Below are 288,358 nucleotides of genomic sequence, written 5' to 3' on the forward strand. Positions count from 1 at the left end.
TCGGTTCTCAGGTGATACAAGTGTGTCACATTCTTTGCTGGTGTCTTTGAGGCTCTTCAGTCTTCTATACCACTGTAAGGAGATCTTCCAGATGAGGTCAGAGCTGCAAACATTAATGAGGTGAGCATTCCTTGTTACATATAAAAGCAAGGATTTGGTTTCCAGCTCCGTTCACAGACAGAGCCTTCTATTCCATGAGGATTTGGTTGTCAGTGCTGAATGACTCACATTATGGTGCAGAAATGTCTGCAAGGATCGGTCTACATAGATCCAATTTACAGGATCTGAGATGGCCAAGAGGTTTGTGGAGTCGTAGGTACCCCTTATTCATTTAGCAATGTGTAGGAATGAGATAGAGATACAGATGGCTAAAGACTGATGGAGAGCTACTCACCAGACACGCTCTCAGCCTCATGCCTCTCACACATGCTGAATCTGGTTACAGCAGTTGTTGGCCACTATACAAGTCCACCTCAGGTCACTATTGATTATGCCCATAGGGCATAGATTAAAAGTTAAAGGTCAGAGAGTATGGATGTCTGAACACTAACATTTTAATTCCACTGAGTGAGGCTATTTTTGCCCAGACTTCACTGTTATAAGCTCAAAATTCTCACCATTTTCTTCACAAGTTTGAAGTCAAATCTGGATATTACTCACATGGCCCCATCTACTACCTGTCTTGGAGAAGACCTTTCTTCAGTGCTATGGAGAGACTCAGGAGGGGCAGCCTGTAGCTTTGCCAAATAAGCAGACTCAACAAGCCCCTTCTACAGCACCTGGTCACCAGATAGCACACACGAGACTCAGTTCAGCATGGAGCAGGGAGTAGGAGCACCTGGACATCCTGCTGTGTCAAGTCAACACATCCCACTCTCTTGGGTTGCAGAGAACGGGGTAAAACAGTATTAGGTAGCTCCTGAAGCCACCTCCTGCTTTATATATTCAAAATTCACGCATATAAGTATTAACCTATCCTTAATTGTCTAAAGTAACTCCCACATGGCCTGGAAATCAAAGTGTCACTATACTGCCCAACCTAGCCTGGAGCTATGGGCTCGAAACATCCTCCTGCCTGGGGCTCCCAAGTAGCTGGAAGTACCCATCCGCAGCCATCACACATCCAACCTGGCAGACCTTCATCTACATTCCACTGAATAATCAGAGAGGCTCTCCTCTGTCTAGGACCCATAGAGTCACCAGGATTATAAGGAATACATTTTTTTTTTCAGGAACAGAAGACACAGCGTTAAGTTTTTGATGTAGTCACTTCTGAAGCATTACTGACCCCTAAGGGGACTTGCAAAGTTCTAAACAAAAAATCTGGCTGCTGAAATGATGCATCCTGTCACCTTGCCCACAGAGCAGCATACATATAGAAGCACAAGGAAACCTGCAGAGGCTGAGACGCTGCCTGTGGCTGCTTCCACCATCACATGCTCATGACTTCTTGTTTAGGGCCAAGGGCCAGGACGGACAACTGGTAGATATCAACCCAGACTTGCTCTTGGGTTCTGGAGCCGAGTGCTTCACTGCACCAAAGGGAAGAAAACTGAGAATTCAGAGATCGGGAAATCCTAGTGACAGGCATCCTAGGTAAGATGCCAGTTCCCAGCCCATGATAAATACTACACATTCAGTCACCACCCACAGGATTTGTGCAGAGGAAATTACATGGTTAAAATGTGAAGAACTTCCCCCTGAACAACACAAGGTCCCTGGGCTCAGTAAGAACATATTTTGAGACAAATTTAGAATATTGTAATGAAGTAACCTTGAGACCACCTAGAATCATCAGAGCAGAAAAATGGTGACAATGGCCACGTTTATAGAGAATGTGAGTATTCTCTACAAATGCACACCTCTTTGAACTAGAGTTCTAGCCAAGTAGTTTGACAACTTATTCCTTATGAAGTCAAGACAGACTTCTAGTCCAAACACTTCTCAGTGTTAGACTTGGCCTAATAATACAAGTGGAGAATGTGGTTTTAGAATATGCTTTTTGTCCTTCAACTATAGCAGTCAATGGGACTGGAGTATTCTCGGGCCTGGTCTCGCTACAAGGTACTAGATCTCCTGGAATTCTGGGCTCAAAGCAATCCTCCTGAAGAATTAAGTTCTTCCTACTGGAGGCCACAAATCCAACTGAACTTCCAGGTGCTTAAAGACATTATTCAATACTAAAATTTTTCAACCATAAAATTTGCAGATTGCCTCTCCCTGGGCATTCCCAAAACAGTGAGATACATGTCATTTATAAATCAATACTTTAAAATCATGTGATGATAGAGACTGAAAAACTTTAGCCACCCTTTTGCCTTAGGATTGACGTTCATACAAAGACATAATAAGAGCACCAGACAGACAAGGATAAAAACAGGAGGCAGCTGAACTGATAGTGTCCAACTGGCCAACATGGCTGTGGATTTATGAAGCCAAAGACATGAAGCAGCTCCTTCCACTTGAGGTCATCACAAAATCAGATGCATATGTCTTCTAGATAACTTTTCCAGAGGCTATACATAGGGCAGGATCAAATGCTACCTTTATATTCAATCCTGGGAAGTGTTAAAGTGAGTAGGCACTTAGGAAGTCAAATAGTCTCCTTAGCATTCCTGGTGCCAATAGTGGAATGTCCAAAAGGGGCATCAGTCATTCAAATGGGACATAGGTCAAAGATAGGAAGAGCATCACATTACAACACTATGTACTAAATTCTGCTCTGCTTAGGAAGCCAGGTGTGTGTACAGAGTCATTCGCTGCATCATCTGTGACATGATAGTACTAGGAGATCCATATGCATACTCCTGGTCACCTGGGAGTTAGGAATTGCAACCCAGTCATCTATGTGTGCCCAAGAGCAAAGACTTTGGGTCTACTGGTGAGGCTGTCATTCGAGGTCATTATGCATGACCTTCACTGGGGAGATGGCACAGCTTCTAGATGTCCTGAGAAATCTCTCCAGGAACACGTTGGAGACCTAAAGCAACCTAGAATCCTGAAACTAGCAGCTTCATTCACACAACTCTGAGAAGAATCGGGGCAACAAGTTGGATAGCATATTCCGAGTTGAGACAGAGAAGAGCTCCAAAATTAAGGATGGAAGCTAAAGAGCACCGAAAGAACAAACTAAGTCAGGAAAGCAACTCAAGGTCTGACTGGATTCTCAACAGGCTTTTCATCTCACTACAAGAATTCATTCCTCAGTCATAGACTGTTGTTGGTTGTCAGCTGCAAGAACTATTAGTCGAGGGAAAACCCATCTTTATTGCACGTTGAAAAACTAAGATTTTATCATTCTTATATAATCCTGGCTACACAAGAAGCAAGGGTTGGAGGACTGCTGATCAAGACCAATCCCAGGCAAAATTTTGAGACACTATCTGGAAGACAAAAAGCCACATGTCCAGCCCGGATACCTATAGGGTAGTAAAGTGATTCCCTAGCAAGCATGAAGCCCTGAGCTGCTGTAACCTGATACAGATCCCAGGCTTGGGACCATTCTTGGCCGACTACAAGACTCCCCATATTCTATACCATGTAAGTATGAAGCAAAGCTTTCCTACTTGGATAAAACATTCCATTTACCTTCAACCAACATTACCCACAGAAAACGAAACCCTGACTGTGGTCACAAGGTAGATAGACCCTGGTTGTCATCTCACGGTAAACACTGGGAGCTCACCTGAGATCAACAGCCGAAGGGCAAACTTCCTTTGTCAGAGATGAATTGCTGGAACATCCCTTCAGCTCTTCACCATAACAAAATGAACTCAGTAGAGAAGGCAGACCACCTGAGATCACAGAACCATGGATGTGGGGGCCAAGTAAAAACCAATGTGACCCAGGACCCCAGTGAACACCGCACCTTTCCCCAGTATCCTGAGGAACATCTTTGGGAACATGGAATGAATACTTTCCCCAGAGAAGTAATACCATACCCAGTCAATTCCATCTGCTCTAGCTTAGCAATGTGCGCACACATACACACACTTACCCATGAACTGTAAGGAACAGAGTTACCTAGCAAAGTTCACAAACAGAGCACCTAGCAAACAGAGGTCAATGCATGACTTAGGTCAGGCATCCAGAAGAAAAGGAGCTGATGGTATTAAACACCTCCACACAGGAGGCAAAGTCAAAGCCAAATGTTTCCACATGAGGTTCAGAGTGTCTTTTCTACATTCCTCAGTAGACCTTCTAGGGTCAGCAAAAGGCAGGTTTCACATATATTTCATCTTTCCTTTTCAGCCGGTTATCAGGCATCTTGAGGAGAGAATAGAAAGTGCAATGTGCTTCTCAGAATTCAAGGCAACTAAGGAATGATATAGCAGAAGAGAAAAACATGTCTCATAGACAAAAGAGCACCCGTGGTTAGAATTTACATGAGATGCCGACTGTTCTTGGGTCTTAGTTTCTAATAAAAAGCCATTATATTGCAAGAGCTATGCTCAACAAAATAAAGCCTGTCAGACATACGATCCCCAAAACTTCATAGAAATATGTGCCTAAATGAAATGCAGTCATTGATTTAGGTAATAGATTCCACACATAAGCATGTACGTATATCTCCATCATGCCTGAAGAATGAGAGCTGTTCTAAGTTAAATATGGTAGAAGAAATGTACAACTTACGATTTGCAAGAGTTCATTGTCAACAAGTGGATCTAATTTGACATATTTAAACTCACAATATCACCTGCTTTTTGTGGAACTGAACTTAAGGCTTGGGATTAAGATAAATCATTTATCATTGTAGGAGTTTAACTCAGGTAGTGGTTGAGGAAGGTGAAGATGGGCACGTGGCTGAGCTCAGAGGTGGAAAGTCCTTCTCTAAATATCAGAGGATGATAGCCTAGGGAAGTCCTTGCTATAGTGAAGTGCTGCATGCTGTTGAATATAGCCAGAAGGTTGACATTTGGTTAGAATGCTGGACTTCCCCAGGCCATGTTCAACATCTTCATTTACAGAAGAAGGGGAAGTTATAGTCATGGTAAATTGTTGGAAGAAATAGCCAGACCTATCCTCATGGAGGGACATTCTAACATATTGTATATGATCCTCAGATACTTCAGTAGAGCCCTGAACCTCTAAGATACCATTGCAATTTTATCCCCTTCAGTAGTTCTTTTCCCTCCTGCCCCTCCCACCATTCCTCCACTGGGCTTCCTGCGATCACTTCCACAATGGCACTAGATGAAGGTACTAGGTAGAGGTAGATCAAGATCTCCCCATCCTGATCTTCGGATGCGTGAACATGTTACATCACATGCCAAGGGAGAATTAAGAGCATACTGAAAGAAAGTTGAAAATTAGCTGACATCAACCAGGGATCCTGAGGCAAAACAGAAAAACAAACGTGGTAGGCAGGAATGCTGGTGAGAGCCAGACAAATGTAACATGAGCTGCCAGGTTTGAGATGGAAGAGGACCCAAGTTCGAAGGTGAACCACGGAACCTCTCAAAAGGTGGGCAGAACAAGGAAAATGTTTTTTAGAGCAACCAGATGGGACCCCAACCCTGCCTCCATCCTGGTTTCATTCATATGAGACCCATTTCCGCCCTTCCAAGGCTATCTCAGCCTCTAACTCAGTGGTTACTTGGTATATCAGGGGAAATTGGGGAGTACTGTTCAGATCTGTCAGAGGAAACATCAGAAAGTCACCCAGGCTTTGTATTTCAGAAGAGAAGCTTCCTAATGGTTTTCCCTGGAAGCCAGAAAATAAACACACAAATCTTCTTTCTTCCACAATCATGTTGAAAATTATGAACAGTGTTGAACTTCAAAAATTCAGATGAATTTGAAGTTGTAAATATCCGAGGCACATTAGTAAACCTTATGTGGGAAAAAATACTTGGATTTTCCATGGGGAAAGAAAAAACATGCACAAACCTTCCCACAAAGCCTTCTCTGGACCTACAAAACTTCCTTACTGGAGTTTACCCACCCAATAGGGTACAAAGACACAATTCTTTTTTTTTTTTTTTTTTTTAATTTTATTTTATTTTATTTGAGAACATACTGTACAGAGGGGTTACAATTACATGGGCAGGATAATGCATACATTTCTTACCAAGCATTGCAGCCTCCTCCTTGTTTACCCTTCACCTCCCTTCCCGGCCTCCCCCCTCCTTCCCAACCAATCGTACCCCCCCTCCCCCCCCACCGACATTGTAAAGCTGGTTTTGACATGACATTTTGTACTTCTCATTGTTGCAACAGGTCCACCTGAATCCTTAAACGACTTGTTTGTCCCCATCTCCTCCACATGTTATACTGACATCAAATATAGTGAAAGCGGGGGTTACACTGTGGGGGAGGGACATACAAAGCAACAAGGAAATAATCTTATAAATGCGTTAGAAACACATGCATGAAAGAAACAAAAACATTAAAATACATATTTGAGGTTTTGTTTTCCTAACATCACATTATCTGACTTTTTCCGCTTGACTCATACCTATACTAGATATTGCAAATAAGGGAAACCATGGGACCTATGTTTCTTTGGGCCTGGCTTACTTCACTTAATATAATTTTTTCCAAGCCTTTCCATTTCCTAACAAATGGGGCAATGTCATTCTTTCTGATGGAGGCATAGAATTCCATTGTGTATATATACCACATCTTCTTGATCCATTCATCTACTGAGGGGCATCTGGGTTGGTTCCATGTCTTAGCTATGGTAAATAATGCTGCAATAAACATAGTTGTGCTGGTAGCTTTAGTGTGGCCTTGTTTGTGATCATTTGGGTAAATGCCCAAAAGTGGGATTGCTGGGTCGTTGGGGAGCTCTATGTGGAGTCTTTTGAGGAACCTCCATACTGCTTTCCAAAGTGGTTGAACAAGTTTACATTCCCACCAACAATGAAGTAAGGTTCCTTTCTGTCCACATCCCCTCCAGCATCTGTTGTTGTTAGAGTTCTTGATTTTTGCTGTTCTAACTGGAGTGAGGTGATATCTCAATGTTGTTTTGATTTGCATTTCTTTTATGGCTAGGGATGTTGAACATTTCTTCATGTGTCTATTGGCCATCCTTCTTTCTTCTTCAGAGAAGCTTCTCTTTAAGTCTTTCGCCCACTTACTTATTGGACAGTTGTTTCTTTGAGGATTTGTTGTTGGGTGGTTTAATTTTTTGAGTTCCAAGTATATTTTAGATATGAGACCCTTGTCTGTTGTATGGCTAGTAAAGATTTTCTCCCAGTCCGTGGGCTTTCTATTGATCTTGCTAGCTATGTCATTTGCCCTGCAGAAGCTCTGCAACCTTATACAATCCCATTTGTCCAGCCTTTCTTTGATTTGTTGTGTTTCCGGGTCTCTATTCAGAAAATTTCGGCCTGAGCCAAGGAGACCCAGGGTTTCTCCTATTCCATCCTGTAATGTTTTCAGAGTGCAAAGACACAATTCTATCCAACATATTCTAGACAACATACAGGAAGAACAATCTTCAAACGTTAAGGTTAAGCTCAGTGTTGGTGGCTCACATCTCTAACCCTAGAAGCTCAGGAGACCAAAACCTAGAGAACTAAAGTACAAAGACAGCCTGTACAAAACAGTCTTCAAGACTCCATCTCAAATTAACCAGCAAATAGCCAAGTCAGAAGTATGGCTCAAGTAATAGAATGCCAGTCTTGAGCAGAAAAGATACAAGCAAGAGGCAAAAGCTCCAAGCCTAGTACGTATCAATGTGCACACATACATACATACACAATTGAGGTCATCCCCTAAGGACCAACCAGACTTTAAAGAATGGAGATTTCCCAACCTTCTCAGGCCAGAGAGGCTGAGCTTCTATGAGGCTCATGGCAGCTTGATCGTGCAAAGATGAGCAGGCTTAGAAGAGTGGACCCCACTTCCACCCCAGCCAGGCAGACAGAGTAAATAATATATGCTAAGAATACTCAGGTTTCCTCAAGGAACTGGGCCCAGGCCCCCTGCCTCTGCCTCCTCCCTGGGATCTGAGGTAACAGAAACCACTTTACATTAGTGCTCCTTAGCTTTGGGTACTGTGTAAACAGAGCTCCCATTGTGGAGTCAGACATGTAAACCTACAAGGTACCTGTCAAACATCAAGGGTTTACGTTTCAGATTAGCCCATATATAGGCACTGTTTTGACTTCATCAAAACATGAAGGTTAGAGATCCAACTGGTCCACATGACTTTTGGTAGACTAGAATTAGTGACCAGTCCATTCATTTCTGGAAGTGATAGACCACAGCGTTAGATTGCAATGTGAAGGAATAGGATAAAGAAGGATGGAGCCCAATTGGGCAGCAGCCTGACGAAGGACATCTGTAGATGGATGTCCTGGAGCCATTTAACCATCAGGGTTTACCTGGCACCAAGTTGTCAGGAGGTTGCATCCGGTAGACCTAGTGACTGAGCACAGAGGACGTATTTTAGACACAAAAGGCAAAAATATGTCTGTCAAGTAGGGATGTTGGAAAATATATGTCCTTTTCTCTGCTAAAAGGAATTCTTTACTATCTTGAGATTCTCCGCTGATAGAACCCCCAAATTCTACCCCTTCAATATTGTCCTGGAGAGGTTCTTAAAGGCAGGAGATGATTCACAAGAAATAGCAGGACAAGCCTCAGGAAAGAGCCTTCTTTAGAGGATGCTGATCCAGACTCCAGAGGGATCAGCCAGCTGATTTGACCACAGGAACCGAGTTTCTTCCTGAAGCCTCTCCCATGGCCAAGGTCGAAATCCCTGGGAGGATGGCTTGTGCTCTACACTGGATGGGGCCATTCCTGAGGCAGCTGGGAAGCTCTGGGCTCGGCCCATTGCCTGTGCTTACCCATGATTTCCTCCTATGGAGGCCCTACTGTAATACACACTTCAAGGAGTATCCAAAAAATTGGAGTGGGCATGGACAACATCTTAGAATCATCTGTGCAGAGGCAGCTCAGAGGACACTGGATAGCAGGGAGTGGGATGTGAACAATCCCCATTTGCATATTTAGAAATTATATTCATTAATAAACATCAGGAATGATTTTTTTCTTTGAAACTGTCTCGCTATGCTAATGTAGCCCGAAGCTCCTGGCTCCAAGCAATCTGCTAGTGCCTCAGGCTCCGAGAACCTGAGAGTAGCCATCCACAGCATTGCGCCTGCAACATCATCTAAATTCAGTCGAGCGGTTAGAGAGGCTTCCCGTTCTGTCTAGAGCTAAGTCCACGTTAGAGCCATCAGGATTATAAGGAATAATTTTGTTAAAAAAAATAGAATGCACTCTAGTAGACTTTTGATTAATCCCTTCCGAAGCACTGCCAAGGGATTAGAAAACCCCTGGCTCCTGAAATACTGCGAGCTGTGGCTCCAGAAGGCAGGCAGGACTCTATCCCCTGCATATGAAGCAACACACACACACACAGAAGCACAAGTTGGGGCTCCAGAGGCTAGAAGCTGCCTGAGGCCCCTTCCACAACCAGCACGTGGTTTGTGACTTCTGTTGTCAGGAGGCTGATAGGCATCTTTCCACATAAGAAATCGAGCAAAGTGTTCTAAAGTGTCCTTCTCACTTTAAGTTCACTCAGGCTTCCCTCAACCCACTCACCACACCTAAGAGATGTCACATGGACAGGGCAGACACCCCCACACACACCGTCAAGTCCTCCAGAAAACCACAGAGCAGCTGCCCTTAAGACCAGCAGTGCAGAGGAAAGCTCTTGCTCTCAGCTGAATGCCAGGTCAGCCCACTGTTAGACACAAACTCAGGCTAAAAAACACAGGGTTCTGAACCTCAAGCCCTTCACTGGAAGCCCAGGCAGAGACATCCTAGACAAGATGCCAGTTCCCCACCCTGTAACGGGCATGATAAATACTGACCTGTGCCGTCACCATCGAGAAAGCCAGTTCAGAGGAAATTGTATGAAACCTCACCCTGTCAGGTAAACCTCCCCTGAAGAACACAAGTATTCTGGGATAAGCAGGAATACTTTTGAGCAAAAGGAAGAAGTTAACTCTCCAAGAATAGCAACCAGATCGCAATGTCACAACTTGTTAAGACATTGTGCACAATAGGTAAGAAAAGCAGCCACCCTAAGGTTCATGGTTATGGAGTTACATGTCAAAATTTGTTGTCGAAGATAAGGATCAATTGTTCAAAGTCAAGTAAGACATACTTTTTTAAAAGTCAAAGACTAGAGGAAGGCTACATTCCATATTCCGCATTGAACTATCATCTGCTTTCTTCGCATCAGTTGTCCTGCTGTCATCCTAGAAAGCACATACAACTGCTCTGACTGCACTAAGAACAGAAGATGTGTTTATTGGTGCACTTTTAAAGACCTAACTGGGCTTTAAGAGAAAAACTTTCTGGAACCTTCTCAGAGAAACTTCTAAGAGAAGTATTGCTAGACATTTACAGCAACCTACTATCAGTGAATGTAAAGATGACAGCTGTGGAAGAATAATTTCATTCTGTCCCTTTAACTCCTCTCAGAAAGTAGAGACAATACTGTGAGGGAAGGAAGAGGCAGACATGCTCTGGAAATCAAGAAGTGATAACAACAATGGTGCCAAGTAGACTCCCTTGCCTGTGGAGACCTCACTTATGAGAAATGCTTACAGACCTAAGTCTTCTTATGTCCGCCCAGGAAATCCTAGCCTTATTGGAGGAAATCTGGTCCCCAAAAGCCGCTCCCCTGGTGCATTGTCTAGGGCATCCAAAAGGGGATTCCGTAGTAGTAAAGGGAATGTACAGCCACCGCCTGAAAAGCTACCTTAAAGCCAGCGCAGCCCCACCCCAGCCTGCCATCCAAGCCAGTGTGCTCAGAGGAAAAATTATCTAGCCAAGAAGTTGAATGGAAAATAAGACTCTGGACAGTGGTTGATCTTGCCAGACCATAGGATTTTCTACCCAAAGCTCTGGGCTAGACCTTGAGTGACCAGGTACACCAAGCAACTCACCAGGGAACAACTAAGACCCCACCCCCACCCCGCCAGAGTCTTGTGTGACACTATTTCTGCAGTACATAGGTTTGTAAACATTTTCCCTCCTGATCTGGGAAAGGGTTGCTAATTATCTTTAAGTTCAAATCCTCATTATAATGTGGCCATCAGTTATACTGAGCCAACTTTTAACTGCTGGAGACACCTCAGGTTGCAGCTGGGATCAGCCCGGGCAAAACTGAAGAGGGGAACTTCTTGTCAGCTTTAGGAGAAACGTGTTTTTATGCTAACAGGTCTAATACAGGACAGCCTCTCTGATGAAACAGAACATAGAAACAAAGCAAAGGTGGGCGCATTCCCACAGCTGGTTTCAGAAATTTTTGTTGGTCCCTGTGACTAGCAACTGATATCTACAGTCATGGGGCTCTTAATTGTACTTCTTTTGGGTATAACCTTGTAGGTCCATGTAAACTATGCTCAAAATCGTATTAACTCAGTTAAGCTCATGGTTCTAAGAACCCAATACATCCCTCTCACTCACTGACGCATCAATGATTTGATTTTATGTACGTAAAACCAGTGGGGAAGGAAATGTGGATACCCAGGCTAAGAAATGCCATCTGAGAGACCTTTACCATGAACTGGCAAGCTTCTTGTGGCTCTGACCCTCATTAAGCCTCCCCACCCCTGCCACCCTTCTGCCATGCCTCCTGTCTGACTCTCCTCTGGTCACCATGGTGTCCCTCCTCAACTCTGTTAGAGTTTATCTGGTTTGTTAAAACTGCTTTCTGCTCTTTATTGACTCTAATGCCCTCATAGCTCAGTTTCCTAACAGTATTAACTGCATTTCAGGCTGCAAGTCTTTGGGACCTGAGTCCGCTCACACTCAACAGCTTTGTAATAGACACTCCCAATTCAACCTCTCAAAATGTGGCTTCTCTATCTCACAATCAAATATCAAATTCCCGTTTAGCACATGGTAACATCATAACTCTGCTTATGGTGGTCAGTCTTGCTCATTTCTTGCTATTCAAATTGCCACCAAATTCTATCCTTTACCATTTTTTCATTTTCTTGTCAAGGATGATTCTCATCAAACTATGACTGGGTAGAAGATCTTTCATAGATAATATTGGGACTTAAGAGAACTGCCCGCTTTGGTAAACTTTCAAAGGCCATATACATATTCTTGGCTGTGCACGTATCCAGCAAGAACCTGTGAAACCCTTCCAGCTCACTTTTAGCTGACCTTCAGACTCCTCACAGCTGAAGGAAAAGGAAGGGGCAAAACAGCTGCTACATAATTAGAAAGGTGAAGCATAACTTCAGGATTATATGACTACACAAAAACACACTTTACAGACCTAGTCAAAACAGTAGCTATTTGGTCAAATCTCCAGCCTTATGATGAGGTCACTCAACTTTAAAATTATTCGGTTTGCAAAGAATTAAGAACATGTGTCCCATAAAACAGGTAGTCCACAATGCCACTACTAGGGTTAATGAGGAGGCCTGTATCTTCTATTTGCTAGATAAGAACTTCAGACATTCTAAATGCCATTGAAGTAAAATATAGTTGAGAGCCAGTAGCCCAGTATCAATAAGGAAATTGAAAACAGTCTTTACAAACCACATAGTAACTCTAAATTTGAAAAACACAGTAACTGAAATGACCCAACTCCTAGAGGGGCTCAACACCAGATTCAAACTAAAGAATAAATCAAACAGTAAGTCATTTGCGATCCTACAGCCTAACAAATTCAACAGTCCCAGACTTTGGAATTCCTTTGGAATTCTTTTGGAATACCCAACCTGCCAACGTATTCATAATGGTATTTCCAGAAGGATAGAATAAGGTGGACTGAATATTTAAGTAGCCATGGCTGAAAACTTTACTGCATTTTATAGCAAACATTCCCTACATATGCACCTCAGTCAATCACTGAAGACCACGTAGGATACATTCAGATCCACAGCAAGTCACAAGAGAGGCACGGCTCATCACACACAACGGATACTCAGCACAACTGCTGGCATCTCATCAAAACCTATAGAGGATTGAGAGAAACATTACAGTCAAGGTGACTGAAGAGAAAAATCTTCTAAGCATTCTATAGTCAAACTGACCATCAGAAACTGAGATTTTGTTTACCTGTGTTCACAGTCATGCCACTTATCCTAGCCCTGGCTAGTCAAGATTGTAATGGCTTCTTGGTCAGACCCAAAGCAGGTGGAAGGTTGACCCCTAAATGTAGCTTCCCTTTAATCCATCTCTATTCCTTCGGAGGAAGGTATGTGGGGTAGGGGAGAAAATGAGGGATCCAAACCCACAAGCTTGGCCTTCTCTGGGTAGCCATCCTCCTCTGAGTGGAAGAACCATCTCTTCCCTACACTCCTTCCCAAGACAGCCACCAAAGATGCACTTTTGCATCTACTAAAACCTGAGTACTAAAGTGCTGTCTGGAATGTGACTGTTGAGTCTCTCCTTCCTCCAAAAGTACTGCTTCATGTCATTGTGCAGTCTCTCTCCCAGAGCATACTGAAAAAGAAAGAACACTTAGGGAAAACCTAACCAAACGACTCCACACTCAGAAATGCTCAGTAGCATTTTTGCCGTACGTATATTGGGGACCACAGGAATACACAGACAAACTCCACCAGCCCACAGACTGTATAGACAGGAGAAGATTATCAACAGTCTTGATTTGTAGACCACTGAGCCTTCAGGTTTGTTTGCTGTTGTGGCTCACAGGTTCTTTGCTTTTGTCCCTAAATGGTGATCTTAGTACACACCACTGTCCTGGCCTTTCCCTTACTATTTTATTCTCCCCAGAGTATTGGCTCCTCTCACTGGGTTCTTCTCCCAAATCAGCTGTCTACAGAGTCCTCAGGATAAAGCTCTCGTGGTGAGACCAGACTATAAGTTTATTGAAGTTTATGATCTAGATCCTTTTAAAAGTCATGAAGAAAAGGTTTGCAAAACTCAGAACCTGCCGTTTTGTGATACATCCTGCCTGATACCTCCATGAGCAGGTGGAGGTGGCAGAACACCCTTCTGGAAGCTGAGCAGCCATCTCTGATCTGCTAATGCTCATTGCATCTAGGAGTCTCCCTAGAAACTGCTAGGTCTGAAGAAGTACTCAGAATCATGGTCCAGAACCCAAGTTCTGTCAACATGTTCTCAAGTTCATATCTGTGAGATCTACCCCAACTCAGGAGCTGAGACTGAGGTTCCAAGGTGGTCAATATTTAAGGCAATAGCACTGCTGTGTAGTTTTAGAAGTTAATTACTTAGTGAGACTAAGGCACATCCAGAAAGCTGGTCAGCACTTTACCTTAGGGTATGTCTGGAAGGCACTAGCATTTGAATCAGTAAACAAAGAGCTATCCTTATAAATTAACCTAAGTGGACATTAAGCTGGTATATCCATCTTAGAAGTCTGGGTTCCTAAGCAGCTCCCTAGTAAGACTCTCACCACCAGATCCCCTGGCTCTTGGGCTTTTGTACCCACTCTGAATTGTATCTTGAGACTTCCTGGATTTCCAGCTTGCCAATGGCTGGGGTTGAAACTCGTCAGCCCCCCTAATTATGTATTTATATATCCTCTTTGCCTCACTAGAGAAGCTTGAATAAAGCAGTAACTTTTCTGGTTCAAAAGGAAATATCCTTCTCCCAATATTCCATGGTGGACATTTACCTTCTGGATCACCTGGAATAACTGAGACCCTAACTTACATGTGTGAGCCACATACATATGATTCCGAGTCCAAAGATCACCAAATGGCTTTGCAATGATGCCAAGTCAAGATTATACCATGACCTATGAAACCATATTTCTACCATTTTCAGAAGATCACTTATCATTTGTATTTGATCTATCCAGAACTTCTGCAAATAAGCAACATTAGATGCTGAGCCCAACACAGCCTGAGACATGCAGGATTCCATAACAGAAAGTCAACTGCTCCCTGCTTAAAATGAGATCCAAGCCGACTTTGCTCCAAAGATGCCTATTTTTCCATAGGCAAAGGTGAGCTTGGCAATGAGCTCTGCAATTTGTAGCAATATTGCTCACCCAAATCCCTCTTACCATTGGTACCAGGAAGCCACCATGAATCAATGGGACTGTTTAGTAAGTCCTCAGTCTTCAGTTAAACATAGCAAGTTCTAAATGACAGGCCACTGGAGGACAGAGGCAGCTGAGAAAAACTCACTTCCTTATACACCACCTGTCCCAATTACACACCACCTATCCCAATCATTCTTCGGGGGCACTAGCCTGACACTGTTCCAACTCGCAAAACAAGTTATGTGCTACAAGTCCCTGCTGACCCCAGCCATAAAATCTCTGCTACAATCAGACTATGGGCGACCTCTCTGATCCATCCAGGGGGTTTGCCGGGGAGCATCACCCAGTAAACTTTTCACCTTTAAAACCTCCTGTGTGTTCTTTCCTCGTCTAAATCCTTTCACTAAAGAACTGTTGCACTTAACCACAGTTCATACTGCATGGAGCACTTGAAAATTTATTAAGATTTGGACTCCTTAAGCACTTTAAAACTTTTTTTTTTACTTCAGTGAGAGAAACCTACAGATACTGACAACATTGAATTCAATATAGACCTTCATACACCTGACCCGCTACACTCATGCCTAAATGTAATTGTAGTTGCCCCAGTTCATATAGGTGATAACACTCAAAAGATGCTTGCAGGTGCCTCTTAAAGAAATACAACTAGGCAAGAAACGTCAAAGTGAGAGATATCAAGAATAGTTTCAGCCAGATGCTAGTGGTGGGAGGCCAAGATGTCTGGACCTCAGTGGAAAGCCAGCCCAGACAACAAGTTCCTGAGACTCTTATCTTCATCAACCCCAAGAAGGCCAAACTCAAGTGGCAGAGCACCAGCCTTGAGTAACAAAACTCAAACAGTTCCTGAGTCCTGAGTTACGCCCCAGGACAGACACAAAAAATATTTAATCTGTTGAGACTAAATATTTCCATGCCTTATCTTTTTCTATTATGACCTTGATGAAATATGAAGATATACAAAGACAATAGGCTAGCAAGGGCTATTTACCATACTCTAAAGTTTGCCTTCATATAAAGCTGTACCTTGCTCATGTAAACTGTAACCCCTTTGTACAGTATATTCACAGTAAAAAAACGTATTTAAAATAAAAGCTATACCATGGACATGGACATAAACATGCCTTTACAAAGTTTATTACATCAATTCTCATTCTTTACTCCATTGGGTCCACAGCATTTCATAAAGACGTTGCACGACTTAACAGGATATACAAGTACTACGAGAACACCATTGTTTCCCCAAGGTTTGGTCCTGCTGTACCAGTGGACTGTGCCTATGGGAACATCTTCTGAAGTTAGTGGCAAGTCTCTACCTTGCATCTGGCACTGAGTACATGTGTTTCAAGAATTTTTGGACTTTGGAGGTAACATGAACTTCTGGATGCCTACACATATTTCAGCACGATGCAGACCCATTTACCAAGTAATTCTTATGTTGCCAGGTTGAAGTGTAATCAAGAGCATGAGTGGACTCAATAGTAGGTATAAGATGTTTGACCACTTGGGCCTTATGGACTAAAGAACTCAGTTCCCAGGCCTGTAGATAGACTAACAGTGAAACTAGCATCCTTTTCCCTTTCTGGGACTTAAGGGCACTCCTCTACCAGATGGCCTCTTACTGAGTAAAAAGCAAGACCTTTTCTGAGTTGAGCTACTCATTTCTTGTGAGTTTAAAAAGGAAATTTTCATAACAAGGAATTCATAAGTCAAACATGTTGTATGGAAACTCATACAATCATAGTTTAAGAAGACCCTATCTAGATACTGATGGTACTAGAATAATTTTATTCCTCTTTTCCTGAATGAGTTTCCGGATGCTCTACTAGAAACCAAAGTCAAAGTACACTATGATGGGGAGAGGGGGGAGGCAGTTATGACTCAGATAAAACCTACTTCATGGACAGCTCAGCTCACAAAGCTAGGCAAGCACCAGGATAAGGTACTATAAAAGAAAACTCAGGAATATCAATTCTGAATAACCCCAGGAAACAGCCATTCACATGAAGTCCAGTTAGAATCCCAAGGCACCCTTTTCTTCTTGCTTCCATTTTTGTCAACCTACTACACCTTTTCAAAGTGTTCACTTGGAAGAAATATGCCAAGATGGGTAGGTGATACCATTTTCAGGGTATGCCAGCCACACTAGGAAGCTGACAGTCGCTGGACCATATCCCCACTCACTGAAGGGACTGAAAGGTTGGGGAAGTGAAAGCTACACCAAGCAGACTTTCAGACAGTACGTATTACATCTGCTTTGCATAGGGGTGGTTCATTGTCACAACTAGCAATGTTGCTGGGCAATACAAAACAGACGATGGGTAGAGATGAGCATGGGGATTGGGATGTTAGCCTGCATCACTCAGTGCTTGCTTATAGGCTTGATCATGGTGGTGAGCATCAAGGCTGTATCGCAGGATAGTTTCCCCAAGTGGCCAACAAAAAGGTACTCTACAGCACAAAGTCCATTGGGGAATATTCTTGGGAAGATCCAGAATAGAACAGGGGGAGAAACTGAGCAGACCTGCAATCTTAAGATGATTCTGCTAAGGAGCAACAGAATAGGTGATTGCTGCCAAAGAATGTCACAGACAGGTCCTGGCCCACTAATATAGCCACAGACAGAAAGCTAGCATCCCCTCTACTTAGGGGACTTACAATAACTCCTTGCCAGAGATGACCTCCCAGTGACTGAAAACAAAATCAGGTGTTTTGCTGAACACAACTGCTCTATTCTTGGGAGCAACAGGAAATTTTAGCAACAAGGATTTCCTAAGGTCAACTCTTCCACCTCAAGAGGTGCTAGCTCAATATGAGTCATGCCCTGTTATGTACTGCTAGCACAAACATGAACAGAACAAACCAACACTGGAAGTCAGAAATAGAGGCACCAGCGAGGCTGTCAAGCTTAAGTTCTTCCTGCTCTGATCTTCTGTTTTGACTCATGTTAAGAGCCTTGAGCCAAGAGTACTGGCACCCAGTGCTCCCAGTGGGTGCTTTCTCTAGGACTGACCAGGGATTAACCAGAACTAGAGATGCTTTTAGAATACATAGGATATGAGAGACCCACTAAGTGGTTTGGGGAGGGTAAGGGACGTTTCATGGGCCAGACAAAGGATAGAGAACATTGGCATCAGCTCAACTATCTATACAAAGTCTTACGTGCCATTTTACACCTTTGAGAACCTAGTAATTGATGTAACCAGCTGGTAATCAGCAGGTCAAAAACAAAGTGGAAGCCTTTATAAGCTGGGGAGCAAATAGTTTCCCAAACCTACAATCATGGATTTCTAGCATATAGTAAGAGATCTCTGTAAGCACCAGAAAATCAAGCTTTTAAATAAAAACCTACCACTTAAGGAAATGAAATTTTTTAAGTGTAACTGTTTCTCCATAAATGTGGCCATAGAATGCCTTATTTTAAGACAATGATTAAAGAAGCCCTTTGACTATAGGCAGTGATGCCAACAGAAAACTCATTTCAGTAGCTTCAAAGAGATGGAAGCAGAGTTGGCTGGATACAACTATCAGCCTTATGAAGCATGGACAGTAGCTTCATTTGAAGATGGAGAAAATCTCCCAGTAAGATGGTTGGCAGAATATTGTCAACATAGCTATGTTGTCCTGAAAGTCTTCTACAGATTCAACACACTTCCCATCAAAATTTCAAGGTCATTCTTCACTAAAATAGAAAAACAAGTACTGAAATTGGAAATAGAAAATGTTATCCTAATCAAAAACCGTAATACTTGATGTATCCCAATACCATCCTTCACATTATACTACAAAGCCACAGTAACAGAAACAGTGTTACTTCACAGAAGCAGACACAAAGAACAATGACATGGGACAGAAGGGCCCAGAAGTAGCCCACATAGCAACAGTCAGGTGATTTTTGACAAGCCAAAAATCATACCTTAGATAAAAGCCTTGTCAACAAGTAGTACTGGTTCATATAAAATTATGATGAAGTAATTCTATCTCAATTTGGTAGTAAAGGGATTCTGAACACAGGGCATTGCGCTTCCTAAGTAGCTTTCTTGCGCTTGAGCCACACCTTCAGCCCCCTTTTACTTTTCAGAGAAGGTTTCCCTTCTTGGGGTGGGGGCTGGGCTTGGATTCTCCTATGTACGTCTCCTACATAGTAGTGGCAAGGACCACTTTTATTTTTTTCTTGATATCCAAACTCCCTAAGTTTTTGCCCAGTTCTCTCAATTTCTCTCTTCCCAGAAACTGGGATTCCAGTGTTATCCACATTGCATCCAGTCCAGAAAACCTCAAAGAATTAGACAAGTAAAGAAGCTAATGACAAAAGGCAGCTTTCTAGGGACCTAGGTCCCCGTATTTCCTTCCAAACCAAGAACAAGAGCAAGAAAAAATCCAACTACCCAAGAGTTGTGCCCGCTAAATAACTTGAGGACATGCACCAAATTGATTCCTTTAAAAGTATCAAATGCCAGAAACATCAACTGCCAGAAGCAATCTCATGTTCTGGTACTACTATAAGCCTCTGGACAAGTATATTCCCAGAGAAAGGGAAAATGGTTGCTAATAAAAAGCCCAAGATTTATGGACAAATCACCAGAAAAATTAAGTCTGTTCATGAAGTAGCCCAGCAGGTCCATGTGCATCCAAAGTACACATAATTGATCGTTTTCCCTTTCTGAAGGTCTAGCTCTTAAAGATGGCCAAAGAGAAAGGTCACCATTTGGCTATTTGGTGAGAAAGTAAGGTTAAACATTAAAAGTTGTGTTTAACTAGAACCTCCAAATCTCCCATACATGTGGGTATACATGTCTGTTTGGCTATATTGTCTGGGCTTTTGTGCTTTGAGGATAGTCTCATTCTTGTCTTAGAAGACTGCCCAAGTTAACGGACTCCATCCCTTTGTTGGTCATGTCAGCTGTGATCCAAGGATTCATCACATTCTCCACACTTAAAAACCACAGTGTACCTTGTGCAGATGGCCAAGATTAGTAAAAATAGATTTAGAAATAATAGTCTATTCAACCTGAAGAAAATGTTCTTAAAAGGAATCTTACCCTAACACTCTAGGGAAAACACTCCCCAGTTGTATTTTCTTCCCTCTAAAACAAGATGACCGGCAGACAGTCAGCAGAAATTCATAGCCAGCATTTGTGATGGTTCCATCACTACTGGCATTGCTCAACACTGGTTTGCTCAGTTATAAATGTAGGAAGGGAAGAGAGCTGGCATTAAGATCAGCAAGTAAGGGAACCATAGTATAATCTAGGATGGAAAGGACAGCAGCAGAGCAAATGCTGATCGTGGTCTGTAGCACTCCAAGATATCACCCAGATATTTTATCAAGAGAGGACATGATGTCCCCCGTGCCCCACCCTGCTGCTGCAAGGGTCATCTGCAGATTGTCTTTTGCTTTTAGGTACATCTGCAGGCAGCTTCAGACATCCTTACCTAAGGTAATTCCTTCTGGGAGTAGCCTAGATGCAGAGATCTCTCAATGCAATCACAGTGCAATTTTATCTCTAAAGATCCAGTGAACTATCAAGCTTGGGCCACCTATCAGCATCTTGGAGGGAAAGTATCATATAGGTCACTATGAAGTGTCCAAGTATATAGGAAAAAATCATGAGTGGCATCACCTAATTTTTCCATAAGCTTTTGTAAAATCCACTCTAACCCACAGCTAGACCCTGGCAGAGGGGGAACACTTAACCATGCAGCATCAAATGACCACAGAGCCGAAAGTTGTCATTAGCTGAGCTCTATCCACCACATGATTGCATGAGATCGAAGGTCCCAGCAACAATCATCTGTATGAGGACTTCGCAAAAGCATTGGAGGACACAAGCTGTAGGCCCCCCTCCCCCGCCTTGGCTCCACTGTCAAACCAGTAACCTCTTTCCTAGTTTACCTCTATTCCCAAACCTGAGAATACAGATAGCAGGAGGGATAAAAAAAGGCTAGGTTAAAATGGCTGCCAGCTAGAACAAGTGACCTTCAAAGACCATATATAAAAGTTACTCCGACATCAGTACTCTCAATCATTTTCTGTAGTAGAAAGGTCAGCAGTCTTGAAAACATCCTATGCAACCTGAACATGCCTATTTCCTCAGCTCCTACCTTGAACAAAGTTCAGACTTTAATTGCACATTGGAGAGGGTTTATAATATTGTTCCTATTGCGTCTCACTGAATTGACATTCCTAAGAGATTAATACACGTTAAAAAAAAAGTAGTCCAAAGTTAGGCTATGAATTTCTATTTTGGGTAAGGGCATGAAAAGATTACACTATTTGCTCTCTAGTGAGAACATCTACCTCTGGGAAGAATGCATGACCAATTAAGACAAACTGATTTTACCAGTTGATATGCATTAATATAGCCATCAAGTCAGCTTAGAGTGGTTGAAGGCAAAACAGCCACAGTTTCAGATGAAAGCTGGACATGGCTTCAGTAGAAAGAACTTCCATTTGTGAACACTCATCTACCTACTACCACCTCTGCACCTTCCAGCTCAAATGATCAGTGACACACTCCAACAATAGCTCTATTCATGGTAGCTAAACTACTGGCTGCTTAGATTAGCTGCAGTGGGATTCTGCAGTCCTAGAAAAGCCAGTTATATGGTTTCAACACAGATACATTCCCAGTAGATTAATTCCCTACCCATAAGTACTTAACCAGATTTGTTCCCTAAGCATTCTATTCAACCTGTAAATAATGATGGCCCACAAATCGGGGCATACACTTTGCTGGAAAAGTTACATGAGTAGCCAACAATTGTATGATCAGCTGTAAAGCTCAAGAGTTAAAATGGTTCTCAATTATGCATTCAACATTTGCACTCCAAGAAGTAGCACACATTGTCATTCAAGTATATTTAAGTAGCACAGTCACAATTCAACAGAGTATCTGGCACCAAGGGACAAAGGCAGAAGTAGCTCACTTGCCACCACTCCAAGTGACCATTCATGGTCAACTGTTCCCTAGCTCAGGAGCAAGCCAGGCACATGTATTTGAGGAGACTCCTAAAAGAAATCATAGTTAACCATAGACATTCCACAAATGCACAATACTGGGGCCATGGGAGAATAGAAGACATTGATGAAGCAACCTGATCTACTGGAGAAAAATCCTACAAGTCTATGAAGAAATCAAAGACATAAGGCCACACCAATGACCAATCTAGAAGGACTACAGTCCATAGTTAGGATCTTCCCCTCAGAGAGACCTTTCTAGAAATAGCACAGCTACCTAGAGCAGAGCCTAGTAAGTGATGATCCTCAAGAATCATGGCTTTAAATAGTGGAAAGGCAATCATAGCCAATGGAAGTATTCTCCCAGGCTATGATTTCCAAGAAGTCACAGGATATCTGAAAGGAGAGAACCCAATGATTATACTGGATTTCAGAAGATTCTGTGGTAATATCAAGTTGACATCTAGTCGCAGCTAGCCAAGTTTCTAATTATCCCCAATGACACCCAACGACCTAACCAGAGGATAGAATGGACATATACAACTTACATGCCAGCTCAAGGCGATACGGACAGTCACATGACAGTAACATGAAAATGTAGATTTCATTTGAAGATGGACTGCTTCAAGAGAGATGGATCTTTTTAAAAATTTTTTATTGTTAAAATACGGTACAGAGGGGTTACAGTTACATGAGTAAGGTAATAAGTACATTTCCCATCTCCTTTGTTTTTCCCCTACCCTCCCTTCCTCCCCACCTCCCCAGCTCCACAACCCTCCCCACCCCACCAAAGTTGTAAAGTTCATTTTCAATATAGTGTCTTGTACATTTCATTGTTACAATGGGTCAAGAGATACGTCTTTATGGTTGTTTCAGACCTCCTATGACCAAGTCAAGGCCACTGAGACTACATTGTGAAAATCAACCTGATTTACTCAAATGGACATGTCTTGAAGGCAGATAATCCTTAGTAACTAACTACCAGGGTTCACTAGCCCCTCCAACAAGCCGAGTCTGCAGAGATTTAGTGTTCAGTAGGCAATCAATTTATAGGCATCTTGTATAGAGAAAACCTTGATCCAGCCTACCCTTTCAGTCAAATCATGTCAGGTCAATCCTTGCAATGAATGCCCTGACATGTCTGTTCTTCTGTGTGATCCTAAGTGATCAAAAGCTCTGCTAATGCCTTTCCAGCTTCAGATACACAGGGAAGCTGTTATGGGCTCAACAAGAATGTCTTTGGTTTATAAACTTATTCAGCTACCACACTTACAATCACAACTTAAACATTCCATACATACACAGCATAACTGAAGGTTAGATTCTGAGGAACACCAAGAGAACATCTTTGTACTAAGATAACACCTAGTCAAGATCATACACCCTAAGCCAAACTAAAGGTGACTCCAAGGAAAGTCAGCTTTGATGAGCAATTCTGAATATGCTAAATATATACTTTAAAGGCATTCAGCACATTAGCCATAAAAGCCCAAGGCAGAATGGTTGTAAGAGTCACAGCTCCTTGAGTACCACTGAGCAAGGCCCTCCAATCTGTAATACTTTCCAATGAAATTGAACTTTGCTTCGTGATAGGTATATGGCACATTTTTAGTTGTACAGGAAACATTTGAGGACATGTAGTTTCTTGATTTCAAGAGCTTTGCATACAATACTACTTCAGGAGCTGTCTTTATGTCAGCCACAGTTTTAGTCAGAGGCAGCACAGTTCTCCACTTGGCATCTGCCCAAACTATGTAAGTCCCAGAATGGGTCACACAAATGGAGACCACAGTCATTCAGGTACAGAGCCCCAAATAGTAACTGGTGTGGGCTTGAATGTGCACAATGAAGACATCAGACCTACAAGTTTCATGACAAAAGTCCAACGGTCAAAGAATTCCTTAGGAAAAAAAGAACACACAAAAAAATCAAGTCCTGAGACCCAGGAACCAAACTAAGGGAGCTTTCCCCAGGAGGGACAGATTGAGAACACCAACCAGAACTTAGAAAATATACTTTCTCAGAATGATAAGGTTATGGACAAAAAGTATTAAGTATCTAGCATACCATCCATAAAAGCCTAAGGGAGGATTATCTCAAAACACTTCATTTTTTTGAGCACCATTAAGCCAAGCCACAACCTGTGGGGTTAGAGATAGTTTCTTTGGACTTGCCTAGAAAGTGCAACTCATTGGTCATATTGTACTGGAGTACAGACTTCCAGTACATAGGAGTCAAGGAATAAGCACCATAAAATGCACAGAACATTCTACCACTGTGATGATCATCCAACCCTGAATGTCAACACTGAAAACGTGGAAGAGCCCTAACCAACTGTTGAAGTCCAAATATTTGGAAATCTTAAGAGGATACAAATAGAAGTTCCTCTAAGATTTCTAAAATTCTTCAGGCAGGAGAAACAAAAAGGATTCTCACCTAGCTGTTGAAGGTTGCTCTTCACAGGGCCTATCTAAAGGCATCCAAAAACTTCCAACTCTCAGATTAAAGGACAGATGGCAACATTGTTTCTCTTCTGAAATGAAGTATAAATTTGGCAGTCTCTAGATTTTGAGAAACATTCATCATTCAGGTAAATATTCCTCCATTCCATGAATTCAAAGACCTGTGCATTGTGAAGAGGACTCCAGTTACAAGGTTAGATGGCTCCTTGGTTCCAAATCCCTTGTACCTCTAAGACCTGTCAACTCACTTCAGCTTGAGTTCAGTGAGAAGCTAGGAAAAAATTCTTTGCTTCATCTATGACTCATGCATGAGTTTACACATGACTCCATATATAAAACCAAACTAAAATAGACTAATATCACAGCATGGGTCCTTGGAGACATCCTTATGACTTCTAAGGGAAAAGTCCCCAGGGACAAAAGTTCAATAAACCAATACACTTCATTGTCACTCATTTGTTAAGGGGAGAAAGGCGTGCAAGAGGAGTGCATGCAATCATGTGAATTAGCAAATGATTCACTGTCTTGTCAGAGACTAAAGATTACATGAGTGTCAAGGAAATCTGAGTAAGATATGCCAAGAGGGCTCTACAGAATAGGAGTGACTAAAGCGAGATGTACCTCATTCAGTACTTAGCATGATGCACTCAGTGCAAAGAATGCACTGTAACATCAAGTTGGCAGGATGGCTTCTCTGGAAGGAGACAGCATCTGCATTTAGCAGTTAACCTAACCATATTCTCCACATTATAGTCCTGACCCATCACCAGAAGCAAGCTAAGCTCTCCATGAAATGCCATTACTTAGACCAAATCACCTCTGGTTGACAAGGCAATTACATCTCACCTTCCACCCTGGAGAAGGACTCATTCATCCTACCATGACTGATATGTATTCTGCATAGGAGTTTACATTTCTCATACCTAAATGTCTATGGCAACATCATTATCCCACCATTTTCACAATAGCTCATTTACTACAAAAAATCCCATACAACTCACCTGGAACATGCACCCCATACTATAGTGAGACAATGGAAGCAGACAGACTCCTATTATACATCATGCAGGCCTGACAATATTGCTACATCTTAAATGCCAAGCAAAGTATCAGTCGGGAGAGTGCCTACAACTGAAGTGCAAAATGGTGTACTTATGAAAGAAGCGAAAATGCATGAGACAAATCCTTCACAAGACAGAGCCTTGTGTTTGGCACATAAAACAGTCTGTCCACAAGCAGACCACAGTGAGTTACAAGCTGAGCTACCATAGAAATCCTAGCCACCCTGGCATGCGACAATTCCAGTGGTTGCTGCTCTATCTGAAGCTCCCTCCCAAGTTCACTCTGATCTGACATCTTCTGCCTAATCCTAATTTCTAACCTCTTTTCAGATTTTAGTCTTTGAACCTTTAGCAGGGTCTCTTTTTCCATCTTGATACCGTATCCCCTACCAACAGAGCACAACCTCACAAATATCACAAAGAAGAGTTAACGGTTTACTTAGCATAGGCCAAATGGGAACATGAGGCAGACTCCTGGTGCTCTTTCCATTGGACACCCAAGTTCACCAGCGGTTTCAAAGAGTTTGCTAGAAAACCCCACAGTGGCAAGCACATAGTGTTGAAGTTGCAGTACCTCCATCCTCAGTGGTCTTTTCCTTGGCACCAACCCAGAATCCTCAAGGTATCCTACAGCAATATACCAAGGTCATTCAGATTCTGACCCTGGTGTCAAACAGTAAAGCTTACAGATACCCAGTTGAGACAGATTTGAGCTGCATTTCACCACAGGGGTCAGTGGAAAAAATGATTCCTCACATCCAGACCACATAGAATGGGAAATAAGTACTGAGGAGCTCAACAGTTTCCAGAGAAGGGTATTACATGTGGGAGGTACTGATATATCCTCTCAAAAATAGTCTGCCCTTCCAACTTTCTAGGTATCAAGAAAATTGACAAGTTTCTACCATTCTATCCGTGAAGGCACTACGGGGATGCAGGAACAAGATAGATCTTCCTTGAGAACCTCGGATTGCTTCTCCACCAGGAGATATTTGGCTCCTCACAGACGATGTTTCCCTTCGAAAACTGAAGAGTTCTTTAAATGTCTTGTTCAATAGTCAAGGGAGGCTGCTAATTTTCCAATAATGCAATTCTTGCATCATTAGCCGATAAAGATGAGTACTCACGAGCTAGGTGGCTACAAAGACACAGGGTGTACACAGAATTTGAAGGTTCTAGAGCATTCCAGCAGCATGGGAAAAATTCTGAAGTACTTCCTTTCAAGCTGAAGCAGCACACAAAGACACAGCAACCCACCCTGGCTACTGAGGCAATATCCAGAGAGAAGTACCCTTCATTTCCTCAGTTTACTGAGGCCCTAGACATTGGGGTATCATGACAGATATGTAGTCTCTCCTCCCATGGGGTTTACTGGTACAGTAGCCAGAATGTCACCTTATGAGCTATGACAAGGACATAACTTGCTCATCACACATCCGAGGGCACAAAGTGCAGATTTGATATTATATTAGGACCAAAACCTCAAACAAATAGAATCAGTGAGAAAGCAGTCTCACGTTTAGTAGACAACCCCAATCACCCTTCACCCTGAGATAAAGTTCACTTTAATCTTAAGGCAAAAAAAGAACATTACTTTTCTCCGCCTTCTGAAATGCCAAACAGGACTGACTCCATTCTAGGAGACTGATTGCAGTTTCACAAAAAAGGGCCATGATAATGTCCATCTGGAGTTAAAGAAAAGACCACCACCTCCCCGGCCTGGTCAGTTCCCTACTGCCTCACGTATCTCCTTGGTTAGTCAGTACGTATCTCCCTGGTTGGTCAGTACCTACCTGGCAACAACTAAGCTTTTCTGCCTTTAAAGACCCCTGCGCGGTGTACACACTGCTTGGCCAGGACCCGGCCCAGGCCGCCTGTCTGCCTCCTCAGGAGATCCTGGCCAAACTTGCTTCTCTAGACAACCTGACATCCTCAGTGAGTCAAGTGGAGTTGGACTTGAAGATGCTCAGGAACTCTGGATAGTTTGGTCACATCCTCTCAAAATGGAAACCAACTAGAACAATCTAGAATCAGCCAAGGGTTTGCTAGATGACCCGAGGAATGATCTAGAGTAATTGTTTGTAAAAGCTGAAAGAAAGATTCATGTGCCCTTTCCCATTTCTTGTCTCCCTTTGAACAAAAGATGCCATCTGAACACCAGAAGGAAAAAACCCTGCTCAACTCAAGTTGTTCAGTGCTTGATGTTCCTTCACTTTTTCTTTTTAATTGGAAATATGTGCTAAGAAAGGGTTACGGTTACATGAAGTTGCATGAGTAAGATACTTCTTGTCAAACATTGTTACCCACTCCTTTGTCTTTATTTGGTTGAACTTGTAACCAGCGTGCTGTATCTAGTTTTTTTTTTTTAAATTTTATTTCATTTTTCTTTTTCCATTGGCTTATCCCTGGCAATCAGTCTTTGATTTCGGTACTCTGTCTTGTATATACGTTTATCTCATTTGGGGAAGGGGTATACCAAAATGCTTAAACAATGACAAAGGATAGCCCCATTACTCCTTTGTTCTGACTTGCATGAAAACACTTGCATCTGTTCTGCTCAAAAGCCAACTGGGAGTCACATAGCCACTGAGATATCCGAATGTGTCTGAACATATGCATGCAAACAAAGGAAACCAGGGCACTTAAACCATGCACAAGTCACCTGCAGAAGGATAAGGACTTCCAGTTGTTAGTCACATTCAACAGCTTCAGAGATTTCCCTCAAATTGAGAAGGGGGAGAAAAATCAGCCCTTAGACATTTAGGTAAACCAGCAAAGGAGATGGAGAACCTGTTGTCTTGGGGAACTCCCCTGGCATCTGACCAAAGCTACATGGACTTTCTCATTACTAGAAATTATTGGAAATTTCTATCCAGCTTCTGCCCATGACATGGCCTTTTTTTGTTTTTTTTTTTTTTTTGGGTCCGGTCGTGGGGCCTGAACTCTGGGCCTGGGCGCGGTCCCTCAGCTCTTCAGCTCAAGGCTAGCGCTCTACCACTGGAGCCACAGCGCCACTTCTGGCTTTTTTCTTTTTGCTTATGTGGTGCTGAGGAATCGAACCCAGGGCCTCAGGCATGCAAGGCAAGCGCTTTAACCACTGAGCCACCTTCTCAGCCCCGACATGGCCTTTTAAAACAATGCACTGACATCAACTCCACTGCACAGACTGTCTTGATTCCAGAGGGATATTGTTTTAGTACAACATCTACATAATGGCATCAGGAAGAAGAGGACCATGTTGCTAAAAATCCTGTCATTTGTAACATCTCCACAGATAAACCATAGAGCCTAAAAGACAAGACTGGGCAGGCCGAGCAGCTCAGTAGTGGGATAGACAAACTGGTTCTTTAAGAGAAAATCTAAACAATTCCAACTTTTCAGTCTGTCCAGAGACCAAGAAAACCTTTCGATTTTTGAAATATTACTTAAAAATCAGGAGAGTAATATAGAGAATTCTACAACCAAATGCCGAAACCGGTTTTGGTCAGAGCAGCAAGATAAGGCCTCCTGCCTATCTCTACACCAAGTTTGAAGACTCTTCTGTGCTATCCACTGCCGCCTTCAACAATTGACAAACAAATCAGAGTTGATCATGAAAACTGTGCTCCCTGCTACCCTCTTCAGCCTATAGAGACCTCTATGCCATCTAGAAATCAAAGGGGACCAAGTCACTCATCCACCACAGGCTAGACCCAGACCCAATCAGGTGCCCTTTCTGTGCTGAGATTTGTGTTTATTGTCTCTCTTCCCCAACTGGAGGCAGACAGGTACTGACCAAGGCATTTTTTTTGTCAGTCATAGCGCTTATACCTGTCCACTGCCCCTGAGCTCTTTTTGCTCAAAACTTGCACTCTAACGCTTTGAGCCACAGTGCCACTTCCAACCATGGCTTCTTTAAGGGCGATTCAAATTCTAAGCTTCAGTAGACCAGGGTACTTCTGCAGTTTTCACAATGCTCCACTGTAATTGGAAAATCATTCTCTTTCATGCAAGGTAACATCAAATGCAGTACTGGGTCTTGCTACGTTGGTGGAAGGAGAGATCTTTTATGCCTCTCTATAGCTGCCATCCTGCAAATCCTATAGATGTGCTGGACGGCACAGATGAAATGGCCTCAATCGGCCAACTTCACTGGCCAACATTGGTCAAAAATTACAAAGTCAGGTGACAATATCCTCCTCATTCTGATAAGGTTCAAACCATTTTATGCCAAGCTGAACTGAATGGGCCACCTCCAGAAGCTGCAATTGTCTCCTACCATGCAGTAAATCATAACCCTTTGAATAGCAGTGGTAACAGATCAGTATGGAAGACACTAAATATCCCATGTACTCACTAGAAGCTGTCTTTAGCAACAACCTCAAGCCTGACCAAGTCTTCCCTTTCCTTGATGTAGATGATCAGGTCCTAGAAACACCCAGAACAAAAGGCTCCTCAGTTTCTAACCTCAGCAGTCCTCCATCCTTCAAAATGGCTGTTGCCATTTTGTGTTTTATTCTCTCAATACCATTACAACATCACGTGTGCCTGAAGTATCAACGAAGCTAAAAGTCTGGAGTAGCATCCACATCATGCGAAGTCTGACTTTGGAGGGTCACAGCTGAGGTGACAACACCCAAGCAGAGACCATAGATCCCCCTGGCTAATTGTGTTGGTGGAAGTAGCTGGCCTGATAATCGATCTGGCTATACTACTCCCTGTTTCAAATAAAGCCTGCGTCTAGAGGGCTGGAGTGAGATCAATGGAGCCTGAACTGGCCATGTGCTCAAAAATCAGACACATCCTAAAAGAGAGAATACTGAGTTCCAAGTTTTCATCAAACCTGGAACCAGATCTGTCATACTGAATGGCAAAAGGAGGACTCCAAAAGATGTCCTTAATACAAAGCTGGGTTTCCAGCACCAAGAATGAGTCATGTTCTGTTTGGATACACTGGAGCACAGGAGAATGGTTTCACAAAGCAACACAACCTGATGAGCACGTGAAGCCCTAATCCTGTGATAGGAAACTCAAGAGGCACCTAGCAGCATTAATATAAAAACATCACAAGTTGTGGAGGTGGGAGGGAAAGGATGGTAGGGGAAAAAACAAAGGAGGAGGCAAAAATCCTTGATAAGAAATGTACTCATTACCTTCTAATGTAACTGTAAACCTTCTGTACAGTATTTTCACAATAAAAAAACTTATTTAAAAAATCATCACATGCCTGACAAAAGACATTCTCCTTCAAAATAGCACAGCACATATAGCAAGCCTAGCACAGGAAGACATTTCAGCTCCATAGCAATCAACCAAGGCGGCAGTGGAAAAAGGAGCATGGAATCCCAAACCTTCTCACAGGGCAGCCCTCACCTGGGCCATGTTCTGGAAGTTACAGGGCAGGGAAACATCCTACCCTAGAGAGATGTGCCATTTCAGTCAAGGAGTCTGACAAATGCACCCAAGCTCACATCTACACACAACCAGTTTGTTACCTATTTCTGTTATCACCGGCCACAGTAGCCTGTCCTGGTGAGAGACAGGATGGAATTCTTCCAACCAGAATGTTCAAGGGAACACTTACAGGCATACAACAAACCAAGAATGTATGCTCGACCTTCTCACAATGAGGCACAGGTCCAAAGACATCCGTCTCTACCTGAAGGGAACTCTTAATAACACTAGAACTTCATGGTTCATTCTCATACTCTGAGGTCCAAATAAATCGATTCAGGCCACAGATATCTTGTAAGGGGAAGGGGGGAAGCTACTGCAATAATTAAGCCCTTTCCAGCAAGGAATGCCCCCCAGTCCCAGTATGTCAAACATGTGCTAAGAAGCCCCCACAACTATCAAACAGCTCCCTGAAGCAAGTTGCCTGATGTTTGCTCCTCTGGCACAATACAGAAGTAGCACCACGACTCGAGAGGAGTGAAAAACTGTGAAGCTGGCTTGGGCAAGGTAGTTAAGAAGCAGTTCTCATGTCACTCAGGCAGAGAAAAACATTAATAAGGCCCAGCACCTCTTATCTAGATCCTGTAGGCAGATGATATGAGCAAAAGTAGCCCACACAAGGCTATGAAGTTCATGGCCATTCAGATCCCTTAGTAGGTATATTTGTGCATAGCCCAGTCCAGAAAACATGACATGAGTAACAAGTTCCACAAGAATTAGCAGTGAATGGGAAACTGGAAGAGGAAATAACTCTCAGGCCCAACTAGAGAAAGTATTTCCAAGGGGGTCTAAATTATTTTCAGTGGAGAAACTGACACATCCTCTCTAGAATATTAGACTTTCCTTCCTAATTTATAGAGGAAATGCTTACATTCTAGTACCTCATCTAGCACCATACGAGAGCTGTGCAGCATGTCTTACCACAGAGGTGCTCCAGAAGTATCTCACTCAGTTCTCTGCAAACACTCACCCCTCCACCAGTTAGATGTCTATAGACATTTTGTCACAATGGAATATACCTCCATTATCCAGAAGATGTGAATTAAACTAATGCTTAGGACAGGTCCCAATGGTAAAGGGTAGCCCAGCACTAATGAGGTAGAAGGGTCCTGACATAGCTGTCAGTTTTCACACAGAAAGGCCAAATACTCTGAGGTCTTTGCTGCATAGGACCACAGACAGCTCCTTCAAACTCTGATTACCAGTATTGTGAGCAGAGTTCTCTGGGGAAAAAGCCAGATCTTCTACTGAAGAACATCCAACTTAGGTAAACGATTTCTTCACCCTGTAAAGACAAAATCTGTTAAGTCCTATAGATTTTCGGGCCTTGTAAAGGCAATTATCAGAATCCCTCTTTGGCGTGCCCACCTACTTTTTTATGACTTCAAAAGCTCAAGTACCCTTTGCCAAGGAAGACTATCATTCCTAACTTGAATCTGTTCCTAAGCCATGGTCATTCAGAGCAACAGCTTTTGTTATTTCCTTGAAGCCGTGCTACTTTGCATGAATAGGAGGCATTAAGGGAGTTCACAAAGGTAACACAGCCCCACTCAGTTTGCTGAGGCTTATGCTTCTGGGGTTGAGAGATGAAGCAACTTTTGCTCATTTTCCTTGAACTGTTATTCAACAGTTCCCTCAGCTATAGAGTGCTGTCCTCTGGACACTGCACATAATTGTGAGCTTAGTGTTCTGTGTTCTTCTAGGAATGTGTACAATGCAGTGACCAAACAGTGATGTCTTTACAAGCTATGATGAGGGACCATTTCCCATCATGCTTTCCATCTGGGCTACTCCTTAGTGTTAGGACAAGTCTTAGACCCCAGGAATGCAAGCTCTGCAGTCTTAACCAACGGCCTTTTCTCTGCAAATCTGTTTTATCCAACAATCAGTAGGACATCTTAGTTCAAGAGCTTCTGAACAGTAAGGTCACTTCTGCCTTTCATAGTTCAAGCATTCAGGAAATTAAGGAATACTTCAATGGCACTTTGCAAGTGAAATGATTCTTTCGCTTCACGCAGAATTCAAGATGCTGACATGGTTACAAGATTGGCAATGTAGCACATTACAGAATACATGCTTGATAATGTCCTGAAAATACAATAGCCAGGCTGCTGCCAGCTAACATGAGCTGAGGTCATTAGACCCTGAAGAGCAGGTTCGCCACCTGCATGGAATCAGGAAGCTGAAAAGATACTTCTGTTACCTTTGTTAAAATCCAAACAAAACAGACTGTCAACAGCCGCATCTTTGACTATGGAGAAATAGCAAGTCCTTTATGGAAACTGGATGTCTTCCCCCATGTAAGCATTTCACAGTGGATGTAGGGCCCTCAGAGTGCAGAAGGCACTTGTAATGCAGCTCATCATCATGAGGATTTGCTCACTGTAAGAGCATGAACAACTCTAGGGGACACTTCTCTGAAGAGACTCAGTTCCACCAACAGGATACTCTTCATGAACCCAAGAAACCCATAAGCTGTTCACAATACTCCCTTTGTGCAACATCAGACAGAGATGCACAGTTTGTTCATTACAAGCAAGGGAAAAATGTGGTTAATTCTGTCCAGCACATGAATACTAGTCTGACCTTCTTGCTAGTGAGAACCTGCTTGACCTTCCTATGGAAATCATCATAGGTAATTCAGCCCAAGTACATGAGGAAATATCCAGATACTCAGCCTTACTGAAGTAACTGAAAAGGAACAACGACCTTTACAAAGCACCACATCCCAAAGTTCTCCTAGCAGTCACTCAAGATCAGAGACATATCACAGAAAAGATTTCCTGACCAAAACCACAGCATTGGGCAGACCCAAGAGCCAGTACTTGAACTCCCACCACCACAGAGCCATGGCAATCAGCATGTCCATCTTTCCAATGGACAACTCCTAGACAGGACACAAAGCGGACATAAGCCCTCCTTCCAGCCAGCTTCAGGATGACAGGGACATCCTGCGACACCAAAGAATAGAGGTCAGGCCATGTGTGAGAGCCACTGGGGCTGCACATAGGGATGGCTTCATGAGACAAGAGCCTATAGGATTATTTCTTAACAGCAAGTGAAGCCCACAGAGCTCTTTGGTGCTTGCGTAGACTTTGAGCTTTGAGCATTTTAGGTGTGATAATGCTCCAATAATACCAGCAGTACCCCCAAAACATCCATATTTTTCTAGATCAAATGAGGGTCTAGATACTAAGACAATGTTATAGACATCTAGCCAGGCTGGCCTCTCCTGTTATTCCCAATGGTACTCATTGACCTAGGATGGACATATAAAACCTGCACATCAGCTCAACATAAGGGGAATACCATATGACAGCTATCAAGAAAACAGATTTTTAAGGACAATGTCTGGAGTCATCTGTATCTACATAGAATCTACTTGATCCAATCTGAGATGAGTCTCGGGGTTCAGTCTCAACTCAAAGCCACTGAGCCTATCATAGGACAAGACATGCCACTTGCTCTAACACAAGGCAGATAGTTCCTGATAACCAGCTGCTATGGGTTTACTAGCTCTTTCAAGGCAAGTCAACACAAATTCATATTCTATGGCTAAAATAGGCAATTTATAGGCATTTTCTATAGAAATAAATGCAATTGACCCGTTATCCGATCACCTGCCTCCGCCTCTTTCTCTATCACATGAAGACAGTCCTTACAACAAATGTCCTGACATCCCTGGTCCTCTGGTAATATCCTAATGAAGAATTCCACCTATGTCTTCTCATACTTCAAGGAAATGATCGAACCATTTGGGCTGAAGAAAAATGTCTTGCTCCGAGTACTAGCTATTCAGGTGTGGCCTCTATAACGCCCACAGCTTCAGTATGCGTCAGGTAGACCGACCACACTACTGAAGCTAAGATTCTGAACCCGCCAGTGCTTAGCCTTTGAGTGAGCTAGTCTGCTAGTTACTGGTGGAAGGACTAGTGAGTACACATTGTCTCTGTATGCAAAAAGTCCCCAGTAAGCTAGGACCACTAGCTTAGAGGATGAACCAAACTAAACTAACTCTCCAAGGAAGATCAACAGCTCTGAGGAGGGAACCATCTTGCATGTGCTACTTGCCTCGAACTCAATCGTCATGAGTAAAAGAATCCAAAGTGCCAGTCATAAAATCCCAAAGGATAATGACTGAGACAAACAGGCCTCTGAAACACCACTCAAGTCCTGCAACTTCTGAAGCTCGTTTTGCCATACCAGGGAGGTATAAACTGCTAGTCCTTAGGAAGTTTAGTCAATAGCTGCTGATAAATGCCCTACAGTGTGCACAGAGGACACCTACCATGATAAAGATCCAGCCCCAAAATGTCAGCATTAAAAAGGCTGAAGAATCCTACCAAATTGGTAGTTTGCAAGGTGTTTGAACTACAAGCTCAATGTTAGAAGTATGGACACGGTTCAGTGTTGCCAGCTCATCCTCAGTGCCATCTTGGTGGATGATGTGGACTTTCCAAAAACTCTGGAGGTGGGTTCCACTTCCCCGCCCTCACCCCTGGGTGATTGGTACTTGAATTCCTCGAGGCAGATGGGGTGGGGGACTTGGACAACAGGTCCTGGAACCTGCCAGACCTGTGCCATGAACGTGCAAGACTCTGAACTCTCAACCTCCCTGGGAAACTGCCCCCTAACCGTGACCCTAGTTAAGCCTCTCTACCTCTGCTTCAACACTCCATTAGAGTTCATCTGGTCTGCGGAGATTGTTTTCTGCTCTTTCTTTAGTACCTTCATAGCTCAATACCCTCATATCTCAGTTTCCCAAGAGTATTAAATGTACTGGAGGCTGCAAGTTCTTTGGAGGACACAGGTCCATTTGCATTACTGGCTTTCTAATAAAAACTCACAATTCAACCTCTCAAAACATGGGTCCTGTGTATCTCACAATCAGTTTCCCATATAACAGAAGGATGCATAGGAATACAGCTTAGGATTTCTAAGTTTCTTGATGTGGAAGAATCACACCCCCCCTCCAAAAAAAGTATCTATGGAGAGAACAGCATACAACTGCAGAAGCGAGTTTCTTTCCCACTATTTGCTCTGAGCACTTTTTTCTTAGAATTATCACAAAATGCCCCCTTTTTTCCCCAGTATCACAGGTGTCTAGGACTACTGGAGCTTAGATTCTGAACCCAGAAGTGCTTTGACTTTGGCCAAGATGATCTGCTACATATTGCTAAGAGGAATACAGAAGGGACCTACGCACTTGTATCGAAAGCCTCTAGTCAGGATCACAAATCTTTAGGATAGATTCAATGACCCACCACATCTGGTCACTGACAGTGTCATGTCAACAACCTATACCCAGGAAGGTGTCCTAAAAACGTTGTGACCCAGAATCATTCAACAACTCCTGGTGCCCAAGTGAAACTTCACTGATCAACGTGGTGTCCCCTTCGCAATTAAAATTCAGGGATAATGTCTGCTATCAAGCCAAAAGGACAAGAGAGTTCAGAAAGGTCAACAGTTTGACCTAACCACACAACTTACTTCTAGACAAACAAGGAACTAGATCAAGACAGCCAGAGAATCTCTGCCCACTTCCTGTCTGCTTTTCCTTTAGATGCAACACAAGGCATTTCCCTGTGCAAATCAGGAAGACAGGTTAAAACAAGGATATAGACACACACACTGAAAATCCTGGAAAGAAATGTGCTCAGTCCTCAAAGCAGTGGCATGCCTACACTTCTCACCAAATACTGGAAGACACAGCCAGAGAACTATCAAGCTTTCATCCATGGACACTGCACATTGTTTCCTCTGGAAAAAAAGATCCTTCTTTCCTGGTATCTGGATGAGTACTGCGATGATAGGCAGCTCTTCCAAGGATGGCCCATATTCTAATAGACCCCAAGCCAAGATGAGGCCCCTTTTCAGTAGAAAATACATGTAATCTCAATAGAATAAAAAGGCTTTGTCAATGACCTGCAGTTCATTTGCTGTTGAAGCTATACCTAGCCCCATAAGGAACTGTGAGTTGTCCTTCAAGGCTACCTTAATCTTCTGTTCTTATCCATAATGACAAAAAAATCTTTACCCCAATGCATAGTCAAGCACCCACTTGGAATGATATTTCAAGATCACTCAGGCCGTTTGTCTGGTATATTCCCAGAGTCTTGAGTGACAGAGGAACTAAGGATCTATGAAGTAATCCAGAAATCCACAGGAGAAAAGTAGACATCCTAGAATTCAAGACCCCAGCAGCACACCACTATGGAGCAACTAGTCCATATTCTGTTATGAGTGAAGCCCAGGTCAGTTTATTATACAGGTAGGAACCAGTGTCTAAGTCACTGACACAGCAGCTAATGTATCATACATTGAGCTGGAGATTGCACATCTGTTCTTAATAAAGTAGCTTTGGAAAGTACCAGCCCAGAAACCCACAAGGACACAGACAAGGCTAATTCTCTCACCTGTCTTTGTCTGGGGTGATTTTTACCATCTGGAGATGCTAGATGTGGGCAAATTCATGCAGCCATATGAGCAGAGGACTTCATTATGGTGGCTGAGATTTTGGTAGCTGCCCAAATGGTAGATAAGGGACCTGTCATTTCCACCATGTAGCTGCTGCTGACCAAACAAGGTCAGCTACCTTGAGGGAGTCCTCTTACCATTTATGGTCGTGACTGACCAAATGGCATGTCACTCCAAAGTGAGGAGGAGGGACCCGATTATTGGCTGTCTGTATCCGAAGTGCTCTTTGCCAGCCTCTCAGAAAGGAGCACCTCAGGCTGACAGCTCTGGTTTCCTACAGAATGACTCATGGTATCAAAAACACTCACTTGTTATACAGAAGTCGGGCTGCAGTGTGTTTAATGTTACCAGGATTACTCAGAATTAAAATCTCCATAGCCATAGATACCAGATTCTGCCCCAGCTTAATACCAACCAGACTATTCAGAGAAAAGACATTCCTCAAGTCTGCAAATGGCAGCATCAATAGCAGGTTATCGGTAGATCCTGCCAATTTGCCTCCCAGGCAATTTTTACAGCCTGGCAAAAGATTAAAAATTTCCTGAAGAAAATGGAAGGCAGCTACCATGAAAACAGCATTGTAATCTACCGTTGACCTGGAGCTTCCAATGTCTGAAATTAGGTATAGGACATACCTGAAGAGGCACCAATGTTTGACTTGCTATGGTTTGGTTTAGCCTCATCCCATGTGGCACTTTAGGTAATATCCACTCTGATTCTGGGATAACATAGGAGTGAAAACTCCTGTGGAGATTGTGAGAACATCAGTGGAGATTGTGAGAACATCAGTAAAGTTAAAGGACTCGACCAAGTGTGGTACTTCCTGAACAAAACCAATGCTACACACAGGCATTCTTTCACTAGCACAGAAAGGAGTGGGAGGGAGAGATGGAGGAGAGTGATGAAGGGGACTAATTGTCCAAGAAGCATTGTACTCAAACTTACAAGTGGAATTGAAACCCCTTTGTACAACTACTTAAAGATAATTCTGTTCAAGACTCAGGTAGTTCAAAATAGGCACAGGAAAATTAGAGCAGGGGCAATTTGACCCATGGTGAAGAAAGTTGCCCACCCAGAAGGGCATTCAAGATTCCTTCCTAAGGGGAGACAGTTTATCTTCGTCAATTGAGAGATGCCTTTCTCAACTTGAGTCTGCCCTTCACCCAAACTAGTCATGAGCCACGGGATGACTGCAGGAAGTACCCAGTCTGCTTCGGGAAATTTAAGAAGCTGATGTTAACCATAAGGTCACTCCTTCCATTGTGAGTGTAGGGACTGTAGTTGAAGAATTTCTCTCACATTCACAGTATGTGTCAGCTTGTACAATGCAAAATCCCCTCAGGAACAGGCTTAGTATATTCCATATATTTCAAGCCCAATTTAGTCCAGGAAACGCTTTGCACCAGATGAAATGTAGATCAAGCTTTCAATCTGAGGAGGTAATAAGCACAAGGTAATGAGCACAAGTGCAGTCAAGGGGGTCAGTGGCAATCTATATAAAGATATATAAATATACACACATATTTTCTTGATCCTTTTGCACCTGGGCTGCTTCTATAACTTGGCTATTGTGAGTACTGCAACGAACGTGTGGGCAGGTGCCTTTACTATATCCTGATTTGCAATGGTTCTGTTCTTAATTTGGGGAATCTCATACTGTCTTCTATAGTGGTCATACTAATTTACAGTCCCACTATTACCAAATTCCTCCCTATACACACCCCAAATCAGATTCATATTCTTGTCATTCTGACTGAAGCAAAAGGGAATTTTAATATTGTCATGACGTGCATTTCCTTTATGGCCATCTAGAACGAGGAAGTTCATTTAAAAGGTGGTTCAAGGTAACTATTGGAAGAGATGCACAAAAAGAAGCTAAGTGCAGAAGGGAAGTCCCCCTTGGCATTTTACCAGGTTTTTTCCAGTTCAGAATATGGAGTCTCTTGCTGAAAGGCAGATACTAGCCCATATTAAGCTTTCATAGCTGTCATGCCCAAGAAACCTTGAGAACTACCATCCTCCCTGCCTTTTAGTACATATCAATAAATATGGACAATACCTTCTCTTATTCCTCAGTGACTGTGTTACTTTGGTGTTTTTATGGGAAGGCCAACAGGCCTTAGGTGAGGCCCTCAGTTTCACCCAGCTCTCTTGTTCCCTGTCCCAACATGGTCAACAGAAAAAAATCACTGATCATTAATATACCACAGAACATGTTACTGACACTGCAGCAGTTAGATTTTAGGATGAGGAAGTAGCAAGTGCTCTGAAAAGCACCTAGATACTACATTATGGGAGATAGAGCTACAAGGAAAGCCTTGGAGCCCTATTATCTTTAGTGATGGTTTTAGACGCCTAAGGTACACAGAAATATCACTTCTGACTTCCACCTAAGTAACAAGGATGCATTTTCTTCCTTTACCACAAAGTCAAAGGACCCTCCAGTTTTGAAGATATTTATAGCACACATGACATTTTGGAATACTGCTCGAAGACATCTTCGAGTGAGCTCAGAAACTAGGGGTCAGTCTGAAGGAGCAAAAGATAACTGGTCTTTTACCTTTACTTTCTGCCCTAACTCTCATGGGGTTTGACAGAGTAAAGGGGACGATACTGGAAGGAGGTCCATGCAGGAATCAGTAGGAAAGGTATACCTGAAAAACCATTCTCTCTTTTCCTGACTATTGGGAGCTCCAATGAATACAACTACTATAAGTAGCAAATCTGTCATTTAACTTTCAAGAACAGGCAGCTCAGATTCCCAATGACCCGGATATCAGATCTCAGTCTGCACCTTTGGACTCATGGTGATATTTCTATGACAAGGAGGAAGAGTCCTGTTACATAGATTGGCTCAGTGTAAAATAGAACCAAAAATGAGCTGCTATGATATTGTGGCTTTTTAGAAGGCACCCAAAACAGTTATTCAAAGTCCACCCAATGAGCAAAGATATACTTCATCTTTTGTTAAGAGAAACAGTCTAACATAAGGATAGTCAATCATGTATACTAATAGCCATTGGATTGGCTGGCTTGTCAGAGCCTAGAAGATGAAACACAAGTAAGTCTGAAGAGACAGAGGGAATTACGGGATTATCGTAACTTAAAGTAGGGTGTGCCAAGGCCAGAACCTGGGACGTACTTACTGTCAAGTAGACAGGGTGACGACTTGCCTAGCACTCAGACAGCTTTGCATTTGGGCACCCAATGAGTCCATACTCAGACTTCCCACTCTGGTCCTGTCAGCAAATGACACAGACTCCAAACTCTCCATAAGGTACCACACTGAGATCATTCAACTGCCTCTCACTGGAATGGCGATTGCATCTGACCTTCAAACCAGGAGAAGTGTTTTTCAATGCTGTGGTAGATATTTATTCTTAGTAGACATCTCCTCCCTCATAGCTTATGGTGTACACTGTTTATGTATAATCTAGGTATTTGGAAGACGAAACCACCATACAAGTCACCCTTCCAGGGACAGAGTAGAGTATACCAACCATCCTGAGACAGAAGAGATCTTCATTCTTTCAGAGAGATCTACAAGCACTTAAGACACAGATCCCACCCAGGCTATGTCACCCTAGCAGGCCCTGGGCCTCTCCCAGCCCTACCACTGAAAAGGAATGTATCAAATGGCCCACATTTTAACATCTACATGACCTATCCCTAGAAGCTGACATCACAGCCAGCTTAGGCATGCATCTACCCCCCCCCCCACGCACACACTTCCTCCAGCTACAGTGGTCTATTCTTCAGTCATGGGATAAGAATCTCATCTAGAAGGTATTTTTGGACAGAGAGAAGGTTCTATGATGCCAATAACAGCAAGACCACACCTTAAGTAAAATCAGATATGAGACCATCTATAGACACCACCCATGTCTACAGACTGCCTGAATACAGACCGGCCTCTCTGGGCCTACTCCTGTCTTTTGATACCGAAGAGAAGGTCACTAGTCCATTCTTGGATAGTTCAAGTTGTTTCCTCTGCCTACTGGGAGCACAACAAATTGAACAGTATGCCCTAATAATCAGCAACATCAATCAGTACTTATCAAAGCTAGCCTGCAATTACTGCTTCATATTTGGCCAGGAAACTGCAATTCACCTTATAGACATTCCTAAAAGGATAGGAAATAGATCCAGCAAGCCTCACTCTGTTTCTATCTCAGGAGTGGAACCAGCAGGACACAGAATGGCCATGGGTAAGATTACAAAAATACTTTTCAAGCCAACATTTCCTGGAGACACACAGAAGAATAGGATTCGCCCAGAAAGAAGTCCATGTCACCAAGGCCTAACACAGCTCACCTAGGTTTTGCACTGAGAATGACTAGCTGTATCTCCCAGAGGGAAGTGACTAGAGAACTTCCCACTCTGGCAAGAGGTCAGGCACAGGTACAGGAGACCAGCAAGAAACCCCACATTAGTTGAGCAGAATGTTTAAACCCATTGCATTTCACCAGTACTCCAAAAATAATTGCAATGGGAAGGAAAGATTCATCCCTGGGCCAAGCTGGTGCTTGGATCTATCTTCACACATGCCCAGGGTTCACCCCTGGTCAGTCTTCATCTTTGAAGAGGTGATTCCAGAACTCTTAATGGTCTGCCTACAGTTAACAGCTAACTTCTGTAGACCAGAGACATGTGCAAGGTACAGAAGACTGGCTGAAGTATACAAACCAGATATGATCACTAGGGAGGCACAGAACCTACTTCCTTGGTTCTGAAATTACTCACATGGTAACTACCAAGGCCATATAACATTAACCACCTAAGAGCTAGACAACTACTAATCATATAAAAAAGTAAAGATGCCCAACAGTATGCTAGATAAGTTAAATATCTACCACTGAAACTTTACTGTATCATCTATAGGTCTAGATCCATAGATGCCTCCAGAAATGGCATTGGCTATAGCAATACGGGATAATTCACAGGACAACTGGAAATATACACTGTACACACACCTAGATACCAGAAGCTAGTTCATTCTGTTCAAGTATTCTGAGATGCTGCTAGAGAGGTCAGAGACCTACTGGGATTTTTAACTTCTGCTCTGGTCACAGTGTCCTGGTAACTAAATAACTGGAGAGTTCGAAATGCAGCTATACAGAAGAGTCACACCGTAAAACAGATCTGTCTTCCCTTCAGAAACTAGGTTCTCCAGAAAAGAGATCACTGTATTTCCATGATGACCAATTTTATTTGTTGGTTGTGGATACAGTTCCCAAACTCTAACCAAACACTGGTCTACGGTGGATTAGTACCTGGAGAAGTGATCAGTGTCATCTATCAGTTGATTTTTTGGAAAGATCATTTTAGCATTGAGGGGCCCAATTCAATCAGTTGAGGGGCCTGAAAAGCAGAGACAAGTCTTTCCTGAAGACCTGCCTGTAATGCTGGTGGAGAGATTCCACATTTACCTCCAAAGAGTCCCAGCCCATGCCTTCCCAAGGACCCCTGAAACCCCATCAAGTAATTTTGAATGAGCCCCCAGCCCAAATCCACATGAGGATAATAAGGCCTATAATTCGGCCATGTGAGGCCTGTAGCAAGTCAATTTCCTTTGGTCACCCACCAAAGATTCAGACATAGATTCAGACATAGCAAAGTATCATGGGGATACACTTTTCTCACTCAGCGTGCACCTGACAATACAAGCAGAATGGGAATTACCTAGATCATTTCCCGTGGGACACCATCTATACCCTTGCTGTAAGACATCCAGAATGTGTGACACATACAGTGGAGACATGAGAACATTTTCATCACATCAGCCATGAGCAATATTGGTCTGAAGGGGAACACAAAGTAAACTCCCAGTGCCCTAATTTAGGGGACATTTCCAAAAGTTACAGAAGTAACTTTTTGTGGAGGTATTGAACTAACGACTCTTCAAAATTTCTATTTTCCTGCCTCAGATCATGGGGGGAAAGTTGCACACGTTTCAAGCACCCATTTAGTGAAGGCACCATGAGATAAAAATACCAAACAGGTATTCCTTGGGAAACCTATAGGTAGTATTATCGGCCTGGCTATAATTTGCAAGCCAGTAAAAATATAACCACGTGAGAAGAAAATTTCCCACTTCATGCTGGGGAGGCGGGGGATTCCGACAAACACAGTGCCATAGTGAAGGGGGACTTTGGAACTTCCCATCATGCCAGGGGCATCTGTAACAATGAAGAATCTTCCAGCTCAAAGTCATTCAAGAACTTAAATACTTGTGAGCTAGTTTGCAGTTTTGACACAGATAAGCATGCTCATTTCAAGACTCTGGCATCATACAGGGGCAAAAAAAAAGTTAGTGCTTGAATATTTCTAACAACTCTGCACAGTAAAGCAGTTCACAAGGGAGCCCCTGTAGAAGCCTTCGTCTAGAGACAAGCACCCGCTATTCACTGTTTCCTCTCTGCCATGGCCTATAACCTGGAGAATCTGGGTACAGACTGAGGTATACTAAACATGTTGTGTTTTCCATTTCCCGCTAGGCATGCTGATGATGGTGACCACAGAGTGGTATCTTATCTATGTCCATCATGCTCTCTTCCCCCCCAAGTTCAGGCCTGCAATGTTTTTATGCTAGATGAGGTCCCCAGGACCTCACTATGGGAACTGAGATACATATCTCCTACAAGTATCTCCTACTCTGAAGGGCAGTCTCGATGCCTCCTTGGAGTTATATATAACTGATCTTTGTTCTGGGGTTCAGAATCACCTGCAAACACCTCAAGTCTACCCTACACACAAGCCCACCAAGAGCCATAGCTGTTGGAAATAGAGCTCAAGCTATACTGGCCATGAAGACATAGAAAAGGAACCAGTGTCTGAAGCTCAAAACCAGTCATGTTGCACATGTAAAAGCACAGAGGTCTCTCCTGGTGAGTACAGAGTCCAAGTCCATCACCCCTCACATTCAACAGGCCATTGTCTGGTTCACAAGACAAATCCCATCATAAACAAGTGATCGCTAACTCACTGCAGAGCTCAGGTAAGGATTATCTGAATCCAGACTGCAGTCAGATGTACTTCAAGTGCATTAATACCCTACCTTCCCAAAGCCCAGGCATACTAACAAAGGGTCTGCCCAAAATTTGCACTTACAGACACAACTACCACCTTCTGAAAGCTCCTGTCTTGAAAGCTTATGGTAGAAGTTACCTTTAAATGTCAGAATAAGTAATTCAAGTCCCCCACGGATCAGGGAAGATAAGAAGATCAGGTTCGAAGTCCCAACACCCCACTACTTGCCCTAAAGCAAGCATTTTGAGCTGAAAGTCTCCAGTCACATACCTGCCCCCTCCACTGTCAGAGTAAGCTGATTGCTTTCTATACCAGCTGCTTGGTGATAGGGGCCACTCCCGTGCTCTGCCATCATCACAGAATGATTCCATATCTCTGAATCCTTTGGTTCTAGATCCAGCTAAGTCTCTTAACAGAGGTCAAAACCTATGAGATGTCACCTAGGCTTTTTAAAATAAAGTTAGTAGTCCTATATTCATGGAGGGACACGGTGTGAGGGAATAAAGGAAAACGCAGAGAGATGGCTGGATATTTGAATCCCAAGTATTCCACAAGCTGACAACTATTCTCCATTTGTCAGGGAGTAGACATTGATCAACTGCAACAATCACAGAATTCATGTTTTGATCATGGTTCCTATTAGGTGTGAGAAACAAGTAGGCCCTTATTTTAACTGTGTGGGGGTTATCTACCTGAACGTTATGCAACCTAGCACTAGAGTACTCTCAGATGGAGTGGTGACTGGTGACACTTGAGAGACAGAGAAAAGGGATGGGAAAGCAGAACATTTGTCACGGTTCCATTTAGAGCATTCTACGACCACACCTGTGCTATGATCACCAACTTCTTTCCAACAATTTTATCTTATCATGAACTTGCCAACAATCATTCACGTTGCACTGAGCAATGATTCATCGGCTCATGTCAGGCCCAAGTGATCCAAAGACAACTAAAGATTTCTTCTCCTTAGCTCTTCAAACACTTGAATCATCTGCCCAGTGACCAGGCAGCTCTTTGACCTATTTTAATAAGGTCATATCCCCCTCCTCTACACTCACCTCACACTGAATAGCCTCTGGGACATTTCAGTACATCTGATCTACCCTTGGCTTAGAACACATCTCTATGGGTAGGAATACCCAACTACCATGTTTCCCAACATTCGTTTTCTATTCTCAGTAAGCCTTCTTCCATGAGCAAAAGCATCCAGGCAAGTATGGACTAAGAATAGGAACTTCTATCATTCTGCTAGGAATGGCTAGACTGTGACCAATGTTGAAAGAAAAAAATTGTACAACTGTCCTCAGAGATGATCTATCAAGTTCCTGGGGGTGGTCAGCCACTAGCCCAGGATGGCTATTGTCTCTGCAACAGCTAGAAAGCAGAGTCTGTCGCTTAAGATAACCAAATTACAGCACAAGACACGTGTATTTCTCCCATGCTGCATTTACTCAGACCAGCTAGGACATGACAGCAGCCTCTATGAGGAAATGAATCCCAATTCTAAATCCGTACTGAGTAAAGAAACATGAAGATATCATTTAAACTCCAAATTGTTTGAAAAACAGGTTAAGGAGCTTCCAAAACACAATAGTAGAGAAAGAATTACTAGAGTTTTAAGGAAAAATGCAAGAAGCTCGAGATCCTGTTCTCTTGGGAAACATATGGCTTCCAACAACAAATAAAAGAGACCAAACTGGCCAGTTTCTGGAATCAATAGAAAACTTATTCCATCATCTAGCCTTTTCCTACTGTCTGTCCTTTGGAAGAAATGCTACGAAAGGCAAGAACATTGCTGGCTTCCACTGGCAATCCACCCCAGTCTGCACCATGCACGAATGCATCAGTGGCCACAGCCTCCACAGATGGATGCTAATAGCATTCAGTCTGGGATGCCGATACTCCTACAGTACACAGCACAACCCTACAAAGACGTGACCTACTTTTTAACATCAATAGTATTGAGCTTAGACAAGAATCTTCTTTCAGGAGAGAATATCATACATTTTGCAGTTTCTCCAGGAGCTGGAAGATGAACAAGAACCAACTCAACTGTTGGTACCCAGAAGAAAAGCGATAAAGCATCTTTAGCTCATCTCCTCAAAACTTCCCCCTAAAATCCCTTCCTATACCATGCATTTCTGCCTTCAAAGGAATGTACATAGGCAGTTAAAAGGCCTGTACCAACTGGTCTCAGCCTCCACTTGTAAGTGACAACGAAAACGTTTTCCTGCATTCAGGTCAGCATCAAAAACAGCACTGGGCCATATCCTTTCTGTGTCAGGAGTTATCTCTGCTGATTTCACATGACTGCTATCTTATCGATTCTGAGCGTAGGCTGCAGGCCTCAACTGAAGTGCTACCATATAGCTATACTGCCCAACACGTGTGGAGGTTATGAGAGCATCACTAAGGATCAAGTGAGCTACTTGAACCTCATGGAAAGTCTTCATACCTGGGACCAACGTACCCAATAGATATAAAACCTCCACTAGCACTTAAGGGTCAGGATGGCATGGGAAAACAGAGCAACTCACATCGTGGCCGTCAAGAAACAAAGGGTCCAACCCCCCAGCCACCTATTTCCCACACCACCTAAACTGTCCAGAATTCCCAAGAGAGCACCACCACCTTGGAACCAAATATATAACATGGGAGCCTGTGGGGAGACATTTCACGTCTGAAGATGCATCTGGCTTCTTCCCATCTCTCCAGCTACTTGAATCCCTGAGTCATCCGGCCACTGCCACCAAGGATCACCATAGAGTTGCTGTGTTGTGTAAGACACAACACACCCTGTCCACTCACCAGGAGAGATGTGTCGTAGCAACCTCAAACCTGGCAATCCTCTGACTTCCTGATGAACTTTATACCCAGGAGCAAACAGCACAGAATAGAGGCTTGCTCAATTTCTAACACCCCACTATCTTATCAATCTTCATTTCACTGAACCATGAAGTCAATTCTTAGAGCTTCTGCTATTCTCTGTAGCAGAGAGAGCGCTGAAGGTGTGAAGTACCAACCCTACCAAGAGGCTACTTGAACAGATATACTGTACAACCACCAGCCTACTTGGACCCTAAAGCCTACAGATGGCTTGATATTACATGTGGTATTAAAATACCTTTTAGTCCCAGTAATATCCCTAACCAAAGAGCTAGAGGATGAAGGGACTATCACTGACTCTGTCCCCCAGAAATGCTGTTCTCTAAAGAACACAGAAATGCTAAAAATGTCCTCTTTTGCTATCAGCTAAGAAGCAGAGCTGATCTATAGGTCTTGTATTAGAAACAGTTTCAAATAGGATACATAGTTGGTTGTTGACATTCAACTAACAGACTATTTGGGGCCATTTGAGTACAAGAGGCCTTCTCAAAGCACAAGGAAAACAGTTCAAGGATACCCTTCATGTCATCCATAGCTATCTAGGCCAATGCAGACAACAGACCCACTAGTGTCATCCTAATCAAGACCCAGAGTGAGTCCCAAGAGGACCAAAAGGTCAGTCAAAGTCAGATCCAAGAGTAAGACATGGAGATGTGCCCGAGTATTATTTCAACCCTGAGCTGTGAGTTTGATGACAAGACTCCAGTACAGTCTTGCCATCTTGCTATGTAAATGATCTACCTGGCCTAGCTTCTAAAAATTGAGGAATGGATTCTTTCTGGGGCGAAATTTCTAGAGTTGTATTCTCTAAAATATCTTCCTTTCAACTTTGAGAAAAAATACACAAGCTTTTAGTACTCCATCCATAATGACACCATGGAAAAACAAGACTATCAGGCACTAGTGGGAGCTGAGCTCAAGTAAAATCAAAATGGTTCTCAAGTTATGGTAATGGCAGAAATTTTTTCTCGTCAGTTGGGGAGTATTGTCAAGAGTGCACAAGACAGCCCCCTGCCTCCTGCTTCATGATCATGAATCACTCTCTCTCTCAAGTATCAGTTCTTACACTCTAGATGACAATAAACAAGTGAGAAACACCCTGAAGTCTTTGTAAGATGCACAGGTTCACATGTACTACCACCCATCTTTCAGATTGTATGCCAGACAGACAGACAAGAGGTAACTGCTGGAATCCTGGCAAGTCACTGCCTGAGCCTGCTGCCTTCCGAAAGCCTCTCTTACCTGGTCCACCACATTGACCACCATGTCCCCGCCCACACTGTAGCAGAGCCTGCTAAGAGGACCGGGCCTTGGCCATCTCTGCTCTGGATGTCCTAACCTTGGATCTCTTTTCTACCTTGTTCAGGGGCAGTGGTTGTCAGAGACATATGGAGGTACTGAAGGCCAGGGTGCAGACCTGGCCCTTTGCCTGCCTCCCCCTGGGGCACATGATGGCAGACTGACCTGGAGATCTTACAAGTCACCTTGGAGGGGCTCGATAGGCTGCTTGAGCAGAGAGTGTGGCCCAGTAAATGCAAAAAGCAGGTGATAGATCTGTGGAATATGTCCCTGGCCATCTGGACCTCAGGATACATAGTGGGGTCTCTAGCCTGCTCAGCGATGGCCCCAACAAGCAGTAGTTCAGTGTACAGAAATGGGGGAGCCGCTCTTTGGGATATTCATAGATGTTGTCAAAGACGATACGGGGTTGTGTCTGTCCTAGCCCACTTGCTCCGGTGGGTCAAGACAAGAAAAGTCCAAGTTCAGCTATGCTCCAAGAAGCTGCAGAGTCTGTCAAACTGCACCTCTAAAATACAAAGCATTCTGAGTGTGCTTCATCTGGACTCCATCCTGGAGATGGACATGGGCGATTTGTGGGATTAACAATGGAAAACATGGTCCTTAATCTGGACAAACCTCTCCATCCTCTCTCTCTCCAAAATGAGTGCAAACATCATACTTCTGGATTCGATTCCTTCTTCATCCAACTACTGCAGCACAAAAATCTCCCAACTTCATACACATGTCTTCCTTTATGGAGAGCTGCCTAAGGTGTTCAGGACTCTGAAGCCCTTGATGACTTTGAGCTCATGCCCACTGAATGGTGCAGACTTGAGGTATCTGTCCCAGTGTCCCTGCACCAGTCAGCTCAAGCACTGGCATCTCAGCAGGGCATGCATGGATCACTTCAGTCCTGAGCTCCTCCGAGCTCTGCTGGAGGAAGTGGCTGGCACCCTGGAGACCCTGGCTTTAGAGCACTGTGGGGTCACTGAGGCCCAGTTCTCTGCCATCCTGCCCACCCTAAGCCAGTGCTCCCAGCTCAGTTTGTTCAGTTTCTATGGGAACCGCATCTCCAGGGCCTCCCTGCAGAACCTGCCGAGCCACACAGCCAGACTAAGCCGGTTAAGCCAAGGGTTGTATCCAACCCTTCTGGAGATTTATGACCACCCATGTCTGTATCGGTGTGAAGTAAAAAAGGAGAGATTTTCTCAGGTTTCTGTGAGCTTGAAGCAGATCCTGAGGGACATACAGCCAGACCCTAAGGTCCAGATCTGCACTCCTTTAAGAGCTGTAATGAGTGCCAATTCTACAACCTTGCACCCAGTGCTAACTGGGCAATCACAGAGGAATATATATCCCTTTTCAAGGGAGATTAGACAATGTAGGTTTGTGCATGTCAATAGTCCATGTCATTTCCTGTGGTCCCTTGGAAATGAACGTGAGTGTGCTCTTTAGGACACTGTACCTTCTAGAATGGTCACAAACCCCATGCCAATCCCCAAGGATAAAGAAAAGAGGACAGTTTCCTCTGCTTTCTAGTTTCAATGCTAGGAACAATGGTCTCAACAAAGGAATCTGGAGTGGATTCAGCCTGGGAGGAACAAGAGGGAATCCTTGTTTCCTGGATGGTTCTATAGAAATGGCCACTTCCTGATGAAGTTGCTTATTCTGTTCATTTTACTTTATGACAATAAGTTATTGAAGAAAAAAAAAAGACAATTGCTACCTTAGGGACTGCAGCATCCCAGAGATGACTCAGCTAAATTCCTGCTAAATTTGCTCAACACCTGTCCTCTGCTGAGCAATGCTACTTTCCATAGTTCATACATATATGAAGGTAACAGTGTGAAGGTGTCTATTTCCCACTTTCCAGAGCAGCCACATTTCAACGTCTTGCAAACAACCTGGGGAACCTACTCCACTTGACCAGATGTCAGCTCCCATAGTGCCACCCTGTGGTTCTGCCAAATACACTTTGTTCTGCTTAGTTTCCATATACTACATGCATTTCCTTTGAAAATAAGCAGACCAGCATAGGAAACAACTTTACAGTATGAAGTCAGAGTCTATTCCTCAGTAGTCCCAAGAACCCATCATTGTTATTGAAGGCAACTTCTGTGCAAAGGGTGAGAAAACTTGTTCCCTGTGGGATAACTAAGGTATTCCTGGGTCCTGATCTTAGAATCATGCAAGCCATCTTTGCAATCCTGAAAATGCTATAGCAAGTTGCCACTCAATATATCATCCCAAATGGACAAAGGTTGCCTAACATGAGGTCAGAAGAGCCACATCATTAGGTAAGTAGTTTCACATCTGCAGGTAAGAAGTTTCGTACAAACTCCTAAGTGCCCTACAGCAAAAATAGTAGCCATATCTCCCATCATGAAGAAAGTGAAAGGAAAATACTAAATAACTCCAGAAAGTTACCCCCAATTTATCTCTAGTTAAAAAGTCGGGGGAAAATAAGGAGTTAAAGTATCCAGCCACATTCTCTGGATTCTTGCCTCTACTTCTGAGTACAAAAAGGAGGCAAAAATTTATCAGACAAATCAGAAGAACAATAACACACAAGTGGGTTGGCTTTCAGCTTTGATGGATTTAGGGGTGATTATGCTCCAATGATATCAGCAATCTCCCAAACCACCCAGCTATTTCCTAGATCCTATGAAGGTCTAGATACTATGTTATGGAGAAACAGTTTTGTAGATAACGAGTCTCGTTTCCAGCTTGGCCTCTTCCATTCCCAAGGTATGCAGCGGCCTACCCTTTCTAATCAGAAGAGAATGGACATAAAACCTGTTTTCCAGCTCAAGATGACAGGAAGAATACTGCAGGACAGCAAGCACAGAAAACCCAGACCTTAACAAGGCCTAAATCCATTTGTCTCCAGAGAAACTGCTTGACCAGAGATGGGCCTCATGGGTTCAGTCTCATTCCTCATACCCAGTGTCCCATTTTAGGACAAAACATATCACTTGCTCAAATACAGCAATCAATATCTGGCCTCCAAGTCAGCTTCCCTAGATTCACCAGCTCTTCCTTCAATAATTCCAAGTCTGTAGAGACATAGTATTCCATGTCCAAAATCCTGTAGTCCATTTGTAGGCATTTTCTGAGAGAGCCTATCCTTTCTGATCATCTGCCCGTATTCACTATCATGCGAGCTGAAGCCTATCAACATCCTGAACCTCCCTGGTATTATGATCAAATCTCAAGCATTAAACACTACCCATCTTCGGTTTCCAATGAAATTCTGATTCTTGAACACTTTTGGCTCCAGAAGCAAGATGGCTTTTGTCTAGGCAGTACCTACTTAGGTGCAACTTTCCATCACTTACAGTTGTCTGTCCAGTTGGTGGGAAACACACTGAAGCTTAGATTCTGAATCCACCAAACGCTTAGCCTTTGGCAGAGCTTGTCTGCTATATTACTGGAAAGAATACAGGCAGGAGAGAAGTACTTAAGGCAGATCCAGGTCAGGATTACACAGCTTAGAGTCTGAATTCGGAGATGCCCATGAAATCACAGAACTTAGCTTTGGTGACAACTGCCATATGAAATATTAATTGTACAGGACAAATTCAATGAAACAATAGGTCCTGACACCAATAGTGTGGCCTACCTGTTGCCTACCCCCATGATGGTGTCCTGAAAATACTATGGCACAGTGTTTCAAAAGCAATCACCAGGGCTGCCTTTCCTGTCCACCATGACAACCAACTCCTTCTAGCCTGAGCCCAGAATGTGGACACAGCCTTCCTGATGGGTAGCCTCAAAATGAGGGAAACATCATTCTCAATAATGTCAGTCTCCCAAATTACCAAGGCATTCCCAAGATCAAGATAGTGTTTCCCAAAATTTCTGTAGATAAGACTGGAGGGTTCTGGATAATTGTAAAACAAGAAGGCAAGCAGGATAAGCCATTTCTCCACTTAACGACTACAATCCAGTGAAGTGTAGTTGCCAGACAAACAGCGAGTTCATTATGAGCCAAGATGATTTCCTGGGATTTGGCTGTTTGAGTGGTCTGGGTTTTTAAGTGTGAAGAATCAGATTTTCATTGGAAACTGAAGGTGAGTATTGAAGTTGGATGTAAGCCTCAGAGATAGAGAGCAAGTTTTTACACTAGCAAGGACAGTTAAGAGTATGAACGAACAGGATGGAAGGCTCAAGGCATTGCAAAGGCCCTTCCCCTTCCATATCTGCTTCAGTCTGTTCACCTCCTTACTCTTCTTGCTGCGAATTCTGCCCAGTGGTGCAAATGGAGGTGGCCCCCTAGAAGCCCCCTTCCTCCAGCTTGTTACCTTTCATAGGAAGGATGTGGCCTTGGAATTAAGAGTCCAGTTCAGCAATATGTTGAGCCTAGTCAGATATGTTTTGGTTCCTTTGCATTTTTCCAGGATGGAGCTTTCAGGAAGAACAAGCAATACCAGCAGAACATTCCCAACTGAGTAGATACCATGGAGAAAGATAGGTTCTCTGTCAAGCTGGATGGAAAGGAGTTTTCTCCAGAGAAACTCAAGATCAAGGTGCTAGGAGATGTGATTGTGGTACCTGGCAAGCATGAAGAACGCCAGGCAGGAGACTTTGCCATCTCATGACTCCACCCCCCATCCAAAAGCCTTCAGGACAAGGAGGGGCCTGGCTTTATCTCCACGGAGCTACATGAAATACTGGATCCCAGCTGAAATGGACCCTCTCATCCCACCCCCGACGACGACGACGGCAATGACCCTGTCCCTCTGATGGGATCCTCACTCTGAATGGGCCAAGGAAACAGACCTCTGGCCCTGGACACACCATTCCCATCACCCGTGAAGAGAAGCCTACTGACACTGCAGGCCCAGAGAAGCCCTTTCTCTAAATTCATTTTTTAAAAATAAAAGTTCTCCACTTGTGAACGAAAATCTCGTGACTAGTGCTCAAGCTTCTCAATGCCAAGGGCAAGCCCAAATTATTAAGCTAGTAAAATACCATTCAGCAGCAGAATGCTTATTTTTGTGTTTGAATAATCACTCTAGGATTTTTGCCACAGATACACAGCTCGCTGTGAGAATGGCAAAATAAGGTTTGACTCCCACTCCACAAGCTTGCTATAATCTTCCTGTCTCCATGCACTCGCCTAACACCTGTGAGTTGTCATGTCCCCGTCTGCCTGTAAGAAACCCGAATTACTCACTAGTGGCTGTTCACATGCCTACTATTTTAGTCCCATAATACAAATGAGACCTGCAATCAGGGAAATCTTGTTCTTCAAATGTATAGAGTAGGCCCTCTGTGTTTATCAGGACATAATCAGTAATACAATTGCATTTAAGAACAAGATCTGAAGTTTCCACATCATTCAAATCTACTTAGTGATGTCACCCAAAAGGATTGAAGTCTGGAGACAACAGCCCCACCACTTGGATCTGTCTTTCCCAAAATCATCTAAGCAAGGAGATGCAAGAATGTAGCAGCAGGGGCTGGGAAGTTGGCTCAGTGGTAGAGCGCTTGCCTTGCATGCCTGAGGCCCTGGGTTCAATTCCTCAGCACCACATAAGCAAAAAGAAAAAAGCCGGAAGTGGCGCTGTGGCTCAAGTGGTAGAGCACTAGCCTTGAGCTGAAGGGCTGAGGGACAGTGCTCAGGCCCAGAGTTCAGGCCCCACAACCGGACCAAAAAAAAAAAGAATGTAGCAGCAAAACTTTAGCAGCCAGGGTATACTTCCAGAACCCAGGGCTAAAAGGTAACTTTCTGTGGATGTGGCACTCTTTGTTCCAGCCCTCAAAGACAGAAGAGCCAGTCACCGATTCAGATGAAAAGCGAACACTCCACCCCTAGCCAACTGCCATCATGCACTGAGTATAGGTCTAGACCATTGAGTGTGGCTAGCCAGTGTTTTATATTTGTAAGACATCAGTAAAAAGGTTTCAGCTCCAGTTCACATCATTACAGGCAATTGCCAGCATTTGTCTATTACCTACTCATCTGTATGCACTTCATTGTTATACAGCATCTCCCAACACTTTATAAGACTTACGCTTAGGACCAATATACTGTTGTGATTGCTGCTTGATGGATTTACTATAATTTACCATATAGGCATTTACCATTCTTAAGAGTGTATTCTATAGCATCACATCCTCCCTTTGCTTAATTTACCTTTGCCCAGTTGAGATTTTTTAAATGTAGTTCCCAAGCCAAACTTTGAATTTACAATACTTAAAATTCTCAATAAAGATCAAGTTGCTCTTAAGGTCACAACTAACATCCAACACAAAATGTCCACTCAGAGTAAAGAAGTTTATCTGCTTAGTGTGCACCACCAAATAGAGGGGGCAGGGCAGAGAGAAGGCCAAGTGATGTGCCCAGGTTTCTGTGAGTATGCCATCCTGCTCATTAGCCATATCTCCACCAGGAGACAGAATCACCTGTGTTTCTAAAGGATCTGAGCTTAGTAATACAGTAGTTCACACGGGATGAAGACTCTCCTAGAAGAAGGAACTGTGTTTGAAATATCAAACACTGCCATCCTCAAATCCATCCAAAAGATCGTTCTTCCCCCTACCCCTCCAGAGCACTTAGCCCATTCCTTCCTTTTCCGGTTGGCATTTAGCTCAAAGGAGTTCTTTGGTGCCACTTAGTGGCCATGAGGTAAAACAGCCGCAAAAATGGAGACTGGAAACCCTTAGAAGTTTGCATTTCTTCCCCATGAAGATCCTGTGGACAGTAGAACTTCCTGGTGGAATGTTACAGATCTAGCAGCCAAAGTCATCTTGACTCATCTACATGCACTGTAACAGCTACTTTACCACCAGACCTCTATCTGATCTAATGTCTGTAGGTGAAGCCACTTTTGAAACCTAAAAGCTAGTCTAGCGTACCATGTGAAATCTATAGAAGAGATTTTTCCTCTGCTATTAAACTCACCTACTTGATGCCTCCATCACTGTATTTATGACTTTGTCCTGAAATTTCATCTCTTCTACGCTGGAACATTTCCAGGGTAACCTGAAATCCATGTTCCCTGGCTATAAGCACTCCTATCTGGCTAACAAACTCTTTGAGCCAAGAGCTGTATTATGCATCAACACATCCAATCTAAAAAAGCCTATGGCATCTAGTGGAAATTCAACTTCAAAGCTCTTTTACAACTCAGTCTCCCCAGCAGAGGGGCACAGACAGCACCCCATTAGAAGGAAGTAACTGGAGTACCATTGCATCAGCCAGGCCTCAACCTCTGAAAGCAGAGCCTCTTAGTAACAGATCACCAGGGTCCCTTGAGCTAGGCAAGGCCCTCCCATGGCAGTCAAGAGAAATGAGCCTTGGGCCCGCTGCACACAGGGCTGCCCCCTCTCGAGGCAACTCTCTTGCCAAGTTGTGATTTGAGGAACAATCATTGTATAAGATTAGAGCTGTAAGGAGCAAGGAGTCACTGATATGGAAAACACCCATTGTAAGACAGTCTTTGAAGACAAACCAAAGCCACTTCTTCAGATGGTTTCCTCGTGTCCTCAGCCTAAAATCAAGTGTTTATATGTCCATGTATCCTCATGTTCCAAGAGTCCATGTAAGACACCAGTGTGGCTCACAACTGTCTGTATGTTTAATGTACACAAAAATATGGAGTAGATTGCAACACAGTGCTCTCATAGGGATCATGTCATTCTGAAATCTTACAACCCACCCCACAGAGATCATGGGAGCCACCTGGTCCCAGTGCACACTCCATGAGACTGCCTGGGCTTTCTGCTGGAAGACATTAAGTTACTAGTTTTGAACGGGAAGATGCAAAACTGAATGCAGAATTTGTACCTGAAATGGCACACTCCACAGAAGACAATTCTCCAGAAGGTCCGGCACCACCAGACCTGGCAACAGCTTCCTCTCAAGTGCCATCCTAGACCACTCAACAGCTACTCAGCTTCAAAAATACACCTGGGAATGTTCATTGTACCAGCTATATATCCTTCCTTGCCACTGGTTTAGTCTACATAGCTTAGAGCCCACACTTCTAGTAAAGTGGGGAAATACAAAGAACCACCCCCATCATGTATGCATACATGCAGATGAGACATGCTGAGATCATGAAACCCCTTCTCTAGAAAGGTGCGTCGTCTTTGCCATGGGTGCTTGCCTTGCCATACAAGTACCCAGCCATCACGTTGAGCAGGGCTTGCAGGTCCCTTCTGGATGACTCCTGTGAGTAGAGTGGCTTGATGATCTGGCACCAACACCCCTGATTGGAGGATGTTTATCTTCAAAGGCCACTGAGCCTACCAGAAACAAAGCATCTGCTTATCATAGAAAATTTCCCACTTTCCCTGAATACACCAACCAGGTTATTCAGGTGAGATTTGGAGAAAGCTTTTGTTAAAGGTCGCGGAGCTGAAAGGCCTCATACATCTAAGCTGAAGGGATTTCGTGATTTATTCTTCAATCATAATCCCACTACTGGAAGTGCAGAGGAGACCTGGATTACCATAGATCACCTTGATGAAGCTAAGCTCATGAATCTTCAAGTTGAACTCAAGTTTTGTCCAACTACAAGTTCTTAGGACAGTCAGATTAGTATGTGAACTTATAAGCAATACAGAAGACTGTCTAAATCATGCCAGCATGTGACTGCAGAAATCTGGGTGTTAAGCTAGAGACCTGTGGCAGGGTGTGTGGGGGGTGTTCTACATTCAAATTACTATCCATAGGCCACCTGGACTGCCCTCCTTTCCTTTCACTTTACACAATTCTACCAGAGTACTCATATTCAGAAGGGCTTATGCATCAAGTTATGTAAGGAAAAGCAATCAACGGTGACTTCTTAGAAATCTCAGGGATCCAGGAAGATTTGTTCAGAAGTGATAAGGGAACCACATAGGAAGAAAGGGCTCACCTCACCCCAGCAGGCCGAGGGAACCTCCCCAGGTCTGCTCAGGCAGACCATAGAGCACAAAGTAACTTCAAGAGCCTTTAGCTGAGCACAGTCCATTTTCAAGGATGATGGAAAGAGCATGGCCCTCCCTTCCTGATGTCCCTCATATCAATAGTCACCTTCCTATTCAGAGAGAATCCCAGGATATAAAGCATTGCATTTAGATATGTCTTGATATAGAGGCATCCCAATGCCCACACACCTGTAAACATTCATAAAGTGATCTTAAACATTCGTAAAATGATCATAGTCCTCAACAGGATGATGAGGATAAGTTTGTCTTCATTCCAGAGGCACACCCTATAACACAGTCTCCTACCTTGAGCCCCTCACATAGCAGAAGACAACTCTGACATTGGCCAGGCAAGAAGTACAGGTTCACGCCACAGCCATCTCAAACAGCAAATGGTTTTCATATCCCAGAAGGACCCCACTTCCACAAGGAATACCTACACCCTAATGGAGCATTTCCAGGAAGCTCAGACTGTGGCTGGTGGACTCACAGCCAGAGTGCCACCAGAACTCTTTCTCGTTGTGCAGCATACAACTATGGCTGAATTCTAGAGATTATCTTTTTAAATAAAGATATCAGATTATCTTTTTAAATAAAGATATCAGATTATCTTTTTAAATAAAGATATGAAAGAGCCCAACAGAAGCCTTAGTGCATTCAAGGTCACAAGTCCCTATTGGACATGAAGCAAACTTAAAACCAAAGTTGTCTTAATCACAAGTCCTGCAGACTATGAACAACACAGAAGAAAACAAGGTATTCAGTAGGGAGAATTAATAGACTCAAGGCTGCTGTGAAGAACACTCTTCCTGGAGTTATCATCATGGAAAATCCACATGTGAATTTACCTTTGAAGATGACTTTCAGAGCTTACATTAGACACAAGCTTTAGGTCAGAAACACATAGAAGAGACTTTATAAGAAATGCAGAGGGCTGGGAAGGTGGCTCAGTGGTACAGCTCTTGCCTTGCATGCCTGAGACCCTCGGTTCAATTCCTCAGCACCACATAAGCAAAAAAAGCCAGAAGTGGCGCTGTGGCTCAAGTGGTAGAGCACTAGCCTTGAGCTGAAGAGCTGGGGTCCAGCGCCCAGGCCCAGAGTTCAGGCGCCACAACCGGACACCCCCCCAAAAAAAACTGCAGAGAAACTTCCACTTATTCTCCATGCTTTCAGAGACATGGAGAACCTCAGAATACAAAGCAAAGTCTACAGATATCTTAGTTCTGATCAAAGTCAGGAGAGCATTCCCACTATAAATTCAACAAACACTGAAAATAGTATGGAAGGACTTCCAGGAGAAGTGGCCACATTTCAAAGTACATGGTCAGAAAGACAGCGGTGTTCTTCAACAATGTGTACCAAGTAAGGACAATACTGGACACAAAGCACTAGAACAGGCTCTTAAGAGCACTGTCAGGACCCACCTCAAAATAACTCAAGCAGGACTGGTTCCCTGCCTTCTGGGACAGATACCTGCCCAGGATAGAGGCTGATGTTGCTATCACTTTAATACCCAAAGATTTTGCCATTAGTCTACCATATGCCAGTACTCATTATTCCTCAGTGTAAGAGAAATGGAGCTGTTATCATGGAACTGTGATGATTATTCCATGAAAGTTAACAGATATTCCTTCTAAACAAACATTTCACATGCAACATTTTTGCTGATAGTATGCTTTTAAGCATACGACACACAAAAAACAAAACGTGAGAAGTTGCTAACACAGAATAGTCAACTCAGTGCCTACAGTCAGGGCCCTTGAGGCTATGGTTTGCCTTTAAATAACGGGGCTCACCCACCTATCAACTTAAACTAGACAATCAACGATGAGTTCCTCTCCTTCCCCATTCAAGACCATGTAAGGCTGTAGCTTGGACCACATATCAGTCTCGTCTCCATCTGGTGAGCAACCAGCCACTCACACCAGAGCACTCCAGCATCGCAGTGGTCCTCCTGTCTCCAGTCTTATTTCCTCCATCCCACTTGATTTGCAGTAGCAACTCTGACCATCTAAATCTACCTGCATCATGTTTGAAGTCCCAAGTGCCTTTCTCAATGCCATGAGAGGCCCCCTTCAGCTCTCCTTCAGCCACACCCAGCCCCAATCCTATTTCTACCCAAGCATTCCTTCAGGCAAGCTTCATTTTTTGCAGAACTCAGTACTTCCTTCTTCACTACACCGTAAAGGTAAGATCTGAATGAGGAATCATTATCCAAGAAAACCAAGGAATACTCCCCATGGTTCCATAGCAGCTCCACCCACCACACACACCCTGAATTCAAGAAACACGCTCCCACTACAGCTGTCTTATCAAGAATATGCTATACTGTGACAGTATTTTAAGTTGAATAATGTGCCAAATTCACTTCACCAAGGGTACTAGACACCTGGCACCAAGCTTCAGAATCTTCCACATTGGCTCCTGACCTTTCCGTGGATAACAGACCCCACACACATTTTTGTGTCAACAGTATCAGCTCTGCTAGATTCCAGCATTCCTGGTGTCCAAGGTTTGGATAATCTCAGAAGACTGCTCTAAATGGCACCTGGATTCCACCATTCAGGAATTAAGAATCCTCTTCCTGCAACACCCAATGTCACTGAAACTCCTGCACCATCTACCTGTCAGGTGGATGCTAGGCGTACGACTGCCTTGACCTAGGTGGCCTCCAAACCTTCTGGGCAAGTGGAGGCTCTGCCCTCACCATCCCACCTGTGATAACTCTACCACCACCTCCTTTCTCCCCCAGGAGGCCATTCAACTCCAGAACATGACTAAGACTGTCTCTACCAAAGGTAATCAGGATCCAATGGACATGTCTACATTGCCGAAGCTGAGATCCTTGCTTTCAACAAACTCAAATTCGTAAAGGTTTTGTCTTCAACTCTGGTCCTGGGCCCTAAGCTTCTGTGCTCCAAGCTCGTCCTCTACCACTTGAGCCCAGCTCACTTCTGCCTTCTCTGGTAGTGCACTGGAGATGAGAGTCTCTCAGACTTTCCTGCCCCAATGTCTCAGATGTCAGCCCTTGAGCAGAGAGGGTTAAAGGCGGGGCCAGCCTGAGGCTTCTGCCAGGGCCTGCCCTCCCGGAAGGGGAAGCGGAAGTGGGGGGGGCGGGCTCTTCCAGTCCTGTCTATAAAGGAGAGCTGCACAGCCCAGGCTTCATTTCCTGGTCCAGGCTGCTGAGGGGGAAGGATGCCAGGACCATGACTCCTATGGCAACTGTGGTCAAGAGTGCGGTGGTGGTGGTGGTACTCTCATCTCCATGTCCCGACCGAGACACGATTTCTCAACTCCTTCCGGAGATGGATGGAGGGGAGTCACCCACAGACAAAAGTGGGGAGACTGGCGAGTCAGAGGAGACAATCGCTGCTCCCAGAGACCCAGGGGCTGTGGACACCGAAGGAGCACCTGAAGAAACAGAGGGCGACAGAGACGCGGACCCGAAAGTGGCCGCAGCGGAGGAAGGCGAGAGTCGGGATGCCTCAGATTTGACAGCAACTGAAAGGGAAGACACATCACTACCTACTCCTGCTGCCAAAAAGCTGAAGATAGATACCAGAGAAAAGAAAGAGGAAGAAAAAAGTGGAAGAGGAGATTCAAAAGATGCAAATCCTAGTTTCTTCATTTTCTGAGGAGCAGCTGAGCCGCTATGAAATCAGTGCACTGAGTCACAGAGATACTACGAACTCAAAGAGATGGATGTCCTTGAGTTTGGGTTCAGTAGCAGAGAGTATGTCTTGCTCCATGAGTCATCCGATACTTCTGAACTAGACAGGAAAGCGGATGAGGAGAAAGAGGAAGCAGTGTCCAGCACCTAGCAAACTAATATCCCATTTTCTTCTTGAAAGACTTGGGATTGACTTCAAAGGGTACCCCAGGACTCATTATACACCTCTTATTGCCATGTCTTTCCTCTGTTGACTACCTTTTGGTAATGCTTAGGTTTTGTTGATTTGTTCGGTGGCATCCAATTTGCCAGTGGTCTTTGTTTTTAGAACATTCCTGCTGATTTCAGTACATCAGAACTATTGTGGCTTCAGTTGGTACCTGGAGAACTGCTGCTTACAGGGAGATAAAAGCTGGGTGAGAGAAGGGGTGACATTTTCCAAAAAGAAATGTACTCTTTACTTATGTAACTGTAACCATTCTATACATCACCTTTACAAAATTAAACTAAAAACAAATAAAACGCATAGAAACGAAATCCTGGTTTGAGGGAAAATTGTTGCTTCTATTTTTTACAGGTTTTATAGTTTTTGTGGTTATCAGCAAAACAGTTTCCAATATATACCAAAACTTTAGACCTGGTTGAGCTCTTGAATCATAAAATTTTGCACTTTTTGAGATTGGTGCCATCTTGGCATCTTGGTGTGAAAACTCTTAGAGGTAAAACTCCACCCCCAGTAATAGGCTCATCTGAATTCCTAGAGGCAGGGGCAGGAACTTGGACAATAAGTTACCAAACCTGCTAGCTCTGTACCAGGAACTTGAGAATTCTCAAGCTCCTCCCAGGTGAACCTGTCACCTGACCATGACCCTATTTACGCCCTGACCAGCTCAGCTTGCCATTGAGTCATGCCTTGTTTCCTTACTGTGCTCAGGTCACCATGGTGTCCTTTTTCAACTCTCCATTAGAATTGATCTAGTTTGTTGAGATTGTTTTTCTGCTCTTCTGCTCTTTACAACCCTCTTGGCTCAGTTTCCTAGCAGTATTAAGTGCATTCAAGGCTGCAAGGTTTTGGGGGACATATATCTGCTTGCATTCACCAGCTTTCTAATAAACTTCCAACTGGACCTCTCAAAATGGGCTTCTATCTTGTGATTGAATTCCTGTATAACACTCTTGTTGTGCCCCGATAGGAGGGTACCTAAAGACAGGTGCCCCAAGAATGGAAAAGCTTTTATGGCAAATCCTGTCAACTATCTGAAAAAAAAAATCAACTGTTTTACAAGTCTTCCCCCTTCAAAGGTGCTCAAACATTGGGGGCTGGGGTTGGTTTACAGGAAAGGGCACAACAGAAAGGCACACCCAGCCTATTCTGCTAGCAAGGAGTAAAATATGCCCTCAATTTAGTGTGTTCCAGTCTTCAATGAGACTAACTAGAAATTGCAGGCTAAGAGAAGGTCTTGCGAACTGAACTTCTCAGTGTTTACTAGCTTCCAGGGGGTTTTAATTTCACTTGATAGGAGCATCACAACTTGTGTAGAAAGAATGATTTAGGTCCAACAGCCAACATTGTACTGGGCCACCTTTAGTCCTTGTGACAGCTATATTGGCTTTTTGTCTTAACACTTTTTGTGACTAGGGAAGATTTTTAAATGCATAGTAGGCTTAGCAGATCTTTAGCCTCCATCAGTCTTAAAAGGCTGGAAATTAAGGTGTAAATTTGCCTGCCTCCCTGAAGACATCTGAATCTTGCACAAGGTTTCTGGTTCAAGTCTTGACTCCACGTTCTTTTAAGAGTCTTAACAGCTTTGTGAGATCTATAAGCCCATCTAGGGGATCAGCTCACTCTACTTACTTCTCAGGAGGAAAAAAGCATTCAGCTACTTGGCCTCCCTCTCCACGGAAACACTGCCAATCTCTATGTGCTCTGTGCTTTGGAGCTAGAGTTCTGTCCTCCAAAGTCTGCATCTCTGAATATAAAAGCAAAAGAGGAAAAAAACTTTTGAAGCAGCCCTAGTGACTATGGAGCCTGAGGCCAGGTGTTCTATGGAGAGAGGTGCTGGCAGAGGCCAAGGGATTCTTAGATGCTCCAGGATCCTTTCTTTACAACCTCAGAAATCTCTTCCTCAGGAATAAGGAATGGATCTAGTTCTACAAAACAGACGTAAGCCTAAACACATGAGGTATGGAGTAGAGGCTCTCCAAGCATCAGGGCTAGGCAAGGGAGCCAACGGATAATCAGAACAATGAGCAAAGACCACAGATCCATACAAGCAGACTGTGGAGGCAGAGCTCCCATATACTGGAGACTCTATCATCAGTAATGGACTCTAACATGACTATTAGACCAGAGCCTGCTGCAACACAGGATGCAGTGAGACCCAAGAGTCAAGACTCCACACCATGGACAGATACAGGGCAGATACCAATGTGTCCATGGCTGAGCAGATCACACCAGCCACACAACAGTAGGCCAGCAAGAGCAGCATGTCTTTGGCTTAAATTGTGGAAGGGAAGATGAAACAAGCTTTTCAATTGGAGAGCTTCTTAGACCATCCTTGAGTTTGGTCAGGAAAACACCTTCTGGCTTCCACCACTCACTGGAAGGGAATTGCCCTTTTAGGATACACCTAAGGCTTGTAAATTCTGACCACTACTGGGTTAAGGACAGCAGCTTGGACTATGAAGGTGGAAGACCGAAGTTCAAATCCTGTTGTACCTAATAGCTCTTGGACTAACCGAAGCTGCTAAAATGAGGACCACGAACACACAGCCAATTCCTAACCATAAAAGTACTCAAATGGTCTGAGGGCCAAAGACTAACCTCCTCTGGGGTGAAGCCTAAATATCAGCAGAGAAGGACAAAAGCAGGACTCTAGTACCTGGCTTTGGGCCATTACCATTGCAGAGCCTCACACAGGAGGAGAAGACAGGAAAAGCTGTTGCAACCTCCCACTCATGGGATCCCAACATGTAAAAGGACTAGAGACAGGAATAACAAACACCCCTAGAGTGACAGAAGAGGTTTTGACTGAGGCAGTCTAGAACACAGGCTTAGGTCTCAAAGTCTATCAAATAAGGTTTGTCAGCTCCAATCAGTTTGCTCTCCGCTAAGTTTACACTGTTCATCTTCAGATGATACTTAGCTGCCTAAGAAGTGACAACTAAAAGATAAGTAACTTCAACAGGCTGTGCTTCAACTGTGTGACAGACTTGTATTGCCAGCAGTATGTTCTTAGATGTTTACTACAGTAAAGGCACTCACACTGAAAAGCAGCTTATGTGGGAGGCTCCTTAGCCCTCAGAGAATTAGAAGGTGGTACAGCACCCTTTGCCGGTGTTAGAGATTCACCTGTTTTCCTAAGCCAGTTCCCCAATGGGCTGCTCAACTGAAAAGATTGTTTACAGAGAAGCCCCAGGAGGGATTCAGTAACCACTTCTGTCAGGCCTACAGAACATTTCCAAAAAATAGATGGAGAACACGTTAAAACACAGTTTCTTTTCTGCAGAATCTAGACTCTGAGAGGACATGAACATAAATGGACTCAGGGTCACTAGCAGGAGATAAGAGAAAATACAAGGTGACGGGCAAGAACATGATGTGCATTAAATGGAAAAAAGGTCATAAACTGACTCAGGTTAGTAGTGGGGATTAGAAATATAATCCAGGTTTTTTAGATGTTAAAGGTATGTATAGAAGTACTGCAGTGAAATCCCTCCCTTTGGATACTATACACTTATTTTTCCAAAAAGTCACCTTATTCTTGCCTCCAAAGAATTTAGAATTCAGAGGCTAACACTTCTTGGTAGGTTTATATAGGTAAGATTTTCTAACCAATCCTTCAATGTAGACATGCAGGAAGCTAAATAAGAGAACCCAGTTCTTCCGGAGGGCATTTTAAAATACCAGGCCCCAGATTCACAGGTGAGTACCTTAAAACTAATTTTGCCCCAGGTGAGTAACTCCATACCCTACGCTTTGTCCCAGCTTAAATTAATTCTCCGTCCAATTTGGGCTAAAGTGAGAACTACTAAGCAGATCTTCAAAACAAAAGCCCTTGCATGTTACTCTGGTGAGTGTAAGATGTGAAATCAAACAGAACAAAATTTAAAATGGGGTCAAATATTAAAAACCCAAACCCCTCTGTAGAAAACACCAGGTCAAATGACCAGTTGTCAGCCTAAGCCTTTTCCATCCTGTCAAAGAGCAAAAAAACATCTCTCCCTTACCCAAGTTTACCACAAACTTTGCTCAAGGCCACTGACAATCTTGAGGCTTACCACTAGCTATATTGAGTTGCTTATAAAAATCATTTCTGTAAAATAGACTATCCCTATCTAAGCTTATATTTTGACTTTTGTAATCATGCATTAATAGTATCAGTCATGCTGATCCGCCCATGGCTATGTTGTGCTTCCGTATGTCTGCTTACTTGCCTTGATAACCCCCACCCAGGCTAGTTTTTCCTTTAAAGACCCTTATGGGCAAAGACCTCACTGCATCCCACTATCCAAATAGTGGGGTGTAGTCACTGTGTGGCTAATAAAGACTTCTTGCCCTGTTTGAGTGTTGGCATGTATCTGGGAAATCAATACTACAGACACTTCCCACCACAGAACAGACATCCTCTACAAGAGACAGAGGCTGTGGAGAGGCCGCCCAGACCATCTACAGATGGAGTCCCTGAATGATTTACACCTGACCTCATTTACAAGGAATAAGGGTGAACTGTGAAGGAGAGGGGTACTGAACTTCTGACAGCTGTGAGAAGACAAAGACAAGTTTCCCCACTACCCTGGCATTCCTTCTAGAAGAAACAGTCAACACAGCAAGCCTGGAGCTCCCAAGGAACAGCACCTGTACCTTGCTCCCTGTTGCTCTTGCTAGAACCTGGCATAGGGTCCTACATGGGGGAGGGCTCAGTAGAGAGGAAAGCAAAAACTAATTTCAGAAAAACTAAGTTCAGAATCATCCATTTCTCCTTTCTGTTCCTCCCTAAAACCTCCAAGACCACAGATCTATCACACAACTCATCTATTCTGTTGGCAAAGATGAAAAACAGGGTCAGGACAAGTTAGGTTGCTGCAGAGCCATACACATCAACTACTCATTCTCATTACCTGAAAAAGCACTTAGGATACATTTGAAACCTATTTCCCTCTTCTATCTGTAAGCTTCTATCTCCTTAATACACCTGAAGCCAAGTTTATCACCTAATTCAGGTAACTAGACCCAGCATACCCAAAGCTAGCCTGGAAGGTCCTCAAATCTTTGTTCCAGAATTGCTTTCAGTTTTTTAAACACTTGGGAATCTAAAGCAAATCTAGGGGATATATTGCCAATTGCCTCACAAGAATTCAAATCAGCAGCTTCAAATGTCTAGAGCACTCTGTGCTAAGTATTGGAATACATGCTGTCTTTGCTTTGGAGTCAAGGCATGAGAAAATGGTCCTGTAGTGCTAACAGACATGATACCAGTAGTTTGAAAAGGGATTAGCTTTAAGCTGGAATGTCAACAGGTTGGACAGAAAAAGTATAGAACACAACCAAGCAGAAGTTAAGCATTGGAAGTCTTTATGGCTAGAAAGTAGTTCTGTAACATAGCTGGTGAAGTTTAGGTTCAGGCCACTGACTAAAGTGAGGGCCAGGGTAGATGCAGTGAAAATGGTCAGGACTCAAGCTCAAGTGAGGTGAAGCTGGGATCCCAGCAATGACTGAGCTCAAGGTAGGCATGAAATTTGGGCTTTCACTGCGACTCGATTTGGCAATGATGAATATCAGGGCAGTATGGGGTAGGAGGTAAGAGCATGAGAACATGGGGCACTGTGAAAGGGGACATGTCAACGAAGTCAGCAGTAAGGGAGGAAAGAGACTATGGTTTCAGTTTCAGCAGTAAGGGAGGAAAGAGACTATGGTTTCAGTTGCCTGTGCTTTTGGCATCTGGTTACAAAAAAATATGTCAGTGGAGTAATCTTGAGGTCTGACTAAAGGTTTACATGGGACTACAGAAGGCAAGGGTAGGCTGGCTACAGCTGGCTACAGTTAGTGTTGAGCTCCACAGGTGGGACAAGTCAACTGAGTTCACCCCTCAGGACAGAACCACAGAATAGGTTGGCAGGCCTCCTATTTACTCCCTGGAAATATTTTGCCCTATTTCTTGTCTTTAGATATTTTTCTTTAGGTACGTGTTTTTATCTCACTGCTAACAGCTGTCCACCACCACCCCCACCACACACACAGCATCTTAACTTTTTACTTAGAAAGTTGAGAGGATAGTCATAGAACCCAGCATCCTGCCAGAGATCTAGAAATGTTTGGGCTAAGTCTGTTTTGCCAGGTCGATTTCTGATGATACCAATTAAGCAACAAAATTCATAGAGGCCCTGAAGGCAGCCAAAATGAGAAGGGAGAGGCACAGAGTGCAGGCAAGTTTGACCTAACACCTGAGGCCTACCACATAGCACCTAAGGATGTTTTAAGAACTCGTTGTTCTTTATTAAAAAAAGTCTACAAAAGACCCCCAGGGCTGCCACTTGAAGACTAAGAAAGGTAGGGGAAGGCAGGCCAGGTAGCCTACAGGAACTAGTGAGCAACAACCCAGGTGAGTCACGGGAGAGGCCGAGGGAAGGCTTGCTTCTGCAGACTTTTTAACAGTCCAGGGAGGAAGACAAGGAACATTGAACACTCTTCATCCAGTTTTAAAAGTAGAATCAACAGACTATTCCGGGCAGGGTAGTGGGGGGAAAAAGCCAAAGGCTACCCCCCAAACCCCCTTTTCCCCCCACCTTTCCCCTTTCCTCCCCAACTTCCCCCCTTTCCTCCCCAGGTTTTCTAGCTTGTTTCAAGTAGCTTTTCAGGTAGCCTGCCACAGGTGTCTCACAGCTCTTCATTTTCCCTCCTTGCCCCCCCCCATGGTCCTGAACCCTTCCAGCTTCGTTAGACATTCCCCCCCACGCCACCCCCCAATTTTCTTAGCACCTACATTGCTTTTGCTTCTTGGTTACTTTTCCCCAGAAAAAGGTTTGAGGAAGACAGAAGACCTTGCCCTCAGCAAACCCTATTTCTAAGACTTTAGTTTGAAAGGAAGGAAAGCTGGGGGGGGGGGGGGGAAGGAAAGCTGGGGGGGGCGGCGTACTTGTTTGGCTTTGGGGTCGTCCACGGGGTGGAAGGCCTGCGTCCCCCTGGAAGGCTCGAGGAGAGCCGGCCGCGGGAACGCCGGCGGGAAGGAGGCCCACGGAGGGGGGGTGCTCCTGTAGCATCAGAGCCTCCCTCACCCCCAGAGCATCAGCGGGAAAACCGACAATGCCAGCACAGAGACCGAGCAGGGCGAACGCGACCCGGGAGGCGCCGCCGGACGCTGCGAGCTGTGCTTGCCTTTTGACAGTCCGTGGCGCCGCGTCACTTCCGGGGCGGGCCCGCGGGCGGGGGCGGGGGCAGGCTCGCGGGGCCGCAGCTGCGGAGCCCAGCGATTGACTATCTATGTCAAAGCTGGGGGGTGAGCCGCGCCAGGATGGCGCTTCCGGGTTTTGTGCGTCTGCAGCTGCAGCGCTCAGGGCAGGTGTGAGCCGGCCTCACAGCCCGACTTCGGACCGCCCCCTCCGCGCCCCTTATGAATGTAATGTGTGTGGAAATTCTTTCACCTCAAAGGCAAACCTTACTGTCCACCAGAGAGCACACAGGAGTGAAAGCTCAAAAATGTAACCAGTGCGGAATGTCTTTCACTCAGAACATACACCTTTTTGTCCATCAGAAAACACACCAGAGGGAAATCTTATGTATGTAGCAGGAAATGGAAATTCTTTCAGCTGGAAGACACACCTTAGCATCCATCACAGAACACACAGGAGAGAAACCTTATGAATGTAACAAATGTGGAAAGACATGGAGCTCACAGCTGAACATACATAAGTTGATTCACACAAATGCAATAACTTAGGAAAGTCCAAATGGGGAAAGTCTTTCATCTTTAAGAAAATTGAATCCACACAAGATAGAAACCTTAAGATATAGCAGATTTGGAGTCCTTCAACCGGAAGACACAGCATCAGAGAACAGACACAGGCAAGAAAATACTAATGTAACAAATGAGGAAAGTCCTTCTTTACCAAATATTCATGGATCCAAGTTCATAGGACACACAGGGGAGAAATCTTTAAAATATTACAAATGTGGAAAGCTTTTGATCTGAAAGATCAAAAAAGCTAGAGGGGGCCAAAAAGACTACAAGAATTTAGCTTCAATTAACCAGCAAAAAGCTGAGTGGGAGGCATGGCTCAGGGACTAGAGAGACAGCTATGAGAGAGGAAACTGAAGAAGCACAAACCTGAGTTCTAGCTCAGGTACTGGCAAAAAAAAGAGACAGGCATTAGCCAATTATGTAAAAATCCGATCTCTAGTCCCCCCACTGTCTGCTCTGAAGCCATCTTTGCATTGTTCCCAGATCCAGCTCACTGCAGCTTCCTGCAATCCTCAGATCTCAGCCTCCTAAGTAGATAAGATTACAGGTGTGAGCCATGGATGCCCAGCTTCCTTGAGACTCTTATTCCAAGTAAGCACCAGAAAACCAGAAGTGGCACTGTGGCTCAAGTAGTAGAGTGCTTGCCTTGAGGTGAAGAGTTCAGCTACAGCAACCAGGCCCAGAGTTCAAGCCCCACAACCAAAAAAAAATATGGAATGGAGTCCTAAAAATATACATATGCATTCCTGTGTGTGTGTGTGTGTGTGTGTGTGTGTGTGTGTGTGTGTATGTGTGTATAATCACATCCTTAACGCAAAATTATAATATCCAATATATCTCAGGATGCGAAGGGGAGTAATAGAAGGAACAGGAATGACAGATATACTGATATACACTGATATACAGGATTATAACACTGATATACAGGATTCTAAAGTATGAAGACTGCATACAGGAACTCACTGAAATTATTTGAATAATAGAAGTGGGGAAGGAGGGTGTGAACAAGTGAAGAGATGACCACAGAATGAGTTAATCTGATTAAAGTAAATACCTGTATTTTGAAATAGCTAAATGAAACTAATTTGCACACCTAATATAAATTAAAAAATAATAGCACAGTTCAAAAAGAAATGTACACTGCATGACTATGTAATTATGACTACTCTGAACATCACATTTACAAAAAAAAAAATTAGAAAGCAAAACAAAGCCAGGCAGTGCTGGCTCACACCTGTAATCATAACTACTCAGGAGGCTGAGACCTGAAGATCCCACTTCAAAGCCAGCCTGGGCAGGAAAGTCCATGAAACACAGCAAAGAAAGGTGACTGTGATGGCCTTCTTGGCCCGTGTGAGGCAAAAAGGCTGCAAGATTAATTCAAATGGGCTAGAGGAATCTTTTGAGGTTGTGGATGATCTCTGCCCATGGTTCCCCAAAGAGGGAACAGTGGATTTGGCTATATGGCAAAAGGTAGATCAAGAATTTTAAAAATCATATAAAAATCAGAGGAAAACATGCTATCCCTCCTCAGACATTTTCTGTTTGCAATATAATTGGAGAGAGTCTTGGTCCCAATCACCAGATTGAAATTATTTCTATAAAATCCTTGTCTGAGGGGAAGAATAAAGAGACCCTCCTTTGTACATCAGATGTGGAGAGAGAGGATTGTCAGCCCTACTGTGGGAGTGTTAGAAACATTAGAAATCTGGTTCAGATTTTTGACACTCTCTGTAAAGGAGACAAAGAGCCAGGTGCCAGTGGCTCACACCTGTAATCCTAGCTACTCAGGAGGCTGAGATCTGAGGATCATGGTTCAAAGCCAGCCTGGGCAGGAAAATCCGTGAGACTCTTATCTCCAATAAACTACTAGAAAACCAGAAGTGGTGCTTTGGCTCAAGTGGTAGAGTGCTCACCTTGAGCTGAAGAGCACAGAGACAGTGCCCAAACCCAGAGTTCAAGCCCCACAACCTAGAAAAAAAGACAAAAATCCTCCAAGGCCACAACCACTCCTATGCCTATCCCTGTGAGAGCTACTTTCCCTATGATAAAGGGGAAGGCAATTACCACCTGATCTTAATTCAGACTCCTATGTCCGCAGTACAATCATCTATACTGACTGCTTAAGATGTGGTGGGAGGATACTGGGGATTTCCAACATTTTCCTGTTTTACAAGATGGAGACAAACAACAGAGGCTGTATTTGGGGGGAGAACTCCAGTTGCCATTCCTAAAGGGGTCGGGGACCTTTGCTACCTGGGACAGGTGTTGAGCAAGTCTAGCTGGACTATAAAAGGACTGATTGTTTACCCTGGTGTATTGATAATGATTATATCAGAGAGATTAAAATTATGCATGGCTTAAAAAAAAAGAACCTTGCTTGTTCCTGCTCATACTTCCATTGCTCAATTGATTTTGCTTTCTTTAGTTTCTCCTTCTAATAAGTCTCTTCAACCTAACAGGGAAGATAGAGGCTTTGGCTCCACAGATAAGGCCTTTCACTTCAAAAATTGGACAAGAGCAACTTAAGTTAGAACTCTACATAGGAGGGAAGCTTTTTACAGGCCTAATTGGCACTGGAGCTAATGTTTCTGTTATATCTGGCCTACAATGGCCTCCCTCCTGGCCAAAAGAAGATAGCCTCGCCCTGCTGCAGGGTACAGGCATGTCCAAAGTTACTCAAAAAGGTTCTGCCATGCTGTGGTGGCTGACCAAGGAAGGTCATCTGAGTGTCTTTCAACCCTTTGTTTTGCCTGATCTTCCAGTAAATCTGTGGGGCCAGAACGAGTTGTCTCTGATGGGTGCTTCCATCAACAGTCCCAGCTTAATCAAGGGTATGATAAAATGTTCCACGAGGAAAAGGAAGGTTCATACCTTACCAGCCTGTTGCAAACCCAGACAGACAGGGCTTAGGTTTTCCACAGGGCCACACTGATAATGGCAGCTCTACATACAAAACCTATACGTTGAAAGACCTCAACACCTCTATGGGTCATTATTTACAAGTGGCACTGTGGCTCAAGTGATAGAGCACTAGCCTTGAGCTGAAGAGCTGAGGGACAGTGCCAAGGCCCAGTGTTCAAATCCCATGACTGACAAAAAATAAAATAAAATAAACAATTTTTGGTCTGGGAAGGTGGCTCAGTGGTAGAGTGCTTGCCTTGCATGCATGAGGCCCTGAGTTCAATTCCTCAGCACCACATAAGCAGAAAAAGCCCAAAGTGGTACTATGGCTCAAGTGGTAGAGTGGTTGCCTTGAGCTGAAGAGTTGAGGGACAGTGCCCAGGCCCAGAGTTCAAGCCCCATGACCGACAAAACAAAATTATTTACATACAGAGTGTTCATGCTTCATGCTTCAGCATCAGGTTTTAATTTTTAAAAATTAAACCAGGAAACTTTTCTATGGAGATATTTAGGATGATCTATTCAGACATCAAAACTGTGATTTAAGAAATATGCATTTCCAATTGGATGTATTGTTGATAAACAACTTTTGCAAGAATGTCAAGCAAACCCTGAAGAAACTCAGAGGAAATTCCAAAATGATAAAAAAAAAAAGTCTCCTTGTGCTTGGTGCTGGAGGCTCATGCCTGTAATCCTAGCTACTGAGGAGGCTGAGATCTGAGGATCACAGTTCAGAGCCAGCCCTGGCAGAAAAGTCTGTGAGACTCTTATCTCCAATTAACCATTAGAAAACCAGAAGTGGTGCTGTGCCTCAAGTGGTAGAGTGCTCACCTTGAGCTGAAGAGCACAGGGATAGCGTCCAAGCCCAGAGTTCAAGCTCCAGGACCAAAAAAATAAAAAGTCTCCCTGAAATTTTATGAATTCCTACATATGGATTTAAACAGAAAATGTTCATATATTTCCATAAAGCTGGGCAGTTATAACTTAAATGACAAAATTCTCCTTCCTGCTCTTCTTTCCCACATAACTGTTATAACTAGATTGTTTCGTTCTATTTCCCAGAAAAGTAATTATAACTAGCATGCGTAAGCATTGGTATATTCTCTTCTTTGTATGTGAATTAAAATGCCAAAAATATGATTTAAAGAAAGGGCTGGGAAGGTGGCTCAGTGGTAGAGCACTTGCCTATCATGCATGAGGCCCTGAGTTCGATTCCTCAGCACCACAAAAGTAGAAAAAAAACCCAGAAGTGGCGCTGTGGCTCAAGTGGTAGAGTGCTATCCTTGGACTGAAGAGCAGAGGGACAGCACCCAGGCCCAGAGTTCAGGCCTCATGATCAGACCCCAAAAAATAAAAAAATAAAAAAGAACAAAAACAATGTGATTTAAGGCTCATGCCTGTAATCCTAGCTACTCAGGAGGCTGAGTTCTGAGGATTGTGGTTCAAAGCCAGCCTGGGCAGGAAAATCTGTGAGACTCTTATCTCCAATAAACCACAGAACATTGGAAGTGGTGCTGTGGCTCAAGTGGTGGAGTGCTTGCCATAAGCTGAAGAGCTCAAAGACAGCACCCAGGCACAGAGTTCAAGCCCCACAACTGACAAAAACAAAACAAAGCAGTGTGATTTAGTGCTACTGAAAATATACAAGTTTGATAAAATTACAACTCTCAATTCATTCATCTATTCAACTATAAAAGAGGGGGGGCAAATAGTGTCTCAATCCTTTAATTCCAGCTGCTCAGGAGATTGAGATCTGAACATTACAGTTGAAAGCTAGAGCTGACAGGGAATTCTGTGAGACTCTTTACCAAAAAGCTAAAAGTGGAGCTATGGATCAATTTATAGAGTGCCTGATTTCAGAAAATAAGTTGAGGAAAGCAGCTGTACCCCAGGTTCAAACCCCAAAGCTAGCAAAAATTAATTAATTAAATTTATAGAGAAATAAAATATTATGAACTGTCATCTAAATAGCACTGTATATATAAGTATGTAAATATGACATTTCTATAAGCATATTTATTATTAATTTTTCCATTCAATTGATAATTATTTATTTTCATTATATATTCCATTAGGTTATATTATATTTATATTTTATTATAATATGTATTTATATATTATATAGTATAGTATAAATTTATATTATAAATACATTATATATATTACATATGCTAATCATATAATATACACAAGTATATAAGTAATGTTATACCAAATATTTAATTACATATATTTGAAATATATATGGTAAAACAATATATATGTATATATTAGAAACTGTCATCTAAATACAAGCAAATGTTCATTCCTGCCCTCTAAAGCAGATTTGTGTATCATATTGAACTAATGATTTATATATTGACATATATAAAAATGTAAGCCATCAGGCCAAGGAGTGAATAAAGGCACTTTTTGTTACAGAATAGATTGCATATAATACTAGGTACATACTAGGTAAATGATAACAGGTTGCTATCATTTACCTAGTATCAGTAAGATAACAAGTTGTTGTCATACTGACAGGAATAACATAAAACACAGAGAATCTCCCTGATGAGGCTGACACTTGTGTATAGTCCTAGATATTTTGAATGTGGATATCTGAGAATTGATGTGTGAAGCGAGGCTGGCAGAAAGCTCGTAAGACTCTCATCTCCAATAACCAGAAATAATCCAGAAATGGAATTATGGCTCAAAGTAGTAGAATGCCAGCTTTGAGTGCAAAATGACAAAGGAGAGTGCAAGTCCCTTAATGCAAATGCCAGCAATGGCATAAAGAATACAAATCAAAAGCAAAATATAAAACACATGGAAACACAAAAAGACAAAAGTTATGCAAATTTAAATGCTACATTGAGAGATGGATCACACCAAATACAAGAAATGACATTTAGACATTTTCACTCAGTTGAAAAATAAACCAGGATAAGGTGGTATATATACACAATGGAATTTTACTCATCCATTAGAAAGGATGATACTACATCATTTTAAGGAAATGGTAGGACCTGGTAAAAACTAGATTAAGTTAAGCCAAGAGAAACTAAGAATGTTTGTTTTCTCTCACCTGATTTAATCTATAAATATACAATAGACAATTGGGTACACTTGGTGTACATAATTGTAAAGACTGAAATATGATAGATTCATAGTAGAAATTAAGTAATTTATTAGAAAAACTAACATAGTCCAATAAAATAAACACCAGGAATTGAGTAATCATGGTTGGAAGTGAGCTCAAGAGCAGAAAGGCAAACTAATGAAGACATAAAGGGTGAAGAAATAGGGGCTGGGAAGGTGGCTCAGTGGTAGACTGCTTGCCTTGCATGCATGAGGCCCTGGGTTCGATTCCTCAGACCACATAAGCAGAATAAAGAGAAAGTGGCTCTGTAGCTCAAGTGGTAGAGCACGTGCCTTGAGCTAAAGAGCTGAGGGACAGCACCGAGGCCCAGAGTTCAGGCCCACAACTGACAAAAAATGTGAAGAAATAGCTATAAAATCAAATTTGCAATGAAAATTAATGGTTTTAAATATGAATTTAATTTTACATGTATTTATTGTTTATAACTCTAGTCTTTTTGTACCTCTTGCCTTTTCTGCTTTTAGGTTATCTTTCAATCTCTTTGTTGTGTGGACAATGCATGGACCATGTTACTCCCACCTATGCCTCTTGTGCTGAGATTAATGGCATGAGTCACCATGCTTCACTTATTTGTGCAGATTGGGACTTGTAAAGTTTTCTCCAGATTATGTTCAGAGTGATATTCTTGATCTCTGATTTCTGACAGTGATCATAGATATGAGCTGACACATAAGGCCATTCAAAGTCCTTTGTCCCACTTGAAAGACATGAAGTTTAATTTCCCAAATGACATACAAGATAACAAACAGAAAAATAATCCCTTAATTCTGGTAAAGATGAGTTTCTAATGTGAAACAAAATTACTTTCTAAAATATCTGACTAGTGTAATTATACTTTCAATCTTATCCTATATTTTAATATAAAAAACCTATTTTAATATTTATGCCAGTGATTAAACTCAAATTGCAGGCATGCAATTGGGGTTTACACCTGTAATCCTAGTTACTTGGGGGGGGGCAGAGACCCCAGGATCATGGTTCAAAGCCAGCCTGGACAGGAAAGTCTGTGTGACTCTTATCTCCAAAATTAATCACAGAATAAACCTGAAGGGTCACTGTGGATCAAGTGTCAAGCCAAAGCAGCCTAGGGACACTAAATAGAACCAGAGTTCAAGACCCAAGACTGGCAAAAAAGAGACTATTATTGCCTTTAATCATTTATTTGGATCAGCTATACTAAGGGCAGGCTATTGAAGTTCACATCATTAACTGAAGAGGTAGAATTTGAGAGGATCGTAGTTCAGAATCAGTCTGGGAAGGGAGGTAATACGATTTCCATATTTCCCTAAAGCCAGGCAGGTTGGAATGCATTCGTGATTCCAGCAACTTGGCAGACCAAGGTAAGAATGAGCTTAGCCTAGTCTCTGTTTGGCCATCAACAAAACTGATAACATATGGTCAAAATCAGTAAATAAAAAAAGATTGTTGATGTGTCATTATTTGTAGACTAACTGTTTATCAAACAAAATATCTAAATTAAGATTAAATTAAAATTAAAAGAGAAAGGAAGAAAGAAAGAGAGAGAGAAAGAAAATAAGAAAGAATGAAAGAACGAAAGAAAGAAAGGAAGGAAGGAAGGAAGGAATCAAGGAAGGAAGGAAGGAGGGAGGGAGGGAGGATAGGAAGAAAAGAAAGAAGGACAGAAGGAAGGAGGGAAGGAGGGAGAAAGATAGAGTGGTAAAAAGAAATATAAGAAACATATAGTCCACATGTGTTAGATGTTAATAGTGACACTATACCATGTTAGATATAATTGTCATCATTTATTTCTAGTGGCAGCCTAGCTAAAAACAAGAGCAGATTTCAGCCAAGGATACATACATGTGTTCACCACCCATGAACTGTTACTGCTGCCTCCTCGTGGACCAGAAGACATCTAAATAAACAAAAATAAAATTTAAATAAAACAATAGTATACATATACAGAGCTTTGGTAAAACACAAGTCTGGCTTACAGTGTTGGACCAACAGGATTGCATATCTAGTGTTATTACAGGTATGGTAAAGTGTGTGGGAGTCTATCACCCTGATGATCTTGCAATGATGAAATTGCCTAACCACACAGTTCCCTAGGCATATCACTGCTGAAACAAACATTCAGTCAGAGGTTAACAAAAGTAATATTTACAATGAAACAGACATTTTGACCAAAGATATTTTTACCTGATTCATTGTATTTCTTACAGTCTCCAGTTATATATCACACATACAAAGTTCCTGATTCCCTTCTGTTTCATTATTGTCTTTCCTTGTTTTTGTTTTGTTTTCAGAAATACACAGGGAATTTCTTATATTTTTGTCTTCTAGCCTTCAGAAAGTCTGCAGTTAAATATTCTTAAGTTCCTTTTGTTAGTGAGAAGCACATTGGGTGGGTTCTCCACCTGTTATAATTATATAACTATGTAATTCTATAATTATCTTTTTATTTCTAACATTTTACCTGTATAATCTCAATTCATTTTTTTTCCAAAGGGCACCTTAGTGGAAGGAGGAAATGGAAAGTTCATTCTGGTACTTAGAGAACTGCTGTTATTAAAAATCTAGTACATTAGTATGGAAAGGAACTCTGAAATTATTCATTAGACAGATGAGTTGAAAGTCAGACTTTTGCACACTAATATTCTTTCGTCAACCAAAATAACTAATATTCTTAAAGTTAATGGTCACAAATGTGCATAAATTTTCTAGAAATAAAATGATCGCTTATGAAACATTACTGATACTTGCAAAGAATGCTTTACAATATAAGATAACACCTTCACACAATATGTATCTGTTTGGTACCATAACCCCAAACTAGACTAAGGCATCTAATAGATATCACACTTGGATATTTCCTTTTTGTAAAACTGTTTTATCGTGTTGAGTAGTATGAATTGTATACCAATTTTAAATCACATTTGGAATAAAACAGTTACTAGGTAACTTTGTGGATGAGGTGGTATGAGGTTTCCAGTGAACCCCTCCCGAGTTCTCCAGGAAGGAGTTTGCATTGCCACAGCCTCTGTGGTGAAGTAGGGCAGGGCTTTGAGGGTGGAGGCAAATCTGGGTAGGGCTTTGAGACATTTGGGAGGGGGTAGGAAGTACTGGATTTGCCAGGGGCTAGGTTTACAGTGGAGCAGGACAGGGCTTTAGAAAGGATGCTGACAGGTAGCCCCGTGTTCAGTGGAAAATGGCAGGGTTACAGGGGAGGATGTTGTTTGTAGGCCTGGCTAAGAGAACAATGGGGCTGCAAGCAAGGAGGTGTAATGACCTGTGAGCGAGAAAATCCACATAAGCACAGGTGCATGCATGTGTGTGAAGTGGCCCACTTACATTGAATTAGACCGAGCCGGGAGGGCATCACACACATGCAGCAGTCACACACTCACACAGACTACCAGAATGGAGATGCATGCAGTCAGGCTGAAGACACCCTAGGTTTCCCATTACAGCAACAGGTTCAGCACCAGTTGGGAGAGGACAGCAAAGAACACGGCCTGGGTCCTGAGACTGCTGGTGGATGCAATGGATTCAAGCAGCCTCGGGCTGGACCCTGGGAGACAATGCAGGACAGATTCCCGAATTCCCGCTTCTTTTTTGGGTGGCCACTGTGGTCATACCCATGCAGGCTCATCCAGGTGGACGTGCATGTGTGCACGTCAGTGCATGCATGTCCCTCACCAGCGTGCATGATTATATGCATTGCATGTGCACATTCTTACCCTGTGCACATGCACACACACCCTTCCCTCACACTTCCAGGCTGGGCTTCTAAATCTCCTGAGAAGCTGGAGGATTAACAAAAGGGATGCGAATGTCCCTTAGTGGTACAGTGCTTGTCTAGTATATGCATGAAACCCTGGGTCTGATTCCTCAGTACCAGATATACAGCAAAAAGCTGGAAGTGGCTCAAATGGTAGAGCACTGGCCTTGAGCACAGCAAGGCTCAATGACAGTGCCCAGACCCTCAGTTCAACTGCAGGACTGGCAAAATAAAGAACAAAGCTCACTAAAAAACGGAGTCCAAAATCTATTTTATAGATAGTGCTCCAACCATGCAGGGTGCCATGCTACATCCTCCACTGGATGTTTTCCAGTACAAACTGGGAAAGTCTCACCTCAGGTCTGGCCTCCAGCCTCTCAGGAGATTAAGAAGCCCAGCCTGGAAGTGTGAAGGAGGGCATGCACACAAGGTGAGAGTAGGCGCATGCAATGCACATGAGCATGCATGCTGGTGTGGGACACTCATGCACGCAGGCACATGCATGCAGACCCGGATGAGCCTGGACCCACGACCACAGAGCCCACCTAAGAAGGAAGCCGGAAGCTCAGAGTCTGTCCTGCATCCTCTCCCGGGCTCCGCCTGAGGTTGCTTGGTTCCACTGCATCCACCGACAGTTTCAGGACCCAGGCTTTTTCGCTGCCTTCCTCCCCCAACTGGTGCTGAGCCTGCCGCTGCTCCAGGAAACCCAGGGATCTCTTTGCCTTGGCTGCATAGATCTCCTTCGTCATAGTCAGTGTGGATGTGTGGCCGCGCATGCCTTTGATGCCCTCCTGGACTAGGGCTGGTTCAAGGTAAGTGGGCCACTTCACCACACCCTACCCCCAACCCCACCACGGTGGAACTGACCACCCTGGGGCCATACCAGGGAGGGCAGGCAGCCAGGCCTTTGAGACCCTCACCTTCATTCTCTGTGGGTATCTAGGCCACCATGCATCCAGGTCTGTAAGTGCGCGTGCGTGACCCCTCACCCAGCTTCCGGTCATTTCCCGCGGGGAATGCAATGCAAACTCCTTCCTGGAGAACTCGGGAGGGGTTCACTGGAAACCTCATACCACCTCATCCACAAAGTTACCTAGTAACTGTTTTATTCCAAATGTGATTTAAAATTGGTATACAATTCATACTACTCAACAGGATAAAACAGTTTTACAAAAAGGAAATATCCAAGTGTGATATCTATTAGATGCCTTAGTCTAGTTTGGGGTTATGGTACCAAACAGATACATATTGTGTGAAGGTGTTATCTTATATTGTAAAGCATTCTTTGCAAGTATCAGTAATGTTTCATAAGCGATCATTTTATTTCTAGAAAATTTATGCACATTTGTGACCATTAACTTTAAGAATATTAGTTATTTTGGTTGACGAAAGAATATTAGTGTGCAAAAGTCTGACTTTCAACTCATCTGTCTAATGAATAATTTCAGAGTTCCTTTCCATACTAATGTACTAGATTTTTAATAACAGCAGTTCTCTAAGTACCAGAATGAACTTTCCATTTCCTCCTTCCACTAAGGTGCCCTTTGGAAAAAAAATGAATTGAGATTATACAGGTAAAATGTTAGAAATAAAAAGATAATTATAGAATTACATAGTTATATAATTATAACAGGTGGAGAACCCACCCAATGTGCTTCTCACTAACAAAAGGAACTTAAGAATATTTAACTGCAGACTTTCTGAAGGCTAGAAGACAAAAATATAAGAAATTCCCTGTGTATTTCTGAAAACAAAACAAAAACAAGGAAAGACAATAATGAAACAGAAGGGAATCAGGAACTTTGTATGTGTGATATATAACTGGAGACTGTAAGAAATACAATGAATCAGGTAAAAATATCTTTGGTCAAAATGTCTGTTTCATTGTAAATATTACTTTTGTTAACCTCTGACTGAATGTTTGTTTCAGCAGTGATATGCCTAGGGAACTGTGTGGTTAGGCAATTTCATCATTGCAAGATCATCAGGGTGATAGACTCCCACACACTTTACCATACCTGTAATAACACTAGATATGCAATCCTGTTGGTCCAACACTGTAAGCCAGACTTGTGTTTTACCAAAGCTCTGTATATGTATACTATTGTTTTATTTAAATTTTATTTTTGTTTATTTAGATGTCTTCTGGTCCACGAGGAGGCAGCAGTAACAGTTCATGGGTGGTGAACACATGTATGTATCCTTGGCTGAAATCTGCTCTTGTTTTTAGCTAGGCTGCCACTAGAAATAAATGATGACAATTATATCTAACATGGTATAGTGTCACTATTAACATCTAACACATGTGGACTATGTTTTTTATATTTCTTTTTACCACTCTATCTTTCTCCCTCCTTCCCTCCTTCCTTCTGTCCTTCTTTCTTTTCTTCCTATCCTCCCTTCCTCCCTCCTTCCTTCCTTCCTTGATTCCTTCCTTCCTTCCTTCCTTTCTTTCTTTCGTTCTTTCATTCTTTCTTATTTTCTTTCTCTCTCTCTTTCTTTCTTCCTTTCTCTTTTAATTTTAATTTAATCTTAATTTAGATATTTTGTTTGATAAACAGGTAGTCTACAAATAATGACACATCAACAATCTTTTTTTATTTACTGATTTTGACCATATGTTATCAGTTTTGTTGATGGCCAAACAGAGACTAGGCTAAGCTCATTCTTACCTTGGTCTGCCAAGTTGCTGGAATCACGAATGCATTCCAACCTGCCTGGCTTTAGGGAAATATGGAAATCGTATTACCTCCCTTCCCAGACTGATTCTGAACTACGATCCTCTCAAATTCTACCTCTTCAGTTAATGATGTGAACTTCAATAGCCTGCCCTCAGTATAGATGATCCAAATAAATGATTAAAGGCAATAATATTCTCTTTTTTGCCAGTCTTGGGTCTTGAACTCTGGTTCTATTTAGTGTCCCTAGGCTGCTTTGGCTTGACACTTGATCCACAGTGACCCTTCAGGTTTATTCTGTGATTAATTTTGGAGATAAGAGTCACACAGACTTTCCTGTCCAGGCTGTCTTTGAACCATGATTCTGGGGTCACTGCCCCCCAAGTAACTAGGATTACAGGTGTAAACCACAATTGCATGCCTGCAATTTGAGTTTAATCACTGGCATAAATATTAAAATAGGTTTTTTATATTAAAATATAGGGTAAGATTGAAAGTATAATTACACTAGTCAGATATTTTAGAAAGTAATTTTGTTTCACATTAGAAACTCATCTTTACCAGAATTAAGGGATTGTTTTTCTGTTTGTTATCTTGTACGTCATTTGGGAAATTAAACTTCATGTCTTCCAAGTGGGACAAAGGACTTTGAATGGCCTTATGTGTCAGCTCATATCTATGATCACTGTCAGAAATCAGAGATCAAGAATATCACTCTTTGAACATAATCTGGAGAAAACTTTACAAGTCCCAATCTGCACAAATAAGTGAAGCATGGTGACTCATGCCATTAATCTCAGCACAAGAGGCATAGGTGGGAGTAACATGGTCCATGCATTGTCCACACAACAAAGAGATTGAAAGATAACCTAAAAGCAGAAAAGGCAAGAGGTATAAAAAGACTAGAATTATAAACAATAAATACATGTAAAATTAAATTCATATTTAAAACCATTAATTTTCATTGCAAATTTGATTTTATAGCTATTTCTTCACATTTTTTGTCAGTTGTGGGCCTGAACTCTGGGCCTCGGTGCTGTCCCTCAGCTCTTTAGCTCAAGGCACGTGCTCTACCACTTGAGCCACAGAGCCACTTTCTCTTTTTTCTGCTTATGTGGTCTGAGGAATCGAACCCAGGGCCTCATGCATGCAAGGCAAGCAGTCTACCACTGAGCCACCTTCCCAGCCCCTATTTCTTCACCCTTTATGTCTTCATTAGTTTGCCTTTCTGCTCTTGAGCTCACTTCCAACCATGATTACTCAATTCCTGGTGTTTATTTTATTGGACTATGTTAGTTTTTCTAATAAATTACTTAATTTCTACTATGAATCTATCATATTTCAGTCTTTACAATTATGTACACCAAGTGTACCCAATTGTCTATTGTATATTTATAGATTAAATCAGGTGAGAGAAAACAAACATTCTTAGTTTCTCTTGGCTTAACTTAATCTAGTTTTTACCAGGTCCTACCATTTCCTTAAAATGATGTAGTATCATCCTTTCTAATGGATGAGTAAAATTCCATTGTGTATATATACCACCTTATCCTGGTTTATTTTTCAACTGAGTGAAAATGTCTAAATGTCATTTCTTGTATTTGGTGTGATCCATCTCTCAATGTAGCATTTAAATTTGCATAACTTTTGTCTTTTTGTGTTTCCATGTGTTTTATATTTTGCTTTTGATTTGTATTCTTTATGCCATTGCTGGCATTTGCATTAAGGGACTTGCACTCTCCTTTGTCATTTTGCACTCAAAGCTGGCATTCTACTACTTTGAGCCATAATTCCATTTCTGGATTATTTCTGGTTATTGGAGATGAGAGTCTTACGAGCTTTCTGCCAGCCTCGCTTCACACATCAATTCTCAGATATCCACATTCAAAATATCTAGGACTATACACAAGTGTCAGCCTCACCAGGGAGATTCTCTGTGTTTTATGTTATTCCTGTCAGTATGACAACAACTTGTTATCTTACTGATACTAGGTAAATGATAGCAACCTGTTATCATTTACCTAGTATGTACCTAGTATTATATGCAATCTATTCTGTAACAAAAAGTGCCTTTATTCACTCCTTGGCCTGATGGCTTACATTTTTATATATGTCAATATATAAATCATTAGTTCAATATGATACACAAATCTGCTTTAGAGGGCAGGAATGAACATTTGCTTGTATTTAGATGACAGTTTCTAATATATACATATATATTGTTTTACCATATATATTTCAAATATATGTAATTAAATATTTGGTATAACATTACTTATATACTTGTGTATATTATATGATTAGTATATGTAATATATATAATGTATTTATAATATAAATTTATACTATACTATATAATATATAAATACATATTATAATAAAATATAAATATAATATAACCTAATGGAATATATAATGAAAATAAATGATTATCAATTGAATGGAAAAATTAATAATAAATATGCTTATAGAAATGTCATATTTACATACTTATATATACAGTGCTATTTAGATGACAGTTCATAATGTTTTATTTCTCTATAAATTTAATTAATTAATTTTTGCTAGCTTTGGGGTTTGAACCTGGGGTACAGCTGCTTTCCTCAACTTATTTTCTGAAATCAGGCACTCTATAAATTGATCCATAGCTCCACTTTTAGCTTTTTGGTAAAGAGTCTCACAGAATTCCCTGTCAGCTCTAGCTTTCAACTGTAATGTTCAGATCTCAATCTCCTGAGCAGCTGGAATTAAAGGATTGAGACACTATTTGCCCCCCCTCTTTCATAGTTGAATAGATGAATGAATTGAGAGTTGTAATTTTATCAAACTTGTATATTTTCAGTAGCACTAAATCACACTGCTTTGTTTTGTTTTTGTCAGTTGTGGGGCTTGAACTCTGTGCCTGGGTGCTGTCTTTGAGCTCTTCAGCTTATGGCAAGCACTCCACCACTTGAGCCACAGCACCACTTCCAATGTTCTGTGGTTTATTGGAGATAAGAGTCTCACAGATTTTCCTGCCCAGGCTGGCTTTGAACCACAATCCTCAGAACTCAGCCTCCTGAGTAGCTAGGATTACAGGCATGAACCTTAAATCACATTGTTTTTGTTCTTTTTTATTTTTTTATTTTTTGGGGTCTGATCATGAGGCCTGAACTCTGGGCCTGGGTGCTGTCCCTCTGCTCTTCAGTCCAAGGATAGCACTCTACCACTTGAGCCACAGCACCACTTCTGGTTTTTTTTTCTACTTTTGTGGTGCTGAGGAATCGAACTCAGGGCCTCATGCATGATAGGCAAGTGCTCTACCACTGAGCCACCTTCCCAGCCCTTTCTTTAAATCATATTTTTGGCATTTTAATTCACATACAAAGAAGAGAATATACCAATGCTTACGCATGCTAGTTATAATTACTTTTCTGGGAAATAGAACGAAACAATCTAGTTATAACAGTTATGTGGGAAAGAAGAGCAGGAAGGAGAATTTTGTCATTTAAGTTATAACTGCCCAGCTTTATGGAAATATATGAACATTTTCTGTTTAAATCCATATGTAGGAATTCATAAAATTTCAGGGAGACTTTTTATTTTTTTGGTCCTGGAGCTTGAACTCTGGGCTTGGACGCTATCCCTGTGCTCTTCAGCTCAAGGTGAGCACTCTACCACTTGAGGCACAGCACCACTTCTGGTTTTCTAATGGTTAATTGGAGATAAGAGTCTCACAGACTTTTCTGCCAGGGCTGGCTCTGAACTGTGATCCTCAGATCTCAGCCTCCTCAGTAGCTAGGATTACAGGCATGAGCCTCCAGCACCAAGCACAAGGAGACTTTTTTTTTTATCATTTTGGAATTTCCTCTGAGTTTCTTCAGGGTTTGCTTGGTTTTGCTTGACATTCTTGCAAAAGTTGTTTATCAACAATACATCCAATTGGAAATGCATATTTCTTAAATCACAGTTTTGATGTCTGAATAGATCATCCTAAATATCTCCATAGAAAAGTTTCCTGGTTTAATTTTTAAAAATTAAAACCTGATGCTGAAGCATGAAGCATGAACACTCTGTATGTAAATAATTTTGTTTTGTCGGTCATGGGGCTTGAACTCTGGGCCTGGGCACTGTCCCTCAACTCTTCAGCTCAAGGCAACCACTCTACCACTTGAGCCATAGTACCACTTTGGGCTTTTTCTGCTTATGTGGTGCTGAGGAATTGAACTCAGGGCCTCATGCATGCAAGGCAAGCACTCTACCACTGAGCCACCTTCCCAGACCAAAAATTGTTTATTTTATTTTATTTTTTGTCAGTCATGGGATTTGAACACTGGGCCTTGGCACTGTCCCTCAGCTCTTCAGCTCAAGGCTAGTGCTCTATCACTTGAGCCACAGTGCCACTTGTAAATAATGACCCATAGAGGTGTTGAGGTCTTTCAACGTATAGGTTTTGTATGTAGAGCTGCCATTATCAGTGTGGCCCTGTGGAAAACCTAAGCCCTGTCTGTCTGGGTTTGCAACAGGCTGGTAAGGTATGAACCTTCCTTTTCCTCGTGGAACATTTTATCATACCCTTGATTAAGCTGGGACTGTTGATGGAAGCACCCATCAGAGACAACTCGTTCTGGCCCCACAGATTTACTGGAAGATCAGGCAAAACAAAGGGTTGAAAGACACTCAGATGACCTTCCTTGGTCAGCCACCACAGCATGGCAGAACCTTTTTGAGTAACTTTGGACATGCCTGTACCCTGCAGCAGGGCGAGGCTATCTTCTTTTGGCCAGGAGGGAGGCCATTGTAGGCCAGATATAACAGAAACATTAGCTCCAGTGCCAATTAGGCCTGTAAAAAGCTTCCCTCCTATGTAGAGTTCTAACTTAAGTTGCTCTTGTCCAATTTTTGAAGTGAAAGGCCTTATCTGTGGAGCCAAAGCCTCTATCTTCCCTGTTAGGTTGAAGAGACTTATTAGAAGGAGAAACTAAAGAAAGCAAAATCAATTGAGCAATGGAAGTATGAGCAGGAACAAGCAAGGTTCTTTTTTTTTAAGCCATGCATAATTTTAATCTCTCTGATATAATCATTATCAATACACCAGGGTAAACAATCAGTCCTTTTATAGTCCAGCTAGACTTGCTCAACACCTGTCCCAGGTAGCAAAGGTCCCCGACCCCTTTAGGAATGGCAACTGGAGTTCTCCCCCCAAATACAGCCTCTGTTGTTTGTCTCCATCTTGTAAAACAGGAAAATGTTGGAAATCCCCAGTATCCTCCCACCACATCTTAAGCAGTCAGTATAGATGATTGTACTGCGGACATAGGAGTCTGAATTAAGATCAGGTGGTAATTGCCTTCCCCTTTATCATAGGGAAAGTAGCTCTCACAGGGATAGGCATAGGAGTGGTTGTGGCCTTGGAGGATTTTTGTCTTTTTTTCTAGGTTGTGGGGCTTGAACTCTGGGTTTGGGCACTGTCTCTGTGCTCTTCAGCTCAAGGTGAGCACTCTACCACTTGAGCCAAAGCACCACTTCTGGTTTTCTAGTAGTTTATTGGAGATAAGAGTCTCACGGATTTTCCTGCCCAGGCTGGCTTTGAACCATGATCCTCAGATCTCAGCCTCCTGAGTAGCTAGGATTACAGGTGTGAGCCACTGGCACCTGGCTCTTTGTCTCCTTTACAGAGAGTGTCAAAAATCTGAACCAGATTTCTAATGTTTCTAACACTCCCACAGTAGGGCTGACAATCCTCTCTCTCCACATCTGATGTACAAAGGAGGGTCTCTTTATTCTTCCCCTCAGACAAGGATTTTATAGAAATAATTTCAATCTGGTGATTGGGACCAAGACTCTCTCCAATTATATTGCAAACAGAAAATGTCTGAGGAGGGATAGCATGTTTTCCTCTGATTTTTATATGATTTTTAAAATTCTTGATCTACCTTTTGCCATATAGCCAAATCCACTGTTCCCTCTTTGGGGAACCATGGGCAGAGATCATCCACAACCTCAAAAGATTCCTCTAGCCCATTTGAATTAATCTTGCAGCCTTTTTGCCTCACACGGGCCAAGAAGGCCATCACAGTCACCTTTCTTTGCTGTGTTTCATGGACTTTCCTGCCCAGGCTGGCTTTGAAGTGGGATCTTCAGGTCTCAGCCTCCTGAGTAGTTATGATTACAGGTGTGAGCCACCACTGCCTGGCTTTGTTTTGCTTTCTAATTTTTTTTTTTGTAAATGTGATGTTCAGAGTAGTCATAATTACATAGTCATGCAGTGTACATTTCTTTTTGAACTGTGCTATTATTTTTTAATTTATATTAGGTGTGCAAATTAGTTTCATTTAGCTATTTCAAAATACATGTATTTACTTTAATCAGATTAACTCATTCTGTGGTCATCTCTTCACTTGTTCACACCCTCCTTCCCCACTTCTATTATTCAAATAATTTCAGTGAGTTCCTGTATGCAGTCTTCATACTTTAGAATCCTGTATATCAGTGTTATAATCCTGTATATCAGTGTATATCAGTATATCTGTCATTCCTGTTCCTTCTATTACTCCCCTTCGCATCCTGAGATATATTGGATATTATAATTTTGCGTTAAGGATGTGATTATACACACATACACACACACACACACACACACACACACACACACACAGGAATGCATATGTATATTTTTAGGACTCCATTCCATATTTTTTTTTGGTTGTGGGGCTTGAACTCTGGGCCTGGTTGCTGTAGCTGAACTCTTCACCTCAAGGCAAGCACTCTACTACTTGAGCCACAGTGCCACTTCTGGTTTTCTGGTGCTTACTTGGAATAAGAGTCTCAAGGAAGCTGGGCATCCATGGCTCACACCTGTAATCTTATCTACTTAGGAGGCTGAGATCTGAGGATTGCAGGAAGCTGCAGTGAGCTGGATCTGGGAACAATGCAAAGATGGCTTCAGAGCAGACAGTGGGGGGACTAGAGATCGGATTTTTACATAATTGGCTAATGCCTGTCTCTTTTTTTTGCCAGTACCTGAGCTAGAACTCAGGTTTGTGCTTCTTCAGTTTCCTCTGCTCATAGCTGTCTCTCTAGTCCCTGAGCCATGCCTCCCACTCAGCTTTTTGCTGGTTAATTGAAGCTAAATTCTTGTAGTCTTTTTGGCCCCCTCTAGCTTTTTTGATCTTTCAGATCAAAAGCTTTCCACATTTGTAATATTTTAAAGATTTCTCCCCTGTGTGTCCTATGAACTTGGATCCATGAATATTTGGTAAAGAAGGACTTTCCTCATTTGTTACATTAGTATTTTCTTGCCTGTGTCTGTTCTCTGATGCTGTGTCTTCCGGTTGAAGGACTCCAAATCTGCTATATCTTAAGGTTTCTATCTTGTGTGGATTCAATTTTCTTAAAGATGAAAGACTTTCCCCATTTGGACTTTCCTAAGTTATTGCATTTGTGTGAATCAACTTATGTATGTTCAGCTGTGAGCTCCATGTCTTTCCACATTTGTTACATTCATAAGGTTTCTCTCCTGTGTGTTCTGTGATGGATGCTAAGGTGTGTCTTCCAGCTGAAAGAATTTCCATTTCCTGCTACATACATAAGATTTCCCTCTGGTGTGTTTTCTGATGGACAAAAAGGTGTATGTTCTGAGTGAAAGACATTCCGCACTGGTTACATTTTTGAACTTTCACTCCTGTGTGCTCTCTGGTGGACAGTAAGGTTTGCCTTTGAGGTGAAAGAATTTCCACACACATTACATTCATAAGGGGCGCGGAGGGGGCGGTCCGAAGTCGGGCTGTGAGGCCGGCTCACACCTGCCCTGAGCGCTGCAGCTGCAGACGCACAAAACCCGGAAGCGCCATCCTGGCGCGGCTCACCCCCCAGCTTTGACATAGATAGTCAATCGCTGGGCTCCGCAGCTGCGGCCCCGCGAGCCGGCCCCCGCCCCCGCCCGCGGGCCCGCCCCGGAAGTGACGCGGCGCCACGGACTGTCAAAAGGCAAGCACAGCTCGCAGCGTCCGGCGGCGCCTCCCGGGTCGCGTTCGCCCTGCTCGGTCTCTGTGCTGGCATTGTCGGTTTTCCCGCTGATGCTCTGGGGGTGAGGGAGGCTCTGATGCTACAGGAGCACCCCCCCCTCCGTGGGCCTCCTTCCCACCGGGGTTCCCGCGGCCGGCTCTCCTCGAGCCTTCCAGGGGGACGCAGGCTTTCCACCCCGTGGACGACCCCGAAGCCAAACAAGTACGCCGCCCCCCCCAGCTTTCCTTCCCCCCCCCCCAGCTTTCCTTCCTTTCAAACTAAAGTCTTAGAAATAGGGTTTGCTGAGGGCAAGGTCTTCTGTCTTCCTCAAAACTTTTTCTGGGGAAAAGTAACCAAGAAGCAAAAGCAATGTAGGTGCTAAGAAAATTGGGGGGTGGCGTGGGGGGGAATGTCTAACGAAGCTGGAAGGGTTCAGGACCATGGGGGGGGCAAGGAGGGAAAATGAAGAGCTGTGAGACACCTGTGGCAGGCTACCTGAAAAGCTACTTGAAACAAGCTAGAAAACCTGGGGAGGAAAGGGGGGAAGTTGGGGAGGAAAGGGGAAAGGTGGGGGGAAAAGGGGATTTGGGGGGTAGCCTTTGGCTTTTTCCCCCCCCTACCCTGCCCGGAATAGTCTGTTGATTCTACTTTTAAAACTGGATGAAGAGTGTTCAATGTTCCTTGTCTTCCTCCCTGGACTGTTAAAAAGTCTGCAGAAGCAAGCCTTCCCTCGGCCTCTCCCGTGACTCACCTGGGTTGTTGCTCACTAGTTCCTGTAGGCTACCTGGCCTGCCTTCCCCTACCTTTCTTAGTCTTCAAGTGGCAGCCCTGGGGTCTTTTGTAGATTTTTTTTAATAAAGAACAACGAGTTCTTAAAACATCCTTAGGTGCTATGTGGTAGGCCTCAGGTGTTAGGTCAAACTTGCCTGCACTCTGTGCCTCTCCCTTCTCATTTTGGCTGCCTTCAGGGCCTCTATGAATTTTGTTGCTTAATTGGTATCATCAGAAATCGACCTGGCAAAACAGACTTAGCCCAAACATTTCTAGATCTCTGGCAGGATGCTGGGTTCTATGACTATCCTCTCAACTTTCTAAGTAAAAAGTTAAGATGCTGTGTGTGTGGTGGGGGTGGTGGTGGACAGCTGTTAGCAGTGAGATAAAAACACGTACCTAAAGAAAAATATCTAAAGACAAGAAATAGGGCAAAATATTTCCAGGGAGTAAATAGGAGGCCTGCCAACCTATTCTGTGGTTCTGTCCTGAGGGGTGAACTCAGTTGACTTGTCCCACCTGTGGAGCTCAACACTAACTGTAGCCAGCTGTAGCCAGCCTACCCTTGCCTTCTGTAGTCCCATGTAAACCTTTAGTCAGACCTCAAGATTACTCCACTGACATATTTTTTTGTAACCAGATGCCAAAAGCACAGGCAACTGAAACCATAGTCTCTTTCCTCCCTTACTGCTGACTTCGTTGACATGTCCCCTTTCACAGTGCCCCATGTTCTCATGCTCTTACCTCCTACCCCATACTGCCCTGATATTCATCATTGCCAAATCGAGTCGCAGTGAAAGCCCAAATTTCATGCCTACCTTGAGCTCAGTCATTGCTGGGATCCCAGCTTCACCTCACTTGAGCTTGAGTCCTGACCATTTTCACTGCATCTACCCTGGCCCTCACTTTAGTCAGTGGCCTGAACCTAAACTTCACCAGCTATGTTACAGAACTACTTTCTAGCCATAAAGACTTCCAATGCTTAACTTCTGCTTGCTTGTGTTCTATACTTTTTCTGTCCAGCCTGTTGGCATTCCAGCTTAAAGCTAATCCCTTTTCAAACTACTGGTATCATGTCTGTTAGCACTACAGGACCATTTTCTCATGCCTTGACTCCAAAGCAAAGACAGCATGTATTCCAATACTTAGCACAGAGTGCTCTAGACATTTGAAGCTGCTGATTTGAATTCTTGTGAGGCAATTGGCAATATATCCCCTAGATTTGCTTTAGATTCCCAAGTGTTTAAAAAACTGAAAGCAATTCTGGAACAAAGATTTGAGGACCTTCCAGGCTAGCTTTGGGTATGCTGGGTCTAGTTACCTGAATTAGGTGATAAACTTGGCTTCAGGTGTATTAAGGAGATAGAAGCTTACAGATAGAAGAGGGAAATAGGTTTCAAATGTATCCTAAGTGCTTTTTCAGGTAATGAGAATGAGTAGTTGATGTGTATGGCTCTGCAGCAACCTAACTTGTCCTGACCCTGTTTTTCATCTTTGCCAACAGAATAGATGAGTTGTGTGATAGATCTGTGGTCTTGGAGGTTTTAGGGAGGAACAGAAAGGAGAAATGGATGATTCTGAACTTAGTTTTTCTGAAATTAGTTTTTGCTTTCCTCTCTACTGAGCCCTCCCCCATGTAGGACCCTATGCCAGGTTCTAGCAAGAGCAACAGGGAGCAAGGTACAGGTGCTGTTCCTTGGGAGCTCCAGGCTTGCTGTGTTGACTGTTTCTTCTAGAAGGAATGCCAGGGTAGTGGGGAAACTTGTCTTTGTCTTCTCACAGCTGTCAGAAGTTCAGTACCCCTCTCCTTCACAGTCCACCCTTATTCCTTGTAAATGAGGTCAGGTGTAAATCATTCAGGGACTCCATCTGTAGATGGTCTGGGCGGCCTCTCCACAGCCTCTGTCTCTTGTAGAGGATGTCTGTTCTGTGGTGGGAAGTGTCTGTAGTATTGATTTCCCAGATACATGCCAACACTCAAACAGGGCAAGAAGTCTTTATTAGCCACACAGTGACTACACCCCACTATTTGGATAGTGGGATGCAGTGAGGTCTTTGCCCATAAGGGTCTTTAAAGGAAAAACTAGCCTGGGTGGGGGTTATCAAGGCAAGTAAGCAGACATACGGAAGCACAACATAGCCATGGGCGGATCAGCATGACTGATACTATTAATGCATGATTACAAAAGTCAAAATATAAGCTTAGATAGGGATAGTCTATTTTACAGAAATGATTTTTATAAGCAACTCAATATAGCTAGTGGTAAGCCTCAAGATTGTCAGTGGCCTTGAGCAAAGTTTGTGGTAAACTTGGGTAAGGGAGAGATGTTTTTTTGCTCTTTGACAGGATGGAAAAGGCTTAGGCTGACAACTGGTCATTTGACCTGGTGTTTTCTACAGAGGGGTTTGGGTTTTTAATATTTGACCCCATTTTAAATTTTGTTCTGTTTGATTTCACATCTTACACTCACCAGAGTAACATGCAAGGGCTTTTGTTTTGAAGATCTGCTTAGTAGTTCTCACTTTAGCCCAAATTGGACGGAGAATTAATTTAAGCTGGGACAAAGCGTAGGGTATGGAGTTACTCACCTGGGGCAAAATTAGTTTTAAGGTACTCACCTGTGAATCTGGGGCCTGGTATTTTAAAATGCCCTCCGGAAGAACTGGGTTCTCTTATTTAGCTTCCTGCATGTCTACATTGAAGGATTGGTTAGAAAATCTTACCTATATAAACCTACCAAGAAGTGTTAGCCTCTGAATTCTAAATTCTTTGGAGGCAAGAATAAGGTGACTTTTTGGAAAAATAAGTGTATAGTATCCAAAGGGAGGGATTTCACTGCAGTACTTCTATACATACCTTTAACATCTAAAAAACCTGGATTATATTTCTAATCCCCACTACTAACCTGAGTCAGTTTATGACCTTTTTTCCATTTAATGCACATCATGTTCTTGCCCGTCACCTTGTATTTTCTCTTATCTCCTGCTAGTGACCCTGAGTCCATTTATGTTCATGTCCTCTCAGAGTCTAGATTCTGCAGAAGAGAAACTGTTTTAACGTGTTCTCCATCTATTTTTTGGAAATGTTCTGTAGGCCTGACAGAAGTGGTTACTGAATCCCTCCTGGGGCTTCTCTGTAAACAATCTTTTCAGTTGAGCAGCCCATTGGGGAACTGGCTTAGGAAAACAGGTGAATCTCTAACACCGGCAAAGGGTGCTGTACCACCTTCTAATTCTCTGAGGGCTAAGGAGCCTCCCACATAAGCTGCTTTTCAGTGTGAGTGCCTTTACTGTAGTAAACATCTAAGAACATACTGCTGGCAATACAAGTCTGTCACACAGTTGAAGCACAGCCTATTGAAGTTACTTATCTTTTAGTTGTCACTTCTTAGGCAGCTAAGTATCATCTGAAGATGAACAGTGTAAACTTAGCGGAGAGCAAACTGATTGGAGCTGACAAACCTTATTTGATAGACTTTGAGACCTAAGCCTGTGTTCTAGACTGCCTCAGTCAAAACCTCTTCTGTCACTCTAGGGGTGTTTGTTATTCCTGTCTCTAGTCCTTTTACATGTTGGGATCCCATGAGTGGGAGGTTGCAACAGCTTTTCCTGTCTTCTCCTCCTGTGTGAGGCTCTGCAATGGTAATGGCCCAAAGCCAGGTACTAGAGTCCTGCTTTTGTCCTTCTCTGCTGATATTTAGGCTTCACCCCAGAGGAGGTTAGTCTTTGGCCCTCAGACCATTTGAGTACTTTTATGGTTAGGAATTGGCTGTGTGTTCGTGGTCCTCATTTTAGCAGCTTCGGTTAGTCCAAGAGCTATTAGGTACAACAGGATTTGAACTTCGGTCTTCCACCTTCATAGTCCAAGCTGCTGTCCTTAACCCAGTAGTGGTCAGAATTTACAAGCCTTAGGTGTATCCTAAAAGGGCAATTCCCTTCCAGTGAGTGGTGGAAGCCAGAAGGTGTTTTCCTGACCAAACTCAAGGATGGTCTAAGAAGCTCTCCAATTGAAAAGCTTGTTTCATCTTCCCTTCCACAATTTAAGCCAAAGACATGCTGCTCTTGCTGGCCTACTGTTGTGTGGCTGGTGTGATCTGCTCAGCCATGGACACATTGGTATCTGCCCTGTATCTGTCCATGGTGTGGAGTCTTGACTCTTGGGTCTCACTGCATCCTGTGTTGCAGCAGGCTCTGGTCTAATAGTCATGTTAGAGTCCATTACTGATGATAGAGTCTCCAGTATATGGGAGCTCTGCCTCCACAGTCTGCTTGTATGGATCTGTGGTCTTTGCTCATTGTTCTGATTATCCGTTGGCTCCCTTGCCTAGCCCTGATGCTTGGAGAGCCTCTACTCCATACCTCATGTGTTTAGGCTTACGTCTGTTTTGTAGAACTAGATCCATTCCTTATTCCTGAGGAAGAGATTTCTGAGGTTGTAAAGAAAGGATCCTGGAGCATCTAAGAATCCCTTGGCCTCTGCCAGCACCTCTCTCCATAGAACACCTGGCCTCAGGCTCCATAGTCACTAGGGCTGCTTCAAAAGTTTTTTTCTTCTTTTGCTTTTATATTCAGAGATGCAGACTTTGGAGGACAGAACTCTAGCTCCAAAGCACAGAGCACATAGAGATTGGCAGTGTTTCCATGGAGAGGGAGGCCAAGTAGCTGAATGCTTTTTTCCTCCTGAGAAGTAAGTAGAGTGAGCTGATCCCCTAGATGGGCTTATAGATCTCACAAAGCTGTTAAGACTCTTAAAAGAACGTGGAGTCAAGACTTGAACCAGAAACCTTGTGCAAGATTCAGATGTCTTCAGGGAGGCAGGCAAATTTACACCTTAATTTCCAGCCTTTTAAGACTGATGGAGGCTAAAGATCTGCTAAGCCTACTATGCATTTAAAAATCTTCCCTAGTCACAAAAAGTGTTAAGACAAAAAGCCAATATAGCTGTCACAAGGACTAAAGGTGGCCCAGTACAATGTTGGCTGTTGGACCTAAATCATTCTTTCTACACAAGTTGTGATGCTCCTATCAAGTGAAATTAAAACCCCCTGGAAGCTAGTAAACACTGAGAAGTTCAGTTCGCAAGACCTTCTCTTAGCCTGCAATTTCTAGTTAGTCTCATTGAAGACTGGAACACACTAAATTGAGGGCATATTTTACTCCTTGCTAGCAGAATAGGCTGGGTGTGCCTTTCCTGTAAACCAACCCCAGCCCCCAATGTTTGAGCACCTTTGAAGGGGGAAGACTTGTAAAACAGTTGATTTTTTTTTTTCAGATAGTTGACAGGATTTGCCATAAAAACTTTTCCATTCTTGGGGCACCTGTCTTTAGGTACCCTCCTATCGGGGCACAACAAGAGTGTTATACAGGAATTCAATCACAAGATAGAAGCCCATTTTGAGAGGTCCACTTGGGAGTCTATTAGAAAACTGGTGAATGCAAGCAGACATATGTCCCCAAAAACCTTGCAGCCTTGAATGCACTTAATACTGCTAGGAAACTGAGCCAAGAGGGTTGTAAAGAGCAGAAGAGCAGAAAAACAATCTCAACAAACTAGATCAATTCTAATGGAGAGTTGAAAAAGGACACCATGGTGACCTGAGCACAGTAAGGAAACAAGGCATGACTCAATGGCAAGCTGAGCTGGTCAGGGCGTAAATAGGGTCATGGTCAGGTGACAGGTTCACCTGGGAGGAGCTTGAGAATTCTCAAGTTCCTGGTACAGAGCTAGCAGGTTTGGTAACTTATTGTCCAAGTTCCTGCCCCTGCCTCTAGGAATTCAGATGAGCCTATTACTGGGGGTCGAGTTTTACCTCTAAGAGTTTTCACACCAAGATGCCAAGATGGCACCAATCTCAAAAAGTGCAAAATTTTATGATTCAAGAGCTCAACCAGGTCTAAAGTTTTGGTATATATTGGAAACTGTTTTGCTGATAACCACAAAACTTAACTATAAAACCTGTAAAAAATAGAAGCAACAATTTTCCCTCAAACCAGGATTTCGTTTCTATGCGTTTTATTTGTTTTTAATTTTGTAAAGGTGATGTATAGAATGGTTACAGTTACATAAGAGTACATTTCTTTTTGGAAAATGTCACCCCTTCTCTCACCCAGCTTTTATCTCCCTGTAAGCAGCAGTTCTCCAGGTACCAACTGAAGCCACAATAGTTCTGATGTACTGAAATCAGCAGGAATGTTCTAAAAACAAAAGACCACTGGCAAATTGGATGCCACCGAACAAATCAACAAAACCTAAGCATTACCAAAAGGTAGTCAACAGAGGAAAGACATGGCAATAAGAGGTGTATAATGAGTCCTGGGGTACCCTTTGAAGTCAATCCCAAGTCTTTCAAGAAGAAAATGGGATATTAGTTTGCTAGGTGCTGGACACTGCTTCCTCTTTCTCCTCATCTGCTTTCCTGTCTAGTTCAGAGGACAGGTGTTGAGCAAATTTAGCAGGAATTTAGCTGAGTCATCTCTGGGATGCTGCAGTCCCTAAGGTAGCAATTGTCTTTTTTTTTTCTTCAATAACTTATTGTCATAAAGTAAAATGAACAGAATAAGCAACTTCATCAGGAAGTGGCCATTTCTATAGAACCATCCAGGAAACAAGGATTCCCTCTTGTTCCTCCCAGGCTGAATCCACTCCAGATTCCTTTGTTGAGACCATTGTTCCTAGCATTGAAACTAGAAAGCAGAGGAAACTGTCCTCTTTTCTTTATCCTTGGGGATTGGCATGGGGTTTGTGACCATTCTAGAAGGTACAGTGTCCTAAAGAGCACACTCACGTTCATTTCCAAGGGACCACAGGAAATGACATGGACTATTGGACATGCACAAACCTACATTGTCTAATCTCCCTTGAAAAGGGATATATATTCCTCTGTGATTGCCCAGTTAGCACTGGGTGCAAGGTTGTAGAATTGGCACTCATTACAGCTCTTAAAGGAGTGCAGATCTGGACCTTAGGGTCTGGCTGTATGTCCCTCAGGATCTGCTTCAAGCTCACAGAAACCTGAGAAAATCTCTCCTTTTTTACTTCACACCGATACAGACATGGGTGGTCATAAATCTCCAGAAGGGTTGGATACAACCCTTGGCTTAACCGGCTTAGTCTGGCTGTGTGGCTCGGCAGGTTCTGCAGGGAGGCCCTGGAGATGCGGTTCCCATAGAAACTGAACAAACTGAGCTGGGAGCACTGGCTTAGGGTGGGCAGGATGGCAGAGAACTGGGCCTCAGTGACCCCACAGTGCTCTAAAGCCAGGGTCTCCAGGGTGCCAGCCACTTCCTCCAGCAGAGCTCGGAGGAGCTCAGGACTGAAGTGATCCATGCATGCCCTGCTGAGATGCCAGTGCTTGAGCTGACTGGTGCAGGGACACTGGGACAGATGCCTCAAGTCTGCACCATTCAGTGGACATGAGCTCAAAGTCATCAAGGGCTTCAGAGTCCTGAACACCTTAGGCAGCTCTCCATAAAGGAAGACATGTGTATGAAGTTGGGAGATTTTTGTGCTGCAGTAGTTGGATGAAGAAGGAATCGAATCCAGAAGTATGATGTTTGCACTCATTTTGGAGAGAGAGAGGATGGAGAGGTTTGTCCAGATTAAGGACCATGTTTTCCATTGTTAATCCCACAAATCGCCCATGTCCATCTCCAGGATGGAGTCCAGATGAAGCACACTCAGAATGCTTTGTATTTTAGAGGTGCAGTTTGACAGACTCTGCAGCTTCTTGGAGCATAGCTGAACTTGGACTTTTCTTGTCTTGACCCACCGGAGCAAGTGGGCTAGGACAGACACAACCCCGTATCGTCTTTGACAACATCTATGAATATCCCAAAGAGCGGCTCCCCCATTTCTGTACACTGAACTACTGCTTGTTGGGGCCATCGCTGAGCAGGCTAGAGACCCCACTATGTATCCTGAGGTCCAGATGGCCAGGGACATATTCCACAGATCTATCACCTGCTTTTTGCATTTACTGGGCCACACTCTCTGCTCAAGCAGCCTATCGAGCCCCTCCAAGGTGACTTGTAAGATCTCCAGGTCAGTCTGCCATCATGTGCCCCAGGGGGAGGCAGGCAAAGGGCCAGGTCTGCACCCTGGCCTTCAGTACCTCCATATGTCTCTGACAACCACTGCCCCTGAACAAGGTAGAAAAGAGATCCAAGGTTAGGACATCCAGAGCAGAGATGGCCAAGGCCCGGTCCTCTTAGCAGGCTCTGCTACAGTGTGGGCGGGGACATGGTGGTCAATGTGGTGGACCAGGTAAGAGAGGCTTTCGGAAGGCAGCAGGCTCAGGCAGTGACTTGCCAGGATTCCAGCAGTTACCTCTTGTCTGTCTGTCTGGCATACAATCTGAAAGATGGGTGGTAGTACATGTGAACCTGTGCATCTTACAAAGACTTCAGGGTGTTTCTCACTTGTTTATTGTCATCTAGAGTGTAAGAACTGATACTTGAGAGAGAGAGTGATTCATGATCATGAAGCAGGAGGCAGGGGGCTGTCTTGTGCACTCTTGACAATACTCCCCAACTGACGAGAAAAAATTTCTGCCATTACCATAACTTGAGAACCATTTTGATTTTACTTGAGCTCAGCTCCCACTAGTGCCTGATAGTCTTGTTTTTCCATGGTGTCATTATGGATGGAGTACTAAAAGCTTGTGTATTTTTTCTCAAAGTTGAAAGGAAGATATTTTAGAGAATACAACTCTAGAAATTTCGCCCCAGAAAGAATCCATTCCTCAATTTTTAGAAGCTAGGCCAGGTAGATCATTTACATAGCAAGATGGCAAGACTGTACTGGAGTCTTGTCATCAAACTCACAGCTCAGGGTTGAAATAATACTCGGGCACATCTCCATGTCTTACTCTTGGATCTGACTTTGACTGACCTGTTGGTCCTCTTGGGACTCACTCTGGGTCTTGATTAGAATGACACTAGTGGGTCTGTTGTCTGCATTGGCCTAGATAGCTATGGATGACATGAAGGGTATCCTTGAACTGTTTTCCTTGTGCTTTGAGAAGGCCTCTTGTACTCAAATGGCCCCAAATAGTCTGTTAGTTGAATGTCAACAACCAACTATGTATCCTATTTGAAACTGTTTCTAATACAAGACCTATAGATCAGCTCTGCTTCTTAGCTGATAGCAAAAGAGGACATTTTTAGCATTTCTGTGTTCTTTAGAGAACAGCATTTCTGGGGGACAGAGTCAGTGATAGTCCCTTCATCCTCTAGCTCCTTGGTTAGGGATATTACTGGGACTAAAAGGTATTTTAATACCACATGTAATATCAAGCCATCTGTAGGCTTTAGGGTCCAAGTAGGCTGGTGGTTGTACAGTATATCTGTTCAAGTAGCCTCTTGGTAGGGTTGGTACTTCACACCTTCAGCGCTCTCTCTGCTACAGAGAATAGCAGAAGCTCTAAGAATTGACTTCATGGTTCAGTGAAATGAAGATTGATAAGATAGTGGGGTGTTAGAAATTGAGCAAGCCCCTATTCTGTGCTGTTTGCTCCTGGGTATAAAGTTCATCAGGAAGTCAGAGGATTGCCAGGTTTGAGGTTGCTACGACACATCTCTCCTGGTGAGTGGACAGGGTGTGTTGTGTCTTACACAACACAGCAACTCTATGGTGATCCTTGGTGGCAGTGGCCGGATGACTCGGGGATTCAAGTAGCTGGAGAGATGGGAAGAAGCCAGATGCATCTTCAGATGTGAAATGTCTCCCCACAGGCTCCCATATTATATATTTGGTGCCAAGGTGGTGGTGCTCTCTTGGGAATTCTGGACAGTTTAGGTGGTGTGGGAAATAGGTGGCTGGGGGGTTGGACCCTTTGTTTCTTGACGGCCACGATGTGAGTTGCTCTGTTTTCCCATGCCATCCTGACCCTTAAGTGCTAGTGGAGGTTTTATATCTATTGGGTACGTTGGTCCCAGGTATGAAGACTTTCCATGAGGTTCAAGTAGCTCACTTGATCCTTAGTGATGCTCTCATAACCTCCACACGTGTTGGGCAGTATAGCTATATGGTAGCACTTCAGTTGAGGCCTGCAGCCTACGCTCAGAATCGATAAGATAGCAGTCATGTGAAATCAGCAGAGATAACTCCTGACACAGAAAGGATATGGCCCAGTGCTGTTTTTGATGCTGACCTGAATGCAGGAAAACGTTTTCGTTGTCACTTACAAGTGGAGGCTGAGACCAGTTGGTACAGGCCTTTTAACTGCCTATGTACATTCCTTTGAAGGCAGAAATGCATGGTATAGGAAGGGATTTTAGGGGGAAGTTTTGAGGAGATGAGCTAAAGATGCTTTATCGCTTTTCTTCTGGGTACCAACAGTTGAGTTGGTTCTTGTTCATCTTCCAGCTCCTGGAGAAACTGCAAAATGTATGATATTCTCTCCTGAAAGAAGATTCTTGTCTAAGCTCAATACTATTGATGTTAAAAAGTAGGTCACGTCTTTGTAGGGTTGTGCTGTGTACTGTAGGAGTATCGGCATCCCAGACTGAATGCTATTAGCATCCATCTGTGGAGGCTGTGGCCACTGATGCATTCGTGCATGGTGCAGACTGGGGTGGATTGCCAGTGGAAGCCAGCAATGTTCTTGCCTTTCGTAGCATTTCTTCCAAAGGACAGACAGTAGGAAAAGGCTAGATGATGGAATAAGTTTTCTATTGATTCCAGAAACTGGCCAGTTTGGTCTCTTTTATTTGTTGTTGGAAGCCATATGTTTCCCAAGAGAACAGGATCTCGAGCTTCTTGCATTTTTCCTTAAAACTCTAGTAATTCTTTCTCTACTATTGTGTTTTGGAAGCTCCTTAACCTGTTTTTCAAACAATTTGGAGTTTAAATGATATCTTCATGTTTCTTTACTCAGTACGGATTTAGAATTGGGATTCATTTCCTCATAGAGGCTGCTGTCATGTCCTAGCTGGTCTGAGTAAATGCAGCATGGGAGAAATACACGTGTCTTGTGCTGTAATTTGGTTATCTTAAGCGACAGACTCTGCTTTCTAGCTGTTGCAGAGACAATAGCCATCCTGGGCTAGTGGCTGACCACCCCCAGGAACTTGATAGATCATCTCTGAGGACAGTTGTACAATTTTTTTCTTTCAACATTGGTCACAGTCTAGCCATTCCTAGCAGAATGATAGAAGTTCCTATTCTTAGTCCATACTTGCCTGGATGCTTTTGCTCATGGAAGAAGGCTTACTGAGAATAGAAAACGAATGTTGGGAAACATGGTAGTTGGGTATTCCTACCCATAGAGATGTGTTCTAAGCCAAGGGTAGATCAGATGTACTGAAATGTCCCAGAGGCTATTCAGTGTGAGGTGAGTGTAGAGGAGGGGGATATGACCTTATTAAAATAGGTCAAAGAGCTGCCTGGTCACTGGGCAGATGATTCAAGTGTTTGAAGAGCTAAGGAGAAGAAATCTTTAGTTGTCTTTGGATCACTTGGGCCTGACATGAGCCGATGAATCATTGCTCAGTGCAACGTGAATGATTGTTGGCAAGTTCATGATAAGATAAAATTGTTGGAAAGAAGTTGGTGATCATAGCACAGGTGTGGTCGTAGAATGCTCTAAATGGAACCGTGACAAATGTTCTGCTTTCCCATCCCTTTTCTCTCTGTCTCTCAAGTGTCACCAGTCACCACTCCATCTGAGAGTACTCTAGTGCTTGGTTGCATAACGTTCAGGTAGATAACCCCCACACAGTTAAAATAAGGGCCTACTTGTTTCTCACACCTAATAGGAACCATGATCAAAACATGAATTCTGTGATTGTTGCAGTTGATCAATGTCTACTCCCTGACAAATGGAGAATAGTTGTCAGCTTGTGGAATACTTGGGATTCAAATATCCAGCCATCTCTCTGCGTTTTCCTTTATTCCCTCACACCGTGTCCCTCCATGAATATAGGACTACTAACTTTATTTTAAAAAGCCTAGGTGACATCTCATAGGTTTTGACCACTGTTAAGAGACTTAGCTGGATCTAGAACCAAAGGATTCAGAGATATGGAATCATTCTGTGATGATGGCAGAGCACGGGAGTGGCCCCTATCACCAAGCAGCTGGTATAGAAAGCAATCAGCTTACTCTGACAGTGGAGGGGGCAGGTATGTGACTGGAGACTTTCAGCTCAAAATGCTTGCTTTAGGGCAAGTAGTGGGGTGTTGGGACTTCGAACCTGATCTTCTTATCTTCCCTGATCCGTGGGGGACTTGAATTACTTATTCTGACATTTAAAGGTAACTTCTACCATGAGCTTTCAAGACAGGAGCTTTCAGAAGGTGGTAGTTGTGTCTGTAAGTGCAAATTTTGGGCAGACCCTTTGTTAGTATGCCTGGGCTTTGGGAAGGTAGGGTATTAATGCACTTGAAGTACATCTGACTGCAGTCTGGATTCAGATAATCCTTACCTGAGCTCTGCAGTGAGTTAGCGATCACTTGTTTATGATGGGATTTGTCTTGTGAACCAGACAATGGCCTGTTGAATGTGAGGGGTGATGGACTTGGACTCTGTACTCACCAGGAGAGACCTCTGTGCTTTTACATGTGCAACATGACTGGTTTTGAGCTTCAGACACTGGTTCCTTTTCTATGTCTTCATGGCCAGTATAGCTTGAGCTCTATTTCCAACAGCTATGGCTCTTGGTGGGCTTGTGTGTAGGGTAGACTTGAGGTGTTTGCAGGTGATTCTGAACCCCAGAACAAAGATCAGTTATATATAACTCCAAGGAGGCATCGAGACTGCCCTTCAGAGTAGGAGATACTTGTAGGAGATATGTATCTCAGTTCCCATAGTGAGGTCCTGGGGACCTCATCTAGCATAAAAACATTGCAGGCCTGAACTTGGGGGGGAAGAGAGCATGATGGACATAGATAAGATACCACTCTGTGGTCACCATCATCAGCATGCCTAGCGGGAAATGGAAAACACAACATGTTTAGTATACCTCAGTCTGTACCCAGATTCTCCAGGTTATAGGCCATGGCAGAGAGGAAACAGTGAATAGCGGGTGCTTGTCTCTAGACGAAGGCTTCTACAGGGGCTCCCTTGTGAACTGCTTTACTGTGCAGAGTTGTTAGAAATATTCAAGCACTAACTTTTTTTTTGCCCCTGTATGATGCCAGAGTCTTGAAATGAGCATGCTTATCTGTGTCAAAACTGCAAACTAGCTCACAAGTATTTAAGTTCTTGAATGACTTTGAGCTGGAAGATTCTTCATTGTTACAGATGCCCCTGGCATGATGGGAAGTTCCAAAGTCCCCCTTCACTATGGCACTGTGTTTGTCGGAATCCCCCGCCTCCCCAGCATGAAGTGGGAAATTTTCTTCTCACGTGGTTATATTTTTACTGGCTTGCAAATTATAGCCAGGCCGATAATACTACCTATAGGTTTCCCAAGGAATACCTGTTTGGTATTTTTATCTCATGGTGCCTTCACTAAATGGGTGCTTGAAACGTGTGCAACTTTCCCCCCATGATCTGAGGCAGGAAAATAGAAATTTTGAAGAGTCGTTAGTTCAATACCTCCACAAAAAGTTACTTCTGTAACTTTTGGAAATGTCCCCTAAATTAGGGCACTGGGAGTTTACTTTGTGTTCCCCTTCAGACCAATATTGCTCATGGCTGATGTGATGAAAATGTTCTCATGTCTCCACTGTATGTGTCACACATTCTGGATGTCTTACAGCAAGGGTATAGATGGTGTCCCACGGGAAATGATCTAGGTAATTCCCATTCTGCTTGTATTGTCAGGTGCACGCTGAGTGAGAAAAGTGTATCCCCATGATACTTTGCTATGTCTGAATCTATGTCTGAATCTTTGGTGGGTGACCAAAGGAAATTGACTTGCTACAGGCCTCACATGGCCGAATTATAGGCCTTATTATCCTCATGTGGATTTGGGCTGGGGGCTCATTCAAAATTACTTGATGGGGTTTCAGGGGTCCTTGGGAAGGCATGGGCTGGGACTCTTTGGAGGTAAATGTGGAATCTCTCCACCAGCATTACAGGCAGGTCTTCAGGAAAGACTTGTCTCTGCTTTTCAGGCCCCTCAACTGATTGAATTGGGCCCCTCAATGCTAAAATGATCTTTCCAAAAAATCAACTGATAGATGACACTGATCACTTCTCCAGGTACTAATCCACCGTAGACCAGTGTTTGGTTAGAGTTTGGGAACTGTATCCACAACCAACAAATAAAATTGGTCATCATGGAAATACAGTGATCTCTTTTCTGGAGAACCTAGTTTCTGAAGGGAAGACAGATCTGTTTTACGGTGTGACTCTTCTGTATAGCTGCATTTCGAACTCTCCAGTTATTTAGTTACCAGGACACTGTGACCAGAGCAGAAGTTAAAAATCCCAGTAGGTCTCTGACCTCTCTAGCAGCATCTCAGAATACTTGAACAGAATGAACTAGCTTCTGGTATCTAGGTGTGTGTACAGTGTATATTTCCAGTTGTCCTGTGAATTATCCCGTATTGCTATAGCCAATGCCATTTCTGGAGGCATCTATGGATCTAGACCTATAGATGATACAGTAAAGTTTCAGTGGTAGATATTTAACTTATCTAGCATACTGTTGGGCATCTTTACTTTTTTATATGATTAGTAGTTGTCTAGCTCTTAGGTGGTTAATGTTATATGGCCTTGGTAGTTACCATGTGAGTAATTTCAGAACCAAGGAAGTAGGTTCTGTGCCTCCCTAGTGATCATATCTGGTTTGTATACTTCAGCCAGTCTTCTGTACCTTGCACATGTCTCTGGTCTACAGAAGTTAGCTGTTAACTGTAGGCAGACCATTAAGAGTTCTGGAATCACCTCTTCAAAGATGAAGACTGACCAGGGGTGAACCCTGGGCATGTGTGAAGATAGATCCAAGCACCAGCTTGGCCCAGGGATGAATCTTTCCTTCCCATTGCAATTATTTTTGGAGTACTGGTGAAATGCAATGGGTTTAAACATTCTGCTCAACTAATGTGGGGTTTCTTGCTGGTCTCCTGTACCTGTGCCTGACCTCTTGCCAGAGTGGGAAGTTCTCTAGTCACTTCCCTCTGGGAGATACAGCTAGTCATTCTCAGTGCAAAACCTAGGTGAGCTGTGTTAGGCCTTGGTGACATGGACTTCTTTCTGGGCGAATCCTATTCTTCTGTGTGTCTCCAGGAAATGTTGGCTTGAAAAGTATTTTTGTAATCTTACCCATGGCCATTCTGTGTCCTGCTGGTTCCACTCCTGAGATAGAAACAGAGTGAGGCTTGCTGGATCTATTTCCTATCCTTTTAGGAATGTCTATAAGGTGAATTGCAGTTTCCTGGCCAAATATGAAGCAGTAATTGCAGGCTAGCTTTGATAAGTACTGATTGATGTTGCTGATTATTAGGGCATACTGTTCAATTTGTTGTGCTCCCAGTAGGCAGAGGAAACAACTTGAACTATCCAAGAATGGACTAGTGACCTTCTCTTCGGTATCAAAAGACAGGAGTAGGCCCAGAGAGGCCGGTCTGTATTCAGGCAGTCTGTAGACATGGGTGGTGTCTATAGATGGTCTCATATCTGATTTTACTTAAGGTGTGGTCTTGCTGTTATTGGCATCATAGAACCTTCTCTCTGTCCAAAAATACCTTCTAGATGAGATTCTTATCCCATGACTGAAGAATAGACCACTGTAGCTGGAGGAAGTGTGTGCGTGGGGGGGGGGGTAGATGCATGCCTAAGCTGGCTGTGATGTCAGCTTCTAGGGATAGGTCATGTAGATGTTAAAATGTGGGCCATTTGATACATTCCTTTTCAGTGGTAGGGCTGGGAGAGGCCCAGGGCCTGCTAGGGTGACATAGCCTGGGTGGGATCTGTGTCTTAAGTGCTTGTAGATCTCTCTGAAAGAATGAAGATCTCTTCTGTCTCAGGATGGTTGGTATACTCTACTCTGTCCCTGGAAGGGTGACTTGTATGGTGGTTTCGTCTTCCAAATACCTAGATTATACATAAACAGTGTACACCATAAGCTATGAGGGAGGAGATGTCTACTAAGAATAAATATCTACCACAGCATTGAAAAACACTTCTCCTGGTTTGAAGGTCAGATGCAATCGCCATTCCAGTGAGAGGCAGTTGAATGATCTCAGTGTGGTACCTTATGGAGAGTTTGGAGTCTGTGTCATTTGCTGACAGGACCAGAGTGGGAAGTCTGAGTATGGACTCATTGGGTGCCCAAATGCAAAGCTGTCTGAGTGCTAGGCAAGTCGTCACCCTGTCTACTTGACAGTAAGTACGTCCCAGGTTCTGGCCTTGGCACACCCTACTTTAAGTTACGATAATCCCGTAATTCCCTCTGTCTCTTCAGACTTACTTGTGTTTCATCTTCTAGGCTCTGACAAGCCAGCCAATCCAATGGCTATTAGTATACATGATTGACTATCCTTATGTTAGACTGTTTCTCTTAACAAAAGATGAAGTATATCTTTGCTCATTGGGTGGACTTTGAATAACTGTTTTGGGTGCCTTCTAAAAAGCCACAATATCATAGCAGCTCATTTTTGGTTCTATTTTACACTGAGCCAATCTATGTAACAGGACTCTTCCTCCTTGTCATAGAAATATCACCATGAGTCCAAAGGTGCAGACTGAGATCTGATATCCGGGTCATTGGGAATCTGAGCTGCCTGTTCTTGAAAGTTAAATGACAGATTTGCTACTTATAGTAGTTGTATTCATTGGAGCTCCCAATAGTCAGGAAAAGAGAGAATGGTTTTTCAGGTATACCTTTCCTACTGATTCCTGCATGGACCTCCTTCCAGTATCGTCCCCTTTACTCTGTCAAACCCCATGAGAGTTAGGGCAGAAAGTAAAGGTAAAAGACCAGTTATCTTTTGCTCCTTCAGACTGACCCCTAGTTTCTGAGCTCACTCGAAGATGTCTTCGAGCAGTATTCCAAAATGTCATGTGTGCTATAAATATCTTCAAAACTGGAGGGTCCTTTGACTTTGTGGTAAAGGAAGAAAATGCATCCTTGTTACTTAGGTGGAAGTCAGAAGTGATATTTCTGTGTACCTTAGGCGTCTAAAACCATCACTAAAGATAATAGGGCTCCAAGGCTTTCCTTGTAGCTCTATCTCCCATAATGTAGTATCTAGGTGCTTTTCAGAGCACTTGCTACTTCCTCATCCTAAAATCTAACTGCTGCAGTGTCAGTAACATGTTCTGTGGTATATTAATGATCAGTGATTTTTTTCTGTTGACCATGTTGGGACAGGGAACAAGAGAGCTGGGTGAAACTGAGGGCCTCACCTAAGGCCTGTTGGCCTTCCCATAAAAACACCAAAGTAACACAGTCACTGAGGAATAAGAGAAGGTATTGTCCATATTTATTGATATGTACTAAAAGGCAGGGAGGATGGTAGTTCTCAAGGTTTCTTGGGCATGACAGCTATGAAAGCTTAATATGGGCTAGTATCTGCCTTTCAGCAAGAGACTCCATATTCTGAACTGGAAAAAACCTGGTAAAATGCCAAGGGGGACTTCCCTTCTGCACTTAGCTTCTTTTTGTGCATCTCTTCCAATAGTTACCTTGAACCACCTTTTAAATGAACTTCCTCGTTCTAGATGGCCATAAAGGAAATGCACGTCATGACAATATTAAAATTCCCTTTTGCTTCAGTCAGAATGACAAGAATATGAATCTGATTTGGGGTGTGTATAGGGAGGAATTTGGTAATAGTGGGACTGTAAATTAGTATGACCACTATAGAAGACAGTATGAGATTCCCCAAATTAAGAACAGAACCATTGCAAATCAGGATATAGTAAAGGCACCTGCCCACACGTTCGTTGCAGTACTCACAATAGCCAAGTTATAGAAGCAGCCCAGGTGCAAAAGGATCAAGAAAATATGTGTGTATATTTATATATCTTTATATAGATTGCCACTGACCCCCTTGACTGCACTTGTGCTCATTACCTTGTGCTTATTACCTCCTCAGATTGAAAGCTTGATCTACATTTCATCTGGTGCAAAGCGTTTCCTGGACTAAATTGGGCTTGAAATATATGGAATATACTAAGCCTGTTCCTGAGGGGATTTTGCATTGTACAAGCTGACACATACTGTGAATGTGAGAGAAATTCTTCAACTACAGTCCCTACACTCACAATGGAAGGAGTGACCTTATGGTTAACATCAGCTTCTTAAATTTCCCGAAGCAGACTGGGTACTTCCTGCAGTCATCCCGTGGCTCATGACTAGTTTGGGTGAAGGGCAGACTCAAGTTGAGAAAGGCATCTCTCAATTGACGAAGATAAACTGTCTCCCCTTAGGAAGGAATCTTGAATGCCCTTCTGGGTGGGCAACTTTCTTCACCATGGGTCAAATTGCCCCTGCTCTAATTTTCCTGTGCCTATTTTGAACTACCTGAGTCTTGAACAGAATTATCTTTAAGTAGTTGTACAAAGGGGTTTCAATTCCACTTGTAAGTTTGAGTACAATGCTTCTTGGACAATTAGTCCCCTTCATCACTCTCCTCCATCTCTCCCTCCCACTCCTTTCTGTGCTAGTGAAAGAATGCCTGTGTGTAGCATTGGTTTTGTTCAGGAAGTACCACACTTGGTCGAGTCCTTTAACTTTACTGATGTTCTCACAATCTCCACTGATGTTCTCACAATCTCCACAGGAGTTTTCACTCCTATGTTATCCCAGAATCAGAGTGGATATTACCTAAAGTGCCACATGGGATGAGGCTAAACCAAACCACAGCAAGTCAGAACACTGGTGCCTCTTCAGGTATGTCCTATACCTAATTTCAGACATTGGAAGCTCCAGGTCAACGGTAGATTACAATGCTGTTTTCATGGTAGCTGCCTTCCATTTTCTTCAGGAAATTTTTAATCTTTTGCCAGGCTGTAAAAATTGCCTGGGAGGCAAATTGGCAGGATCTACCGATAACCTGCTATTGATGCTGCCATTTGCAGACTTGAGGAATGTCTTTTCTCTGAATAGTCTGGTTGGTATTAAGCTGGGGCAGAATCTGGTATCTATGGCTATGGAGATTTTAATTCTGAGTAATCCTGGTAACATTAAACACACTGCAGCCCGACTTCTGTATAACAAGTGAGTGTTTTTGATACCATGAGTCATTCTGTAGGAAACCAGAGCTGTCAGCTTGAGGTGCTCCTTTCTGAGAGGCTGGCAAAGAGCACTTCGGATACAGACAGCCAATAATCGGGTCCCTCCTCCTCACTTTGGAGTGACATGCCATTTGGTCAGTCACGACCATAAATGGTAAGAGGACTCCCTCAAGGTAGCTGACCTTGTTTGGTCAGCAGCAGCTACATGGTGGAAATGACAGGTCCCTTATCTACCATTTGGGCAGCTACCAAAATCTCAGCCACCATAATGAAGTCCTCTGCTCATATGGCTGCATGAATTTGCCCACATCTAGCATCTCCAGATGGTAAAAATCACCCCAGACAAAGACAGGTGAGAGAATTAGCCTTGTCTGTGTCCTTGTGGGTTTCTGGGCTGGTACTTTCCAAAGCTACTTTATTAAGAACAGATGTGCAATCTCCAGCTCAATGTATGATACATTAGCTGCTGTGTCAGTGACTTAGACACTGGTTCCTACCTGTATAATAAACTGACCTGGGCTTCACTCATAACAGAATATGGACTAGTTGCTCCATAGTGGTGTGCTGCTGGGGTCTTGAATTCTAGGATGTCTACTTTTCTCCTGTGGATTTCTGGATTACTTCATAGATCCTTAGTTCCTCTGTCACTCAAGACTCTGGGAATATACCAGACAAACGGCCTGAGTGATCTTGAAATATCATTCCAAGTGGGTGCTTGACTATGCATTGGGGTAAAGATTTTTTTGTCATTATGGATAAGAACAGAAGACTAAGGTAGCCTTGAAGGACAACTCACAGTTCCTTATGGGGCTAGGTATAGCTTCAACAGCAAATGAACTGCAGGTCATTGACAAAGCCTTTTTATTCTATTGAGATTACATGTATTTTCTACTGAAAGGGGGCCTCATCTTGGCTTGGGGTCTATTAGAATATGGGCCATCCTTGGAAGAGCTGCCTATCATCGCAGTACTCATCCAGATACCAGGAAAGAAGGATCTTTTTTTCCAGAGGAAACAATGTGCAGTGTCCATGGATGAAAGCTTGATAGTTCTCTGGCTGTGTCTTCCAGTATTTGGTGAGAAGTGTAGGCATGCCACTGCTTTGAGGACTGAGCACATTTCTTTCCAGGATTTTCAGAGTGTGTGTCTATATCCTTGTTTTAACCTGTCTTCCTGATTTGCACAGGGAAATGCCTTGTGTTGCATCTAAAGGAAAAGCAGAGATTCTCTGGCTGTCTTGATCTAGTTCCTTGTTTGTCTAGAAGTAAGTTGTGTGGTTAGGTCAAACTGTTGACCTTTCTGAACTCTCTTGTCCTTTTGGCTTGATAGCAGACATTATCCCTGAATTTTAATTGCGAAGGGGACACCACGTTGATCAGTGAAGTTTCACTTGGGCACCAGGAGTTGTTGAATGATTCTGGGTCACAACGTTTTTAGGACACCTTCCTGGGTATAGGTTGTTGACATGACACTGTCAGTGACCAGATGTGGTGGGTCATTGAATCTATCCTAAAGATTGGTGATCCTGACTAGAGGCTTTCGATACAAGTGCGTAGGTCCCCTCTGTATTCCTCTTAGCAATATGTAGCAGATCATCTTGGCCAAAGTCAAAGCACTTCTGGGTTCAGAATCTAAGCTCCAGTAGTCCTAGACACCTGTGATATTGGGGAAAAAAGGGGGCACTTTGTGATAATTCTAAGAAAAAAGTGCTCAGAGCAAATAGTGGGAAAGAAACTCGCTTCTGCAGTTGTATGCTGTTCTCTCCATAGATACTTTTTTTGGAGGGGGGGTGTGATTCTTCCACATCAAGAAACTTAGAAATCCTAAGCTGTATTCCTATGCATCCTTCTGTTATATGGGAAACTGATTGTGAGATACACAGGACCCATGTTTTGAGAGGTTGAATTGTGAGTTTTTATTAGAAAGCCAGTAATGCAAATGGACCTGTGTCCTCCAAAGAACTTGCAGCCTCCAGTACATTTAATACTCTTGGGAAACTGAGATATGAGGGTATTGAGCTATGAAGGTACTAAAGAAAGAGCAGAAAACAATCTCCGCAGACCAGATGAACTCTAATGGAGTGTTGAAGCAGAGGTAGAGAGGCTTAACTAGGGTCACGGTTAGGGGGCAGTTTCCCAGGGAGGTTGAGAGTTCAGAGTCTTGCACGTTCGTGGCACAGGTCTGGCAGGTTCCAGGACCTGTTGTCCAAGTCCCCCACCCCATCTGCCTCGAGGAATTCAAGTACCAATCACCCAGGGGTGAGGGCGGGGAAGTGGAACCCACCTCCAGAGTTTTTGGAAAGTCCACATCATCCACCAAGATGGCACTGAGGATGAGCTGGCAACACTGAACCGTGTCCATACTTCTAACATTGAGCTTGTAGTTCAAACACCTTGCAAACTACCAATTTGGTAGGATTCTTCAGCCTTTTTAATGCTGACATTTTGGGGCTGGATCTTTATCATGGTAGGTGTCCTCTGTGCACACTGTAGGGCATTTATCAGCAGCTATTGACGAAACTTCCTAAGGACTAGCAGTTTATACCTCCCTGGTATGGCAAAACGAGCTTCAGAAGTTGCAGGACTTGAGTGGTGTTTCAGAGGCCTGTTTGTCTCAGTCATTATCCTTTGGGATTTTATGACTGGCACTTTGGATTCTTTTACTCATGACGATTGAGTTCGAGGCAAGTAGCACATGCAAGATGGTTCCCTCCTCAGAGCTGTTGATCTTCCTTGGAGAGTTAGTTTAGTTTGGTTCATCCTCTAAGCTAGTGGTCCTTACTGGGGACTTTTTGCATACAGAGACAATGTGTACTCACTAGTCCTTCCACCAGTAACTAGCAGACTAGCTCACTCAAAGGCTAAGCACTGGCGGGTTCAGAATCTTAGCTTCAGTAGTGTGGTCGGTCTACCTGACGCATACTGAAGCTGTGGGCGTTATAGAGGCCACACCTGAATAGCTAGTACTCGGAGCAAGACATTTTTCTTCAGCCCAAATGGTTCGATCATTTCCTTGAAGTATGAGAAGACATAGGTGGAATTCTTCATTAGGATATTACCAGAGGACCAGGGATGTCAGGACATTTGTTGTAAGGACTGTCTTCATGTGATAGAGAAAGAGGCGGAGGCAGGTGATCGGATAACGGGTCAATTGCATTTATTTCTATAGAAAATGCCTATAAATTGCCTATTTTAGCCATAGAATATGAATTTGTGTTGACTTGCCTTGAAAGAGCTAGTAAACCCATAGCAGCTGGTTATCAGGAACTATCTGCCTTGTGTTAGAGCAAGTGGCATGTCTTGTCCTATGATAGGCTCAGTGGCTTTGAGTTGAGACTGAACCCCGAGACTCATCTCAGATTGGATCAAGTAGATTCTATGTAGATACAGATGACTCCAGACATTGTCCTTAAAAATCTGTTTTCTTGATAGCTGTCATATGGTATTCCCCTTATGTTGAGCTGATGTGCAGGTTTTATATGTCCATCCTAGGTCAATGAGTACCATTGGGAATAACAGGAGAGGCCAGCCTGGCTAGATGTCTATAACATTGTCTTAGTATCTAGACCCTCATTTGATCTAGAAAAATATGGATGTTTGGGGGGTACTGCTGGTATTATTGGAGCATTATCACACCTAAAATGCTCAAAGCTCAAAGTCTACGCAAGCACCAAAGAGCTCTGTGGGCTTCACTTGCTGTTAAGAAATAATCCTATAGGCTCTTGTCTCATGAAGCCATCCCTATGTGCAGCCCCAGTGGCTCTCACACATGGCCTGACCTCTATTCTTTGGTGTCGCAGGATGTCCCTGTCATCCTGAAGCTGGCTGGAAGGAGGGCTTATGTCCGCTTTGTGTCCTGTCTAGGAGTTGTCCATTGGAAAGATGGACATGCTGATTGCCATGGCTCTGTGGTGGTGGGAGTTCAAGTACTGGCTCTTGGGTCTGCCCAATGCTGTGGTTTTGGTCAGGAAATCTTTTCTGTGATATGTCTCTGATCTTGAGTGACTGCTAGGAGAACTTTGGGATGTGGTGCTTTGTAAAGGTCGTTGTTCCTTTTCAGTTACTTCAGTAAGGCTGAGTATCTGGAAATTTCCTCATGTACTTGGGCTGAATTACCTATGATGATTTCCATAGGAAGGTCAAGCAGGTTCTCACTAGCAAGAAGGTCAGACTAGTATTCATGTGCTGGACAGAATTAACCACATTTTTCCCTTGCTTGTAATGAACAAACTGTGCATCTCTGTCTGATGTTGCACAAAGGGAGTATTGTGAACAGCTTATGGGTTTCTTGGGTTCATGAAGAGTATCCTGTTGGTGGAACTGAGTCTCTTCAGAGAAGTGTCCCCTAGAGTTGTTCATGCTCTTACAGTGAGCAAATCCTCATGATGATGAGCTGCATTACAAGTGCCTTCTGCACTCTGAGGGCCCTACATCCACTGTGAAATGCTTACATGGGGGAAGACATCCAGTTTCCATAAAGGACTTGCTATTTCTCCATAGTCAAAGATGCGGCTGTTGACAGTCTGTTTTGTTTGGATTTTAACAAAGGTAACAGAAGTATCTTTTCAGCTTCCTGATTCCATGCAGGTGGCGAACCTGCTCTTCAGGGTCTAATGACCTCAGCTCATGTTAGCTGGCAGCAGCCTGGCTATTGTATTTTCAGGACATTATCAAGCATGTATTCTGTAATGTGCTACATTGCCAATCTTGTAACCATGTCAGCATCTTGAATTCTGCGTGAAGCGAAAGAATCATTTCACTTGCAAAGTGCCATTGAAGTATTCCTTAATTTCCTGAATGCTTGAACTATGAAAGGCAGAAGTGACCTTACTGTTCAGAAGCTCTTGAACTAAGATGTCCTACTGATTGTTGGATAAAACAGATTTGCAGAGAAAAGGCCGTTGGTTAAGACTGCAGAGCTTGCATTCCTGGGGTCTAAGACTTGTCCTAACACTAAGGAGTAGCCCAGATGGAAAGCATGATGGGAAATGGTCCCTCATCATAGCTTGTAAAGACATCACTGTTTGGTCACTGCATTGTACACATTCCTAGAAGAACACAGAACACTAAGCTCACAATTATGTGCAGTGTCCAGAGGACAGCACTCTATAGCTGAGGGAACTGTTGAAGCAACTTTTGCTCATTTTCCTTGAACTGTTATTCATCTCTCAACCCCAGAAGCATAAGCCTCAGCAAACTGAGTGGGGCTGTGTTACCTTTGTGAACTCCCTTAATGCCTCCTATTCATGCAAAGTAGCACGGCTTCAAGGAAATAACAAAAGCTGTTGCTCTGAATGACCGTGGCTTAGGAACAGATTCAAGTTAGGAATGATAGTCTTCCTTGGCAAAGGGTACTTGAGCTTTTGAAGTCATAAAAAAGTAGGTGGGCACGCCAAAGAGGGATTCTGATAATTGCCTTTACAAGGCCCGAAAATCTATAGGACTTAACAGATTTTGTCTTTACAGGGTGAAGAAATCGTTTACCTAAGTTGGATGTTCTTCAGTAGAAGATCTGGCTTTTTCCCCAGAGAACTCTGCTCACAATACTGGTAATCAGAGTTTGAAGGAGCTGCCTGTGGTCCTATGCAGCAAAGACCTCAGAGTATTTGGCCTTTCTGTGTGAAAACTGACAGCTATGTCAGGACCCTTCTACCTCATTAGTGCTGGGCTACCCTTTACCATTGGGACCTGTCCTAAGCATTAGTTTAATTCACATCTTCTGGATAATGGAGGTATATTCCATTGTGACAAAATGTCTATAGACATCTAACTGGTGGAGGGGTGAGTGTTTGCAGAGAACTGAGTGAGATACTTCTGGAGCACCTCTGTGGTAAGACATGCTGCACAGCTCTCGTATGGTGCTAGATGAGGTACTAGAATGTAAGCATTTCCTCTATAAATTAGGAAGGAAAGTCTAATATTCTAGAGAGGATGTGTCAGTTTCTCCACTGAAAATAATTTAGACCCCCTTGGAAATACTTTCTCTAGTTGGGCCTGAGAGTTATTTCCTCTTCCAGTTTCCCATTCACTGCTAATTCTTGTGGAACTTGTTACTCATGTCATGTTTTCTGGACTGGGCTATGCACAAATATACCTACTAAGGGATCTGAATGGCCATGAACTTCATAGCCTTGTGTGGGCTACTTTTGCTCATATCATCTGCCTACAGGATCTAGATAAGAGGTGCTGGGCCTTATTAATGTTTTTCTCTGCCTGAGTGACATGAGAACTGCTTCTTAACTACCTTGCCCAAGCCAGCTTCACAGTTTTTCACTCCTCTCGAGTCGTGGTGCTACTTCTGTATTGTGCCAGAGGAGCAAACATCAGGCAACTTGCTTCAGGGAGCTGTTTGATAGTTGTGGGGGCTTCTTAGCACATGTTTGACATACTGGGACTGGGGGGCATTCCTTGCTGGAAAGGGCTTAATTATTGCAGTAGCTTCCCCCCTTCCCCTTACAAGATATCTGTGGCCTGAATCGATTTATTTGGACCTCAGAGTATGAGAATGAACCATGAAGTTCTAGTGTTATTAAGAGTTCCCTTCAGGTAGAGACGGATGTCTTTGGACCTGTGCCTCATTGTGAGAAGGTCGAGCATACATTCTTGGTTTGTTGTATGCCTGTAAGTGTTCCCTTGAACATTCTGGTTGGAAGAATTCCATCCTGTCTCTCACCAGGACAGGCTACTGTGGCCGGTGATAACAGAAATAGGTAACAAACTGGTTGTGTGTAGATGTGAGCTTGGGTGCATTTGTCAGACTCCTTGACTGAAATGGCACATCTCTCTAGGGTAGGATGTTTCCCTGCCCTGTAACTTCCAGAACATGGCCCAGGTGAGGGCTGCCCTGTGAGAAGGTTTGGGATTCCATGCTCCTTTTTCCACTGCCGCCTTGGTTGATTGCTATGGAGCTGAAATGTCTTCCTGTGCTAGGCTTGCTATATGTGCTGTGCTATTTTGAAGGAGAATGTCTTTTGTCAGGCATGTGATGATTTTTTAAATAAGTTTTTTTATTGTGAAAATACTGTACAGAAGGTTTACAGTTACATTAGAAGGTAATGAGTACATTTCTTATCAAGGATTTTTGCCTCCTCCTTTGTTTTTTCCCCTACCATCCTTTCCCTCCCACCTCCACAACTTGTGATGTTTTTATATTAATGCTGCTAGGTGCCTCTTGAGTTTCCTATCACAGGATTAGGGCTTCACGTGCTCATCAGGTTGTGTTGCTTTGTGAAACCATTCTCCTGTGCTCCAGTGTATCCAAACAGAACATGACTCATTCTTGGTGCTGGAAACCCAGCTTTGTATTAAGGACATCTTTTGGAGTCCTCCTTTTGCCATTCAGTATGACAGATCTGGTTCCAGGTTTGATGAAAACTTGGAACTCAGTATTCTCTCTTTTAGGATGTGTCTGATTTTTGAGCACATGGCCAGTTCAGGCTCCATTGATCTCACTCCAGCCCTCTAGACGCAGGCTTTATTTGAAACAGGGAGTAGTATAGCCAGATCGATTATCAGGCCAGCTACTTCCACCAACACAATTAGCCAGGGGGATCTATGGTCTCTGCTTGGGTGTTGTCACCTCAGCTGTGACCCTCCAAAGTCAGACTTCGCATGATGTGGATGCTACTCCAGACTTTTAGCTTCGTTGATACTTCAGGCACACGAGATGTTGTAATGGTATTGAGAGAATAAAACACAAAATGGCAACAGCCATTTTGAAGGATGGAGGACTGCTGAGGTTAGAAACTGAGGAGCCTTTTGTTCTGGGTGTTTCTAGGACCTGATCATCTACATCAAGGAAAGGGAAGACTTGGTCAGGCTTGAGGTTGTTGCTAAAGACAGCTTCTAGTGAGTACATGGGATATTTAGTGTCTTCCATACTGATCTGTTACCACTGCTATTCAAAGGGTTATGATTTACTGCATGGTAGGAGACAATTGCAGCTTCTGGAGGTGGCCCATTCAGTTCAGCTTGGCATAAAATGGTTTGAACCTTATCAGAATGAGGAGGATATTGTCACCTGACTTTGTAATTTTTGACCAGTGTTGGCCAGTGAAGTTGGCCGATTGAGGCCATTTCATCTGTGCCGTCCAGCACATCTATAGGATTTGCAGGATGGCAGCTATAGAGAGGCATAAAAGATCTCTCCTTCCACCAACGTAGCAAGACCCAGTACTGCATTTGATGTTACCTTGCATGAAAGAGAATGATTTTCCAATTACAGTGGAGCATTGTGAAAACTGCAGAAGTACCCTGGTCTACTGAAGCTTAGAATTTGAATCGCCCTTAAAGAAGCCATGATTGGAAGTGGCACTGTGGCTCAAAGCGTTAGAGTGCAAGTTTTGAGCAAAAAGAGCTCAGGGGCAGTGGACAGGTATAAGCGCTATGACTGACAAAAAAAATGCCTTGGTCAGTACCTGTCTGCCTCCAGTTGGGGAAGAGAGACAATAAACACAAATCTCAGCACAGAAAGGGCACCTGATTGGGTCTGGGTCTAGCCTGTGGTGGATGAGTGACTTGGTCCCCTTTGATTTCTAGATGGCATAGAGGTCTCTATAGGCTGAAGAGGGTAGCAGGGAGCACAGTTTTCATGATCAACTCTAATTTGTTTGTCAATTGTTGAAGGCAGCAGTGGATAGCACAGAAGAGTCTTCAAACTTGGTGTAGAGATAGGCAGGAGGCCTTATCTTGCTGCTCTGACCAAAACCGGTTTCGGCATTTGGTTGTAGAATTCTCTATATTACTCTCCTGATTTTTAAGTAATATTTCAAAAATCGAAAGGTTTTCTTGGTCTCTGGACAGACTGAAAAGTTGGAATTGTTTAGATTTTCTCTTAAAGAACCAGTTTGTCTATCCCACTACTGAGCTGCTCGGCCTGCCCAGTCTTGTCTTTTAGGCTCTATGGTTTATCTGTGGAGATGTTACAAATGACAGGATTTTTAGCAACATGGTCCTCTTCTTCCTGATGCCATTATGTAGATGTTGTACTAAAACAATATCCCTCTGGAATCAAGACAGTCTGTGCAGTGGAGTTGATGTCAGTGCATTGTTTTAAAAGGCCATGTCGGGGCTGAGAAGGTGGCTCAGTGGTTAAAGCGCTTGCCTTGCATGCCTGAGGCCCTGGGTTCGATTCCTCAGCACCACATAAGCAAAAAGAAAAAAGCCAGAAGTGGCGCTGTGGCTCCAGTGGTAGAGCGCTAGCCTTGAGCTGAAGAGCTGAGGGACCGCGCCCAGGCCCAGAGTTCAGGCCCCACGACCGGACCCAAAAAAAAAAAAAAAACAAAAAAAGGCCATGTCATGGGCAGAAGCTGGATAGAAATTTCCAATAATTTCTAGTAATGAGAAAGTCCATGTAGCTTTGGTCAGATGCCAGGGGAGTTCCCCAAGACAACAGGTTCTCCATCTCCTTTGCTGGTTTACCTAAATGTCTAAGGGCTGATTTTTCTCCCCCTTCTCAATTTGAGGGAAATCTCTGAAGCTGTTGAATGTGACTAACAACTGGAAGTCCTTATCCTTCTGCAGGTGACTTGTGCATGGTTTAAGTGCCCTGGTTTCCTTTGTTTGCATGCATATGTTCAGACACATTCGGATATCTCAGTGGCTATGTGACTCCCAGTTGGCTTTTGAGCAGAACAGATGCAAGTGTTTTCATGCAAGTCAGAACAAAGGAGTAATGGGGCTATCCTTTGTCATTGTTTAAGCATTTTGGTATACCCCTTCCCCAAATGAGATAAACGTATATACAAGACAGAGTACCGAAATCAAAGACTGATTGCCAGGGATAAGCCAATGGAAAAAGAAAAATGAAATAAAATTTAAAAAAAAAAAACTAGATACAGCACGCTGGTTACAAGTTCAACCAAATAAAGACAAAGGAGTGGGTAACAATGTTTGACAAGAAGTATCTTACTCATGCAACTTCATGTAACCGTAACCCTTTCTTAGCACATATTTCCAATTAAAAAGAAAAAGTGAAGGAACATCAAGCACTGAACAACTTGAGTTGAGCAGGGTTTTTTCCTTCTGGTGTTCAGATGGCATCTTTTGTTCAAAGGGAGACAAGAAATGGGAAAGGGCACATGAATCTTCTCATGAATCTTTCAGCTTTTACAAACAATTACTCTAGATTATTCCTCGGGTCATCTAGCAAACCCTTGGCTGATTCTAGATTGTTCTAGTTGGTTTCCATTTTGAGAGGATGTGACCAAACTATCCAGAGTTCCTGAGCATCTTCAAGTCCAACTCCACTTGACTCACTGAGGATGTCAGGTTGTCTAGAGAAGCAAGTTTGGCCAGGATCTCCTGAGGAGGCAGACAGGCGGCCTGGGCCGGGTCCTGGCCAAGCAGTGTGTACGCCGCGCAGGGGTCTTTAAAGGCAGAAAAGCTTAGTTGTTGCCAGGTAGGTACTGACCAACCAGGGAGATACGTACTGACTAACCAAGGAGATACGTGAGGCAGTAGGGAACTGACCAGGCCGGGGAGGTGGTGGTCTTTTCTTTAACTCCAGATGGACATTATCATGGCCCTTTTTTGTGAAACTGCAATCAGTCTCCTAGAATGGAGTCAGTCCTGTTTGGCATTTCAGAAGGCGGAGAAAAGTAATGTTCTTTTTTTGCCTTAAGATTAAAGTGAACTTTATCTCAGGGTGGAGGGTGATTGGGGTTGTCTACTAAACGTGAGACTGCTTTCTCACTGATTCTATTTGTTTGAGGTTTTGGTCCTAATATAATATCAAATCTGCACTTTGTGCCCTCGGATGTGTGATGAGCAAGTTATGTCCTTATCATAGCTCATAAGGTGACATTCTGGCTACTGTACCAGTAAACCCCATGGGAGGAGAGACTACATATCTGTCATGATACCCCAATGTCTAGGGCCTCAGTAAACTGAGGAAATGAAGGGTACTTCTCTCTGGATATTGCCTCAGTAGCCAGGGTGGGGTTGCTGTGTCTTTGTGTGCTGCTTCAGCTTGAAAGGAAGTACTTCAGAATTTTTCCCATGCTGCTGGAATGCTCTAGAACCTTCAAATTCTGTGTACACCCTGTGTCTTTGTAGCCACCTAGCTCGTGAGTACTCATCTTTATCGGCTAATGATGCAAGAATTGCATTATTGGAAAATTAGCAGCCTCCCTTGACTATTGAACAAGACATTTAAAGAACTCTTCAGTTTTCGAAGGGAAACATCGTCTGTGAGGAGCCAAATATCTCCTGGTGGAGAAGCAATCCGAGGTTCTCAAGGAAGATCTATCTTGTTCCTGCATCCCCGTAGTGCCTTCACGGATAGAATGGTAGAAACTTGTCAATTTTCTTGATACCTAGAAAGTTGGAAGGGCAGACTATTTTTGAGAGGATATATCAGTACCTCCCACATGTAATACCCTTCTCTGGAAACTGTTGAGCTCCTCAGTACTTATTTCCCATTCTATGTGGTCTGGATGTGAGGAATCATTTTTTCCACTGACCCCTGTGGTGAAATGCAGCTCAAATCTGTCTCAACTGGGTATCTTTAAGCTTTACTGTTTGACACCAGGGTCAGAATCTGAATGACCTTGGTATATTGCTGTAGGATACCTTGAGGATTCTGGGTTGGTGCCAAGGAAAAGACCACTGAGGATGGAGGTACTGCAACTTCAACACTATGTGCTTGCCACTGTGGGGTTTCCTAGCAAACTCTTTGAAACCGCTGGTGAACTTGGGTGTCCAATGGAAAGAGCACCAGGAGTCTGCCTCATGTTCCCATTTGGCCTATGCTAAGTAAACCGTTAACTCTTCTTTGTGATATTTGTGAGGTTGTGCTCTGTTGGTAGGGGATACGGTATCAAGATGGAAAAAGAGACCCTGCTAAAGGTTCAAAGACTAAAATCTGAAAAGAGGTTAGAAATTAGGATTAGGCAGAAGATGTCAGATCAGAGTGAACTTGGGAGGGAGCTTCAGATAGAGCAGCAACCACTGGAATTGTCGCATGCCAGGGTGGCTAGGATTTCTATGGTAGCTCAGCTTGTAACTCACTGTGGTCTGCTTGTGGACAGACTGTTTTATGTGCCAAACACAAGGCTCTGTCTTGTGAAGGATTTGTCTCATGCATTTTCGCTTCTTTCATAAGTACACCATTTTGCACTTCAGTTGTAGGCACTCTCCCGACTGATACTTTGCTTGGCATTTAAGATGTAGCAATATTGTCAGGCCTGCATGATGTATAATAGGAGTCTGTCTGCTTCCATTGTCTCACTATAGTATGGGGTGCATGTTCCAGGTGAGTTGTATGGGATTTTTTGTAGTAAATGAGCTATTGTGAAAATGGTGGGATAATGATGTTGCCATAGACATTTAGGTATGAGAAATGTAAACTCCTATGCAGAATACATATCAGTCATGGTAGGATGAATGAGTCCTTCTCCAGGGTGGAAGGTGAGATGTAATTGCCTTGTCAACCAGAGGTGATTTGGTCTAAGTAATGGCATTTCATGGAGAGCTTAGCTTGCTTCTGGTGATGGGTCAGGACTATAATGTGGAGAATATGGTTAGGTTAACTGCTAAATGCAGATGCTGTCTCCTTCCAGAGAAGCCATCCTGCCAACTTGATGTTACAGTGCATTCTTTGCACTGAGTGCATCATGCTAAGTACTGAATGAGGTACATCTCGCTTTAGTCACTCCTATTCTGTAGAGCCCTCTTGGCATATCTTACTCAGATTTCCTTGACACTCATGTAATCTTTAGTCTCTGACAAGACAGTGAATCATTTGCTAATTCACATGATTGCATGCACTCCTCTTGCACGCCTTTCTCCCCTTAACAAATGAGTGACAATGAAGTGTATTGGTTTATTGAACTTTTGTCCCTGGGGACTTTTCCCTTAGAAGTCATAAGGATGTCTCCAAGGACCCATGCTGTGATATTAGTCTATTTTAGTTTGGTTTTATATATGGAGTCATGTGTAAACTCATGCATGAGTCATAGATGAAGCAAAGAATTTTTTCCTAGCTTCTCACTGAACTCAAGCTGAAGTGAGTTGACAGGTCTTAGAGGTACAAGGGATTTGGAACCAAGGAGCCATCTAACCTTGTAACTGGAGTCCTCTTCACAATGCACAGGTCTTTGAATTCATGGAATGGAGGAATATTTACCTGAATGATGAATGTTTCTCAAAATCTAGAGACTGCCAAATTTATACTTCATTTCAGAAGAGAAACAATGTTGCCATCTGTCCTTTAATCTGAGAGTTGGAAGTTTTTGGATGCCTTTAGATAGGCCCTGTGAAGAGCAACCTTCAACAGCTAGGTGAGAATCCTTTTTGTTTCTCCTGCCTGAAGAATTTTAGAAATCTTAGAGGAACTTCTATTTGTATCCTCTTAAGATTTCCAAATATTTGGACTTCAACAGTTGGTTAGGGCTCTTCCACGTTTTCAGTGTTGACATTCAGGGTTGGATGATCATCACAGTGGTAGAATGTTCTGTGCATTTTATGGTGCTTATTCCTTGACTCCTATGTACTGGAAGTCTGTACTCCAGTACAATATGACCAATGAGTTGCACTTTCTAGGCAAGTCCAAAGAAACTATCTCTAACCCCACAGGTTGTGGCTTGGCTTAATGGTGCTCAAAAAAATGAAGTGTTTTGAGATAATCCTCCCTTAGGCTTTTATGGATGGTATGCTAGATACTTAATACTTTTTGTCCATAACCTTATCATTCTGAGAAAGTATATTTTCTAAGTTCTGGTTGGTGTTCTCAATCTGTCCCTCCTGGGGAAAGCTCCCTTAGTTTGGTTCCTGGGTCTCAGGACTTGATTTTTTTGTGTGTTCTTTTTTTCCTAAGGAATTCTTTGACCGTTGGACTTTTGTCATGAAACTTGTAGGTCTGATGTCTTCATTGTGCACATTCAAGCCCACACCAGTTACTATTTGGGGCTCTGTACCTGAATGACTGTGGTCTCCATTTGTGTGACCCATTCTGGGACTTACATAGTTTGGGCAGATGCCAAGTGGAGAACTGTGCTGCCTCTGACTAAAACTGTGGCTGACATAAAGACAGCTCCTGAAGTAGTATTGTATGCAAAGCTCTTGAAATCAAGAAACTACATGTCCTCAAATGTTTCCTGTACAACTAAAAATGTGCCATATACCTATCACGAAGCAAAGTTCAATTTCATTGGAAAGTATTACAGATTGGAGGGCCTTGCTCAGTGGTACTCAAGGAGCTGTGACTCTTACAACCATTCTGCCTTGGGCTTTTATGGCTAATGTGCTGAATGCCTTTAAAGTATATATTTAGCATATTCAGAATTGCTCATCAAAGCTGACTTTCCTTGGAGTCACCTTTAGTTTGGCTTAGGGTGTATGATCTTGACTAGGTGTTATCTTAGTACAAAGATGTTCTCTTGGTGTTCCTCAGAATCTAACCTTCAGTTATGCTGTGTATGTATGGAATGTTTAAGTTGTGATTGTAAGTGTGGTAGCTGAATAAGTTTATAAACCAAAGACATTCTTGTTGAGCCCATAACAGCTTCCCTGTGTATCTGAAGCTGGAAAGGCATTAGCAGAGCTTTTGATCACTTAGGATCACACAGAAGAACAGACATGTCAGGGCATTCATTGCAAGGATTGACCTGACATGATTTGACTGAAAGGGTAGGCTGGATCAAGGTTTTCTCTATACAAGATGCCTATAAATTGGTTGCCTACTGAACACTAAATCTCTGCAGACTCGGCTTGTTGGAGGGGCTAGTGAACCCTGGTAGCTAGTTACTAAGGATTATCTGCCTTCAAGACATGTCCATTTGAGTAAATCAGGTTGATTTTCACAATGTAGTCTCAGTGGCCTTGACTTGGTCATAGGAGGTCTGAAACAACCATAAAGACGTATCTCTTGACCCATTGTAACAATGAAATGTACAAGACACTATATTGAAAATGAACTTTACAACTTTGGTGGGGTGGGGAGGGTTGTGGAGCTGGGGAGGTGGGGAGGAAGGGAGGGTAGGGGAAAAACAAAGGAGATGGGAAATGTACTTATTACCTTACTCATGTAACTGTAACCCCTCTGTACCGTATTTTAACAATAAAAAAATTTTAAAAAGATCCATCTCTCTTGAAGCAGTCCATCTTCAAATGAAATCTACATTTTCATGTTACTGTCATGTGACTGTCCGTATCGCCTTGAGCTGGCATGTAAGTTGTATATGTCCATTCTATCCTCTGGTTAGGTCGTTGGGTGTCATTGGGGATAATTAGAAACTTGGCTAGCTGCGACTAGATGTCAACTTGATATTACCACAGAATCTTCTGAAATCCAGTATAATCATTGGGTTCTCTCCTTTCAGATATCCTGTGACTTCTTGGAAATCATAGCCTGGGAGAATACTTCCATTGGCTATGATTGCCTTTCCACTATTTAAAGCCATGATTCTTGAGGATCATCACTTACTAGGCTCTGCTATAGGTAGCTGTGCTATTTCTAGAAAGGTCTCTCTGAGGGGAAGATCCTAACTATGGGCTGTAGTCCTTCTAGATTGGTCATTGGTGTGGCCTTATGTCTTTGATTTCTTCATAGACTTGTAGGATTTTTCTCCAGTAGATCAGGTTGCTTCATCAATGTCTTCTGTTCTCCCATGGCCCCAGTATTGTGCATTTGTGGAATGTCTATGGTTAACTATGATTTCTTTTAGGAGTCTCCTCAAATACATGTGCCTGGCTTGCTCCTGAGCTAGGGAACAGTTGACCATGAATGGTCACTTGGAGTGGTGGCAAGTGAGCTACTTCTGCCTTTGTCCCTTGGTGCCAGATACTCTGTTGAATTGTGACTGTGCTACTTAAATATACTTGAATGACAATGTGTGCTACTTCTTGGAGTGCAAATGTTGAATGCATAATTGAGAACCATTTTAACTCTTGAGCTTTACAGCTGATCATACAATTGTTGGCTACTCATGTAACTTTTCCAGCAAAGTGTATGCCCCGATTTGTGGGCCATCATTATTTACAGGTTGAATAGAATGCTTAGGGAACAAATCTGGTTAAGTACTTATGGGTAGGGAATTAATCTACTGGGAATGTATCTGTGTTGAAACCATATAACTGGCTTTTCTAGGACTGCAGAATCCCACTGTAGCTAATCTAAGCAGCCAGTAGTTTAGCTACCATGAATAGAGCTATTGTTGGAGTGTGTCACTGATCATTTGAGCTGGAAGGTGCAGAGGTGGTAGTAGGTAGATGAGTGTTCACAAATGGAAGTTCTTTCTACTGAAGCCATGTCCAGCTTTCATCTGAAACTGTGGCTGTTTTGCCTTCAACCACTCTAAGCTGACTTGATGGCTATATTAATGCATATCAACTGGTAAAATCAGTTTGTCTTAATTGGTCATGCATTCTTCCCAGAGGTAGATGTTCTCACTAGAGAGCAAATAGTGTAATCTTTTCATGCCCTTACCCAAAATAGAAATTCATAGCCTAACTTTGGACTACTTTTTTTTTAACGTGTATTAATCTCTTAGGAATGTCAATTCAGTGAGACGCAATAGGAACAATATTATAAACCCTCTCCAATGTGCAATTAAAGTCTGAACTTTGTTCAAGGTAGGAGCTGAGGAAATAGGCATGTTCAGGTTGCATAGGATGTTTTCAAGACTGCTGACCTTTCTACTACAGAAAATGAGAGTACTGATGTCGGAGTAACTTTTATATATGGTCTTTGAAGGTCACTTGTTCTAGCTGGCAGCCATTTTAACCTAGCCTTTTTTTTTATCCCTCCTGCTATCTGTATTCTCAGGTTTGGGAATAGAGGTAAACTAGGAAAGAGGTTACTGGTTTGACAGTGGAGCCAAGGCGGGGGAGGGGGGCCTACAGCTTGTGTCCTCCAATGCTTTTGCGAAGTCCTCATACAGATGATTGTTGCTGGGACCTTCGATCTCATGCAATCATGTGGTGGATAGAGCTCAGCTAATGACAACTTTCGGCTCTGTGGTCATTTGATGCTGCATGGTTAAGTGTTCCCCCTCTGCCAGGGTCTAGCTGTGGGCTAGAGTGGATTTTACAAAAGCTTATGGAAAAATTAGGTGATGCCACTCATGATTTTTTCCTATATACTTGGACACTTCATAGTGACCTATATGATACTTTCCCTCCAAGATACTGATAGGGGGCCCACGCTTGATAGTTCACTGGATCTTTAGAGATAAAATTGCACTGTGATTGCATTGAGAGATCTCTGCATCTAGGCTACTCCCAGAAGGAATTACCTTAGGTAAGGATGTCTGAAGCTGCCTGCAGATGTACCTAAAAGCAAAAGACAATCTGCAGATGACCCTTGCAGCAGCGGGGTGGGGCACGGGGGACATCATGTCCTCTCTTGATAAAATATCTGGGTGATATCTTGGAGTGCTACAGACCACGATCAGCATTTGCTCTGCTGCTGTCCTTTCCATCCTAGATTATACTATGGTTCCCTTACTTGCTGATCTTAATGCCAGCTCTCTTCCCTTCCTACATTTATAACTGAGCAAACCAGTGTTGAGCAATGCGAGTAGTGATGGAACCATCACAAATGCTGGCTATGAATTTCTGCTGACTGTCTGCCGGTCATCTTGTTTTAGAGGGAAGAAAATACAACTGGGGAGTGTTTTCCCTAGAGTGTTAGGGTAAGATTCCTTTTAAGAACATTTTCTTCAGGTTGAATAGACTATTATTTCTAAATCTATTTTTACTAATCTTGGCCATCTGCACAAGGTACACTGTGGTTTTTAAGTGTGGAGAATGTGATGAATCCTTGGATCACAGCTGACATGACCAACAAAGGGATGGAGTCCGTTAACTTGGGCAGTCTTCTAAGACAAGAATGAGACTATCCTCAAAGCACAAAAGCCCAGACAATATAGCCAAACAGACATGTATACCCACATGTATGGGAGATTTGGAGGTTCTAGTTAAACACAACTTTTAATGTTTAACCTTACTTTCTCACCAAATAGCCAAATGGTGACCTTTCTCTTTGGCCATCTTCAAGAGCTAGACCTTCAGAAAGGGAAAATGATCAATTATGTGTACTTTGGATGTACATGGACCTGCTGGGCTACTTCATGAACAGACTTAATTTTTCTGGTGATTTGTCCATAAATCTTGGGCTTTTTATTAGCAACCATTTTCCCTTTCTCTGGGAATATACTTGTCCAGAGGCTTCTAGTAGTACCAGAACATGAGATTGCTTCTGGCAGTTGATGTTTCTGGCATTTGATACTTTTAAAGGAATCAATTTGGTGCATGTCCTCAAGTTATTTAGCGGGCACAACTCTTGGGTAGTTGGATTTTTTCTTGCTCTTGTTCTTGGTTTGGAAGGAACTACGGGGACCTAGGTCCCTAGAAAGCTGCCTTTTGTCATTAGCTTCTTTACTTGTCTAATTCTTTGAGGTTTTCTGGACTGGATGCAATGTGGATAACACTGGAATCCCAGTTTCTGGGAAGAGAGAAATTGAGAGAACTGGGCAAAAACTTAGGGAGTTTGGATATCAAGAAAAAAATAAAAGTGGTCCTTGCCACTACTATGTAGGAGACGTACATAGGAGAATCCAAGCCCAGCCCCCACCCCAAGAAGGGAAACCTTCTCTGAAAAGTAAAAGGGGGCTGAAGGTGTGGCTCAAGCGCAAGAAAGCTACTTAGGAAGCGCAATGCCCTGTGTTCAGAATCCCTTTACTACCAAATTGAGATAGAATTACTTCATCATAATTTTATATGAACCAGTACTACTTGTTGACAAGGCTTTTATCTAAGGTATGATTTTTGGCTTGTCAAAAATCACCTGACTGTTGCTATGTGGGCTACTTCTGGGCCCTTCTGTCCCATGTCATTGTTCTTTGTGTCTGCTTCTGTGAAGTAACACTGTTTCTGTTACTGTGGCTTTGTAGTATAATGTGAAGGATGGTATTGGGATACATCAAGTATTACGGTTTTTGATTAGGATAACATTTTCTATTTCCAATTTCAGTACTTGTTTTTCTATTTTAGTGAAGAATGACCTTGAAATTTTGATGGGAAGTGTGTTGAATCTGTAGAAGACTTTCAGGACAACATAGCTATGTTGACAATATTCTGCCAACCATCTTACTGGGAGATTTTCTCCATCTTCAAATGAAGCTACTGTCCATGCTTCATAAGGCTGATAGTTGTATCCAGCCAACTCTGCTTCCATCTCTTTGAAGCTACTGAAATGAGTTTTCTGTTGGCATCACTGCCTATAGTCAAAGGGCTTCTTTAATCATTGTCTTAAAATAAGGCATTCTATGGCCACATTTATGGAGAAACAGTTACACTTAAAAAATTTCATTTCCTTAAGTGGTAGGTTTTTATTTAAAAGCTTGATTTTCTGGTGCTTACAGAGATCTCTTACTATATGCTAGAAATCCATGATTGTAGGTTTGGGAAACTATTTGCTCCCCAGCTTATAAAGGCTTCCACTTTGTTTTTGACCTGCTGATTACCAGCTGGTTACATCAATTACTAGGTTCTCAAAGGTGTAAAATGGCACGTAAGACTTTGTATAGATAGTTGAGCTGATGCCAATGTTCTCTATCCTTTGTCTGGCCCATGAAACGTCCCTTACCCTCCCCAAACCACTTAGTGGGTCTCTCATATCCTATGTATTCTAAAAGCATCTCTAGTTCTGGTTAATCCCTGGTCAGTCCTAGAGAAAGCACTCACTGGGAGCACTGGGTGCCAGTACTCTTGGCTCAAGGCTCTTAACATGAGTCAAAACAGAAGATCAGAGCAGGAAGAACTTAAGCTTGACAGCCTCGCTGGTGCCTCTATTTCTGACTTCCAGTGTTGGTTTGTTCTGTTCATGTTTGTGCTAGCAGTACATAACAGGGCATGACTCATATTGAGCTAGCACCTCTCGAGGTGGAAGAGTTGACCTTAGGAAATCCTTGTTGCTAAAATTTCCTGTTGCTCCCAAGAATAGAGCAGTTGTGTTCAGCAAAACACCTGATTTTTTTTTCAGTCACTGGGAGGTCATCTCTGGCAAGGAGTTATTGTAAGTCCCCTAAGTAGAGGGGATGCTAGCTTTCTGTCTGTGGCTATATTAGTGGGCCAGGACCTGTCTGTGACATTCTTTGGCAGCAATCACCTATTTTGTTGCTCCTTAGCAGAATCATCTTAAGATTGCAGGTCTGCTCAGTTTCTCCCCCTGTTCTATTCTGGATCTTCCCAAGAATATTCCCCAATGGACTTTGTGCTGTAGAGTACCTTTTAGTTGGCCACTTGGGGAAACTATCCTGCGATACAGCCTTGATGCTCACCACCATGATCAAGCCTATAAGCAAGCACTGAGTGATGCAGGCTAACATCCCAATCCCCATGCACATCTCTACCCATCGTCTGTTTTGTATTGCCCAGCAACATTGCTAGGTGTGACAATGAACCACCCCTATGCAAAGCAGATGTAATACGTACTGTCTGAAAGTCTGCTTGGTGTAGCTTTCACTTCCCCAACCTTTCAGTCCCTTCAGTGAGTGGGGATATGGTCCAGCGACTGTCAGCTTCCTAGTGTGGCTGGCATACCCTGAAAATGGTATCACCTACCCATCTTGGCATATTTCTTCCAAGTGAACACTTTGAAAAGGTGTAGTAGGTTGACAAAAATGGAAGCAAGAAGAAAAGGGTGCCTTGGGATTCTAACTGGACTTCATGTGAATGGCTGTTTCCTGGGGTTATTCAGAATTGATATTCCTGAGTTTTCTTTTATAGTACCTTATCCTGGTGCTTGCCTAGCTTTGTGAGCTGAGCTGTCCATGAAGTAGGTTTTATCTGAGTCATAACTGCCTCCCCCCTCTCCCCATCATAGTGTACTTTGACTTTGGTTTCTAGTAGAGCATCCGGAAACTCATTCAGGAAAAGAGGAATAAAATTATTCTAGTACCATCAGTATCTAGATAGGGTCTTCTTAAACTATGATTGTATGAGTTTCCATACAACATGTTTGACTTATGAATTCCTTGTTATGAAAATTTCCTTTTTAAACTCACAAGAAATGAGTAGCTCAACTCAGAAAAGGTCTTGCTTTTTACTCAGTAAGAGGCCATCTGGTAGAGGAGTGCCCTTAAGTCCCAGAAAGGGAAAAGGATGCTAGTTTCACTGTTAGTCTATCTACAGGCCTGGGAACTGAGTTCTCTAGTCCATAAGGCCCAAGTGGTCAAACATCTTATACCTACTATTGAGTCCACTCATGCTCTTGATTACACTTCAACCTGGCAACATAAGAATTACTTGGTAAATGGGTCTGCATCGTGCTGAAATATGTGTAGGCATCCAGAAGTTCATGTTACCTCCAAAGTCCAAAAATTCTTGAAACACATGTACTCAGTGCCAGATGCAAGGTAGAGACTTGCCACTAACTTCAGAAGATGTTCCCATAGGCACAGTCCACTGGTACAGCAGGACCAAACCTTGGGGAAACAATGGTGTTCTCGTAGTACTTGTATATCCTGTTAAGTCGTGCAACGTCTTTATGAAATGCTGTGGACCCAATGGAGTAAAGAATGAGAATTGATGTAATAAACTTTGTAAAGGCATGTTTATGTCCATGTCCATGGTATAGCTTTTATTTTAAATACGTTTTTTTACTGTGAATATACTGTACAAAGGGGTTACAGTTTACATGAGCAAGGTACAGCTTTATATGAAGGCAAACTTTAGAGTATGGTAAATAGCCCTTGCTAGCCTATTGTCTTTGTATATCTTCATATTTCATCAAGGTCATAATAGAAAAAGATAAGGCATGGAAATATTTAGTCTCAACAGATTAAATATTTTTTGTGTCTGTCCTGGGGCGTAACTCAGGACTCAGGAACTGTTTGAGTTTTGTTACTCAAGGCTGGTGCTCTGCCACTTGAGTTTGGCCTTCTTGGGGTTGATGAAGATAAGAGTCTCAGGAACTTGTTGTCTGGGCTGGCTTTCCACTGAGGTCCAGACATCTTGGCCTCCCACCACTAGCATCTGGCTGAAACTATTCTTGATATCTCTCACTTTGACGTTTCTTGCCTAGTTGTATTTCTTTAAGAGGCACCTGCAAGCATCTTTTGAGTGTTATCACCTATATGAACTGGGGCAACTACAATTACATTTAGGCATGAGTGTAGCGGGTCAGGTGTATGAAGGTCTATATTGAATTCAATGTTGTCAGTATCTGTAGGTTTCTCTCACTGAAATAAAAAAAAAGTTTTAAAGTGCTTAAGGAGTCCAAATCTTAATAAATTTTCAAGTGCTCCATGCAGTATGAACTGTGGTTAAGTGCAACAGTTCTTTAGTGAAAGGATTTAGACGAGGAAAGAACACACAGGAGGTTTTAAAGGTGAAAAGTTTACTGGGTGATGCTCCCCGGCAAACCCCCTGGATGGATCAGAGAGGTCGCCCATAGTCTGATTGTAGCAGAGATTTTATGGCTGGGGTCAGCAGGGACTTGTAGCACATAACTTGTTTTGCGAGTTGGAACAGTGTCAGGCTAGTGCCCCCGAAGAATGATTGGGATAGGTGGTGTGTAATTGGGACAGGTGGTGTATAAGGAAGTGAGTTTTTCTCAGCTGCCTCTGTCCTCCAGTGGCCTGTCATTTAGAACTTGCTATGTTTAACTGAAGACTGAGGACTTACTAAACAGTCCCATTGATTCATGGTGGCTTCCTGGTACCAATGGTAAGAGGGATTTGGGTGAGCAATATTGCTACAAATTGCAGAGCTCATTGCCAAGCTCACCTTTGCCTATGGAAAAATAGGCATCTTTGGAGCAAAGTCGGCTTGGATCTCATTTTAAGCAGGGAGCAGTTGACTTTCTGTTATGGAATCCTGCATGTCTCAGGCTGTGTTGGGCTCAGCATCTAATGTTGCTTATTTGCAGAAGTTCTGGATAGATCAAATACAAATGATAAGTGATCTTCTGAAAATGGTAGAAATATGGTTTCATAGGTCATGGTATAATCTTGACTTGGCATCATTGCAAAGCCATTTGGTGATCTTTGGACTCGGAATCATATGTATGTGGCTCACACATGTAAGTTAGGGTCTCAGTTATTCCAGGTGATCCAGAAGGTAAATGTCCACCATGGAATATTGGGAGAAGGATATTTCCTTTTGAACCAGAAAAGTTACTGCTTTATTCAAGCTTCTCTAGTGAGGCAAAGAGGATATATAAATACATAATTAGGGGGGCTGACGAGTTTCAACCCCAGCCATTGGCAAGCTGGAAATCCAGGAAGTCTCAAGATACAATTCAGAGTGGGTACAAAAGCCCAAGAGCCAGGGGATCTGGTGGTGAGAGTCTTACTAGGGAGCTGCTTAGGAACCCAGACTTCTAAGATGGATATACCAGCTTAATGTCCACTTAGGTTAATTTATAAGGATAGCTCTTTGTTTACTGATTCAAATGCTAGTGCCTTCCAGACATACCCTAAGGTAAAGTGCTGACCAGCTTTCTGGATGTGCCTTAGTCTCACTAAGTAATTAACTTCTAAAACTACACAGCAGTGCTATTGCCTTAAATATTGACCACCTTGGAACCTCAGTCTCAGCTCCTGAGTTGGGGTAGATCTCACAGATATGAACTTGAGAACATGTTGACAGAACTTGGGTTCTGGACCATGATTCTGAGTACTTCTTCAGACCTAGCAGTTTCTAGGGAGACTCCTAGATGCAATGAGCATTAGCAGATCAGAGATGGCTGCTCAGCTTCCAGAAGGGTGTTCTGCCACCTCCACCTGCTCATGGAGGTATCAGGCAGGATGTATCACAAAACGGCAGGTTCTGAGTTTTGCAAACCTTTTCTTCATGACTTTTAAAAGGATCTAGATCATAAACTTCAATAAACTTATAGTCTAGTCTCACCACGAGAGCTTTATCCTGAGGACTCTGTAGACAGCTGATTTGGGAGAAGAACCCAGTGAGAGGAGCCAATACTCTGGGGAGAATAAAATAGTAAGGGAAAGGCCAGGACAGTGGTGTGTACTAAGATCACCATTTAGGGACAAAAGCAAAGAACCTGTGAGCCACAACAGCAAACAAACCTGAAGGCTCAGTGGTCTACAAATCAAGACTGTTGATAATCTTCTCCTGTCTATACAGTCTGTGGGCTGGTGGAGTTTGTCTGTGTATTCCTGTGGTCCCCAATATACGTACGGCAAAAATGCTACTGAGCATTTCTGAGTGTGGAGTCGTTTGGTTAGGTTTTCCCTAAGTGTTCTTTCTTTTTCAGTATGCTCTGGGAGAGAGACTGCACAATGACATGAAGCAGTACTTTTGGAGGAAGGAGAGACTCAACAGTCACATTCCAGACAGCACTTTAGTACTCAGGTTTTAGTAGATGCAAAAGTGCATCTTTGGTGGCTGTCTTGGGAAGGAGTGTAGGGAAGAGATGGTTCTTCCACTCAGAGGAGGATGGCTACCCAGAGAAGGCCAAGCTTGTGGGTTTGGATCCCTCATTTTCTCCCCTACCCCACATACCTTCCTCCGAAGGAATAGAGATGGATTAAAGGGAAGCTACATTTAGGGGTCAACCTTCCACCTGCTTTGGGTCTGACCAAGAAGCCATTACAATCTTGACTAGCCAGGGCTAGGATAAGTGGCATGACTGTGAACACAGGTAAACAAAATCTCAGTTTCTGATGGTCAGTTTGACTATAGAATGCTTAGAAGATTTTTCTCTTCAGTCACCTTGACTGTAATGTTTCTCTCAATCCTCTATAGGTTTTGATGAGATGCCAGCAGTTGTGCTGAGTATCCGTTGTGTGTGATGAGCCGTGCCTCTCTTGTGACTTGCTGTGGATCTGAATGTATCCTACGTGGTCTTCAGTGATTGACTGAGGTGCATATGTAGGGAATGTTTGCTATAAAATGCAGTAAAGTTTTCAGCCATGGCTACTTAAATATTCAGTCCACCTTATTCTATCCTTCTGGAAATACCATTATGAATACGTTGGCAGGTTGGGTATTCCAAAAGAATTCCAAAGGAATTCCAAAGTCTGGGACTGTTGAATTTGTTAGGCTGTAGGATCGCAAATGACTTACTGTTTGATTTATTCTTTAGTTTGAATCTGGTGTTGAGCCCCTCTAGGAGTTGGGTCATTTCAGTTACTGTGTTTTTCAAATTTAGAGTTACTATGTGGTTTGTAAAGACTGTTTTCAATTTCCTTATTGATACTGGGCTACTGGCTCTCAACTATATTTTACTTCAATGGCATTTAGAATGTCTGAAGTTCTTATCTAGCAAATAGAAGATACAGGCCTCCTCATTAACCCTAGTAGTGGCATTGTGGACTACCTGTTTTATGGGACACATGTTCTTAATTCTTTGCAAACCGAATAATTTTAAAGTTGAGTGACCTCATCATAAGGCTGGAGATTTGACCAAATAGCTACTGTTTTGACTAGGTCTGTAAAGTGTGTTTTTGTGTAGTCATATAATCCTGAAGTTATGCTTCACCTTTCTAATTATGTAGCAGCTGTTTTGCCCCTTCCTTTTCCTTCAGCTGTGAGGAGTCTGAAGGTCAGCTAAAAGTGAGCTGGAAGGGTTTCACAGGTTCTTGCTGGATACGTGCACAGCCAAGAATATGTATATGGCCTTTGAAAGTTTACCAAAGCGGGCAGTTCTCTTAAGTCCCAATATTATCTATGAAAGATCTTCTACCCAGTCATAGTTTGATGAGAATCATCCTTGACAAGAAAATGAAAAAATGGTAAAGGATAGAATTTGGTGGCAATTTGAATAGCAAGAAATGAGCAAGACTGACCACCATAAGCAGAGTTATGATGTTACCATGTGCTAAACGGGAATTTGATATTTGATTGTGAGATAGAGAAGCCACATTTTGAGAGGTTGAATTGGGAGTGTCTATTACAAAGCTGTTGAGTGTGAGCGGACTCAGGTCCCAAAGACTTGCAGCCTGAAATGCAGTTAATACTGTTAGGAAACTGAGCTATGAGGGCATTAGAGTCAATAAAGAGCAGAAAGCAGTTTTAACAAACCAGATAAACTCTAACAGAGTTGAGGAGGGACACCATGGTGACCAGAGGAGAGTCAGACAGGAGGCATGGCAGAAGGGTGGCAGGGGTGGGGAGGCTTAATGAGGGTCAGAGCCACAAGAAGCTTGCCAGTTCATGGTAAAGGTCTCTCAGATGGCATTTCTTAGCCTGGGTATCCACATTTCCTTCCCCACTGGTTTTACGTACATAAAATCAAATCATTGATGCGTCAGTGAGTGAGAGGGATGTATTGGGTTCTTAGAACCATGAGCTTAACTGAGTTAATACGATTTTGAGCATAGTTTACATGGACCTACAAGGTTATACCCAAAAGAAGTACAATTAAGAGCCCCATGACTGTAGATATCAGTTGCTAGTCACAGGGACCAACAAAAATTTCTGAAACCAGCTGTGGGAATGCGCCCACCTTTGCTTTGTTTCTATGTTCTGTTTCATCAGAGAGGCTGTCCTGTATTAGACCTGTTAGCATAAAAACACGTTTCTCCTAAAGCTGACAAGAAGTTCCCCTCTTCAGTTTTGCCCGGGCTGATCCCAGCTGCAACCTGAGGTGTCTCCAGCAGTTAAAAGTTGGCTCAGTATAACTGATGGCCACATTATAATGAGGATTTGAACTTAAAGATAATTAGCAACCCTTTCCCAGATCAGGAGGGAAAATGTTTACAAACCTATGTACTGCAGAAATAGTGTCACACAAGACTCTGGCGGGGTGGGGGTGGGGTCTTAGTTGTTCCCTGGTGAGTTGCTTGGTGTACCTGGTCACTCAAGGTCTAGCCCAGAGCTTTGGGTAGAAAATCCTATGGTCTGGCAAGATCAACCACTGTCCAGAGTCTTATTTTCCATTCAACTTCTTGGCTAGATAATTTTTCCTCTGAGCACACTGGCTTGGATGGCAGGCTGGGGTGGGGCTGCGCTGGCTTTAAGGTAGCTTTTCAGGCGGTGGCTGTACATTCCCTTTACTACTACGGAATCCCCTTTTGGATGCCCTAGACAATGCACCAGGGGAGCGGCTTTTGGGGACCAGATTTCCTCCAATAAGGCTAGGATTTCCTGGGCGGACATAAGAAGACTTAGGTCTGTAAGCATTTCTCATAAGTGAGGTCTCCACAGGCAAGGGAGTCTACTTGGCACCATTGTTGTTATCACTTCTTGATTTCCAGAGCATGTCTGCCTCTTCCTTCCCTCACAGTATTGTCTCTACTTTCTGAGAGGAGTTAAAGGGACAGAATGAAATTATTCTTCCACAGCTGTCATCTTTACATTCACTGATAGTAGGTTGCTGTAAATGTCTAGCAATACTTCTCTTAGAAGTTTCTCTGAGAAGGTTCCAGAAAGTTTTTCTCTTAAAGCCCAGTTAGGTCTTTAAAAGTGCACCAATAAACACATCTTCTGTTCTTAGTGCAGTCAGAGCAGTTGTATGTGCTTTCTAGGATGACAGCAGGACAACTGATGCGAAGAAAGCAGATGATAGTTCAATGCGGAATATGGAATGTAGCCTTCCTCTAGTCTTTGACTTTTAAAAAAGTATGTCTTACTTGACTTTGAACAATTGATCCTTATCTTCGACAACAAATTTTGACATGTAACTATAACCATGAACCTTAGGGTGGCTGCTTTTCTTACCTATTGTGCACAATGTCTTAACAAGTTGTGACATTGCGATCTGGTTGCTATTCTTCCTTTTGCTCAAAAGTGTTCCTGCTTATCCCAGAATACTTGTGTTCTTCAGGGGAGGTTTACCTGACAGGGTGAGGTTTCATACAATTTCCTCTGAACTGGCTTTCTCGATGGTGACGGCACAGGTTAGTATTTATCATGCCCGTTACAGGGTGGGGAACTGGCATCTTGTCTAGGATGTCTCTGCCTGGGCTTCCAGTGAAGGGCTTGAGGTTCAGAACCCTGTGTTTTTTAGCCTGAGTTTGTGTCTAACAGTGGGCTGACCTGGCATTCAGCTGAGAGCAAGAGCTTTCCTCTGCACTGCTGGTCTTAAGGGCAGCTGCTCTGTGGTTTTCTGGAGGACTTGACGGTGTGTGTGGGGGTGTCTGCCCTGTCCATGTGACATCTCTTAGGTGTGGTGAGTGGGTTGAGGGAAGCCTGAGTGAACTTAAAGTGAGAAGGACTCTTTAGAACACTTTGCTCGATTTCTTATGTGGAAAGGTGCCTATCAGCCTCCTGACAACAGAAGTCACAAACCACGTGCTGGTTGTGGAAGGGGCCTCAGGCAGCTTCTAGCCTCTGGAGCCCCAACTTGTGCTTCTGTGTGTGTGTGTGTTGCTTCATATGCAGGGGATAGAGTCCTGCCTGCCTTCTGGAGCCACGGCTCGCAGTATTTCAGGAGCCAGGGGTTTTCTAATCCCTTGGCAGTGCTTCGGAAGGGATTAATCAAAAGTCTACTAGAGTGCATTCTATTTTTTTTAACAAAATTATTCCTTATAATCCTGATGGCTCTAACGTGGACTTAGCTCTAGACAGAACGGGAAGCCTCTCTAACCGCTCGACTGAATTTAGATGATGTTGCAGGCGCAATGCTGTGGATGGCTACTCTCAGGTTCTCGGAGCCTGAGGCACTAGCAGATTGCTTGGAGCCAGGAGCTTCGGGCTACATTAGCATAGCGAGACAGTTTCAAAGAAAAAAATCATTCCTGATGTTTATTAATGAATATAATTTCTAAATATGCAAATGGGGATTGTTCACATCCCACTCCCTGCTATCCAGTGTCCTCTGAGCTGCCTCTGCACAGATGATTCTAAGATGTTGTCCATGCCCACTCCAATTTTTTGGATACTCCTTGAAGTGTGTATTACAGTAGGGCCTCCATAGGAGGAAATCATGGGTAAGCACAGGCAATGGGCCGAGCCCAGAGCTTCCCAGCTGCCTCAGGAATGGCCCCATCCAGTGTAGAGCACAAGCCATCCTCCCAGGGATTTCGACCTTGGCCATGGGAGAGGCTTCAGGAAGAAACTCGGTTCCTGTGGTCAAATCAGCTGGCTGATCCCTCTGGAGTCTGGATCAGCATCCTCTAAAGAAGGCTCTTTCCTGAGGCTTGTCCTGCTATTTCTTGTGAATCATCTCCTGCCTTTAAGAACCTCTCCAGGACAATATTGAAGGGGTAGAATTTGGGGGTTCTATCAGCGGAGAATCTCAAGATAGTAAAGAATTCCTTTTAGCAGAGAAAAGGACATATATTTTCCAACATCCCTACTTGACAGACATATTTTTGCCTTTTGTGTCTAAAATACGTCCTCTGTGCTCAGTCACTAGGTCTACCGGATGCAACCTCCTGACAACTTGGTGCCAGGTAAACCCTGATGGTTAAATGGCTCCAGGACATCCATCTACAGATGTCCTTCGTCAGGCTGCTGCCCAATTGGGCTCCATCCTTCTTTATCCTATTCCTTCACATTGCAATCTAACGCTGTGGTCTATCACTTCCAGAAATGAATGGACTGGTCACTAATTCTAGTCTACCAAAAGTCATGTGGACCAGTTGGATCTCTAACCTTCATGTTTTGATGAAGTCAAAACAGTGCCTATATATGGGCTAATCTGAAACGTAAACCCTTGATGTTTGACAGGTACCTTGTAGGTTTACATGTCTGACTCCACAATGGGAGCTCTGTTTACACAGTACCCAAAGCTAAGGAGCACTAATGTAAAGTGGTTTCTGTTACCTCAGATCCCAGGGAGGAGGCAGAGGCAGGGGGCCTGGGCCCAGTTCCTTGAGGAAACCTGAGTATTCTTAGCATATATTATTTACTCTGTCTGCCTGGCTGGGGTGGAAGTGGGGTTCACTCTTCTAAGCCTGCTCATCTTTGCACGATCAAGCTGCCATGAGCCTCATAGAAGCTCAGCCTCTCTGGCCTGAGAAGGTTGGGAAATCTCCATTCTTTAAAGTCTGGTTGGTTCTTAGGGGATGACCTCAATTTATGTATGTATGTGTGCACATTGATACGTACTAGGCTTGGAGCTTTTGCCTCTTGCTTGTATCTTTTCTGCTCAAGACTGGCATTCTATTACTTGAGCCATACTTCTGACTTGGCTATTTGCTGGTTAATTTGAGATGGAGTCTTGAAGACTGTTTTGTACAGGCTGTCTTTGTACTTTAGTTCTCTAGGTTTTGGTCTCCTGAGCTTCTAGGGTTAGAGATGTGAGCCACCAACACTGAGCTTAACCTTAACGTTTGAAGATTGTTCTTCCTGCATGTTGTCTAGAATATGTTGGATAGAATTGTGTCTTTGTACCCTATTGGGTGGGTAAACTCCAGTAAGGAAGTTTTGTAGGTCCAGAGAAGGCTTTGTGGGAAGGTTTGTGCATGTTTTTTCTTTCCCCATGGAAAATCCAAGTATTTTTTCCCACATAAGGTTTACTAATGTGCCTCGGATATTTACAACTTCAAATTCATCTGAATTTTTGAAGTTCAACACTGTTCATAATTTTCAACATGATTGTGGAAGAAAGAAGATTTGTGTGTTTATTTTCTGGCTTCCAGGGAAAACCATTAGGAAGCTTCTCTTCTGAAATACAAAGCCTGGGTGACTTTCTGATGTTTCCTCTGACAGATCTGAACAGTACTCCCCAATTTCCCCTGATATACCAAGTAACCACTGAGTTAGAGGCTGAGATAGCCTTGGAAGGGTGGAAATGGGTCTCATATGAATGAAACCAGGATGGAGGCAGGGTTGGGGTCCCATCTGGTTGCTCTAAAAAACATTTTCCTTGTTCTGCCCACCTTTTGAGAGGTTCCGTGGTTCACCTTCGAACTTGGGTCCTCTTCCATCTCAAACCTGGCAGCTCATGTTACATTTGTCTGGCTCTCACCGGCATTCCTGCCTACCACGTTTGTTTTTCTGTTTTGCCTCAGGATCCCTGGTTGATGTCAGCTAATTTTCAACTTTCTTTCAGTATGCTCTTAATTCTCCCTTGGCATGTGATGTAACATGTTCACGCATCCGAAGATCAGGATGGGGAGATCTTGATCTACCTCTACCTAGTACCTTCATCTAGTGCCATTGTGGAAGTGATCGCAGGAAGCCCAGTGGAGGAATGGTGGGAGGGGCAGGAGGGAAAAGAACTACTGAAGGGGATAAAATTGCAATGGTATCTTAGAGGTTCAGGGCTCTACTGAAGTATCTGAGGATCATATACAATATGTTAGAATGTCCCTCCATGAGGATAGGTCTGGCTATTTCTTCCAACAATTTACCATGACTATAACTTCCCCTTCTTCTGTAAATGAAGATGTTGAACATGGCCTGGGGAAGTCCAGCATTCTAACCAAATGTCAACCTTCTGGCTATATTCAACAGCATGCAGCACTTCACTATAGCAAGGACTTCCCTAGGCTATCATCCTCTGATATTTAGAGAAGGACTTTCCACCTCTGAGCTCAGCCACGTGCCCATCTTCACCTTCCTCAACCACTACCTGAGTTAAACTCCTACAATGATAAATGATTTATCTTAATCCCAAGCCTTAAATTCAGTTCCACAGAAAGCAGGTGATATTGTGAGTTTAAATATGTCAAATTAGATCCACTTGTTGACAATGAACTCTTGCAAATCGTAAGTTGTACATTTCTTCTACCATATTTAACTTAGAACAGCTCTCATTCTTCAGGCATGATGGAGATATACGTACATGCTTATGTGTGGAATCTATTACCTAAATCAATGACTGCATTTCATTTAGGCACATATTTCTATGAAGTTTTGGGGATCGTATGTCTGACAGGCTTTATTTTGTTGAGCATAGCTCTTGCAATATAATGGCTTTTTATTAGAAACTAAGACCCAAGAACAGTCGGCATCTCATGTAAATTCTAACCACGGGTGCTCTTTTGTCTATGAGACATGTTTTTCTCTTCTGCTATATCATTCCTTAGTTGCCTTGAATTCTGAGAAGCACATTGCACTTTCTATTCTCTCCTCAAGATGCCTGATAACCGGCTGAAAAGGAAAGATGAAATATATGTGAAACCTGCCTTTTGCTGACCCTAGAAGGTCTACTGAGGAATGTAGAAAAGACACTCTGAACCTCATGTGGAAACATTTGGCTTTGACTTTGCCTCCTGTGTGGAGGTGTTTAATACCATCAGCTCCTTTTCTTCTGGATGCCTGACCTAAGTCATGCATTGACCTCTGTTTGCTAGGTGCTCTGTTCGTGAACTTTGCTAGGTAACTCTGTTCCTTACAGTTCATGGGTAAGTGTGTGTATGTGTGCGCACATTGCTAAGCTAGAGCAGATGGAATTGACTGGGTATGGTATTACTTCTCTGGGGAAAGTATTCATTCCATGTTCCCAAAGATGTTCCTCAGGATACTGGGGAAAGGTGCGGTGTTCACTGGGGTCCTGGGTCACATTGGTTTTTACTTGGCTCCCACATCCATGGTTCTGTGATCTCAGGTGGTCTGCCTTCTCTACTGAGTTCATTTTGTTATGGTGAAGAGCTGAAGGGATGTTCCAGCAATTCATCTCTGACAAAGGAAGTTTGCCCTTTGGCTGTTGATCTCAGGTGAGCTCCCAGTGTTTACCGTGAGATGACAACCAGGGTCTATCTACCTTGTGTCCACAGTCAGGGTTTCGTTTTCTGTGGGTAATGTTGGTTGAAGGTAAATGGAATGTTTTATCCAAGTAGGAAAGCTTTGCTTCATACTTACATGGTATAGAATATGGGGAGTCTTGTAGTCGGCCAAGAATGGTCCCAAGCCTGGGATCTGTATCAGGTTACAGCAGCTCAGGGCTTCATGCTTGCTAGGGAATCACTTTACTACCCTATAGGTATCCGGGCTGGACATGTGGCTTTTTGTCTTCCAGATAGTGTCTCAAAATTTTGCCTGGGATTGGTCTTGATCAGCAGTCCTCCAACCCTTGCTTCTTGTGTAGCCAGGATTATATAAGAATGATAAAATCTTAGTTTTTCAACGTGCAATAAAGATGGGTTTTCCCTCGACTAATAGTTCTTGCAGCTGACAACCAACAACAGTCTATGACTGAGGAATGAATTCTTGTAGTGAGATGAAAAGCCTGTTGAGAATCCAGTCAGACCTTGAGTTGCTTTCCTGACTTAGTTTGTTCTTTCGGTGCTCTTTAGCTTCCATCCTTAATTTTGGAGCTCTTCTCTGTCTCAACTCGGAATATGCTATCCAACTTGTTGCCCCGATTCTTCTCAGAGTTGTGTGAATGAAGCTGCTAGTTTCAGGATTCTAGGTTGCTTTAGGTCTCCAACGTGTTCCTGGAGAGATTTCTCAGGACATCTAGAAGCTGTGCCATCTCCCCAGTGAAGGTCATGCATAATGACCTCGAATGACAGCCTCACCAGTAGACCCAAAGTCTTTGCTCTTGGGCACACATAGATGACTGGGTTGCAATTCCTAACTCCCAGGTGACCAGGAGTATGCATATGGATCTCCTAGTACTATCATGTCACAGATGATGCAGCGAATGACTCTGTACACACACCTGGCTTCCTAAGCAGAGCAGAATTTAGTACATAGTGTTGTAATGTGATGCTCTTCCTATCTTTGACCTATGTCCCATTTGAATGACTGATGCCCCTTTTGGACATTCCACTATTGGCACCAGGAATGCTAAGGAGACTATTTGACTTCCTAAGTGCCTACTCACTTTAACACTTCCCAGGATTGAATATAAAGGTAGCATTTGATCCTGCCCTATGTATAGCCTCTGGAAAAGTTATCTAGAAGACATATGCATCTGATTTTGTGATGACCTCAAGTGGAAGGAGCTGCTTCATGTCTTTGGCTTCATAAATCCACAGCCATGTTGGCCTGTTGGACACTATCAGTTCAGCTGCCTCCTGTTTTTATCCTTGTCTGTCTGGTGCTCTTATTATGTCTTTGTATGAACGTCAATCCTAAGGCAAGAGGGTGGCTAAAGTTTTTCAGTCTCTATCATCACATGATTTTAAAGTATTGATTTATAAATGACATGTATCTCACTGTTTTGGGAATGCCCAGGGAGAGGCAATCTGCAAATTTTATGGTTGAAAAATTTTAGTATTGAATAATGTCTTTAAGCACCTGGAAGTTCAGTTGGATTTGTGGCCTCCAGTAGGAAGAACTTAATTCTTCAGGAGGATTGCTTTGAGCCCAGAATTCCAGGAGATCTAGTACCTTGTAGCGAGACCAGGCCCGAGAATACTCCAGTCCCATTGACTGCTATAGTTGAAGGACAAAAAGCATATTCTAAAACCACATTCTCCACTTGTATTATTAGGCCAAGTCTAACACTGAGAAGTGTTTGGACTAGAAGTCTGTCTTGACTTCATAAGGAATAAGTTGTCAAACTACTTGGCTAGAACTCTAGTTCAAAGAGGTGTGCATTTGTAGAGAATACTCACATTCTCTATAAACGTGGCCATTGTCACCATTTTTCTGCTCTGATGATTCTAGGTGGTCTCAAGGTTACTTCATTACAATATTCTAAATTTGTCTCAAAATATGTTCTTACTGAGCCCAGGGACCTTGTGTTGTTCAGGGGGAAGTTCTTCACATTTTAACCATGTAATTTCCTCTGCACAAATCCTGTGGGTGGTGACTGAATGTGTAGTATTTATCATGGGCTGGGAACTGGCATCTTACCTAGGATGCCTGTCACTAGGATTTCCCGATCTCTGAATTCTCAGTTTTCTTCCCTTTGGTGCAGTGAAGCACTCGGCTCCAGAACCCAAGAGCAAGTCTGGGTTGATATCTACCAGTTGTCCGTCCTGGCCCTTGGCCCTAAACAAGAAGTCATGAGCATGTGATGGTGGAAGCAGCCACAGGCAGCGTCTCAGCCTCTGCAGGTTTCCTTGTGCTTCTATATGTATGCTGCTCTGTGGGCAAGGTGACAGGATGCATCATTTCAGCAGCCAGATTTTTTGTTTAGAACTTTGCAAGTCCCCTTAGGGGTCAGTAATGCTTCAGAAGTGACTACATCAAAAACTTAACGCTGTGTCTTCTGTTCCTGAAAAAAAAAATGTATTCCTTATAATCCTGGTGACTCTATGGGTCCTAGACAGAGGAGAGCCTCTCTGATTATTCAGTGGAATGTAGATGAAGGTCTGCCAGGTTGGATGTGTGATGGCTGCGGATGGGTACTTCCAGCTACTTGGGAGCCCCAGGCAGGAGGATGTTTCGAGCCCATAGCTCCAGGCTAGGTTGGGCAGTATAGTGACACTTTGATTTCCAGGCCATGTGGGAGTTACTTTAGACAATTAAGGATAGGTTAATACTTATATGCGTGAATTTTGAATATATAAAGCAGGAGGTGGCTTCAGGAGCTACCTAATACTGTTTTACCCTGTTCTCTGCAACCCAAGAGAGTGGGATGTGTTGACTTGACACAGCAGGATGTCCAGGTGCTCCTACTCCCTGCTCCATGCTGAACTGAGTCTCGTGTGTGCTATCTGGTGACCAGGTGCTGTAGAAGGGGCTTGTTGAGTCTGCTTATTTGGCAAAGCTACAGGCTGCCCCTCCTGAGTCTCTCCATAGCACTGAAGAAAGGTCTTCTCCAAGACAGGTAGTAGATGGGGCCATGTGAGTAATATCCAGATTTGACTTCAAACTTGTGAAGAAAATGGTGAGAATTTTGAGCTTATAACAGTGAAGTCTGGGCAAAAATAGCCTCACTCAGTGGAATTAAAATGTTAGTGTTCAGACATCCATACTCTCTGACCTTTAACTTTTAATCTATGCCCTATGGGCATAATCAATAGTGACCTGAGGTGGACTTGTATAGTGGCCAACAACTGCTGTAACCAGATTCAGCATGTGTGAGAGGCATGAGGCTGAGAGCGTGTCTGGTGAGTAGCTCTCCATCAGTCTTTAGCCATCTGTATCTCTATCTCATTCCTACACATTGCTAAATGAATAAGGGGTACCTACGACTCCACAAACCTCTTGGCCATCTCAGATCCTGTAAATTGGATCTATGTAGACCGATCCTTGCAGACATTTCTGCACCATAATGTGAGTCATTCAGCACTGACAACCAAATCCTCATGGAATAGAAGGCTCTGTCTGTGAACGGAGCTGGAAACCAAATCCTTGCTTTTATATGTAACAAGGAATGCTCACCTCATTAATGTTTGCAGCTCTGACCTCATCTGGAAGATCTGCTTACAGTGGTATAGAAGACTGAAGAGCCTCAAAGACACCAGCAAAGAATGTGACACACTTGTATCACCTGAGAACCGATGTATCCTTAGTATAGATTAGGTGACCTCACTAAGCCAAAGGGCACGGCTGCAGGTCTGAACAGGCTTTTCCCCAAACTGACTTTGCCATTTGCTGGATTGCTGAATTGGTGTGCTTCTACTTTTAATCCTGTTGATAGGTTCATAATCTGCTGCAGTTGGGAGATACTCTTTGTAATGACGTTAAATAGGTTATCAGTGAAGCATTTGGACGACTGCATCCATTGGAAGTACTCAGCACAGGCGGCAGATCTAGAAGGCTAGACAATTTATGGAGCCTATTACTATGTTTGTTCTCAAAATACCGTGGGATATTTCTGAACAGCCACTTTGTAAGTTGCTTTTGGTTAACTTCTTTCATCTACTTCTACCGCTGTGATTGTAAGAGTTCTCTTCAAAGTGCAGCTCCTACACTGCACGTGAGAAGAATTGAGGCAACAGTGGCAGGAGGATACTTCTCCATCTTGAAACTCAATGACGCCAGGCTACTCTAGGTCTCTAGCAATCCCTTCCCTTCGAAGTTTCTCTGAGAAGCTTTGAGAAACATCCTCTCCTCCTAAAGTTCAGACAGGCCCTCAAAAGTGCACTGATGAACTCATTCTCTTTGTTCTTAAAGAAACAAGAGGATTTGGCATCCATTACTTTCTGGTGTTGGGGTGATTTGTATGCTCCACATAGATCCCCCAGCACCTGTAGGTCATAGGATGGCAGGGGCTGTCCCAAACACTGGGCCCTTCTAAGCCGAGGACAGATCAGTAGGCAATGTTGTCCTTAACCTTGCTCCAGTTGCTTAAGAGCTATCTCGTTTAAATTTGTAAATCAATGTGAAGGGAGAACAATTTTTCTTTATATTTCTCTGCTTTACTTCTCATTAGATATCTAATATAGATTCCTCGAATTAGAATGTGAAGAAAGGTGGTGGCAGAGACTCTGCTTACTGCTTCATGATAGAATCCATCCTTTTGTGTTTCAGCGGAAAATTACTTCCTCCTTCGTTCGTTGTGATGGGTTGTTTCTCTAGCTTCATGGGGAGAGGTTTTGTACAATTGACTGTATTGTGGGATCTGTAACTAAATGTTGCTTCTCTACATTCAAACCAGCAAGTGCTCTTGACCTTGCTCAGTGTGTGAAAAATGTCCGTAGCACCACTGGGATTCCCACTGACCTGGGCTAGGTAAGCCAGCGTGGACCAGCTGTGGGGTAGATTGTGGGGATGCTGGGTCTGCCCAGTAGGAGCGTGGGAATCCAGTTTTGAATTTTCTGTGACGTGCTTGGTGTTAGGGCCCAGTTCTTTTCTTGAGTCTGGCAGCTGGGCTGTTTCCTCTAATGGGGCCATTTGTGCCGGGTCCTTCCTTGTGTATTGAGCTAGGGTGGTACTCTCAGGTGATGGCTGCAGTGCCCACTATTCATTGAACCGAAAGTGCATGGCCATAGGTCTGCCCTGCTTTGTGCTTTTCTGTGGAATGACTCCAGTTTTCACTCAGCAGAGATGACACTGAGTGATTCTTGGAGAAGAGGTCGTCTTTGGGTGATCATTGGTGAACAGGTGGTGAGCACTTCTGACTTCAACAATCTTCTAGCAGGCCTGTGGAAATAGGTGGTGTGATATCCAAAAAATGTCTATGAGCAAGTGTTCTGGAACTTAGCTTTCATTTTCTGACTGGGAGAGGTCTTCCTCAGCCTGGTGGGGGGGGGTGGGAGGTTGGTGGTGGTGGAAAGATGACTTCCTTTTTCCTGAAGTACAGGGGGTACTTGAATGGAAAGTAGATAATGATGGAGAAGATGTGTCTGCATCCAGGAAAAAGTAGAGGCGAGAGCCTAGGTCAAGGTGGCAGAAGTGATTTAAGTCCTGTGTTATCTTAGTAGGTAGGTTTGTTCATGATTTTCTACCCCCCTCATGAGTCTGTGCTGCTGTAAGCGTGGCTAAAGCAGATATTGGTTATTTCTGTCCTCAGAGACCATTATCTTGAAGGCACTCTCAGTTCCAGATGGAGAATACTTGACTCTGATTGTTTTAGTCGGATCCAGAGTAACCTGTAAAACTTTTTGTAAGGGTAATGACTCTTAATGTTGTTGTGTACCAATTACTTTTGACTATAAAAATGGGAAAGATTCTGTTGCCACGTGCTGCCTCCCTGTGGAGTTCTCTTGCTGAGATTCTGAACTAGGCAACTCAATCTCCAGGTGTTCATCACAGCTGGAGAGGGCCCTGGTGGAGAGGGGATAACGATACAACCCAATGATGGAAGCTCCTGAGCCACCCTTGGGAGAGGAAAGGGATTTCTGGGAAGGCTGAGAGTTTGGTTCTGGAGAAGAATCAAGAGTTCTTGTATTATTGCCTGGATTGGCCCCACATTATGATCCTTCTATTTTTATCACCCGGGTAGTTGGGAATATAGAACTATTGAATGTGACCCCAAAGATTGATATAGGAGACTAGAGCAGCACTGAGGAAATGTTTTCTTCCTCTGTAGACCTGGCAGATCCCAGAGAAGGAGGGAGCATATGACCCTGATATCTAGAGAGTCCTCGGTGAGCCACATCTGTACGAAGGTCTCCTCTGAGATGGCTCTCTCTCCCTTTGGACTATGTACTAAATGCAACAGACTTGGCCTAGTCGCCACTCCTCCCAGGGGGAGTGGGCATGTCCTCTGCTCTTGGAAAAGTTGATGGCAAAGTGTGGCATCTTAGACATTTACCAAGATGAGGTAAAAGATAGGAGGACCTGAGCTTCTCCCTTTTCCTTCCATGGTATCATTTCTCACCAGTCATTATCTTAGAAAGCCTGGAAACTATGTTATTCATTTAAAAATTTTCTGCCCAAGATATCTTTTTGGACATGCATTTCATCTAGAGATGTTTGACCTTGGTCCTGGATGAAGGGTTATCCACTCTGGCACCTTGGTATCTTTGCTGAGACAGTTGTTTGAGCCTTTCAGGCACCCAGCATATGGTTCTGAGTCTTTCAAGTAGGCATTTCAGACTGAACGCAGGTAGACTGCTGTCCGCTGCCCTGAATTTTCCAGTTGTGATACCTTGGAGCCCTCAGAGGGGACTGCCCCAGGCTGATAGCTTGGGACTTATTATGTATGGTCAGGAACAACGTGGTCTATGAGCAGGCCAGGCCTCTGTCTGGACACTTGCAGAGACATTTGAGTGTCCCATTAACAATGTCATCTGGTTGGCTCAATGACTGCATGTGAGAAGGTTGGGAGCAGTGTTATTCTTGGGGTTGGAAAGCTGATTTTTATGGTATTACGGTTTCCATGGATTAATTTTTGAGGGCATTTTTCATGTTTAAATGAAGACGGGCACAGGAGAAAAATCGTTCAGGTTATCAGATAAGTGTGTATTCTCTGAGTGTGAGGAGGTGCCTTCAGGGCCATCTTTAATTTCTGTGATGCAGGGAACCTTTAGCTCTGAACATAGGGCCTCCCATCCCTTCTTATATTCTTAGCTTAGCAGCGATCACATGAGTTGATCCTCATCCTAACGGGTGAACCGGAGTGCTGTGTCTAATGTAGGTACAGAGAAGCAGTTGGTCCTTCAGTCTAACACTTTCCTTGTGGAAGGTCACATGATTGGATATGTTTCTGAACACTAATGTGTCCACTGTTTCTCTCAGCTTTTCTAGACCATTTTGCTGCCAGTCCTTGGCGTGAGCTACCATGACAGCATCTGAAGAGGGGATACAGCTCCTGTTGGCACCATCTGCTTAGGTCAGGGTGACATTTTGATAGGCTTCTTACATCTTGAACTTTAACAATGACCATCCAGTAATAGAGATGTATTCTGCATGAGTTTACCCTGCTCACACATCACTTTCTACCGCTAGGACCCTTGGCCTTTGATTCTACATAGAGAATCTGATCACGGAGCAGTTACATGCACTATTTTTTGAGTGTGTATATATAACATTGGCATCTACTCCAGGGAGTTCAAGGGATTTCTGAGCATGTTCTCCACAAAGCAGGAAAAACTGCAACCAAAGGATGAGATGAATTCCTCGATGACTTTCGCCATTTCTATTCAGGCAGAGGTGCCCATCTGCTACAGGGGAATGGTTTGGAGGTGGTTGTGGACTAAGTTGGAATTCTACCTGAACTTTCAGATTTATGCCTGTTTTTCTTCCCTGCAGCCTGATACAGCATGTGTGCAGACTTGCTGAGGCAGAATCCCTCAGATACTGGAGAAGAGTTGGCATGAGCTGGGGGAAGGGGAAGCATGAGGGTTTGTCCAGTGTGGACTCTCAACTAAAATGATAGAGGTCCCATAGCTTTCACAGCAGTGTTCTAGAGAACAGGCAGGGACAAGTTTAAACTGTGTGTTCTACCTTCCTGGCTGTGATGGACTTCACATCAAGGCAAGTTGGAGTGTACAGAAGGGCCTAGGGAGGTGGCAAGGCTTTGTTTATGGCTTTGTTGGCTTGAACCCCTTGGCTGTGTGTGCTGAGGATCCAAGCTTGCTAATGAAATAGATTGTATCTGCTGGAAACCTCCATTTCCCTGTAAAATTCTTGTCTGAGTTCCCTCCTTTTGCACTCTTATGTGGGTCTGAGCTTCACAGGGACTTCTCTGGGTGAAGGCATGGGGTTTGTAAGCTTCTCCCAGCTTCCTACCTCTACTGATCAATGTACCTGGGTGCCTGAGTTTCCCCAGCCCACTCGTGCGCAGTCTAGCAGATAACGCTGTCCCTCTGCTGACAGGCAGTGCCCTGGAACACACGAACCTTTCTCGATCTCACAAGTCCCATGTTCATGACATTTCTGATCTCACATACAATGAGGAAGCCTATTGTGTATGAGTTCCAGCATTCTTGGTGTGATGAACACGTTGTAGTATTAGGTTGTTTGTATAGATAGGTTCTAGAGTTTGAGGAAGCCTGTGGTATATCGTTGCAGGCAGGCTTGGTGGGATGGACACCTCGCCATATTAGGTGAGAGCTGGATCACCTTTTGGGGTCTGTTTTGTAAATCTCAGTGAAATGCTATGGATAACATGGTTCGGAACTTCTGGGCATGGCTCTTTCTGTTTCTCAACAATTCCACTGAAGACAGTATCCTGTCTGCATGAAAGCAAGTGCTTCAAGAGAGATGGTTCGTGACAGCCTCCTCACTCTAATGACATTCCCAGTTGCTAGATTTCTTTTAATAGGAGATGCACTACCCACTTCGGCCAGGGACTCCCTGTTTGTCCCTGTGATCTTCTTTCCCTCTCTTGCTGGGAGGCTGTGTTTTTTGTTTTTTTTTTTTTTAAACATACACTCTGGTCACTTGTGTGTACTTAAACGGATCTCTTCTCATGACCACCATGGGAATTGAATACAGGGGTCAAAACATGGCTAATTCATTGTCTTCGTGGATGAGGTGTTCTTTAGCTATCATGCATTCTATCACAACTAGGTGAGGGAATAATATCTAAAATCATCGTCGTCGGCTTCACTTTATCTCACCTGCCATGAGTTGATCTAATATAAATATTGTAAGACAGTACTTCAGCTCTTCACTGCTTAATCCAAGTGGCAAATTAAGAACTTTGGAGTGTTCTTCAGCCATTAAGAAGAATGAATCTATGTCACTTGTAGAAAAATGGGTGGCACTCAGGATGCTTCTGTTAGGGGAAGTAAGCCAGAGGACAAAGGACACATGTTTTCTTGCATATGTGGATGCTGGACCTAAGAAACATAAATGTTAACATACATAGGAAGGCATGCAACATATGTGTCTATGAGACATATTTGTAATTTGGGGGCTGTTGAGGGGATGAGAAATACATTTTATCTGTGAGTAAAGAGAGCAAATGAGAATTGCTGAAAGCAGGAAAGGGGGAGTGAAGGTCAATCAGATTAAAATATTGTGCATGCATGTGTGAAATATCACAGGAGCATCTCTTTGAACACTTATCATAGACTAACAGGAATGTAAAATGGGTCCTGTCAGGGGCGTGATTACTAGTTGGTGGGGATGGTATTGTCAAAATGCTTAATGTACACATGTGAAAATGGATAAATTAAGCTTGCTGAGAGTGTTGTGGAGGGCTGAGGGACAGTGATGGAGGGAATGAGTCTGATCAAGATACAATCGTATGCATAGATGGACATACCAACATGAAACTCCCTGTACCAATGGGTGTTAATGGGAAAAAGGCCATCAGTTTAGATTTCCACACATGAAAGTATTTTTAATATGTCAACCATTGTGGTGTTACATATATATATATATATATTATATATATATATAATATATATATATCCATCTATTCAATTACTGAAATAGGATCTGAAGTCTATAAGCCATCTAAGTTTCACTTGAATTTGAACAACCTGTAATCCTCGGGGGGAAAAGCTTTCATGGCATCCTGGCTCTTTAGCACCCGTGAATTTTAGGAGAGCCTGCTTTCATTACCATTGCCTCCTTTAGGATGCTTAGGACAGACTGAGGAGGTGGGTGCCTTCCTGCTTACCCTTTGGTAGGCCCAACTCAACTACCTAGCTCAGACAAGCATCAGTGGAAGGTGTTGGCAGATGTCTATGACTTTGCCTACAACTGTGATGAGGTGTTTGGTCATCTCTAGCAGAGCTGAGATGAACCTGGAGACTACTCCAATGGGACTTGAGTTGTTTAAGATTTTTGAAGGGGAAGCTCAGTATTAACCTCAAACACACAAGCAAGAACAAAAAAGCACAAATATACCAGGTATTCTCCTTTCCATAGGTCCTTTGATAGTTTCATAGTATCCTACCTGTTCTCTATCATTTAAACCATCTTGGAATTCTTTCTCTCTCCCAAACCCTCCTCTAAATAAGACCTGGTGTCTTTTGATCACACAATCTATTGGACATAAAGAGAATGGTTTTCTAACACATTCCTGCAAGACTTAAGTTTTGCATATTACTTCTGCAATATCATAAACTATTTCTTCATTGAGTTATGATCATTTTAAGGTTTATATGTCAAATACTGTTTCACATTGCTATATATTAGCTATGTTGAGCAATAAGATTTGAAATAGTTTAATAGTTTTGCAAGGTCATTTTTTTTGTTCTTGAAACTTAAAAAAATGATCTCCATCTTAATTTGAGCCATTAATACTCCTTGGTGAGGAATTATTTCCTTCCTAAATAGCAAAGACAGGAGAAGATAAATGAGCCATCACTAACCAGTGGTATGGGGCATCCAATTACAATTCTTGGGAATACAATTCTTGATGAATGCAAGTTGTATAACCTAGCACTTTGATAGACCATACAGCTGTGTTGAGGTGTTTGGTAATCTCTAGCAGGGCTGAGATGATCTCTCAGCTTCTGATGGACATAGCTTAGGTCATCCTTTGATCTTGATAAGCCTAATACTCCAGTATGTGGACACATAGGTGTCATTTGAAAGCTGAAGTATTGGGAATGGTCCAGGTGAAGTTTCCAACTACCCCTGATCAGGGGCTGGATTCATTCCATTGATCCCCATGGAGTTTAATGTGTCTGTGACATGGGCCGAGTGTGTATTGTGGGCTGATTCACCACATTCTTGCCCCTAGGTGCTCACATTCATGTTCTTGGATCTCTGGCATTTGGTCTTCTCTTCAGTGTGGTCCCTTGCTTTGTGTGGAACAAAGTCCTTTCTCTGGCTGTCTCAGTTTGAATCCAAATATGGTGGCCGAGTAGTCTTAATGGACTTCATCCTCTTTCTGGAATCAGCCCTGACTTTCCTGGAGATGATTTTTCTGGCTCTGATATCTTGCATTGTTGGACTAAGAGAAGTAATACTGTTAGCACTACTTCTCCTGATGGGCAGCAGAGAAGCCAGAAGAAATAATGCTAATATTATTAGCACTAATAGAAATAGCTAGGAGGTATAAAACCTACGTTCTTCTCTGAGAGTAACATTTTGACAGAGGTGATTTAGCTCTAAAGTCTCAAGATTTTGTTTTACTCTGGAGATGAAGCTGGGAAAATCCAACCAGGGACTGAGGGAGTCCTTAGTTCCCAAGTCAGGCTGGCCGTGCTTTGTGTCATAACCAATACCACTGAGGGGATCAAGTCAACTCGGCAATCGCTGCCAGGCAAACGGATTCCTAAGCTTCCACATGGGTCCTTACACTTCAAAGTGTTCTTAGAGGGGGTCAGTTCCTATCTGTACTTGGGGTAGTCTTGGCCAGAAACCTTAGCACACCCTTTGTCCCAGGCCAGAAAGAGAATAAATCCTCAGGTGTGGGCCTAGGCTGGTGTGGTCTCTGAATGGGAGCCCCAGGCTCTGTCCTTTGTCCTGGGTTCACCCTTGTCCAATCGTGGCCAGAGGCTGAATCCTTTCTTGCCTAGCGTGGGCTGAGACTGATGCCTTCTCTAAGTGCTGATGGCCAAACAGTTCATTGTCCCCAACTCTAAGTGCAAGTTCCTGACCATCGGTTACCAGCACAGCGAGTGTATAACCTCCTTCAGCTGAGATCTATGTGATATGAGTTCTCAATTCAGTCTTGTCTGTTTATTCTCTCTTCCCCCACCTTCCTATGTCCCAAGCCCGCTTCTGAGCCAGGGGTTGTGTTCCTTTCCAGTGTAACCAGGTACAGTCTACCACTCAGACAGCCTCATGTAAAAAGATGACTTTATTTGGGGAAGTGGATAGCTGACCAGCTAGGGACGCAGCACAGACTCAGGAGATGAAACTGAGACCCTGAATGGACCACAAGCTTGGGTGTTTCAAGGCAAATGCCATGCAGTCAAGCCTGGTCACATGCAGGTGGCCAATAGGGTTGTCACACACATAAAGATTGCATATATATGTCAGTGGCCAAGGGAGTTACAGTCTATCTCCTTGTCACTGTTTGAACTCACCTATCATTTTGGTTTGAATTGGCATGCGAATTTCGGGTCCTCACACAGAGCAGGTGGACTTCTTACTTTTGGGAGCAGGGATAAGGCTGTTCCTTCCTGGAAGGGCAAAGGTGGCTGGGTTGTTTGACCATTGTTAACCAAACAGGGCTGCAGATCCTGTCTGGGCTATTGCTAACCATGTTTAACAGGTGGTCAAGGAGACTACACAACCTTATCACAACAGTCAGCAGGGTTTTCTAAACAGTTTCCACATTTCTGGGGGTCTCAACAAACAGCATATTTCTTGGCCCTGGGGGCTTGTGAGAAACCAGTATTTTGATTCTCAGGAGCAGGGGAAGCTCCTAATGCATTAAAGATGGAGCCAGTTTTGGGTCCCCTTAACACTTAACTCTTCCCCCCTATATCAGCCCTTCTGGCTGGCCACCTAGGAGTGGCGATCACGTGAGTCAGTGTTCAGTGTCCTTCCCAGATGGTCTCCTTCCTGGGTTTCACCTGTGAAGTCGTTCCGCTGTGGCACTGCAGCTGCTGTCTCCCTAGGTGGGCTGCTCCAAGCAGAAATCTGAGTTGGGTGAGGATCACTGCCGAGGAGAGGGCTGGTCTGTGTGTTGGGCTTTCTGTCCATGCCAAACTATGGTTCTCACACAGCTGCAGGCCGTTGCCCATTGGGCTGTGATGGAACTTGGTTTTGGAGACTGAGTTTGTCTCCCCTTCCTGAGTTAAAAGTTTGTTTCTTGATTGGCCCTGGGCTTTTACTGCTTGCCGCTCCTTGGCATCCACTCTAGAGCTGGATGTTGAGGTTGGAGTCTTGTATTTCTGAATAAGCAGACAGAGCTGATATTGGCCCCATGTCTGGCTGCCATCTTGGATCTCCTGATGAATGGTTAGCCCTTCTGTGGTTATTGAAAATGGGAAGGAAGTAATAGCAAAGAACCTTGAATCTGAGGCCTAGCCCGTGTACTGCCCCAGAAAACCTGTGTGAACCAGGTTGGACTCCATTGGTGGGCAGCATAATCTCAGATTTCATGATAGCCCATTGTTGACACACACATGAAGTACTTTGAGTTTTATGTTTAAATTGATGCATATTTACTCTCTGGCTTTCCATCTTCATGAATTCTCTTGTTCGTGATTCTGTGTGAAAGGTCATACTAACATTGTACAGAATTAAGGATGACTTAGTTCTCTCTTGATATAGGGTGAATGAAGTCTTATAGCAAATGTTGGAAGGCAATACATACCTCATTTTCTTCTAGGCAAAGGCTATAACTTAATTTGAGTTCTGTTGAGGGCTGGAAAATAGAGACAAGTCATACCAGTGTTAATACACATCCTAGGAGGGGCTCTTGATCTGGTAAGAGTTGTTTTAAAACCTGGATCACTGGATGGCTTCTGGTTACTGTGGGGGAGAAAGTCAGATTTAGTTGATGCTCAGTAGATTATGCCTCTGTTAAAAGTGGAAAATGTCAGACAGTATCTTTTCTGATTTGTTTGCCAAGACAGCCATGAAAACTCACATCAGAAATTTGATGTGGAAGTCAATCCCTGGTAGCCTTTGGGAGAATACAGGTGTGCTTCACCATTTCCTCCAGTCACTGAGCATCTAGACATTCACTGTTTAGAAGAACAATGTACCTGAATCAATGGAGGTAAACTTGTTTTTGGATGATCCCAGGCCTCCTGGATGAGACCTTGGAGTTTCCACTCAATATTTCTTGGCATACATCAGTGGTTTCCGACTACTTAGGAGAAGACTGAAGGTATAAGGTTATCTAGAGCTCCTAGACTTTGGGGGATGGTTGCAGAAATACTTTAACCATGCACACAGTGTCAAGTTAATATTTTTGTCAGGTTAATACAATTTTTGCCAACTATGACTGAAGGTACCTATACCATGACAGCCTTACAATATCCACCACTAAACTGTGAAAGGAATTTAATTTTCCTGGAAAGTGATCACCCTGTTCTTAGAATTCTGCATTGGTCAGAAATGACATACCATGACTGCTTCTTCCCTATTTTATATGATCACATTATTGAAGTAATGCCTCTGAGCTGAAAAAAGTATTTGGAAGGACACAACATTCCCACATGGAAGTAGAAAAGGGGCTTTTGATGGGCCCTCCTAACAAACATCATGCAAGTGTGATGTCTGAGTGACCAGTTGGATGTCATCCTTCCTGGTCTTTAATTTGCCTTGTGATACAGGAGTTGACTTGGGTGGCTAGTGGCCTTGGGATACTACAGAGAAAAAGCTGTATTTCTTACAGGGACATGAGTCCCTATGAGTCATTTCCACAAACCTGATTTCTCTAGTGTCCACCAATCATTGGCGTTCATAACTATAGTCTCTCTGATGTTGAGAGATATAGTTGGTAATATCTGACTTTTCTTTCCTTTATCCTGCATGTGACTGGTGAATCTGCAGTCTTAAAATATGCACAATGAGAAGTATGAGCAGGGCTTGTAAGTCCCAAAGGTGAGAATGGGACCATCTGAGAACAGAACAGCCCCTTAAATCTTCTTGTGCCCTGGAGAAGGAACTGGGAACACTGAGCTATTGATGGCCTTTCTGAGCCTGGTCTGGAAGCTTGGAATACTTTGGGTTAGGAAGGAACGGTCAAAGAAGTATTAGGGAGGAACAGATCATTGGAGGCTGCTGTGTGGAAGTTCAATCTTTCAATTCCAGAGGGGCTCTGCCCTCTTCCTCTTCTTTGTGTTTGTGTTTCTCCTGAAGGATATAGCATGTTCAAAAATGAAAGCTCACCTTCTGAGTGGGTTTGTAGCACTGGTGGGGCCTTCCGTGGTGAACAGTGGGTGAGTGAATGTGCACCTGCACTGGATTCCTAGGTATTTTCTGAAAGACACACAGTAATGATCTTGAGGTTCACTGACCCCCATTGCTGTGCTCTGGTACAGGCTGTACTGACCAAAGAGAAAGGGTGGAACTGCCTTGGGACATGGGCTTGAAATGCAGCATTTCCCCCTTCACAGCTCTGGGCTCATGGCTACAGCCTGTGGTGCTGGACCGGGCCAGACATCTGCTGAGCCATGGTAAATTTCTCTGGTTGGTATCCCTCATCTGGATGCATTGCCCGGACTTAGGATTTTAGTTGGTTATTATCAGTGAGCAGATACTTAAACTGCAGGTAGTTGGTGACTGTCAAAGAAACGGAGCTGAGGAGCACCGTTCCCTGGGAAGAGGGAACGGCGTGAGCTGAGCACTTCTGCAATTGCTCCCTCTTGTCTGTGTTTCCTCCTAGACCAGATCTCCATGATAAATTAGGAATCTTTAACCAATTCGTAGTTTAGTTGGAAAAAAAAACTGAATATATTAAGCATTTCTTCTGAGTTTGAAGAGTTATACATAAAAAGGAAGCAATCAGATATTGCCTGAAGTGCTTGGACAGGGAGTTTTGAATCTATAGATCCCGTGTCATGAACAACTTGCATATCCTGTACACTGTGTAAGCTTTTAGTTTCAAATGACAAAATAGCCAACATTGAGATTTTTAGTGGAAAGCATGTCATGCATGATGTGTCAATGTGTAGAGGCTTTCCTATGTGTATGATTTAATCTGTTTTGTGTAACTTGGCAGTTTCCTCTGATAAATCATGCCAATGAAAGGGTAGCTGAAGAACACCCTTTGAAAACAAACCAGGGTGTCTGGTTAAAAAAATGTTGGCAAACTTAGAAGAGGAAGAAATGGTAAAGCAGTAGGTAGCAGGAACAGAGGAGGTGGCCATGCCTTGGCCTTGCGTGGTAAACTCTAGGTTTCGTGTGACTTGTGTCTCTGTGTACTCTGTAAGGAAGCCCATCTTGTGGAGGTCTGAATGTCCGTGCCAGGAAACAAGGACCTTGAATCATCCCCAATGCTAGCCCAGTGGTTAAGTTCATTCTGCACTTATCAGCTCAGACGTGCCTTTATACTTGGAGGTAAACTTCTCTGAGGTGTTTCCCAGAAAGAGCTAAGCTAGTAACTTGGATGGAGATCAGAGGGAAGTGTCCTTCTGGGTTAGGACAGCTGGCATGATGCTTTCCATAGCTGTGCTGACAGGTCTGGAAGATGTCAGAAAGCACCTATCCATGCCCATATTCTCTGGAAAGATTCCAGGGGTCCTGGGATGAACTTTGATCAGGAAGAGGAAGGGAGCTGTCCCACTAGAGTAGGACTAACTAGACACCATAGCTGAAGACTGACATCGTGCTCTTGTCATGCCTTGCCCTTCAGCCTTGAGAGTGCTGATGGAGCCTCCCACAGGACTAGAGTGGACTAGTGCTCTGCTCACCCTCTCCCAAGATGGTTTTAAAAGGAGGGATTAAAAAAGAGGGATTCGAAAGCTGCCGTGCTGCTTCTACCATGAGGTGTTTGGGTTTGTTCCTTTGTCATCCTCAATTAGTTGTTTAGCATGACCTTTCTTAAGCAAACTGCAAAAGCAAGGGGCTCCTCTCTGCTTGCCTCCATCCGCTGGGCTGTTGAACATGTCAGAACCAGCCACGGTTGACTTGCTTTTTTATATAAGTTTTTTATTGTGAAAATACTGTGCAGAGGGGTTACAGTTACATGAGCGATAGATGAGAACATTTCTACAGTTGACTTTCTCAGTCAGGAGTCCATGGGGATGGATTTACATCCATTCTTTCAGTATTTCAGAAAACTCACTGATGGGTATAGCATCTTGGAAGTCAGATAAGGTGAGGAAGGCAGAAGGCAGAATTCATAGTGCTAGAAACTTCTTTCTCCCCAGAGACCTTTGCTGTTCAAACACTCAGAGGACAGGATAGGTCATGCTCATATCGGAACCTTCCTATCTGTCGGAACACCCGTGACTCTCTAGTGCAAAGGGCAGATTGTGCAATTGCTCCCATCACCAAGAGAGGGGTGAGCTGGGCCAGCCATCCTCCTCAAGTCTATAGTGTGAATGTTCTCCACTGGAATGGAAGCAGCCTTTAGATGGACACTTATAGGTGTTTTCTGCAGGGGAGATGGCTCTGATAATGGTTACCATATTGGTGTGGCAATTCCTTGGTACTCTCAGCCAGAAGGGATTTTGTTGAGGTTACTGGGAGAAATGCCTACCTCCTTGGCAACTGCAGTGACTTCTATGTTAGGAAGAGAGGATCATAGGTCATTGTGAAATGGGTCTTAAGATTGGAGTGGAGGCCCACTATTGGGGGGAAATTAAGAATGCCCTCTGGTGTTCAATCTTCAGTCTTCAGGATCATAAAGGGAGAATAGAAATGGTTAATTTTCCCCCTTGTTCTATTGCCTGGTGTAATTTGATTGTGCCTGGTGTGTTGTACCTTGACTAGTGATAGAAACCAATGAGGAAGTTATTTGGGGCTATGTAATACTCATTGGGAAGTTTCCAGTGTTTAAATTCTGTATCTACAATCTATAATCACTATGAAAACTTACAGACAGGAAGATATGGATATTTTTGGAGAATTGCCTATTCAGTTAAAACTTAAAGAATAAGTTCATGTTTTCAACCTCTGTACTCTGGAATGCTATGATTCTGGAATGCCATGAAGACATTTCCTTTGATTTGTTTTTTTAAAAACTTGTGATCTAGGTTTCCAGTGCCAGAATAGGTATGGGGACTATTTCATAAAATTAGAAAGAAAATGTGGCTCACTCAGTCTTCAAAAGAGACAAATGAACTTAAACAATTGAAAAGAATCATGTGTTATAGTGGGAAAGAGCAGAAGTGTAAAATGGTTCTCACAGAAAAATCCTAGGCACTCTTGCTCTCTCCTTTCTAGCCAGGCTTGCCTTTCCTATAGCTGTTTACCTTTTATCAGCCTCTGTCTTCCTTAGACTGTTCTTCAACTTCAGAAATGGGAACTCTCTAGACTCCCGAGTGCCTTTCCAGTTCTTTCTCTGTCCCACTTAATTGACTTTAGTTTCCCTTCTGATTATAATTGTTCACCTCCCTGGACAACTGTAGACAACAAAAGACCATCTGTGCCTTGGTATCAGTGGACAAGCTGTCTTGTTTCTATTTGTCTCCCTAAGTTGGCATGTCACATATGTTGACCACTTCTTTGGATTAAGACGTGGGCATTTTATTGGGCCAATATATGGCTACGGCCTTCAGATCTGTTTTTAGGATCTGCAAAGATATTGAACTGGTGATTGAGTGAAGAGAGAAGTGACTGCAGGAGGTGTTAGTGAGCTGATCTGTTAGAGGTGACTCAGTCCTGAGCTTGTTGTAACCAATGCATCTCAGAATGTCCCTCTGCGTGAAGAGTTGGGCTACTTAGCCCCAACTTAATCAGTGGCATTTGTTTTAGCTTTCCGCCTTAGTATTTTCTGGAAGTGCTGAGATGGACCTCTGGAAGGAAACAAGTGGGGAGTGAGGCTAAAGAGATGGTGACATACCTGATGGCACAGATGAGATCAAACCAATCAGCCTTCCCTTTTCAGAGGGAAAGGACCTGGCCTGATAACTTCCTATGGCAAAGGAGCTCTTATCCCTCTCTCCTATGACAGAGAGCTGCCTTCTTGGAAGAACTATGACAAATGTGCCCCTTATTACCTGGGTGCGTACATACATATTTTTTCCAAGTCACATATCCTTGAAGAATCAAGTCAGAGATGAGTAAGACTCTTGTCTTATTGTGTGCATCACAGATGACCTTGGTTACTTGCCATTTTCCATTTGGGAGGTGTGAGCAGGGCTTGTGTGACACTTGACAGAAGAAAGTTCCTAGTTCCCCTCAAAGCCTGTGCTCCAAAGAGGCATAAGATGGACGGATGGGTGAAGTTGAATTGAGGTGTGGCTCAGCATGGCCTGGGGGGGGGGGGGGCGCGGAGAGAAGCAGAGCCTGGGTTTTGCCAAGTGGAAACTCATCCCTTGAGCTGCAGATGGTGAATCTACTGTTCCTTTTTTCATGAATTTGTCTGTTTCCCATGAAATCCAGCTTGTTTCTAATCTTCAGATTTTAAACATGACTCCGCCATAAAGCCCTTTTCTCCCTGGGACAGCAGCTCTGCAGGGTCCTCCTTGAAGGAGCAGAGCGTGCTGTTCTCTGGGGCTCCTGTCTGCACTCTGAAGGATGTGCCTCGGGGTCCCTGCCCTGCACAAGCTCGGGTGCAGTTTCTGACTTGGGGTATTGTGGGCAGCTTGGTGTTCATGATCATGTCCTCCGTAGCTCCCTGCTCACGTTAGCCCGTGCTGTGTGGGACCCTCCCTGGAAGCTATGCTGAGCTGCTGTGCGTTACTCTAGCCCAGCCCCCAGTGATGAGGCACGCACGGCTCAGGCTTGTGACTTGCCTTGGTGGGTGCTGATTTCTCCTCAGGACATGGTCAGCTGGGGAGTCTCCTAGAAAAGATGATTGTGATTCCCAGTTCCCAGGAAGTTGTCCCAATCTCTTGACCAGCCTAGGAAACCCAGAGAAGGGAGTGGTGAATGATGGCAAGCCAATATAGCATAGCCTTGTGTTGCCTTAATGCCAAGGGTGCCTCCATGTCACTAGAAACTCTCCAGGAAGCAACACAGAATACAGGCCAGAATGTCCCTGTGAACAAACAAGACTCCTGGCGTTGGCACCAGTGCCAGCAAAGGGGTGTATTTTGTCCTTGGACAGCTAAGATAAGCCTTGATACCTGAAGCTGAGCTGTGGGGGACATTTTCCAGAAAGCCCTATGGTAGAGGTTAGAGGGAGGTGTCTTTCTGGGATGGGACCAGGGAGTCTAGAAGGTGATGTGGAGCACCTCAGCCTTCCTCACACTCTCCAGAAGGATCCGGTGCACTTGGGATTTCCTGTTACCACAAGCACAGAGGGGTCTCTCCCATTGTGGTGGGCTGGGGAATCAGATGGGAGGCTGACATCCTGCCCCTTTCTCCTGAGTTGTCATGAAGCACCCCACTGTTTATGTTACATGGAAGGGAAAGTAATTTGGGGCATTGTCTTGCCCCAGTCACTGCAGTGTTTCGCCACTGGCCAAGGCTTTTTATCATTCATGAAAAACGAGAGGAAAGGGATTCAAAAGGCACTCTGCTAGCAGATGTCTATGTGTGGTTTTTGTTGTTTGTCTACTGGCATCCTCCCAACCCAAGATACACCTCCAAGTCAGTGATGCAGCTCATGTTAGCCAAGGGCTTCCCCCCCCCACCCCCCAATTAGTTTTGTCCTACGCCCTGTTGAGCATAGGATGTGGATTCCACTGAGTGTGCTTGTCCTTGGAAGATACAGATGGTGTGGGAAGAGATTGAAGGTGGTTCCTTTAGTATCTCAGGACCTTCAGACTGGGTCACAGCATCTTAAATTCATCCAGCTTGTGGTGGAAGGCAGAAAGCATGGGGTAGGAAACTGGTTTCTCCTCCGAGGCCTTTGCTGTTCCCTGACAACTGGCAGGACTGTGTGGAAAGTGGAGAAACAGACTTGATCGTGTGCTTAGCAGCTCCCCGTTTACTTTAGCCAGTGGTGTAGGCCCCTATCTCGCATCTCTGCTTGCTGAGCCACAGTGAATTTCTCTGGCAAGAAAGACTTGGTAGTCTCACATCCAGAATCAGGATTGTGTCTTTGTTCTCATCACCATAATATGGAGGCATTGGCTGTGCTGGCCGGGCTCTGCAAGGCTGGAGTGTGAGCCAGAGTGCTCTTGAGTGAAAGCACCTGCTCGTCTTGCGATCCCGTTGAGACCTCTTTCAATGTATCCCTGGAGATGTTTTCCTGTAGATAGTGCGTGCTTCCAAATAGTAGCTAGCATATCAGAGTGGCAAATCGGGCCAGAAAGAACGAGCGGATGGTGCTAGTAAAGGTGGTGTTTGTCTCAGGCAGCCGCTCCAGTGACCACTCTCTGTGTGAAGTAATCCTGCAGAGGGCTGGTCTTAGTCCGTGTCTCACAACAACCAAGCTTCCCACAGGATCTTGTGGTCTTAATGAGTACAGAAGGGGAACTTCTGTGTTTTCTGGTGCTAGGATCCTGAGGAAATTATTCCTCATTTTATATTTCTATAGTAGGAAAATCATTAAGAACTTATAAAATCACATGCATATTTATGAGTCTCAACTATATATTTTTGGGTCTCAACTATAAGAGCACATTGTATTCAGTTTTCCCATCCTGAAACACTAGGAGAATGACGCAATGTGCTTTTGCTTTTCCCATGTATTTGTTTCAAGGCTATCAATCTTGTTCTCACTTAGCGAGCAGGAACTGCTTTCTTTGTAGTGTTTCTCTTCTCAAGGAGTGCAGCAGTGTCTTTTCAAACACTTCCCAATCCTTTTCTTCAGCCTCTTCCAGTCCCTGCCTTGGTAATTTGTTGGGGCTCTAGTCAAATCAGTGGGTTGACCAAATTGGGCAGAGGTATCCTGCCGGTGCTGGGCCTGGGAGAGGAGGCAGGCTACACTCCATCTATCCCTCTGTGCCCCTGGAGGACCTTTCTACTATTGCTGGGCCTGGTGACAGTTTGTGCTCTCCTCCTCTTCTGCCCCTAGAGGCCATTTCTGTTGCTGCTGGGCCCAGAGGCAGCTTGCTGCTCTCTTCCTCCTCATGGTTCTCCAATTGGGTTTTGAAGTAACTGGGGCAGGATACCTGCTCTCCATCTCCCTCTCAATTCCCCATGTTGAGTTGTTACAAAGGATGCATGGGAAAGAATTGGCCCTGGGACATTTTCCTGCTCCCTCTCCTGCTGGGTGGCTGGGCAGGGCAAATCACAAGATTGGCCCAAGGGGAGCATTTTGCCTCCCATCAGGGGTGGTTATTTTTTGCACAGTCTCCCTTCCCCATGTCCCTTTATGCAGGGGTTCAAGAGTAGGCAGGGGAGATGCCCTCCTGCTTCTGCTGTCCAAGGATGATGACGAGCAATGGCTGTCCTTAGGGGAATATTGGAGGAGTATAAGGGGTGAGGCGGAAGCCCAGGAAGTGGGTGTCTCACATGCGGGTGAGGTCATGCCTCTGGTCCTTCTGTTTGGGGAGCATTAGATAAATTCCCATGGTGGCATCAAAAGTCCTGTCTGACATGGCTGCTTGTACCTTCCAAGGATCCAATTCCAGGGAGTCCATTATATCCAGGATGGTGGGGTCCAGAGCTGTATCACTTGTCCCAGTGAGGTCCCCACTCATGATCAGCACTCATTAAACAAGCCAGAGGTTCTAGTAGCTATGGGGAGAAGCATTTGCTAGTCCAGGACCTTCCTGCTCAGGACCTACCTTTTCAGTGACTGAGCTATCCCCTCTAAAGGGCACAAAGCCCATCACCATCTAGTAACGTATCACACCTTGAGGCTCCGAGCGTCCAGTTTGGGACCCTGGTATCTCTGCTGTTTGCATGCCTCAGGGGACCTGTAGGGTAGAGTTCTGCATTTTCCATCCAGCTTCTTCCTGGTGGGCACCATGTGCTAAGCCCAAAGTTGGGTAACTTGACTTTGCCCCCTGGTGTCTGGCAGGGTATTTTCTGCCTTGAGGTCCCTGTGTGCAATGCCACTGCTGTGGCATTGCTCTGCAGCACTTGGGAGCTGCCCCGACCAAGGCCTGGCTGCCTCCACCTCCATTCTGCTGCTGGGTGGGGGTGGTAAGTGTGCACGTTCCTATGTTCCTACTGCCTTAAAGGGTTGTACAATGTTTGGGTGCTCCACAGATGTCAATGTGTCCAATTCCTTGGCAAAGGAAGAGTTGTCCCTCTTGTGGGGCTTTTACGGCCACCAGGGTGTCCATGAGGAGATGTGTGGCCAAGCTGGGGAGGTCAAAGCCCCTCCTCACCGATGTTCCTCACCACCTAGGAGGAGCTCCTTGTCTGAGAAACTGGCCTCCAGGCCCTGTTGAGACCTGTCCTAACTACTCTCATGCCGTCCCAGAGCACACCCTGACGATGCGATCTGACCAAAGTTCCAGGGCTTTCCTCTGAGTTTGACAAAGCCCATGTCAACATAGCCCATGTCATTGAAAACCTGCTCCTTATGCTCTTCCTTGGAAGGCATGAAAAGCAATTCCTCTATGCACCAGAGGTTGAAGAGGAAGTAAGTCCTCATTAGCCTTGAAGGTGTGTCTTCTGCTCTTCACCACCGGGTTGTATTTGTTCTCAATGGTGTTGGGTGCACTGGTGAGAGCCACGTGGCCTCCTTGCTAGAATTACTAGTGAGGGACATCATCAGGTTCTGTTCCACTAGCGTGTGTTTGGTGGTGATAGGATGTTAGAATGGCCCAACCGCAAACTGGCTTTGGTTGGTCATGGGAATCCAGAGGTTTGCTTGGGTGAAACACCCATTCTCCACCCCCACCCACTCTGGGAGCAGCACAAGTTAGCCAAGCCCCTCTAGCCACCAGACAATGCCACACAGTGCTCATCTAGTTTTATGAGGCTTCTCAGAAAAAAATTACTAAGAAGTTGAGGGGAAATTACCAATGACTTATTCTAAATGAGGTTTCTATAAACCTTAAAGACTTCAATGAACCAAATATACTTTATTTTAGAGTAGAGGAGAACAGACTGAATGCTGTTGCTGGAAGCAGGCAAGTGCCTCTTTGGGCTCTTTTTCTCAATGACCGTTAAGCTTCCTGGACTTGTCTACCTTCTATGAGTCTTCTGCCATGAGCGGCACATCACTCTGGGGTGAAAAGATGTCAGATATTTAACCTCAACTCAGGTCTGTGTCGTTCCCCGCTCCCCCAGGGTCTCGGATGTACTGGGGTGCTGCAATGTGGCTATGCAAGTAAACGAATGGAAGATGAGCACGAGAGAGTAGGTAACGAGACAATTGCTCTAGTAAGAGGATCAAACCTCCTGGCTCCCTTTCTGTGGGGGAGAGAAGGGCTTGGGTGTCCCTTGCAGCAAGGAGCTCCTTGCAATAATGATAATAATTATCTTGAGTGGTCATGTTCCTATCAGTGAATGGTGCCAGTGACACAAATGAGAATTCTCTTACTTGAAATACAAACTAAAATTGGAGACCGATCATAGGAATCACAAAGGAGGATGTGGTGAAGCACAGGGAGAGAGGGAATACATCATATGGCCATAGACTTGTGCCATCTGTGGGCTATCCTTGGGACAGAATCGTACACGTGTGGCCTATGACCTGAATAGACAAATTCCATTTTTGAATTTTGGAGATACTTATGTCATTGACTTGAATGATCTTATCCCTTTACTAGTGTATTACTGGTGAACTTGATTTCATGAAAATTTCTACTCGGAAGGTGTGGATAGGGCTTGTTTTTGTCCAGTGTGTGACCTGGAGCTACTTGACCCTCATGTTTTGACCTTAATCTAGAGAGGATGGCTATGAGATGAGTGTCACTGAAGTGTCACCTCTTCAGAAGCATAGCTTAAAGCTTGGGATACTTGAGGGTGAAGAAGGGGACTGACAGGGGATCTGGGGAAGAAACAGATTTGGGTTTTTATTGTGTGGAAGTTCTTTTCTCTTTGTAGTTGTGTGTTGCTGGAGGAATATAGCTTGTCCGGCACCTGTTCAGTTTTTAACTTGTAACTTCTGCGGAGACAGGGACTTTTCTCTTGTTTCCAGAGGCTCTGCAGATAGCCCTGTGAATGAGTGATATGTGCACACCTCTTAGGCTCCTATGTATCTGTGTCCCTGAGTTTCACCAGCAGCAGTGTTGGGGAAGCATACAAAGTCCAGGATGGGTGCTGCTGGCCTGGTAGGTGAGGGCTTGAAGTGCTTTGTCTTGTTGCCCTTCCCAGCATGGTGCTTTGTTTAGCCTGTAGCGTGGGACCCTGCCTGGCATATCTTAGTAGCCCCAGCAAGTTTCTTTTGGTTAACTTCTAGTGATGGGCAGGTTGCCCAGGCTGATGTAGATGTCTTCATCATGGGTGACTTGTGTGCCCAGTATTTTCTTTCCACTGTCTTCTGTCTTTCAAGCCAAACGATAACTTTGGCATTCATTGAACTCTGCCTCGAACTTAATTCTATTCCTTAAAAAAAACTTCTATTGAAGTTGGATTTTTTTTCTGATCAATTGTCGCATCCACCTCGACCAGCAAGGAAGACACGACCCGGGATTCTTCTCAAAGCAGTTTATTCAGGAACCTTGATTATTAGCTTCTCTCTCGCCCCGCACTCCCGTTATAAGCCTCCTAGATGGCCAATCCCGAGGTGCCACGTGGCATATACCAATAGGGTCGCAAACACGGAAGCAAGCCAGCAGCCAAGCCATAGCCATATAAGGAGTTGTTTTTCACAGAGAGCACTAGCCATCGGGAAGGCGGAAGGCGGAAGCCAGCGCCATCTTTGGCTTGGCCGTGCCATGCGGCCGCGCCATCTTTGGTCTGCTCCCGCAGCTCTCCACAATCAATGAAAGGGTATCTAAAACACAAAATTAAACCCCAGTTGTTAAGTTTCCTTAAATTCAGAATTAAAGGCCTATGCTTGGGTCCTTGTTTTCATTCTAGGGAACAATTACAGGGCAGACCAAGCCAGGAGAAAATGGTGAATAGCAGCAGGAAGAGAATAGTCGCTTCCCGGGCAGAGTCTAGACACAGCCACTGGTAGGTCATGTGCAAGTCGTTCCTTCTGATGGGTAGCTAAGGGATATACTTCAAGTATTTCTCTTTGGAACACAAGGGTGACGTTTATCCACCCCACTGATTTTTCCTCGGCTTTACTCTGAGATGTGCATTAGTATCTGAGCGTCCTTGGGACGTTTGGGAGAAAGTGATAAGATAGCAACTTTGAGAAGCTGGGGGAAAGCAGAGCAGGCATGATGCTGTCCTCCACAGCTGTCCTGAGGACTGAAGCAGCCTAGATGGACTCAAGCACGCCAGCGTATCCCACATGTGGTCATGCTCTCCAGAAGGATGATAATCTACTGCAGTTTCCCTGTATCTGGAAGGGGAAGGGAATGATGAATTGAGCCCATCCTACTGGTATGATCTTTCCCTTTAGCTCTTTGAGTTTCCATGGATCCCTTTGGCTCTTTGAGATTCCATGGAAGCTTACCTGGGAAGGATGTCTTTCTTTGAAACACTGTAGGCTGAAAAATGAGTGACAAAACCATTATCCTGTTCCATAGACTGAAGTCTTACCATCGAGGTGATTTTTAGATATTGCTGCTAGAATAGAAGAAGGAATTCCAATGCCATTCTCATGCATTGCTCACAGGTCTCTATGTGCTTCTCATTTCTTATGTTTCCACATATCCATGTGGTTCTTGATCTGATTCTCATTTTCTCCCCTGGGCTGTTGAGGAGTTGAGAAGCCTGTTAGTCTGTTTACCTTGAAAGGAACAGGTAGCTCTTTGTGTGGACAGTGAATTCTGCTCAGCTAGCTTCTGACACAGGTGGATGATGTGAATAGCATTCTTGAGCTCTACCCTTAGGAAGGTGAAGGGTTATAGAATAGCTGCTCCTGGAGATGTCTTTCACTTGTGATGCCTTTGGCACCAGATGAATAGCTGTCCCCTAATGTCTAGGCTATGGATCAATCAACCTAAGTACCTTCCTTCTGGGCAGGAAGATTCCATGGTTTCTGCAGTTCCATGTGCTGGATGCACTCTACAGTGTAGATGTGCTTGGACCTAGGAGGCTCAATGGGGCAAGAGTGTGAACCACTGGAATCATCTGTGGGGTAAAAGTGCCTTCAGGTTTTGTTTTCAAGGTCTATGACACTTTGAGAATTGTCCTAGCATGCAGTATGATGGGGATGTGGGTCAGAATCTGGATGAGGCTGCATTTGGAGATGGTTCAGGACTGACAGGCAGAAGGAACTAGTAGCTGTTGAATGGGAGCACAGACAGAAATGTATGGCTCCTCAAAACCACAGGGGTCTGTGTGAAATTGGACCCTCAGATGGCCTTAGCCTGTCTGGGGTGGAGAAAAGTGAGTTTACCCTCATTGTGGCTGCTGATTGTTATTAACACAGTAACACTGGGACATTTCACATCTAATGATGTATGTGGGTAATGATTTGGGTGTGACTCCAGTCATTTATTAACTGCTGATAGTAAAGAAGTTACTTAGCTCTATGGAATGCTTTCTAAGAAGGGTTCTATATAGAATAGAAAAAGAAACCCTAATAGAAACCCTAATAGAAAAAGATTCATCTTGAGTATATTTTGATAATGCATATTGTGTAGTATCTATGGCTAGACATTTCAAGTGACAAATGATGTTAATGATTGATCTAGTATATACCAGAGCCCTGGGTTGGATGTTATAGCACTGTTAACTTTCACTCTTCAGAGTTCCCAAGAGAGAAATTGTTATGAAGACTGCCTATTGAATACAGGAGAAATGTTTGCAGACTTACTTGCAAGCACTCTGAGACTTGGATTTAAACAAGAATCTTGGACTGGCCTTGCTATAGTATGAGCACCAGGTTAATGGGCCCAATGAAACAAATTTTTCGGCTCTCCTCTGGTGAGGCAGAGCAGAAGTGTGACACTGCTCTGGCTTACACAGAGGTGGGCATGCAGTGGTGCTACTTTGCATAGATGAGTGTGCATTGTTTGCCTCTGGCAGCCTTCTATATTTCTTGGCTTGAGGTCCCCTGTCTCAGGCTGCCCAGTCCAGCTCTCCTTCCCTGTTGCACATTTTCAATTGCCTTTGTGAGTACAGCAATGGTAGATAATCTGTACCTGTTCCAGCTGGCTGTTGAGCAACCTCAGTCCTCTTGTCCCCTAGTTAACTCTTGCTGTGTCATCTAACAATTTTTCCAGTTCTTTGGATTAGAATGTGGACAATTTCCCTGGGCCACTATCTGCGTACAGCATTTGGATATGTTATTTGGAAATTTCTGAGGCTGTCCCTGGAGATGCAAAACTTGAACTGGAGGGGGAACTAGTAAGCTGGCTAATGACAGTGATGCAGTGGCTTATTCCTGCAGTGGCTTATTCCTGCCGGGGGCTGGGAAAAGCTGTGAATATCTGTGAATGTTCATGGAAATATGGAGTCTGGCTACTAACCTCCAACGCAGCGGGGTTCTGCTTGCTTTCTCCTTCAGTCCCAAGGTCTCATATCCGCAGGAGTGCTGAGATGTGGTTTAAAATAAAAAGGGTGAGACTGTGGTGAGTGGCCTCGAGTTAAAGCTCAAACTGTTATGACTTCTTTACACAGAAAGGCTGTACTTTGCACGTTGCAGCAGAAAGCTTCTTGTTTTTTCTCCCTGTAATAGGAGTTTCCCTCTATGGGAATAAGCTATTTATCTGTCATTCTTAGCATCTCTGCCTCATGAAAACTTTTCAGGACAAATATACATAGTATTCGTTATATCCACATGGTGTTAAAAAGAACTCATACTTTTTCTCACCCATGAATCCAGGTGAGATGGTCTAAAGCTCTGAAATCGGCACACCCCAAATCACTTACCATGTCCTAAGTTGTTACAAGAAGAAATTTGCAGCTCTGATTTCTTGGTTGGTCAAAACGGAGGCTAGAGCGTATGCATTTCTATGGTCAATATTGCTTTTCATTGCCATTTGCCTCCCTGTCCGATGTGGGATAAACATGGAAGATAGTTTAATGTGTGCTCATCCAGCTATCCTCCTCCTGAATAGGAATCTCTAGGAACACCCTGCATCTCTAGTGAATCTGAGCCATTGATATCATCTTTAATTGGAAGGAAGACTGTGGGTTTTCCCAATAATTTTCTGGGGGTGACACAGGACCCCATGACATTGTGTCCCAGTTAATACTGGTAAGCCTGAGCCAAACACTAGAAGACTAGCAGCGTTTTCCCTTTCCAACTGGCTGGATATTTTCACCTGTATCCCCGAGTCGACTAGACCTTCTGCTTTGTGGTGGAAGCCACTGCCAGAAGTGTGTGGCATTGGCATTGTTGCCCTGTGTGTGGGTTCCCCTCCATCTCTGCCGCTGCTGTGTTCAGAGGTCAGACGCGGATCTCCTTCCAGCTGGTGCTCTTGCTCCCTGTCCACAGTGGGCTCATTGTCAGGCCAGAGTTTGAGTTATGATAAAGCTCTTCTAAAGGCATGGCTCCATGTATAGCAAGCAGAATCCCTCTGGATATCAGTCATGTGGATGTTACTTCTTTAGGCCTTTGCCATCACTGTCCTTTCCTTGAGGGCCCCATATCAAATGTGATTCTCAGATCACAGGGTGGTTCTTCTCCATTGGCTCCCTTTGCTGTGGTGGTATACTGAGGATTAGGACCAAAGATTCAGTGTTGTGTGTAGAATTGTGCTGCCTGATCTATTGGTGCTCTGACAAGGTGCTTTTCCCCTGATCTACGCTTTAGCTCCACATGTGGTGGATTCTTAGGCAGGTATATGTATACCATCTGTACGTGTATGGAAACACACTGACTCTTACTGGCTGGAGCTCTGTAGCCCTCTGAGGATATTGGTTCCTGATGGAAACGCCTCCCTTGATGATGCTCTATAGTGCTAGAACAGGAGCAGTGGTAGCAGTCACATTGCAGATGACACGTACTCGAATGCATTTCTGGTTAGGGTATCATTCTGTGCTATCTTGTCCTAGAACTCGAGGAAATTCAAGAAGTTAAATGTTAACCTTGCATTGTTCTTGCATTAAAGATTTGAAAATATTTTCATAGTATGTTCTGACTATAAACACTTGTATCATTCTGGATAGATGTGCCTTTGTGAAGATTGAACTCAGACTTGGGAGAAGACTGTCACCTTAATGTCTAGAATTGAGTCTGGGTCAAATAATTATTAAATTGAATTGATAAGAATGGTACCTTGTAGATTTGGAAATACTTTTATAAAGATGTAAATGCTGAGATTAATCCTAGACCCCACTATTGCTGCTGCTATGATCCTCTTAACTCCTACCAGAAAGCTGTGGCCTGGGCCAGAGCGTGGGTATTTGAACTGCACTTGAAAGCTTGTGGAAGACCATGAACCTGAGTTTCCTGTAAGATTATGATTTGCCCCTACATCTGTGAGGGTATCAATACTCTACATCTTAATTTCTCAATTGATGATCCTGTTTGTTGAGTACAGGTTCAGGTTTCTTAAAGACTTTGACTTTTCCATGCATACTTTTTGTGTCCTGCGGACTCTTGTTCTGAGTACATGTAGTCATGGTTTAGCACAACTGAGAAATATTTCAAGATGAGACAAAATGTCCAGAGTGACAGATACAACAGTGCAATGTTGCTGCTCCTTGAGGTTTCTTGGCCCTGCTACAAATAGAATATCCCCAACAGGGCTTAGGTGGGGTTGTTTGTCCTACATGGTACTGTGCTTCCTCTTCTGGGTAGTCAGGGTCATTGAAATGAGCTGAGCCTTTGGCCTCTACCACCCAAGCAAGAGATTTTCTGGAATAAAGATGTAACTTGTTCATACTGTCCAAACATTAGCCCCTTTGTGGTTAATGGTTGGAGATTTTCCAAATAAGTTTTACATTCTTGTCATCCTATATCTTGAAAGGGATTCATATCTTGAATTAAAAGTTGATCACAAATGTGGAATGATAGTTAAGGTCACCTGATCTTAGTGTGCAATCTTTCCTTCAGTGAGGCCTGTACGGTGAATGAGCCCTCCATTCCCAGGCCCATGGCATCTCCTCTGATGGCTGTACTAAGCTCAGACTGAAAGGTTACTATGGGAGCAGTCAGATTTGGACAACTTGCAATCTAGTGGCCAGCATGAGGTAGGTGAAGTAAAACCTTCAGAAATCCCAAGAGAATGCCCCTTTCCAACCCAGCACTCCAGTTACTCATTCTGAGAATGGCTGTGTGCTGCCCTGTCGGGGGTTGAAGGAAATTACTTTGGGCAGAGGGAAGGTATTTTCTGTCGGACTTGAGCAATCCTACCTCCCACAAAAACCAGTTTTTCCAGGAGCTTCCATCTTTCCATCTAAACAGGTGGATGGAGAGCTCATTTTCTAGAAGGCTGTGGAAACTATTTCAGGAGCTTAGTCTGTGCCTGAGGTGGACAGTCTGTTCTTGGAGCTCCTCTGAACGATTCATGCTGGGCATTTGTTTCTATGAGACTCTTAAGACACATGGTAACGGAAGCAATGTACATGTTCCCTTTGTTGCTAAAGTGCTGTTCTGCCACAAGCATGCTCAAGTCTGTGTATTATAATTGATGTTCACTTTGGGGAACACCACCAGACCTGTGGTCAGTCTGCTCATCAGGGGAACCAAGAACCCCCGATAAGCCATAATGTTTACCTTGTTATTTTAGGTAGTGCTTTTCTGCCCAGGATCCTATTCTAACTCTTCAGTACTGACTGAAGACGATATTGGCTTGTTGCCTTCATCCCTTGAGGAATCTACAGTGTAGCATACGAACAGTGTTGCAACCTTACACGAGGCTTCATGCCTGTGCATTCCAAATAGCTTCTTTGGTAAGGCATAACTTACAATGCTCTCCCTCAGCCCCTTTTCCCATTTGAACATGTGTAGAGTTGTTAGAGCAAATTATTCCTGCTAAAGAGGAAGCATTTGTAAGTAAATGAGGTGCATCTATTTTAAAAGGTGAGATTGATGGGATTTGAGAGAAACAGGTATTCCTGTAGTTCATAGAAGCCAGCATGTCTCCACTGGATCAGAGGAAATCTCCCTCAACGAGGACATTCTAGCAAAATGTTTCATGTGGGAGAGTTGGAAAGAATTGGAGACCGGCTTTCATCCATTCCCCTCATTTGATTCTGGAGAGGTGAAGAGCCAGTTGACCTAGGGAGTAGGTTGTCAAGAAAGAGCTAGAGTCTCTGTCTGGGGATCTCAACTCGGAAGTCTTAGAGGCTCCATGTCATAGGAGAGAAAAGAATGTTGGAGCGGTGTTTCAGATACACGCTAGACTGTTGGCCGATGCATCCATCTCTCAGGGCAGCTCTGCTGGGCACCAGCCTTCTATGAGTCTCATTGTGCAGCTCTGAGCACACAGACTTTGATCTCCTTGGGATGAGAAAATGACAGTCTTCTGTGTCCAGAATATTCTTAGGAAAAGTGTCACATCCCTTAGTGTTGGAAGTTGATCTCAAGGAAAGGTGGAGTACTTCTGGAAATAACCAGAATCAGGAATGATTATGAGTGTATCCTGCTTCTGTTTCCTAATTTTTTATTCTTGCTCAGGAGAGGGCTAAATTGTCTGCTTCCCTGTGCAGTATTTCATGTTGTTGGAGCTATCTTGTGGATAAGCTCAGCTTGGTGAAATTGCCTTTTTTGGGAGGTATATCTTAGCGTGATCTTTTTGATCCTCAAAGTTACTGTCCGGGAGAGATGGGGATTGTATATTTTATAGCTGTCATTTCCTCTTCAATAATTAGGGTCTTGTAATGGATTATCTTGAGAGAATATTAGTTTTGAAAGATTTTTTTCCCTAAGCCTGGAGATCAATTTAAGTGCTCCTCACAAAGGCAATGAGGAGGTTGGTTTTATAACTGGCTCCAGGGAACTACAGGAAGGGGTACCAAGACCACAGATTAGTTCTTAAAGGCACTGCCTTCAATGGGGATTCCTCCCCTCTACTCCCTGCAGAGTTGGTGCTTCCTTCCTCCAGAGCAGGCTTTTACTCGTAAGAAATCCATGACATCATGTCTGGCTTCCTGTGTCAAGACCTCCAGGTAAGATGATCAGGAAGCTCTTAGTTTGTGTAAATGAAGTTTTAAGAACCCAAGAGTGAGCCCTTGGATCACTTACAAACTAGACTGTTTCCACGTCCTTGAGAGCTAGAGGACACTTCTGAGGGAGTATTTTCTGAGTGGGTAGGCTTGTTGAGGGCGGAGCTTGCTCCAGAACCCCATGTGAGCTGGTGTCTCCATTTGTGGAGGTCATGGATAAAGTTGTTTTGTATGCTTTCCTAATCTATGCTTCAATAATGGGAGGAGGGGTGTCAAGCCTGCAAAATGAAGCAGATCTGTACATTACATGCCTACAAAGTGTGCTTTATTCTATACGTCAATACAGTGTAAGAAGTTGATTAAAACAGAGCATTCCATATACTACACAATATAGCAAGTATCCCAAACTACTGAGCGTTCCTCATGGAGGATTGAGAACTTACAGTGGGAGAATAAAAGACTAAGCCTTTTACTTAGTAACTCACCATATTACTTAAACCTTCATAAGCAGCCTATGTTGTCTTATAATGAGAACGTATTATGGAAGAAAACAAAAGGCAATTAAGTAACACTACTTGTAAGGTTTTAGGTGAGGAAAGAACATGCAGATGAAGAAAGAAAATTTTATTGGGGTCTGCTCTCGGGTGAACTCCCTGGTCGCTCAGAGTCTGGTTGTAGCAGGCTTTATATGGCCAGGGTCAGCAGGAACTTTTAGCACATAACTTGTCTTGTGAGTTTGAGCAGTTCCAGGCTAGTGCCCCTGAAGAATGATTGGGACAGGTGGTGTATAAGACAGTGGCTTTTCTTGGCTGACTCTGCCCTCGAGCAGCCTGTCATTCCGGCATCTTTGGTAATGGGGTGTCAATAGTCGTCTGGCTACTTTCTGCTGGACAGGGGCATCAAGGGGCTGTATGCCAGTTGTCTAGGACACTGGAAGACCTGGGGAGGAATTAAGGAGCCTGAGTAGGAAGGAGGACCAAATAGGTAATCCCTGTATAGTTCAAAAAGGAATTGGCTTTACCCGCTACCTGGATCATTGCCCTCAGCTCAATGACGGTGGTCGGGGTTGGTGAAGCAAGGCGTCTTCAGTCTTCAGCGGCCAGGCCCAGGAAGGAAGGCCGCAAGTCAGGGGAGGGAAGGACTGTACCCCCACGGCTAGGCGCAGAGGGGCAGTCAGGCTTCCAGTGTCCCTTTTGATTACACAGCGGACATGGTGTCTGGGGAGGACGGGGTTTAGGGTATGGTCTTGCCCAGTGCCCCTCCTGGCCGCACTTGAAGCAGGGTCCAGGTGGTTGACGCTTTTCTCTAGAACTGTGTGCCATACAAGCCCTTAGGGCAGCAACCAGAGCTTGGGCTTGGTAGGCCACCTTTTGGTGAGAGCGGGCTTCCCTATAGGCCTTTTCCTATTCCTCCCAGGCATGGAAGACTTTAAAGGCCATGTTCACCAGGTCATGGATAGGGGTTTAAGGGCTATCCTCAGCCTTTTGAAGTTTCTTCTTTATGTCTGGGGCTGACTGAGAAATGAGAGGCCAAAAGGCTTGCCTCAGCTGGAGAGGTGGGGGTCTAAGCAGGTGTACTTAGTCAGGACCTCAGTAAGTCTAGAAAGGCAGCAGCGTTCTCATCCCAAAGGAAAGATATGAGAACCTCAGCCCAGTAGGGTCATGTGACACATAGGGTCAAGAGGGTCAGGAGGGGGAGGGAGGGCTTTTGGAGGGATCTTGCTGCATGAGCAAAACTTGAGACAGAGGGAGGGATGGAGCATAAGTAGAAGAATCCCTGGATGTAAGGAATTTCAGCCCACTTTACTGTTTGCTCACAGAAATTGCAGAGATCCGTTAGTATATTGAAATTGAAAATCCCGTTTTTCAGGCCAGTGTGACTGGTTATCAAGCTAATACCTAGGCAATTCCCAGTTAGAGAGGAAGATTAAGGTCAGATCTTAGGCCTAGTGGTTTGAGATTAAGCCAATGAGAAACCCAGAGGAGTATGTGGGTCTGGTTTGGAATTTTGGTCTCCCATGGTGCCCGGGCATCTCAGGGTAAAACTAAGGCTGAAAGGAGGTGTCCCTGTGTTAGCCAGAGTTACCAAATAAAAATAGGCAACAGAGACAACCAGGCATCCTTCAATCATTCTCATTACCTAGACCAAAGGCTAGAGGGAGACTCAAACACAAGCTCGTGATTTTATGGAAACAGAAATGGAAGGAACCGAGTTCTATGAGCAAGCCAGGACATCCCAGGAGAGTGGGTGGGGACTCACCCAATCTGAATGTGGTGGATGTGCAGAAGACCGAGCTGAAGTCCTGGTCCCAGAGAGAGAGAGGGAAAGAGAGGTAGAGGCCTGGGCTGGCTTTATACAGATAGTCAATAATATCCCAAGCCACTAGGTGGCCATCCATGAGAGATGCACCACTTAAGGGGGCAAAGGCCATGAGGTCATTTAAGGTGGCTGTTTAGCTCAAAGCTCTGTGGGCTCTGTGCTCCAGATAAAGGAGCCTCTGGAAGGGAGGAAGGGGGGAGAGAGGCCGAGAAGGGACAATGCCTGTCAGTCACTCTAGGGTGAAGTGAAGCGCTACCACCTTCTGGGTTTGGCACCAGATGTAAGGTGGAGGAGGTTTTAAAGGTGAAGAAAGAAAAGTTGTTTGGGGTCCGCTCCCGGCGAACTCCCTGGTTGGGATCAGAGAGGTCGCCCAGAGTCTGGTTGTAGCAGGGTTTATATGGCCGGGATCAGCAGGAACTTTTAGCAAGTAACTTGTTTTGTGAGTGTGAGCAGTCTCGGGCTAGAGCACCGAAGAACAATTGGGACAGGTAGGTGTATAAGGAAGTGGCTTTTCTCACCCGCCTTTGCCCTCCAGTGGCCTGTCACTTCTCACACTGTGGACACCTCATGCCTATGCATGAAGCACTCCAAGTTGGTTCCCTGCTGCCCAGGAAGTTTGTGATTCTTCTAGAACTGGTGCTGCCATGAGTGGCGCCCTCTCCTGGTGGGAGGGTAAACCCCACCTGTGGATGGCAGGCCTGGTGTGGTACTTGCTCAGATCAAGTGTTCTTCAGAATGAGGCTGTTTGTGTTTGTTCTTGGACTGTGTGCTGCAGCTAAGGTGATGTATGAGGGAGAGTCTCTTGAAACCTAAATGCTTTGTCATGTGCATTGCCTGGGGGTTGATTTACTGTTCTTGGACTCTTTGGTCTGTTTTCCTCTAACCTGGCCAGCTCAAGGCAGGGCACCATGATCGCAAGGTCAGGGTCTATACTGTCAGGAAATATACGCAAAAGAACAGGCTGGACTCAATCTCAACAAGCAAGGACTGTACACTGCAGCACAGTAGGGGGCAGCAACCGTCCCATAGGAATGGAGGTTGTGCAAGGAATTAGGTTTGCAGTTAGGCTTTTAAGGGACCTGAGCAAGGAGACACGTGATCAAAATGACTACTATGACTGGGCAGTCGGTGACTTGTGGTTAGGCCCACAATGAAATGTTTATAGCCATGCTTAGGTTGGATTGTCTTTTCTCGGTCAAGCACGTTAGCGCATACCTGGTGTCTTGCCCAATACCTGTATGTACCTGGAATAAAAGGTTGGTGGTTGGGTTAATCCTTCATACACCACTGTTGAACACAGCTGCCATACCAGAAGACATCAAGTTCTCAAGAAGCCTGTGGAAGTCACGTTTATGCAAGACTCTGGACAGTCCTTGGTGAATAACTGCAGGATGAACTAAGGCTATTGCTCCTTAAAGCTTAGCCTGATTGCCTGAGTCCATGTGTCTTCAGCCTTTGTAGGCCTGTCCGTTCAAGGCTTCTGAAACTGCACCTGAGCTGCAAATCCTTGAATTGAGAATTTGATGTCCCACAAGTGCTACATTTGGAAGTGGATCCAAGATGCTCACAGGGCACTGTCTGGCATTGTGACTAGGGTTGAAATAATGAAGACAGAGTAGGGACATGGCACTGACCTGGCTGCTTCTGGGCCAACTGCAGCTACTACCACTGTGGACATGGTTTGCTTGTAGAATGCCTATCAGATGTCTCTTTGTGTGATAGTGTCTCAGACTATCTGCAGTTACCCCTCCTAGGATGCAGCAGTTCCCTCTCTAAAGACATGTGACTCTGCCTAAAAAGAATACCAGAAGGGCCATGATAACACAGCCTTTCTATGGGAAAGTCTAGTCTTCTGGAAATCTTTCAAAGTAGTTCTTTATACCTTCCTATGATAAAGACACCTATCCTAACTTGGGGAAAGATGTTTTATGCATCCCCATCTCTTTGACACAAGTTCCAATCTCAGAGCCTGTGCTTAGAAAAGCACCCTAACCACTTGAGCCATGCCTCTGGCTTCAGCAATGTCCCCTCCCCCAACACCTGGAGTTGAATACCTTTGAGAAGGATGAACTAGATCACTGTATTGAAAGAATTTTTCCTTCACATTCTATTCCTTTCTGCTACAAAAAAGAGTAATTGTTTAAAGAGCTAAAATTAGATTGCCCCTATCCAGTCTACCTTACTGCCACAAATTGTTCAAAGATGAACATTGTAGAAGTGGTCTGAATTGTCAGTTTTTAATTTGGCAGTGAACAGTGGTGGGGGTCAATATCTCCCTATGTGGATATTTTAATGTGCATCGCTTCATTGCTGCAACCCTTTATATACATACAACATGTACCTAGTATCTACTGCATGTGTGGCATGTGCTGTCACCCAATAAGTATAGGTGAAGGAGCCCGCTTACCCCTTTCTGGGACATCAAAGGCCTTGTGCATTTTAGTTATTCTGCATTAAAAATGGTTTGAATTCAACCAGTGCACATGGTAAGTCTTCACGGTTCTCGGGATGAGCCCTGGTGAGGGTGGCACATGTGTGCTGACACTGCAGCTGGAGAGACTCAGTCAGCGCAGACTTCTTGTCGGGGCAGAGCGAGTGGAGAGCACAGTTCTGAACCTGTCACTGCTGCTTTTGTGAACTTGTCATTGCCTTGTCTTTCTTTAGTGTAGAGAAGTGTAGCAGCCTTCTTGACCCAGGTTAGTCTCATAATCGGAGGCCTACTCTGCTGAGATGTCATGACAGGCCACCGGGGGTGGGGAGTGGTGGGAGGAGTCCTCTCAAATAGATGTACCCTTTTGTTCTTAATCCCTGCTGGCAGTTTATTATTAGTCGGTCAGACCGAGCGCATATTCAGACTGATTTTCCTCTAATGATTTGATCCTTATTAATGTCTCCTATTTATTGATCCTCATGTGGAAACCTGGTCAGCTAGGTGCTAGGACACATTGAGAATCAAAATGGATATTAATTTCACCCTATATCAAGAAAGGAGGAAGTCTAACTAAACGATGATCTCTCCATCTTGCTGGGAGAGCATCCATTTCTTGGTCCCAAGTTGATGATTGTAGTAGGGCTGTGGGTGTCTTGAGAGGAAGGTGGTAGAAGAGCAGCAGCAAACTCCAACAGAGCGAGGTTTGTAAAAGCAAAGAAAAGCACACACAGGTGGCAGCTTCACAACTGCTAGACATCAAGTCCTGGAGCCATTTGGGGGGGGGGGGGCTCTTCAAGGATGGTTAAGACCAGGCAGCTGGAGGCTAGAGATTAGAACCTGGAAGTGGGGATGAGCAAGAAAACTGGGTTTTCACAACACCCACCACTGTCTGACTTGAAGATGTGTCCTATGTTGTAAGAGAAGTCTAGGGAAAGATAGAAAACATCCTAACCTGAGATCCCATCCAGATCATTCCAATCAGTTGGTATCCCCCAAGAGGCATGGCCAGGCGTTTGGGTCTGGCTGAGGTGTCGTCTCCAGCCCAGCTGTGTCTGAGAGCTTGTACATGGGGACACAGAACCTGTAATGCCCATTAGGCATGAACCTGATGCTGTGGGCTATTGTTAGCATCCCATGCTAGGATGGACATGCATACCTCCCCCTCTACCTTACCCCCTCACTCCATGCTGTGGGTGAGATCCTGCAAGGCAAAGCCCAAACGGGTTTTTGGAGTCTGCTAGGGGCAGACTGTAGGCACTGTGGGTATGGGCATTCCACATGTCGGGGACTGTGATGGCTTTTAAGGCTGCCTGATCTGGGTACAGCCCTCAGTGCTGTGGGCAATGGCTTCTCAAACAGTGCACACACAGGGTTTTGGGTCCAACTGGATGAAGACCACTTCCCTGCCCTCTCCCCCTACTATTGGGGTCTAGCACTATCGTGCTCAGAGATGTAAAACTTGAGTGAATGCTGCCCCTGGTGTTGGGGCAGTAGAGTCCCTCTCGTGCAGGGACTGATAGGCAACACTGTGCACAAGCTACCCCTACCCTCCACCCCCACCCCGTGGGACACTGGCAGCATAATTTATGGAGATAGACACATGGGTTTTTAGAGGCCCCCCTTGGTGGCACCAGAAGTCACTTAGGTCTTTCTAAGGATTAGAGGCTACCCTGTGTCTTCACAAGCATTAGAGACCAGCAGTAGCTGTTCAGACTTTAAGGGACCTTCCAAGTCCTTTCCTAGGGTTAGGGTCCCCTTGGAGACCAGTACTTGGGTTCAAAGCCCTGCCTTTCACTTAGCCCCGGTGGCTGAGTTTAGGTGTGGAACTGGGCCCCCGGCCTGGCCTCTGGTTCCAGGTAGCACTGACTGGAGGCTTGCTTACCCCTCAGCCCTGAGGGCTGAACTCAGGGTTTAGAGTACCACCTATCAGTTCCTCCATGGCTCTGTTCCTTAGGAGATCAGTTCCTATGTGTATTAGGGCTAGGCTTGAGTGGAATTCTTAGCCACAGGCTTTGTTGCAGGCCGGAAAGAGATTAAATGCTCAGGTGTGGGCCTAGACTGGTGTGGTCTCTGAATGGGAGCCCCAGATCTGTCTTTGTCCTGGCTCATCCTTGCCCAATCTTAGCCAGAGGCTGAATCCTCTCTTGCCTGAGAGGGCTGAGACTGATGCCTTCTTGTTGGGTCTTTGTCCCTCCCGCGGAAGTCAGATGGGGTCCGAGGAAAGGTAAGTGCACCGCTCGCCCGTTCCTCAGCCTCCCTTAGGCTTGGAGACAGTCAGACACAGCGGGAAGTCAAGTCAAGCAGGAACTCATTTATTGCCACACAGCAAGCACTTTTTAAAGCAAAAAATCACGTGGCATGGAAGGGGAGGAAAAGGAACCAACCAGTCACTGTAGAGGTCACCCTATCATGTGCCTAAGATTTCTATACTTTCCCTGCTGTCCACGAGATGTTCACACACTGATGTGACTTCGCCTGGTTGTGGTATCCAGTTAGATTTTAACATAAATAACTCGGGTTCTGCCCACTCAACTTCCTCTCAGCACCATCTTTGCTGCCCATGTGCCCCATACCTTCTATGAGTGCTGATTGCCAAAACTCTGTCCCTTGTCCCCAACTCCAAGTGCAAGTTCCTGACAGTCCGAAGGTTATATACACACTGTGGTGGTGGCAGCAGATTGAGATCTATGTGGTCTGAGTTCTGAGCTCAGAATTGTGTCTGCTGTTTATTCTCCCCCTCCTCCACCCCTTCCTATGTCCCGAGCCTGCTTCTGAACCAGGAGTTTTGTTCCTCCCCAGCCCTTGGGGTGACTACCTGGTGTTTGGTGTCCTTCCCAGATGGTCTTCTTCCTGGGTTTCATGGCAGCTGCTGTCTTGCTGGGCAGGCTGCTCCAAGCCGAGATCTGAATTGAGCACATGATGGGAATCTGCTTTGCTCTCATAACCTAATGTTGCTCCCATGGTCCACTGATCCCTCCTGTTTCTCAGGAAAACCTCATCCCTGACCTTATCTGAATCCCAAAAGGGACAGAACAAAAGTTCTAAAGAGGATCTCACCCTTGAATGTATAAAAACCTAAAACCCTCCCCACACCTCACTCCTTGTTGCTCCAACCCTGCCTGGTGTTACATGGAGTCCCTGTACAGTAGTGACCAAAGCTCTGCTCTGGTCTGTTGAGTTTTCTGCTTCCTTTCTCTCCATACCTCCAACAGTGAGGGTCACTGCTGGGCAGAGGGCTGGCTGGAGATCTGTGCTGAGCTGATCCAGGTTGGAGCTTAGCACTGTTTCTGATAGGGCAACACCAGAACTCTGTCTGCTCAGTCTCTAATCTGCCATCTTGGATCCCCTCCTGACTTGGATCATTCCAATCAGGAGCATTCATCATGGGTGCAGATTTCCTTTAGCTTTGAGAAAACCTAGCGGGAGCTGTTTCCTCTAGGCTGTGTGTAAGCTCCAACCCACAAAACCACACAGACATACAGTCATGTAGAACCAAGAAAAGTTTTGTTGCCAGAGAAGACAATGACAGGGCCACTTCTCACAGGGAGGAAAAGCTAGGAGGCAGGGACCTGGTATGGACATGTGGGTGCAGGACTTAATTGTTGCAGGCTAGTAGGATTTATGGCAGCTTCCCAAGGAGTAGATAAGGGGTCTTGCTGCTGCCCGGACCTGAAGGTCACTCTAAGGAGTTGTAACTGCCCCAGTGGAGTGCTGTCTCATGGTAAAGGGGTGGGGGAAGAGGCTGATTGTTTACTGCCTTTACTAGATGGGCCTAGTGTTGGCTAGGAGAAGAGCATGCTAAACTATGGAAAGGAGCTTATTGCACTAATATTCGCCTCTTTTTAGTTTAATAACTGAACAGGGCTCCAGATCAGGAACATGGGCAATGGTTGTTTTGGAATATTTTTGGCTGAGAAGGGTTGAAGTAGTCAGAGGACAACATTTGACCAGGTACGCTCCTAGGAGCATCATCCCTGCCCTTGATCTCCTCAGTTTTTTCGGCTCTGGTTCCTCTGTAGTGTGAGGGAGGCTAGCTCCAACTTTATCTACAGAGACAGAGGTCCAGCCAACTGGGCAGAGTAGGAAGGATGGTCATGTAGGTATTGCTTAATGTGCTGGAGATGAATCCAGTGTGGGCATCCTTGAGCCTGTTCAACAGTGGGAGTGGAGAGAGTTACTGGAGAAGGTCTTTCCCATTTGACAGAAAACTTGGTGGAGCCCGTGCTAAATAATGTTCAGAAATGTATACCAGGTCTTCAGTATTTCTGGAGGGCTCAGAAAGCAGAGAGGAGGGCCTGGGGTTGTATTGATCAGCATATTTCCAGAGAAAAGTTTGCAGATGTTGAAGGAAGATAGCATTAGGGGAGGCAAGGAAGAGTAAAGCATTAGAGGCTTTTTAGGTAAAACCTGTAAACGAAAAAGAGCAAAGGGTAAAAGCTTTAAGTCTCAATGTAATTGAAGGTATAACTTGGTCAGAGTCTGTTTAAAGGGAGTGAGTTTGGCATGTTCTATTTTTTCCGGAGAACTGTGGGGTCGTAAGGAATGTGGAAGTGTCAGGAAATGTTGAGAGACAGCAAAAGTTGGGTTACTGTGGAGACAAATTCTGGGCCATTGTCCATCTGGATTGATGCTGGCAGGCCAAAATAGAGAACTACCTCTTGTAAAAGAAATGGGATGCAGAGGAAGCTCTCTTATTAGCGGTGAGAAATGGCTCTATCCACCCTGTATAGGTGTCTATAAGAACCAACAAGTATTTGAACTTAAAAACAGTTGGCATATTATGAGTAAAATCTATTTTCCAATCCACACCTGGGATGTTACTTTGAGTCTGAGTGGGAAAGAGAGGTGGCCGAGTATTAGTATTGGGGTAGACCTTTTGACACTAAACAGGCCTAGGGTTGCCTAGGAGAAGAGCATGTTAAGTCATGGAGCCTATTGCACTAACACTATGAGTATCTGGAGGACTCAGGTGAACATAAGTCCTAGATCTGCTGGCAGTGCCAAAATGATGTCATCTTGTTTCACATCATCTCATGATGTCATAGGTATGATGCAAAATGCATTTTTCCCAGCAGTTGCCATTTGCTTCTTTTCAACTGGCTGGGAGAACAATCAGAAGGTTGGTCCAATCTATAGCTGTGTTCAAAGCAAGACTCTCATGAGAATGAAGTTTTCTCTCACTGTGTAAGTTGTTTAGTACACACTTCGTCAAAACCTTAATCACTCACACAATGACAAGTTAGTACTAGTGATGACTTTGGTGCTTGTCATGTAAAGTGGATGTACATAGGCATGTATAGTAAACTGCTCTTAAAAACAGGGTCACAGAAAAGCTCTATTTGTGTTAATGTTGAGAGGATCATGTCAGTTTCCCATGAGTAGTCTTCTACAAAGTCAGCATCCCTGCTCTGCTAGTGGGGGTCCAGTAGTATCTTAGTCATGGGGACAAGTGAAGTGATTCTCCCCTTTAATTTTATCGCTCTTGGAATGCTTTTTAATGCCCCTTAAACAAGGGAAGGAGAGGGGTTGGGAGTGTTGAAAGGGTGATATTGATCAAGATGCACTATATTCCTAGACTGCTTTGGTGATGGCAGTTCCTTTGTAAAACTACTTAAAGGAAATAAAAAAATTTTCCAAAAAACTGACCTCCTAGGAATGTCTAAACACAAAACTGAGTATTCGAGATGGTGTTATCTTTAAGAGGAGTATCTAATGTGGAATGATGTCCTAAAAGGAAACCGTCGTGTTGTTGTTCAACACCTTCACCCACGTGTAATAGGAGAGATGGTCCACAAGGTGTAAAAGGCCACCATAACTTCCAGTTTCATATTTTTCAATGGCTAGTCTATGTTGGTCTCTGCAGAGAACTTACTGTAAAGTGCTCATTACATATGGTTCCTAGTCAACTTCCACACAGGTGGAGGGAAGGTGGCTTAGTGTTATCCTGAGAAAGGGTGAGAGATGCCAGGATTACATGTAAAAGGGCATTGTTTTTATTCTTGTGGCTCTCAAGATTGAGCTTCAGTGTCTCCTTTAATTAGAAAATGAAATTGATGGCAAGTATTCAGGGAAGGAAGTCCACAGAAGCTTGGTAAACCAAGTTTTGTGGAGTAGATGCAATTTTTGGTGTCCCATAGTTGTTTGGTGGGAGTGAATTTTATTCCATATAGCCTCTTTTAACCAGAAGTGGTGGATACTGAAAAATATACGGGTATAGTTCCTGTATTCTATACCTGGGCAGAGAGAACTCTAATTCTTGGATGTAAATCTGGGTCAGTCTCAGAATTTTCATGGGTAGGAAGCTGGAGAGCTGTGGCCAGCGAGACATCAAATGTGTATGGCTTATTTAGAAGAATGAATCCTATTTATATAATAAACAATAAGCCTGCTAGGGTATAAATCTCCTGGAAGCAGTTGTAGACATAATTAAATGTTCTTATTCTCTCTAGGGTTTATGATGGATTTCTTCCTTCTGGAAGCAATTGGTCCATCTTGTTAAGTCCTCTGGGGAGAAATGGCCCTTTTCCCTTGGTTCTCTCTCTCCTGGTACAACCTATCACCCCTAATCCAGGCTACTGGTGTGCCTAGGGGCAGCGGGAGGTCTCCAGGCTGAGATGATTTCCCCTTTCTCTGAGGTCACCTCCACTTCCCCTGGGTCCACCCCTCCCCCTCTTCTCCTGACAGAAGCTTTCTTTCTCTGCCTGTCTCCATCTTGTGTGGCAGACCGTTTGATCACTCTCAATAAAATTTCTTCTGCTTTAACCTGGAGGGAGTTTCCTTTTTGCAACACTGACACCTCTAAATGTAGCATAAGAAAATTTCTTAGACATGTTTCTGCTGGGGTCTTAGGTCTTGGTTTGAGGCATTAGTACACAGCAGAAAGGATATTTTATTTCAGTACCTCTCCTAATATTTTTAATCACTTCATCATATTCCAATATTGTATGAGAATTTCAAGAGGCCTGACTAGAAGTACACCCTGTAGGAAGCATGGCAATTGTCACTAAGTGAGGAGATTTCCACACAAGCATTCATCGGAGGACCATTTCCTGGGCACCGTCTCGGAAGCTTGTTCCTTTCAACTGAGTACTTGTCACCTGTAATCCACATGCTACACCAGGTCTGGAGACTTGTGGCCAGTGTGACCTCTCCCATCTAGGACAGTAAGGGAGGTCCAGAAGGCAGGATTAATATATTCTTGGCTCCAGTGAAGGTCCTGAGATAGCATGAACACTCTCAGATCTTGCCAAGCTGTGTGCTGGAGACAGGTGACTTTCATTTTGTCTGTGTGCTGAGTTTTAAGTCAAGGGTACCAGTGAGAATGGCAGAGGAGGAAGGCTGGGGTGAAGCAAGGCATTGTAGGCTGCTCTAAGGAAGCTCAAGCCACTGTACTCTGGAGGATTTTCTCTTTGCATCTGCATATTCACAGATCTACCTTAGCTGAGGCCCATCAATGAGCAGACACGATGTGCCTGCTTTAGAACTTGTCTTTTACCTTGTCAAATCTGTGGAACTACAGATCCTTTTCTGCACTCTTGGGCAAGTCTGCAGTTGTACCAGGGGCTTCTCTGGGGAAAGGGAGCACACACATGGGCTGCTGCTTCTTCTGGTTCCTAGGCCTCAGTGCCTTCTGAGTTTCCCTAGCCCCAGTCCTGAACTCCTGGCACAGTACAGCTGAAACTGTTGGGTGACAGGCACTGGCCTGGGCCATATATGAGAGGGTGGGTACCATATCTTAGAATCAGGGTAGACATAGTCCTTCATAGCTCCTGGCCCACAGTGTACCTGCGCCGTGCTTGATGTTTCTCCTGAAGCTACAGTGAAAAAGCATGCAAGGCCACGTTGCAAAATTTCAATATTTGGTAGTACCGGTATGTTCTGGTGAGTTTGGTCACTGAATTTTTGGCTCCTAATTCTCGATTCTCCTGGCTCAACCTCTTCATTGATTAGTGGTATGGGGCACCAATGACTAGCTTAGCTCATAATTCTCAGCATCAAGAGATATTTTAGATATTGGCCAACAGTGATCTTGTGGATACTTTTTGCCCATGGAAAATGCAGAACAGTTACTGGTTAGCATCTTCTTGTAGGTAGTGTGACAACAGCTCATTAAAAGCTCATTAAGGGCCTTCTCTCAAAGGGGAGGAGTTTCGTAGCTCTTGCCTAATAAAAATAAGTCTCTCATCTTCCTATCCTTGATTAAGAAGATAAGAATGCATTCAAGCCATCTCTGGTCCATCCTGATGATCTTACAGAGGTAGGAGGAATACTAGTTTGTGAAACTATATCCTAATGTTTCTGATAACCTGACTATGACTGGCATATTGCTACTTTAGTAGTCGTTGGGCCCACACTCAGCCTGCTGGGCAAGAGGATGTCAATGGAATGTTTACATTCCCTGTGAAAGAATTTATTGGCTCTGTATGTAAGTTTAAATGCTTCTACTTCCTGACATCTAAAGCCTATACATTTGAAAGTTCAATGAACATGATCCATGCTGGTTCTGCAATATCTTCATGGTGATATGCCATGATTTGTTCTCCTTGATGGCCAGGCTTCCCAGAGAAGGAAAAATTATAAGGCTTCTGATTTGAAGTGTGACCAACATGAGTGACTTATGGCACCTATATCTGTAGAACCCAGAGAAATTTGCGTAGTTAATTCGATTGCTCTTGTAACAAATAATCAAGTTAGGGGCTTAAAACAAGTAGATTTGGGGAGATAGAAGTACTCATTCTCTGACCCTTATATGGAACATCTGAATGTCTACCTGAATACCTTCACAACTGCTAAGGAAACCAGGTGAGATATGGAAGCACCCGGAGGTAGCAGAGACCTAGTAAGAGGGTGGTTTTACTTCCCACATCCTTTCACCAGCTCCTCAGGACAGCATGGAGAAATGAGCCCTTATTATGCAGGAGGTGAATACCTCAGCAGAACCAAGTGCCAGCCAGGCCTCCAGGTAGCTATTGTGAAACCAAACCCATTGTCCCCAAGCCCTCATAGCTACAGGCTTCTAGTCTTTGCCAGTAGTAGGCCAATCCCCAGAACCCTCTTCCTCAGGCCAACAGACCAGACTCATTCTCCAGGCTGGCCCTTGAGGCCTACCCAATATAAGGCCAGCCTCTTGTGGACTGAGCCTGAAAATTAAGCTCACATCAGTACTAGCTAGGACCCCACCCAATCTCTAAGTTCTTCAGTCCTGCCTAGTGAGCTGAGATTCTGTGAGAGGCTCCATCCAGTACCAGCCCTGAATCATCTTTAGTTGCAGAAAGGTCCCAGGAGCTCCAGGCTTTGGGCTGAATTTAGTGTCCTGCCAGTCTCCATAATAGGGAACTCTCATACCAGGGAGTTCTATCAAGGCTAGCAGCACATGTCTCAACACAGGATGCAAAGCCAGCAAAGGGCTGAAGGCAAAAACTTCCAGCTAAGAATGCTACACCTTGCAAAGCTGTCCTTCAGAAATGGAGAGAAAATGACCTAGAGACGAGGCAGCAGAAATTGTAAGAGCATTTCAGTCTGTTTTGATGTAGACTGCTATAATGGATCTTCCAGCTGTGTCTTCTACCTTTGCATTTTGACTGGATCTTATGACCTGTCTGTCCTTATACTGGATTTCTCTTGTACTTCATAATTAGACACAAAGGTGGATGTATGTGTAGAGTTGGCTTCTTGGGCTGTTTTGTCTTCATTCCTGCTACCGTGGTCTTGTTGGTGGCTGATCACATGACATTTAGGCTATTGTCAGAATGGAAATTGTATGTGTGGAGGGGCTGATATCCACCACTACCATCAAAGTTCATAGAACTTTCAGGTGTATAGGCATTAGATGTTTGTGTTTAGCCTTGATAAGCACAACTTGGTCTTTCACACTTCCCAGGGTTCTTGTGCCACTGTTCCAATTAGGAGGTCTCTTAATGCCATCCTAAGAATATCTGGTCAACTGGAAGCTTTAGTTGAAACTTAGGCCTAGTATATACAGTTGTTGATGAATAACTATGAATTATTACATGGGAAGAATTAATGGGGCCCTCTCTTCTATGTTGCCACACCCGCAACTCCGGATGATCTTCTGGGTCTCCACCGGGCCAACACTGGGGTAGAGAAAGGCTGAGTTGATGGACTATGTGTGAATGGCTGTCTTCAAGGCTATCCCGCTGGTATATCGTATTTCGAACATGCAGAGAGCATGTGATTCTTTCCAAATTACCTTTTTGTTCTTCAAATACAGTTGCCTAGAAGTCTTAACAGAGGGATGTCTTACAGAGCCCACTTTTCCTTTGGGATGAGGGTTAAGGGAGAAATGAGGAATGAAAAGCTAGGAGGCTGAATACTAAAACAAGGGCTCCATCATGTCCTCTGTGCAGTCCCCTTCAAGGAAGGTATGCAGGTCCTCTCTGCCGGGCTGCCTCTCAAAAAAGGAGGCACCGTTCCCTCTAGGATTATATCAGAATCTTTGGACCTTTTAAGGTCCTAAGTATTTTAAATTCAAACAAAGGGAAAGCACTGCTGGAGGTATGGCTTCAGTGGCAGAGTGCTTACTCGTCTAGCAAGCATGAGACCCTGAGTTACCACAAATGTTTGTAGTAATAGAGGACCTCTTCTCTGAATCTCCATTGTGCTTTTTGGATGTGATGGGGGTAGCTGTTGAACTGCTGGCTCTGGGACTGACAGTCAGGAGTTCCAGGTAACCAGTCTGAACATGCTGTTCAAGTGAAGATGGACAGCCCAGTTGGACATGCGCTGGCTTTGCTGACACGGTGTGCTTGGCAGTACAGTGACCCATTCGGCTGGCCATGTCTCAAGTTGCTCTTTTTATAGCCATGACTTCTCAGTGCCCAGGTTATATCCTAGCTGGTCAACTTCAGATGACAGTGTGTGGTTCTTGACCCAATCACTGGCTAGTTTTCTAACTGGATGCTTGCTATGGTAGGCAAAATTCTAGCAGGCCACTGTGATGTGTCACTTGATGTTAGGACCTTCATTGGGTTATTTATGTTAATTAGACCAATTATATGGCAAGGGTGACAAGATATTACAGATGTATTAGCATCTCAGATGGATTAACTGGTCTCTGCATGCATGTCTCTAATGTAGCAGCTTAAAACGTAGCCATTGAATGCAGCAGAAGTCCTCCCCAACATGGCTCTGAGCTCCTTGAAGGTTTTTATTCAAATAGCTCCTTTTCTTCATTTGAAGGCCGCCAGCCCAATAGATGTCATGATACATTAAGTAGAAATGATATCCTGTTTGCTCTTCCCCTCAATTTGAGTGTGTTTCAAGTTTTCCATTAATCTGTTGTTTCAGGAATTTTGCTTCTTTTTAGAAACATCTAGTTGTAGACAGTGTTTGTATGTCTGGCCATCTGGCAACTTCTGTGTAGTGGGTAAAGGAAAATTCAGGATCTTGGGAGGCCTGGGGGGAGATGCAGTCTGCACTACCATGCTGTGTGAGTTTGGGCAGAGGTGGGCAGAAGATGCTGGCTTAGTTGTAGGGCTATCAGCTCAGTCAGGAGCACCTTCAGCTACAGAAGGGGCTGCCAGGTGAAATGACTGCCGGACCCTCTGGGAACTTTAGCCCGCAATGTTGTCAAGGTCGGTACACAGGTTCGACTTGGGAAACCTCCAGAGGCCTTTGAGTAGAGACTTCAAGTTAATGGCCAGGAGTATCCTGGCTGACACAGTGAGGGGCAGGGTGCAGGTAGTCTTTCCTGGATTCCCGCCACATTTCTTGTGAGCCTTCATTCCATGAAACATTCCTTTCTGAAATGATGGGGGAAGATGTTTATTGTGAGGGACTGTACCCTGTTTGTCTGCTCCAAAAACCTCATGAGGGGGAAGACAGGCACTCCAAGGGCTTCTCTCCTGCCTTCCCAGAACCCCCTCTACTTGATCACCAGGTGTGACTGGCATACTTTCTAAGATGTCCTTCTTATGCATTTCTGGAGAACCTGCTGTTAACCTCTCCTTTTTTTTTTAGGCTTTCAAAAAATTATGATAGAGAAGGTGGATGCTGGGAAAGTGGCTCAGTGGTAGAGTGCTTGCCTCTAGCACTCATGAAGCCCTGGGTTCAATTCCTCAGCACCACATAAAGAGAAAAAGCTGGAAATGGCACTGTGGCTCAAGTGAGCAAAAGAGGCTCAGGAACAATGCCCAGGCCCTGAGTTCAAGCCCCAGAACTGGCGAACTAAAAAAGGAAGGTGGGTTCGGGCTAAGTAAGGACCCAGGAGATGTAGTCCTTTGTGTGGCCTAGCTTATTTGTTGATGGCTTATTCCTGAGTGCATTGCCAGGTCCCTGGTACAGAGGCTTGGTCTAGCATGAGTTTGGAAAATGAATACTTTGCCTTTGTGAATCTGTGTTGATTGAAGGTGTTTTCCGATCATTTTTGCTTATACATGAATTGTGAGGATGTAGTGAAAAGAAATACTATCAGAATCCCCTTAACTGAGTCCCCTTCTCCCAATCTGGGTCCAGCACCTCCACATCCCTGGGGAAATCACCACTGAATTGCTTTCTCTAATTGCAATGATACAGACAGCCAGAAGAGGGCAGAGATGTAAGCAAAAGTCTATGGGGATGGATGTTAGGTTCACTGACTGGCTTCTCCACTCAGAGCCTATGGATTTCATACTAATTAGTGAATGGCGTTGGATCCTACCTTCAGAAATGCTATCTTGTTCCCTGATTTATCAAGGCATAAATGTTTAAATATATGGGTATATAACACTAATATATGCAAATGTAATTAATGTGAGTTGGAAATTACTTGATAGATATACAGATATAATTTTTTAGTGAAAAGAGCCACAACACATATTATGAAAAGTCTGGAGGAATTAACTTACAGGGATATGGAAAGAGCTAGAAGGGGCTGTGCTTAGAGGAGAAAGTACACTATGACTTTAACTGAGGGTAACAGGATCGAGAATTTTGGTGAAGGGTCAGATGAGGCTGCCATGATCATAGACACCTACGGGGGCATATTAGAAATGAGAGCTATGCCGAAATCTGCAGAATTAAATATTAAAATTAAAATGGGTACTAAACTAGATCTAATACTAAACTGCCCAGGAGTACTCTCCTTCCTTCTCATTGCTTAGTCGGGCTAGGGTACAAACTAATTCTAGCCAGTGAAGAATCATTTCCTAGGAGTATAGAATATTCCCAATAGGTTGCAAGTCTGTCCTGGGATGATAGGAAGAATATTTTGTTTTGGACTTAATTGCATCTTATTTATTTGATACCTTTAGAAGTGCAATTGAACAAGGGGCCATCATGTTCCATGTGGTGGCTGACTTAGTTTAATTCCCAATCATATTCATTGAACTCGGTATGGCTGCACAGATTGCCTGTCTGTGTTGGTCACTTGTCTAAGGTATTGCTGAGCTCGCCCTAGAATCAAGCCATTGCCACAGGTCCCTGTGCGTCACCCATCTTTTGTTTTTTTCCCGCTATAGTGATGACACCTATTTCAATTCTCATGGTTGCATGCCACCACCTGCCTCCACCAGCGCTCTCCACTTCATTGATAGTTGAGCACCAGTTCTATGATAGCATGTCTTACCCAAACCTTGTCCTTCAGAGAATCATCACTGGACTTCTTAAAAGACCTCAGTTTCTCCATCACAACTGTTTTCCTTGTTGCTTTAATTAGTGTTCTCTGGGCCCTTTGAGACACAGTACAACAACTTTCGTATGAGAAACTGATTCCAAAATTTCCATACACCTGAGCCTTTTGACCTTTAAGTATTCAAGGCAATTTTGGCGTCTCTGGTTTACTTGGCTTTAGGTGATGATGATCGAGAGGCACTCAGTACCTAGATATGCAATCAATGATGACCTGTCCAGATGCAGAGAGAGCTAGTGGTAGTCAGCCTTTCCCATCAGCTTGGTATTGTCATGCTCTCCTTTTGCCACAGTATTAGGGTTGAAAAACTACTACCTAAATACCTGAGGGTGTAGCTCAGTGGTACAGTGCTTGCTTAGCCTGTTTGATGTCCTGGGTTCAACCCCCAGAATCATAACACAAATATATTTTGCTATTCTGTTTGCTAAAATCCAGATGGCTCTGGAGAATGGTGGACTACCACAAACTCAATCAAATAGAAACAACAGCAGTCACCAAGCCAAATGTGATCTCTTCGTTAGATCAAATTAACAGGACCTTAGGAACGCAGTGTATGGTGGATTATTTGACATGGCTGAATTTTTTTTTTGGACAGGTTTGTTTTGTCCTGTATCCGGAAAGATTGTTCTCATTTCTGTGTGGCACAGACAGTATCGAGGGTTGGCAAATGTTTTGTAAAGGTTCAGATACTAGATATTCTGGGGCTTTTCAAACAATACGGTTTCCATAGATACCATTCAACCCTGACGTGGAAATGCAAAAGCAGTCCAACAGCACCTTAGTGTCACATTCTGATAAATCCTGATTCATAAAGTCAATAGCCAGTGGAATTTGGCACATGAGCTACCATTTAATAGCGAGAGCAGAGTACTTGTAATTTTGTACCATAGAGCTCAAATTCTCCAGTCATATCGGCATGTCTTCTGGAGAGATCTGGGCCATCCAGTCATCCTGTGGAGCCTCACACATGTTTGCTTCATCTTTGATGTCCTATTAAATAGTCCTATGGACCTAGATGTGGTTAGCACACATGGTTGTGCTGATACTGTGCACTCCAGAAGCTGAAAGAAAACTTGGTGAAGAGACACTTCATTCACGTTTGGTATCCACTCTGCAAAGTTATCCATATGTGGTCTGTAAGAAGCTGACAGCCAAATGGGATATATTCTGGGTATATATTAAGAGAAATACTTGGAAAGAAGCAGGAATATCCGGGAGAGGCTTCGTCTATAGTGCATGTGAAAGGAAAAGAGGCGGGAAAGAGGCTCCGAGAGTTCAGACTGTTGGCCAGGACTGTAGGAGAATGCTCTAGATGAACAGAAATAGCCTGTCACTATATCAGTCTTGTCATTAACCTAAGGCACCCAGAGGGAAGCAGGGCCTCCTCTACCTGTTGCTGAACTGAGATGAACAGTGTCTGGAGCTTTCATCTGTTTCCTGTGACAGATCATTTTGAATGAGATCTGAGTGTCACATGCATCTAGGAGAAAATCCATTCCTTTGAGTAATCCACAAAGGAAGCTCGCTGCCCTGCAGGCCTCTAGGGGCTGTGGTGAGAACTTCTGTAACCTATTGATTGGACAACATGGAAGGCTGTCAGCCTTGAGGGGAACATGAATGGGCTTTGCCAGTGGTCCAGGGGGGCTCGGCCACATTCTTAGCTCACTTCCTCTTGGTGAAGGAACCTCCAAAGGTTAGAAGACACAGGGCTCCCTGACTGGTGGCTATTTGTGCACAAAGCTCAAGAGAAGTGTTGGAAAACCAAGGGCAAGTGGGTCCAAGATAAGTATGTTGCTAGACGTGATTTCTGACTCCCATGTTTACACAGAAAGTATCTACCACGATGGAGTAGACAGAATGGTTCAGCAAGTCTGCTTTAAGTGGCCTGAAGCATTGGCCACTGTGGTGCTGGAAGGGAAGCGTGGGAGGAAAGGAGCCTGGATGATGAATGGAGTCTATGAATGGAGCCAACAACATGGGCTTCATTCATCAAGGCTGATCTAGCTCCTGTCACCACTGAATGTCTAGTTGGCCAGTGGAAGCAAGTGATGCCAAGCCTCAAACTGGCACCATTTCCTGAGGAAGTGAGTTGTCCCATTGGTAGGGAACTTGTACCTTTGAGTCTCTTCATTCTAGAGGGGCCAGTGTCTGTACTCATAGAAGGTATTTCTATTCTGGGTATGTTTTTGCTTTTGTCACTCTCGGGACCACAACGGATGGTCCAATGCAAGGATCCACAGGGCACCACAGCATGAGGCAGGCTCCTAAGAACAGACATGCAAGAGTATGTCACTGGTGATAGCCAATCTTGTCTTCAGTGACTTTTGAGTTGAGGTCCTTGGAAGCTTTTCATGAGTGGATCTTTTTTTCCCTCCAAATCCTTAGGACAAAAGGGGCAAGTTCTTGGAAATTCTGTCCATATTCTGGAGCCTCTTCGGATCTTGTAGAATGTGAGCACCTTTTATGTTTCACATGATTGTCCTGAACCACTTGTTCTTCCTCAGTGTGTTTGAGTCAAGAACACAGTTCTCACCTTTCAGATTATGGTAGTCTCTAGTCAAATCAGTCAATGAAGTGCTGTGTTAGTGGGAGAGGGAAATAGAAGCAGACTCTTGGCTAGATCGCCATTCTTTCTTTCGCGAAGTCCTTATAAATACAACACTCGATTACTAGGCAAACCACCAACTTTATTAAGGGGAGATTTGTTGGGAAGTTTTATCAGTATATGCCCTATATATCAACAATTGTGGTGGTAAACCTAGAATCTGTGGATTTATAGTGTATAACATTGATCTGTTTCACAGTTTGCTCTCTCTAAGTTATGAGTGAATGTATGACTTGGGGACTCTTGCTTGCTCTATCTCGCTAGAGAATAACAAGTACAAGAAAAGGCCAAGGTGGCCTTGGAGGTTCAGAGTTTGTAGGGACCACGCTTACCCTCTCACTGGGTAAGACCTTTGGTGCTTGGTAGTCTGAATCTTCTTTCATGTGTTTGCCTTGGCCAGTTCAACCTAATAGCTTAAACTGTAGGTGATACACACTACTTTTTTCCTGAGTTCTGGAGGCTGAAGTCCAAGATCATGGTACCAGCGTGATCAGGGTTTGGTGAAGGCACCCTATGTTTGTCTCTTTTCCACATGATAATTCAATGAGGTCCACAATCTGCCAAAGTGCTCTCATGTCAGTGATTAGGACAGCAGCCTTCTCATACAAGTGGTACTCTCCCGAGCTAATTACTTCCCAATGACTACACCCACCAAAGCTGTCCCAGTGGAAATTAGGGAGTTTGGAGGAAAAGGAAGACACACAGACACCCAGTCCATACAGAATGGCTTTCAGCGGATATGCAAGTCAACAGCCACAGCCACCACTTCTCCCAGACTCCTGGGCAGAGGGTCAACACCAACTGTTGAGATGGAAGAGAGGTTGGGGGTATAAGGTTGAGGATGCTGAAGGCCCCTCACTGGCTGGTTCTGGCTGATCATGCACCCTTTCCTTCGAGAAGAAGCATCACAGTCAGGGGGCATGACCTCTAACATTGTTCTTTGGAGACTTAGCCCAGGTACACTTGATGCTTTGCCAAAAACTCCCCAGCCAATTGAGGCAGATTCAACTGGTTTACCATTCTATGCTTCTGGAAGAGCTTGAAATAAGGCTCTTTTCCTTTTTTTTTTTAGGACTTGTTGGCAAGCAGATTCTCACACAAGAGCACAGGGTACATCCACATGTAATAGAAATGCAAAACATACACGAAAAGCATACACACTTGCAGTGAAGCTAGAGTCTGTCTTGAAAAACCATCTTGTTTCCCTAGGGAAATTGGCCTCTGATAGAAATACTTAATGGTTCTGGAGTTGTGTCATGTGTTTTGTAGATACTCAGATGAAAGTGTAGCACTGTCTTCAAAGCCACATCATGAGAAAGAAAAGCTGATCTGATCAAACCTCTGAATTTAAGTATCCTTAGCAACAAACACAGGCAATTGACCCTTCTTAAGATATGAGTACTGTAGAGGTCTTGGCAGGTCTTGTAAGCCTGCTGCTGTGAGTGTTGACTGCTAAAGGCTTATAGCAATTCTCTTCCTACACATTTGCCTTTGGCTAAAAGTGTTCAAGAGGTTTCCAACTCTCTCTCCCCTCCCTCCCCCAGGAGAGCTCTTGGTCATTGCTAGGTGATGAGCAGGTTCACCCCTCTGGACCCTTGCTAAGGAGTCAGATAAGTAGTTAATCTCTACTTTGGTCACAAAATGCTGATGGGTGATAAGTCCTGTCAGGATTTATCTTTGCTAGGAGACACAGGTGATAGTGCTTGACTACAAGAAAGAATGCAGGCATCAAAGGACTCATATGCAAAGTAAGGCATCTGGGATGCTTAACCTTTATCCACTGCATTTAGTTAATTAATGGGCCCCAAAGTAGATTTTAAGTTGCCCTTTGCAAGGTTGCTAAATCTAGGTATACAAAATATCCGATTAAGGGATATGGCTCAGTGGTAGAATGTTTGACTAACATTCGCAGGCTCTAGGTCAGTCCCCACCAATGGGGACAAGAGCATTGAGTGTAGTAACTATTTTTTAAAGCAAAGCTTACTTTAATACTTTTCATTTTATACATTTTTATATTTCACAAGTTCTTATTTTTATGGCTTTTGGATGCTATATTGGAACTTTTCTAAATTCAAAGATCTTTTAAGTGACAGTACATGAGCATAGGTCAATGTCATTATACTTTGGAATTCTGGAAAATATCTGTATTTTACGTAGCTCAAGTTATTAGTGAAATCAGATTGAAATAGTCCTCTGCTATGTAATGGGAAATACTTGGCCATGGGATTGTTCAGGGTCAATCTTAATTTTTCATACCTCTAGAGGCTCTAGGATTAAAAGGAAACAGCACTGTCTTGTAATGGAGGTCATTTGGACTCTCTACTCTTTTCTCATCATTCTTCCTTTGCTACCCTTCCTACTTCTTTGACTTAGTTCAATTATGATAAAATGAAAATGAAAAGCCTGGCAGTGGGTATGTAGACCATAGTATTCTGAACAGAACAGAACAATTTTTTGTGTATATACCTGTCTGTCTCCTTTAGTGATGTCCTCAGCTAGATGACCTGGTGCACGTTAAGTGGGAATTTTAATTTCTTTAGGACTACTTATCCCCAAAGAGAACAGAGCCTAACACTTTCTGATTCATATCAAACACACAGAACAGAACACATTGGGCCTAATCTTAGAGGACTTAAGATCAACCTTACAAGCTCAGTCAAATGTATACCTGCACATGATTGAGAAAGGAACATAAACTTGCTCTTTTGAGTTTCCATTTTCTTCCCTAAACCACGTTCGACTTTCTGATGAATTTTTAAAACTCACTTCTTTGTTTACAGTATTATGAATGATTGCATTTTTCTAAGATGAAGTCGAACTTCCCATTTGGCTGAAGAACAGTATTGACAGCCTGGAAACAAGGTATATGTTCAAAGGAGACTGGTTAACATATGTTCATAAACGAACATCTTCACCTCGTTCCCTCCCATATGAACTTGGCACAAAATACTGGCTAAATATCGCAAAGTAGGAAGGGTTGTTTGTATTAAGTATTTCTAAAACCCTGCTCATTACTGTATTAAACCTGTACTCTTGGAGCTGGGAAGGTGGCTCAGTGGTAGAATGCTTGTCTTGCATGCATGAGACCCTGGGTTTGATTCGTCAGTACCATATAAGCAGAAAAAGCTGGAAGTGGTACTATGGCTCAAGTGTTAGAGCACTAGTCTTGAGCTAATGAGCTTAGGGACAGCGCCCAGGCCCCAAGTTCAGGCCCCATGACTGACCCAAAACACACCCCCCCCCAAAATCTGTACTCTTCCCTAAAATGCACCCAACCTTATTTTCATTAAAGTGATTGAGTGCCTTTTTTTTTTTTTTTTTTTTTTTTCAGATAAAGTCCAACCTTTAGTGGACATAAACAGTTCTGGTTCTCAGTCAAATGGTGTGCAGATCAGGAGGCAGAATGTGTATTTGTAGCCTTCACAATGTTCTGTGTCAGTGGCAATTCTCTAACCGTGGCACGATGCCAGGATACCAGTGTGATGTCCCTGAACGTGAAGCTTGACAGACATGATCACAAAGCTGTCTGTAGCCACCATAGGTGCCACCAGCAGGCAGCTTCAACCCAGGCCACATTTGAACAGTTCTTTAACATTTTCCACAGTAGCATTCAAGAATAATTTTGACTTGGGCTCTTAAAATCATGTTTTTGAATATCTGCTTTATGTAGAGTTCCAGAGAAAGGTGTCTATCACTCTATATCACAGATGGGGTGTGGCTTATCAGCGTCCCTGCCACCTGCCAGTGCACAGGGTCCTTCAATGTGTCCGTCAGAGTTAGGTGTGTCAGTTCTGCTTCCAAACCTTGTGGGCCTCAGGAGACCTCTGTTTCCTCCATAGCTCCTACAGAGGACAGCTGGCATGTCATGTGGGTCTCCTGTCACACCAGTTTCCACAAAGTATTTAGAAATTGATAACAGCAAGGTGAGCCGTGTTCTCCTCACTAAGCTGGACTGAAGCTGTGATCTTAAGAAATCCTTTCTCTCCTTTTAGCTTTCCTCTAGTGGTCTTTAAGAGATGACAAAGCTGACTAGCATTACTAGTCTCTGTTTTCTTGGAAGACAAGGGTTTGGTGAGCTAAGGATTGTGGGACCCTGGGTAGCTTCTTGTCTCATTTCCTGATTTATTAGTACCCATTTCTGCTTGAGATTCACAGCAAGATAATGATCAATTCTATGAATTCTGCCTTGTTATGCAAGACATAGTCTAAGGTCATTATATGGAACATCACTTTTGCCAGGAAATCTGGAGAGCTTTTTACCTTAGTAAAGGACCTAGCTATTGATTGGCTATGGCAGTAAGGATATAAGACAAGTTTTGAACTGTCTTAACACTGTCTACAACTCCTAAACAGGAAAGCAGACTATTTGAAGAAAAATGCATTGGGTATTTCTCTGGGGAGTTGATAGCTTCTGAAAAGCATTAAAAAGTGAATTGATGAAAAACTTAATACTCAAGTTTCTCTTGCAGGATGAAAGGAAGGAATCCTATTACTAGAGGTAGTCTGGTGTTTCTTTCTTAGAGGAAGGTCGGAAGGACATTTGTGTCTGGCTATTCAGAGATTTACTATCAAATCCTAGGTGAGCTGTCCTTGCTGACTGCTACCAATAGTGCCCTTAGTAATTGGGAATAATCACCATGTTATTGACTAATTGGGAATAATCATTACCTTATTGATGCTTTTGAACAAAAGCTCCAGCTCTGAGTCTCAGCAGACTAGGCTCAACCACTCAATATGTCAATTAAAGATGAATAGTTATAGAGGGCCAGAAAGATGGTCTTCATTATGTAACGTTGAGAAGAATAGAACAGTGCGGTAGCCCACAAGTCTGTCCTGTCTGTCCTTCCATAGGTATTGTCATGGCTTCCAAATTAGGAAGGAAGGAAGGGACAGAGTTCTTACATGGTTAGCCTTGGTCAAACTGGTGTAATTGATCACTGTCGGAATCACCAACGGGGGCAAGTGAGTTTGACTCCAGCTACTGGACATTTATCAATCACCCCCGAAGTTTCCAGAATCCACAGTGATTGTAGGTTTGCTGTCCTAACAATGAGGTCTCTTTCTTGATCTAAGGACCAGGACATGGAAAACATGGTCCTCCTGCCCTTCAGCCTTGAAAGGGGCTAACAGCATGGGGTATGCCCCGTGTTCAGGAGCTTACAGCCTGGGGTATGCCCCGTGTTCAGGACAGGTGTTCCTTCTATGACTGAGAGCCTTTCACAAGAGTGAAAGGAGACAGATGCCAAACTGAGACAGGGATTTCAGGCTCAAGGGAGGAATTGATGACTTTCAGCAAGAATAGTTTCCAAGTTCTGTTACAATCAATGTATCCTGTAAGCTTGGTCTTGATTCATAGGCAGTGCTATGCCCTGAGTTTCCAGCCTTTCTGGGAATGAGTACACACTCCTCAGGAGGGAAACCACTGGTTTGTCTCATTGATGCCAATTGCCATGCTTTCTGCCAAATATTATCAGGATAATACATTGAAGGACTTGTGAGAAAAAGGATGACTGCCCCAGGCTGTGAAAGAACTGGGCTTTTCCTGTTACTGGGCAACGCCATAGCTTGTTTTGTTTGTATTCATCCTTGTAAGAATCATGAATCACAGATGGCTATGATGGTCATCTTTTTATATCTGTTCTTGTATACATAGCATTAAAAAGCAATGCCATTAAAATTGGTGTTATCTTTAAAAAATGCTATGTTCTTTTTTGCTCATTTCTCTAAGGAGACATTAGCAAATTCACAAAGTTGCCAACTCTTGGGTTCCTTTTCTGTTAGAAAAAAAAAATAAAGGTCTATTCAAATGTTCATAACATGGTAGGCAAAATAGATGGAGGGGCATAGTACTGCTGCTCTGCCCTTTGGGATTAGCTGTAAATGAGGTCCCAGGATATTGAAGAATTGATTGCCTGTTTCTTGTTTGTGAGCTTTGCTGATTGGTTCTTTTGTGGAATATTCTATAATGTTCCACATTGTCTATTTCATGCTCTTGGCATGCCCTACCTGACCCTTGGTATTTTCCTGTTTGCAATGTCTTCCTAAGGCGTAGGTTTCCTTCCATTCTTCCCAACAGACTCACAGAAGGAATTCTAGTTTTAGTGAGAAAAATGTCTCATCTTCTTGTAATAATGTCTAGCTATGTCGTATCACTAAGATGTCCTTGCCTATGTATTTGTGGTCCTGGCAGAAGGTTATGGGATAATCTGTGGAGACACGGAGTCTAAATGAATATTGGGATAGAATTGTAAGTAAGCCTGGTCCGGAGCACTAAAAGGAAGGCAATGGAGGCTCAGATTGCCAGGAACAGAATCATGCTGTAACTACTTCTGTAACTTTACGGCCACCAGCACCAAGATTACTTCTATAGGTTAGAAATATTTCCTTTTATGTGTAAAATATTTGATAATAATGAATTATACCTGGGGAGTTAACAATTGTGGTTTGGTCACCTGATTTTAGCTGAGGCCCTAAGTTTGGAGGTCAAGTAAAAATGGAGGAGGCTACGCTCACAGAGATGATGCTGTCTGAATAGTTGAGAAGCTGATTGGCAAGTCAAAGAAGTCTGAGAGGTAGATGCTCCATTTTGATTGCAAGAATGAAAAGCTTCTTTTCCAAACTGTAAGCAGATGGGCATTACTTTCTCAGATTTTTTTTTATTTCATCAGAGTTGTATTTGTCAGAGACCCACACATTTCAAGAGAAGTAGGTTGTTTTACAGAGCGGTCTGTGCAATTCCCAGGTCCTTTACCCCTAAGAGTGCTGGGTTTTGGATACCAATGAAAGCGGGACCTTTGGTTCTCACCAAGCAGTCACCCTGGCCAGAGAACAGCAACTGTCTCCAATTCATACATCACTACAAAAAACTTTTGATAATTTGTTCTCTTCCCCCCCCCCCAAAAAAATCAACTTTTTAGCTTTATTCCTAGCAGGTGTACTGCACAGATTGTTTACACAAAACTTAAAGCATTTGTAATGTTATCCTTTGAAATATCAAAAGAGAAACACTTTCTAAGCATTTATTCAATTCTTTCCTCTCCCAAAACACAAATCCAGAATCAAAATTTCAAATTTCAAAAGCTTCTGAATAAATATGGTTCACAAATACCTTACTTACATGATTCTGGCATTTTGTTAATGCCTTCAAGCTTTTCTGTGCAAATAATCCCAATTCATTTAATTTCAAGATGGTTTCAGAACTCCAGTTATTCTGAGAGTGCATTAGGAGTTGGAACATTAGGAGTTGGTTTTCTCTCACTTACCTCTTTTCTTACTTACCTCTTATTTTTATGTGCTAAATCCAATTCCTGTTCACCAGCATTCAAACAAATTTCTATAAGGCTAATTTTTCATACTTCATTATAGGAAGGGAACACTGGTAGATGTATCCTCATAGCTTATAGTTCCAAGTATTTGTGCTCTGCTACTGAGATAGTAATGTAATCCTCTTTCCCTTTTCCATCACACATCGAAAAATTGCCTTGGAGTCTTCTCAGTGTAGTGCTTCTTTCAATCCAGTTTTGTAGCAAGAGATTCTTTTATTTATTTATATTTATTTATTTTTTGGTTAATATGTAATTCCTGAAGGGTACTTTAAAAAAATTAAGCAACTGTTGTGTATAAGATTTTCTTAAAACAGTGTAGAGCGAAATGCATTTATCCTTGTTTTAGACAGCTTGGGAAATACTGAAAAATATTATATAAATAAAAATCACAGTCGTATCATCCAGAATTGAATAACTGCTAATTGGATAATACACTTCTGCTTTGTTAAAAAGAAAGCTTCATAGAAAGACATTGTGCTTGGTTTTTGTTTTACGTTTTGTTTTCATTTGATGGCACTGAGGTTTGAACAGAAGGCCTTTCCATTTGAGCCATGAATCTATTTCAAAGACATATTTTGAAATAAAGTTGCAATATTAATTTTGTACAGTTTCAAATTCCTTTTACTAAATTTGTAGTATGATTTTTTGTTTGTCTTTTGAAAGTAGATTTTTAATGATGGATATGCACACTTTTATTTAGCTAGTTTCCTATTAACACTGTTTTTTGTAAAAAAAAAAATAAATCATTTTTATTGGTTGAGCAAGTGATATTGGGTTCTCTTGTTTCAAAGCCCATACTGGCCAAATCTTGTGTCTAAGTGACTTTAATTCTTTAATGCTTTAATCTTGCTTGGGATATGGGTAATGTCTTTGCATTATAAAGTTCTAGTGAGATAGAAGAAGGCTAACAAGGACTGGCAAAGACATGGGCTTAATTAATAAATATTCAAGGTGCCCTGGCCTGAACGTTTCTGTGATTTATTTTTCTCTTTTCTTTTTAATTTTTTTTGTTGTAAAGATACTGTACAGAGGGGTTAAAGTTACTTGGGTGAGGTAATGAGTACATTTCCTATCTAGTACTGAGGAACCTCCGGGGAGGACGAGGACAGCCCGCCAGGGCTCCGGTAGCAATCGGCCACATGAATGCCCACGGGGTTGGGGACCCTGGAGGTGGCTGTGGTCCAGGGACAAGGGGGCGCAGCCGGGAGCTCCCTCGCTCTGAGCCCCCTGGGAGCGCCGGGTGGGGAACTTGAGCAAAGTTCCCCCAAGAAACTTTGTTGGGGCACCACAGATGAGTGATCCTAAAGACCCTAAAAGGGTGTGTACCCCAAAATGTTCACTTCCATCAATGTCACCACACCTTCACTCCATAGGGAACCCAGGTTGGTCCTCGGAGGGCCAGCTGCTGACAGGCCATGGGTGGGGGGACAGCCCCATGTGGCTCAGGGGACACATGGAAATCTAGGCCACGTTCCAGTGCACACCCTTCCTCCTTTCCTCTCTATGGCATGCAGGGAGATTAGAGGCCCTGAGACCAGGGTAGTTAAACAAGGTGGAGGAGCTCACCAAGGAGAACAACATCCTATTTTCCAGCATCCAAATTATCCCATTTCCAGGTGAAGCCCAGGGCTGTTTCCTATAGAATACCAAAAAAAAAGCATGAAATGAAATCACTATCTAAGATCCTGACTCAGTATGTTCTTCGCCTACAGTTGCACTGTACTCGAGTGTGAGTGCATAAACTTTGTCATATTGAACATCTCCTTTGGTCTTGTTGTGTTTTTTCCTTCCTTGCACTTTTTCACAGATGTATATCCCATGGAGTACTGAGCTTCCCTGGAGTGAGTAGACACAAACCTGGCCCAACCCATTTGGTACTTTAATTCTACTATATTTTTCTTTGGATAAGTGGAGTTCCATGGTTAACAGTCTCTCTTGAAGGAGACTGTCATAGTCTCTGTTTTTTTGTTTTGATTTTCGTTGTTGTTGGTGGTGGTGTTGATCGTGGGTTTTGAACTGTGGGCCTGGGCACTGTCAACTCAAGGTTGGTGCTCTCCCACTTTAGCCATGGCACCATTTTGGTTTTCTGGTAGTTCACTTGAGATAAGAGTCTCATAGATTTTTCCTGCCTGGACTGGTTTTGAACATGTGATCCTCAGATCTCAGCCTGCAAAGTAGGTAGGCTGACAGGCCTGAGCCATCCGGTGCCTGGCTTAGTCTATGTTTTTTGTTTTGTTTTGTTGTTTTTTTTTTTTTTTGGTGAGAATACCGTACAGATAAGTTACAATTACATGGGCAAGATAACGAGTACATTACTTATCAAGCATTGTTGCCTCCTCTTTGTGTCCCCTTCCCATCCATTCCCATACTCCCCTCACCTCTCCCCACCCGATCCTTCCTCCCCCTCCACCAAAGTTGTGAAATTCTTATTTTGACATAACGACTTGTACATCTCATTGTTCCAATGGGTCCACATGTATCCCTAGTCAAATGATTTGTTTTTGCCCTTACCCTCCACAAATTATACCAACATCAAGTGAAAGCAGGGGTTATACCGTGGAGGGGGGGGGGGGGGACACACAGCAGCATAGAAATCATCTTATAAATATATTAGAAACAATTGCATGAAAGAAAAAAAAAACATTTATCACAGAAATCTTCCCTGATGACTTTGGCCTCCACATAATTGTGAGGAGAAGGACACAGTCAGTCATGTGTGATCTGAAGCATGGAAGATGATGAACGTTGGGGGACTCTCAGAGTTAGTGGAGGATGTCATATTGGCGCACTCTCTTAGCCATAGGGCAGATCCTCAGAAATCATTTGGGCATGGAAGATACACACAGAATTTCCACTACAAACTACCCATCAGCCATTACCACCCAAAAATGCATCTTGGATAGAGGTTTGAGGAAACCATCTCCTTGTCCTAGGAAGACCAGGCCCAGGCACAGATTGATTTGGTCCTGTTAGAAATAAATTTGCCCTTTGGCTATGCGGGCCTCATGTTCTCCTTCTGTAGGTGCTTGTGTTTTCCATGTGCAATCTGCACTATGAAGCCATTCACAGGGTCTCAGGTGCATTTGATTGCTCTCTGCTCCCTCCCAGTAGGTGGTAGCATCTTCAAGAATGCATTCACATCCATCTTCCTCATTCAAATGGAATCAGCTCTAAGACAACAATCCATCCTAAACTTTGACACATCTTTTCCTCTTTCCTGGAAAGTCGTTATCTGGATTCAAGGTTTTTCATTGTCTTCTTCCTTTTTTTGTGCTATTGTGACTTAACTCAGTGATCCATTAAACCTGTTCCCCAGAATCCAATTCTGACTGTGAAGACTCAAATCAATGTCCCCTGGCTCAGAATTAGTCACTCCAATTGAATCATGGAAAACTAAGCCTATAAGAGAACTATAGTAATAATAACAACAATAATAATAATTATTATTATTATTTAGAATAACTCCAGGCTCACTCACACTTCTGGTCCTAGCTACCCAGAAGGGTAAGATCTAAATATCATGGTTTGAAGTCAGCCTGGGGGCAGGAAAGTCCATGAGATTCTCATCTTCAATGAATCATCCCCACACCCAGAAGTAGTAGAGTGCTAGCCTTGAACACAAAACCTGAGGGAGGATGCACAGGCCCTGGATTCCAACTCAGGACCTGAAAACACACAGAGACAACTACAGAGTCCTTAAGTGTTTCAACATTATGAAAGAAAATAATTTTGAAGACCGTGAATGATGGCATACCCCACATTTCCCAAGAATGTAGCTTTAGTCTCAGGTTGTGATACAGGAAGGCAAACTAAAGGTGCTGTTAGTTCTGCCCACAGAACCTCCCTATTCCCTTACTTGTCTTTGTACATAATGGAGGCTCACCAGAATTCACCTGCCCAGTAGTTACCAGTAGCTATTAGTCACCTGACTGAATCAGCAAAGGATTTCTAGGTTCTAGGCTTACTTCCACTTCCTCTGACGTTACTTCCTTTCTCATGTCTCTTCCATATCTGGTTGTGGCCACACCTCTTCTTCCTCTTTCCCAGATATAGTCTGTCTCCTCCATTAGCTCCACCTCTCTGCATGGCTTACATCTGGTGAAGGCTAGTGGTTGGATTGCCCCCCAATAACTCTCTCCTGCATGAACCAAGTGGTGGTTTCCTTTCAGCAGAACTGAGCCCTGTCCTGTGTCAAGAATAAAGAATGCCAGCCTGGCACCAGTGGCTCACGCCTCGCATCCTAGCTATTCAGGAGGCTGAGATCTGGAGGATCTCAAAAGTTCAAAGCCAGCCCAGTCAGGAATGTCCATGAGGTTCTGATCTCCAGTGAAACTACCAGAAAACCAGAAATGTTGCCTTATATGTGGCTAGAGCTCTAGCCTTGAGCTGAAGAGCTCAGGCATAGTGCCCAGGACCAGAGTTCAAGCCCCATGAGTGACAAAAAGCAAAAATATCTCCTCTACTGCTGGTGACTACAGGAATGATGGACATGGGTAAGTCCAGGAATGTAGAGGCTGGAGCTCTTGAATGACATAAAAAAGGCCTTAGGAACACGAGGAGCCTTGAACATACAACTCTACAGTGGGGAGACTTCATCTGTTTACCTCTAAACATCTCCCAACCCACAATTAACAGGACATAGCTCAGTATATATGCATAAGGAGTATGCATACTTTAATATGAAATAATTGCTATTCCAGTCCCACCCTGGGCTGGAGATCAAGTTCACCAAAATGGTTAAACCAAATAAGTCATACACCCAATACTCCACTTCCGTAGGATCTGATGGGTCTGGAAATCTCATGGTGGTTACAGGAAAATTTAACAATAAAATTTAAAAAGAGCCACCGGCCTCACATTTCATGTGGAATCTACAGAAATGAAGGTATCCTTACAGTTTTGAAGGTTACCTTTTTTTGTCCTAATGCTGAAACATTCAAGTACTCTGTTCTTGTTTCTTTGTGGGTTTTTCCAGTCCTGAGCTTGTACTCAGGGTCTGGGAATTCTCCCTAAGGCTCTGCGTTGAAGGCTAGAACCACTCTACTATGTAAACCATAGCACCACTCCTGGGTTTTGGGTGACTAATGGGTGATCACAGTCTCTTGGAGCTGAGTTCAAACCCTTCTATCCTGAGTAGCTAGGATTAGTGGCAGGAGTCTGGTTATATTCTGAATTATTTTTTTGTCAGCCATGGGGTTTGAACTCTAGGCCTCTAGGCATGGGTGCTGTCCCTGAGCTCTTCAGCTCAAGGCTGGCCCTCTACCACTTTGAATTTTATACACACACACACACACACACACGTATATGTTGCCACTTCTGGTTTACTAGTGGTTCATTGGAGATAAGAGTCTCACAGTCTGTTCCTGCCCAGGCTGCATTAGAACCAGGATCCTTCAGAACTCAGCCTTTTAAGTTAGCTGGGATGAAAGGCATGAGCCACCGGCACCTGGCTTATTCTGATTTTTTTTTATGACAAAGAATCTTCTGTTCTCTCATAGACTTAGTTTTCCATCTCTCAATTGGGGTGGCTATTTCTGGGACAGGAGACATTGATTCAAATCTTTACAGTCAGAATTAGATGCTTGGGAATTAGTTTATTGAATCACTTAAGTCATGACAGTGCAAATTTCAGGAGAAAGGGAAGAAGACACAAAACTGTGAATCAGCATGATGGCTTCATAAGAAAGGGGAAAAGATGGTTGAAAGTTCAGGATGGCTTTTCATCCTAGAGCTGATTCCCTTTGAACGAGGAAGATGGATGTGTTCCTGAAGATGCTACCACCTGTTGGGAGGGAGCAGAGGACGATCAAATGCCCCTGAGACACTGTGAATGGCTTCATAGTGCAGATTGCACATGGAAAACACAAGCAGTTCTAGAAGGAGACCATTGCCCAAGGGTCTCAGCGTCTAAAGCTTTCCCTATTGAACCGAGTCATATCTCTTCCATATCAAACCAAACCATCCAAGGAAAAATACCTCCCATTTGGGAGTGTGGAGGGCAACAGGTCTCAGTGTCGACTTACCCAGGGCCAGTGTCCTTACTCTGGACAATCATCTGTGACAAAGAGTAAGGAAGAAAAGAAAAGAACACAAGATCAGGGATAGATGTCAGACATCACCAAGTTTATCACTAACACTCAAGTAACATGCAATTGTGCATCCAGATAATGCTAAGTAATAAGCTTCTAGAATGATCTGTCATGGCATGATTTCCTTTTTTCTTTTCTTTTCTTTTTTTTTTTTTGGTTGGGGGAGGTGCAGTTAGGCCATAGGAAAACCATGATCTGGGCCTTACCAGTTTCCAGGTCGTGTTGGATACTGGAAATGGGGATATTCCTCTTCTTGGCCAACTTGGCCAGCTTCTCCTGCTGCTTCGTCAAGCTCTGCCCTTTCCCTGCGGTAGCAATGGGAAGGAAGTCAGAGAAGGGCTTGCATCAAAACTCAGCCTATACGGGCTGGAAAGGTAGCTTGGTGGTAGAATGTGCTTGCCTTGCAATAATCACCTCAATTTTGTGGAGACTGTCTCCTGGTTAGGGAACATAGTTTGGAATTTTTGTCAAACTGCTGATTTGGATTCTTGAAGAATGAGAATTAAATTGCCTTGGAATGTATATAATCCACCTGAAGCTTTCCTTAGAAATAAATGACACTTCCCACAGGCTGGAATCTTACATCTAAATAGCATTGGAAATTCGATAAATATTCACATATCTACTAAAAAACAAATCATTTCTGGGCATTAGTGGTTCACGCCTGTAATTCTAGCTACTCAGTAATCTGAGATCTGAGGATCGCAGTACAACCCAGCCCTGGCAAGAAACCTGTGAAACACTTATCTCCAATTAACCACCAGAAAGCTGGGAGAGGTGATGTGGCCCAATGATAGAGTGCTCACGCTGAGCTGAAAAGCTGAGGCATGGCACCTCGGCCCAGAATTCAAGACAAACCAACAAAAAAATCATTTGACCTTTCAACTTAATGTGATATTTCCAGCTTACCCAAGGACACCAGGATGCCATATGTTTCCAGCATCACATCTCTATACAGGGTCTTCTGAGAAATATCCAATTCCTGCCACTCTTCCCAACTGAACTCCACAGCCACATCATCAAATGACACCAGCTTCTATACGGACATATTCCATAAATTAATTATCAATGAGTCATGAAAACACCAAGGCTGGAATTTCTTTCTTCTTTATGTATGCTTTTGTCTCACAGAATGTGTTTGGAGCTTGCTCTGTTATCTATACAGTGAGAGAGAAAAAAAATCAATGTAAAAATATTTTCCCCCATAGTAACTTTGTAATTACAAATACTAAGCTTTTCTTTATTTTTTAATATAGTTATGTATATATATTTTTATTTTGAAAATACAAATACTAAGTTTTTCTAATACATCAAAACACACTTCTGATTCCAGCAATAAAGACAAGATAACCAGTTCTAAGAAGCTAATCATCTTGCATGACAACATTAAGTATAAGTAGGAGTCTGAAAGTGTGTGTTTAGCTTATTTTGGTAATATTTACAACACATCTGTGGAACAGTGAAGTAAACAAATATTTTCCTGCATTTTCATATTCTGCCTTACTGAAAGTCCTATTCAGATTTTCTATTAAATAGTGCTCTCATAAGCGATCACAACATGGTCATTACATCATATGGAATAAATAACACATTAATAGATCTATGAAATGCAGTGTCCAGCTAAATGTTAAAGAGAGTAAAAGTACTCAAAAATAGTAAATGAATGAGTTGGCTTTCATAAGATTTGACCTAGTTCTCATAATAAAACATCCTATATTAATCATTTTTGTTTTTAAATTTCTAGATATAAAAGTGTGTTCATAGATAGCCAGATGCTTCCTTCATAAGTAAAGAACTGCTAGCATGAACTTTTATGAACATCACCTACTTCCTATAATACCGAATATATATTTATTACCATAAAATGTTTCTTAACCAACTTTGAATTTTAATAGGCCTTAAGGTTAGGATGCATGTAAATGGATAGAGGCTTGAGGAACGTTCAAGAAGACCCCCCAAAAATGTGAAACATGACTACCACAAGAAGGATAGGGTAAAAAAAATATGAAGAGGGACATAATCTAAAAAATATAGAAAAAATTTACAAATCGCAATAAAATACGGTACTAATTTCTTGTTCAGTGCTTAAAAGGAAAGATTTTTTTATTCCCAATTTGAAATCCATTACAAATGAACAATGGCCAACAATCCCTCCAATACAGTCATGCTTGAAAATATCAGGTGAATGATGAGTAACACACAAAAAGGAAAATATATCTGTAAAGTTTTGAAAGAAAATAGACTTCAATACACAATCCAGTGGGGAAAGGGCCTCTTCTAACAAAATGCATTGAAGGTATTTCTAGGGAAAGAGAATGCTTCATTAACACATTATTTTAAGTGTTACAATAAAGTATCCTGCTTCAAGTGAAAAAAAATGCCAACATATATCTACATAGACGACAAGATTATTAAAATGGTAAATATGTAAGTAAGGGAATGTGTAGAAAGTTGATGTGTAGGGAAATGAACCCCAAGATAAGTATTCAAATGTTTTTTTGTTTTTTTTCCTTTCATGCAATTGTTTCTATTATATTTATAAGATGATTTCTATGTTGCTTTGTATGTTCCTCCCCCACAGTATAACCCATACTTTCACTGTTTTTGATGTTGGTATTATTTGTGGAGGGGAAGGGAAAAAAACAAATCGTTTAACTAGGGATACAGGTGGACCTATTGCAACAATGAGATGTACAAGTCGTTATGTCAAAAAACAAACTTAACAACTTTGGTGGGGGGGTGGAGGGAGGACCAGAGTATGGGAAGGGATGGGAAGGGGAAACAATGAGGAGACAACAATGCTTGATAAGAAATGTACTTGTTATCTTGCCCATGTAATTATAATTCCTCTGTACGGTATTCTCACAATAAAACAATAATAATTATATGAATGAATAATAAAGAGTAAAGAAAAATGATTTTAAAAAAGCTAGAACTAATTTATAAATGTATAAATAAATACAATGGGGTTATATGTAAAAAGTTATGTATTAAAACAAATGTATTAAACAAAATATGGTATTTTCAGGAGAGAATTCAAACTCACAGTTTAAGGAAATAAATACAGGAACCTGGTAACAGAGTTAGTGGAGTGAGGTCAAGGGGAAGGGATAGATGAATGAAGAGAAGAAGCAAGGACTGCAGTCATACAACTCAATGCATATCTTACAAAATTAAGAAAACTGAGGGGAGGGGTGGAGTTAGGATAGATGGAGAGAATGATAAAATGTGTCACATTGATCAAGGTGCATTGTATTCATGAACTGATCTATTGATTGGTAAATCCCTTATAGAAATATTAAAAGATAATAAAAATTGAATTTAAATTAAAAATTATTGAAATAAAAAAGGAATATATAGAATACGTATTGTATGTAATTCCTCTTGTGGAATGAAAACTTATAGCACTAAATTCATGATTCATAGTGCATGAAAAATCAATATGTATACATATATGTGTATTAAAAACAAAGTACATTAACTGGGCATATGGATCACTTAATATTGAACTTGCCTGGCAAATATGAAGGCCTGAGTTCAAAGAATTAATTCTACAAAAATACTTAAAAGGGAATAGATTTAGGTTATAAATATAATTATTCAATTGAAAAGTAACTATATTATGCCAGATAGTGCTACTGTGAGAATATTGTAAAATTTTAATGTTTCTAGTAAAAGTACAGTGCAGCACATCCAGCAAGTTAACTTCCTATGTGTTCCTAACAAAGAATCTGACAGGGTAGGAAATTTGTTGACTTGCAGTTCTATAGTATAACACTTTTCCTCCTCATGGTACTTCTTCTGATGCTCTATGCTTCAGCCTGAGAATGGCCTTTGTTCTTTACATAAACAAAATCTCTGGTTATTTCTTTATAATGAAAATTTTCAGTCAAAATACCAGACTAGATTATAGCAACTTTATAATATCCTTTCCAAAAAATCTTGCAGGCCTTGCATATTTTGATTTGCACAAATTCAGTGGAACATAAAAACAAATGTTTGAAAAAGTATGGCACCTGTATTGAGCATGCAGTCTTATTTGTATCCTATGAACAATCCAGTATAACAACTATATACATCAGACTTAATTTGTAATAGGTATCAGAGGTGGTTCACAGTGTATAGGAGAATGTCTGCAGGTTATATGAGAGGTGATTTACAGTTAGATGGAAGTGTGTGCAGGTTACATAGAAGCAAAATAAGAAATAAATATCACACGAGAGAAGCAGATAATAAATAGCAAAATGGCCATCAAAATACAGCCTTATTAATACTGTAAAATATAGTAAATATATAAGGTACTGTCGAACATGAACAGAAGAAAGAAAACTTAATGACAGAAAACTTAAGACATGGACTAGAAAGAAGTACAAATAAAAAATATAGATAGAAAGATAGCATAAGCAATAACTAATAATGAAAAATACAAAGTGATAATATGTAAGGATATAAATATCAGACCAAAATATATGACTACAGATACAGACCATTGATAATAACTGACATATCATACACTTTGATAATAAAAGTTTTATGCTGAAAAGCAAAGTGTGCAAATCCATCTTTAAAAGGCCATGCAGTTATATCTTTAATCTACAAATTTTGTAGAAATCAATATGAGAAATAAAAATATGTGATAAATACATGAAAATTAAAAAATATATTTGTAGTATTCTATGAGTGAAATAAACACAGGGGAAATTACAATGGATCTCAAAGTAATGTATTTTACCATTGTGATTTATAGAATATTAAATGTAGCCACTTTCTTACTACACCTTTGAAATAAAAACAAATGCATTTGGGTTGGGATTATGGCTAAGTGGTAGAGTACTTGCCTACCATGCATGAAGCCCTAGATTCAATTTCTAAGCACTACATAAACAGAAAAAATAGGAAATGACATTGTGGCTTAAGTGGTAGTGTGGTAGCCTTGACCAAATCAAGATCAGGAATGGTGACCAGGATTGGCCCCAAGTTCAAGCCGCAGTAATGGCAAAAAAACAAAAAAGGTTTAAATATGCATAGTGTATTCACATCTTCGGAGGGTGGGGGAAAGACAAAGAAATGGGGTGAAAAAGTGCATCTGAGGAGGTCATTAGGCATTGATGAAAGTAAGTTATACAAGTCATGATTCACAATGGAAGGGAAAGCTTGTAAGAGAGTGCGGGTATGGAAGACACAGGAAATGTACTCATTACCTGACCTAAGGACTGGTAGTCTCCCCATAGATCACCACTATATCAACAATAAAATAAATTAATTTTGAAACAATTTCTCCATGGAGTTGTGTGAGCATAAACTTAGTGAAAAATATGTAACACATTTAGAAGAGCAGCTAAAATCATTAGAAATAATATACAACACTTAATTTGAACCATGAAATACTGGAGCTTAAGTTGAATATTGATTTTATATAAGCCATTAATAATAATCTCATTTGATTGTTGTATCCAATTAACTGTTACTTATAAATATTCAGGTAAAAAAAAGTGTTTCTGGCGCAAGAATCTCATCCTACCCTAGGTACTAAGGAGGCTACGGTCTGGAAGCCATACTGGGTAGACAGCTCAAATTAAGCAGCTAAGCAACAGGTTGGAGGCATGGCTCAAGAGATAATGCCAGCAGTGATGGAGGAAGCTGACTACTGTGAGGCCTGTGAGTACATGTTCCAATTCTAGCACAAGAAAGACATAGTGGAGGCAGAGGTATGTATATCCCATGAGTTTCAAAGTTAGATTCCAAACATGCAACACAACAAATCCTCATATCAGACATAAAGAGAAAAAAACCGAGTGGAGGGGGGAGAGGAGAGGAGCAAAGGGACCAAAAAAATAAGGAGGGCGAAGGGACCAGGGTGGAGTGTAGAGGAGGGGGAAAGAGAGAAAAGGAGAGGAATAAAGAAGAGAGGAAGGGAGGAAGCTTCATAACATTAGATTTGACAGTTACTCCTTGAATGGGACACCAACACTACCCTATACAAAAATCAAACAAGATTAAGTGTCTACAAGTAAAACCTTGTACATCATAAGACATGATCTACAAAGAAGGAAAAGCATGGTATGAGAGAAAATATTTGTGTATATTTCTAAATTGACTAGTACCTGGAATGAATTAGAAAATATAAAAGAAAATCCTACAACTAACCCTAACACCCAAAATCTAATTTGACAATGTGAAAAAAGATTGAAGAGATTTTCTACAAAGAATATGTATAAATAGGGGATTAAAACATATAAAGAAGTCCAATATCAATAATCATGACAAAATTCAATCAAAATTATATTGAAAAACTATACATGTTGTATGAACATAGTTTAAAAAAGTGACAAAAACTATCCAACATCTAACAAGTTTTGGGAAGGATGTGAAAATAATATGAAAACTGATACATTTCTGGAAGTAATATAAAAAAATCATAGGTATTTTTGAGATTCCTAAGAAGAACTAAGTCAAGTGTTACACAGAAAAATGATCCAGGACACCTATTTCTGGATTTGTACCAAACAGAAGAGAAACCAGAAGTAGAAGAAATATTTTGAGAATTACTGTATATCCACTCACAATAACCACAAGGTAGAAGCTTGTAAATGATAGATAAATGATTTGAAAGCAAGAAAAATTTACTACCTTTTATGGCATGGATCAAACTTCAGTAAATGAGATAAATAAAGTACATAAAGGAACAGCCATTGTATGAGTCTGGGGTAGAGAGGAACAGGAGCTGCATATTTAATGATTATACAGCTTCATATATGGAAGATCAAAAATGTAGTAGATGGATAGAAGGATGGTTGTAACATTACTATAGATTATTTTTTCCATGTATGAGTGGTAACCTTCCCTGTGTAAACTCAAGCAAGTATGCTTGCTTATGGGGATTTGGGGACCAAGTGCCAGTGAGCCTTGGGGCCACTTATTTCCTCTTCATCTCTCTATCTGTATATGTCTGTGTTTTTTTTATTTTCTTTGGCTCTGGAATCCCATAGGCCTGCCTTGAGTTACGGGTAGCAACAGTTCCTTATACAGTGGGTAAGAAAAATGTCAATTCTAAGAGCCCTGTCAGCAAAGGTAAATTGATCAGTAAGACAAAATAGTTCCCAAATACAGCATGTCAAAAAAACAGTGAGAGACACACGGAGAGAAGGGGGACTGAAAGAGAAGAAGAGACAGGGCGAAAAATATATAAAAAGCAGGAGAAAGAGAGGAATAATGAAAGCTAATGAGTAGGAAATAGAATGAAGAGAGAAAATAGAGAAAAAAATCTTGTGAGGACACCTAGGGAAAATAGAGAGGGCTTTCTAGGAACACCGCACCCTATATCATCAACTATGATCAAGTTTTATGTAGTCAGAGACCAGGAAGAAGTCCAAGAAGTATGTATGGAGAGTAGTTTAATTACATATAGTTTACTCAATCTTCTATAACATTTGAAGCTGTGTGTGAGACCACACTATTTCAGAAACACCGGTAAAACCTCTTTAATATAATCCAACATTACTCATAAAGAGGTGATCTCTGACAAGTTGCTTGCAAATGTTCACTCTACATGACAAGTGACCTCCTTAATATCACTGAATCACATAACAAGTGCAACTACTTTTTCTCACATCAGAAAAACTGAAGCAAGTCTGCCCTCAATTTAGACAGACTGTAGCATATTATAATCTACTCATTCTAAAAAATCATCTTTTTGTGAAAATACCGAACAGAGGAGTTCCAATTACATGGGCAAGATAACGAGTACATTAATGAACCCCAAGATAAGTATTGAAATGTTTTTTGTCTTTCATGCAATTGTTGCTAACATATTTATAAGATGATTTCTATGTTGCTTTGTATGTCTCTCCCCCACGGGATAACCCCTGCTTTCACTGTATTTGATGTTGGTATAATTTGTGCAGGGAAGGTTAAAAACAAATCATTTAACTAGGGGTATAGGTGGACCCATTGCAACAATGAGATGTACAAGTTGTTATGTTAAAAAACGAACTCTAAAAACCATCTTTATCTGATTTAGAAACATGTTCCTAAAGCAGAATCATTTTTTCAGTTTTTAAATCGTAGACACCCTAAGCTTGCAAAAATGGAATGTGGAAAATGAGAAATAAAAAGCAACTCACCACAGATCCTCTCATTCTTTCTTGCTGTTAACAATGACCAGAAGATTCTGGAAGCATGGCTTAGAAAAAAGGCAATAGATATAGTCAGGAAAGAACCTGTGTGATTATGCTCCAGATTCTCCTGTTCAAAACATTATACATGGAGTCAAAGGCACAAAAGCCTTCTTCTAGAAAAAAAAATCTTTTATATCTCAAGTATAGTATTAAATACTTACCTGAAGATGACTCCACAGTCCATTAGTTGGTAATCAAACAGTATAAAAGCAATTCATTTATAGGTTAATATACATACAGAATTCATAAAAACTAAGGTTCCTAAAATAATTGAATAATTGAAACAAAAATCCACATCTTCAATAACACTAGTTATTAATACTTAGGGTTGTATGAATTATTTTTCTATTCATTAAAATGGATTCTAGGACTCCATTGTGCTTTTGTACTCTATCTTCCTCATTTACATATTTAAACTCCATGGAGAGCATACAAGTTATAACTCAGTACTTCTTCACCCATAATTATGCAGGAAAATTTATACAATACATATTACTTGCATAATATTTCATTAGTGGGTTTTCAAATGGCACATTTCCCTGTATCCAAATACTCAGAGCACCCTTGTGCAATGACTTGAAATTTGCCGTTTAACCTGCTTCACATAATCAGTAAAGATTATGTAAATACAGGTTTGAGAAGTCTCTAATACTCACTTTCCTAAACAATCATATGAAGAAGGCCATCCTGATGAAGATAAAGGGCCTAATAAAGATATATCATGAAATACTAGTCATAGGATTTATAGTCCCAACCAACAACCACAGCCAAAGAACCAGAAGATTAAAATATTAAGTTATACAAATAATACTAACACAAAATTCCAAGCTGATGACACCCCAAAATGCAGAACAATAAAAATAAATTACATGCCTATATGCTTTTTCTTGTATTTTTTGGTTGGCTTATTAAACAGGTAATGCTACTATCCAGACAGGTGTTTTTTTTTTTTTTTTTTAACACAACTGCATGGAATGGAAACTCTTAATATAAAATAACATGAACTTCATAGTGATATGCATGAAAAATGAAAATCTACTCTATATTGGGGAGGGTTAAGTGGGCGTGCAGGGGGAGGATGGGAAGGGATAGGAAGGGGAAACAAAGGAGGAGTCTACAATGCTTGATAAGAAATGTACTCATTATCTTGCCCATGTAATTGTAAACCCTCTGTACAGTATTTTCACAATAAAAAAAAATAAAAAAGAAACTCTATAAACTTCACTTAGGTCCTTTCTGCTAAGAAACACAATATTAAACATTTAAAAGCAACATCTGCACATTCGTATTGGGTTTTTCCACATCACAAGAATGTTTTCTTACTTTAAAAACTTACATAGAAATTTTTATACACTAATTATCCATATTCAAATACTCAAGACCAGGAGTGTTGTAGATTTCAGGGTGGGATATTTTCTTTTTGTTTTAGGATTTGGACTATCCTCCTTAAAATTGAATCATATTATTTTATTAGAAATATAATCTGTATTTAAAAGAGTGTATTGTAATTGGCCTGACTTGGCTTATGATTTTAATGTTAGCTACTCAGAAGTTTGAGATCTGAGCACCACAGACTGAAATGAGCTGGGGCAGGAAAATCTATGTGATTCTGATCTCCAATAAACTACTAAAAATACCTGGAATTGGAGATGTGGCTTAAATGGTAGAACATTAGGCTGGAACAAAAGAAGCTCAGGATCAGTGTCCAGTGCTTGAGCCCAGGAACCAGGATTAGCACACAAAAACGGGCATTGTAGTGTACTTAATTCTATTGAACAATTGTTTTGGAATACATATTTCAGCAGTCTCTCATTTTAGGTGATGTAAAATAGGCTCATTATTCTAGTGGAGAAGTTGTAACTAGTCAAGAACAAAAAACTGGAGAATATTCATGCTAGTAACATTTTAAGCTAGGAAAATCCATAGGAAGTGCAAAGGATAAAAGTGATCAACATGTTTCACTAAGATATTTTAAAGGAATGTTTAAGCTTCATTGACTTCAATTCCCACGAATTTCTTTGAGCAGATTGAGACAAAATGGAGAACACTAGCTAATATTTTGTTATATCTTACATCTACAAAACATACAAACTTGAGCAACATGCAGTACCTCAAGTTCCCTTCTGTAACAATCTGTGACTAACAATTTCTGAACTGCAGGTAAAAACCAACGAGGTAAGGCTACTATCAGTATATCCATAGGTGGGACATTTCAGAGAACATGTACTAGAAATGATACTGTGGAAAGGCTGAATAAATTAGTCAGGACTGATACAGATAATTTCAGTTGTGATCATTATTCCTCCACCAAAAACCACAGCCCCATGTCCTTTCTGAGAACTAGGCTCTGTCATTCCTCAGGCAAGTTCATTTCCCCTCCTAGTAGTTACTGTTAACCTTCCAACAGCACCAAATGATTGGGAGTGTTAGAGAAAAGAGTACCACCTGAGTCTTGTGCTCTAGGAAATAGAACCAATCTTTGCTTAAGGCAAGGAAGCTGAAAACATATTGCCCTTCCTTTGCCTTTCTGCCTCTGCTTGTAGAGCTTGTCAGAGTTGACAAGGTATCCTCCTTCAAACATTGCTAGGCTTCATTGCTTAACAGAAAGAAAAAAAACAGGACCATCACTAGTGTAATATCTCATGTGTACCTGTTCCTAGAAAGAAGGTCTTGTACAAACATGTGTGAACTAAAGCCAGGAGTGCTAAGAAATCTAACAATGCAGAAGAGCAGAGATACCTCTAGGAGAAACAACACAGAAACCCAAAATACAACTGCAATATAAATGGAGTCAAATCAGGCACACACCTCACAATTTTACTACAATTGTTACCATGCTCATCTTACACCTGGGCAAAGTTAATAAAGTCACATGGCTTAACAGCAGTGATTCATAGTCATGGAAATATAAATGCACAATTCCCTGTTTTTTCTGTTCAGGAGAACTACCCAACTTGCTGTCAGAGCTTTGCCAGCCAGTTTCTGGCACCTGGAGGCACAAGGGCTGTGGCAGCACAAACTTTTGAATCCTCAACAATCATCAGCCCCATACTGGAGTAACATGTGGAGGATAGACTCTTTCTTGGGTTCTGCATCCAGCTCACAGTTCCTACCTGACATTGGAGAGATACCTTCAAGTTACACCTCCCAAGCTCCACTGAAGAGAAAATTTCCAGCAGCAAGGCAACGGGAAAGGAACTGGAATTTTCAGGCTGAAAATACCCACAGGGAATGGGGAGGCACATGCACAGAAAGATCTTTGCTACTTTAAAAAAAAAGAAAGAAAGAAACCAAGCACTTTCAGAGCATCTGTGCTGCAAGGGAGACTATATTTCCCACAATGCACTGTGCCACCCTGAAGGAAGTAGGGTTCCACTAGTGCTAGACCCTAGGTCCCAAGACTGTTTGGTTGTCTATGGACTTTTCTCTCCCACCTGTGGGAGCATAGGAAAGGTTTTCTTTTTTTTTTCATGAAAAAGCACTGTGTTCCTCCTGAATCATTGTTAGACCAACTGTAAAATGGAAATTGTATTGGAATCATGAGATTAGATGGCTTTTTAATTCTTAGTTCTATTATTATAATTGGGGTTATGAGACTATTTTGGTTTTGTTTTTGTGTAACAGATAAGTTCGGTTGAATGTAAATTATGTCCTTCTTTATCTTCTTTAATAGCTCCCTGCTCACTATAAAAAAAGGTATTCACAGACACTAAACTGATTCTTGGGTCATTTTCCATGCTCTCTTGTATATACAGCAATAAAGCAGCAAACTTCTAGGTAGATATGCAGCATAATCCTTACACCGATTTAGATGTTTCAAAACCCTAACAATTTCCCAGAAACACCCAAATTCCATCTATGAAATTTTAAGGAGTTTTTGGCTGTTTCCAAATTTTTCCTTTCCTTTAAGGTTTTTTTTTCCTCTTTTCTTTTCTTTTTGTTGTTGGTCCTGTGGCTTGAATTCGGGGACACTATCTTTTCTTTAATAATTTCTCCAGCTAACTAGTGAAAAGCAACCTGTGGGTGAGAAGAGCGGCCTTTGAACATGGTACATCACCACCTTGCTGTTCAGAATTTGTGGTTTGGGCAAATAAGGAGGAATGTGGGTAAGGTGCAAGAGTGAAGCTTGATGGCTTGCCCCAAACCAGTCTGTTTTTGTTTTTCTGTTCTGCATACCCTACTTTGGTTTGGATTCCTACTTCTTTTCTGATCCTAGAAGTTCCTCTAGGGAAGTCTAAGCTACCTCATATTTGTCTTCCCTGACATTATCCATTAGTCTGTGGAATAAATCTTTCTTATCTTAGGTTCTTAGTGTGGGAGCAGTCAGGCCCCACTTCTAGAAGCCAGGCTTTTGCCCTGACCACTCATAATTGCCACACAGTCAGGAATAGATAGGAATCATTTAGGACAAGAGAGTTCCTTTGCTGATAATGCAGCTTCAACACAGAATTACTAAATCCTCATGAAAATCTCCCTTGGAAATCTTCTCAAAATAAATGTGTAAGCCTAATCTATACAGGCACAGTGGGACACCTATAGTCCAGCAACTTGTAAGGTTGAGCAGGGAGGATCATTCAAGCTCAGGAGATGAAGGTCATTCTGGGTAACATAGGAAGATTGAGTCTCAAAGCAACACAAGTGCAGCATTTCCTTACCAGAGGCTCTGGGTTTGATCCCCAGTACTAGAAAAACAATATTAACCTAATGCATAACATTTTAAACTAATAATACATCTCTTTTAATGCTGAGTGTAAAATTTCCAATTTTTCTTTCTAATCACCAAACATGAATCTGCAGTTTTATAAAACTGCTAGATGACTGTAGAGAAAGAACATGCTTAGTTTCTTAGCTCTGTGAAGAACTATGGGAGTAGAAAACAATTGCAGGACATTTCTTACCTCGTTCCAATGACATCAAAGACATGTTGCCAGTGCTCATTGATTTTGCTAAGATTGGCATGCACCTTGACAGTTGTCATATTGCTGCTGGCTGTAGCAACTGCTACCCCATTTGCTTCAAGTGGGACTTGATTGCACTGAGGAAGATTCTTTCCTTCATGGAGTCCTACAAGAGGAATTGAAAACAGGAAGCTCTACTATTACCCCAATTCCCTGTTCTTTTTTTTTCAATTCTAAACCCCCAAATGCATTTCTTCTTAACCAACAAATATATGCATGCCTCTTAATGATTTTTGTAATTGAAAAATTCTCATCTTATTATGACTTAACACAAATTTACAGGCTAAAAGGTCAAGAAAGACCCTCTAAGCATATTCATGAGGTGTGTTAGTTGTTACTTTCTTAATGCAACAGCCTAATTTCTCGCCATTCTATCTTACTGGAGAACCTACAAATGGGTGGAACTCAGTTTGATTAACTATAAGAACATTGGTCTTGTTATTTATATTACATCTGGGGCCTAGTGACCACCTAAAATCATCATGTTCATTGTGGTTGATCTCTGCCCTTTGTTAGTAACTAGAATCCTTAATAGGTCTGAGACATCAAAATGCTTCAGGAGACACAAGCCCCTCCTCCTACCAGACTTGCCAACCCAGAGAAAGCAACTGCTCTCAATACATGTCCACCTAAAAAGAGTTCAAACTTCTCACCTCTTTATATTCTTTTCCTTTCCTTCAGAAAGATGAAAAGTAGTTCTAAAAACTCAACGATTACAGAAAACACCTATGTAACATTAGATTCTCAACAGTGAATAGAGGGTTCTAACTACATCCACCTGAGAATGCCTGCTGGCTCACTTTCTGAAATGTCACAACCTCTTCTTCAATGGGAGGTCTGTTGTCTGTAGAACTGTTTTCCATCTGGCACCAGGTATCCACACAGCTCCTTGTTTTCATCATTTAACTGAATCCATGAATTGAGTCTGTCTTCAGTCTCTTCTTTCCTGATAGTCACCTGCCCATAAAAATGCATTTGGCTGCTGAAGATAGCCAACAAAACAGGTATACCATTCCCTGCTAAGAAAGGACTGTGAATTTCATTCATTTTAGTCAGCATCATTAAAGATTTAAATGTATGTTTTTCCTCTTACAAACCTCAGGTTCAGTATCAACAGACATTCTCAAGGCTTGCTGAAGTAACACCTATAGCAGCCCAACAAAACTGACTTTTACTCATTGCAGATCTATTACAACTAGGTGATAACGAACATCAGAACCAAGAAAGGCTGGATATATTCAGGACCACATAAGTTTCTTCTGTTTTAGGTCCTTTAAATATTCATTTACGAATGTTAACAACCTGCTAATTTAATTTTCACTCAAACCTTTCCCCTTTTTAAAACTAATCCAAAACTTACCATGTTAATACCAATGTCCCCTTTTGATTTAATTTCTAATCCCATCATGCTGTATATCAACCATTTATAATACAATGCTCCAGGAATAATAAAGCCATATGCATGATGGAGTATTGAAATAAAGAAAAACAAAACCTAAACCAATGTCCACCACTCATTTGATCCTACACTTCACATGGTATTGCGTAGCTTTTGCATGGAAATCATAGAAATGTTAAGCCAATCCAGTCTGTTCTACACAGGGTGATGCAAAATATCTAATGCTTCATTGTTTGCAAGCCACTCTAGCAAGCAGGCTTCAGCACAGAATCATCCTCCTTACAAGGATAAGTAGGTTACTCTAAAAAACTTGACAGTAAATAATGCAATTAAGCCTAGATGAAGGTACAAAGAATTCTGAGGTCTTAAAAGTCTTGAAATACATTCAGTTAAAATGGGGCCACAGAAGGTCCTATTAACACTCACTTCATAGAGTGAAGCAAAAGAGATTTTCTTGTTATGTACAAAACCTCCCCAAGTTTTTCACAGAGATGCAAAAGTCCCAAAATGTAGCACCAGATACACAGACAAACCTGTTTAAAGGCTTGATTGAAAGTCTGTCCATAGAAAATCAAGCTTTTTGTTTCCATTCTTCTAACACACATTTTAGCTTTTACATGTATGGCCTTTCAGAACCCAGATTCCTAATTAATCACACAATGGCTTTACAGTCTCCTTTACCTAAGCTTTTAGAGAACTTTCCAAGTATTCCAAGCACTTTCCTGTGTATAAAACTTGAATAAAGAACTTCAGAGGACATTTCAAAATGAGATGATGAAGTACATTGTCATCTGAATTGTATGTGTTTTCATTTTGTTTGTTTTGTTTTGTTTTAGCTTTAAGTTGGTTGTAGAATTTGGACTCAGTACCTGGGAGATGTCCATGAACTTTTTTTCCTTTTTTTATTGTGGCATGAACATTTTTTTCTCAAGGCTAGAGCTCTACCATTTTCAGCCACAGGGCAACTTCCACTGAATGGTGTGTTCTATAAAATCTTTAAGACTACTTGAAGCCTTCAATTGGTCTTCATCTCATCACTGACATAAACTCTCTACCACTCTAACCAGGATTCTATCCTGGGTAGCAGTTAGCAGCTGAATATTCCTACCATTTGAGTTCAAGGAGCTGATTTGATCATTCCTAAAAGTTTAAAATCTCCAGCTCTTCTAAGTAAAAATTTCATTGTATGTGAACATATTTACCAATGTAAGAGCCCCCATGCTTAGAGGAGCCCATTAAGACTCCTACTGTTAGACTCACATTACTTGCTGGCCAAGCAAGAGACCAGCAGAGGCTTCCTATAGCAGAAACATAACACTTGTCACCATCTCTCCAGCGAAAGTGGAGCTCCACTACAACCCAACCCTTTAATTATTCTCCCTGCTTAAAATCGTTTTCAAGAAGTTCCTTAACAGTGTGCAAACTTGCAGCAGCCAGTGCTGTGGAAAACAGGGGTTGTTTCTCTGAAGCATGTTGCTGCTTTCTAAACTTCACATGGAACAATGGAGGAGCAGTAATCCCACTGAACAAGGCCTCAAGTTTAACAAAATTAAAGCTCCTTTCTAACATTGGCATTTGGTACATTGCAGCCTCCTATGGGCAGATGACTGACTTCCTCACAGGAGAGGCCCTCCCATGATCTGTTCAAATGCACCACTATTTCTTCAAAATGTGCTGTTCAAGATGTTTTTCAGTTTCAATTTCTTTCGAATTCAGAGCCCAGTAAGCCAAGGATTGCTCTAGTTCCTGGAACACAAGCCAGATGGTTTAGAAAGATTCTTCAAGTCAAACTACTACTGTTCCCAAACCTGTAAGCTCATCCTTTGATTAGACACAAGGGGAGGGGCTCAGCCAAGGAGAGGGACCTTAGGAAAGAGAAACAGCCCTGGCCTCCTGAAGACCTACCTGGTTGGCCAGCTTCAAACCACCTCACCCTCCAAGGAACATTCTTTTATATTCCCTTTTCATTACCTCAGTTACCTCTCTAATATTTATACAAGTCACAGAGGACAGTGAAGTAAACACTTAGTTTAAATTTAATAATCTTACATATATTTCTAAGATGATATAAAAGGTGACACTTCATTTTAACAAACTGAGGAATGCATTGTTTACTAAAGTAGTCATCACATGACAATCTCCCTTCTATCAGAGTTATTTTTTGTCTCACTTTCTAAATGATAGTGTAAGGAATGAAACAGAGTGTGATAATTAGTACAGATTAATTAGCAGAAAATTTCTTCTGGCGGTGGAAATATCTTTTATTTGTCTGTTTATCTAGGTGGTGGCTATCAAACCCAGACTCTCAGGTAACCTTGGTTAATTTTTACTTGCCATATCTGGGGGTTATTTTGTCTTCCAAGCAGTTAAAAATTTTAGGCTGATTCTGGTGCTTGAATTTAGGGCCTGAACATTATCCCTAACCTTTTTGCTTAAGACTAGTACTCTCTCACTTGAGCCACAGCTCTACTTCCACATATTTGTTGTTTTGGGGAGATAAGCCTCAAATTTTTCCTCCCTAGGGCCCACTTTGAAGCAAGATTCTTACATTTCAGCCTCCATTGTAGCTGGGATTACAGCCATGAGCCACCAGCATCTACATTATGTTTTTTAAAAGAATCTTCCAACAATAATAGGAGACAACTATTACTATCACTATATGGTCAGACCTATAATCCTAGCTAATTAAGAGATTGAGATGTATGGCTCATGGTTTAAAGCAAGACTGGTCAGATGAATCAGAGTTTTGTTTTCTGCTAATCTACTGGTGCTGGGGCAGGAAGTCAGGACCTGAGCACTGTCCCTGGGCTTCTTTTCCTAAAGGAAAGTGCTTTACCATTTGAGTCACACAGTACCATGGCCAGTTTTTCTGATGCCCAGGGTAGCTTCTAACTATGATTTTCAGATCTCAGCCTCCACAGGCTGAAAAGAATCTCTGATAATTACCATCAATTAGCCAGTAAAAAAGCCAGACAAAAAGTGTAGCTTAAGTGGTAGAGTGCCAGCCTTGGGTGGAAAAAGCTAAGAGATAGTGTGTGATCCCCAGGATGAAAAAAAGATAAAAAAGCTAAATTACATCAGAAGATGGATAAAATTTAGTAACCAACATAGTTTCAAGAGTAACTTCAGTGTCTGTATTGTGTATTAAGTAGCAGAATGTGTTCTTTCTTCTATACACCAGGACCTGAGTACAGTCCCCAGGATTGTTCAAAGCAAACCTAACAAAAAAGCACCCAAGAACTATATCTAACAAAACATATATAATACTACATAAAGAACATTAAACATTCCAAATAATTGAAATATAGCTAAATGAGAACAATGACACAATCATAAACAGGAATACTGAGTATCAAGAAGATATTATTTTCTGTCAACGAAATTGATACCTTGAATGCAATTTTCTGAAGTCCTATCAGAACTTTTCATAGTTCCAAGGCTGGATAGGTTAGGGAATGGCAGCCAGGGACACAGATAGAAACAAGAAAATTAGACACATAAAAGAACTATCTTGTTTGCTTCTAAATACAGTCTGAGAAACAACAGGATGCATTCTTCATCATAAGGATAAGCAACTGTTTATGGAAAAATCCATTTTCCTGGAAGAAATGCACTAAAGAGTAAGTCACAAAATAAACAAGAACTCAAAAAGCATAACACCAAGAGTGATTAAGAGCAAAGATAAACACCTCTCTGCCTGAGTTTATGACTCACCTTGCCTTTATCATAAAAATATTCCTTCTGTCAAAGAGTTCTGTGTCAATCCCTTTGAGAGCACCCACATTGCATTTCAGTGTACATACCTCTGTCTATCTGCATGTCTGCTTGTCTGTTTATCTGTTGGTTTGCTTACTCTGTAAAGCTCTGTCAAGATTTCTTACTATGGTGACTTTTCTGGAAATTCTTATTCTGTGACCAAGTCAAGGACCCTGGGTCAAGACTGGCTACTCCTAGAGGGAAACTTCACAAACCCTCACCTGGAGCCAGTGACAGTTGCTTCTCAAAGTTAAGAGCTGTGTGCGAGTGTAGCTCAGTCATAGAGTACTCGCCTCACATGCAGGAAAGCCTAGGTTTCATCTCCAGCAAAGAAGGTTGGGAGGGATTTTCAAAGATCAAAGACTCAAAGAATGTGGAAGAACAAATCTGGGGACACAACACACTTGAAATGAAGATTTGTAATAATAAAGCATTGTAATCAAGACAGTCTGATATTAAATCTGAAGAAACACAATAAGAAAATCGGGTTAAAATATGGAAAACAAGCCTGTGTGGGAACGGGAGATCTGACACTAGACTACCAAATAAAAAGCCACTAGGAGAATTATCTCTCTATATGAGAAAGGCAAACCTTGTCTTAAAGTCTTTGCAAACAACTCCTAGAACCAAGTAAAGTGGCGAAATTAGAATACAACACTTGTAATCTTTGAAAAGGAAATGAAAGTGTGTTTTAAGTATGGAGATGTATTTCCCAAAGGAAATGCAAATAGGAAATATATATATGAAAATGTCATTACATTTGTCTATATTACAACATTTTCTTTAATTCAGTCAAGGCAAAGTAGAAAACGTGCTCTCTTAAGGCTGAAGATATTTACAAAGTATGTATTCAATACGGTAGTATTTCAGTCAAGATGATGACAAATAGATCAACACATGATTGAACGAATAGTGAAAGTAAAAAATATATACAATACCAAATGAATAGAAAAAGGGATGTATATGGATGTGGCTATGGATACAAACAGTATCCATATGCCAAATGCATATAGAAGACCAAAAGTTATCAACAGCACTGACTCAAAATCATGATGAAAAGTTGCATATATAATATGTAGTATATTGCACATTTAATATGCAGTATCATCATTGTGATGCTTTTTATTACACTGGGAAATTTTGAAGTAAGAAAAAAGGGATAAGAAGCCTTAAGGACCGTCTTTTGTGAAATAACTTCAAGTATATCACTACTTACTACTTCCTAATTTTTTTCCTTTGTTGAGGAAAACAGCCCAGGCTGGCCTCAAGCTCACAATTTCCTATGTCAGCCTATTAAGTGTTAGGTTATGGGCATGAAATACCACCAATTTATCTACTTATGTTTTATTTGAACCCTAAATTCACTTAAGGGAGAAAAACAAAAACCCATCCCAACAGTCCTCAGTGTCTTGAATCCCAAGGCCCTGCACATGCTAGGTAAGCATGCTATCACTTGAGCTACATCTCAGCCCTCTCCATTATGTCATCATCTTCTTCTTCCTCATCATCTTCGTCGTCATCATCGTCTTCTTGTTGTTCTTGTCCATCCTCCTCCTCCTCCTTCCCCCTCCCCCTCCTCCTTCTTACTATTATTATTGTATTTTTATTGCTAGTCTTGAGGCTTGAATTCAGGGCTTGGGTTTGTCACTATGGATTTTTCTTCCTCAAAAGTAGCACTCTATCATTTGATTCACAATGCTACTGTAACATTTTATTGGGCAGTTTATTATGGTAAAAGACTGAAGCTGGACACTGGTGGCTCATGCCTCCTGTATCCTAGCTACTCAGAAAGCTGAGCTCTGAGGATAACAGTTCAAAGCTAGCCCAGGCAGGAAAGTCCATGAGACTCTTATCTCCAATAAGCCACTAGAAAACCAGAAGTGGTGCTGTGGCTCCAGTGGTAGAATGCTTGCCTTGAGTTGAAGAGTGTGGGGACAGTGCCCATGACCAGAGTTCAAGCTCCATGACCAACGAAAAAAGTCTCAAGGAATTTACTACCCAAGATACTTTTGAAGCATGATCCTCTTAGCCTCTTTAGTAGCTAGGATGATAGATAGAAGCCACAGGCTCTCAATCCCTTTACATTGTTTATTAACATCAACTAATTGTACCAGAGTTGCATTTGACATGTCCATATAGGCATACAGGACCTGGGCCAGACTCCTTTCCCTCCAGCACTCATCCCTCCCACTTCCCAAAGCAATCTCCATCAGCTTCATGGTTCCATTTTCAGATATGTTCAGAAAGTATTCTGACCATATTCATCCCTTCACTCTGCCCTGGTGTTCTGATACAGGGCTGTAAAAGCCCTTCACATACACCCTTCCCTTTCCTCTACTCACCAGTGCTCTCCACATGCTACTTTCTGCTTCAGGTACTATGTGGCTTTCAAGGTTTCTCAAGCTTTATTTATTTGTGGTAATCACAATAATCTTAAGCTCCAGCAGGGTAGGTACTGATAAATGGAATCAGGGTACCTTCCTGTTGCAGGTGAAGCACAGGTTGGGTATGGCAGCCGTATCCACAGCTCCAGGATCATAACCAAGAGCATCAGAGGTCATAGCCAGGAAGAGAGTTGGGGCAGACTCCATACTGGGCCTTCACACCTGAACAGGTTTTATGAGGAACGTCTAATTTCCTACCACCTATCCCTTGAAATGTAGCTGTTATTGTCACTTTTCCATTAGTTGTAGGCACTCAGTTAATTGTTGTTTAAATTTGAACACACTGCATTATTAGAATCATAAGAAGTAAGGACAAATAATGTGTATTGTTTCTTGTTTATTCTCTCCCTGATTTTATTTTTCAAAGCCAATAATGTTGGATCAATTATGTTTTCCCATTCTCTGATAAATATTTTTGGGGGGATCCAGTCGTGGGGCCTGAACTATGGGCCTGGGGACTGTCCCTCAGATCTTCAGCTCAAGGCAAGCACTCTACCACTTGAGCCACAGCATCACTTCCGGCTTTTTTCTTTTTTCTTTTTTGCTTATGTGGTGCTGAAGAATCAAACCCAGGGCCTCGTGCATGCAAGGCAAGCACTCTACCACTGAGCTACCTTCCCAGCCCTCTGATAAAATTCTTGATAACATCTCTTCTACTTTGTGTGTGTGTGTGTGTGTGTGTGTGTGTGTGTGTGTGTGTGTGTGTGTGTGTGTAGGGGGTGGGGTAAGTGCCCAATCATCATGGGCTTCAATTCAGGTTCTGGCTTCTGTTTGTGAGCCCATTACTGCTCAAGACCATGGCTCTAACACTTGAGACACATAAAGCAGACAGAGGAATGCTAACCACAGAGAAGGAAAGAAGGGCCCTATGGTTGGGGAAGTTGAGGATGCACAAAGGAGAGGACAGCTTAAAGGAAAGTGAATCGGGTGCCTGAGTTAGGTGACAGGCCTCAAGAGTGTAGAGTGGGAAAGCTGATTTCATTTGGAGAAGAAAGAAGCCATAGGCAGTGATAAGGGAGGTGTGTGTTTTCGTGGAGTAAGTGAGAAGTCATGAGGGGAGTATGGAGCACATAGGGGATGCATCTTCACCAAACGAGGAGGAGGAGGTGAACTGAGAACCCGAGGCAGGGACAGAATGGGAGGGCAGGATGGAGCGTAGATGCATTGAAGGGACACATGAGGCAGGAAGGCTAGAGCTCAGGAGAGAAGCCAACAGATTGCCAGAGAGAGGGAGGGCTACAACAGATCAGCCAAGAATGAAGGAGTGAAGAAAGATATATTTGATCGCTGAGGAAACCTCCAAGCACTGGCTGGGAGACAGGAGAGGTGGCCTGGAAGTGGAGGGTGCATGCAGCAGCAGGGGCCTACCAAAGCTGCAAGCAGGAAGGAAAGCCCAAGTATTCTCTGATGCAGGCCTCCCTCCAAGGTGCAGTATTTGGAGCTTGTCTGCCCTGCATCCTCGGCTTCAGGGAATGCTTGGGCTGGGGGACTGGCCCTAAACTGACCTTCTGGTCCGGTCCTGCTGCTGTCTTCCACTTCCCTCCAAGAGCTGATTGCTAGCCAGGTGCCTTGCAGATCATTGGCAGGGGAGAAGAGACCAAAAGAGAGTGCAGCTGGAGATACCGCAGTCCAGTCACCTTAAAGTACAAGGTTCTAGGCCTCTAAGACACACACTGTCCACACCAGGAACTCAGGTTCCACACACAGCAACCAGGCCCTATGCCACAGGAACTTGTGTGCACCTTCCTCACCAGGGAGTCTTGGTTCCTTGTGTCTGTTTGTGTGTGTGTGTGTGTGTGTGTGTGTGTTTGGGTGGGTGAGAGAGAGAGAGAGAGAGAGAGAGAGAGAGAGAGACTTTGTGTGCCTCAATGGAAATCTGTATTTAAGTGTGGATCTAAGCATGTGGATTGAATGGGAATGATATTCTATGTGCTGAATATGTATGATGTGTGAGTGTCTTTTCCTGTGAGGGATCCTGTGTGCATGTGTGGCTGTATGTATATGTGAGGGTGTGAGGTTTGACAGCTTGTGTACTGAGTATAAGCGAGCATCTGTCCATTCCTGCCTGGAGTGCTTGGGGTTCCAGTCAGATCGTGTGTGCAATTCATGAGCAATTGCCACTGAAAGCCAGCACTTGCAATGTGAGCCCCAGGCTGAAAAGCAGCCTTTGATGATGTTGATGTCATGACAACGTTGATGAGCATCATGATTGTGACTGTTGGAAGCTACTCTACTTCAGCGGAAGCAGATTTCAGGGATCATCCTAGCTGGGCACCCAGCCCAGAGCGTGCTACCCAAGTGTTTAGGATGAGGCTGTGAGGTGCTGGCACCCAGAGTCTCAGCTAGAGTTTGGGTAGATCCCTCCACAGAACATTGGCAGCAAGAAGGAGCAGGGGTGATGGTGGTGGGTTTGCCTCCCCTCATCCTTAGAGGATAAGGCAAGTGAGGAGAGAAGGAGGTGTGGGCTTTGCTGTGCTGCTGTGCTTCTCGGATGCTCTGACCTGCTGGGATCTATGCGGTGGCTGGCCATCAAGACAGCTGTTGTGGACAGTGAGAGTGGAAGCCTGGATGGAAAGGAGAGGTGGCACTTAGGGACCAGAAGCTTTCTGCAACGCCAAGGGGAGGGAGTGAGAAAAGCTCAATGCAGGCCCAGACTGAGGCCCAGACAGAGGAAGGATGTGCAGTGGCTGTTTGCAGGCCACATAGGCCTGCCCCGAATGGGCAGGTTGGGTGCCCCAGGACCACACCAGGCGCTCCAGAAGGTGCCGTCCTGCCCGGGCAAAGGTGACCTGAGGCCGGCTTTGGGCTGCATCACAGTCTGTGGTCATGGGTTGGAAGGCTGGCTCACCTGCACCCACAGGTCCCAATGACGCACCTCGCATCAATGAAGCACCAAGGAAACCAGCGCTGCGAGGGGGTGTGGCTCTGCAGGAGAAACCCATGTGCAGTATGGCCAGACTCCCAGGCACCCAGCTGCAAGGGAAGGGACTCTCCAAGATTCTGCTCATTGAGTGAGGAAAGGCTGTTGCAAGATGGACAGATGCCACAAGCAGAACCAGAGGGCCGAAGACTGGAAAGAGAGGCATCAGCCCTAAAACAGACAGGGGAATGCTGACCACAGGGAAGGAAAGAAGAGCCCTATGGTCGGGGGAGTTGAGGATGCACAAAGAAGAGGACAGCTTAGAGGAAAGTGAATCAGGGTGCCTGAGTGAGGTGACAGGTCTAGAGTGTAGAGTGGGAAAGGCGATTTCGATTTGGAGAAGAAAGAAGCCATGGGCGATGATAAGGGAGGTGTATGTTTGCAGAGAGTAAGTGAGTAGTAATGAGGGGAGTGAGGAGCAGATGGGGAAACCCATTCACCGAAGGAGGAGTAGGTGAACTGAGAACCCCAGGCAGGACAGAATGGGAGGGCAGGAGGGAGTGTGGATGCATTGAAGAGACACACAAGGCAGGAAGGCTAGAGCTCAGGAGACAAGCCGACAGATTGCCAGAGAGAGGGAGGGCCACAACACATCAGCCAGGAATGAAGAAGTGAAGAAAGATGTATTTGAGTGGGGGGGAGGGGGGACCTCCAAGCACTGTTTGGGAGACAGGAGAGGTGGCCCAGAAGTGGAGGTTGCATGCAGCAGCAAGTGCCTACCAGGGCTATGAGAAGGAAGGAGAAAACCCAAGTGTTCTCCAATGCAGGCCTCCCTCCAAGGTGCAGTATTTGGAGCTTGCCTGGCCTGCACTCTCTGCTTCAGGAAATGCCTGAGCTGGGGGACTGGCCCTAAATTGATCTCCTGGCCAAGTCCTGCTGCTGTCTTCCACTTCCCTCCAAGAGCTGATTGCTAGGCAGGTGCCTTTCAGGCCATTGACAGGAGAAGAGACCAAAAGAAAGTGCAGCTGGAGATACCACAGCCCAGTCAACCTGACAGTACAAGCTTCTCAGCTGCTAAGACACGCCCTATCCACCCAGATCTCAGGCCCTGTGCCACAGGAACTTCTGTGTACCTTCCTCAGCGGGGAGTCTTGGTTCCGTGTGTGTGTGTGTGTGTGTGTGTGTGTGAGAGAGAGAGAGAGAGAGAGAGAGAGAGAGAGAGAGAGTGCCTGAATGGATATCTTTATGTAAGTGTGGGTCTAAGCATGTGGTTTGAGTGGGAGTGACATTCTCTGCTCTGAGTGTGTGTGTGTGTGCTTTCCTGTGAGGGATCCTGTGTGCATGTATGGCTGAATGTATATGTGAGGGTGTACGGTTTGACAACGTGTGTGCTGAGTGTAAATGAGTGTGTGTCCTTTCTTGCCTGGAATGTGTAGAGTTCCATTTAGATTGTGCATGAAGTCTATGAGCAATTGCCACTGAAAGCCAGCACTTGCAACTTGAGCCCCAGGCTGACAAGCAGCCTTAGATGATGGTGATGATGCTGACAACGCTGATGAGCATCATGATTGTGACTGTTGGGAGCTGGTGTGCTTGAGCTGAGGCAGATAGTTCTTAGATCTTCCTAGTTGGGCTGCAAGCTCAGAGCCTCTTGCCTGAGTGTTTATGATGAGGGTTTCATATGCCAGTGCCAAGGTCCCCATCTTAAGTTTGGGATAGATCCGTCCACAAAGCCATGACAGAAAGGAGCGGTTGTGGAGGGACTGCCTCTCCTTTTCCTTAGAGGACAAGGTAAGTGAGGAGGAGAAGGTATGTGGGTGCTGCTGTGCTGAGACCCTTCTATGGTGGTTTACCTGCTGGGTCCTTTGAGTGGGCTGGTAATCAAGAAAGTCATTGTTTACAGTGATAGTGGAAGCCTGGGTGGCAGGGAAGGGTCACAGTTGTTAACCAGAAGCTTCCTGCAATGCAAAGGAAATGGGGTAGGAGAGGCTGGGGGAAGGACCCCGTTCAGACAGAGGATGGATGTGCAGGGCTGTTTTCTGGTCTGCCCAGTACAGGCAGGATGCCCCCTAACCTGAGAAATTGATGATTCAACATTTCAAATCTTTCCTGCAAGTTCCTAGTATGGAGAGTGAATATTCATGAGGGATGTGCAGGGCCGATGGTATTTGCTGTCTCTACATGTTCCTAGTACTTGAGCACTCTAATCTGCCATTAGTATCTTCTGTCCCATTAGCTGTGACTTCCTTCAGATGGAAGCCATCCTGTTCATTTAAAAGAAAGATTTGCTACTTACCACATTGATTTCTCCTAGTGTAGGTATATGATGAATTTCTTCTAGGTGCCTCATGGTGCTTTGTAGGTAGATGGCTTTAAAGTGATCATTGAATATGTGTTCAGTGAGCATAGGGTTTCTGTTACCTTGCTTTCTAAAGAAAATAAAAATGGCTTTTCGGGTGCTCTCACCTTTTGTATCCTCATGAATTTCCCTTCCCATGTTGGCTTTTATTTTCAACAGATGAATTTCCCTAAGATGTACCCCAGGCTCATTGAGGACTAGCTTCCCCTTTCGTGCAGCAAAGCCAAGTCAGCAGGGAGACTCCTGTCACCCATCCCAGCCTACTTAAAACTTCATGCATTTTTTTTAATTTGCCTTCTCTGGTTCTGCCAAGCTATCATTGAGCTTACAAAAAATTCAAACTTCTGGCATCTCATGAATAAAGTAACTCTTGGGCCAGAATCCACTCATATGGGGGAATGTTGAGGAAGTGATTCAAAAATAGGTCCAGGCTGGGCACCAGTGGGCTCACACTTGTAATCCTAGCTACTCAAGAGGCTAAGATCTCAGGATCATGGTTCAAAGCCAGCCCTGGTAGGAAAGTCCTGAGAAAATTGGATCAAGTGGCAGAACATTAGTCTTGAGCTGAGGGTGAGAGACAATGTCCAGGCCCAGAATTCAAGCCCCACAAATGACAAAAAAGACCTTCAGCTTCTTGTTTGAGGGGCATCATTCCATTTCAGTGGCTATTGGTCAAAAGCCATTTGGGCGGTGCCACTTGCACGCCTGTTGAGTCTCTGCAGTAGGTAGCATAAAAGGAAGATATCAAAGGTATCAGACAAAAATTCCAGCAAATCAGATGGTTTGCTGTTCAATGTGTAGACTTGCTACCTCCCTGACTGTTGCTGCTTTCTGAAAAATGGGACTACTTACAACAGACCATAGATAGCTGTTTTCAGTTGATTTTTTGTAGAATCCAAGGAGACAGAGGGCTCAGGGTACTAGTCTGTGATTGTAAGCTAATTTGATATTTGGAAATGATCTTTCTTTGCAAACAAGCCATTGGTAAAATGAAACCAGAAGAGGAGAGCAGAGAGGAAAAGAGTACACCGTGCCTGTAACATCCTGAGCACCATCCTGGTACATAGCGAATGCTCAGGGAATGTCCATTGTCCTTAGTTCTCACCTTTGTTACAGCTATGCTAGAAATCTCTTGTGCACAGTTAATAACTATTACCATTTTAAGTGTTCCATAAATGCTAGAACTCCAAGAACCTTTCTGCTACTTTCCCCTTTACTACTATTTTTTATTACATTGTATGTCACAGTACAAGGGATTTCAATGACCAAGTCACTTTGTGAGGACAATGCATCAGGATCAGTGTCACCCCTTTCATCATTCACTCCCATCTGGCCCAACCCCATGCATTCCTTCGATTTCCTTAACTCCACTTTCACAAATGTACATTGGCTATTGCATTTCCCCACCTTTCCTCTCTGCATTGGTCTGTCACATTACCCTTACCTTTTCTTGGTCTTTTCATTCTCGTAGTGGCAATCAATCCCAGGATATTGTACTTGCTAGGCAACTGCTTTGCACTGAACTACATCCCAACCCTTCCTTACCCTTACCTTACTTTAACCTTCCACCTAACAACACATGGCTCAGTATCATGGTTTCCTCTTGTTCAACTGTAAGATAGTTGTTCAGAGGAGTTACATCACTGGGGTCCTCACCAGCATATACCATCCTTCAGTGAGTCCATTTGTAGACACTTAGATATTGCTCTGTAAATGTTATTTGGACACTGTAAATTAGGGGTAGCTTCCACATATGAGAGAAAACATGAGACTATTGTGTGTTGAGGCCTGCCTTTATTTAACATAATTTCCCAGATTCATCCATTTCTGTGAAAATGATATAATGCTATCTTTCCTGATGGGTGAGTAAAATTCTATCATATATGCACACTACATTTTCTGGATCCATTTTTCCATTGCAGGGCATCTAGCGTGTTTATATAACTTGGCTGTGGTGAAGAATGCAGCAATGAAGGATGGCTGTGCAAGTGTCTTTACTGTATCATGACTTGGAATCTTTTGAATAAATGTTTAACGAATGAAGGTTTTGTGCTGAGATATCATAGTACCATACTCACATTATCAAAGTGTGTAAAGCAGTGAGGCTGAGGTTTAAGCTCCCATAGTCAGCCTCAGAATCTTTCTACTTCTTTATTTTCTGTTGGACATGGGGCTTGAACTCTGGATTTGGGTGCTGTCCCTCAGCTCTTCAGCTCAAGTCTAGCCCTCTACCAATTGAGACATAGCATCACTTCCAGTTTTCTGGTGGTTTATTTAAGATAAGAGTCTCACAGACTTTCCTGCCCAGGCTGGCTTTGAACTGTGACCCTCAGATCTCAGTCTCCTCAGTAGCTAGGATTACAGGCATGAGCCACCCGCACCCAGTTCTTTCTACTTCCTAAATTTGAAATAGTACTACATGGTGCCATGTAACACTGCCAAAAAGAAAATTAAGTTGTTGAGCTGAAACAATTCTATAATTTTATATTATTAACTTTCCCTTTCATTTGTAAAGCTGAGCAGACTCATTTTATTATTTGAATAAAGGAGGAAAGTGAGGGTTAAAGATCTGAAACGATAGAGCTGGGAATTGGAATTCTGGAAAACTTCCATCTCATTTTGTTCAGACTTGTCATTTTATATAAAGGGCATTGTGTGTGTGTGTGTGTGTGTGCGTGCGTGCACGCATGCGTGCGTGCACGTGCACTTGTGCACATGCATGTGCATGTGTGCGTGCAGTGAGGGTGCCAGTACTGGGGTTTGAGCTTAGGATTTTTCATGAGGTTTTGTGCAAGGCTGTTTCTCTGCCATTTGGTCCATACCTCCACTTCCACTGTTTTGCTGTATAATTAGAAATAAGAGTCTCTCAGATTTATCTGCCTGGGCCGTCTTGGAACAGTTTTCCTTAGATTTTAACCACTTGAGTAGCTAAAATTATAGGCATTATGGAGAGAGAAGACATCATTCACTCAGTGTTAATATGGTAAGTTAATAATTATACCAGGGCTAACCCATACTTCTCCTTGGGTTGCATTGGTGAAGAACATGACCAGGTGTCAAGACATTGATTCTTTTACATCAGATATCATTGAGAGGTGTCAGGAACCCTAGAGGCACAAATCAACAGGGACTTCTTGACTATATGGAAATAGATGGTAGGCTGAATATTGTAGTCAGTTCATGCATCATTTCCTGTTATGGGCATCCTAGACTGGATTCCAGGAAGATATCTGAGGACTTCCTAAACAGTTTATGGAAACCTTGACTGAGAAGCACCATGCAAATGGAGCCTTTTTTCCCAAAAAAGTTGAAGGAGAAGATTTAGAGAGGCTGATGGGGAAAGTGATTCTACTTCACAAAGCTCTAATCACTAGACTGGAATAGCATCTCCTTGGGTCCAAGTCTCTGGGGAGTGACTAAGTGTGGAGCCCTGCAGTCTGACAGTAGACTCTATGATTCCATCGAAGTGTGGCACTAGTTTCTGGTAGGATTTTTTCTTATCCCCCAGTGAAACCATCAGTCATCATAAGACTTACTTTCACCAAAACTTGAACAACAGTTCCCTTCTTTCCTCTTCTATAAATGTAAGTCATGCCAAGGATACTTTTGAGAGTCATGTTAATGTTTCTTGTTTTCTCTCTTCATCGACACACTAATAGTGATGATGATACTTAAAAAACAGTAATCAGGATTTATCAAAGCTCTCAGTCAAAGGAAGAAAAGATGCCACGTTTGAGGCTGTCTTGGGTTCTGGCAGAAATAATATTTTTGTTCTTGACTTCTGTGCTTCATCAAAGAGGTGGTTTGGCAGCTGGATGAAGTCTCAGTGAAGGAAGAATAAAGAGAATGAAGGCTCAGTGAGTGAATGAAGGCCCAGAGAAAGATGAACCCACATGAAACATAAAATGCCTGCAAATGGGGCTGGGAAGGTGGCTCAGTGGTAGAGTGCTTGCCTTGCATGCCTGAGGCCCTGGGTTCGATTCCTCAGCACCACATAAACAAAAAGAAAAAAGCCAGAAGTGGTGCTGTGGCTCAAGTGGCAGAGCGCTATCCTTGAGCTGAAGAGCTGAGGGACAGTGCCCAGGCCCAGAGTTCAGGCCCCACGACTGGACCCCAAAAAAGATGCCTGCAAATGCCTGACAATCTCTTGTTAAAAGAGAAATATAAACTCAGGATTGGGATGACTACAAGACAAAAGACGCATTTTCCACTCCTGGTGACGATTTGGAATTGAACAACTGAACCTGTCCACAGTCCTGGACGAGACTTAAGAATTGGCACAGAGCCATCTGGAAGATTTCACAATGGGGCAATCAAACTTCAGTCTGATGAAAAGGGAGGAGTTGTGATGACTGTGTTTAATCATAGCCCAGTGACAACAACAGCTTATAAATAGGAACTTAAGGGAAAGAAAGCATGTTAACTGTGAATTGGTGCCTTCTAGGTTCTGGAAAGTTTTGTGGCTTGCTTTCTCTTTCATTATCTCCCAACCCAGAAATAATTGATCTGATTCTGTCCTTTGTCCACAGTGAAATTTTATTTCACTGGATACTGTTTTCTAAAGGAGAGGGAAGTCTATACAGTACAGAGATTTTGACTTTATCAAAGCAGAATGCACGTCGTTAACAGTGGACATGATGATGCTTAGCTCTTAGGCTTAAGAATGTGTTGCTTCTGATGCATAGTTTCAACCCAATGAATGTAAGTACATTCTACCAACTTGAAGCTGATTTAGAAATATTCCAGGCATCCTTCTAATTTGGGAGATAGCTAAGGAGAAATAACATGACACTCCCTGATTGCAGACTTCAAAAGAAGCTGGGTGCCATAGTTCATTCCCATAGACCCAGATATGCCCAGATTTTTTTAAGACAGTGAGAATAATCCCTTGGATTTGAGACTTGCTTGGGCAATATAGAAAAGGCCATATCTCAGAAATATGCAAAGAAAACTACAAAATATCATAAGGTAAAAACAAAAGACCTTCAAACTAATATACATTCTCTACAATGAATACTCTTCATCTAAAGGAACAAATAATGTAATAGAAATATGTGTTTGAGAGAAAGAAAAAGAAGGAGAGAGGAAGGGAGGGAGAAAATGAGTGGGAAGAAAAGGTAGAGGTAAAGATGAAAGGAATAAGGGAAGAGGAGAAATAAAGCAAGAAAGAGGTAGGGAGAGGGAGAAGCCACCAAAGAGACATAGACAACATCGTTCTGACACAAGCGGATCCTGTGTGCATCCTAGCACAGAAGAAAACCCCTCTTGCTGTCCACAGCCAAAGGTGGCATTTTTCCAGCCAATTCTGGAGGAGCTGAGGAGTGTTTGAGAGCTCAGGATGCAAATGGCAAGATAGAGTACTCAGAACTTGAAGTTCTGAGGGCTCTACTCCTTCCCCAAAGGAGACAAGCCACCAAAAAGAAATTGACAGCATCTTCTGTCACAGGCAGCTCTTGTATGCATTCTAGTACCAAAGAAAGGCATCTTCTAGTCCACAGCCACAGGTCTAATTTTTCATTCACCCAATTCTAGGTGGGCTAATGAGTGATTGTGAGATAAGGACACATGCCCTATTTTGTTTTGAATTCCTAACTCTTCTCAGATCCTAAAAGTTCTGGTCAGTAACTCTAGACTACATATCCAGGGGACCTCAGACTTTTCTTTCCTGACTTTATCCATTTGATTGTGGAATAAATCATTTTTCTCCCTCCCTCATATCTAAGAAAATATGCTTGCCTCTTAAAGGTTTATTGTTATATTTGATCTGTTACATACAACATGATTGGGAAGGATTGAATAGGAAACTTCGATGCCTGATAATCAGTAATGTAGTGTATGGCTTCTCCATACCTCTTTTGTGGAACTGAGCTATTCCTCTTAAAAACTTGACGATTGTGAGTCCAAGCTCGAGCTTGCAATAAATGGCTCTCATGTACTTGCATCGGATACAGCTCCTTGGTGGTCTTTGGGATTCTGTGGCCTGGCCCAACATATTGCTGGGGGCTCATCCAGGATCCCCCAGACCCCAGGACCCCGAACCAGATAGTCAGACCCCGATCGGTGAGTTTTATTGTCTGCTTTGTCTCATCTGGTCCCTTGAATGTTTTGTTTTGGGGCCCAAAATTTGAATCTACACGGGTTGGCATAAGACTCAGGTGGACAGCCTGGTAACGTCACTGACCAGGGATCTTGGAAGATGTTCCAGACCCCCTGGAGGGTGAGGGATGAATTCCTTCAAGTGCAGACCCTCATCTGAGTTCCTAGAGGGAAAGGGACGAGTTCCCTCATTCCCTTAAAACCTGGATGGATGTGGAACCCCCTCATCAGAAGGGAAAGGGATGTGCAGTCCACTTATTCTCCTGAAAACTCTAACGAGGCAAGGTGGGTCACTCCCACAGATTGGTGTGAGGCTGATGTCCCCTTTTGTTGTTTTCAGTGTGTGTCTCCAGTTGATGGGAGGAATTTGTGGCTGTGTGTCTGTTACTTTTGGGTCGAGCTGTTGCTTACTATTTTCTGTTCTTTGTTTGAGGGACAACATGGGAGACAGACTCTGACCACCCCCTTTCCCTCCTGACTGACCATTTCAAGGATGTAAAAGAAAGAGCATACAATTTGAGTGTGGAAATTAAAAAAGGAAAAACTAATTACTTGCTGCCAGTTGGAATGGGCCACCTTTGACATGGGGTGGCCAGCTGAAGGGACCTTCGACTTACCAACCATATTCAGGGTCAAGGGGTTGATTTTTGTTCCAGGACCACATGGCCATCCGGACCAGATCCCATATATATTGGTGTGGCAAGACTTGCTAGAAAACCCACCCCCTTGGCTAACCCTGCTGGTTCTGCTTTGTCAATTATGAAACTGCCACTGACCACCTGCAAGTGGCCCCAGCAAGATCTTAGCCTCAGACCTTGGCTCAGAGGGTCTGAGCATGGGGGAGAACCTGTCAATCTGAGGGAATGGCCGATTGGGACTTCTTTCCCTTGCCCCAAGATGATTGGGAATTCTCCTCTGCCTTGGAAGGCCCCTGGGCCAATGCTTGCAGGAATCTAAAAGAAAAATCCTCTGGAGGTGAGTAGAGGGGGTTCGAGTCCCCTGGTAAATGGATTTGAGTCCCACTTGTGAATGGTGGTGAGATGATGCCCCATTCACTGAGACCTGATTTTGTCTTTGTGGCCACTAGTCTGTGTTGTTTACTTTGGTGTGTTTTCTGTTATATGTTTTTTGAGGTAGAGAAGTTCTGGGTGAGAGTGGCAGGCTCATACAGGAGACTCTGGATTCAGCTTGCTCAGTGGGAGCAGCATAGAGTTTTGGTAGAGATGAGCTGGGGGCTCATTAGTCCCCAACTCTGCCTTCGGTTTTTGTGTTGTTTTGTCTTGTTTTAGAATGGATACCAGTTTTAAATGTGGAACCTTGGTGTTTGTGTTTATTTGTGTTTTCTTATTTACTTAAACATCTCTGGGGGAAATAAAAGTTCCAGTCTTGGGCTGAGCCTGCTATGTTCCCCTCCTTGATTTACAGCAGTCAAGAGGTGGGGCATGGAAAAGCCTTAGGCTGCCTTTTCTCCCTGTGGTGGCTGTCCAGTGTAGAAGGCTTTGTGCCTGGTTTGGACTTTGAACTGGTTCTGACAGTGTAACCATTTATAAAGTGCTCTTGTCTAAAATTGGGTAATAGAGTCAGGCCAGTTTAGTTTCAGGTGACCCCCCAGCCCCATCCCACAGCCTTCCTACAACCGAAGGTACTCAAAAGACCAATTGGTAAAATACCTGGCTCAACAAGCAAGCCCTGAAAAAGCATAGCCAAGAAAAAGTGCTTTGTTAGGGCTGGGAAGGTGGATCAGTAGTAGAGTGCTTGCCTTGCATGCATGAGGCCATGGGTTCGATTCCTCAGCACCACATAAGCAAAAAGAAAAAAAAAGCCAGAAGTGGTGCTGTCGCTCAAGTGGTAGAGTGCTCGCCTTGAACTGAAGAGCTAAGGGACAGCACCCAGGCCCAGAGTTCAGGCCCCACGACCAGACCCCCCCCCCAAAAAAAAGAAAAAAGTGCTTTGTTAAAGTCTCATCTTAAATTTTTGTCATATGTAAGAGTAAGATTGGCGGGAAAAAAATCTCTTGCCACTGAATTTCAGGAAATGTACATACAACTGATTTTCATTTTTGCATGCATTAAGATCTGTGTGTGGGGGCTGGAAAGGTGGTTCAGTGGTAGAGCACTTGCCTTGCATGTCTGAGGCCCTGGGTTCGATTCCTCAGTACCACATAACCAAAAAAGAAAAAGCTGGAAGAGGCGCTGTGGCTCAAGTGGTAGAGCGCTAACCTAGAGCTGAAGAGCTGAGGGACAGCAACCAGGCCCAGAGTTCAGGCCCCACGACTGGACAAAAAAAAAAAAAAAGATCTGTGTGTGTTTTGTATGTGTGTGAACATGTTCAAGATTAAAAACTGTCAACATGTGGTAAAAAAATTGTGTGAGTTTAAGTTTGAAATTCAAAAGGATATGAGGTTTGTACATTACCAAAAATTTTAAAGAATTACTACATTGTGGGGCTGGGAAGGTGGGTCAATGGTAGAGTGCTTGTCTTGCATGCTTGAGGCCTTGGGTTCAATTCCTCAGTGGCACATAAGCAAAAAGAAAAAAAGCTGGAAGTGGCGCAGTGGCTCAAATGGTAAAACACTAGCCTTGAGCTGAATTGCTGAGGGACAGCACCCAGGCCCAGAGTTCAGGCCCCATGACTGGACCCAAACACCCACACACAAAGAATTATCACATTGTTGGAAAAGGCTTTTTAAAGGATTCTTTAATTTGAAAATTAGAAAATCTGGTATTTTAAAATACATAAGGCTGGGCTGGGAAGGTGGCTCAGTGGTAGAGCGCTTGCCTTGCATGCCTGAGGCCCTGGGTTCAATTCCTCAGCACCACATAAACAAATGAAAAAAGCCAGAAGTGGTACTGTGGCTCAAGTGGTAGAGTGCTATCCTTGAGCTGAAGAACTGAGGGACAGCGCTTAGGCCCAGAGTTCAGGCCCCACAAGTGGACCCCAAAAATTTTTTTTTAATTTTAATTTTTATTTTTTGTGAACATACTGTACAGAGGGGTTACAATTACATGGGCAAGATAATGAGTACATTTCTTATCAAGCATTGCAGCCTCCTCCTTTGTTTACCCTTCACATCCCTTCCCAGCCTCCCGCCCCCCCCCCCCACTCTCCCACCCAATCCCCCCCCTCCCCCCGCCCCGCACGAAAGTTGTAAAGTTCGTTTTCGACATGACAACTTGTACTTCTCATAGTTGCAACGGGTCCACCTGTATCCTTAAATGACTTGTTTTTCCCCATCTCCTCCACAAATTATACCGACATCAAATATAGTGAAAGCAGGGGTTATACTGTGGGGGAGGGACATACAAAGCAACAAAGAAATAATCTTATAAATGCGTTAGAAACAAATGCATGAAAGAAAAAAAAACATTTAAATACGTATCTAAGCATTCATTTTCCTCACATCACATTATCTGACCTTTGCTGCTTGACTCATACATATACTAGATATTGCAAATAAGGGAAACCATGGGACCTATGTTTCTTTGGGCTTGGCTTACTTCACTTAATATAATTTTTTTTCCAAGCCTTTCCATTTCCTAACAAATGGGGAAATGTCATTCTTTCTGATGGAGGCATAGAATTCCATTGTGTATATATACCACATTTTCTTCATCCATTCATCTACTGAGGGGCATCTGGGTTGGTTCCATATCTTTGCTATGGTAAATAATGCTGCAATAAACATAGTTGTGCTGGTAGCTTTAGTGTGGTCTTGTTTGTAAACATTTGGGTAAATGCCCAAAAGTGGGATTGCTGGGTCATAGGGGAGCTCTATGTTGAGTCTTTTGTGAAACCTCCATACTGCTTTCCAAAGTGGTTGAACAAGTTTACACTCCCACCAACTATGAAGTAAGGTTCCCTTAGATAATTCATTCATAAAGAGAAAACCACAATGAGAAATGTAGAAAAGGACATCTCATTTTCTTTTAACTAGTAGTATACACTTACGAGGAAAATAGGAGTATGCTAGGGCTGTTATCCTCTGATCAGGACAATTTCTTATCAGTGGTGCTGGTCATAGAGTGAGATTCAGAATCAAAGCATTAAGAGTACATAGATGAATAATTTGAATAAATATTTCCTTGAGAAAAATAGAAAAATCTGAAAAACAGAAAAACATTATTTTCCTTTGTAAAATGTCAGTACTAATTTCTTAATTACTACATTGAGAAGAAAAGTATATATTCTGCATAAAACAATGCTTTGATGTTTATAAATCTTATAACAGTTAGAATGAGAGAAAACATCTTTACATTAAGGAATTTATGGATCTCATTTATGTTTCTATCTATTTTTCCATAATTCATTTTAGATGTCCAAGAAATGGAGGATATGATTAGCACCTGTCAGGAAAGTCTCAATAAATATTTATCTGAAGTAGCAGGCATGAATAGTAACACAGGGGAGGAAAAAGTTAGACTTATAAAAAATTTTAATTTGAGCTCAAAACAGAAGTCAAAACTGATTAAGAATAATCGGAACTCCTTAGGGATGAGGACATAAAAAGTCACTGCATATCAGAACATGAGTGTTTTCAGTGAACCTGGTAAGATGTGTGCTGCATATGGTCCTCGTGTGTCTTCTGTAGTTGAAGAATATAAACAATGTGAAAGGTCTTTTGCCCAGACGACACACCTTACTGTCCTTCAGAGAACACCCACAGGAGAGAAACTTTATGAATGTCACATTTGTGGAAAGTCTTTTACCTGGAAGAAACACCTTACTGTCCACCAGAGAAATCACATAGGAAACAAACCATATGAATGTAATGTGTGTGGAAAGTCTTTCACCCAGAAGATACACCTTACTATCCACCAGAGAACACACACTGGAGAGAAACCTTATGATTGTAACATGTGTGGAAAGTCTTTCACCCAAAAGCTACACCTTACTCTCCACCAGAGAACACACACACGAGAGAAAGTGTATGAATGTAACCTATGTGGAAAGTCTTTCACCCAGAATGCACACCTTAATGTCCACCAGAGAACACACACAAGAGAGAAACCTTTTGAATGTAACATGTGTGAAAAGTCTTTCACCCAGAAGTCACAGCTTACTGGCCACCAGAGAACACACATAGGAGATAAACCTTATGAATGTAACATGTGTGGAACGTGTTTCACTTGGAAGTCAAACCTCACTGTACACCAGAGAACACACACAGAAAAGAAACCTTATGAATGTAACATGTGTGGAAAGTCTTTCACCCATAATTCACACCTTACTATCCACCAGAGAACACACACAGGAGAGAAACCTTATGAATGTAGCGTATGTGGAAAGTCTTTGATTAGCAAGCCACACCTTACTGTCCACCAGAGAACACACACAGGAGGGAAATTTATGAATGTAACTTGTGTGGACAGTCTTTCACCAACAAGCCAAAGCTTACTGTCCACCAGAGAACACACAGAGAAGAGAAACTTTATGAGTGTAGCAGGTGTGGAAAGTCTTTCACCTGTAACAGAAACCTTACACAGGAGAGAGACCTTATGAATGTAATATGTGTGGAAAGTCTTTCAGCCAAGGTCAAACCTCACTGTCCATCAGAGAACACACACAAGAAAGAAACCTTATGAATGTCGTATGTGTGGAAAGTCTTTCAGCCAGAAGCTACACCTTACTGTCCACCAGAGAGCACACACAGGAGAGAAATTTTATGGATGTAACCTATGTGGAAAGTTTTTCACCCAGAACATACACCCTTCTGTCCATCAGAAAAAAACCCACCAGAGAGAAATATTATGTATGTAGCAGGCATGGAAATTCTTTCACCTGGAAGGCACACTTTAACATCCGTTACAGAACACAAGGAGAGAAACCTTATGAATGCAACCTGGAGGTCACAGCTTAATACACGTAAGTTGACTCAGACAAATGAAATAACTTAGGATTGTACTAAATGGGGAAAGTCTTTCTTCTGTAAGAAAATTGAGATTGCAACACAGGAACCATACAGGATAGAAACTTTATGATATAGCAGATGTGGAGTCCTTCAAGTAGAAGATATAGCTCAGGGTTCATCACAGGACACAGAAAACACACAGACACACACACAACACACAGACACACAAAGAGGAGAGAAATCATATGTAGGAAAAATGTGTGGAAAAGTTTTCCAGAAAAAGTCATAACTTGGTTGGCATCAGAGAACAGACACAGGTGAAAAAATACAAATGTAACAAATGTGAAAAGTCCTTTACTAAGTATTCATGGATCCAAGGGGAGAAATCTTAAAAATATTACTAACATGGAAAGCCTTTGATCTGAAAGGAATAGCTCAGTGTTTATCAGAGAACTGACTCACATAGGAGAAAAAAAAGTAGTGAATAGAACATATGTGAAATGATTTTCAATCAGCAGTGAGTCCTCATCATATGTGAGAGCATACACAGGAGAGAAATTATGAGTATAGAAAACATATTTGCCAGAAGTCACATCTTTACAGGTATCAGAGACATGGACACATGACAGAATCTCTCTAAATATAAACATGAGAGGAAGTCTTTCAACCAGAAGCCAACCTTCAGCAATTACTAAAACATTCACTCAGGAAAGAAGCACAATGCAGGAAAATCTTTGTGAGAAAACCTCTGTAAATTACACAGAGAAATCCTTCATGGCAGAGTAAGCTAGGTGTGCTGGGAAAACATTCTTCACTCTTCAGCTCTCTTTGAGCCAACATTTCTCATCCTCTTAATGTGTTGAGTGGGGATGGTCCTTCTATATTATTCAAAGCATGTAGAAACAAGTGATGGGCATTAATTACTTCCAGTCTCAACAAATAATTCAGAGATTGAAATTATTAACTTCTGTCTTTTGTACTAAGGAATGGTTGTCAGGGTAATTTGATAAACTTCTAAGAAACATGAGCTCTGGCCCTTTGAGACTGGATTTAGATCATCTCCAACATGGTTAGGGGAAAACTAGTTGAGTAAAGACTGTTATGAGGGGCTGGGAAGGTGGCTCAGTGGTAGAGCACTTGCCTTGTATGCCTGAGGCCCTGGGTTCAATTTCCCAGCACCACATAAGCAAAACAAAAAAAGCTGTAAGTGGTGCTATGGCTCAAGTGGTAGAGCGCTAGCCTTGAGCTGAAGAGCTGAGGGACAGTGCCCAGTCCCAGAGTTCAGGCCCCACGACTGAACCCTCCTCCCCACCCCAAAAAAAGACAGATATGGTAGGAGGCAAAAACATGAGAACAACCATTTTTCTACTGCTCCCTTAACTCTCCCTGTGTATGTGTGATTCATGCATTATATTACAAATTTCTTATTCCAGTTCAGTTTTTGAATGGAAGATCTGTTGGAAGATATTAATCCTTATTGCAGTACATACATACATATCTCAGAGGAGGTAGCAATGCTCGATAGGAAATGTATTCATGACCTTCCTCATATAACTGTATAACCAATCTGTACAGTATCTTTACAATAAAATATATATTTTTAAAAATATGGTGGATAAATAAAGACAAGAGTCTCTGCATTTTGCCTTGGGGGAGAACCCCAAAGTGTCTTCAGTGCTTGATTTTTTATTTAATTAATCACTGGTAATGAGCAACTTGTGATTGATTCACTCTTGGCCCATTTATTTGTTTGCTGAGTGAGCTATAATAAAACACCAATGCGTACGATGTGATGCTCCTGCATTTACTCAATGTTTTGGAGGCTGATTACAATTATATTGCACTTACTTTGAAATACAATGTGATGTTCCATATTTTTTTGTGCAGTGAATATATATCCAATACCCAGAACACATATATTTCTTTGTGATGAGAAGAAGGCTTTCATTTGCTATCTCATAGAGGGACAAAGTAGATATGACATTAGTGGAAATAACCAAGCACACAAACATATTGAGCAATCTCTCACAAAAATTGAAATTAAGAAAAAAAAATAAAACCATCTGCCACTTGAGCTACAGCATCACTTCTAGTCCCTGAGAGGAAGGAAGGAAGGAAGGAAGGAAGGAAGGAAGGAAGGAAGGAAGGAAGGAAGGAAGGAAGGAAGGAAGGAAGGAAGGAAGGAAGGAAGGAAGGAAGGAAGGAAGGAAGGAAGGAAGGATGGAAGGAAGGATGGAAGGAAGGATGGAAGGAGGGAGGGAAGGAGGGAGGGAGGGAGGGAAGGAGGGAGGGAGGGAGGGAAGGAGGGAGGGAAGGAGGGAGGGAAGGAGGGAGGGAAGGAGGGAAGGAAGGAGGGAGGGAAGGAGGGAGGGAAGGAGGGAAGGAAGGAGGGAAGGAGGGAAGGAGGGAAGGAGGGAAGGAGGGAAGGAGGGAAGGAGGGAAGGAGGGAAGGAGGGAAGGAGGGAAGGGAGAGAGGGAGAGAATAAAGGAGGCAATGAGGAAGAAGGAAGTAATAAACTATTCAAAAGAAGGATGTTTATTTTTGGTGAATGTGAGAATTTTTCTTTGAGGGGTGGGGCTCAAGAAAAATGGCTTTTACAAAAAGCAAGTTTTTGAACTGTATAGAAAATGATACAGAGGCTCTAAAATTTTATAAAGTGATTTAATAAAATCGTTAATATTAAGTAAGGAGGTCAGGTCTGGCTGGTGCTATATTGGCCACATGGTGGATGGTACGGTCTGCCAACTTGTCTTCATGCTTGGGGAAGTCAGTACCCCCATCCCTCATCTGCCTAACAGTTGATGGATGTGCCTGGATCCCTGGAAGCAGGGGTGGGCATTATGTTACTCATTCTGTTAGTCCAATGCCTGGGACTCAAAATATCCTGTGGACCTTCCCCTGTTCTGGCCCTATTTAGGTTGGACCAGCAGTGGCACCAGATGCCATGCCACATGTCTCTGTGATCATGTCTTGAGTCCTATCTCCTGGCTTGTCTCTGGTTATCATATCCCAATTCAGCACTCTCTTGGTGCTGATTGGTTTCTTGGTGTTGTTTTTATTCTTTTTTTCCTTGCTGTCCTGTTTCCATGCTAAGTGTATTTGTGGACTGCAAGTCTTTGTTACAACAGGCTCCTTGCAGGCTGCTTGCTGTGTAATAAAGACTCCAGTATTCCATCTTCCAAATTGTGGCCTCCAACAAATATACTGTCTTCTTTTACAGAAACACAAAGGTTGACCTAACGTTAGACTTTCTAGAGCCTAGATAGATCCACTGTATAGTTATGTAATTAAATGTATCCTGAAGGCATTTAGAAAAAAAGTGTGTTACATCAGAAAGTACTTAATAAGTAAAGACCAAGACTCCAGATCCTATATAAGCCAGTCATTCTAGATAAGTCCAGAGCTGTTTGCTTCCATGAAGAGCTCTACTTTCACACTTTCATGAAGAAATGTTTTTGTGCCAATATGAGGTCTTCAATTCAGGAACTGATATAACATCCTTGACATTTTAACTTTTTTTAAACTAACACTAACACTATACCACTTGTGCCACATCTCTACTTCATGATTTTTGGTGGCCTTTTGTGCCAGAGCTGGCCTCAAAATTGATTCTCTCATCTTGGCCTCCATAAAAGGTAAGAATAAAAGCATGGGCCCTGTGGGCTGATCTGAACAAATCTTCTCTCTGGGAAAAAGAGGTTTCATTCAGTGCTTCACCTCATGCTTGCTGTGCCTTCAACAATTTCAGTATTTATTTTTGTATTTTTTTTATTTTTCTTGGGTCCAGGCATGGAGCCTGAACATAAGGCTGTTTACACTGCAATCAAGTTATCTGGCTTAGAAAAAAGGCATTGGCAATTTGGGATTTATTTCCCTCAGCTAAAATCCCGGGATAAGTATTAATTATTTATTTTTGGGGGGGGAGTCTGGTCGTAGGGCCTGAACGCTGGGCCTGGGCACTGTCCCTCAGCTCTTCAACTCAAGGCTAGCGCTTCACCACTTGTGCCACAGCGCCACTTCCGGCTTTTTTCTTTTTGCTTATGTGGTGCTGAAGAATCGAACCCAGGGCCTCATGCATGCAAGGCAAGTGCTCTACCACTGAGCCACCTTCCCAGCCCCTTAATAATTTAAATGTAAAGATTTGCTTACCACCGCTATGAACTTTACCTGTCTGTCTGTCTAAAACTGCTTGGGTATTCCAGCCAAGAAAAAAAAAAGGAAAGGGAAAAACAGCATGAGCCAATAGAAGACTTATCTTTAAGGGTGAGGGGTGAACAGGCAGAAGTGAAGCTTAACCAGGCCTGGGGAAATCCACACATGGTGGAAGAGGGCAAGCTGGCACCAAGGCAGTTTACCTAACCCTAAAGAGGCAGATGGGAATTAGCCCATTCTATAGGAGAGGTGAGTGGCCTTTGTCCTCTCTTCCTTGCAGATGGACCCTGGAAACCTGGTGGTAAATTGAGTGATATGATTGGTATTGCTAGAACTGCCCCTTGGATGTATTAAAATAAAAAAAAAGGTTTACACAGAGGGTTAAAAAGTTTATCTGTGTGATGCGATTTGGTTTCAATGCTATTCTAATATTGGATATGTGTTTAAAAAGACAAAAACATGTTAAGTCTAGATGTTTGATACAGTGCTGTTGATTATAATTTTTGCATTAAGGAAAACTGTCATTTGAGTTCAAAAGTTTTCTAAGAAGTAATTCAGAATAAAAAATAAAATGTATCTTTTAAAACAAGAAGACAAGAGGCAATGAGTGTTACCTAGCCCCTCAAGATTTTATTTATTTTGTTTGTTTTTGTCCATCATGGGGTTTGAACTCTGGCCATGGGTGTTGTCTCTCAACTCTTCAGCTCATGGAAAGTACTCTACCACTTGAGCAACAGTGCCACTTCTGCTTTTCTTGTGGTGAATTGGAGATTAGTGTCTCATGGACTTTTCCTGTCCAGCCTGGCTTTGAACTGCGATCCTCAGCTCTCATCCTTCTGAGAAGCTAGGGTTACAGACATGAGCCACCAGTGCCTGGCTTTGCCTTCAAAATGCAAATGAAAACTAAAGTATGAAATATTAAAGCAGAGGTGAGAAGAAGGCTGTCATTTACAATCTCTTGGAGGACTATGGAAAATCCTATATTGTTAAATTACAAGGTGCAGAAACTATTGAGCAATCTCACACAAAAATGGAAGCTTTGAAAAATAGAACCAACTTCTCACAGAGATTGGGAGTAGAATAGGTTACTATGTGACAATTAGTAATAATTTTTTTCAAAGATTTTATTTGATTACAAATTATATTGCTGTTATTTTGAAGTACAATGTGATGTTCCATGTTTTCATTATGCATTGCTTGCATATCTAACATCTGGAACGCATTTTTCTTTGTGTGATGTTGAAGGGTCATGAAAGATATTACATTAAGTGAAATATCCTGGTACAGAAACATATTGAGCAATCTCACACAAATATGGAAGCTAACAAAAACAGAAGTAATTTCTCTCAGAAGTTGAGAGTAGAATATCTATTAGCAGAAGCATGAGAGATTGGTACATTTTATCAGGACTCTCTGTTCAAGATTTTTGTCTTCTTGGGCTGGGAAGGTGGCTCAGTGGTAGAGCACTTGCCTTGAATGCATGAGGTCCTGGGTTCGATTCCTTAGCACCACATAAGCAAAAAGAAAAAAGCTGGAGGTGGTGCTGTGGCTCAAGTGGTAGAGCGCTAGCCTTGAGCTGAAGAGCTGAGGGACAGTGCCCAGGCCCAGATCTCAGGCCCACAACTGGATCCCCCCCCAAAAAAAAGATTTTGGTGGTCTTAATCCTTTGGTCAAATTGACTGTGAGTCAGTGTGGGCTTGAGCAGTGTAAGGTACACCCCGGGAGGGCTCCGTGCAGATGACTACCCCCCACCCCGTCATCCTGTACGTCTTCTACCAGTACCTGTGTGAACTATATAACTGGCATACCTGGAGGCAGTCGTCTCCCCCTTCTCTGAGATCACATATTGGTCTGCACCCTGATCACTCCTCTCATCTGACTGTGGGAGGGTCCCAGGCTCTGAGATCATAGCCACATCTGAGGTGGTCACACCTTCTCCCACCAGGTCACAGCTTTCCCCCACCTGACCACAACTTCCCTCACCCAGCCACACCTTCTCCTCACCCCCGCCTTAGATAAGACATGGCTCAGGGATGATTTGGCCATTTCTAGCCACCTGGAATCCCAAATCTGGCCTGAAACCAGAAGTTCAGAAATAAACTGCTCTTTGCCTGAATAACATGTAATGTTCTCATTGATCACCTACCTAATTAACCTAACACGAAGATTTTCCAGTGTGGCAAGTGCTTAAACATCACAGAGTGATTATGTGAGCAAATACCTTCACTGAGAGGAGTCCACATAGAAAGAACACATCAGACAGAAAAAACAGTGACAGGAATCAAAGGGTTGAATTTTGGTGTCCTGGAATCAAATCGAATATGGAATCTATACAATGTATAGATTACTCTGTGCAAAGCTCCATGTTTGGAGTTGTCTCTGTTGTTCCAATTGGTTAACCACAGGGAAAGACAGGTGAGCCTTAAGTCTACTTTCTTTATGTGATTAAATAATTTGCAAGTCATATTGAACATCTACTGTTTCCTGTGATTTCAACCCAGCCCTGGGGCAAGATGAGAGCAAGAATTGAAAGTAAGAGATTTTGAACACTTCCTCAGATTCAATACACTCCTGAGTGATGGTAATGAGAAAAGAATCTAATTGGGTGCTGGATACAGAGCTCCCCCAACTCTTGATTCATCTGCATGATGTCATGGAATCCAGAACCAAGAGCAGTCTTAGTCTTAAATCTTTCTGCAACAAAGTGACTCTGGGAATACTAATGCTAGATCTAGGGGACAGCCTGAGCCTGGGAAAGGGTCAAGTCATGAACCTGTGCCTACTGCCTCTACCTTTCTATTCCTGACCCAAAATAGGATAGCTTCTTATAAATAGACTTTCTCTGAAGGACATGAGAGGGTGCTCACTTGTGACAATCCTCTCTCAGCATCTTCTCAGTCAAAGGTCTCTAGGAAACCCTCCTGACCAGTAGGTGACCCCACCTGTGACCATTGTTCTACTTGGCACCCAAGAAGGCTCAGAACTCAGAACATCCCAAACCAACTGCCAATTGATGTCTGTTCCAAGAATTCACTGTTCTTTGATCATCCCTGATGAGCAGTTAAAACTAATTAACAGAGGCCTTGTGTCCTACTGAACTGATGGTTGGAGGATGGTGACAGATTTCTGGTGATTACTGAGCTGAGTGAAAGAACAAGTAAGGGGACAAGGGCAGCTGAGGACAGGTAGCTTCCTTCTCGGGTCCTCCTCACCAGCCGGGAGCTCAGTAAGTCTCACCCTCACTAGCTGCCTCAGGACAAGAGAGCAGAAGTTGATCTCCCTTGTAGACACACATTCACTGCCACAGTCCATAACTCACACAAACTAATGTTAATACTAATACCCAAGCTACTTCCCTCCATCACCCAGTGTCCACTCCAATTCCTTGTCATCACTACACCATTATCTGCCTACTAGGGACTAAGTTATCAGTACTCTCTCAGTCACTATACCCTCAAAAGCCACCCCAAATTTCTGGATTCCCATGTCTAAGGATATCTACATGAAGAAGATGATATACAATCTATGTTTCATGAAATTTTACCTTTTCCTTGTGTTTGTGCTGATACTTAGCCTTCAATTCATGATGCTTTAGTCTCCTTTGGCTTTTATGCTCAAGCTTGGCAGTCTACTCTTTAAGCCACATCTCAAATTCTGACATTGTTCTATTTAGTATTATGAATCCCCTCACCTGTTGAAGGCAGTGTACTTGTACTCCCTGTTATCTTTTCTCTTCTAAGATGTTTACAAACTCTACATTGGAAAACTACAATATTTAGAATTTTAAAATATTTTAAAAATTAGTTTCATAACTTTATAATAAAGATTGAATATTTTAATGAAATTTTGTAACATTTACAAATGTATTCATTACCTTATGGATATAAATGTAACCCTTCTGCACATCACTTTGGCAATTAAATTTAAAGAATAAAGATATTACAGAATGTAAAAAAAATGAGTAATATAGATTAAGATAGAGCAGTCCCATGTATAAAAGCAGCATTCAGAACCTCATAATGTACATCCTTCTACAGTGGCTTCTCAGATTTCCCATCTCTTAGGACTTTGATAGGAAACTTACAATGTCCCAACTACTCACAAATGTGACACGTGGCTCTGATTGACAGTTGAAATAGAAGACAAGACATGCCTCATTTCATCACTGTGGTCACAAGTCATCATGGAATGTTCACACAATACCTGCCAGCAGACAGTTTATCATGGATAGTTTTATGTGGAAAAAATAAATCCCAGAACTACATGTAATACTAATACATGCTTATAAAAATTTTTAAATGACTCAAAATGAGCAGCTTTTGAAATGTACTGTCACTGATTTTGAAAATTTCATTGTGAAGTAAGCATAAAGTTGACATGTAAAAAAGTAAAATAAAATAAAAACCTGTTTACTTGACTTGAAATATCAACCTTACCAATTCCTACTTTTCTTGAGTTTGATATAGTTCTAAAATAAAAAGTTTGCAATTCTTTCAAAGACATATATATATATATATATATATATATATATATATATTGCTTTGTAGTAAGCAATAAGATTACATTTCATTCATTTGAAATATTAAATCACTGCTATGTATAAATGAGTACAATCTCATCCAGTCACTTGAATCCACCCAGACTCCTCCATAACAACTGTCAATTTATCGGTCCTTTTACACAATCATTGACTCTCCTGAGGAAGCTCATCTCAGGAGGAGCTATGGTGGAACAGGACACAAGACCTATGTCAGGCCCTTGAAAACAGGCATACAAATGAGGAGACTCATCTATTGTGTAATCAATTCACAAAGAAGGGATAAATTTAAGTTTAACTTTTGGGGATTGAAAAACAATGAAGTGAAGTGCTATACTAAGGAAAAGACTAAAAAGAAAGGAATTTAGTTGATTCAAACAATAAATCACAGTTCACCTCACAGTGAATAGTTTCTCTGATACATTGGCAACCTGAGCAAGTATTCCTGGTTCTCCAACACAGCTTGTTCCTCCCTTACAGCCTGCAGTGTGTCTGAAACCCAGGCAGTAGAAAACTGTTTGTCATTCTAAAGTATTCAAGGTAGTGACTTACTAATTGGCCAGGTACCTATGGCTCACATGTGTACTCCTCTATTCAGGAGGCTGAGATCTGAGGCTCTTCAAAGTCAACCAAGGTAGGGAAGACATTGAGGTTATTATCGCTAACTCATCCCCAAAGCCCCTGAAGGGATGTGGCTCAAGTGCTAGAGTTTTAGTCTTGAGCATAAAAGCTCAGAGACAGCACCTAGCCCTACATGTAAATTAAAGGATCTACATGCTGGGCGCAGGTGGATCATGCCTGTAAACCTGAGATTTGAGGTTTGAGTTTTGAGGTCAGTCTGGGAACAAAAGTCCAGGATACTCATCTCCAATTAATCACCAAAAAATTCAGAAGTAGAAGTAGAAATGTGGCTCAAGAGGTAGAGCATTGGCCTTAACATGAGCTCATGGACAGTGTTCATGACCTGATTTCAAGCTCTGTGACTAGGAGAGATGGAGTGGGTGGTTAATTGGAGATACTCTTCAAAATTCAGAATCATGAGTAGCTAGGATGACAGGCCCCCAGCCATTGGTACTCAGCTCGGCTCTCATTTTTGAGGAAAGATTTTCTCTTTTTATTTTTTTTATTTTTATTTTTTTCAGGTGTGGAGTTGAACTCAGGGCCTAGACACTGTCCCTGAACCTCTTTGTGGTCAAAGCTAGTGCTCTACCACTTGATTTTTGAGTGCTTAATTGGAGATAAGAGTCTCATGGGGACTTTTCTGTCCCGTCTGGCCTTGAACTGTGATCCTCAGATATCAGCCTCCTGAGAAGCCAGGATTACATGCATGAGCCACTGGTGTCCAAATTTTCTTCTTTTGGAAAGGTTGGGTGATAATATTTACTTTTAGCACGTTAACTTTGTTGCTCTTGCTGTCTGCTGTCCTCCTACATTTCTGATGGGAAATTGGTCATAATCTCACTGAGGATCTCTTGTGTATGATGAGTTGTGTGTATGACTCTGGAGGTTCTCTGTCTTCAACAATTTAATTACAATGTAACAGTGTGGATTCCTGAGTTTATTCTACTTGAAGTTTGTTGAGTTGCTAAATTCTTGTGTATGTAGGTACATGCTTTAAATAAAAATTGAGAAATTCATTATAACTTCAGGGACTTTAGTAATGCATATATTAGTACCTGGTTCATTATTTTTATGTCTATTGTGTTTATTAGTTGTATACACTGTAGATGTAACAATGTGAAAAAAAGAATAGCTTTATTTTTGAAGGTTAACACTTTAGTGTGAGTGGGGTTAGAGAATGTGTATACATACACATACATATTCCTGCTTCAAAAAAGCTCTTTAGAGCAGTTTGGGAACCACTAGCTAAGGTAGGGCCCATTAGGCTATGGTGGGGAATTTAACTTTTATTCTGAAACAGAAGTTCTTAAAGGTTGGAGGTTGAAAAGTGACTTAATTTGGTTTAAGAAACATAAAAACTGGGTGCCAGTTGCTCATGCCTATAATCACAGCTACTCATGCAATTGAGGTTAGAGGATTGTGGTTTGAAGCTGGTCCAAGCAGGAAAGCCATGAGACTGTTTTGTCAGTCGTGGGGCTTACCAAACACCAACAAGTGGAGCTGTGGTTCAAATTGTAGAGCACTAACTTTGAGTTTAAAAAAGCTCAAGGAGCCGATGATGGTGGTGGCTCATGCCTGTAATCCTAGCTACTAAGAAGGCTGAGATCTGAGGATTGGGATTCAAAGCCAACCAGAGTAGGATAGTCAGAGTTTTATCTCCAGTTAACCACCACAAATCCTGAAGTGAAGTTGTGTTCTAAATGGTAGAACACTAACTAGCTTTGAACAGAAAAGCTTAAGGATAGTGCCTAGGCCCTGAGTTAAAGCCCCACAGTTGACAAGACAAAAGAAACACAAACAAAAACACAAGGACAGCATCAAGCCCTAGCTAGGATCAGCATTACAAAAACAAATCATTTTCAACATTCCAACAAGTGACTAGGAAGTTCAAGAATTTTCCCAATGTCTTTCTGCCAGTGAGGAGCAAAGCTAGGATTAGTTGGATGCCAGTGGTGGTGACTGATGCCTGCAATCCTAGGTTACTCAGGAGGATGAGATCTGAGAATTAACATTCAATGCCAGCTCTGAGAGGAAAGTCTGAGATTTTTTTTATTTCAAATGATCAACTAAAAAGCTGGAAGTAGAGCTGTGGTTCAAGTGGTAGATCACTAGTCTTGAGGACGGAACACTCAAGGATAGGCCAGACCCTGAGTTAAAACCCCAGGAAAGGAAACAAACTATGAAACCAGAACCAGATAAGAGTGCCTGTAGCTCTGTGGATGACCAGGAGAGGATGCTGTAGAGTCATGGATTGGGCCATGCTGCTCTTCCTCCCCATGGGCTGACCTAGAGTCCTGAGTGACAAACAACAGGCTACAGCTCAGTGACCAAGCCAGCCCAGCTGGCTTGGTCACCTGCTCAAAATCAAGCCTGACAGTTCCTGGTCATCATCTGCAACTCAAATCCAGTGAACATTTGGAATAGAAATCACCCCCAAGGGCTCGGAAGGTGGTTCAGTGGTAGAGTGCTTGCCTTGCATGCATGAGGCCCTGGGTTCAATTGCCCAGCACCACATAAGCAAAAAGAAAAAAGCCAGAAGTGGCACTGTGGCTCAAGTGGTAGGGTGCTAGCCTTGAGCTGAAGATCTGAGGGACAGTGCCCAGGCCCAGAGTTCAGGCCCCACGACTGGACCCATTTTAAAAAAGAAAGAAAGAAAGAAATCACCCCCAAGCTAAGGCATTTCAACATGTTCCCACCAGCTTTGATGGACACCAGCTCCTAGAGAGAGTTGAAGAGGAAAAAAAAGAACTTGTCCAGGCTCAAGTAGACACTGTCCAGAATCTGAATTGCAGTGGAAGAGTGACTCTGAGTTGGAGGCTAGAAATGAAATTCCCAAGCATTCCAGAATGGAAAGGCTATGCCCCAGCTTGATTGGTTCGTGACATGTGTCTGGATGTTCTGGTGCCACTCACTCCACTTCTATACTTTCCAGTGTGTGATTGGGGGAGGGAGGGTGCGTACACACATTGTCTTTCATGTTCACACCAATCCTGGGGCTTGAACTCAGAATCTGGGTGGTGTCTCATCTATTTTTGTTCAAGGCTAGTGCTCTACCACTTGAGGCACAGCACTACTTCCGGTTTTCTGGTGGTTAATTAGAAGTAACAGTCTGAAAGACTTTCCTGACCTGGCTGGCTTTGAACCATTATTCTCAGATCTCAGCCTCCAGAGTAGCTAAATTACAAGCCTGAGCCACCACGTCCTGGCATACTTGTACCTTTTGGCTAAGCAGATCTCTCTGTTGCCAGCCTGGAAATCATACCATTACAATCACCCTCACCTGGCAGATAAAGAAATGGGGCTTAACCAGGCAAGGACTCATCAAAGAAAGAGAACTATAGACCCATTTCTTTGATGAACATTGATGCAAAACTTCTCAACAAAATTTTGGCCAATCGATGGGCTGGGAAGGTGGCTCAGTGGTAGAGCGCTTGCCCTGCATGCCTGAGGCCCTGGGTTCGATTCCTCAGCACCACATAAGCAAGAAGAAAAAAGCCGGAAGTGGCACTGTGGCTCAAGTGGTAGAGCACTAGCCTTAAGCTGAAGATCTGAGGGACAGTGCCCAGGCCCAGAGTTCAGGCCAAATGACTGGACCACAAAAATTTTTTAAAAAAAGAATAGAAGAGCAAATTTGCATGGGGCTGGGAAGGTGGCTCAGTGGTAGATTGTTTGCCTTGTGCATGAGGCCCTGGGTTCAATTCCCAGAACCACATAAGCAGAAAAAGCTGGAAGTGGTGTTGTGGCTCCAGTGGTAGAGCACTAGCCTTGAGCTGAAGAGCTGAGAGACAGCGCCCAAGCCCAGACTTCAGGCCCCACGACCAGCAACAACAAAAGAAAAATTGAAAAGGCTGTCCCTGATTTGTTTACATGTTGGACATTTATTTATTTAATAAAACAGCAAGATCAGCATAACTAGGAGAAAAGCAGATGTAAGTTGTTCATACCATATAGGCCTCACAGGCTGTAAGGATAGTTAATGTAAAGGAAAGCCACAGGTGGTCCCCAAAGTCCATCTGAGTTTCATATGAAAGGATGACTCTGGCTACTCTGTTACATCAGTCTGCTCAATATAAAATACATATAATGTTATTTTCACTATAGTGAAAATATAGAAACAACCCAAATGTCCACTGATGGATAAACAAAATGTGGAATATCCATCCAAGGGAATATTATTGAATCTTAGAAAGGAATGACATTCTGACCCACTCAATAACATGAATGAATCTATAAAATATTGCAAGTGAAATAAACTAAATATAAAAAACTATAATTTATGTTTCCACATCCATGAGTTATCAAAAAATAGGCAAATTTTCTGGTAACCGTGGCTCACACTTATAATATTAGCTACTCAGAAGGCTGAGAACTAAGGATGGAGGTTTGAAGTCAGATTAGTGCCTGAGACTCCAATTTGTAAGAAATGAGAGGTGCATGAGAACAGCCAATATGAGTTCAAGGCTTTATTGGGGGGGGCAGACCTGCCGGGCTGCTCCAAGAAAAAATGGAGGCAGCAGCCATGGACAGGTATAGGCTGAATTAAAATAAAATTTTAGTGGCAGTCTCATGGGTCACATGGGCAGTCACAGGTCACATTACGTAGCTTATGGGAATTTGTGGGTAAGATCAGTTCTGAGAAGAGGTGTTGTGAAGGTGCTACTTGGACTAGCTACTCAGCCTCCTGCATAGCTAAGATTAGAGTCATGATTCACTACTGCCCAGTTTGATTAACTCTTGCATGTCATCCCCAAAAATGTGGACTCAGCCAAGGTGACCCAAGCCTTCAAAGTTTTGTTATAGGTGTTAAGACTAAATTGTGATGTCAGAAAAACTGACCCCTTACTGTTTGGCCTGGAGCTAGAAGAAATGGGAGGTGAGAGTCTTCAGGATACTTGTATAGGGCTGGGGTTGGTAAGTCACCAGAATCTGTGGTTGGGCTAGAGAGGCAGAGAATCAAGAGGGCACTGTGGAGTATGCCAGAGAGGAGGGTGTCAGAAGAAACAGTTCAGGAATGAGTACTGGAGCGAGCCCAGATTCTCTGTGGTTCAGCCTTTCTTTAGAGCCCTTACCACAGTAATGCACACATTTCACTGTCTTGGGTAACTGCAAGTTTGTTTAATGTTTCAGTCCAAACCCCCCCTCCCATTTCAACTCCCAGGGTTTTGTACTGCCTGCACATCTTCCTGAAGCCTGGCACAGGGTCTGGCACACTTGGGTGCTGGCTGATGGCTTGCCAAATAGGACTGAATAGACACAAACCCTGAATCTGAGGTTTCAGGAAGGGCTCAGCCTGTGCTGAGTGTCCAGTGGATATGTGTGGGACTGGACCTGCGTGAGGAAGGAGCCTGTAGACAGGCTCAGGTTATCTCCCCACCACTTTGTTAGGCATGGCAGACAGGTGTCTCAGGCTGGTTGGTCTGACTGCAGTCTGGATTATGTATGAGAGTGAGCACACCCAACATCTAGTAACTTCTACAGGAAGAAACCTAGGAAACCTAGGACCTATGGGCAGAATTGCACAGGGATTACAGCGTGGACCTCATTTCACCTCACAGGACACTGAAAGAATCCATTCTGGCCATGCCAGGAGACCACGCCGGAGGCAGGCACATACAGGACAAGGATTGTTGTAAAGAGATTGATTAGTGGGGCCATGTTGCCCACAGGCTAGGGAGCAATATGGCATCTACTCCTATATAGGTGATAGTTCATAACTCTGGGGCTAGTGGTAGAGGAGGTTCTCTGCAATGGCAGGTAGATCTGGGCAGAGAGTGGGAGTGGCCAGCTATTCTGGTGGGAACTCTAGGGCTGGAAGGAGCTCAGCTCTGGGTGGAGCTGGAGGGCTATGGGCTGCCCCAGGAAAGGCAGTGGGAGCGGCTGAGGATCTGAGAAGGGAAGAATGCCAAAAGACACTGAGATCCCTGGGTCAAATGAGATCTGGTTGTCCTCAGGGCCCTGCTAAGATGAGTGGGGAGTTCCAGACTCCAGGGGCTGGGAATGGCAGGGATCGATCACTATCTGCAAAGCCCAAGGACTCCCCCCAACCATAGTTTGTAAGCAGTAGCAGTAGAGGACCAGGATCGGATTCTGAAGCACACTCAACCACGCCCAAACAGAGGCCTCTCACCAGTGTGTAGTGGCCCAACAACTCAAATCTGCTTTCTCACTGTCGGGTGGGCAGGGGACCAGTGGAGGAGCGGGATACACTATTGCAGTGATGGAGGGGGTATCTCTGAGGTCGGACCCTCAGGTGGCACCTGGACAGACTGAAACACTCCAAAAGAAGGTGGAAGTCAACAAATATAGGCGTTGTCTAGCAATTGTAAAATAGAGAATCGTGGATCTGATGGCTCCACAGGATCCAGCATTGTTATTGGCAGTGGCAATCCCCCCCCCACATGGCAGTGAGTCAGTGGTATCTTCTGGCTTACAATCTGGGGAGAGGCAGAAGTGCTTGGGAGTTGGGGCCAGGATGGTGCTGCAGCTGCCTGTGTTTGGTGAGTTGCTGTTTCCGCAACTGGGGGTCTTCTGGTGGGTGCGGACCAGGGCTGTGGGGCCAGCAGGGCCAGGGTCGGTGGAGTCAGTTGGGGCCATGGTGACTGGCCCTGAACTGGCAGAAGAAGTAGGGGCTTCTGAAGATGGGCGCCTTGGTACTGGCGGCCCTGGTCTTTCTGCCCAACCTGGGGCTGTGGGCTCTGGACCACCAGCAACAGGCCGATGGAACCTCGTGTCCAGTGAGGTGGGATGGGGGTGCGGGAGGGAGAGGGAGCCAGGAGCAGTGCTGGTCCCCATAGCCGGTCAGGTGAGTGCTTTCGTGCTGTGCAGCCTTCTCCCCTACCCAACACCACTCTGCAGCTCCTTTTCCCTCCTCCTCTGGTCAATGTCCTCAGAGGCAGCACCAGAAAAGTCTGTGCTTCTTCCTGTTTTTTTGTTTGTTTGTTTCCCAGATGGAGTAAATTGAGGCTCTGAGGACAGAGATTTGACCACTCAGTAGCAGAATTAGAACCCAGGGCCCTTGGTACTCCAGTCTGGGACTCTTATTTCAAATTTCCATACTTTACAGTCAGGCCTCCTTTCTGTTGCTCTCTCCTGTCCCCTGACCTCATCCAGTGTTCTCTTTCTGGGGAGTACTCTTTCCACATATGCCTGTACCCCAGGGTGTGATGCCTTCTGTAGGACTGGTTCCCTCATCATCTTTGCTCCCCTTCCTCATCCCACCTGCTGATCCGTTGTTTCTACTCAGGTCAGTCCCTTTCCCATTTTACCATTTGCACAGAGACCCCTGGGCCTCCCTACTTCTCTTTCCTCATTCAGCTTTCCCCATCCTATTTCTTTCTCAGATCCTGTGGATTCCTTTGGGAGTGAATGCAAAAATCCCCTTAGAACTTCAAATCCCTTGAATTGGGGTGAAAGGTGAGTTTCTGGTTCTTGAGGAACTTGTCACCTTTGACTTACCAGAAGTATAGAGGTATCCTAGTGGAAGGATCCCCCAGAATATTCTAGAATGCAGTTCCCTGAGGGACCATACATTCCATTCTCCTCTGAACTGAAGGGACTTAGTATTTTTTACATTCCAAACTGTGATCATATTTGTTTCTGCCTCTTTGAAACTTAAATGTGTACATGCACTTGGTCTAAATTAGTTTTTTTTCTGTGTGTGTGTGTGTGTGTGTGTGTGTGTTCAGATCCTGGGTCTTGAACTCAGGGCCTGAGTGCTGTCTTTTAGTTTTTTAATGGCCAGTGCTCTACTGCCTGATCCACAGCTCCACTTCTGGCTTTTTGGAGGTTCATTCTAGATAGGAGTCTCTTACAGACTTTCCTGACTGAGCTGGCTTAGAATTAGGATTCTCAGATCTCAGCCTTCTAAGTAGCTAAGATTACATGTGTGAACCACTGGAACCTGGCTTTGACCAGCATTTTCCTGCTGAGTCACATTGCTTCAACTCTCTCATCTCCTGGCAAGTCTATGCATGCTTGAATTGCTTCATGTAGCAGGACATTTCAGATTTACTTAGGGGATTTTTCCTGGTCCCATGGGAAGTGGGTAATTCATGTAGCAGGGTCAGATTTGACTGATTGTTGGCTAGAACATGGTAGACCTTTCTATTCTTTTCATGGTTAGGCACAATCATATGATTACAACATGTCAGTGTGTAGTCTGAGTTCATTTCCCTTTGCTTGTGATCTTAGGGAAGTGTGTCAGAGCAGAGACTCTGCTCAGTGGCCTTTGTCCCTCACAGGAAGAAGAGAAGCTCCTACTGACTCACCTTGAACTTATATTATTAGTAGAAAAAAGGCCAGGCTGTTTGTCAATGCAGAATTACTTGGCTGGTCTTGACTCCTCTTGGTGCTTTGATTGTATTTTAGGGGTCTCAGAGGAGGTCACATGAAATAGGTACTGAAGAATCTCACCAGCTCTCCTTCATTAAAACTTTATTACAGCCATAAGCCAGTGGCTCACATGTGTAATCCTAGCCACTCAGGAGGCTAGCAATCTTATGATTGTGGTTCAGTGCCAACTAAGGGTAGGAAAGCCTGTGACACTTTTATCTCCAATTAAATACCAGAAAAGCTCGAAGTGCACCAGTGGCCCAAGTAGTAGAATGCCAGCTTTGAGCAAGAAAGCTCAGGGACAGCCCTAGGACTGGTACATAAACACACAAACACACACACAATTTATTGTTAGCTCATCTAATGCTCCCAACAACCATATAAGTCAGGTATCCTCATTTCCATACTACAGAGGAGGAAAATTTCTGGTGAGCCAGTGGCATCAGACTAACCTCTGCCCCTATCCCAGTACCTTTCCTTGGAGCAACACATGTGACCCAAGAGAAAAACAGGCTAGAGACATTCTGTGTGCTGTGTATGTGGGCTTTATGTATGTGTGCATGCATGTGTACGCATGCACCACTCCTAGGCCTTGAACTTTGACCCTGGGTGCTGTCCCTGAGCTTTTATTCTCAAGGTTGGCACACTGCCACTTTAGCCACAGTTCCACTTCTTGCTCTTTAATTCTTCATTGGAGATAAGGGTCTTACAGACCTTTCTGTCCAAGCTGGCTTTAGATTCTTGAGTCTTCTAGATAATTCTGCGTAAGTGAGCTTAGTTTCCCCAGCGTGAATGGTTCTAATAATGTTTGATACTAGGCCAGTTGAGACATGGATGCCCTTTTCACAGTGCCTGGCTGGTGTTTCAGTATAGCACTAACTACTCTGCCTGCAATTATAGTTCTTGAAAAGGACAACTAAGACAGGTGTTGGTGGTTCACCTAGCTAGTCAGGAGGCTGAGATCTGAGGACTGTAATTCAAAGCTAGCCTAGGCAAGAAACACTGTGAGACTCCAATCTCCAATTAACTACCAAAAATCTGGAAGTGGAGCTGTGGCTCAAGCGGTAGGATTTCAGCCTTGAACAAAACAGCTCAGGAACAGTGCTCAGGCCCTTAATTAAAGAAAACAGAAAGGGGGGTTAGGAAGGATGGAGGGAGGGAGGGGACAAAGATCTGGGCATCAGTGACTCATACCTGTAATCCTAGCCAGAAAACCAGAATTTGAACTGTGTCTCAGTGATAGAAAGCTACTCTTGAGAGAAAAAGTTCAATGACAGCACCTAGGCCCTGAGTTCAAGCTGAAAAACTTACAAAGAAAAGAGAGAGGAAGGAAGGGGGAGAGGGAAGGAGAGAGGGAGGGAGGGATGGAAAGGAAAGAACTATTTCCAAGAGCTGAGTGAAATAGAAGTTGCTAAGTATCTGAGAACCTACAGAGAACCAGGAGCCAAACTTGAGTTTTTTAACCATTTGTCTGGCTGGTGCTGAATGTCAGACTCCCACTACAGAGCCCCTGCTGTACATTAGTTCAGGCCTACTGAATCCTGCTTGGGCTGGGCCCTGGGAAGGAAGTGCTAGCCTTTGCTTCTCTTGTAAAGACTAAGAAACCAAGGCCATCAAGGACCTCTCCTGACCAGAAGAGGCAGTGATGACTGTCCACTCCCTGGAGTCTGAGCCTTTCTGTGACATTCCTAAAATCTTCCAATCTGATCTTTCTCCTATCCCATGTCCTTGTGGTAGCCAGGAAAAATGTACAAAAAAAACACCTACAACATCAGCACCCCAGGAAAAGGAAGGGCTGGTCTCTCCAGCCCAGTTGGCATCCCTGGGCCAGCCAGCAAAGACTATCAGCACCACGATTAATGGACTAAACAGCTTGTGGAGCAGCCTTCTGACTATTTCTCTTTCTCCCTCTCCTCTCTCTCTCTTTCTCTTTATTATCTAGGGGAACCTTCAAAGACCATAGTCTAGATTGGACTGCTCTCTCCCCATTGTCCCCAGCAGCATTTAGCCACTTTCCTCCAACATACAGCCAGAACACTAGTGGTTCTGGCAGCAAGTCAGCCTGTAAAGATGGGAAATTTATCATGGCCAGGGGCCTCTGGTGACCTCAAAGGGGGCCAGTGAGGTGGGACAGGGAAGAGGCTGCAGTGGGATGTCTCTCATTTACCTTGCACCTTAGAAGGCTTCTCAGATCAAGGCCAGCCCAAATAATGACAAATAATAAATACTGATAACTAATAACTGCTGTATTGAGAGGAATGTTTCATTTATTTTATCTTTACCCTATCTAATATCCATAGCCACCTCCACAAACTATTTATTACTATACTTTTTTAAAATCCTCATTTCAGTTATCAAGAAATACGAGTCAGAGAGATTAAGCCACTTGACTAGAGCCACACAGCTAAAAATGAAATTATTATGACCAATAAGAATACTATCTGAGGGGCTGGGAAGGTGGCTCAGTGGTAGAGTGCTTGCCTTGCATGCCTGAGGCCCTGGGTTCGATTGCTTAGCACCACATAAGCAAAAAGAAAAAAGCTGGAAGTGGCGCTGTGGCTCAAGTGGTAGAGCACTAGCCTTGAGCTGAAGAGCTGAGGGACAGCACCGAGGCCCAGAGTTCAAGACCCATAACCGGACCCCACACACACACAAAAAAGAATGCTATCTGAGCCAGGTGCTGGTACTTGATGCTTGTAATCTTAGCTACTCAGGAGGTTTATATCTGAGGATCGTGGTTTGAAGCCAGTGTGAGACTTATCTCCAATTAACCACTAAAATGCCTGAAATGGAGCAGGAGCCCAAGTGGTAGAGTGCTAGTCCTGAATAAAACAGCTGAGGGACAGCACCCAGATCCTGAGTTCAAGCTCTAGTACTGGCACCAAAAAAAAAAAAAAAAGATTTCTGACCATCACCCAAGACAATCTCATACTTTCTTGCCCCCTTGTCAGATCCTCCTTTGCTAGCAGCCAGGGAATAAGCCTGGCATCCTGTGTGACCCCAGGCCTGACCCAGATCCTTGGTGTGTATTGAGACTTCCTACTAGATGACTTGAGCTACTGGTGGGGCTGAGTATAAGGTCCACATGAAGGAAGAACAGCCAGTGTCTTTGATTTCTCTGGAAACAGAACCAAGATGTCATATATATGTCATATAACAATGACTCATGCCTATAGTTTGAGCTATTCAGGAGGCTAAGATTTGAGGATCATGGTTCAAAGCCCTTGAGAAAGTCTTATCTCACACACACCAGTAAAATCTGGAAATGAAGGTGTAGTTCAAGATGTACAGTACTAGTTTGAGGCAGAATAAGTTAAAGGGAAATTTACACATGCATGCATATCATACATGTGTATATACATGCATGTACATATATGTAGATTTGGGGATATCAGGCCTGATAGTTCAACAACAGCTCATGTTGCATCATTAAGCTGTAGATTGGAAACTCAGTATTTCTACTTTGCAGCTAAAAGACAGAATTTGGGTAACTTCAATTTCCTTCTGAAGTTTATCGAGTCATTGAGTAAAGCCCATTCCTTTTATGATAGGTAATCAATCTACTTTACCCAAAGTTTAAAGTTATTTAAACTTACCAATTTAAACTTTACCCATGTGATTAAAATGGTAATTACATCCAAAAGTATTTTCATAGCAACATATACTAATGTTTGCCTCAAAAATGAGGTACTACACGGGCTGGGAAAGTGGCTCAGTGCTATAGCGCTTGCCTTGCATGCATGAGGCCCTGGGTTCAATTCCTCAGCACCACATAAGCAGGAAAAAAAGCCAGAAGTGGCACTATGGCTCAAGTGGTAGAGTGCTAGCCTTGAGCTGAAGAGCTGAGGGACAGCACCCAGGCCCAGAGTTCAGGCCCCACGACTGGACCCCCCCCCAAGACGAACCTAATTACAGTGGGAGATCATGTTGGCTAGAGTTAAAAGCAGATAGAGAAATGTGAACATTACAAAACTTTTTTAGGGAAGGGAATGGAGAACGCTATGTGCTGCTTGACAAAAAAAAAATGAGGTACTACAGTCTAGCAGAACTAATATGTTAGAATTCATCATCACTAGCCAGGTGGTGGCACATGCCTGTAATTCTAGCTACTCAGGAAGCTTAGATATGAGGGCTCTGATTATATCCATTTTAAGATATAGAAATAGAGACAAACAAATTAAAATGACTTGTTTTTGATGTCACAAATTAGTAAATGCCAGAGCTAGGTCTTTTATCCTGGTCTTTCCAATTTATCCTTTCCAATTTGATCCTGGCCTTGCCAATTTGCTCACCCTCAAATAATACTCCATTTGTGTGTGTAGCCTTTGTCATCCCCTACCCTCACCCTGCTTTTTTTTTTTTTTTGGCCAGTCTTGGGTCCTGAGCTTTGTCCCTTTGCTCAAGGATAGCACTCTCCCACTTATGCCACAGTGCCACTTCTGTATATGTGGTTCTGAGGAATCGAACCCAGTGCTTTATGCATGCTAGGCAACATTTCTACCACTAAGTCATATTCCCAGCCCCATACCCTCACATTCCTCTAGCATGGAATCAACGACTCCCACAGGTATGATTAAGTACATGGCTCTATTTGGTGAGGAAACTGCCTGTGTTTGAGTCTCATCTTCACTACAGAAGTTGGATTGAAATGTTTGTGGGGCCAAGATTGAAGTTTTGTGATCTTGGTCCTGGGCAATCATTTTTCTGTGTTCCAGTGGCCAGGGTAATCATTACCTATCTCTTGGGTCTGTTAGCAAGTTCACATACGAAAAGGTGGGTTGATTTCTGGCCTATATAGTCAGCAACCCATTAAAGTCAGCTGTTTCATTGAGTAAAGATGGCAACCTATGGCTGGGTGTCTCATTCAGTAGTAAAGCCTATATTTATTTAGCTTGGTAAGGAGGAAGAGGGGAGGGGAAGAGAGAGGAGGAAGAACCAAGAGGAAGAAGAAAGAGAAGAGGTGGAAGATGGCTAGGCTCAAATCTATAATCCTAGCTACTCACCTGGCTAAGATCTGAGGATGTGTTTCAACTCAGCCAGGGAGGGAAATCTGTGGGACTCTTACCTCTAATAAACTATTCAGGAAAAGCTGGAAATGGCACTGTGCCTCGTGGTAGAGCACTAACCTTGACTGAGCCCAAAGAGGCTCAGGGCCATTGCTCAGGAACTGAGTGAAAATCCCATAACTGCAAAAATAAATAAATAAGGGCTGGGAAGGTGGCCCAGTGGTAGAGTGCTTGCCTTGCATGCATGAGGCTCTAGGTTCGATTCCTCAGCACCACATAAGCAGAAAATGCTGGAAGTGGCACTGTGGCGCAAGTGGTAGACTGCTCGAATTGAGTTAAAGAGCTGAGGGACAGTGCTCAGGCCCAGAGTTCAGGCCCCATGACCAACCAAAATAAATAAATACATAAATACATAAATAAATAAAAAAAAACTGGAGGTAGAAGGAAAAGAGGCAGATAAGGTTGTGTTAGTCATATGTTTTGATGTTGTTGCCATAACAAAATATTTGACCCAAATAGGGGAGAAAGGATTTATTTTGCTCAGTGTCAGAGACTTCAGGCAATCAGACAAAGCAGAACAACTCGTGGAAACCAGGGAGCACTGGGAGGGATAAGAGGGAAAGCAAATGCCTGGATTGCAGGATTCTCTCCACCAGGCCCCTTGAATTCCATATGAAACACCAACCTAAGGGATGGTGCCACCCGCCTGCAGAAGGGATTTCTGCTTCAGTTAATCTGCTAGGGAAGGTCCCCCTCCCCAGATTGGTGCTTTACTAATCCGCTGAGTGCATCTAAATCCAATTAAATCGATCCCAATTAAGTTCAACCTCAAGGTTAACCACCACAGATGTCAACTTCATTTGTCTCCACACTTACCTTCCTTGTTCTCTCAAAACTCACCTATCACTTATCATTCTTGAGGGTTTTTTCACTATTAGACTACTTTGTATGTGTGTGTGTGTATGCGTGTGTATGCATGTATGCATGCATGGACATGTGCTGATTCTGTGGCTTGAACTCAGCTTAGCTCTGCGAGCTCTCCCTCAGCTTTTCTGTTTAGATAAGATGCCCTACCCTTTGAGCCCTGCTTCCACTTCTGGCTTTTTTGGTGGTTCATAGTAGATAAGAGTCTCACAGGCCAGCCTATAATGGCTCACACTTGTGGCTACTCAGTTGGCTGAGAGCTGATGATTGAGGCTCAAAGCCAGCCAGAGCAGGCCTCTTATCTCCAATTAACCACCAGGTGTAATTCAAGTGGCAGAGCACTACCCTTGAGGAAAAGTTGTTCAAGGCAACACCCAGACCCTGATTTCAAACCCTACAACTGACAAAAACCTAAAAACTCACCAACTTTCCTACTTAAGCTGGCTTTGAACTCTGATCCATAGATCTTATTCTCCTGAGTAGCTAGGATTATAGGTGTGAGTGAGCCACTGGCACGCAGTTTTCAGACTCTGAGATAATGGATGTTCCTAAAATTGCCAGAACTTTTTGCCTTTAATGGAGCCTGCAAGATGCAGAATAGGATCAAAGCTGGGTGTAGAGTGGCTCTGCCCATTGAAGAGGGTAAAGGGGAAAAAATAAAAGTTCAAAGACAGTTCAAAGAAAGGAACAAAAGAAACTGAATATATTAGTTATATACTTAGGTTTTCATTATGACATTTTCATATATGTTTATAATGTATTCTATTCCTCATGTTACCTCCCTTCATCATGATGTAAAATAATTTGGACATGTTTCATTGATTTATTCTTATACATGCAAATAATGTTTATTCTCTTTCTGTCAAAGTATATAGAATCATTTATAAAAACAGTGCAATGAAATATGTTAAAATTATTTTAGGAAGGAGAGTGAATGAGGAAGAATGATTGAGTTGGGCTGATGAAGTAAATTATATTATTGTATTGAAACATCACCATGAAGCCAGGTGCCAGTGGCTCATGCATGTAATCCTAGCTACTCAGGAGGCTAAGACCTGAGGATCGTGGTTCAAAGCCAGCATGGACAGGAAAGTCCAAGAGACTCTTATCTCCAATTAACCACCAGAAAACAGGAAGTGGCACTGTGGCTCACGTGGTAGAGCACTCACTTTGAGTTGAATTGATCAGGGACAGCACCCATGCCCAGAGTTCAAGCCACATGACTGACCAAAAAAAAAAAAAAAATGTTACCATGAAACTCCCCTGTATAACTGATATATGTTAATAAAAATATTTTTTAAAAAAGAACAGCTGATAGCCAATCTGCTACATGATGGTGAAATCACAAGTAGTTATATCCTAAAATCAGCAACAAAATAAATATATATACTCTCATCAATTTTAAGTTGCACTGTTATGGAGTATGGAGTTGCTAGCAAAGTCAATTTGACAATAGAAATGTAAGTATTTATGTAGATAGAAAGGGGTGTAATTATCTTTTGTGCAGATAAAATTATATTTTTATTTGTGCAATCCTGGGTCTAGAACTCTGGGATAGTGTGCTATCCCCGAGATTTTTACTCAAGGCTAGCGTTCTCCAACTTGAGCTGATGCTCCACTTCTGTTTTTTTGGTGGTTGATTGGAGATAAGTCTCATGTACTTCTTTGTCCAGACTGGCTTTCAACTGTAATTCTCAATAGTCAATCTTCTGAGAAACTCAAATTACAGGCAACAGCTACTGGTGCCCAAAGCTAATATTTTCTTTTATTTAGAAAATGACAAGACTCGCTAAAAGTAATTATGGTCAATAACTGAATTCACTGAACTAACAGGATATAATTTTTTTGGGAGGGTCCGGTCGTGGGGCCTGAACTCTGGGCCTAGGTGCTGTCCCTCAGCTCTTCAGCTCAAGGCTAGCGCTCTACCACTTGAGCCACAGTGCCACTTCCGGCCTTTTTCTTTTTGCTTATGTGGTGCTGAGGAATTGAACCCAGAGCCTCAGGCATGCAAGGCAAGCGCTCTACCACTGAGCCACCTTCCCAGCCCCAAACAGCATATAATATATGTATAAAAATAATTGAACTTACCTTTTTGAGCAATGAACAATTTAAAAATAATGTAGGGAGTCAGTTCTGTTTATACTAGTATAAAAAAATAAAACATTTTGAAATAAATTGATCTAAATGAAAACTGCACTACATAGCGAGTCTTCAAAGCACCCTGTTTTTACTTGATCCTTATCTCCTTGCCTCTCAATAATTTACTTTTATAGAAGGAAATTATTTTTTCCTTTATGCTACAATAGAGGCTCTCAATTTGAAGCTTATCCTTACAAATATGTTCTATGATCTCCATTTTTTATGAGGAATAGAGCAGGTCCACAAAAGAGACATGGAGGACCCATACATGGAAGGACTGAATATCAGGCATGAACGTTTCCTATCCAGTCTTTCCAAATCATATTTTATCATCCAAAATCACAAGAAACCTTTAAGAGAGAAGCATGTTGATGGGAGACAATAGATTTATTGCTGAGTTCTAATTGATAAGATCTGGGAAGACAAATTCAAGGTCCCTTAGATATATAGCCTAGAGTTTACTGAGTGGAACTTTTAGGATCAGACAAGAGGTAAGAATTCAAAAAAAAAAAATAAGGCATGCAAAACAGAAGACAAAAACAGACTGGATTGAGGCAAGTCACCTCAACACAGACATACCCTAAACTTCATTCCTCTACCTCCACCCATATTCACCCTGATTACAGCAATCCAGAATTTCTTGAAGGGCAATAGAGGTGGTATACCATGCTCTGAGAAACTCCTGTAGGAGTTTAACTAGATGGCTGAAGAAATTAGTGAAGAAAAGGCAAGTAGAACACAGCAAATGCAAATAGTGCCCAAGGTTTGAGTTCAAGCAACAGGACTAATCACAACAAACACATTAAAGGAAAAGCAAAATTCAGAAACAACCAACCAAAACTGCCTTAATGTTTCATGGATGGAATTTGGTAGTTTCTGGGAAATTAATTAATAGATTTTTGAGAAATCTAACTCGAAACAAGCATTATGCTTTATATCTACCTAACAGTCCTACCGTTTCATTCCAGTGTATACATTAGAGCAGTGGAAAATTATCCCAAGAATCAATTTAGTGGCTTGACTATGAGGGTAGATATTCAAAAATTTAAGGCAAAACAGAGACATAACTTACATTCAGCAGAACATATGTGTTAAACAAAAATAAAAATGAAAACAACATAGTCTCATAACCTCAATTACATTATTAGAACTAAGAACTAAAATGCCAACTCATCTAATGATCCCCAAACATTTCCTTTTTGTGTTTGGTCTTGGAATTTTTCAGGAGGAACTGATTTTCAAGAAGAAACTGAACTTTCATTTGAGAGAGGAAGGTCCCAATGCATCCTAGCCTTGGACCTAGGGTCAAAGATTGGTGCAAGCCATGTAAGGAGCCTACTTCCTCCAGGATGGCTCATCACATTGTGGGAATTATAATCTCAATTGCACCAGATACTTTGAAAGTGTGTGTGTGTGTGTGTGTGTGTGTGTGTGTGTGTGTGTGTGTGTGTGTGTGGAGATCCTTCTGCATGTGAGCCTCCCCACCCATGATTGGTGTTTTCCATTTATAAATTCTAGTTTCTGGCACTTTGCATTGCTGCTGGAAGTGCTCTTAAGTTCCATTTTGCATTCAGTAAGTGGGAACCCCAAGGCAGGCACTCAGCGTCTCTTCAGTGGACTTTGGGAGTTGTAACTATAAGGGATCTCAAGCCATAGATCCAATGTCAGACATTAACTGCAAGCGGGGCACAGGACCCGGTGGTTCTACCTTGCATGTGTTCTTCCAGTCTGGGGTTGATTTGTTTGGGAGTCCTGAGCTTGTGCTGCCATTAGCCTGTGTGCTTCCAGACACCAGAATCTGGCTTCTGAAGCTCCAAGAACTATTTGGGTATTTCTCCAGACTAGGAGACCCTGGAGCTTTATGTTTATTCTCCATGACCTAGAGATTTTGTTGTTAATCCATGTGACTTTATTCACTTCGCCCGGCTGTAACATGAGCATGATAATAATTGCAGTAAAATTGTAAAGTCTGTGCCCTGAATCTTCTTATATTGCAGTTCTATTTTGGGGTTCTGTGTTGTTTATCTGAGAGGCATTTTTACTCTGCTTTCTGTTTGTTAGCCTTCTTAGCACTTCTGGCTTGCGTTTACTCATGTTTTACATGACCTTGTTTTTAGAGACAGGTCTACATGTGATATTGGAGTAGTGTGTGCTGGTCCTGTAGTTTCAGGAATGAAGCCTAGCAATGTTGCAAGGAGGGCACCCTACAAATAGCAATCTCCCTCCTAAAGAACAGAGGCAGAAAAGCACAGGAAGGCAAAGATGCTTTTAGCTTTCCTTGCCTTAAGCAATAATTGGTTCTACTTCTTGAAGCAATCACTTGATGCTTTTGAAAGGTTTAGACCAACTTTCAGGAGGGAAGGTGAGCTGAGCTGAGGAATAAGCAAGAGCATAGTTATCAGAGAGTACAGGAGGGTATGGTTTAGGGTAGAGAGAAAATACCTGTCTAGGTACCAATCCCTAATCCAATTCTCAATGATTTATTCAGCCTCTTTCCACAATCATTTATAGTATGTGATCTGTCAAACTTATTTTCAGTGCCCCATCTGTGGATTTGCTCATGCTAGCTCTACCATGTTGGTACTTCCTCACAGCTCAGGGAGTTGGTAAGAGACATTTGGCTTCTAAGAAAATTGTAGAAGAAATCTTGAGAAAGTATATATTGCTCAATGTTGTATGCTTTGTAGATGTTCTATATCCTGAAGATTTAGCTAGTGTTACCCATTTACCACAATCTTCTTAAAAAAGTATTAATTCACTTAGGAAATTTCTTTTGGAAATTGAAGTTAATAAAGCATAAACATTCCTGTAAAATACTTTATAGAAACATGCTGGTCCTATTTTTGTCCTCTGCAATTATGGCATTTGCAACTTTAAAATGTTACTAACATGGATATTCTCTACTTTCTCTTTTTGATAAATTACACTTTCTCCAATAGATAATGAGCAAATTTTACATCACTTAAAATGAGAAAGTACCCTAAAATATATTCCAAAACAATTGATAAACTGTAATTAAAATACAATGCCCTCTTTTTGTGTGCTAGTCCCAGTTCTTGAGCTAAAGGTCTAAACACTGACTATGAACTTCTTTTGCTCAAGGGCAATGTTTACCACTTAAGCCACATCTCTACTCCCAGATATTATTGGTAGTAATATGTCTAATAAAATAATCTGAAATAGAAATTTTTAATGTTTAAGGAGTGATGTTCAGTCACTTATGTTTACAGTCCAAATACCATAAGAAAAAAGAATGTCCACCTTAAAATATATGACACTCCTGGTCTCAAGCATTGTTAATCTAGATACATTGCCTATAATTCAATCTTTTGAAGATTTTTAAAGTATGAAATCATTCAGGTGATGTGGAAAAAATCAGTAGTAAGATACAAACATTGCTTTAAAATGATTCATATTGTCTTTCCTAGCATAAAACATCCTCACTGAAACTGCAGAGTAGATTTTCATTCTTTGCAAATGTCACTGTAAAGTTCAATTTTTTTCACCAACAGAGAATTGAACATAATATAATTATCTCTATTTTTATTACCAAACATGGATATAAGTGATCAAGGACGGGCTGGGAAGGTGGCTCAGTGGTAGAGCGCTTGCCTTGCAAGCATGAGGCCCTGGGCTCGATTCCTCAGCACCACATAAGCAAAAAGAAAAAAAAGCCGGAAGTGGAACTGTGGCTCAAGTGGTAGAGCACTAGCCTTAAGCTGAAGAGCTGAGGGACAGTGCCCAGGCCCAGAGTTTAGGTCAAGGTGATGTGCAGAGGGGTTGCAGTTACATAAGTAAGGTAATGAGTACATTTCTTTTCAAACTTTTTCTCCCTTCCCTCAATTTTCTTCTACTTTCCCTCCCTCCAACCCAGTTCATGTTATTTTATATTAGCAATTACCATTCTAAGTATTTGTGTAAAATAAACAGAACTGTGGATAATAGCAATTCCTATGTGATAAACTAAAAAGTATAAACCAATAAGTATAAGATGTTTAATTCATTATATTTAACTTTTATGAATCTAAAATTTGGGGTGTCCTCAGCTTAGTATTTTGTGTTAATGTTGTTTAACTAACATAGAAAACTTTAATATTCTGGTTCCTTGGCTGAGGGTGGTTGGTTGGGATTGTGTCATTCCTATGAGCAATATTTCATGTTGCATCTTTATTAGGCCCTGTATCTCCAGCAGGATGGCCAAGGGTTTTTGTTTGTTTGTTTGTGTTGGTCGGACGTGGGGCTTGAACTCTGGGCTTGGATGCTGTCCCTGCACCCAAGGCGATCGCTCTACCGATTGAGCCACAGCGCCACTTCCAGTTTTCTAGTGATTTATTGGAGATAAGAGTCTCATGGATTTTTTTCCTACCTGGGCTGGCTTTGAATCGCGATCCTCAGATCTCAGCCTCCTGAGTAGCTAGGATTACAGGTGTGAGCGACCAGCGCCTGGTCTGGCCTGACATCTTGATTGTCCTTTTCAGAAACATGGCAGGCACTTGACCAGTCACAAATTGATGAGTGACTGCTACACAATGCCAGAGGTGAAGAAGGGCTGGAGCACAAAGACTGACTGGAGTAGCATTCTGAAAAAGCCATAATTTCTGGGAAGTAGAAGTGTGGATCCAGTAGGAGAGCACTAGTAATGTGCAAAAAGCTAAGTGGGAAGCCCTGGGTTCAAGCCCCAGTACCAGCACCAATCAATCAATGAGAAAAGAGCTACAATGTGCTCTCAGTGCCACTGGTGACGTGCAGGATAACCCAGCACCAGGGCTTTGGTGCCACACACTGTCTCTAAGAAGCCAGCAGAGATAGCAGACACCATCTCCTTTTTGCTGAGCTTCCTGTAACACAGACCCTTGCAGGAGCAGCCTAAATTCAATTCTTTTTCATTTCCTTGGAACACCACTGCTGCTAAACTAGGACAAATCCTAGAACAGGCCACCCACCTGCCCACCCACCTGTAAGACAACATGGATTTAACCTGACACCAGGAGATCTCATCTGAGAGCATCCAATTATCAAAGCCAAAAAAAGTTAAAAAAAAAAAAAAAGCCCAGGACACAAAGGATAAACCTGGAGTCAAGATGTGCTTCTTCTCGCCAGGCCCAAAGAAACATAGGTCCCATGGTTTTCCTTACTTACAATAACTTGTATATGTCAGGGACAAGCAGAAAAGGTCAAAAGCTATGTACATATGACCAGATAAGATGTTAAGCGAAATGAACCCCAAGGGAATCTGTGTGGTAGTTGGAGGCCAATGCTACAGAAAGACTTACAAGGATTTAATACTGGCAAACAAGTTACCTAAGAACTCAGGTGAAGCTGAGTGTGATCCTAGATGTTCAGGTGGCTGAGTTTGAGGATCTGTGTTTGAAGTTTACCCGGGCAGGAAAGACGAGACTTTCCAACTAACCTGCAAAAAGATAAACTACTGGAGTTATGGCTAATGTGGTAGCCTTGAGTAATAAAAGAGATGAGATCAAACCCTGGACCAGCCTACAGTCTGTTAAAAAAAAAAGTTTGTGTCTGTGTGGTGGCAGATCCCTTGACTATCTTGATGATGGAACAAGCATTTTAAAAATGAGTCATGGTGTCAATATTTACCTTTTTAGTAACTGTTTTCAGAGGAATGTGTGGATGAGTGCTTTATCTCCTGTATAAGAGGTTTTGTTCAGTGAAAAACTGCCTTAACCAAACACTCTTTAATCAAAATACCCTTTGGATACTGCTGAATAGGAAAGTCAGTGCTTTAGGTTGGAAGAAAAAGTAAAATGAGATGGGAGAATTATAGAAGTTAAGTCTTCTTGACTGATATAAGCACTGCCCTTGTAAAGGTAGTCACAACCTTACCAAAGCTATTTTAGAGAAGTGCTAGGGGTTGGAGGCATGGCTCTAGTGGTAGAACACCGGCTGGGTAAAAGTTGGTTATTTTTCTTTTAACATGGCCAGGTGTTCTGGTGGTTGATTATTAAAGCTTTTGAATATTTTGAAAGGGGTCAAAAATTTGAGCTATCATGAAAGATGATCCAAAAGTTCAAATTCAGGGGAGCCAGTGGTGGGCTGCCCATCCAGTGTGCTTATTCAACTTGGGCATGCAACAGACAGCAAGGCAAAGTTTGCTCTTACAAAAGGCATTCTGAGTTGGTGTTCTTAGGATACCTTAATTTCCCCAAGAATTTCCAATGCAAATCTTCCATGCCACACATGAGGGATCCTAGGAGGCCCTAAAGAGGAGAGACACCCTACCATTCGGTTGTGGCAGTCTCGTGCATGGGCTAAACCTGCCATCCTTTGTAGCTCACAATGGACCTGAGATGTAAAATTAATCCGCAACATCAGGAAGGGGTCCAAACAGGCACCCTGAGAAGCAAGCAACCTCATGCATTGGCCTCAGTAGAAAAAAATGAAACTATGAATACTGCTTTGGTAATTGTGTGTTTGCAGGGGCTGTGTGTGAGAATTGTCTTAGATTCAGACTCTTAAATTCTTTGTGACTAAGAGTCTTAATCTACAACATCATTTGTCCAGGTGGGGAAGAAGGAAATGTTGGAGATGGAGTCATCTCTGAGAAAAATCTCTAGTAAGGGAGTTAGGAAAAGGGGTGAACAAGAGGTGAAATGAACCCCAAGATAAGTATTCAAATTTTTTTTCTTTCTTGCGATTGTTTCTAACATATTTATAAGATGAATTCTTTGCTTTGTATGTTCCTACTCCATGGTATAACCCCTGCTTACACTGTATTTGATGTTGGTATACTTTGTGGAGGGGAAGGGCAAAAACAAATCGTTTAAATAGGGATACAGGTGGACCCATTGCAACAATGAGATGTTCAAGTTGTTATGTTGAAAAACAAACTTTACAACGTTTTTTTTTTTTTTTTTTTTGGTTGGGAGGGAGACGGGAAGGGATTGGGAAGAGGAAACAAAGGAGGAGGCAACAATGCTTGATAAGAAATGTACTCATTACCTTGCCCATGTAATTGTAACCCCTCTGTATGGTATTTTCACAATAAAGTTTGAAGGGCAGAGTGCACCAAAAAACAAAAAAACAAAAACTTCCATTTCAGCATGTCTCGAATTCTAAACCTAGGAAGCCCAAGAAAATTGGCGCTAAGAAGGCTCCCTCAGACATTCTTTATATTGTTGTCTTTTAGGGAGAAGGTGGGGAAAGATATGAAAACATGTTTTAAGGCTGATTCTTTTAAATTTTGAGCTCTATTTCTAATGTGCACTTGTTAAATCTTGTAGATCCCTGTCTGTGTAAATATCTTCAGAAGGATCTGTTGCAGGCATTCAGTAATTAACTGACTTAATAGCAAAAGGTTCTTGAAATTTTGTTATTTACAATGTTCCAGGTTTAACAAGTTATCATTGCTATTACATTTTAAAAAACTTCATATAGGATTACTTTTTCCTGGATATTCAAAAAAGTGTTATGTAGGTTTGAAAGTTTTATAAAAGGAAAAACAAGCAAGTAGAGGAAACATGAGAATGATGAGTACAGGTTTTTGGAATAGTTCTATAACAGGCCAGTGAAGATTGTTTCAAGGGCTGGGAAGCTAGCTCAATGGTCGAGTGCTTGCCTTGCATGCATGAGGCCTTGGGTTTGATTCCTCAGCACCACAGAAGCAGAAAAAAGCCAGAAGTGGTGTTGTGGCTCAAGTGGTAGAGCGTTAACCTTGAGCTGAAGAGCTGAGGGGCAGTACCAAGGCCCAGAATCCAGGCCCCATTACTGACAAAAAGTTTCAAACAGCCTTGGGTGAGGAAAATGGGGTGGGGCTGTTGTGAGATCTTATCAAGCATGAATGTCAGAACTTAGAACGCCAGAACAAGGTCAGCCTAGATATGTCATAATCTTCCTTTTTTTCTGTATGTTTTTTTATTGCAAAAATGATGTGCAGAGGGTTACAGTTACATGAGCAAGATAATGAGTACATTTACTATTATAAAGATAAACTCTGTTTATACCCTGGATCTTCCAGGGTAATTGAAAAGGTGGGAACCACATGACCTCAGTTGAGCCAGGCCCATTACTTAATCAGTCAGCTCAAACCTGCCATCTATTAATGAGCAAAGTTGGATGATTAAAAGAAAAAATACAATCCAAAAGCAACTTTATTTAAGTCATAGAAAGGTGTCTGGTATTGCAGAGGACCAGTGTTGGAGACCTTACTGGCCAACTGAGTTGGAAACTGCACTTTGGTTCAACATACATCCATTTTACTCAAACTATTTGAGAATGCCCAGTTGAGAAAATGCTAACATCAAGGAAGAGAGAGATTCATCCCCAGACAGTCTTCCAACTTTCATATTTGTGTAGATGCTATTGGGGTCTCCCAAAGAGTTCCTAATCAAAACCTGCTATTTCATTTCTAGCTTTAAACTGGTAATACCTATAAAATGTAGATTGGGTTCTATCCATTATTAGATTAGATTATATTTATTATCAGCAGAGCCTTGATAATAATACTAGACACCATCAAGGTAATAACAGAACAACTAAATGCCACTAGTAGGATGGCATGGAAAGACTAGCTTTAGGTATATTAGCTGGAAAGGGAATTATTTCTCTGGTGATTAGAAACTTTTGCTGCACAAAGGCCTTACATAGATTGAAGGCTGGCAAAAGGTGAGCCATTTACTAGCTTGTTGATCAATAATTTGGAAGACAAAGGAATGGTGCTGTCCAAATTTGCCTCTAGTACTTGTTTTCATAACAATGCCTGTGTTGGTTGTTGTATGAATGAGGGCAAAACATCCAATTCTTAAATACTCTCCCTTTGGATATTGCTGAATGGGAAAGTCTAGCAAAGCTGACTAGGTTTGAAAAAAAGATAAAACAAGGCAGGACTGTAGGAGTTAGAATCTTTTCTGCCAAAGTGCTTGACATAAGCACTGCCCTTTAAAGAAGAGCTGCTATCTTACAAAAAGCTAAGACTGCTTTTCTGACAAACTTTGATGAGATACCCTGGTTTTTCCTAATTTGAAAGTTTATCTGAGCAAGAAAGATTATGATCCTAAAATTCGGATGAGTGAGAGATATGGTTGCCTGCCTGCTCAGCATGCTTGCTTGGCTTCCTGTCAGTATCAGATTCTTCTGCAGAAGTAAATTATGCCTTGCTGGGTTCCTTTCGAGTTATGGGATATGAGGTGTCACATAGGAGAAAACATCAAGATATTTACAACAACTGCTCTGATGAACTTAAACTCCTTATTCGGGATAGCTTTGGAAAAGCACAAGTTAAAATTGTATATTAATTATACAAAGGGATTTTATTGTTACTTACATATATACAAGGTGTACTTTTAAAGAATTTGATCACTCTTCCCCTTTTTATGGCCACCATTATAGAATGTACTTCAATCATCTTCATCTCCATCATTTTCACCTTTCCTGTTCCCCATCTGGCCGGTTCTTGCTCCAGTCTGAGGGTTCTTGTTTATGTCTTTTGCATAAGTTATTGTAAGCAAAAATACTTACAGAAAATATACTATAGACTGTGCTAACAAGGTTAAAAAGTCTTAGAATGGAAGATGCATTATGTTAACTCAGATATGCCTATCTTCAAACTTTTGTTTCCATTCTTTTCCATGAGGGGCCTGCTTTCACATCGGAAGTGTTTATTATTTTCTGTTTATCCATTGAATCATAAGCATCTCCCATTACTTATTCTGAAAACATAGGCACCCATTGGTGGTGAGCCTCTCTGTTAGTGAGCAAGGGTATTTTTCATTTTATTGGAGCTTTGGTTCTGGTTATAGTTTATCTGCTTCTCCCTCTGCAATTTGCTTTTCGCTCTTCAGTCTTTCCTGGAATAAAGCTGAGCAGTGGCAGAGCAAGTAGTCAAATGCTATGTTCACTCAGTGTGCTAGACAGCAATCTGCAAAGTAGGTATGTGCTCAAGGTGGTCCATTGAGGCATGGTGACAAACTATTATGTAAGTTATACATACACACAAGGGAGTAATCTGTCTTTAGCAGAGATGTCACGAATACAAGATTTTGAAAATATTTTGTGGACTTCTCTACAATTAGGCTTGAGTTAATTTTGTGTTGCTATTACAAATACTTGATAGTCACCTTCGAAAGGCTTATTTTGGCTCAAAAATTTTGAGGTTCCAATCTATAATTGGGCAGACCTACTGTGTTAAGGCCTCCTATGTGGAGGATGGGAATGACATGATGGGTGTATGGTGTAGGAAAACTATTCACTTCATGGTTAAGAAAAATCTGGGGTCCCATTTCTCACTTCAAGGACACACCCTACATAACCAGAAGACCTCCCATGACACACCCTAAATAACCAGAAGACCTCCCACTAGGTCTTACATTCTCATTTGCACCATCTCCAAGAAGCTAAGGGCCGAGCCTTTAAAACACAGGCATTAGGTGGACACTTAAGATCCAGCCTATAGCATTACTTTTTGAACAGTAATATGCATATACATTATTTGGGAATTTTAAATGTAGCTTCAGATTCAATGGGGCTGGGGCTGCTGAGCATTTTTGAGTTTCTAATAGCTTCTATATTAACACATGTTTGGGATTGGGGATTACTTTTTGAGTAACACTGCTCTTTGTACCACATTCGTGCCTTAAACTTCAAGTTTTCAGCTAGTATCTTAACACTGGAGGAATGAGAACAAGCAAAAGAAGATACATAGCTATTAGGCCCCTAAAAGCCATAGAAGATAGGCAAAGAGGTAGCTTAAACACTAGCACAGGTTTATTTCGAAGAAAAGTCTACAGAAAGGGTCTCAGATGTTGTAAGGTAAATTATCAGAATTCAGAGAAACCACATTTTGAGAGATAGAATCTTGAAGTTTTTGTGACAATGCACTGCCTACAGACTGCTAACTGAATAATGAAGGCCTGCAATCCACAAATACATTTAACACAGCTAGGGAATAGGTTGGAGAGGAAAGAACAAAAAAACAAAAATTCAGCTCTCTGATGGATAGCTGAATTGGACACCATGATTTCTGGAGACAAGCCAGGAGATGAGAGACAGGACAGGAACATGGAGATACACATGGCATGGTGTCCCCCACCAGGGGGATGGGTCACAGGACACTCAGGCCCAGGCACTGAACTGACAGGTTCAGTAACCTCTCAGCCAAGTAGCCACTCCTATCTCCAGGGATCCAGGTGTGCCTATCACCTGAGGGGGTGTGGGAGCATCACCCTCCCCTACCATAAAGATTTCAAACCTTAAATGGACTTACTCAGGTACCAGCAGAACTTTTCCATCTAAGGTATGCTTAGAGGCTACTCAGAGGCTGGTGATCCAAGCCATTTAGTGAGTTAATCAATGCAGTGTGATGACCGCCCCCCCCCCCCCGGCCAAAAAAAGAATGTAAAATGTGAAAATAAAAATTTTTGAATTTTTAGAATAGGGCCAAACTATGCAAGGCAGGATTGAACTGGAACAACTAGTTATGAGGAAAGGACTAGGCCTATTTACCCCCTAGCTGTTCCTTCTACTGTAATTACTAGTTTTGAAAAAGCAAAACACCTGGCCCCGAAACTAGGAACTGCCCGTTGCTTTAGGTCAAGAAGTTGTTACAGGAGTACTTACGGTTTTAATTGCTTCCGGATTGTTTGTGACTTACGAGCTTGCAAAATAAAATAACTGCTAAGTTCTTCTGTACACCACCTTGCTTGAATCTGCTCTAAAAGGATGCTTTTTTTTTTTTTTTTTACTTTTATAAACCCTGAGCTATTTGAGTTTGGGACTGCTCATTCCCTAGATAAGTTAACCCTGGCTGGTCAATTGAATAAACGATCTTTTAAGATACTGGTCAGCGTCTGTAACTTTTGTCCAGGGATTCAGTCCACTTCATCTGGATGCCCCAGTGAGATCCTATTCTCTGAACAGGACGACTCCTGTCATGACCTGACTCCTGTGTCAGGGGACAGGCCACATGGCCACACCTAGTGGAAGGCCTTGAGAGACATTCCTCAGTCTCAGGTGCCCTTGCTCTGTGAAACCCCTGAAATGAACTCTGGTGTTTGTTCTACCAGTAAATTTCTGCCTGTCATCATCATGTAAAAACATAAATGAGTTGTTTTAAACTCCCAAGAAAAGTCATCAAGTTTTGCTGTTAGCAAAAACTTGAAAATTAACTAAAGTTCTTCAAAATAATGCAATAATCCTTTACATTTTTGATAAGTCAGATAATTTGATTACAATGTGAACAGCTTAATGCATTAAAACACCAGATCTTTGGTTTTCTGTAATATCCAAGTTACTATTCACTGGAAGAAATTTCTTCTGTTGTCTGGCCTCAGTCCCTCCTGCTGTTAGAAATTTACTTTCTCCCCTGAACCCCCTTTTCCCTGGGAAAAGAATAGCCATGGGTACAAAACTGTGAAATCAGAAAACAAAACAAAATTATTGATAAAGGGCAAAAACCTCCTGGTAAAGAAAAACCCCAGACAAAGGCCGACCAGTAGTCAGCTTTTGTCCTTTCCCCATCCTTGATAAAAAAGCAAAAGAATATCGCTCCCTCAATTTACCAAACTGGCAGCTTTGCAAAAGGCTATTGACAACCGAGGCTTATCACCAGCTGCATTAAAGAGCTGTTAGGAGCTTATAATAAAATAATTTCTAAAGTAGTGTCAATAGCTTTGATAGTATTGATCATGCTGACCAAGTCAAGATTATGTTTTGCCTATGCTTCTGTGAGTCAAGGCTCTGTTTCTGCCAAGTTTTGCTTCTATAACCTTGCTTGCTTGCCTTGGTAACAAGGCCTTAAGCCCACCAATTGAAGACCACCGCTGAGTGGTCCCACTATGAGTGGCCTATTACAAATGATTACATATGATATTACCATAAAGAACAAATTAATTTAAAGGTTCTAGCTGTAACCAATGAAAAATATGCCAAACCTGCCTTGCATGGCTTGTATATATAACTCTATCTAACCTACCCCTATAAAAACGCATCCTACCCTGAGCTCAAGGCTGTTCCTACTTTCCCGGTGGTAGGAAGTGGTCCCATGTGGTGGTAATAAAGTTCCTAGCTTGGCAGAGCACATGCAGGCAGCCCAGATGCCGCAGCCGCCCTGGGTCTCCCAGCCTCTGGGCTCCCGCAACCCCCCACGCCCCTGCAGGCCCCCGGGTGCCGCCCCAACCCCGGAGCCCACGCAGCCCGCCGGGATGCTGCTGGCCCCGGTGGTCGCCGACCGACTTGGTGGCCGAGCTGCTGCCACTGGCCAAGGACGTGCCGGGGACCCCGCCGCGGGGCCTGGTGGCGACCAATGGCGGCTTGCCCCTCTGGCCCGGCGCGCCCGTGTCCCCGGGCTCAGCGCAGCAGGAGCCCTGGAGCGCCTGGGAGACGGAGCTGCTGCTGGCCGAGCTGCTGCGGCTGGCTGTGTGGCGCACACTGCCCACCTGCCGCCAAGTGTCGGCCGCGCTTGCCCTGCGGCAGGTGCGACACACTCCCGCGTAATGCTGCTGCCGCTACAAGTTCCTCAAGAGCAAGGTGCGCAAGGCCAATGGCCAGCCGCCCGGGTCCTTCGACGCGGATCGCGAGCTCATGGGGCTGCTGGGCGACGACGAGCAGGACAGGTGCGCCCGCCGACGCCGCACCCTCGGAAGAGCCAGGTAGGCAGGCGGCGGGGCGGGAGAGGGGAAGGGATGGCAGGGCTGGGGAGAGGGGGAGGAGGGGGGAAGGGCAACAGGGGCGGGAGGCTGGAAGGGGCGGCCTGGGCCGGAGGCTCAGAGGCCAGCCGGCGGGCGGCAGAGCCCCCGCCCCCGCCGACCCAGTGCTCCCTCCCGCAGGTGCCGCGCCACCCTGAGCCCCCGCCAACCTCTTGCCACCCGCCGCCGCGCCATCGCTGAATGCTGCTCTGCTGCAGACGCTGACGCACCTGGGCGACATCGTGGCATGCTGGGCCCACTGCGAGACCAGCTGCTGACCCGGAACCAGCACGTGGAGCAGCTGCATGGCTCCTTCCACCAGACCGTGTCCCTGGCCGTGGGCTTCATCCTGGGCAGCATGGCCACCCAGCGCGGCATCCTGGGCGAGCTGAGCTAGCCGCACCCGCCACCCCCCCCCCCCCCCCAGCATTCAAGAAACCCTTTTGGATTAAAAAAAAAATAAAGTTTCTAGCACCTTTATCTGGGTTTTGTGAAGTCTCTTTTGGATCCAGGATATAGTAGATGTAGGCCCAAATGAGATCCAGGACCCCAGGCCTTGAGCTCAGGGACTTTGGACTGGTGTCAGAAGAGCCACTCCCTAGGGGACAGCTGTGGAGAGAAGTTCCTAGCAGGAACTTAGAACTCAAAAGCCTCTAGTGGTAAGCCTGGCCAAGTATAGTGGAAGGGGCAGAAGGGGAGGTGGGATGCAGCAGAACTCCCAGCCAGGGAGGAGTTTGGGATGCGCCTCTCCCCAGTGGAGGCACTCTCTGCCAGGTAGATTGGCCCTCCCTTAATGTAAAATTGCTGCAGGAGAGCTCCTCTAAACTAACACCTCTCTTCTAGGTTCAGAGAGTTATTTTGGGGCTCTCAGTCATCGAAATCAGGTCCCCTAAACGCCAGAGCTCACCATTCTCTGAAAAATAAAAACCCAGACAATTATTCAAGTTATTAGAATCTGTTCTTTTTGTTCATTTGGACATCTCTGGGGGAATAAAAGTTCCAGCTTTGTCTGGGCCTGGTCATAGACCTGCTCTGTTTTGTCTGTGTTGCAGCAGTCAAGAGGTGGGCATGGAAGGTCACATGCCCTTACAAGCTTCAGGCTGCATTTTCCTGCAGAGGCAGCCGGAGGTGAGGGCATAGACAGTTTGAGCCTAGTTTGGACATTTGGCTTGTCCAAACAGTTAAAAAAAATGTAAAATGCTCTTGTCTAAAAAGAAAATTGGATAAAAGATAGGCCAGTTCAGTTTCAGGTGACTCCCACCTAGCCTTCCTCCAGCTGAAGGTATTCACAAGGCCAATTGGTAAAATGCATTGCTAAACAAGCAAGCCCTGGGTAAATGAAGCTCAGCAAAGGCACTTTGTTTTACAAATCTTAAATCTTTAGATCAAGATTCTGGACTGATTTTCATTTTTGTGCACTTTAAGTTTTGTATGAGTATGTTGGAACATGTTCAAGATGAAAATCAGCATGCTGTAAAAAAAAAAGAGTTTAAACTATAAGGAAGGTCATCAGATTTGTATGCCAAATATCTTAAAGGATTATTGTATTGTTTTAAACAGAAAGTTTAGTTAAACTTTCTAAGAATTCTTTAATTTACAAATCAAAACCTGTATTTTAAAATTCGGTATTTTATTTATTTTTTTTTTTAATTTTTTTTTCCAGGTTTGGTTTTATTTACTTTTATTTTTTTATTGTGAAAATACTGTACAGAGGGATTACAATTACATGGGCAAGATAATGAATA

General features: G+C 43.0%; 2 pseudogenes; both read left to right on the plus strand.

Moving 5' to 3' along the window:
* Window positions 1-53,036: 53,036 nt before the first annotated feature.
* On the plus strand, window positions 53,037-53,440 carry LOC122097900 (annotated as a pseudogene).
* A 7,363-nt stretch (window positions 53,441-60,803) lies between these two features.
* LOC122097901 lies at window positions 60,804-63,640 on the plus strand (annotated as a pseudogene).
* The last annotated feature ends 224,718 nt before the right edge of the window (window positions 63,641-288,358 follow it).

The sequence above is a fragment of the Dipodomys spectabilis genome, unplaced genomic scaffold, assembly GCF_019054845.1.
Source record: "Dipodomys spectabilis isolate Male_0828 unplaced genomic scaffold, ASM1905484v1 ptg000438l, whole genome shotgun sequence".
Classification (NCBI taxonomy): Eukaryota; Metazoa; Chordata; class Mammalia; order Rodentia; family Heteromyidae; genus Dipodomys; species Dipodomys spectabilis.